This window comes from Somniosus microcephalus, chromosome 1 (assembly GCF_052327205.1).
Source record: "Somniosus microcephalus isolate GS21.2 chromosome 1, FLI_Smic_1.0, whole genome shotgun sequence".
Taxonomy (NCBI): Eukaryota; Metazoa; Chordata; class Chondrichthyes; order Squaliformes; family Somniosidae; genus Somniosus; species Somniosus microcephalus.
Window position 1 is genome coordinate 286122676 of NC_140987.1, and position 288358 is coordinate 286411033.

The window sequence follows — 288358 nt, forward strand, 5'->3', positions numbered from 1 at the left end:
GGGGGGAGAGAAGATGGGGAGGGAGGGGGGGGAGAGAAGATGGGGAGGGGAGGGGGGGGAGAGAGTTGGGGAGGGAGGGGGGAGAGAAGTTGGGGGGGAGGGGGGGGAGAGAAGATGGGGGTGGGAGGGGGGGGAGTGAGATGGGGGGGAGGGAGGGGGGGAGAGAAGATGGGGGGGTGGGAGGGGGGGGTGAGATGTTGGGGAGGGAGGGGGGGGTGAGATGATGGGGGAGGGAGGGGGGGGAGAGAAGATGGGGAGGGAGGGGGGGGAGAGAAGATGGGGAGGGAGGGGGGGAGAGAGTTGGGGGTGGGAGGGGGGGGAGTGAGATGGGGAGGGAGGGGGGGAGAGAAGTTGGGGGAGGGAGGGGGGGTGAGAAGTTGGGGAGGGAGGGGGGGAGAGAAGATGGGGAGGGAGGGGGGGAGAGAAGATGGGGAGGGAGGGGGGGAGAGAAGATGGGGAGGGAGGGGGGGAGAGAAGATGGGGAGGGAGGGGGGGAGAGTAGATGGGGAGGGGTGGGGGGGGGGTTTGGGTGGGGGGTTGGGGAGGGAGGGGGGTGTGAAGATGGGGAGGGTGGGGGGGAGTGAAGATGGGGTTGGGAGGGGGGGGGGTGAGAGAAGTTGGGGTGGGTGGGGGGGAGGAGTGGGGGAGGGAGGGGGGGGGAGAGATGTTGGGGAGGGAGGGGGGGGAGAGAGATGGGGAGGGAGGGGGGGGAGTGATGATGGGTGGGAGGGGGGGGAGAGAAGATGGGGTGGGTGGGGGGGGGAGAGAAGATGGGGTGGGAGGTGGGGGAGAGAAGATGGGGAGGGGAGGGTGGGGGGGATGAGAAGTTGGGGAGGGGAGGGGGGGGGAGAGAAGATGGGGAGGGAGGGGGGGGGGAGAGAAGATGGGGTGGGAGGGGGGGGAGAGAAGATGGGGAGGGAGGGGGGGGAGAGAAGATGGGGAGGGAGGGGGGGGAGAGAAGATGGGGGGGGGGGGGGTGAGGTTGGGAGGGAGGGGGGGGAGAGAAGATGGGGAGGGAGGGGGGGGAGAGAAGATGGGGAGGGAGGGGGGGGGTGAGAGTGATGGGTTGGTGGGTGTGGGTGTTGATGGATGGGAGGGAGGGGGGGGGAGAGAAGATGGGGAGGGAGGGGGGGGGAGAGAAGATGGGGGAGGGAGGGGGGGAGAGAAGATGGGGATGGGGGGGAGAGAAGATGGGGAGGGGGGGAGAGAAGATGGGGAGGGGGGGTGGGAGAGAAGATGGGTGAGGGGGTGGGAGAGAAGATGGGGAGGGGGTGGGAGAGAAGATGGAGAGGGGGTGGGAGAGAAGATGGGGTGGGGGGGGGAGAGAAGATGGGGAGGGAGGGGAGAGAGATGGGGAGGGGGGGGAGAGAAGATGGGGAGGGAGGGGAGAGAAGATGGGGAGGGAGGGGAGAGAAGATGGGGAGGGAGGGGAGAGAAGATGGGGAGGGGGGGTGGAGAGAGATGGGGAGGGGGGAGAGAAGATGGGGAGGGAGGGGGGTTGGGAGAGAAGATGGGGGGGAGGGAGGACGGGGAGGGGGGGGAGGGAGGACGGGGAGGGTGGGAGAGGGCAGGTATCGTCATCCTGCGCTAAAATTCAAACTTGGGCTACTTGGAGGCATGCAGGCTGCTAAAACGCAGGGAAAGTGTATGGCTGGTTCATTCTCTGGCAGGCGGTAGTAGCACGTTTCTGGCTTTGGGTGTGGACTCCAGGACGCAGCCGGGACAAAGGGCGCGGTGAAGCAAACAGCAAGCAGCCTCCAGACAGCAGCACACAGCCTCCGCCAGCAGCCCCTGGGCTCACGCCGCACAGTCACGGTATGTGCAAACTCCCACTTAACACTTTCATTGCAAGATCCTTCTCCCACCATGGCCAGCGCCTGGAAATGATAAACCATTGCAACCGGCCGAATTTGGAGAGAGAGAAAAAAACCCAACAGAAATTGCTTTTCCAATGCTTCAGGCTCCTGTCTTAATATTTTTTTATATTAAAAAGGTACTAAGATTATTGTAGAATGCTCCTCCCTTTGGCCCTCATTATGCGGAAATGACTACATTTCGGCTACCCACATTTGGTCTACCTTTGCCAGAGAAGTCTTTATATATAATGGCAATAAATTAATCTAAGTCGGCATGGGGCGGGGAGTTGAGTTTTGAACTCCTCACATTGAGTCCAGTTGCCCTCCAATGCCTTTAGCTTCTGGTATGTCAATCTGTGCTCTCATGTTTCTGAGCTGCCGATAGCACAGGTGGCCAACTAATGTTATTGGAGGGTTGGTGAACAAATCTTTGCCCATGAAAATATAGGAGAGCTTTTGTTTTTAGGGGCTCCCAAGAAAGATAAGTTAAAACTTTCACTTAAAAGCCACGTCTTTTTTGTTTGTTTATATTTTAAAATATAGCCTGGAAACAAAATCATTCATCATTTTTTAAAAGTTGAACAGCAACTTGCAATTTATAACTTTTAACGGAGGCGCTTGACAGCAGCGTTATCAAAGAAAACGTGACACCGGGACACACACAAGGGGATACAATTCCTGACCAATGTTTAACTGGCTCATATCAGATTATTTGTTTCTCCTATTTTATAGGCGTCCAACCCATTTTATTTCCTAATGCTTGCCCTCGCCATTAAAATAGTGGAACTGGAATTTGTATTCGGTTCTCTTAAATCTGTACAAATAAAAACCACGCTGGAAAATGCACAGCAGGCTGTTCAGAATCTGAAAACAAAAGCAAGTTAAAAAAAAAAATCAGCTGTGATATTACATCCGAACTATTGTGTATTTCCAGCATTTTTCAGATTTCCAGAATTCATAGCTGTTGTGTATGTACCTTTAAGAGAGAACTGACTTTATGCTGTAGTACCGGCAGTGACCACACCTGTATATAAAGCCAAAGCAGGCTTCTGTACTTTCAGTTTTAACTTACCCTCTGTTCAGTAAATACCTGTTATTATTGTTCTCCTGCAGTCCGTGTATTATTTATACTCGGACACTACACTGGCGACGAGCAGGTTCGAACTCACCTGCAGTACTGCATCACCTCACGGGGATCTTTCCCTGAAGAGAAGCTTCTTGGAGGTCGAAGTCAGAGCAACGGGCGTCGACCGCGGGTAACCGCCCAGGAATCCATCGGAGTTCGGAGAATTGCAGGGGAGGCTGTGGAGAGCTGGGCTTGGCTCTCCAGTCGAGGTGTTCCAGCAAGTCGTGCTGGTAGCAGGTAGTGCGCTGACCCTTCCGGACTGCGGCGGGCTCGAGCTCGATCGAGCGGCTCTGCAAAGGGGCTGTGCAGTGTCGTCGGGAGGAAAAGAGAGAGAGGGTGGAGCGCACAGGGCGCGGTCGGTGCTCAAGAACCGGGCAGCGTAGCGAAAATAAAACAAGGGGAAGGAAAAGTGAGACGCGCCGAAGCCGCGGGTCGCTGCCATTACCCTGCAGAATGCTAGGAGCAGCGTGGCAGCAAGGGGAAGAAGGAAAAGTGCGGGAGGCGCCATTTTATTCCATTGGGGAAGAAGGAAAAGCGCGGGAGGCGCCATTTTAATCCATTGGTGAAGAAGAAAAAGTGCGGGAGGCGCCATTTTAAATCACTCAAGATGCCGAAAAGTGGCAGTATCACTGCTTTCGACAACGAGGTAGAAGACTGGACCACGTATGTGGAAAGAATTGAAGTGTACTGCAAGGCAAATGAGGTGGCCGATGGAAAGAAGGCGTCGGTATTATTAAATTTGATGGGCGCGAGAACATATGGCCTATTGCGGAATTTAATTACCCCAGCTAAACCAATGGAGAAAAGTTTTGAGGAGATTGTTAATATCTTACAGGAACACCTAAACCCTACACCGCTGCTGATAGCAGAAAGATTCAAGTTCCATAAAAGAAACCAGCACAAAGATGAGAGCAATGCTGACTATCTTACGGAACTACGCAAGTTATCGAAGCACTGCCAGTTCGGAGCAGGACTGGCAGACACCTTATGGGATAAGTTTGTCTGCGGGCTCCAGAGTGAAGGAACCCAGAAACGAATACTTTCGGAAAAGGACCTGAAGCTAGAACAGGCTTTCAGCGTGGCAGTATCCTACGAAGCAGCAGCGCGGGGAGCTGCGGAAATACAACAGAAACCACAGGAATACAGCGCTAACGAAATGGCGTATGGAGCAGAAAAGTGCTATCGCTGCGGCAGAACAACCCATGATCAGAAGGACTGCTGGTTTAAGGACAAAGTATGCAGGCAACGTGGGAAAATGGGACACATAGCAAGAGTCTGCAGGTCGGGAAAGAAAACCAACACTAGAAGAACTACTAAGGAAAAGTACAAGAAAGTAAAGAAATTGACAGACAGTAGTTCGGAAGATCAGGAGAGTGATAAGGACTCCGGGAGCAGGAGACTAAGTTGTCTAACGTTACACAACGTGATCGCAAAGGAGGATCACTGAACCATTTGGGTCACCCTCATGATAGCACGGTCCCCAGTAAAGATGGAATTGGACACAGGATCAGCCCTAACTGTCATGAATCGACGAGACTATGAGCAGCTATTCTCACACATACCCTTGAAGGACACGTCCATTGTATTGAAGACATACACGGGGCAAAAAGTCTACCCCAGAGGAAAAATTAGGGTGCCAGTTGAATACAACGGCAAGGAAACACAGAAACTGTATCTATATATACTACCAGATGGAGGACCACCATTATTGGGACGTGAATGGATCCGAAAAATACAATTGGATTGGCATTCCATTCAGGCGCTAACTGTGACTGATAAAAAGGATGATGACGTCACACCTGGACGACTGTCAAAGATTCTAACTGACGCGAAAGAGGTGTTCCAACAAGGACTTGGGACTCTAAAAGGAGTAACGGCAATGATAAAAATCGAAGATAACGTAAACCCAAATTTCTTTAAGGCCAGACCTTGATCCGCCCAGCCGTTGAAGCAGAGCTGGAGAGTCTGGAGCGTTCAGGTGTGCTGTCCAAGGTGGACTGGAGCGAGTGGGCCACACCCATCATTCCTGTAGTGAAGAAATAATTGAGCAGCACGCCTGGGGAACCGAAGAAGGTTCGCATCTGTGGGGACTTCAAGGTAACTGTGAACCCAGTCCTGCACACAGTACAATATCCACTTCCACGGATAGAAGATATTTTCGCCTCACTATCTGGAGGGAAACGCTTTACAAAGATTGATCTGGCCCAAGCGTATCTACAAATGGAGGTGGAAGAAGCGTCTAGGAAATACCTCACGATAAACACTCACAAAGGCCTTTACCAGTACAATCGACTGGTATTCAGGGTAGCATCAGCCCCGGCTATTTGGCAGAGGGCGATGGAACAAGTCCTGCAAGGGATCCCAGGGACCCAGTGTTATTTGGACGACATCCTGGTTACGGGCGAAAATGACAGTGAACACCTTGCCAACCTGGAGCAGGTGCTCACGAGATTACAGGAATATGGGCTACGAGCCAACCGCCCCAAATGTGAGTTCTTCAGGAGACAAATCTCGTATTGTGGCCACATGATTGATGAGGAAGGGTTGCATAAGTTGCCGGACAAGATTGAGGCTGTAGTCAAGGCTCCAGCACCAGAAAATGTGTCGCAACTGAGGTCGTTCCTCGGGTTGGTGAACTACTACCATAAGTTCTTGCCGAATTTATCTACAATTCTGCACCCACTGAACGCCCTACTGCAAACTGGAGTAACATGGAAATGGAGTGATGAGTGTAAGCGTGCCTTTCAGAAATGTAAATGCCGAATCACTTCAAAAGAAGTACTGGCCCACTACAATCCAACACTACCGATTCGGTTAGCATGTGATGCGTCTCCCTATGGCATCGGAGCGGTGCTGTCACACAAATTCCTTGACGGTTCAGAGAGGCCAATAGCCTTTGCGTCACGTTCGTTAACCTCAGCCGAGCATAACTACGCCCAGATTGACAGGGAGGCCTTCAGCCTGGTGTGGGGGGTGAAGAAGTTCAATCACTATCTGCATGGGCAGAAATTCACCCTACTGACTGATCATCAGCCCCTGGTCTCCATTTTTAACCAAAAGAAGGGCGTTCCGGTGATGACGGCGCAACGGCTGCAAAGATGGTCACTTTTTCTAGGGGCACATCAGTACGACATAGAGTACAAGGGTACGAAACAGCATCGAAACGCTGATGGGCTGTCGCGCCTACCGTTGCCTACGGTAGAGGAAGCACCTGCAGTGGACCCTGTTGAGATATTCCATGCGACCATAGTCGAATGTCTACCTTTTACAAACTCAAGTATAGAGAAGGAAACCCGAAATGACCCGACACTCTCTCGGGTCTATGATTTGACGGTGAAGGGATGGCCAGCACATGGCGACTCACTGTTGCCAGCATTCTCGCCAAGGAGAGAACAGCTGTCAGTGTGCCGGGGCACCTTGATGTGTGGATCCCGAGTGGTAATTCCACCCAAGTTGAGAGATAGAGTGCTCAATGAGCTTCATGAGGGTCATCTGGGAGGGGTAAAAATGAAGAGCCTAGCCAGGGCGTTTGTGTGGTGGCCGGGAATCAATCAAGAAATCGAGGATATGACCAAGAGATGCACAGGATGCCAGAAGGTCCAAAACGCTCCACCACAGGCCCCGCTACATCCATGGGAGTGGCCCTCATCTCCATGGCAACGGGTACACATTGATTTTGCTGGTCCATTTATGGACTCAATGTTCCTAATCGCTGTGGACGCCCATTCGAAATGGCCAGAAGTCATCAAAATGTCCTCCACCACCACGGAGAAAACTATTGCAGTCCTACGGACCATCTTCGCCAGGAATGGCTTGCCAGAACAGATTTGCTCCGACAATGGGCCACAGTTTGTGTCCGAGGATTTCCGGAGGTTTCTGAGGAATAATGGGGTGAAACATTACACATCTGCCCCATATCATCCAGCCACAAATGGATTGGCTGAGAGGTTTGTTCAGACCTTTAAAAAGGCCATAAAGGCAATGTATAATGACGACATACCACTACAACACAAGGTGGATAATTTCTTGTTTGCTTACCGGAATGCGACACATGCAGTCACCAACCAAGCTCCAGCCGTAATGTTCTTCAACCGAAGGCTAAGATGCCGCCTGGATTTGCTCAAACCAAACATAAGACGAGATGTTGAGGATAATCAATTCCAGCACATAAATGAGAAGTCAACCAGGAGCTTCAAGATAGGGCAACCAGTCTTGGCCCGCGACTACCGAACAGAAAAATGGCAGCCAGGAACGATATGCACACAGCAGGGACCACTAATGTACACAGTGGACGTTGGAGAGAGCATCATGAGACGCCATGCTGACCAGATTCTAGAGTCACAGGAACAAGCCAAGCCCATACCACGAGCAGGTGCACCTGGTAATCAACCCGAAGTACAGATTGCGTCTACCTCAGAAGTAGTGGTATTGGAAGCTGACGAACCAACCAATGACAATGAGCCAGAATCAACTCCGCCGCAAGAACAGGATACTCGAGAAAGGCGCTATCCAGTCAGGATCAGGAAGCCTCCTCAAAGACTGAACTTATAAATGATTATTTCAGTTGATGTATATAGTACAGAGAAAATTGTAATTGTAATTAGTTATTATTTAGTTGTTAAATGAATGTTATGTACTGTTTATCTAAAAGGGGAGGAATTGTTGTGTATGTACCTTTAAGAGAGAACTGACTTTATGCAGTAGTACCGCCAGTGACCACACCTGTATATAAAGCCATAGCAGGCTTCTGTACTTACAGTTTTAACTTACCCTCTGTTCAGTAAATACCTGTTATTATTGTTCTCCTGCGGTCCATGTATTATTTATACTCGGACACTACAATAGCTTTTCTTTATAGCTCTCTCTAGTTCATTCTCATTACCCAACTGATCACTTTTTGGCGAGATTGCGTGTATTCGGCTGATTAGCATTGTGTGGTTAATGCAGAGTTTGCCCCTTCCAAGTCTGATGCTTGAATGAAAAAACACAAGTCAGTTTCTGTATGTATGCTGACAATACTATCTCGGCTACCACTCACTTGACTCCGTTGACAATCACTGCACTGCCTGGCTGCTCATCCAACAGCAGATCCCAGATGAACCAGAACTGTCTCCAACTTAATATTTATAAAACCAAATACCATTCTGTTCATCTGTTGCCAAAAACTCCATACCCTAGAATGCAATTTCATCCTCTTACTCAGGCTATATACCTGATGGTATGTAACTGTGGTAAAATAGAATCATAGAATAATACAGCACAACCCATTCGGCCCTTTGAGTCGGCACTGGCTCTTTCGAAGAGCAATCCAGTTAGTCCCACTCCCCACTCTCCCCATATCCCTGCAATATTTTCTCCTTCAAGTATTGACCATGTGCTTCATAGCCTCTGTCCAAGCCATCACTAAGACTACCTATGTGCACCCTCTCAAAATTGCTCACCTTCACTCTTACTTTAATTCTGCCCTCTTGAGCATCCCTGATTATAATCGCTCAACCATTGGTGACCGTGCTTTCTGTTGCCTAGGCCCTAAGCTCTGGAACTCCGTCCCTAAATCTCTCCGCCTCTTGACCTCTCTTTCCTCCTTTAAGACGCTCCTTAAAACCTACCTCTTTGACCAAATCCGCCCTAATTTCTTATGTGGCTTGGTGTCAATTTTTTGTCTTATAACACTCCTGTGAAGCGCCTGGGGACATTTTACAATGTTAAAGGTGCAATATTTAAAATTGTTGTTGTTACTTCACCCCCACCAACACTGAAATTCTCATTCATACCTTTGTCACCCCCAAAGTTAATTTCTCCAAGGAAAATAGGAACAGGAGGAGACCATTCAGCTCCTTGAGCCTGTTCTGCCATTCAATGAGATCATGGCTGATCTGTGTATTAACTCCATCTACCAGCCTTGGTTCCATATCCCTTAATACTCTTGCCTAACAAAAATCTATCAATCAAAGTTTTGAAATTTTCAATTGATCCACAGCTTTTTTGGGGGAGAGAGTTCCTGATTTCCACTACCCTCTGTGTGATGAAGTGCTTCCTGACATCACCCTGAACAGCCTTGCTCTAATTTTTAGACTATGTCCCCTTGTTCCGGACTCTCCCACCAGATCAAATAGTTTCTCTCTACCCTATCAATTCCTTTTATCATCAATTAGTTTCCCCCCCTTAATCTTCTATACTCAAGGAAATACAAGCCTAGTCTATGCAACCTTTCCTCGCTGTTTCCCTGAGATTCACCCAAAATAGGCTCTAACCCATCCAAAACTATGCCTGTCAGCATCCTATACCGCACTAAGTCTCAGTCCCCTATCACCACTCTGCTTGTTGACATCCATTGACTCCCCAATCCACAATAAATTGAATTCAAAATCCTTTTTCTAGTCTACAAGTTTAAGGACTTGCCCCACTCTAGCGCTGCAACCTCCTCTAGCCCTAGGCACCAGCGTACACCCTTTGCTCTTTCAATTCTGTCCTCCTCTGCACCCCCCTCCTTTCTTTCCACCCTTGGTGGCAGAACCTTCAGTCTTTTGGGCCCTACATTCCACAACTCTCTCCCAAACCCCTCTGTTTTGCTACTTCTCCCCTCACCTTCCAAAGTTTCCTCAAAACCCAGCTCTTTGACCATGTCCTCGGTCACCCTTTCTAATTTTTCTGCTATTGTTGCTCGATGACTGTGGACATTTACTACATTAACAGTGCTGTATATTTATTAGTAGTCGATCTCCCATGGAATTGTGCATGGAGAGTCAGAGGATAGACTGCATTATAACAATTGGGGGTGTTATCATCAAAGTATGACAGCGACCGTGATGCTATAATGTTACAGGAAGTAAATGTGACACTTACAAGAAGTGCATGCTATGTGCAAGACTTGTATTTACAAGTCGATCTCCTGTGGCAGTGCACACGCTAAGTCAAAGAACATGGTTTCTCTCTCTTACCTGTCTGTTGTCTTTATGTTGCTGTTCTTCTATCTCCTCTTCTTCTTCTGTATTTATCTTCTGCTTTCCTCTCTCCCTAACAGCTTATATATAATTTAAAATCTTACATCTGCATCTAATTCCTGTAATAAAAAATGTTACTTCATCTTATCCTTTTTATCGCACATTTGAGTAAACTTTTCCATGATAAATTTCAACGTCCGTATTTGTAAGAGAAACCAATTCTGTAACTGCACAATGTGGCCACTGGGTGGTACTGTATTATCCTTTCCCCACCAATTGCTCAAGCTCCTTTCTGAAACTTTTCATCTTTAAATTTAATGTCCACCATGCTTTCTCAATAACTGATATTTCTAATATCCAAATTAAGGGCCCAAGCAAAATCACAATTCAAAGAAATACATATTTCACAATTACATGATTAAATGTATCCATTGAATTGTTTTTATTGTCTTTTAATGCTTTCATTAAGGTTTTACTTGAAGGCACAAGCCTTTCCCAAAAGCCTGGGCTTGGACTTGATATTTTTGCCCTGGATTTTGATTGTGCGGTTTGAACGTGCACAGTGTACCTCATTTCCTAGGATGCGTCAGTCAATTGTACTGATGAAATATTTTTCTTCAGCTTCTAGCAGTTTCATTGCAGCTGTTTTTTAAATAATTAGTTTGGAAAAGCAAAAGAGTAAAGGGCTTACATTTATATAGCGCCTTTCATGACCTCGGGACATCCCAAAGTGCTTCCCAGCCAATGATGTTGGTTGAGAGATAAATGTTGGGCAGGATACTGGGGGAACTCCCCTGCTTTACTTCAAAGAATGTCATGGGATCTTTTACATCCACCCAGGACCTCAGTTTAACATCCCATCAGAAAGACGGCCCCTCTGACAGTGCAGCAGTTCCTCAGTACTAGAGTGTCAGCCTGGATTATGTGCTCAAGCCTCTGGAGTAGGGCTTGAACTCGCAACCTTCTGACTCAGAGGCAACAGTATTGTTAGGCGGTGCTGTGATAGGCCTTTACAGTGGTCATATAACATTAGTTGAAAAAACATTGGTTCCTACTGAGTATCGGGGGATTTATCTCTTAATGCCTCACACAGACCTTGGCCATGGGGTGGCACTCCAATAAAATGTTTACTGCAACCACAATATCTGTTAATTGTAATTGCTATATGATCGCTCATTTATTTTTCAAAGAGACAACACTATAACTCAGAATAAGATTTTATAGAGCCATGTTGGTGGTGATGTGGTGCTGCACTATACTGTGCACAAGTGTAGGTCCATTGAAAATAAATAATCAGGTTGGAGAGCTTTACGTCCTTGCCATAAATATGATGCATTACTTCCTGACATTTGACTAATAGTTACATCAGGTAAATAGCTACAAATGTATTAATGCCACTTGCATGCAAGATAAAAATTCATCAATGTTAAAGTTTAAAATCTAGTTTTCACTTTTGCAATTTCAAGACTGTGTCCGAGCAACATAGTTTCATAAAAATATGAAGAATATAAGCACTGAAGATTACAAAACAGCAACATTATGACATTTGGCTGAATGTCCCAGTCACATTTATTACAAATGCTATACCTGTACCAACAGATGTGCTTCAGACCTTTGATCCAATTCAAAACTCTAGAAATTATGTATAGCTGTAATGGGCCAGAAATTCGCGGCCAAAGGCGTGAGTGCGCTCGGGGTACTCACGCATCTGGCCGTTGGAAATGCCGGCGTTCAGCATGAACAGCGCATGCGGGGAACGCCGGCATTTCCAGACCTCGAGCGCGTGCGACTGCACAGGCAGCACTTGCGCAGTGAACTTCGTAGATTTCATTCATGAAATCCGTGAGGTTAAGTCCTCAGAAGTTACACTTGAAAAAAGCAAGTGTAAAGTGGTTCATTGGCTGCGGAGGAAGAAACATTTTATCGTGGAGCTTCTGAAATGCAATATTTTTGTTTGGGAAAGGGAGGGAAGTTATTTTAAGAAATTTTAAGTAAGTTTTAAAGTTAAAATTTTTTTTTAAAGGGTTTTCAGAACGGTAGGTAGAAGGAGCAATTGTGGCTGTGTGAATGGAATGTGAGAATGAGTTATGTATGTATGTCCACATATATTCCTTTACGTATATGTATGTATGTTTTATATTCCTTTACTAATGTGTATGAATGTATGTTTTTAATTATGATTTTCCAATAAGTTACTTTCTCTGAAAGTCATAATTAAATAATACAGTCATACACATAAGTAAAGGAATATATACATAACACGCAAAGGAATATATACAGACATACATACTTTCAGAAGCTCCACGATAAGAAATATCTTCCTCCGCAGCCTCTGGAGCAACTGTACCCATGCTTTTTTCATGTGTAAGTTGTAAGGACTTGACCTCACTGAAAGCAGTAATGAAAGCGGCGAATTATACTGCGCACGCTTTAATAGCACTTTGCATTAGCATGTGGTCTTTCCCTTTTTAGCACCCTGTACAATATCCTGTTGTCATTCTTATTTCTTTTTTCCTCCATTGTTTTTCCACTGCTCACGTAGTTGTATGTAAAAGAAAAACTATTTGGGCAATATTGTGCCTATTTCAGGTTCTTGTGTATAAGGATGAGGGTAGATTATCCTACCTCACATTGAGTATCAGTTTTGGCATCTCGGGTCTGGATGAGAAATATGGAGCTCATTCAGGCTCAACACTCCCCATTCTTGGATTCCCTATCACTTGCTGTATCGGCAAAAAGGGGAATACGAATACCACATGCTTGAAATATCAACCTGATTGAGAAGATTCATGCCTTTTCTTCACACAGCATTCCTAATTTTTGCTGTGCTACTGGAGGGAGGTACCAAGTGAAGGCAGACACTTTTTTATTCGTTCATGGGTGTCGCTGGCAAGGCCAGCATTTATTGCCCATCCCTAGTTGTCCTTGAGAAGGTGGTGGTGAGCCACCTTCTTGAACCGCTGCAGTCTGTGTGGTGAAGGTACTCCCACAGTGCTGTTAGGTAAGGAGATCCAGGATTTTGACCCAACGATGATGAAGGATCAGCGATATACTCAAAAGTCAGGATGGTGTGATGGATATTGGAGGGGTACCTGCAGGTGGTGGTGTTCCCATGCGCCTGCTGCCTTTGTCCTTCTAGGTGGTAGAGGTCACGGGTTTGGGAGGTGCTGCAGAAGGAGCTTTGGTGAGTTGCTGCAGTGCATCTTGTAGATGGTACACACTGCAGCCACGGTACGCCGGTGGTGGAGGGAGTGAATGTTTAAGGTGGTGGATGGGGTGCCAATCAAGTGAGCTTCTTGAGTGTTGTTGGAGCTGCACTCATCCAGGCGAGTGGAGAGTATTCCATCACACTCCTTACTTGTGCTTTGTGGATGGTGGAAAGGCTTTGGGGAGTCAGGAGGTGAGACAATCGTCGCAGAATACCCAGCCTCTGACCTGCTCTTGTTGCCACAAGTATTTATGGAGCTGGTCCAGTTAAGTTTCTGGTCAATGGTGACCCCCAGGTTGTTGATGGTGGGGGATTCCATTGAATGTAAAGGGGCGGTGGTTAGACTCTCGCTTGTTGGAGATAGTCATTGCCTGGCACTTGTGTGGCGTGAATGTTACCTGCCACTTATCAGCCCAAGCCTGAACTTCCCCAGAAAGAGACAAAATTGGAAGGAGATTCATGTGAATTTTTGGTTGTGCATCACCCAACGGCAAGTTTAAAAGTTGAATTGGTGGAGACCTGTGAGCCTAGCTATGTTCTGGGTTTGGTCATTTCATATCTTATACCTATCTCAATGTGAATGCATGTCATTAAGAGAGCTACATTCAACATTCTTGTAAAGTGGCCCATAGGAACACCCTTTATAATGTAAATTCATGAAAGAGGTTTATATGAACATACGAAAATGGTGAATAGCAAAGGACCTAGTGGCCCATCCAGCCTGTCCCATGCACTGTTGTGATGCTTTCTGCATCACAATACATATACTCTCCACCCACCCGGAGCCATGTAATCTGCTGGGAAAGGCAAAAGAACAGAATAAAAACCCAGAACAATTGGGGGGGGGGGGGGGAATGCAAAATTCCTCTGCAACCCCTTTTGGTGATCGAAATTAGTCAAGGAGACCGCCCTGGCCCTGATTAACATTACATGGTACCCACCTCTTGTAAAAGAAAGACATGCATTTATATAGCGCCTTTCATGATCACCGGACGTATCAAAGCGCTTTACAGCCAATGAAGTACTTTTTGAAGTGTAGTCACTGTTGTAATGTGGGAAATGCGGCAGCCAATTTGCGCACAGCAAGGTCCCACAAACAGCAATGTGATAATGACGAGATCATCTGCTTTAGTGATGTTGGTTGAGGGAGAAGTATTGGCCCAGGACACCGGGGATAACTCCCCCACTATTCTTCAAAATAGTGCTGTGGGATCTTTTATGTCCATCTGAGAGAGCAGATGGGGCCTCGGTTTAAAGCCTTATCCGAAAGACAGCACCTCCGGCAGTACAGCACTCCCTCAGTACTGGTACTGGAGCGTCAGCCTAGATTTATGTGCTCAAGTCCCTGGAGTGGGAAAAAATTCCTCTCCAACCCCTTTCGGTGATTGAAACTAGTCAAGGAGACCACCCTGGCCCTGATTAGCATTAGATGGCACCGACCTCTTGTACGAGGCGATCTCTGCCCCAAACAGAAACAGGTCCAGCTCTCGCTTGAAAGAAATGAGTGAATCATCGCACGAGCCGTCAAATTGTTCCACAGGTCCACTATTCTCAAGGAAAAGAGGAACCTCCCAATATCTAACCTAGTTCTGCCCTTACTTAACTTGTAAGCATGTCCCCCCACCCCACCCCCCCAGTCCCACAACTCCCCAACCTATCCAGTTGAAATAATTGGTCTACATAAACACAGTCTAGACCCTTCATTATTTTATAAAATGTTATCAAATCAACCCTAAGTCTACCCCTAAGACGCAGCTCCTTGAGCCTACTGGGTAACTAAGGTGTTTTAAACTGGGAATAACCTTGCACCCTGTTGGATAATAGAACACCTTCAAAGTGAGTGTTCTTGCCTGATGGTTGAATATAGTCTTGTACTTTCATATTATTCTCTTCTTTGAGCCTGTGGCATTTTGTGACATCAAGCTCTTGACCTAGAAGTTGTCCACTCATGTGGCCCTATTCTCAGGAATTATGTGTGAAATAAGAGGGAAATGCAGAAAGATGAATTTAAAATCCAGGAAACCATCAATTATTAATAACAGTAACAAAATATGAATTTATATTCATGTAAAAAGAACTCAACAACAACAGCTATTTGTATTTATATAGCGCCTTTAATGTAGTAAAACGTCCCAAGCCGTTGCACAGGAGTATTTTAAGACAAAAAAATTTGACACTGATCCACATAAGGATAAATTAGGGCAAGTGACCAAAAGCTTGGTCAAAGAGGTAAATTTTAAGGAGCGTCTGAAAGGAGGAAAGAGAGATAGCAAGGTGGAGAGGTTTAGGCAGAGCTTAGGGCCTAGGCAACAGAAGGCACTGCCACCAATGGTTGAGCGATTATAATCAGGGATCCTCAAGAGGGCAGAATTAGAGGAGTGCAGATATCTCGGGGGGTTGTGGGGCTGAAGGAGATTACAGAAATAGGAAGGGGCGAGGCCATGGAGGGATTTAAAAACAAGGATGAGAATTTTGAAATCAAGGCGCTGCTTAACCGGGAGCCAATGTAGGTCAGGGAGCACAGGGGTGATGGGTGAACGGGACTTGCTGTGAGTTAGAACACGGGCAGCCGAGTTTTGGAGGACCTCAAGTTTACGTAGGATAGAATGTGGGAGGCCAGCCAGGAGTGCTTCGGAATAGACAAGTCTAGAGGTAACAAAGGCATAGATGAGGGTATCAGCAGCAGATGAGCTGAGGCAAGGGCGGAGACGGGCGATGTTACGGAGGTGGAAGTAGGCGGTCTTTGTTATGCTGTGGATATGTGGTCGGAAGCTCATTTCAGGGTCCCATATGACACCAAGGTTGCGAACAGTGTGGTTCAGCCTCAGGCAGATGTTAGGGAGAGGGATGGAGTCAGTGGCTATTGTGGCGGGGACCGAAAACAGTGGCTTCGGTTTTCCCAATATGTAATTGGAGAAAATTTTTGCTCATCCAGAACTGTATGTCAGACAAGCCGTCTGAAAATTTAGACATCGTGGAGGGGTCGAGAGAAGAAGTAGCGAGGTAGAGCTGGGTGTCGTCAGTGTACATGTGGAAACTGACGCTGTGTTTTCGGATGATGTCACCAAGGGGCAACATGTAGATGAGAAATAGGAGGGGGCCAAGGATAGATTCTTGGGGGACACCAGAGGTAATGAAGCGGGAACGGGAAGAGACGCCATTGCAGGTGATTCTCTGGTTACGATTAGATAGATAAGAATGGAACCAGGCGAGTGCAGTCCCACCCAGCTGGACGACGGTGGAGAGGTGTTGGAGAAGGATGCAGTGGTCAACCGTGTCAATGGCTGCAGACAAGTCAAGAAGGACGAGGAGGGATAGTTTCCCTTTGTCACAGTCATAAAGGATGTCATTTGTGACTTTGATGAGAGCCGTTTCGGTACTGTGGCAAGGGCAGAAACCTGATTGGAGGTATTCAAACATGGAATTGCAGGAAAGATGGGCACGGATTTGGGAGACAACAACACGTTCAAGGACTTTGGAGAGGAAAGGGAGGTTGGAGATGGGGCGGTAGTTTGCAAGGACGGAGGGATCAAGGGTTTTTTTTGAGGAAAGGGGTGATGACGGCAGATTTGAGGGAGAGAGGGACAGTACCTGAGGAGAGAGAACCATTAACAATATCAGCTAACATGGGAGCCAGAAAAGGAAGTAGGGTGGTCAGCAGTTTGGTGGGAATAGGGTCGAGGGAGCAGGAGGTGGGTCTCATGGACAAGATGAGCACAGAGAGGTCATGAGGGGAGATCGGAGAGAAACTGGAGAAAGATGTGAATTCAGGGCTAGGGCAGGGGGGAACCTTAGAGGAAGTTTGGGCCAGTGGACTAGGGGAAGGAAGGGAAGTGGCAGAGGCAGCTGAACAGATGGTCTCAATCTTAGACAAAGAAGTCCATGAGCTCCTCACATTTGTTATCGGAGGTAAGGGTGGAGGAGACAGGGGAGAGGGGTTTAAGAAGATGGTTAGCAGTAGAGAATAGGAACCGGGGTTTATCTTTGCATTCCAGAATGATTCTGGAATAGTGAGCAATTTTGGCAGACGAGAGCAGGGCCCGATCGTGCTTTATGTGGTCCAGCCAGATCTGGCGGTGAATGGCTAAACCAGTTGTCCACCATATCCGTTCGAGTCTGCGTCCCTTGGACTTAAGGGAGCGAAGATGAGCGCTGTACCAGGGGGAACGGCCAGGGTGAGAGAAGGTCATTGTTTTAGTAGGGACTAAGGCATCAAAGATAGCAGTAAAGGTGTGGTTGAGCAGATCGGTAGCTGCAGAAATGTCATGGTGAATGGAGGGCCAGAGGCTGGACAGTTGGGATTTCATAAGTGCAGTTGTAAGAGAGCTGGGAGAGAGTTTTTTCCAGGGGCGGACACAGAAGGAAGTAGGGTTGGGGGGAGGGGTGGTGGGTGGAAGGGGGATGTGGGTGGAGAGTGTTAAGTCCGTGAATGATTTAGACACGGACTAGCAGGAGTGAAAACAAACAGATGTTTACTGGTGGAAGTCCATAACGAATCTAAACAACAGAGGCTCTCTAGCGCCTTTTATACAGGGGTGGTCACTGCCGGTACTGCAGTCTGAGACCAGTTATTCTCTTAAAGGTATATACACAACAATTCCTCCCCTTTTAGATAAACAGTACATAACATTCATTTAACAACTAATGATAACGAATTACAATCACAATTACTGTTGCTAGATACATTGGTTAAGTTTAAGCAATTATAAGTTCAGTCTTTGAGGAGGCTTCCTAATTCTGTCTGGATAACGCCTCTTTGGAGTATCAGGTTCTTCTGGCAATGTTGAGTCGGAATCAATGTCGTTGTTTGGTTCATCTGCTACCAATATTACCGGTTCTGCGGTAGCTGCAATTGGAACGTCGATTTCATTACCAGGTGTATCAGATCGTGGTGTGGAGTTGACGTTTCCCAGTGACTCTAGAATCTGGTCAGCATGGCGTCTTACAATGCTCTCCCCAACGTCCACGGTATACATGAGAGGTCCTTGTCATGTACAAATCGTTCCTGGCTGCCATTTCTCAGTGCGGTAGTCCCGGGCCAAAACTGGTTGACCTATCTTAAAACTCCTGGTCGGCCTTTCATTCATGTTCTGAAACTGCCTGTTCTCCACATCTCTTCGGACGTTTGGCTTAACCAAATCCAAGCGGCATCGTAGTCTTCGATTGAAGAACATCGTGGCTGGAGTTTGGTTGGTAACCGCATGTGTCGCATTCCGGTAGGCAAACAAGAAGTTGTCCACCTTGTGTTGTAGGGGTATATCTTCATTACACATTGCCTTGATAGCCTTCTTGAATGTTTGGACAAACCTCTCGGCCAATCCATTAGTGGCTGGATGATATGGGGCAGATGTGTAATGCTTAACAGCATTGTTCTTTAAGAACCTCCGGAACTCTTCAGACACAAACTGTGGTCCATTGTCAGAGCAAATCTGTTCAGGCAGCCCATTCCTGACGAATATGGTTCGTAAAACTGCGATAGTTTTTTCCGTGGTGGTTGAGGACATTTTTATTACCTCTGGCCACTTTGAATGTGCATCCACCGCAATTAAAAACATCGAGTCCATGAAGGGACCAGCAAAATCAATGTGCACCCTTTGACATGGAGATGAGGGCCACTCCCATGGATGCAGAGGAGCTTGTGGTGGGGCGTTTTGGACCTTCTGGCATCCTGCACAGCTCTTGGTCATCTCTTCAATTTCTCTATCGATTCCCGGCCACCACACAAACGCTCTGGCTAAGCTCTTCATTTTTACCCCACCCAGATGACCCTCATGAAGCTCATTGAGCACTCTATCCGTCAACTTAGGTGGAATTACTACTCTGGATCCACACATCAAGGTTCCTCTGCACACTGACAGCTGTTCTCTTCTTGACGAAAATGCTGGCAGCAGTGGTTCGCCATGTGCTGGCCATCCCTTCACCATTAAATCATAGACCCGTGATAGCGTCGGGTCATTCCGTGTTTCCTTTTCTATGTTTGCATTCGTCACAGGGAGACATTCGACTATGGTCGAGTGGAATAACTCCATTGGATCCACTGCAAGGTCTTCTTCTTCCACCGTCGGCAACGGTAGACGTGACAATCCATCAGCATTTCCATGCTGTTTAGTTCCCTTGTACTCGATGTCATATTGGTGTGCCCCTAGGAAAAGGGACCATCTCTACAGCCGTTGTGCTGTCATTATCGGTACCCCCTTCGGAGGGTTGAAAATGGAGACAAGAGGCTGATGATCGGTTAGTAGAGTAAATTTTTGACCGTGCAGATAGTGATTGAACTTCTTCACCCCCCACACTAGGCTGAGGGCCTCTCTGTCAATCTGGGCGTAGTTACGCTCGGCAGAAGTTAACGAGCGTGACGCAAAAGCTATCGGCCTCTCCAAACCATCAAGGAATTTATGTGACAGTACCGCCCCAATGCCATAGGGAGACGCATCACATGCCAGCCTGATTGGCAGTGCTGTGTTGTAGTGAGCCAATACTTCCTTTGAAGTGATTAAGTCCTTACTCTTCTGAAAAGCACGTTTACAATCATCGCTCCATTTCCATGCTACCCCCGTTCGTAGCAGGGCGTTCAGTGGATGCAGAATTGTCGACAAATTCGGCAAAAACATATGATAGTAATTCACCAACCCGAGGAATGACCTCAGTTGCGACACATTTTCAGGCACTGGGGCCTTAACAACCGCTTCAATTTTGTCAGGCGACTTATGTAACCCCTCTTCATCAATCACGTGGCCACAATACGATATCTGTTTCTTTAAAAATTCGCACTTGGGGCGGTTGGCTCGCAGCCCATGTTCCCATAGTCTAGTGAGCACCTGTTCTAGGTTGTTAAGGTGTTCACTGTCATCTTCACCTGTTACATTGATGTCGTCCAAGTAACACTGAGTCCCCGGAATCCCTTGCAGGGCTTGTTCCATCGCTCTTTGCCATATCGCCGGAGCCGATGCTACTCCGAATACCAATCGATGATACTGGTAAAGACCTTTGTGAGTGTTTATCGTGAGATACTTCCTAGAGGACTCTTCAACCTCCATCTGTAAATATGCTTGTGCTAGGTCAATTTTTGTAAAATGCTTCCCTCCAGACAGTGAGGCGAAGATGTCTTCTACCCTTGGAAGAGGATATTGTACTGTGTGAAGGACAGGGTTCACCGTCACCTTGAAATCCCCACAGATGCGAATCTTCCTTGGCTCTCCGGACTTATTGCTTAACGTTTTCTTCATGACAGGAATGATGGGTGTCACCCACTCGCTCCAGTCGACCTTAGACAACACGCCCGCCTTCTCCAGATTCTCCAGCTCTGCCTCGACAGCTGGATGAATTGCATATGGTACCGGTCTCGTTTTGAAAAACTTGGGAACTGCATTCTCTTCTATTTTTAACGAGGCGGTTACGCCTTTAAGTGTGCCCAGTTCTTGTTGAAATACCTCTTTGGCATTAGCTAAGATTGTTGACAATCGTCCAGGAGTGACGTCTTCATCTTTTTTACCATCCACCGTCATTGCATGAATGGAATGCCAATCTATGTTTATCTTCCTGATCCATTCCCATCCCAATAGCGGTGGTCCACCATTTGGCAGTATGTAGAGATACAATTTCCGTATTTTCTTGCCATTGTATTCGACAGGCACCCTTATTTTTCCTCTGGGGTATACTTTTTGCCCCGTATACGTCGTCAAGACGATGGATGTCTCTCTCAAGGGTATGTGTGAAAATAGCCGCTCATAGTCTCGTCGATTCATGACGGTTAGCGCTGATCCTGTATCCAATTCCATTTTAACTTGGGACCCTGCTATCGTGAGGGTGACCCAAATGGTTCGGTGATCCTCTTTTGCGATTACATTGTGAAGTTTGAGACAGCTTAATCTCCTGTTCTCGGATTCACTATCGCTCGTCTGGTCTTCGAAGCTACTGTCCGTCATCTTTTGTACTTTCTTGTACGGTTCCTTAGTAGCCTTTTTGTTGTCGCTGGTCTTCTTCCCAGACCTACAAACTCGTGCAATGTGTCCAATCTTCCCGCATTGTCTGCATATTTTGTCTTTGGACCAGCAGTCCTTCTGGTCATGGTTAGTTCTGCCGCAGCGATAACATTTTGCAAATCCCCGTGTCATTTCGTGGGTGCCGTATTCCTGTGGTTTTTGTTGAATTTCTGCAGCTCCCCTGGCTGCTGCTTCATACGATACTGCCACGCTGAAAGCCTTATCTAGCGTCAGCTCTTTTTCTGCGAGTATCTTCCTCTGTGTTCCTTTACTCAGGAGTCCACAGACAAATTTGTCCCGTAGGGTATCTGCCAGTCCTGCTCCGAACTGCCAGTGCTTTGATAGATTGCGTAGTTCCGTAAGATACTCAGCATTGCTCTCATCTTTGTGCTGAGTTCTCCTGTGGAATTTAAATCTTTCTGCTATCAACAGCGGTGCAGGGTTTAAGTGCTCCTGTAGAACAGCAACAATTTCGTTAAAACTTTTCGCCTTCGGTTTGGCTGGAGTAATCAGATCCCGCAATAGGCCGTACGTTCTAGCGCCCATTAAGTTTAGCAATATTGATGCCTTTTTCCCCTCCGCTATTTCATTTGCCTCGAAATATACCTCGACTCTTTCCACATACGTGGTCCAGTCCTCTAATGTATTATCAAAAGCAGTGATACAGCCAGTCTTCGGCATCTTGCAAATCTAAAATGGCGCCTCCCGCGCTTTGCCTTCTTCCCCGATTTAACAAAATGGCGCCTCCCGCGCTTTGTCTTCTTCCCCGCTGTTGTTAGCGCTGCTTTCCATGGTTTCCTGCGCGTTAAATATTAATTCGTTTTCTTTTATTATCTTCCCGTCGTGGAGCGGACCGTCTGGAACACTTCCCTACCTCTTCTGAGGTCCGAACGCTGCCCAGCTTCGAAACACCGGCCGTGCCTTTTATGCTCCACCCTCTCTCTCCTTGCTTCCCGACTCGCTGCCCGGCCCCATTGCAGCCCAGGAAGGATCAGAGCACTACCTGCCACCAGCCCGATTAGCTGGGAAACCACGGACCGAGGAACCCAGCCTGGCTCTGGAAAGTCACTCCTGCAAAGCCTTGAACCCGATGATTGATGGTCGACGCCCGTTTCTCGAGTTTCAATGGCCTCTTTTTTTTTTTCTGGCTCCAACCTTCAACAACGTCGTCGGAGCTGCTGCTGAGTTGCAGGTAAGTTCGTTTCTTTACTCGTCGCCAGTGTTAAGTCCGTGAATGATTTAGACACGGACTAGCAGGAGTGAAAACAAACAGATGTTTACTGGTGGAAGTCCATAAAGAATCTAAACAGAGGCTCTCTAGCGCCTTTTATACAGGGGTGGTCACTGCCGGTACTGCAGTTTGAGACCAGTTATTCTCTTAAAGGTACATACACAACAGAGACCGATATGAGGAAATGGTCAGAGATGGCCTTATCTGCAATTGATACAATGGGAGTAGCGAGGCCACGAGAGATGGCAAGGTCGAGGGGCTGGCTGTGAACATGGGTTGGGAGTTTACATGGAGGGAGAGATTAAGAGATGATAGGAGTAGGGTTGCAAAATTCTGGGAATTTTTAAAAGAGGAAACTTTCCATGGGAATTTTAGGGAATTTATGGGAATTTTGGGAATTTATGGGAATTTTGAGTTTTTTTGCACACTGATAGTTTTTGTCTCTGACCCTTATATTATCTTTGTCGTCAAAATAGACATACTGTTCCATACAAATAAAAACAGGCTTTCAAAACTTTATTTAGGTTATAATTTTGAACTTTATTTAACCCCCACAAAAAAGACCCATCTAAAATAAAATAAAAAGAGCGTCAGCTTATTTAGCCTGTAATTTGTCCTTATTTTGTCCCTTTGAGTCTTCTACTCATGAGTCTTCTGAGTCTTCTACTCCTCATTGCTCCTCCTGATTCTCTGACTCTGACTCTGACGTGTCCATTTCCTCCTCTGTGTCACTGTCTAGCTGTGTGGTGGACACTTCTGTATCTGGCTCAATAAGTTGTAGGTTCGCCCGGATAGCCACCAGTTTCTCCACTCTCTTGTTAGTCAGCCTGTTGCGCACCTTTGTATGCATATTCCCAAAAAGTGACCAGTTTCGTTCAGAGGCCGCTGATAAAGGTGGGATTTGGAGTATCACCGATGCAATAGGTGACAGGGCCTCAGATGCACAAAGTCCCTTCCACCAGGTATGTGCACTGATATGCTTGCATGATTCCCATATCCCATCCCCATTCCAAAGACCTTGCTTGGTAGAGAACTTTGCCAGACTTCCCAGAACTTTGCCCACATCCAGATTGAGATGGTGTGAGAGGGTAGAAATCACACTGTAAGCGCTGTTGATCTGTTCTCCAGAAAGTATTGGTCTCCCAACATGCTTTTGGTCCAGCATGTATGCTGCAGCATGAATCGGCTTGACACAAAATTCTTGACGCGTCTGTATGAATTGAACAATTGCCTTCTCCTCTGCTTTGAGCAGCAGGGATGTGGGTAGGGCAATGCTGATTTGTTCTTTTAAATCAGTAAAAAGCCTGAGAACATCTGACAAGACAGCGTCATCTCCTTCAATCTGAGCAATTGCAGATGCTACTGGTGAGAGTAGTTTAAGGCTGCTAACCACTCTCTCCCAAAACACATCATCCAGCAGTATTTTCTTGATGGTGGTTTCCATATCCCCAGACTGGGATATTGCCATTTCTTGCAGCGACTCCTTACCCTCCAGAAGGCTGTTGTACATTATGACAACACCACCCCATCTAGTGTTGTTGGGCAGCTTCAGTGTGGTGTTCTTGTTCTTTGTCATTTGCTTGGAGTTGTAGGTTGCTGCAACTACCTGTTTTCCCCTGACATACTTAACAACTTGCTTGGCTCTCTTGTACAGTGCTTCCATGGTTCTCAAACCCATGATGTCCTTGAGGAGCAGGTTAAGCCCATGAGCTGCACACCCATTAGACGTAATATGAGGGTAGGCCTCCTCCACTTGAGCCCAAGCAGCCTTCATATTCGCAGCATTGTCAGTAACTACTGCAAAGACCTTTTGTGATCCAAGATCGTTGATGACCGCTTTCAGCTCATCAGCAATGTATGTGCCTGTGTGTCTGTTGTCCTTTGTGTCTGTGCTCTTGAAGAACACTGGGAGAGGAGTGGAGACGATGTAGTTTATGATGCCCTCCCCTCGTACATTTGACCACCCATCTGAGATAACTGCACCACAGTCTGCCATCGCTATCGTTTCTTTGAGCTTTCCTTGGACTCTGTTATACTCAGCCTCCAGCAAATAAGTAGACAAAGCATGCCTGGTGGGAGGACAGTATGCAGGGCGAATAACATTGAAAAATCTCTTCCAGTACACATTGGCTGTGAGCATGAGGGGTGAGCCTGTTGCATATACAGCTCGAGCAAGGCACTCATCTGCATTCTTCTGGCTATGGTTATCCATTGTATCAAAGAACCTTCCAAGTGGGCCAGGAGTTGCTGATGATAAGGAGCCTGATGCTGAATGAAAACCATCATCTTCTTGAATGGAAGCAGAGGAACTCTGGGCTGACTGCTGTGAGCTTTGAGTGAAGTTGTTGCATTTGGATAAATGCTGCTGCATCTTTGTGGCATTCTTTACATATGGCTTTCTACAGTGTTTGCACATGTACACAGTCTTTCCATCTTTAATGCCTGGGGTAAAATGCTTCCACACATCCGACGGTAAACGTGGCATTGTTCTATGCAGAGAAATAAAGGGCATTCATCTCTGTGTCGAACTGCGGTCGATCAGCACGATTGCAAAAGGGTGAGTACATTTTTGCTGATGCTCCATGTGATGGAAGCATGACCTGTACACACACGACGCTACATCACCAATAGTGTATTATTTTGTATATTTTAAATTGAAGGACAACAGAGTTCAACAAGTAACTGGTTTGTTTGGTATAAAGTCTGATTTACTTACTGCATCATCACAACATCAGCAGAAAACAAAATGACTTCCCTCAGGACCCCTAACCTGGATCTTAAAAAAACTATAGCAGTCTTACAGATGCCTGCAGGCCAATCACAATTCGATATGCAAATATTACAACTAGAGGGAGCTAATCACTCATCCACTCATCCAACCAATCAGGACACATTTGTTCACAGTCACACACAAAACTTGTAATTATTAAAACAAGCCAAGTAAGAAGATAAACATATATTGATTAAGAAATTCCTTAATAATTAAGATTCCATCTCTGTTAGTAATTTTAAGAGAGGACCTGTGAAAAAAAAAGAAAGAAATACAAAAAAAACAATATTATGCTAGCATGTGCTTTTTTGGGCAAAATTCCCAAAATTCCCAAGCGAAACTTCCCGTGGAAAATTTCCGGAAATTTACCGGAAACTTTCCACCCCTTTGCAACCCTAGATAGGAGGCTAGTGAACTCGGAGGAGAGAGAGCATGATGAATTGAGATGGAGTTTGAAATCACCGAGGGTGAGAAGTCATTCAGTGCTGAGGGAGGAGAACAGGGAAGATATCTCCGTAATAACGTTTTTATGGTACTTGGGTGGGTGGTAGTAAACAAGGGGGAAAAATTGAGTCGCGCCCCCTTTGGGGCGCTAACTTCGCTGGGGCACTACTTTTAGCACCCCGCAAAAGTTAGCGCCCCCGTGGCCGAAATTCATCGGTAGCATCCCAAGAGGGAAGCGGGGTGCTATTGGAAGCGATCCACCTCCCTCTTGGCGCGCTGCGAGTGAATATCGCAGCACTACGTGCCACAGCGCCAAGCTCTGCGGCACGTGGCACCGCGGTATTGCAGGCCTTCCTCCCCTTCTTAAAGGGGAGGGGCCTTGCGCAGCGTGACCTGGGGCCCAGCTGGGCCAACAGGGATTGGAGTGCCGGCAAAAGAGCCCGGCACTCAAGAGAAGTGCCGGGCTCATGGAGTGCAGCCGGCACCCCGTAGGAGGGCTGGTCAGGAGGCCGGGGACGGCAACAGGGGCAGGTGCTGGCAGGCGGCCAGCAACAAAAATGGACGCCTGGCACCTCCCCTTTAATTAGCGCTGCCCCGGCCGCAGGTCGGCCCCCCTGACCCCATCGGACATAGCGTCCGGCGGTAAGTCATGGGGCACTACCGAAGATCGCGGCCGGGTCGTGAGTGGGGCGCTGTGCACGGCGCTGATGTCATCTTTGATGGCGCAGCGTCGCGGGGCACTAACGGTTACTGCCGCCGCTAGCCTCCCGCTGAATTTCGCGGGAGGCGTTGGCGGTGCCACGCCCGGGTGCTAGATGCTTTGCACCCTGTTAGCACCCTCTTAGGGTGCTAACGGGAGGCGCAAAGCAACCGAATTTTTAGGCCCAAAAATTTTAAATGAGAGGTGAGAGGGGTGCAATAAGGTGAGATGCTCAAAGGAGGAGAAAGTGCCGGAGGAGTAGGGGGACAGACCAAGGTGTGATTTGGTGATGAGAGCCACACCGCCACCACGGCGGTCTGAGCGGGGTAAGTGGTGGAAGGTATAGCCAGGTAGGGAGGCTTCATTTAAGGGTAAGGTGTCATCACCCCTGAACCAAGTTTCCGTCAGGGCCATGATATCGATGCAATCATCCACGATAAGCTCATGGATGGCAAGGGCCTTGTTCGCAAGTGAACGGACATTCTGGAGGGAGATGCGGAGAGGGTCGGTAATGGCTGCCCCACTGCCAGCATCCACAGGGTCACCGCTGGGGGGTATGAGTTGGAAGACCTGCCCCCAGTGGGCGCGCTGGGTGGGAAGGTCGGTGAGAGAGTAGGATGGGACAGCTGGGATTGCTGCTCGTAAGGCGGCAGCGACGAGTGCCTCGATGGGTCCTTCATAGGATGCCAAGAGAGGCACAGAGGGAAGCTGTGGGCTTATCTAAGAGGGAGTGAAGCCTGGGACGGCGGCAGGAGAGTCGGAAGGTTGAAGAGTAATGAAGGATTGGGGTAGGGATTTGGGAGGGCAGAGTATCCGAGAGTGGAGAGATGAAAGGAGGCATGATGACAGGAGAGTGCAGTCAGGGAGGGGTAGAGAGAAAAGGAAAAGGGGGAAAAAGTGGAATGGCTCGGGTCCGGAGCGGCAGTTAAAGTCACACGCGAATGGACACGGAAAAGCTCAGGTTACATAGGCCTGTTTAACTCTAATAATTAATGGGATACATATTTCCTGGTAGCAGGGAATAGATTTGGGGATAATAGTAGGAAGACCAGGGTCAAAGTCAGAGGTCCTATGGCAGGACAAGCCGACATGAGCAGGATGGGGCTGGCATGGAGCATCGACGAACCGCTGTCCAAAGCAGGCGAGTGAAGTCCAGAAGCTATTTGAAGGGTAGAGAGTTCGAGGATGGAGGTTGTTGCTGTAGGAATGAGAGTCGGTAGCGATGCAGAAAGATGATGGCAAAATTGGCACAAGTTGGAGGTCACTGTAGATCAAAGCGGCGGAGAAAAATGAAACCATAAACCAGTGACCAGCAAAGCTGAAAACCGGTGAAACGATTCACCGGACAGCAAGTGGAGCTGCTACCTACAAGCCAGCAGAGCTGAAAAACCAGAAAAACCAGTTCAGCAGACAAACAGACGGAGGTTTAAAGGTAAAAATCTTTTTACCTTTTCAGAGATAGAGACGCAGCAGTTAAGTCCTGCAGTGTAATCAAGGGCAGAAACGTAGTGTAATCCAATGTAGTTCAAAGCAGTAACGTAGTGTAATCCCATGTATTTCAAAGCAGAAATATAGTCTAGATGTCCGGAGAAGTCCAGGAGATCAGAAACTAATTTGACAAAAGAATTCCGCAACTTAAGACTTGAAGTGACTGAAAAGCACCACAGCCGCTGAGTCAAAGCGTGTAGTCAACGAGGTCCTGTCCGCGAGGAATCCAGTGATGGAGGTCAAGTTTCAGTAGAGTTCCAGCAGTTGAAGGAGCTCAGTGAGAACAAAGACACTGGAGGATGGGCAGTGGACTCTGCAGGGGGAGCTTTAAACTTGTAGTTAGAACTTGTAGTTTGGGCTGAAATGCCTTCACTATCAGAGGCAGGGTATCTTAAGCAATTGAAGAGAGGGGATTGGGGGAAGAAATGGCCAAGGATGGCAATGGATGACCACAGATAGAGTTGAAGAGAAGAGCAGCTCAGAAAGGAGCTGCCAGCCCAGCAGCCATCTTGTCCAAACACACTGGAATATCTAAAACCACTTATTGCCAGTTTCACAAAGGCTGACATTTCTTGATTTATTTCTCTTTGCTGCAAAACTTAATGTTAAAGAAAGACTTGCATTTATATAGCGCCTTTCGTGACCTCAGGGTGTCCCAAAGAGCTTTACAGCCAATGAAGCACTTCATGAAGTGTAGTCACTGTTGTAATGTAGGAAACGCGGCAGCCATTTTGCACACAGCAAGGTCCCACAAACAGCAATATGATAATCAGATCATCTCTTTTTTGTTATGTTGATTGAGGGGTAAATATTGACCAGGACACCGAGGATAACTCCCCTGCTTTTCTTCAAAATAGTGTCATAGGATCTTTTACGTCCACCTGAGAGAGCAGATGGGGCTTCGGTTTAACATCTCATCTGAGAGGTGGCACCTCCGACAGTGCAGCACTCCCTCAGCACTGCACTGGAGTGTCAGCCTGGCTTTATCTGCTCAAGTGGGACTTGAATCCACAACCTTCTGACTTAGAGGCGAGTGTGCTACCCACTGAGCCAGAGCTGACACAATGTTGCCCCATTGTGCATTGTAGGATTCACAGAACACTCAAGTACTCAGGAACAATATTGCTACTCAAATGTAATCAATACTATTCCAGTATTCAGTTACAGTACATAACCTGTATTTCTTTATGATGACAAAGTGAAAAATTCTTAGATCTGTGAACAAATTATTCACCGGGTTTGAAAATAATTGAGTTACTAAAAATTGTCTTTTTTGCCTATTTGAAAATGTGGACAAAGCAGTCTCCCTTAAAAAAAAAGCACCTGAAAACAAAAGACAAGGACAAAGGAAAAATGTTCCTGCCTGCAGAAATAGTTACTTTATTTTTTGTTCATTATAACAATGTGTTCTGACACTGTTAAACAGGCTAATCTTAAAGTGAAAACAAAATGGGTCATGACCAAATTGGATTCTATATTAAGCTCTGGCTTTGTGAACTGGCATCTGAAATGTCCAATTAACAGGGATGCATAACTGAATCTCCCCTTATTCAATTTGACTTATCAGCTCCGCTCCTACCTGAAGACCTCAGCAAGGCTGCGCATCATTGCTACAATTTGATTTTGTGCCCTGACTCTTGCCTAAAAGAAAACGAAGGTCCGCATTTTTACCCACAAGAATTTTTTTCTCAGTTTTCTAGCTAAACCGCTTTAGTCCATGAAGAGATTTTATGTGGTAGCCTTTAGACATATTTTTCAGCAGATTGCTGTGAAATAGTTAAATACATGTTGTCAAACTGTCTCTGGTGTTATACCACGTGTAATTTCTGTTTGTGGTAGTTAACAGAAGATGTTTGTCAGGAGTTTAAGAGGCATTTTTAATAATCTGTGTACTTTTTGTAAGGGTACCTTTACCTTTTTTTTTGAATAAGACTCCTATTTGCAGCACAAACATTTGTAATTTATTATGACAATTTAATTTTTGATTTTGATTTTGATTTTCTCCACAATGCTCTACAGTAATTGAGTTTAACACCATCTCGAAGGAGTTGTATTGAAACGTGTAGATCTGTGCTGGTGAAAGTATTCCGAGCCAATTCCAAGTAGACATTCCTATCGTTCAGCCTTTGGATTTAAGATTTATCTCCTCGGGTAAAGGGGGGAACTTAGGATAAGGTTTGAAGTGGCTTTAAAAGGGGGGGAAAGAGGTGGCAAGAAAGCTTAGTATGGTGCCTGAAGGGTACCGATAATGGATTGGGGTTGGGGTGGGGGGGTGGAGAGATGATATGATAGACCCGAGTCAGAAGAGTGAAGGGTATGTTTTGGAATGTGCACTGAAGAAGATTGCTGAAGTAGGGTGGACCAAGGCCATGGAGGCTGTTCTGGACCGATGGACATTATGTGACATTCTGGACATTTTTACATGCAATAGCACCCTCTGGTGGTGGTTATTGTGTTAACAGTTTGTAAGCTGGAAAGGTCATCTGTTCCTTTCTTCCTGTGTGAGGCCATTTGACCTTTGTTCCTTTCTTCCTGTGTGAGGTCATTTGACCTTTGTTCCTTTCTTCCTGTGAGGTGTCATTTGACCTTCTTACCTTTCTTCCTGTTGACCCCAGGAAGCAGTTTTGCCAGGAAGAACCTGACTTGAGTAATGGAGAATTTGCTATGAGAGGTTCCATTTACAATCCAGTGTAATCTGACTTCATATGTTAGGCCAAGCGCAATATCTTTTCACAAATTTGTTCAAGTAAAAGCTTCAAAACAGCAAACGACTTCAGAAGAATTATTTTGAATGAGTGTTTAGCTTGCTGGATAGCTAGATAGGAGCAGGTCTAGCGCGGCCAGTACAGTGAAAAGATATCAGTGAAAAGATATCAGTGAAAAGATAGCAATACGGCTAGCTGTGAAGAGCGGAGCGGGAGGAACCCAGAGTAAGCCTTAACCTCGTAGGGCACATCTACCTCACATCAACATGTCAGAAGATAATAACGAAAATGCTTTGCAGCAAGTAGAAGACCTTAAACAGGCAGACGAAACTGTAGAACGTGACAATCGGTCTATAAGCACCGGTTACTACATGTCGCAAGTTGGCTCACGGTCATCGGGTGGTTCTAGAGTAAGCATAGCCCTCGCCAAAGCACGGGTTAAACTAGTAGCAGCTCAAGCCAGAGCTGCGCACACGGACAGTGAAATAGAAATAAAAGTAAGTCAGGCCCGTCTCCAAGCTGAACCCCAAGCAGAACAGGCCCGGCTCCAAGCAGAACAGGCCCGGCTCCAAGCAGAACAGGCCCGACTCCAAGCTGAATCCCAAGCAGAACAGGCCCGACTCCAAGCTGAATTCCAAGCGGAACAGGCCCGAAACCAAATGGAACGCCAGGCTGAACAGGCCCGTCTCCAAGCCACATTAGAGGCTCTGCAGCAACAAAAAGAGATAGATGCTGCATTAGCCAAGACACAAGTATTCGAGGCAATTTTGGAGGGAGCTGATCCCGAGACAGCTTACAAACCTTTAATTCCCGTTCCGTGGCAGAGTCCACGACAGCGCACCATAGATTACGTGAGCGACCATGCCGACATACAGTTTACAGGAGAAAGGGATGGAAGCCCACACATCTCTACAGACGCAAACACTTCGTATAACATGCCACAAGTTGCCTACCAAGGTCAAAGCAGACGGCGTGCCTCAAGCCGCAGAGTCTCCGCCAGCAGAACGGAAGACACGGTGCAAAGGAATAGGACGCCGAATAGAGAAAGTCAGAGGCAAATCCCCTCTCGGTTCCTTGAGACCCCCAACAGAGCCCCCACCCAAGGCAACCCTGGCCAAGGTCCTAGCACCTACGACCTCGCCAAATACCTTGCACGCACCCAGCTGGTGACTTCAGGGTTAATCAAGTTTGATGACAGGCCAGAGAATTATCGGGCTTGGAAGTCCTGCTTCCACGATGCCATATCGGGCTTAGACCTGTCGGCTGGAGAAGAGCTCGGCCTCCTTATCAAATGGCTTGGCCCAGAGTCCACCGGACAGGCCTACAGGATAAAAGCGGCCAATGTGGGGCAGCTGCCAGAGGGGTTGAAGAAGGCTTGGGTGAGGCTGGAAGAAAGCTACGGCTCGCCAGAAGCCATTGAAAGGGCTCTCTTTGACAGGTTGGCGAACTTTCCGAGGTTGACGAGTAAGGAACCCCAGAAGCTCCGCGACCTTGGAGATCTGCTGTCGGAACTCGAAGCCGCAAAGCAGGACGGCTACCTACCCGGTCTATCGTACTTAGACACTTCCAGAGGGGTAAGTCCCATCATTGAGAAGCTTCCATTTAACCTGCAGGAGAAGTGGATAACGTTTGGATCAAAGTTCAAGCTAAAGCACAGCGTGGCGTTCCCACCATTCTCTGCGTTCGTTAAATTCATCCGTAAAGAAACCAAAGCCAGGAACGACCCCAGCTTCAACTTCTCCTCCCAACCAGCACTTGCCAGAAGAGACAAGTTCGACAGACATGGAAAGACACCAATATCTGTCCACAGAATGCAAGTGTCCTCAACTGAGCACACAAGGATTCAGAAGAAACCTGAGGATATGAGCAAACAATGACCTATCCACAACAAGCCCCATCCTTTAAAGAAGTGCAGAGGCTTCAGGGAGATGTCCCTGGAAGATCGGAAACAATATCTTAAAGAGAACTCTATATGTTTCAGGTGCTGCTCGTCCACGAGCCATCTCGCCAAGAACTGCAAGGTGGATGCAAAATGCACTGAATGTGAAAGTGATCGGCACGTTTCAACACTACACCCAGGCCCAGCTCCTTGGAAGTCAGAGACGCCTCCTCCCGCATCAGAGCACGGCGGGGAGAGAGAGGGAGCTGCTGGTACCGAGATTACATCCAGGTGCACCGAGGTGTGTGGAGAAGGAGTGAGCGCAAGAGCATGCTCCAAGATATGCCTCATTAATGTGTACCCTGCAGGATGTCACCAGGAATCTGAGGAGAAGCCATCTCAGGTGAGCACACTCAAGACTTCCATCTTGGAGAATGGTCGTCCAAGCTACCTTACCCCATGCAGTAGACAGATCCGCGTGGTGTTTGACTCCAGTGCACCATATCAGGGAGTCTCTCTCAATGACGTACTCCTCACAGGGCCTGATCTTAACAACAGCCTCTTGGGAGTGCTCATGAGATTCAGGAAAGAGCCCGTCGCCATCACTGCCGATATCCAGCACATGTTTCATTGCTTCGTGGTGAGAGACGACCACAGAGACTTCCTCCGCTTCCTGTGGTATCGGGACAATGACCCCAATAGAGACATTGTGGACTACAGAATGCGTGTCCATGTCTTTGGGAATAGCCCATCCCCTGCTGTTGCCATATACGGACTAAGGAGGGCTGCCAAGGAAGAAGACGACGACTTTGGCAGTGATGTGAGAGGGTTCATCGAACGAGAGTTCTACGTCGACGACGCACTGAAGTCATTCCCGACCGAAGCAGAGGCCATCAGTACCCTCGGACGAGCCCAGGAACTACTTGCACTATCCAACCTCAGGCTGCACAAGATAGCCTCTAACAGACCAGCAGTGATGGAGGCATTCCCCCCTGAAGATCGTGCTAAGGACGTCAAGGACCTAGACCTCTTCACTGATGACCTCCCCCTACAGCGTAGCCTAGGGGTGTCGTGGAACATAGCAACAGACACGTTCACGTTCCAAGTCCTAGACGCCAAGAAACCCTTCACACGTAGAGGAGTGCTCTCTACAGTCAACAGCCTATACGACCCTCTCGGCTTCTTAGCCCCTGTCACCATACAAGGCAGGCTGCTCCTCAGGGAACTCTCCACACGCGCTGAAGAGTGGGATTCACCTCTCCCTGAAGAGATGGAAGCAGAGTGGGACAGATGGAGAGACTCACCCCAAGACTTACAGGAGATCCGAATACCTCGCTGCTATTCGTCTTTCTCTCCCTTAAATGCCCAATTCAAAGAGCTTTGTGTCTTTGCAGACGCATCCGCTAAGGCCATTGCAAGTGTGGCTTATCTGAAGGTCACCACTCAAGATGGACAAAGCAAAATCGGCTTTGTTTTTGATAGAGGCAAGTTGGCGCCCCAGCCAGACCTCACCATACCCAGATTGGAACCGTGCGTAGCAGAACGCAACCTACCCCCTCACAGCAGTCTACGGAAGCTGCATCCTATCACCGACATCGACGGACCGTCTGAGGTGGTTCTTCTTTTGTCGCCAGAGGACTCCAGTGACAAGTAGAGTTCGGACTATGTGGAGTCGTTAATGACCCCAGACGGGGAGTGTTCTGGACCGATGGACATTATGTGACATTCTGGACATTTTTACATGCAATAGCACCCTCTGGTGGCGGTTATTGTGTTAACAGTTTGTAAGCTGGAAAGGTCATCTGTTCCTTTCTTCCTGTGTGAGGCCATTTGACCTTTGTTCCTTTCTTCCTGTGTGAGGTCATTTGACCTTTGTTCCTTTCTTCCTGTGTGAGGTCATTTGACCTTTGTTCCTTTCTTCCTGTGAGGTGTCATTTGACCTTCTTACCTTTCTTCCTGTTGACCCCAGGAAGCAGTTTTGCCAGGAAGAACCTGACTTGAGTAATGGAGAATTTGCTATGAGAGGTTCCATTTACAATCCAGTGTAATCTGACTTCATATGTTAGGCCAAGCGCAATATCTGTGAGTATCTTTAGTTCTTAGCGTAATAGCAATGTTGTCAGAGTAATATTTTGATAATACTATGTTTATAAAAGGTTAATATTTAATAGTTACAGAAGTTAGTTCAAATTTTAGTTAGTTATACAATTAGTCTATTCTACTGTTGTAAATATGTTTATATCTTGTGTAATATTGAATGTGTAGTACTCAGTTTATGTACAAAACATACTTTGTCTTTGTTTACAGTTTCACAAATTGTTCAAGTAAAAGCTTCAAAACAGCAAACGGCTTCAGAAGAATTATTTTGAATGAGTGTTTAACTTGCTGGATAGCTAGATAGGAGCACGTCTAGCGTGGCCAGTACAGAGGCATTTGGAGATAAGGATGTGGATCTTCACATTGATGTGCTGGGACAGGGAGTCAGTGAAAGTCAGCGAGGACAAGAGTGATGGGTGTGTAGAACATTGTACACATACAGGCCACAGAGACCTCGGTTGAGGTGGAGTTTGTGTAAGGTGAAGCTGGGGAGACTGTTTGAAGAGAACATTGGGAATATTGAGGCTAGAGTGAGTGGTCTTGGCAAGGGAACAGATGTGGAATTTGAAGCTCAGCATAGAACTAAGTTGTCAGCCTTGGCTCAGTGGTAGCACTCTTGCCTCTGAGTCAGTAGGTTGTGGGTTAAAATCCCACTCCAGAGAGTTGAGCACATAATCTGGACTGACACTCCAGTGCAGTACTGAGGGAGCGCTGCACTGTCATGCCATGTTTCCTACATTACAACAGTGACTACACTTCAAAAGTGGACTGTAAAGAACTTTGGGACATCCCGTGGCCAGGAGAGGCGCTACATAAATGCAAGTTCTTTCTTCTTTCTTTCAGAATGGAACGGGCCATCACGGTTGCACACCATCCGATTTAGTTTGAGCAAATAGCATGGGCGGAAGCTGGAATCAGCACCTAAAATGCAAAGTTTCTGGTGGCAACTAAACAGGAAACATAGAAACATAGAAGATGGGAGCAGGAGTAGGCCATTCGGCCCCTTGAGCCTGCTCCGCCATTTAATGAGATCATGGCTGATCATCCAAAGTCAGTACCCTGTCCCTGCTTCCTCCCCATATCCCTTGATCCCTTTAGCCTTAAGAAATATATCTAACTCCTTCTTGAATATATTTAATAAATTGGCCTCAATTGCCTTCTGTGGTAGAGAATTCCACAGGTTCACCACTCTCTGGGTGAAGAAATTCCTCCTCATCTCTGTCCTAAATGGCTTACTCCTTATCCTTAGATTGTGACCCCTGGTTCTGGACTCCCCCACCATCGGGAACATCCTTCCTGCATCTAGTCTGTCTAGTCCTGTTAGAATTTTATAAGTTTCAATGCGATCCCCTCTCATTCTTCTAAACTCGAGTGAATATTTGTTTTTCTTTATTCATTGATGGGATGTGGGCGTCGCTGGCTATGCATGTATTTAATGCCCATCCCTAATTGCCCTTGAGAAGATGGCGGTGAGCCGCCTTCTTGAACCGCTGCAGTCCATATGGTGTAGGTACACCCACAATGCTGTTAGGAAGGGAGCTCCAGGATTTTGGCCCAGTGACAGTGAAGGAACGGCGATACAGGTCCAAGTCAGGATGGTGTGTGGCTTGGAGGGGAACTTGTAGGTGGTGATGTTCCCATGCGTCTGCTGCCCTTGTCCTTCTAAGTGGTAGAGGTCGCGGGTTTGGAAGGTGCTGTTGAAGGAGCTTTGGCGAGTTGCTGCAGTGCATCTTGTAGATGGTACACACTGCAGCCACAATGCACCGGTGGTGGAGGGAGTGAATGTTGAAGGTGGTGGATGGAGTGCCAATCAAGCGGGCTGCTTTATCCTGAATGGTGTTGAGCTTCTTGAGTGTTGTTGGAGCTGCACTCATCCAGGCAAGTGGAGAGTATTCCATCACACTCCTGACTTGTGCCTTGTAGATGGTGGAAAGGCTTTGGGGAGTCAGGAGGTGAGACACTCGCCGCAGAATTCTGAGCCTCTGGCCTGCCCTTGTAGCCACAGTATTTATATGGCTGTTCCAGTTCAGTTTCCGATCAATGGTAACCCCCAGGATGTTGATAGTGGGGGATTCAGCGATGGTAATGCCATTGAATGTCAAGGGGAGATGGTTAGAGTCTCGCTTGTTGGAGATGGTCATTGCCTGGCACTTGTGTGGTGCGAATGTTACTTGCCACTTGTCAGCCCAAGTCTGAATGTTGTCCAGGTCTTGCTGCATATGGACACGGACTGCGTCAGTATCTGACGAGTCTCGAATGGTGCTGAACAGTGTGCAATCATCAGCGAGCATCCCCACTTCTGACCTTATGATGGAGGGAAGGTCATTGATGAAACAGCTGAAGATGGTTGGGCCTAGGACACTGCCCTGAGGAACTCCTGCAGTGATGTCATGTGATTGAGATGAATGACCTCCAACAACCACAGCCAACTTCCTTTGTGCTAGGTATGATTCCAACCAATGGAGAGTTTCCCCCTTGATTCCCATTGACTTCAGTTTTGCTAGGGCTCCTTGATGCCACACTCGATCAAATGCTGCCTTGATGTCAAGGGCAGTCACTCTCACCTCACCTCTTGAGTTCAGCTCTTTTGTCCATGTTTGGACCAAGGCTGCAATGAGGTCAGGAGCTGAGTGGCCCTGGCGGAACCCAAACTGGGCGTCAGTTAGCAGGTTATTGCTGAGTAAGTGCCGCTTGATAGCACTGTCGACGACACCTTCCATCACTTTGCTGACGATTGAGAGTAGACTGATGGGACGGTAATTGGCCGGGTCGGATTTGTCCTGCTTTTTGTAGGCAGGACATACTTGGGCAATTTTCCACATTGTCGGGTAGATGCCAGTGTTGTAGCTGTACTGGAACAGCTTGGCTAGGGGCGCAGCTAGTTCTGGAGCACAAGTTGTCAGGGCCCATAGCCTTTGCAGTATCCAGCGTCTTCAGCCATTTCTTGACATCACATGGAGCCTGATCGACCCAATCTCTCTTCATACGTCATTCCTGCCATCCCAGGTATCAGTCTGGTGAGTCTTCGCTGCACTCCCTCCATGGCAAGAACATCCTTCCTCAGATAAGGTGACCAAAAATGCACACAATACTCAAGGTGTGGTCTCACCAAGGCCCTGTACAACTGCAGCAAGACATCCTTGCTCCTGTACTCGAATCCTCTCGCTATGAAGGCCAACATACCGTTTGCATTCTTAACCGCCTGCTGCACCTGCATGCTTACCTTCAGTGACTGGTGCACAAGGACACCCAGGTCTCGTTGCACTTCCCCTTTTCCCAATCTATTGCCGTTCAGATAATAATCTGCCTTCCTGTTTTTGCCACCAAAGTGGATAACCTCGCATTTATCCACATTATACTGCATCTGCCATGCATCTGCCCAATCACCCAACCTGTCCAAATCATACTGGAGATTCGCTGCATCCTCCTCACAGCACACACACCCACCCAGCTTTGTGTCATCTGCAAACTTGGAGATATCACATCTAGTTCCCTCGCCTAGATCATTAATATATAATGGCCCAGTAATTCCTGTCGGGGGCTTGCCGCGCGTGCAAGCCCCCGATGTGCGCTCACCCTGCGCGCCGACATCTGAAATCTGGCCCGCAGTGGATTTCCTGTCAGTGGCCAGGTTCTGATCCCGGCGCGCTGTGCTAACCTGACCCAGCGGCGTAGTTAGTGCGATGTGCCGGCTGGGATCAGGTGAGCACTGTTCAGCCAATCAGGGGAGGGGAAACTTCATTCATCAGTTTGATAGTAAAGACTGTCAAACTCATGAAAAGTACTGCACCCCAAAACACTACTTAAACTTTAAATAAAATTTTAAAAAGCATCCCAATAATTAAATTAACTATGAATAACTTTAAAAAACTATTTTAAACAATTAATCAAATTTTTGAAAAAAATAAATTAAAAAAAAATAGGGTCTAAAACTAAACTTACCTTACTGTAGATTCTTTAAAAATAATAAACCTGTGGAAAAAAAAATTCTAAATTGTACTAAAAGACCAGTTACCTGTAAAACTAAGTACTTACATGTGGTTTTTCAATGCGTAAAAACCGGAGGCCTTTACACATGCGGAAATCTGTAAAAATACAGGAAATCCAAGTCGCACGCGCTGCCCGATACCGCGCATGCGTTCAGCCTCTTAACCCCTTGGGTCAGAGGACAGGAAATGCCGGTTTTCAGCGCATGCGCTGTGCATGCTGAAAACCAACAATTCCTCCTGGCACACGCGTGAGTACCCCGTCCTTACTCACGCGTTGTGACAGGAATTACTGGGCCATTGTGAATAGCTGGGGTCCTAGCACTGATCCCTGCGGTACCCCACTAGTCACTGCATGCCACTCGGAAAAAGACCCGTTTATTCCAACTCTTTGCTTCCTGTCTGCCAACCAGTTCTCTATCCAAGTCAGTACCTTACCCCCAATCCCATGTGCTTTAACTTTGCACGCTAATCTCTTATGCGGGACCTTATCGAAAGCCTTCTGAAAGTCCAAATACACCACATCCACTGGTTCTCCCTTATCTATTCTACAAGTTACAGCCTCAAAAAATTCCAGTAGATTAGTCAAGCATGATTTACCTTTTGTAAATCCATGTTGAGTTTGTCCGATCCTGTCACTGTTTTCCAAGTGCTCTGCTATTACATCTTTTATAATGGACTCTAGCATTTTCCCCACTACCGATGTCAGGCTTACCGGTCTACAATTCCCCATTTTCTCTCTGCCACCTTTTTTAAATAGTGGGGTTGCATTAGCTACCCTCCAAATGCATGGGAACTGTTCCAGGGTCTATAGAATTTTGGAAGATGACCAGCAATGCATCTACTATTTCTAGGGCCACTTCCTTAAGTACCCTAGGATGTAGATTATCAGGCGCTGGGGATTTATCGGCCTTCAATCTTGTCAATTTCCCTAACACCATTTCCGTACAAATACTGATTTCATTCAGTTCCTCCCTCTCATTGGACCCTATGTTCCCCGACATCACTGGGAGGTTATTTGTATCCTCCTTTGTGAAGACAGAACCATAGTATGTATTTAATTGGTCAGCCATTTGTTTGTTCCCCATTATAAATTCCCCTGATTCTGACTGCAAGGGACCTACGCTTGACTTCACCAATCTTTTTCTCTTCACATATCTATAGAAGCTTTTACTGTCAGTTTTTATGTTCCCTGAAAGCTTACTCTCATACTCTATTTCCTCCCTCTTAATTAATCCCTTTGTCCTCCTTTGCTGAATCCTAAACTGCTCCCAATCCTCAGGTTTGCTGCTTTTTCTGGACAATTTATATGTCCTCTCCTTGGATCTTATGCTATTCCTAATTTCCCTTGTTTGCCACGGTTGAGCCACCTTTTTTGTTTTATTGTTATGCCAGACAGGGATGAACAAATTCTGTAGTTCATCCATGTGATCTTCAAATGTTTGCCATTGCCTATCCACTGTCAACCATTTAAGTAACATTCCCCAATCCACCCTAGCCAACTTGCGCCTCATACCGTTGTAGTTTCCTTTATTTAAATTCAGGACCCTAGTCTCTGAGTCAACTGCTTCACTCTCCATCTTAATGAAGAATTCTATCATATTATGATCGCTCCTCCCCAAGGGACCTCGCACAACAAGATAGCTAATTAATCCTTTCTCATTACATAATACCCAGTCTAAGATGGCCTGATCTCTAGTTGGTTCCTCGACACTCTCAGTTCTGCACTGAGGTATTGGCCTATATTATGCGCACAAATCTCTGGTGGAGGCTTGAACCCACAACTTTCTGACTCAAGGTGAGAGTTCTACCAACTGAGCCAAACAGACACTTGGACTGGAAGCACAACAGGAAGAAGCTACAGAGGTGGATAACAGAGGAGAGGCAATGAAAGAGGATTTGTTGGTCACCCATACCGAAGGTTGCAGAGAAGTCAAGCAAGAGGAAAATGAACAGTGTGCCATGGTCTCAGTCACTAGAGTGATCTCATTGTTGTGAGGGAACTGAAAACCAAATTCTACCATCTCAGTATTGATAAGTGAGTCTGCAACGCAGAGATACTTGGCTACAACAATGGACAGCCAGCTCGATAACACACGCAAAAGCATGCTGAAAACCCTACAGGGGTAATATTATACCTAACTCGCTGGGCAGGAAACCCACGGGATCAGGTGGAATGTCAGTTTTACACCCCGCCCAATATTACTCCCCCCTGACTTCAGTGGAGAGTACTTTTGGGCGGGTTGTAAAACCAGCATTGCACCCGATCTCATCAGTTTCCCGATGGGTGGGTTAGGTTAAGATTACCCCCAAAGAGTCTGACAAATGTTGGTTATGCAAAGGCCATGCTGATTAGATTGAATCATTAATTCATAGCCCGGTAAAACATGTTAATTGATTCATCACTTGAGTGCTTAGTACTTGATTAATGATCAACCATATCAAAGGTTGCGGAGGAATCAAGCAGATGAAGAGGAACAGTGTGTCGAGAAGAGAACCCTATGACCGTTGGACACGATGAGAGGTGGTTGAACGAGATCTAGTGGTGGGTGAGTCGTAGTGTGCTTTGTGTTCTCGACTGCTGACCTCGAATTTGAGGTTGTAATAGTGGTTGTTATATCATATGGAGCATCAGGAAAGGGAGGTCATCCAGGGTCTAGTGGAGACGAGGTTGCTGAAGGTAGAGATAGGGCAGTTATTGAGAATGACCATGGCGACACTGATGCCATGGCAGGTAACAGACCAGAGGAGGAGAATTTGGGAGTGCTATTGAAGGAGTTAGAGGATAGATTTTTTTCCCGGAGCAGAAGGTGAGAGTAGAAATTTTGGAGGCAACCAACATTGATCAGAAACTGCCTTGCTGACGATCATGATATTGGAAGCGGCGGGGCCTTCGGAGCGATTTTGATTTTGGGCAGGCTGTGTTATTGTACCACTCGCCTCAACAAGAGGCACAAACCATGTTGATGGCTGGGACTCATCTGCATGTTGCTGACGAGCTGCGAGGGCTGAGAAACGCGGCGGCTCCACTGCAGAGTCAAGCCAGAGGTTCAGTGTTAAAGGTGGAGAGACAATCGTGGGGGAGGAGGGGGCGGAGCGGACGGGACAGCAGTGGGCTGGAAGATTTTTGCTGGGCCGGGTGGAACTAAAATGCCCTTTCAGACCCCGACAAAAATCTGTTTAAAAAAACCCCCAGAAACGTAGCTGGTTTTGGAGCGGCCTGCAACGGTCCTTTTAAGGACTGTTGGTTGGGCTGCTCTCTGCCTGCTACCAATGGGCAGAGCCTGAAAGACAGAAGATTCCCAGGTTAGAAAAGAAGGATGTTGTCAAAGCATCGAGGAGGGACCTGAGCCTGGGACAGTAGCAGGAGACAAGATCAATGATGGAGTAATGAAAGGTGGACTACAGGAGCTTCATGCACTTAGACGGGTGGAATGTTGGCGTTTGATAGATAGAAACTAGCAAGAGGAAAGAGAAAAGATGAAAAAGGGTAAAGCAAAGCTGGGAGGTTGCTGAGAGAGTGTGAGAAAAATAGGAGCTTGGATCTGCAGCAGCAGCCACACATGGAAGAATGTAGAGACTGTTGGATAACCAGGACATGACTATAAATGGCAACCTTATGAATGTGCGATGGTGATGAAGAGCCTTGACTGCCGCGGACATGCTTTCCATGATTCTTTGCCCATTAAAATTACAGATGGAAAATTGTGGGGAGCGCACCTGTGATTTCCTGTTGTGTGTTCTGGTGGATGAGGTTTCGTGCATTCATAAAATAGGTCTGGAAAATCCCTTAAATAGTGATTGGCCTTGGTGATCTGGGCCTTCCTTGTAGTGGATCACAAACTAGGTGACTAGAACTGGTTGAAGCGGATAAGCCAGGACGCGCACAATTTGGATAGTTAGATGTTAGTTTCTAAGTATTTAAGGTCCTGTGAATTATACTATAATCGACCTATTGGCTCAAGTCTAGAGATGATCATTGGTTCCAACAATCTGAGCCACCGATTATTTATAAATTCTTTCGGAACTAGTAGCGTTGGATAATTACGAGCCGGAATATTGGTTATCTTACAAGTAGCTAGGATCATGTACATAGGATATACGCCACAGAAACAGACCATTCGACCCAACCAGTCCATACTGGTGTTTATGCTCCATTCAAGCCTCCTCCCGTCTTTCCTCATCTAAATCTATCAGCATAACCCTCTATTCCCTTCTCCCTCATATGCTTGTCTAGCCTCCCCTTAAATGCATCTATACTATTCGCTTCAACCACTCTCTGTGGTAGCGAGTTCCACATTCTCACCACTCTCCAGGTAAAGAAGTTTCTTCTGAATTCCCTATTGGATTTCTTGGTGACTATCTTATATTGATGGCCTCTAGTTATGCTCTTCCCCACATTTAGATCATGTAGTTCTGGTGAGTGCACTTGTAGATTTATCTGAACAAATCACCATCAGTCTCTAAAGACATGCAAACCCGGTACTCAAAGGGCTTGTTTTCTCACTTCAGTGAGAACTGTTCCCAATAACGTGCTAAAGAAAAAGCTGATGATGATGTGTGGCCTTGTGACAAAAAAGAAGCATTTTTGCCAACACGAGATTATTTGGGGGGGATTTTTTATTCCTAGTAACAGCGCATAAAGAGTTAAAACACCTAGATACATGTAGAAAATAGCTAGCTCTTGCCAAAATACTAAATCAAGACAGGTTTCTGAATGGGTGTCAGTGAGTTATACATGTGTGATTAGCAATTCTATAGATGGTTCTGACCAGATACTGAGAAACCTGTAAATTGCGGACACTCTTAGGGACTGGCATCAGCTGCCCTTTTTTTTGTTGCAGGGGTCCTTATTTTCAAAGTGGTCCTTGTACTTATGTAAACATTTTCAATAGGAATGGGGAGCTCTTTACCCAACATCCATAGCAGCAGAGAAACCGCTCTATCCCTGGGACAGAGCCATGCCAGCATTCAATCCTGGAGATGGGGCAGTTTCTCTGCCACTATGGATGCTGGGTAAAGAGCTCCCCATTCCACAAAAGCCATCTCTTTCACCAAACCCACTGCCGCCTCGCGCTGACCCGGCATACACTGACCTCGCGTGTATTTGGGGGCAGAAAGGGGAAGCAGCAAGGGGAAACACCAGTGATCCTGACTCAGTTTCAGATACAGCAGCTTCGCCACAGGCTGTGTCCCACGTTTTAGGCAGTAAAAGGGCTTGGTGCATTGAAGGTTGCCCATTGTTCGTGATTTGCCAGTGTCCGTGGTTTCAGAATGCCTCTTGTATATTTTACCATGTAAGTTATTGGGGTCTCTCAGTGAGTGTCTGTATTTTGCAGGTATCTGTTTATACAGGTTTCACTGTAATAGATGTTTAATATGTTCATTGTTTAAAATGGACAAGTTTTTTCATTTCAAAGCTTCTGAGATAGGGGATTCTAGGCTGGAATACTTTGAAATAGCAGCCAACCCACGTGTTAAAATTGCTACAATTTGTTAATGTTGTTCTTGCAGGTCTTCATAGGTTCTTGAACGGGTAGTTCAGTTATCTGGCACAGTTCAAAATACCAAGTTATCCTGGGGTGGTGGTTCTGCTTGATAGCTGTGTCTGCGACTTGTGAGAAGGAGCAGGGTCAATGATTGCCTGTAGTCCATTGATTAACAGCTCTGTAGTCAGAGGCCTCAGATTGGGGTTTCATTTTTCGCTGTCTGAGCCCGGCTAAGCAGTCTACAGCCAGCAAGGGGTCTGGGCTAGTTGGGCTCCCTGGTCGTGTTTTGCCACATAAGAAGTAAGCAACTGTTTAAGAATTTGGTTATGTTGAAATGTTGCTCAGCTGAAGTGATTTTATAGTTTTGACATACCATGAAAGATAGCAAAGATTGTAAATGAGTGCAGGTGCACTGTTTTTTGCTGGGATTACTGTTTCTTTACCTGCTCCTTGTTAAAAAATTTGCTTTATAGCAGAAGAGTCAGTCTGACAAAGTACACATTAAGTCGACCCCCCGAAGACAAGGAGAATTACATGGCGGCAGGTGGTATATTCCAGTAAGGCCGAGTACAGTCACAAAATATTGGGCTAGAAATTCGTCTCGGGGGTATCGGATCGGCCGCCCATTATACGCAGCGCCTGATGTTTAGTTACACCGCCCAAAACGAATTTCTAGGCCATTGGGTTGTAAAGGCACACTCCGGATTGTAGGGGGCGTGAGTTCTATTTGCTGGAGTGGTCATTGAGGCTGGGATTTCATAAAGTAGCATTTTCATAAATGACACAAGACTCCGTTTTATACATAAATATATAAAAAATGATTTCTGCTTGTGGTTCTGATTCCTTGAATTCATTGTGCTAAACTCCATTTGGATGAACTTTATAATTAATTGAATAAAAATAGTTTGACATTTGTTAACATGAGAGATGGCAAGATCCATTTTATAGTGCAAAAACTCAAGCTGAAATCGCTGTAACAATAAGACACTGCACATTATGACTAAAACAATGGCAGTTAAAGTTTTTAGTTAATAAATGAGTGCATGACATTTTATTTGTAAAATATGTTACATTATTATATTTTATGAATTTGCCAGGTCCAAGATGGGGTTCTTTATGTCTAAATCTATGGATGAAAACCTAAAGAAACAACAGGAGTTCATGGCGGCCAATGGTGCTCTGCAGGTATGATTGTATAATTCTGTGAAAGAAGCAATACAGAGTTTTATCACATATGCTTGTTATGCGTTTCAGATTGGAAATATGAGCTGATGTGGCTTAACTGATGCCAGCATATTGATGAAATGATCTGTTTTCGAACAGATTTTTAATGAAAAGTTAAACTAATTCCTAAGAACATGGCCGGATCATTTCTGCAGTTTCCTGATTGTGTAAAGAGCCGAAGCTGTTGGTGCTGCCTGGGGTTTTATTTGGCCTGCAGAAATCGCTTGATAATGCAATTGTGTTATTTACTCTCAAGCCCAGTGGTACTGTAGCACCATGAAGCATGCATTGACCTGTGTTGTTCGCTGGCAAGGGCCACGTATCATTTGCTCGTTGATAGAGCAAGAGCCCTTTCTATTCAGATGGAATAGTCAGCAAATGAGTTGGAGGCGGGGGGGCGACACTTGTGGTCTTAATTTGCTCATAAACTACAGCAAACAGAGTCTACTTACTCATCAAACAGAATCTATCATAAACTACAGTAAATGGAGTCTCTGAACCCATGACCAAAACCATATCAAACAGAGTCCCCAGAGTACGGCAGGATTATTTCTCCAGCATGGGGATAGTTACACAATACAAATTATGCACGTAAAATCAATCCCAGTTACTTAGAGCAGTACAGTCTCCAGTCGTGATTGACGGGGGAAATACCCAATCATCTCCATTCTGGCCGGGACCTGTGGTGTCACTGTAGGCATCTCTTTCTATTTGGGTACGCCACAGGATTGTTGGTAGGCACTTGAATGGTTACATGCGTAGTCAATGGTGCCTCATACCCTGGGGAAACTACCAGTTTGTAACAAAAAACTTTAGCTGTCTCTGCTGCTGCTGGTTGCTGCTGAAGTGTATGTAAGTGGATGCTTGGTGGAACTGAGCGTGACTTACTGCCTTAATGGAAAAGTGCTTGACGAATGCCACACATAAATGTTTTGCTAAGTTGAACCAAGTACTTTCAACAAAATTCACAGTTAGTGAATTGGATCCTAGTTAGTCAATTTGGTTGAAGGATATTTCTCTTTCTGGTAGGTAATCTTGAATCATCTCATTGAAAACAGTGAGGACAGTTTGCAGGAGAGGAGGGCTTGGAATGGCATGTAGAGCTGGAGGGGGTTGCTGAGATAGGATAGAGAGAGGCTACAGAAGGGACGTAAATGAGGACAAGATTTTGAATAAAATGGGTAATCTGTAAACTGGCCCGTCCAGCATTTTGTAAAAGTATGCACAGTGATGCGGAACACCCCATTCAGAAGCGAACCAATGAATTTTCTGCAGAACGCACACCTTCGTGCAATCCTTAATGAGCATGTCAAGCTGGTGCAATGAAATGATCAGGTTTGGGGTTAAACCAGCCAGTAGGTTCATTTGCAAGTAATTGTTTATTAAGACACTAGAACATGGACATGAGAGGATTGATGCACCGAGGGACAAAGTTCATTTAGGAGAGTAAAGCTAACTATTATGATTTTTACGTCTTTTCTACCACTCTTACTTGCGGTTTTACAGCATCGGTATTTTGGACTACTCTCACAGGGAAGTCCTAACTGCTTCCGACTTTGAGAGTATCTTCGCTGGCCTTGATAAGTCGGTAAGCCTTTGGCATCGTGCCCAGGATAACAAACAGAAAAAACTCTCTGATAATTATTTTAGCTATTGGCAGTAACATAAGAACGTAAGAAATAAGAGCAGAAGTAGGCCATACGACCCCTCGAGCCTGCTCCGCCATTCAATAAGATCATGGCTGATCATTGACCTCAACTCCACTGTCCCACCCGATCTCCATATCCCTTGATTCCCCTAGAGCCCAAAAATCTATCTATCTCAGCCTTGAATATACTCAAAGAATATACTCTGCCCTCTGGGGCAGAGAATTCCAAAGATTCACAACCCTCTCAGTGAAGAAATTCCTCCTCATCTCAGTCTTAAATGGCTGACCCCTTATCCTGAGACAATGCCCCCTAGTTCTAGACACTCCAGCCAGGGAAACAACCTCTCAGCATCTACCCTGTCAATCCCCTTCAGAATCTTGTATGTTTCAATGAGATCACCTCTCATTCTTCTAAACTCCAGAGAGTATAGGCCCATTCTACACAATCTTTCATCATAGGACAGCCCTCTCATCCCAGGAATCAATCTAATGAACCTTTGTTGCCTCGCCTCCAAGGCAAGTATATCCTTCCTTAGATATGGAGACCAAACTGTGCACAGTACTCCAGGTGTGGTCTCACCAAGGCCCTGTACAATTGTAGCAAGACTTCCTGACTCTTATACTCCAACCCCCTTGCAATAAAGGCCAACATGCCATTTGCCTTTCCTTATTGCTTGCTGTACCTGCATGCTAGCTTGAACACCAACATTTGAAAGTTTCTCACCATTTAAAAAATATTCTGTTTTTCTTTTCTTCCTACCAAAGTGAATAACCTCACATTTCCCTACTTTATACTCCATCTGCCACCTTACTGCCCACTCACTCAGTCTATCTATATCCCTTTGCAGACTCTTTGTGTTCTCCTCACAGCTTACTGTCCCACCTAGCTTTGTATCATCAGCAAACTTGGATACATTACACTTCGTCCCTTCATCTGGGTCGTTAATATAGATTGTAAATAGCTGAGGCCCCAACACTGATCCTTGCGGCACCCCACTAGTTACAGCCTGCCAACCTGAAAAAGATCCGTTTATCCCGACTCTCTGTTTTCTGTCCGTTAACCAATCCTCTATCCGTGCTACTATATTACCCCCAACCCCATGAGCCCTAATCTTGTGATCTTGTGTAATGATCTTTGATGTGGCACCTTATCGAATGCCTTTTGGAAATCCAAATATACTACATCCACTGGTTCCCCTTTATCTACCCTGCTAGTTACATCCTCAGAAAACTCTAATAAATTTGGCAAACACGATTTCCCTTTCATTAAACCACGTTGACCCTGCCTAATCATGTTATGATTTTCTAAGTGACTTGATACCACTTCCTTAACAATGGATTCCAGCATTTTCCTGACGACTGGTATCAGGCTAACTGGCCTGTAGTTCCCTGTTTTTTTTCCCCTCCTTTCTTGAATAGCGGTGTTACATTTGCAACCTTCCAATCCACTGGGACCTCTCCAGAATCTAGGAAATTTTAGAAGATCAAAACCAATGCATCCACTATCTCTTCAGCCACCTCTTTTGAACTCTAGGATGTAGGCCATCAGGTCCAGGGGATTTGTTGGCTTTTAGTCCCATTAGTTTCTCTAGTACTTTTTCTCTACTTATATTAATTACATTAAGTTCCTCCCCCTCGTTAGACCCTTAGTTCCCCACCTGTGCCCTCACATGATTCTTCTCCTATCTTCGATAAGCGATAGAGTATCACAATCTCAGACCGCATGTTAGCTTTAAGCTATCGAGTTAATTTATTGAACAAAAGAGGAACAAGAAAATAACAGCAGTAGTATAATATTTATAATAGTCAGTACATTAACTTCTCAAAAGGAAAATAATTTACACAATGACTCTTCATATATTTCTCACTCTTGTGAAAGCTGAACTAGCCTGGGTGCAACTCTTAAAGTTCCAAGAAGATTCTATCAACTCAATTACACTCAGCTCAATTTAGCACATTAAACAGCTCGGACACATACATATTCCTCCAGCAGTTGCAGATTTGAACTACTGACAGTGGATTCAAAAAGAACTAGCTGCCAAACACTTATATAGGCAAATTCCACAGTATGGGTTGGTTTGAATGTGGCTTCAACCCCTACCATCAGGCCCATAATTCAAAGCCAGTTCAAATTGTCCTCGCAACATTTGTATTCACTGAGGCTGGAGACGCTGATTATATTATCATGATTACGACTGTCTTTTAAACAACTTGGGTAAAATTTGCCAAAACACTGAACCACCGGCAGAGACCCGGGTGCAGCAGATGTCTTATCAGAAAATCGTGCGGTTTGCTGTCTATGATTTTGCATCCATTGCAGTTAGTGGAATAGTGTGTTTCTGATAAGCCAGTGCTGTGTGCAAGGCCCTGCTGGTCTCGACAAGTTTTGTCCCTGTGTAGAAATGCAAGTTCTTTATTTCTAGAATTTAGAGACAGCTACCGAGCCAAAACTAGATAGAACGCTTAATATGTCTTGCATTCAGCATCTACAAGTAAGGGTATCCGAGCTTAAATCTGTAAATACACCAAGTCAGTCCTAGCCCAACATGGTGGGATTTTCTTTAGGAGAAATCAATGCAAAACCTATGTAGCGGTTTAACTTTCTCTTAGTGTTAGTTACTTTGTTCCTTCCTTTTCTGGCTCTCATGTTAGCTGATATTGTTAACGGCTCTCTCTCCTCAGGTACTGTCCCCTTCTCCTTCAAATCAGCCATCATCACCCCTTTTCTCAAAAAAACAACCCTTGATCCCTCCGTCCTTGCAAACGCCCCATCTCCAAAGTCCTTGAACGTGTTGTCACCTCCCAAATCCGTGCCCATCTTTCCCACAACTTCATGTTTGAATCCCCTCAGTCAGGTTTTCGTCCCTGCCACGGTACTGAAACGGCTCTCATCAAAGTCACAAATGACATCCTATGAGACTGTGACAAAGGGAAACTATCCCTCCTCGTCCTTCTTGACTTGTCTGCAGCCTTTGATGCGGTTGACCACTCCATCCTTCTCCAACACCTCTCCACCGTCATCCAGCTGGGTGGGACTGCACTCGCCTGGTTCCATTCTTATCTATCTAAAAGTAGCCAGAGAATCACCTGCAATGTCTTCTCTTTCTGCTCCCGCATAGTTACCTTTGGTGTCCCCCAAGGATCTATCCTTGGCCCACCCCTCCTATTTCTCATCTACATGTTGCCCCTTGACGACATCATCCAAAAACACAACATCAGTTTCCACATGTACGCTGACGACACCCAGCTCTACCTCACTACCACTTCTCTCGACCCCTCCACGGTCTCCAAATTGTCAGTCTGCTTGTCCGACATACAGTTGTGGATGAGCAGAAATCTTCTCCAGTTAAATATTGGGAAGACTGAAACCATTGCTTTTGGTCCCCGCCACAAACTCCGTTCCCTAGCCACTGATTCCATCCCTCTCAATAGCATCTGTCTGACGCTGAACCACACTGTTCGCAACCTTAGTGTCATATTTGACCCTGAAATGAGCTTCTGACCACATACCCTCGGCATAACTAAAACCGCCTACTTCCACCTCCATAACATCGCCCGTCTCCGCCCTTGCCTCAGCTCATCTTCTGCTTTAACCCTCATCCATGCCTTTGTTACCTCTAGACTTGACTATTCCAACACACTCCTGGCTGGCCTCCCACATTCCACCCTACGTAAACTTGAGGTCATTCAAACTCGGCTGCCCGTGTCCTAACTCGCAGCAAGTCCCATTCACCCAACACCCCTGTGCTTGCTGACCTACATTGGCTCCCGGTTAAGCAACGCCTCAATTTCAAAATTTTCATCCTTGTTTTCAAATCCCTCCATGGCCTCGCCCCTCCCTATCTCTGTAATCTCCTCCAGCCCCAACCCCCCCCCGAGATATCTGCACTCCTCTAATTCTGCCCTCTTGCGCATCCCTGATTGTAATCGCTCAACCATTGATGGCCGTGCCTTCAGCTGCCTAGGCCCTAAGCTCTGGAACTCCCTGCCCAAACCTCTCCGCCTCTCTTTCCTCCTTTCAGACGCTCCTTAAAACTTACCTCTTTGACCAAGCTTTTGATCATCTGCCCTAACTTCTCCTTATGTGGCTCAGCGTCAAACTTTTTGTCTTAGAAGCACTCCTGTGAAGCGCCTTGGACGTTTCACTACATTAAAGGTGCTATATAAATACAAGTTGTTGGGTTTTTTTGCACACTCACAAGAATGTATAGGTTTACTCAGTGTGCCTTCCCATTGGTCTGGCAAGTTATAAGTAAGGTCCAAATGAGCATCCAATCAGAATAGACCTGCAATAATGCTGCTGAATCACCCAGTAACCATTCCAACAGGCATGTAACCATAAATAATGCACAATGCAGAAATCCAGCTGTGGACTGTGCAAATGTTGGCACTCAATCAGGGAGCGATTGAATCCCAAAATCCTCATCCCATGGAAGAGGTCATTCAGCTTATTGTGTAGGGTGTGGAGCAATCTATAGGACCAACATTTACGTAGTATCTTACTACACTTTTTGAAATGTTGTATAGAAGGCAGTCATTTTGCACACAGATGATCGCACAAAACGATGAGATGAATGACCGGTTCTTTGATTCTATGGCTCTCAAGTTGCTGCTGGTCGCTTGGCAGCATTTGCATCTAGGCAAGTGGCGGGAGAAGCTGCCAGAAAGCATGCAGGCCCCACAACTGGGATATTCTTCAACCAGCAGGACCATCTGAGTCTACAACACATGGTCATGTTCAATCTGTACATCAAGGGAGCAGTAGCCCTTTCTGTTCATGAAAGGGACTGCACTATTTGCAGATGTGCGAATGGTGATGTGAGGTCAGTCAATGGTACCTAGTATTCAGGGGATGCCATACAGCTAGTGAAATTAAGACAGCTTTTCCAGTTGGTGCTGCATCTCTGTGTTGAAGATGTATGCCGATGATGGTGGAAGAGAGCATCTGTTAACTCAAAATGTAGGCGTGTAATGTATACTGGTTGATCCAAGTGGTATCTTCTGTTGGTGCCTAGAAGGGCCCAGTAATGTAGAAGATGAGTATAGTGGCCATTTTTATTTCCATTCTTACTGAATGCGCTGACCAGTTGTTACTCCTTGGATGCAAGTATGGTCCTAGAAGTTGAAACACGTCAGATATTGTTAATGTCCTTATACACTATTCCTCACTGAACCCTATCTAGTTGCACCATACTCACATTGCACTGGGTAGCAGGAAGACCTGATAGTCCACCTCCTGCTAAAACCTCTTGGCCCATCATGCTATTCTCGCTCCTCCTCCAAATGCTATTGTGTTAACTGAGAGATTCTGACAATTTAGTTAAGCTGTGCGCTGCTTTGTTTATCCCTCAAACTCTGCCAGCCACCACTGATGATTTTACACCAGCTCCAGTTCAACAAAATTCATGTAATGTGGGAGGCAGTAAATTCTAAATAAATTTGCACATTCCCCATAATTGCTCTTTGATAATTACGTAAGCAAAAAACCTACCAACACCAGAAATACTCTCCACTTGCCTGGATGAGTGCAGCTCTGACAACAGTCAAGAAGGTTGACACCATTCAGGACCATTGTCACCAGGACCAGATAGGATGCATCCTAGGACGTTGAGGGAAGTAAGGGCGTAAATTGAGGAGGTACTCGCCATAATCTTCCAATCCTCCTTAGATACGGGGGTGGTGCCAGATGACTGGAGAATTGCAAATGTTACACTCTTGTTCAAAAAAGGATGTAAGGATAAACCCAGCAACGACAGACCACTCAGTTTAAACTCGGTAGTGGGACAGCTTTTAGAAACAATAATTCGGGACAAAATTAACAGTCATTTGGACAGGTGTAGATTAATTAAGGAAAGCCAGCATAGATTTGTCAAAGGCAAATCATGTTTAACTAACTTGAGGTAACAGAGAGGGTTGATGTGGTGTACATGGATTTCCAAAAGGAGTTTTATGAAGTGCCACATAATAGGCTTGCCAGCAAAGTTGAAACCCATGGAATAAAAGGGACAGTAGCAGCACGGATACGAAATTGGCTAAGTGACAGAAAACAGAGAGTAGTGGTGAACAGTTGTTTTTCGGACTGGAGGAAGGTACACAGTGGTGTTTGCCAGGGGGTCGGTACTAGAACCACTGCTTTTCTTGATATATATTAGTGACTTGGACTTGGGTGTACAGGGCACAATTTCAAAATTTGCAGATGACACAAAACTTGGAAGTATCATGAAAAGTGAGAAGGATAATGATAGACTTCAAGAGGACATAGACAGGCTGGTGGAATGGGCGGGCACACGGCAGATGAAAGTTAACACAGAAAAGTGCAAAGTGATACATTTTGGTAGAAAGAATGAGGAGAGGCAATATAAACTAATGGGTACGATTCTAAAGGGGGTGCATGAACAGAGAGACCTAGGGGTATATGCGAACAAATCATTGAAGGTGGCAGGGCAGGTTGAGAAAGCAGTTAAAAAAGCATACGGGATTCTGGGCCTTATAAATAGAGGCATAGAGTACAAAAGCAAGGAAGTTATGATGAAACTTTATAAAACACTGGTTCGGCCTCATCTGGAGTATTGTGTCCCATTCTGTGCACCGCACTTTAGGAATGATGTGAAGGCCTTAGAGAGGGTGCCGAACAGATTTACAAGAATGGTTCGAGGCGATGAGGGACTTCAGTTACGTGGATAGACTGGAGAAGCTGGGGTTGTTCTCCTTAGAGAAGAGAAGGTTGAGAGGCGATATGATAGAGGTGTTCAGAATCATGAGGGGTCTAGACAGAGTAGATAGAGAGAAACTGTTCCCATTGACGGAAGGGTCGAGAACCAGAGGACACAGATTAAAGGTGATTGGCAGAAGAACCAAAGGCCACATGAAGAAAAACTCTTTTACGCAGCGAATGGTTAAGATCTGGAATGCACTGCCTGAATGGGTGGTAGAGGCAGTTTCAATTGTGGCTTTCAAAAGGGAATTAGATAAGTACCGGAAAGAAAAAAATTTACAGGGCTATGGGGAAAGGGCTGGGGAGAGTGGGACTAGCTGAAGTGCTCTTGCAGAGAACTGGTATGGGCTCGACGAGCCTAATGGCCTCCTTCTGTGCTGTAACCATTCTTTGATTCTATGATTCTAGGACAAAACAGTCTGCAAGGTGCACTGCAGAAACTCACCAAGGTGCACTGCAGAAACTCACCAAGGCTTCTTCAACAGCACCTCCTAAATCTGTGACCTGCACCATCTAGAAGGACAGGGGCAGCAGGCTCATGGGAACACCACCACCTCCCAAGTTCCCCTCCAAGTCAGACACCACCCTTGTTAAGTCCGTGAATGATTTAGACACGGACTAGCAGGAGTGAAAACAACAGATGTTTACTGGTGGAAGTCCATAACGAATCTAAACAACAGAGGCTCTCTAGCGCCTTTTATACAGGGGGTGGTCACTGCCGGTACTGCAGTCTGAGACCAGTTATTCTCTTAAAGGTACATACACAACAACCCTGACTTGGAAGTATATCGCCGATCTTTCATCGTCGCTGGGTCAAAATCCTGGACCTCCCTCCCAAACAACACTGTGGGAGTACCTTCACCACACGAACTGCAGTGGTTGAAGAAGGCAGCTAACCACCACCTTCTCGAGGGCAATTAGGGATGGGCAATAAATGCTGGCTTTGCCAGCGACGCCCACATCCTGTGACTGAATAAATAAAAAAGAAGCCGAGCAAGTTAAACCCCACTAGTTGGGAAGTTTCACAGAAATACATGCAAAAACATTAACTGTGATTGACCCTTAAAACATGAGCAGATGTCCGATGTTTAGGCATTTTGATTAGGGACATTTGCATCAGTATATTTAGAGTCACAGTCAGCTCAAGATTGGGCCTTAGAATGTCTTTCTGGCCTTGCAGAAGGAATAAGTGATAGATCCTGTTCAAAGGCTTCTGGAGCAGACTGGTATATTTGATCTGGTCTCACCACCAGGTCTTGGCTGGTGGTGAGAAGGATCCATCCTACTTGATCATTCATACACAGTTTGCGAAGAATCCCTGGTGACAAATCATGGGCTTTGTTGAGGTTTGTTGGCAACAGCTCAACAACAACTTGCATTTATATAGCTCCTTTAACATAGTAAAACATCCCAAGGTGCTTCACAGGAGTGTTATAAACCAAAATTGATGCTGAACTATGTTGTGTCTGTGTGTTGATAGAGACACTGAAGACAGGAGTTGGTTTCATAGGTGTTTACTAAACAAAGTCTGGAGGGGAACTAACGGATATTAACACAATATACAGGCTTATATAGCCCGAGTGGCCATTACCGGCATTACAGTACACATGGGGCTCTTAAAGGCACATACACTACAATTCCTCCCCTTTTAGCTAACCAGTACATAATATTTTAAGTAATTACATGTTATAAGAAAAATAATATATACATTGCTGCCTTGATTATTACACTTCAGTTAGACGCCAGTGTTTTGGGAGTTCAACATTATAGTATGTGCTGAAAATGTGGCCAATGGAAAGAGGCTTAAAGATACATTTTCAGAGACTGACACACTGAAGAATCTTTTACTGAGATGCGTATTATTTAATTCAGAGTTATGTATTTTTGATGGCCCAGTATACTCATATGGTCCAGGCAATAAGGTCAGATTTGTGTTAGCATTTTGGATTAGCATTTTGCATAGTAACTTGAGGGTCAATCACAATAAAGTCATAAGCCATAATGATACAACAGTTGTGTGTGCTTCTCTTCATCCCCTCCACTTCCATGGAGAGGAATGTGGTAACAAGGCAGTGGGTCAGTGGTTGACTTTGCTACTGCACTGGTGGGGGGAGAGAAACATCAGGAAATGGTCTTTGTTGCACCTCATTCCCCCCATCCTTCCCTAGCCCGTCAGAAAGGTGACAAGCCTTTGGGTAGACTTTCATCTTCACTGCCTGGGTGGTAATCTAGCAGGGCAGATCAAACATCCTGCTGATTTTCATTCCAATTTAAGGAAGTGGCAGGTTCTGTAAAGGTCTGGCAATCTACCCTCCCAGATTACCAAGCAGGCGATGAACATGAAAATCTACCTCATGAACTGTTGTGATGTTATTTCTGAAAGTAAACATAATCTGATGTGTTTGGATGTACAGAGCTCTTGATTCAGTGGATAAAGTCATAGGTTAATTAATCTCGGTACAGCAGTACACCTAGTTGTAGACACTGACTGAGTGTACAGAGTGTTTTTCCTAAATCATAATTGTGGCCTCTTGTTATTTTCTGTGTTTATCGTCTGTTCGTTCTGTTTAGATTTTGCAGCACTGACTGGCTCCAATGTCCAAAACGAGCCTTTTGTTTTGATAACATGGAAAAGGTCTTGCGCATCAAGTTAACATGCTTTTTAAAATTGGCAGAAAGGTCACACACATTGGATTGGAAAGCTGGTAAGAATAAGTCAGGCCCATTTAGAGAACTCCACCTTATCAAAAAAAAATGCAAAAAATTTAGAACGAGTAACAAGTACAGGAAACTTTGGTTTATCCGGAGGTTATATGTCTGGAATACTCGATCTAACGGCAAAAATCAGGAGCCGTTTTCTATAAGTTTTTTTAGTTCTCGTTGCTTTTTTTTTCCCAGTCAGGCACTGCAAGGCCTGTAGCTATAGCAACAGCTTCAGCTAGAGACGCTTGCAGCTGCAGCCGACTGTTTTGAAGCTGTTGCTAAGCAACAGGGTTTGTTGATTCACACGGAGCTTTTCAGTTCCGTATCTCTCAACATTAACGCTGGTATGTCCGGCACTTTTGATGGTACGGCACCAGCTCGGTCCCGTCAGTGCCGGATATCAGAAAGTTTCCTGTATGTGAAAATAAAAATTGGGGTAAGAAGTAATGCCAATATTGTGCTCTTTATTGGGGTGATTCTGCAACCTGGCACTTCAGATGGGAAGCGATTCTCTGAGAGTGAGTGCAGGTCAGAAAATAGTCTGCCCACAGCCAGTGATTTTCTGCCCAGGATTTGCCATCTTTCCCAATTTTTGCGTGTAGCGTACATTGGGCAGGTGGTGGTCAGAGTGTTTGCTCCACCCACCCAAATCAGTTGGCTCGAGACCCTTCCAAAGATCTTCTCTTCTTAGGCAGTCCCTCGGAACCGAGGATGACTTGCTTCCACATTAAAAATGAGTTCTCAGGTGACTGATGAGTCCAATGCGGGACCTACAGTCTCTGTCACAGGTGGGGCAGACGGTGGTTGAATGGGCGGGTGGGTGGGGTGCTTGGGTTGACGTGCGCTCCTTCCGCTGTTTGCGCGTGGCTTCCGCTTGCTCCCGGCGAAGAGACTTGAGGTGTTCGGCGCCTTCCCGGATGCTTCTCCTCCACTTTGTGCAGTCTTGGGCCAGGTGCACCATCACTCACTCTTGCCACTGCAAGCACCAGCACAGAAATTGGCACCCCCAGGTGATCTAGATAGTGAGCTAAGGCGGGGGGGGCGGGAGGTGGGGGCTCCTGCACTGGGTGATTCACCGAGCTCAAGCAGGTGCTGATGGAAAGGACAGCCTAGGAAACCGCTCATGGGAGGGCCAGCTCACATCCTAGCTCTGCTGAAGAGGACAAATGTAGACCTGAGAGACCTTTTAAAATAAAGGTACTCTGTGAGCACCAGCAATTGCTCAAAGCATGGGACTGCCTGCCAGCAAGATTCCACTAATATGTCGAGTATGAAGTAGTCCAGTCCCAACTTGTGTGGGGTTCTGGCACATTGCTTCAATGCTCTGCAGTCAACGTGTGGTCACCTCAATGGATGCTGCAGCTTGGCCCCGCCTTGCAGGGGTCTGTGGCACCATTAATGTCTCTCAGGGTTGCTCATACTGGGGCCATGCGGGTTCTGGGCTCAACCGTTTTTTGTGCAAAGGCCATAAGAAAGAAAGAAAGACTTGCATTTATATAGCACCTTTCACAACCTCAGGACGTCCCAAAGCGCTTTACAGCCAATGTAGTATTTTTGACGTATAGCCACCGTTGTAATGTAGACGATGATAACGTGTTAAGAGTGGCAAGTTACACGGTCTTGTGCATCAAGTTAACATACTTTTCAAAAATGTGCAAAAAATTGGTTCGCATACATTTCTGCAAAGAAAACTATTACTCAAGAAAAAGTAATACAATGTCTGCTTAGTATCTTTATACTCAAATGCATCTTTCTAATCCTCTCCCTTAACCAGTAGAGTTGGCCATAGACATTCCACATTGTAACCAAAGCTGTAGTACGTCTGAGAGTGTAAGAGTGAGGGAGTGCTATGTAGGCTAAAAGCTTTGCGTAGATCAGTTAAGCCTGATAGTCTTTTAACCTGCTTAACTAACCTCTTCACTTGCAGGAATTTCTGGGTACCCCTGCTATTTTTCAACAGAATGTTGCGATTTCCCTGCATTCTTAATTCCAGTTAAATAATGCGGTACTTGGGCATCAGATCACACATTAGTCTAGTTTTATTTGTGATCATTTGAGGGCTTTTTTTAACGTGTATGTGAGAGTTGTTTTTAATCTGAACAGAAAATAAGTTCTGAACTGTGCAGTGCATTGACAATCCCATCCATTTATTGCTAATCTAAATGAATAATGAGGATTCCAGTCAGACTGGGCTATCTGAAGATAGCCCAATCGGAAGCAGGCAAGAACATTCAGTGTTCAGATATCAGGCATCACTGTCTCCACTCTGCAAAAAAAAATCAACGACCTTTTAAGGATTGTTGATAAACTTACAGAACATACCGAGGCCATAAACCTTGTGAGATTGCTTTACCCAATAACCACCTTTATCGGAAATCTTTTACCAAAAATAAACAGCTGCCTTTTCGTAATCTCCAGTTGTCGTCACTTGCTTTTTTGCCTGGGACACTGCGCTGTTTATTGCAAGATAAGAATGTGATAAAAAATAATGCGAGACTGGAAATTAAGCTGTGCAATATTTTCATATTTGAAAACTTAATACATTTGCATCAAATTTGTTTTAACCAGGTTAGCACTACTGTTAACAGTGGATCAAGGAATTTGGCATGAATCAGTTAAGCACTCATCCAATAACATTGAACAATGTAAAGTCCAGGGTCTGGGTCTTTTGATGAAAACAAAAGCATAGAGATTGTATCAAAAAATGTTAAAGTAAAATTCCAAAGAAACTCTCACCCAGCAGCCAACCACCCCACTATTAGGGCAGCACCTAGAAGAGGCACAAAATTAAGAACTGGAACATGTAAAACATATACCACAACCAAAGCATCAGGACAAAAAACAATAAAGTCAAAATCTACCCCATTGTGCACATAAGCTCACACTCTGGTTTGTAGTGATTGCTCTAGCCACTGTCTGAGGCTGAACCAGACCCTTTCGCAACCTCGGTGGCCTGTCTGACCCGGAGCTGAGCTTCTGACCCTATAGCCACTCCATCACTATGACTGCCTGGTTCCACCTCCGTAATATCGCCTGCCTCTGCCTTGCCTCAGCTCATCTGCTGATGAAACCCTCACCCAGGCTTTTGTTACCTCGAGACTCGACTATCCCAACGCTCTCCTGACCGGCCTCCCACCTTGCACCCTCCGTAAACTTCAGCTCATCCAGAACTCTGCTGCCCGTAACCTAACTCGCACTGAGCCCCGCTCACCCATCACCCCTGTGCTCATTGACCTGCATTGGCTCCCGGTCCGGCAACGCCTCGCTTTCAAAATTCTCATCCTTGTTTTCAAATCTCTCCATGGCCTCGCCCCTCCCTATCTCGGTAATCTCCTCCAGCCCCACAACCCCCTGAGATATTTGCACTCCTCTAATTCTGGCCTCTTACACATCCCCGATTTTTATCCCTCCACCATTGGTTGCCGTGCCTTCTGTGGTGTATGTAACCTGTTCCACCTTAAGAGAACTTAAGCCTGTTCCAACTTAAGAGATGTACTACTTTCTCTGGCTGCTGTATACGTAATACCGGTGGTGACCACCGGTATATAAGTACTGTGTAGTGATATTGTATTTAGTATAGTCCTGACCTCCAACTAGTAAAGACCTGTTGAACTTTATTCTTGTAGTCTGTGTCAGTAATTAATCTTAATACAACTGGAACACACAGACTTAACAGTGGCGACGAGTCCGATTCTTACCCTGCGGCAGTTTATATCCACGGTGGCTTCGTCCACAGAACGGGCGTCGAAGAGAGGCATCCACCCTCATCACCCTGCTGGAAGACACGTCGCGCGGCAGGCATCGAGAACCCGGAGTGCAGAAGACATCCTGAACTTGAAGCCTCCATCAGTGGCAGTCAGCTATCTTCTTTCGACCTTGGTGGTGGGTAAGCCGGTCAGCGATGCGAGCAGAAAGTCGGCCGCGTTGGCTGTACAGACGGGGGGGAGGAAGACGGAGGAATAAGGGCGGTGAGATCGATCGCGACCGGAGATAAGGGCCGGGCCGCATTCGGGCCGAAAGGCGCAGCGCGGGGACATCGATCGCGGCTGGTGATAAGGGCCGGGCCGCTTTCGGGCCAAAAAGGCGCAGCGTCTGGGGCGACTGAAGGCGCGAGAGCCACGGTGAAGGCGAACGCAGCCGGTGCTAATAACCGGGCTGCAAGAAGGGCTGCGAGGCGCGACATCGGGGAAGCGCGAATGCCCGAGGGAGCCGCGGTGAAGCGGAGACAGCGTCGGGGGAGTTACTAACCGCTGGGAAAGGGGAGCAGCAGCGGCACGCCAAACGCCATTGCAGCCAGTGGGTGAAGACTGCCAAGCGCGGGAAAACCGCCATTTTGTAGGCGGAGGACAAAGACAAGAGCGGGAAGCCGCCATCTTGGGATAAAATAAATTGCAACGATGCCTAAACATGGGAACATTGATACCTTTGATGGCGACATCGAAGATTGGGCCATGTATGTAGAACGCATACAAAATTATTGTAAAGCAAATAAAATCCCAGATGCAGAGAAAGCACTAACGTTATTGAACTTAATGGGTGCAAAGACATACGGGCAATTGAAACACCTTTTATCACCAGATGAACCGGCGGATAAGACATTCGAGGAAATTGTTACTGTCCTGAGAAATCATCTAAACCCCACGCTGCTGATGCTAGCGGAACGATTTAAATTTTACAGCAGAAGGCAGCTGAAGGATGAAAGCAATGCTGAATATTTAATGGAATTGCGTAAGCTGGCAAAGTACTGTCAGTTTGGAACGGGACTGACAGACGCGCTAAGAGATAAATTTGTGTGTGGATTATTAAAAGAAGATACACAAAAGCGACTGCTCGAGGAGAATGAGCTGACGCTTGAGAAAGCGGTCACTATGGCAGCAGCACACGAAGCCGCAGCGAGAGGCACGGCAGTAATGCAGCTGCGGTCACCGGAACACAGTACAAATAAATTGGGTTTGAGTACTGTAAAATGTTATCGTTGTGGAAAGACAACACACGATCAGAACCAGTGTTGGTTTAAAAACCAAGAATGCAGAACGTGTGGCAGGCTTGGCCACATAGCTAAAGTATGCCGGTCAGGAAAGAAGACCAGCAACAAAAAGTCACCGCAAGGAAAATACATAAAGGTGCACAAGGTGACAAAGACCAGTTCGAACGAACAGAAGTCAGATTCAGATGCTAGCAGCAATGAACTGGGTAGCTTAAGAGTACACAACGTTGGTAAGGATGCAGATCTCCAGACAATTTGGGTCACTCTTCAGATAGCAGGAGTCCAAGTAAAGATGGAATTGGACACTGGATCGGCATTGACGGTCATGAATAAGAAAGATTACAAAAGGTTATTCCAACATATTCCCCTACGGGATACGGAGATTATATTGAAAACATACACGGGGCAAAGAGTGTATCCCATCGGAAAGATAGAGGTAAAAGTGGTCCACAAGGGCGAAGAAAGCCAAGTAATGGACTTATATGTGCTACCTGAAGGAGGTCCACCACTACTGGGACGGGAGTGGATTAGGAAAATGAATATGGACTGGCACTCCTTAAAAGCACTAACGGTAGATTCCGGGGAAACAGATGTCAAACCTAAACGATTGTCCAAAATATTGGATGATGCTAAAGAGGTGTTCCAGCAAGGACTGGGAACACTGAAAGGAATTACGGCAAACATCAAGATTGATGAACATGCACAACCAAAATTTTTCAAAGCCAGACCGGTACCCGATGCAATGCGACCTACTGTAGAAGCGGAACTGGAAGCGCTAGAACGTTCAGGTGTACTGTCTAAGGTAGATTGGAGTGAGTGGGCTACGCCCATTGTTCCCGTTATGAAACGTCCTTCGAGCAACAAGCCAGGAGAACCAGGGAAGGTTCGCATCTGTGGAGATTTCAAGATCACCGTTAATCCGGTGCTTCACACGGTGCAGTATCCGCTTCCACGGATTGAGGATATTTTTGCTTCATTGTCTGGCGGGAAACACTTCACCAAGATAGACCTGGCGCAGGCGTACTTGCAGATGGAGGTTGATGAAGAGTCATGCCAGTACCTCACGATCAACATGCATAGAGGTTTGTACCGGTATAATAGGCTGGTTTTTGGAGTGGCATCGGCTCCGGCAATTTGGCAGAGGGCCATGGAGCAGGTATTACAGGGAATTCCAGGCACACAATGTTACCTGGACGATATTCTGATTACAGGTGATGGTGATGAAGAACACCTCGCAAACTTGGAACTGGTGCTCAAGAGACTGAAAAAGTATGGACTTAGAGTTAATCGGCAGAAATGTGAGTTCTTTCAGAAGCGGATCTCGTACTGTAGTCATGTCATTGACCGGGAGGGGCTTCATAAGTCTCCTGACAAGATAGAGGCAGTTGTAAAGGCTCCCGCTCCGGATAATGTCTCTCAGTTGAGGTCGTTTCTGGGATTGATTAACTATTACCATAAGTTTCTACCGAATCTATCCACAGTACTGCACCCGCTGAACGCTCTTTTACAGAAGGGGGTACCATGGGAATGGAGCAAAAACTGTAAGAAGGCATTTCGCAAAAGCAAAGAATTGATCACCTCAGAGGAAGTGTTGGCTCACTTCAACCCGACACTGCCTATTCGGTTGGCTTGTGATGCTTCTCCATATGGTATTGGGGCAGTACTCTCACACAAGTTGCCAAATGGCACGGAAAGGCCAGTCGCGTTTGCATCCAGATCATTGACCTCCGCTGAGCGCAACTATGCGCAGATCGATAGGGAGGCTCTCAGCCTTGTATGGGGAGTGAAGAAGTTTAATCATTACCTGCAGGGCCAAAAATTCACACTTCTGACAGACCATCAGCCGTTGGTATCCATTTTTAACCCTAAGAAGGGTGTTTCGGTGATGACAGCACAGCGACTCCAGAGATGGTCCCTTTTCCTAGGGGCACATCAATATCAAATAGAATTCAAAGGTACAAAGCAGCATGGCAATGCTGATGGGCTGTCGCGCCTGCCACTACCTGAAGCAGAAGAGACGACGAAAGTTGACCCTGTTGAGTTATTTCATTCGACCATCATCGAGTGTTTACCAGTCACCAATGCAAGTATTGAAATAGAAACCAGGAACGACCTGACACTGTCCCGAGTTTACGAGGTGACAGTGAAGGGATGGCCAACACATGGTGATCCTCTGTTACCGGCATTCTCGGCAAGGCGAGACCAGCTGTCCGTCTGCCATGGTACTTTGATGTACGGGACAAGAGTGATTATTCCTCCCAAGTTACGGGAAAGAGTTCTAAAGGAACTGCATGAAGGTCATCTGGGGGGAGTTAAGATGAAAAGTCTTGCTAGGGCTTATGTATGGTGGCCGGGCATTGATCAACAGGTGGAGGAGTTGACAAAAAGCTGCGCTGGGTGCCAAAAAGTGCAAAATGCACCTCCGATCGCACCGCTACACCCATGGGAATGGCCTTCAGCCCCATGGCAACGCGTACATATTGACTTTGCTGGTCCATTCATGGACTCCATGTTCCTAATTGCGGTGGACGCACATTCCAAATGGCCAGAAGTGATCAAGATGAATACCACTACTTCAGAAAAGACAATTGCGGTGTTAAGAACAATATTCGCAAGGAACGGATTGCCAGAACAGATATGTTCGGACAACGGACCACAGTTCGTGTCGGAAGAATTCCAAAAATTCTTAAAGAAGAATGGGGTGAAACATTATACCTCTGCCCCATATCATCTGGCGACAAACGGGTTGGCCGAGAGATTTGTCCAAACATTCAAAAAGGCAATAAAGGCCATGAACGATGATCAGATTCCGTTACAACACAAGGTGGACAATTTCCTAATGGCATATCGAAACGCCGCTCATGCAGTGACTAACCAAAGTCCTGCCATGATGTTTTATAACAGGAGGTTGCGGTCCAGGCTGGACTTGTTAAAACCAAATGTGCGGAGGGAAGTGGAAAACAAACAGTTCCGGCATATTAATAACAAGTCCACTCGAAGTTTCGACGTAGGACAACCAGTGTTGGCAAGGGGCTATGGAAACTAAAAATGGCAGTCCGGAACAATTCGGGCCAGACAAGGACCTCTGATGTACACAGTAGATATTGGTAATATGTGATAAGGCATCATGCGGATCAACTGGTAGAATCAAGAGCAAGGGTCGAACCCATGGTTGCGACAGAGACAACTGTGGAAGACGTTAATGAACCTGAAGCATCTACCTCGGCAGGGACTGTACCTGATGATGACATCCAATACATAGGAAACCAACAAGAAGAGTCACCTCAGCAACAAGAATCAGAGACCACTGAAAGGCGTTATCCAAACCGAATCAGAAGGCCTCCTGAGAGACTGAACCTTTGAACTGTTTATACCTGAAGTTATATATGTATATATGTTATTATGTTATGTTAAATGGGGATATGACTGTTAAGCTAAAAAGGGAGGATTGTGGTGTATGTAACCTGTTCCACCTTAAGAGAACTTAAGCCTGTTCCACCTTAAGAGATGTACTACTTTCTCTGGCTGCTGTATACGTAATACCGGTGGTGACCACCGGTATATAAGTACTGTGTAGTGATATTGTATTTAGTATAGTCCTGACCTCCAACTAGTAAAGACCTGTTGAACTTTATTCTTGTAGTCTGTGTCAGTAATTAATCTTAATACAACTGGAACACACAGACTTAACACCTTCGGCTGCCTAGGTCCTAAGCTCTGGAATTCCCTCGCTAAACCTCTCGATCTCTCTCTTCTCCTTTAAGACACTCCTTAATACCTACTTCTGTGGCCACCTGTTCTAATATCTCCTGTGTGGCTCGGCATCTAATTTTGTTTGATAACGCTCCTGTGACGTGCCTCGGGACATTGTTACTATGTTAAAGGCGCTATATAAATGAAAGTTCTTGTTTTTGTTGAAGCCTTGCTTACAGAAATGGGCTCCAGTATTGAGCATGAAAGAAATATCTCATAAAGCCCTGAAAAGGTAACGTACCCTTTTCTGGAAATGCTTGTGTTTTGTATGATGGGCGGAAAGCCCGTGATTGGCTTCTCATCTGATTTCCTGAATCCAACCACCTGTTCCACACCACTGCCACCAGCTTTGGTAATTGGAAAATATACCCTGATGCAACTCAATAAACTCCAACCTGGTAAAGACCTCATAAATTCCATTACCAAATAATTGCATTTTAAAATATCCCATACTTGCTCACATAACATGCCTGAATAATTCATCATGTTTAATATTGAAGTATTCCAGACCTTTATCACATATATACTGGACACATATAGCCTGTAGAAGAGTTCAGGACAAGCTAAATGTGATAAATTTGCTTCATTTCTGCAGTTCTGCAGTTTCATAAGTTCTTCCAAAGAAAAGCATATTTAAAGTGAGCGCTGCTCAGATTCGTTCTAATAGTCACAGAGAATAGTCTATCAATGATTATCTCATCACTTGTGTTGTAATCAAGTTAGCCTTAGTTCTATAAATGACAGATTCTGACATGCAGCCACTGAAAAGAAGATGATTAACTCCCAGTGGACGTTTGATCAGTTTGTGTCAAAGGTTTCAAGTGGGTGCAAGAGCTTCTCCATTCTGGCTCTTGGCTCTATAATATCCACTAATACGAGTTGCAGTATGGAACTGAAATGGTTTCCAAAGACCTGGGAAGAAAAATTCGGTTGGTTAGTGCCTCCTGTTAAAGCCTCCGGGGGGGCACTAGGAACTTAGCACCTAAGCACGGCGATTTTAGCGCCTCTCGCGAAATTGACCAGCCGTTTTGCGGCTGCGCTAAAAACTACCGTCTCGCCCCCTGCCTTGGTGCCTGCCGCTAGGAACAACAGGTAGAGGGGAACGTTTTCAAGTCGGGAAGGAGCTGGGGGAGCGCTGTTTAAAGGCGGGCACTTCCGGCCTTTTCCTGTCGGCAAAATTTTTGGTACACACAGGTTGAGAGGGAGAGAGATGTCTGGAGCGATTTAATGCTGTCCTAAGGAGTTTTGGCCCTCAGCACCACTTTGGAGGTTCCTAAGCGTTGAGCTATTTCCCTGGGCCTATCCATTCGTGCTTCCAACACAATTGCTTTAGGCCGAGATTCAAGGCTGCAATGAGCAGGGTGTGGCTGGCTAGCAAGATGGCCCCTCCCCTTTAAGAACTGTCTGTCTGGCTTCCATGGTAACTGACATCACCTGAGCTTCGGTAGCGTTCTGAGGTAGGGCCTCACTCCCTGACGTCAGCACCTTAAGAGAGGTGTGTAGCGCCTGATTTAGTGCTCAAATCACCTCCAGGGGCAATAGAGGTGAATTTTGCAGTCGGAGGCGATAATTTGCGTCGGGCACTAAACTTTGCACCCGGCCGATATTAGCACCCCAAAATGGCCGATAACGAACTTTCCCCCTTGGGTTACTGTTTTGTGTTAAAATACTTCTTTTATGCATTGTATTTTGCTTAGTATGTTCCCATCCTGTATGACACTGAGATTTAACTGTTAACAGAAAGGGGTGATAGAGTGCAATCACTTGAGGACAGCAGTCAGTTGATTATAATAAATAAAATCTTAATCTACCACCATTATCAGTTGGATCTGTAGCCTGCTATCAACAACAACTTGTAGTTATATAGCGCCTTTAATGTAGTAAAACATCCCAAGGCGCTTCACAGGAGCGTTCTAAAACAAAATTGAACACTGAACCACATAAGGATATATTAGGACAGGTGGCCACAAGCTTGGTCAAAGAGGTCGGTTTTAATGAATTAACCCTTAAAGGACTCCAATGACCTTATTGAATCATATTTTTTTTTAACATATAACTAGGGCATAATATTTAGTTGGTAACTAAAAGCCATAAATTTGAATCACAAAAAAAGGAGACACGAGGAGAGTTTTTTTTTATTCAGGAGGTTTGTCGGGACATGGAGGAGTAGATATTGGTATGCGCTGTGCCCGTTTATCAGGCGTAAAACGGACGTAAAACATGCCAATTTACTAGTGGGGCGGCCTGCGTCCAATCTGCGCAGGTGTTGGTCCCGCTGCCAAATCTGTGGGGGACAATTTTTAGGCGTCCCGGCCAGATCCCTAAAACAGATGTTGAACTCCTTGAATATGTAAATTATGGGCCTAACTCCTGTTAAAGGACCCTTTTGGAAAATGAGTCACCAATGAGCAGGACAGGCGTCAGGCCTGCTCCCCTCAGGATTCAGCGGCCATGGCAGCCACCCACCAAAGGTCAATATTTTAATTCTCTTATAAGAAGTGCTTTCCTGAGGAGCAGGAACTCCACGGGAAATCGCGATTACTCTCCCCCTCCTGTAGCCTGCCTCAAACACAGCACCCCCCCTCCGCCATGTACCCAGCGAAGCAGGCGGCCCAAAATTGACGTATCGTGTTGGGCGAGCTGCCTGTGGGGGGGCACAGCTAGCGCTGGCTGCTCGCCCCAGTTATTCAGATGAGGCCCAAGGACCAATTTCTATTGCTCCTCAGGCCTTTTGCTTTGGGCGCTGAGTCTGGGCCCAAAAGCATCACATGAGAAACACAGTGCTGGAAGCAGAATCCGTAATAGCTTTTTAAAAGGAAAGTAAATAATGATCTGAAAAACAAAACTTGAAAAAGTTACGGAGAAAGGGTAGAAGGGGACTATGTAAATAGCAGGCACAAGCCCAGTAGGCCGAATCACCTTCTTCTGAGTTGTTAAACTCTGTGATCAATTAATATTACCCTTCTGAGTTGTTAAACTCTATGATCAATTAATATTTAATAGGAACGGCACGGACACGATGGCCCAATGGCCCCCTTCTCTGTCATAATTTTTCTCTGATTCTATGGTGCAAATGAAGGGACAGTTCTCAGTTTCTAGCAGCCCATACTTGTAATCATGCGTCAGTAGAGTAGAGAGTGACACTGTCCATCTTGATGATTCAGCTGATCAAGGCAGAAAGTAGCTGAGCCGTACAGGCCAAGAAGGTTCCAGGTTCGACTCCTGGCCAACACAGAGTGAGCTGAGCATTCGCAGAGCATTCCAATTGGCCTCAGGTGCCTCTGGACTAGGGAAGGGGGGAAAACTATCAAACAGGGTTTCCTCTTCTGATTGTCTTCCAGCTACTTGTAGTGTATGTACCTTGAAGAAGGAACTATATTCTGCAGCCCCTGTATACTGCAGTACCAGTAGTGACCACACCTGTATATAAGCCTGTGAAGTAATTTTGTATAGTAGTTCCAGTTTTGTCTCCATTCAGTAAACACCTGTTATAACCAACTTCTGCAGTCCGTGTCTCAATTACACATGGACATTACATTGGCGACGAACAGATCCGAACTTACCTACAGTTCTGCACCACCTCACGGGGATCCATCCCTGAAGCGAAGTTATTAGAGGTCGAAGCCAGAAGGAAGAAATCCAAAAAGAAAAAAAAACAAACAGAAGAAACGGGCGTCGACCGTGGGCAACCGCCCTCTGATTCATCGAATTCGAAGTTTTGCAGGAGAGGCTGTCGAGAGCTGGGCTTGGTTATCCAGTCTATGGTGTTCCAGCTAATCGGGCTGGTGGCAGGTAGTACACTGATCCTTCCTGGGCTGCGGCGGGCAAGAGCTCGATCGGGTGGCTTTTCAACGGGGCCGAGCAGCGTTGTCGGGAAGAGGAGAGAGAGAGGGTGGAGCACACAGGGCGCGGCCGGTGCTACGAAGCCGGGCAGCGTACAGACCCGAGAAGAGGGAGGGAAGTGTCCCATAGGGTCTGCTCTGACAACGGGAACAGTAATTAAAATAAAAGAAAAAGAAATTCGAAGCGCAGAAAGCCGCGAGGAGCTGCAGTTTGCCACGGGGACCGCGGAGAGCGGCGTTGGCAGAAGCGCGGGGGGAAGCGCGCGAAGACCATTGGGCGTCGCCATCAAGGCATAAAAACGCCAGCAACAGCGCTGGCAGCAGCGGAAAAGGCAGAAAGCGCGGGAGGCGCCATCTTAATCCAGCGGGGAAGAAGGCAACGCACGGGAGGCGCCATTTTAGATCTCCAAGATGCCGAAGACTGGCACTATCACTGCCTTCGATAATGCAATAGAAGACTGGACCACGTATGTGGAAAGAGTCAAAGTATATTGCAAGGCAAATGAAGTAGCCGATGAGAAAAAGGCATCGGTACTACTAAACTTAATGGGCGCAAGAACGTACGGCCTATTGCGGAACCTGATCACTCCAGTCAAACCGATGGCAAAGAGTTTTAATGAAATTGTTGATATCCTACAGGAACACCTAAATCCTACACCGCTGCTGATAGCAGAAAGATTTAAATTCCACAAGAGAAATCAGCATAAAGATGAGAGCAATGCTGATTACCTTACGGAACTACGCAAGCTATCAAAGCACTGCCAGTTCGGAGCAGGACTGGCAGATACCCTACGGGACAAATTTGTCTGTGGACTCCTGAGTGAAGGAACCCAGAAGAGGTTACTCTCAGAGAAAGAGCTGACGCTAGATAAGGCTTTCAGTGTGGCAGTATCGTACGAAGCAGCAGCAAGGGGAGCTGTGGAAATACAGCAAAAGCCACAGGAATACGGCACCCATGAAATGACACGGGGATTTGAAAAATGTTATCGCTGCGGCAGAACAACCCATGACCAGAAGGACTGCTGGTCCAAGGACAAAACATGCAGGCAATGTGGAAAGATGGGACACATTGCACGAGTTTGCAGGTCCGGGAAGAAGACGAACGACAACAAAAAGACTACTAAGGAACAGTACAGGAAAGTACAAAAGATGACGGACAGTAGTTCCGAAGACCAGAAGAGTGATAGTGAATCCGGGAACAAGAGACTAAGCTGTCTCAAACTACACAACGTAATCGCAAAAGAGGATCACCGAACCATTTGGGTCACCTGCATGATAGCAGGGTCCCAAGTCAAAATGGAATTGGATACAGGATCAGCCCTGACCGTCATGCATCGACGAGACAACGAGCGGCTATTCTCACACATACCCTTGAAAGACACATCCATTATCTTGAAGACATATACAGGGCAGAAAGTATACCCAAGAGGGAAAATAAGGGTGCCTGTCGAATACAACGGCAAGGAAATACAGAAATTTTATCTGTACATACTGCAAGATGGTGGACCACCGTTATTGGGACGTGAATGGATCAGAAAGATCAGTTTAGACTGGCACTCCATTCAGGCACTGACTGTGGCTGGTAAAAAGGATGACGACGTCACACCTGGACGATTGTCAAAAATCTTAGCTAACGCTAAAGAGGTATTTCAACAAGGACTGGGAACTCTTAAAGGCGTAACCGCCTCGATAAAAATAGAAGAGAATGCAATTCCCAAGTTTTTCAAAGCAAGACCGGTACCGTATGCAATTCGCCCAGCCGTCGAGGCAGAGCTGGAGAATCTGGAGAATGCGGGCGTGTTATCTAAGGTAGACTGGAGCGAGTGGGCGACACCCATCGTTCCTGTCATGAAGAAAACGTTAAACAATAAGTCTGAGGAGCCAAGGAAGGTTCGCATCTGTGGGGACTTCAAGGTGACTGTGAACCCAGTCCTTCACACAGTACAGTATCCTCTTCCGAGGATAGAAGATATTTTCACCTCACTATCTGGAGGGAAACGTTTTACAAAAATTGACCTAGCGCAAGCATATTTGCAGATGGAGGTTGAAGAATCCTCTGGGAAATATCTCACGATAAGCACTCACAAAGGTCTTTACCATTATAATCGACTGGTATTCGGAGTAGCATCAGCTCCGGCTATATGGCAAAGAGCGATGGAACAAGTCCTGCAAGGGATTCTGGGGACTCAGTGTTACTTGGACGACATCCTAGTGACAGGTGAAAATGACAGTGAACACCTTGCCAACCTAGAGCAGGTGCTCACTAGACTAAGAGAACATGGGCTACGAGCCAATCGCCCCAAGTGCGAGTTTTTTAAGAAATAAATATCGTATTGTGTCCACGTGATTGATGAAGAGGGGTTACATAAGTCCCCTGACAAAATTGAAGTGGTAGTTAAGGCTCCAGCGCCTGAAAATGTGTCGCAACTGAGGTCATTCCTCGGATTGGTGAATTACTACCATAAGTTTTTGCCGAATTTGTCCACAATTCTTCACCCACTGAACGCCCTGCTACAAACTGGAGTGGCATGGAAATGGAGCGATGAATGTAAGCGGGCCTTTCAGAAGTGTAAAGGCCTGATCACTTCAAGAGAAGCATTGGCTCACTACAACCCATCACTACCGATAAGACTGGCGTGTGATGCGTCTCCCTACGGCATTGGAGCGGTACTGTCACCTAAATCCCTTGATGGTTCAGAGAGGCCGATAGCTTTTGCGTCACGCTCGTTAACTGCAGCCGAGCGTAACTATGCCCAGATTGACAGAGAGGCCCTCAGCCTGGTGTGGGGGGTGAAGAAGTTCAATCACTACCTGCACGGACAAAAATTTACTCTACTAACTGATCATCAACCTCTTGTCTCCATTTTCAACCCTAAGAAGGGCGTCCCGATAATGACAGCACAACGGCTACAGAGGTGGTCCCTTTTCCTAGGGGCAGACCAATATGACATCGAGTACAAAGGAACTAAACAGCATGGGAATGCTGATGGATTGTCGCGCCTACCGTTGCCGACGGTGGAAGAAGCACCTGCAGAGGATCCTGTGGAGATATTCCACTCGACCATAGTCGAATGTCTACCTGTGACGAATGCAAACATAGAAAAGGAAACACGAAATGACCCGACACTCTCCAGGGTCTATGATTTAACGGTGAAGGGATGGCCAGCACATGGCGAACCACTGTTGCCAGTATTCTCGCCGAGAAGAGAACAGCTGTCAGTGTGCCGAGGAACCTTGATGTGTGGATCCAGAGTAGTAATTCCACCCAAATTGAAGGATAGAGTGCTCAATGAGCTTCATGAGGGTCATCTGGGAGGGGTAAAAATGAAGAACTTAGCCAGAGCGTTTGTGTGGTGGCCGGGAATCGATAGAGAAATCGAAGAAATGGCCAAGAGCTGTACAGGATGCCAGAAGGTCCAAAACGCCCCACCACAAGCCCCATTACATCCATGGGAGTGGCCCTCATCCCCATGGCAAAGGGTACACATTGATTTTGCTGGTCCCTTCATGGGCTCGATGTTTTTAATTGCGGTGGATGCACATTCAAAGTGGCCAGAGGTAATAAAAATGTCCTCAACCACCACAGAAAAAACTATCACAGTCTTACAAACCATATTCGCCAGAAATGGGCTGCCTGAACAGATTTGCTCCGACAATGGACCACAGTTTGTGTCTGAAGAGTTCCGGAGGTTCTTAAAGAACAATGGTGTTAAGCATTACACATCCACCCCATAACATCCAGCCACCAATGGATTGGCTGAGAGGTTCGTTCAAACATTCAAGAAGGCTATCAAGGCAATGTGTAATGAAGACATACCCCTACAACACAAGGTGGATAACTTCTTGTTTGCCTACCGGAATGCGACACATGCGGTTACCAACCAAACTCCAGCCATGATGTTCTTCAATCGAAGACTAAGATGCCACTTGGATTTGGTTAAGCCAAACATCAGAAGAGATGTGGAGAACAGGCAGTTTCAGAATATGAATGAAAGGCCAACCAGGAGTTTCAAGATAGGTCAACCAGTTATGGCCCGGGACTACCGCACAGAGAAATGGCAGCCAGGAACGATCTGCACACGGCAAGGACCTCTAATGTATACCGTGGACGTTGGAGAGAGCATTGTAAGACGCCATGCTGACCAGATTCTAGAGTCACTGGAAAACGTCAAATCTACACCACGATCCTATACACCTGGTGATGAAACCGAAGTACCAATTGCATCTACCTCGGAATCGGTGATATTGGAAGCAGACGAACCAAACAACGACGTTGATCCCGAATCAACTTTGCCAGAAGAACCTCATACCCCAAAGAGGCGCTATCTGGACAGAATCAGGAAGCCTCCTCAAAGACTGAATTTATAATTGATTAACTTCAGCTAATGTATATAGCAACTGTAATTGTAAATATGTTATTTAATTATTAATCGAATGTTATGTACTGTTTAGCTAAAAGGGGAGGAATTGTAGTGTATGTACCTTGAAGAAGGAACTATATTCTGCAGCCCCTGTATACTGCAGTACCAGTAGTGACCACCCCTGTATATAAGCCTGTGCAGTAACTTTGTATAGTAGGTCCAGTTTTGTCTCCATTCAGTAAACACCTGTTATAACCAACTTCTGCAGTCCGTGTCTCAATTACACATGGACATTACACTACTCTTTTGGGAAAATTAATGTGTGTGTGTGGACATGAGCTGAGGATAATATTGAGTTGATTTGTGGCACTTTCTCTGGCCAAGTAGCTTCTTGACACTCCTAGCCACGGTTCACACATGAGGCTATTTTTTATGAATCAATGCTCCAAGTTTAGAGTTTTATCCACTGGGCAGACATTTAAGGAATTTGGGCATAGGTCAATGTCCATTAAAATTAAGCTTTGTAAAATATGCCTTTTGTAGTATGGCCATTTGCATGAGCTGTCAGAGGCACCTGTACAACTGTAGCCCAGCATGAGTCACCACCTTTCAGGATGGGACGGGTGGTAATAAAGAAGTTACATTTATATAGTGACTTATTACATCCTCAGGTGTTTCAAAGTACTTCAGAACCAGTGAATTACTTTTGGAGTAAACAAGACTTTTTCAGGTTGGCAGGCTGTAACTAGCGGGGTACAGCAACGGTCAGTGCTTGGGCCTCAGCTATTCACAATCAATATTAATGACTTAGATGCAGGGACTGAGTGTAATGTATCCAAGTTTGCTGATGATGCAAAGTTAGGTGGGAAAGTAAGCTGCGAGGAGGACACAAAGAGGCTGCAGCAAGATATAGACAGGTTGACTGAGTGGGCAAGAACATGGCAATACAATGTGGGGAAGTGGGAAGCTATCCACGTTGGTAGGAAAAACAGAAAAGCAGAATATTTTTTGAATGGTGAGAGACTGGGAAATATTTGCATTCAGAGGGACCTGGGTGTCCTTGTACATGAATCAGAGAAAGTTAACATGCAGTTACAGCAAGCAATTAGGAAAGCAAATGGTGTATGTTAGCTTTTGTTACAAAGGGATTAGAGTATAAGAGTAAAGAAGTCTCACTACAATTATACAGGGCATTGATGAGGTCACACCTGGAGTACTTTATATAGTTCTGGTCTCCTTACCTAAGGGAAGACAAACTTGTCATAGAGGGAGTACAAGGAAGGTTCACTGGACTGGTTCCTAGGATGAGGGGATTGCCCTATGAGGAGAGATTGAGTAGACTGGGCCTATATTCCTTAGGATTCAGAAGAATGAGAGGTGATCTAATTGAAACATATACATTTCTTAAGGAGCTTGACAGGGTTAATGTTGGGAAAATTTTTCCCCAGGCTGGGGAATCTAGAACCAGGTGTCACAGTCTCAGAATAAGGGGTCGGCCATTTAAGACAAAGATGAGGAGAAATTTCTTCACTCAGAGGGTGGTGAATCTTTGGAATTCGTGGTAATGTCATTGGGCGAGTAATCCAGAGGCCTGGACTAATGATCCAGAGACGTGAGTTCAAATCCCACCATGGCAGCTGGGGAATTTAAATTCAGTTAATTAAAAAGTTAGTATCAGTAATGGTGACCATGAAACTATCGGATTGTCATAAACACCCATCTGGTTCACTAATGTCCTTTAGGGAAGGAAATCTGCCGTCCTTACCCGGTCTGGCCTATATGTGACTCCAGACCCACAGACTCTTAACTGCCCTCTGAAATGGCCTAGCAAGCCACTCAGTTGTAACAAACCGCTACGAAACAACAATAATAAGAATGAAACCGAACGGACCACCCGGCATCGACCTCGGCACCGGCTACGGACACAGCAACGGCACACCCAGCTCAGTCGACCCTGCAAAGTCCTCCTCACCAACATCTGGGGCCTTGAGGCAAAGTTGGGAGAGCTGTCCCACAGACTAGTCAAGCAACAGACTGACATGTCCAGTCCCAGCGGCAGGACAGACCCACCAGTGGTGGCGGCACTGTGGTATACAGTCGGGAAGGAGTGGCCCTGGGAGTCCTCAACATTGCCTCCAGACCCCATGAAGTCTCATGGCTTCAGGTCAAGCATTGGCAAGGAAACCTCCTGCTGATTATCACCTACCGCCCTCTCTCAGCTAATGAATCAGTACTCCTCCATGTCGAACACCACTTGGAAGAAGCACTGAGAGTAGCAAGGGCTACACTGGGTGGCGGGACTTCAATGTCTATCACCAAGAGTGGCTCAGTAGTACCACTACTGACCGAGCTGGCTGAGTCCTGAAAGATATAGCTGTCAGTCTGGGCCTGCGAGAGGTGGTGAGAGAACCAACATGAGGGGAAAAACCTACTTAACCTTGTCCTCACCAATCTACCTGTCGCAGATGCATCTGTCCATGACAGTATTGGTAGCAGTGACCACCGCACAGCCATTGTGAAGACGAAGTCCTGTCTTCAAACTGAGGACACCCTCCATCGTGTTGTGTGGCCCTACCACCATGCTAAATGGGATAGATTCAGAACAGATCTAACAACTCAAAACTGGGCATCCATGAGGCGCTGTGGGCCATCAACAGCAGCAGAATTGTATTCCACCACAATTTCTAACCTCATGGCCTGGCATATTCCTCACTCTACCATTACCATCAAGCCAGGGGACCAACCCTAGTTCAATAAGGACTGTAGAAGAGCATGCCAGGAGCAGCACTAGGCATACCTAAAAATGCAGTGCCAACCTGGGTAAGCTGTAACACAGGACTACATGCATGCTAAAAAGTGGAAGCAACATGCTATAGACAGGGCTAAGTGATCCCACAATAAACAGATCAGATCAAAGCTCTGCAGTCCTGCCACATCCAGTCGTGAATGGTGGTGGGCCATTAAACAACTAACGGGAGGAGGAGGCTCCATGAATATCTTCATCCTCAATTATGGTGGAGCCCAGCACGTGAGTGCAAAAGACAAGGCTGAAGCGTTTGCAACCATCTTCAGCCAGAAGTGCCGAGTGGATGATCCATATCGGCCTCATCCTGAGGTCCCCACCATCACAGAAGCCAGTCTTCAGCCAATTCGATTCACTCCATGTGATATCAAGATACAGCAAAAGCTATGGGCCCTGACAACATCCCGGCTATCGTGCTGAAGACTTGTGCTCCAGAACTAGCCACGCCTCTAGCCAAGCTGTTCCAGTACAGCTACAACACTGGCATCTATCCGACAATGTGGAAAACTGCCCAAGTATGTCCTGTCCACAAAAAGCAGGACAGATCCAATCCAGCCAATTACCCCCATCAGTCTACTCTCAATCATCAGCAAAGTGATGGAAGGTGTCATCGACAGTGCTATCAAGCGACACTTACTCACCAATAACCTGCTCACTGATGCCCAGTTTGGGTTCTGTCAAGACCACTTGGCTCCCAACCTCATTGCAGCCTTGATCCAAACATGGACAAAGGAGCTGAATTCCAGAGGTGAGGTGAGAGTGACTGCCCTTGACATCAAGGCAGCATTTGACCGAGTGTGGCATCAAGGAGACCTAGTAAAACTGAAGTCAATGGGAATCAGGGGGGAAAACTCTCCACTGGCTGAACTCATACCTAGCACAAAGGAAGATGGTTGTGGTGGTTAAAAGTCAGTCATCACAACCCCAGGACTTTGCTGCAGGAGTTCCTCAGGGCAGTGTCCTAGGCTTAACCATCTTCAGCTGCTTCATCAATGATCTTCCCTCCAACATAAGGTCAGATGACTGCACCGTGTTCAGTGCCATTCACAACTCCTCAGATAATGAAGCATTCCATACCCACATGCAACAAGACCTGGACGACATTCAGGCTTGGGCTGATAAGTGTCAGGTAACATTCGCGCCACAGAAGTGCCAGGCAATGACTATCTCCAACAAGCGAGAGTCTAATCACCGCCCCTTGACATTCAACGACATTACCATCGCCGAGTCCCCCACCATCAACATCCTGGGGGTCACCATTGACCAGAAACTTAACTGGACCAGCCACATAAATACTGTGGCAACAAGAGCAGGTCACAGGCTAGGTATTCTGCAGCGAGTGTCTCGCCTCCTGACTCCCCAAAGCCTTTGCACCATCTACAAGGCACAAGTAAGGAGTGTGATGGAATACTCTCCACTTGCCTGGATGAGTGCAGCTCCAACAACACTCAAGAAGCTCAACACCATCCAGGACAAAGCAGCCGGCTTGATTGGCACCCCATCCACCACCTTAAACATTCACTCCCTCCACCACCGGCGCACCATGGCTTCAGTGTGTACCATCTACAAGATGCACTGCAGCAACTCACCAAGGCTTCTTCGGCAGCACCTCCCAAACCCGCGACCTCTTCCACCTAGAAGGGCAAGGGCAGCCGGTGCATGGGAACACCACCACCTCCAAGTTCCCCTCCAAGTCACACACCATCCTGACTTGGAAGTATATCGCCGTTCCTTCATTGTCGCTGGGTCAAAATCCTGGGACTCCCTACCTAACAGCGCTGTGGGAGTTCCTTCACCACACAGACTGCAGTGGTTTAAGTAGGCAGCTCAGCACCTTCTCAAGGGCAATTAGGGATGGGCAATAAATGCTGGCCTTGCCAGTGACGCCCACATCCCATAAACGAATAAAAAAAAAACTACAATTTAATATTTATCATGAATCTTACCATTCATGTAGAAATGACTCATGAGATAACACTGGGCGGCCAGCTGGTGGCGCCGTCCAATGAAAGCATAAATACTCTGGCGTGGTCCCAGCTTGCTCAGGACGTTTTTGTAACCAGGAACTAGTGATTTAACTAGAAACTCATGGTTGTGAAACAGTTGATTAAAGCCTTGTTTTCTACTCAAACCAAGTGCTTGTTCTGGATGACCATGTTCTGCATCTTGCAAACCATGTTTCTCCAAAGTCTAATCTTCGCAGCTTGCGTATGTATGTACTTTGGAAGATGATAAAATAGTCGTATAGGGTGCTGCTCAGTTGGCGTGTACAGGTTGCCAGGTCGTTTTGAAGAGCAGGAGGGTCAGTAATCAAAAGTGTGTAATCATTGCAAAGCTCTTTGTGTCATTTGATTAATGGTTATGATAAACGGTTTGACAGCTGTGGGAATCCAAATATAATTTAAATATTTACAGAACCACCTCGCCAGCAATCAATGTTCTGATTATGTTATAAGAGATTAAAATACATATCAATACATATCTAACTATTTCCTATTGAAGCATTTAATAGAAGGGAAGGATCTAAGGGGGAGAAATTCGGTATCGCCCCGTTTGAGGCGCTATTATCGGACAGGTGCAAAGTTTAGTGCCCGGTGCTAATTATCGCCTCCGACTGCAAACTTGGCCTTTATCGCCCCTGGAGGTGATTTGAGCGCTAAATCAGGCGCAACACACCTGTCTTAAGGCGCTAATGCCGAGGAGCGAGGCACTACCTCAGAGCGCTGGCGAAGCTCAGGTGTCGTCAGTCAGCAATGGAACACAGACACACTGGCGCCGGCCTGTTCTTAAAGGGGAGGGTCGATCTTGCTGGCCAGCCACACCCTGCTCATTGCAGCCTTGAATCTCGGCCTGGAGGGACCTCAAAAGCAATTGTGTTGGAAGCACTAATGAATAGGCCCAGGGAAAGAGCTCGGCGCTTAGGAACCTCAAAAGTGGTGCTGAGGGCCAAAACTCCTTAGGACAGCGTTAAAACCAAAAATTCTGCTGACAAAATAAGTCAGGAAGCGGCCGCCTTTAAATAGCGCTCCCCCAGCCCCTTCCCGACTGCAAAACGCTCCCCTCAACCTGTAGTTGCTAGCAGCAGGCAGAAAGGCAGGGGGCGCCACTCAATATCCGATCCGGGGCGTTGCACGCTCGACTGGCATCACGATCTGCGGACGCAGGAGATCGTTGCGGTAGCATTTAACGCCGCAGCAAAATGTCTGGACAATTTCGCGAGCGGCGGAAACATCGCCGCGCCCGTGCGCTAGTTGCTTTGCGCCCAACGGGAGGCGCTAATCAACTGAATTATTCCCCCCAAAACTAACTCGGAACTCTAGAAAATAAAATAAATGGCGGTCAACGGATCTGTTGTTATTGGCAGAATCCTATTGATATTTTACCACTTCTGCGGATTAAACCCTTTAATGTTTTATTGTACTGGAATTTTGTGCAGGCTGAGATATAAATTAGCTTGTGATGTGCCTTCAATAACCGCAAAACTAGAAGTTATTAACTTAAACAAGTTGGCTTTTAATCACTAAGATCAGAGCTTACATCTCAACACACCGACTGGCTTACAGGAATGAGTCATACAGATCCTGGGATCTTTAAGTAAGAGAACTCAGGGGCGGAGCCAAGAGCCAAGACCTGGAACCTTCCAGGTCAGTCAGGAAAGAGGAAGTGAAACTATACACCGTGTGGGGGAGGGTAATATACATGAGTGCAAAACGAATACAGGCAAGACAAACAGATTTCATTACATTCACCCCTTCTTTAGATTTAGTCCATCGGGGTGATGTTTCTTAAAAGTTGGTATAAGTGAGTCTGTCAGGAGGTTTTGCGGTTCTCAGTGATCGGCGCAAAGCCGGTTGAGGTGCCTCTAGGGGAGTGGATTCTGGTTCCTCCGCTGTCCGGGCCTCCGCAGTGCCTTCCAGGTTATCTGCAGTGTTCTCCAGGTTAAAGTTGGGTGTTGATACCTCTGGGCGTCCTGTCTCTTTTTGGTGTAGGTCTTCCTCGGGTAGAGTCATAGAGTCATAGAGTTTCACAGCACAGAAAGAGGCCCTTCGGCCCATCGTGTCTGCGCCGCCCATCCATCCCTGTCCAGTCTAATCCCATTTTCCAGCATTTGGTCCATAGCCTTGTATGCAATGGCATTTCAAGTGCTCATCCAAATGCTTCTTGAATGTTGTGAGGGTTCCTGCCTCCACCACCCTTTCAGGCATTGAGTTCCACATTCCAACCACCCTCTGGGTGAAAAAGTTCCTCCTCAAATCCCCTCTAAATCTCCTGCCCCTTACCCTGAATCTATGCCCCCTTGTTATTGACCCCCCCACTAAGGGGAAAAGTTCCTCTTTATCTACCCTATCTATGCCCCTCATTATTTTGTACACCTCAATCAGGTCCCCCCTCAGCCTTCTCTGCTCCAAGGAAAACAACTCCAGCCTGTCCAGCCTCTCTTCATAGCTGAGGCGCTCCATCCCAGGTAACATCCTGGTGAATCTTCTCTGCACCCTCTCCAAAGCAATCACATCCTTCCTATAGTGAGGCGACCAGAACTGCACACAGTACTCCAGCTGTGGCCTCACCAGCGTTTTGTACAGCTCCATCATAACCTCCCTGCTCTTATATTCTATGCCTCGGCTAATGAAGGCAAGTATCCCATATGCCTTTTTAACCACCTTATCTACCTGCTCCGCTGCCTTCAGGGATCTATGTACATGTACACCAAGGTCCCTCTGACCCTCTGTACTTCCTAGGGTCCTACCACTCATTGTGTATTCCCTTGCCTTATTTGTCCGTCCAAAATGCATCACCTCGCACTTTTCAGGGTTAAATTCCATTTGCCACTTTTCCGCCCATCTGACCAACCCGTTTATATCGTCCTGTAGCCGGAGGCTTTCCTCCTCGCAATTTACCACCCCACCAATTTTCGTGTCATCTGCGAACTTACTGATCATACCTTTTACATTTTCATCCAAATCATTTATGTAGATCACAAACAATAAGGGACCCAGCACCGATCCCTGAGGTACCCCACTGGACACAGGCTTCCAGTCACAAAAGCAACCTTCGACCATCACCCTCTGCCTCCTGCCACTCAGCCAGTTTAGGATCCAACGTGCCAAGGCACCCTGGATCCCATGGGCTCTTACCTTCTTGACCAGTCTCCTATGCGGGACTTTGTCAAAAGCTTTACTGAAGTCCATGTACACCACATCCACAGCATTTCCCTCATCCACCCCACTAGTCACCCCCTCGAAAAATTCGATCAGATTTGTTAGACATGATTTACCCTTGACAAAGCCATGCTGACTATCCCCGATTAATCCTTGCCTCTCCAAGTGGAGATTAATTTTGTCCCTCAGAATTTTTTCCAATAATTTCCCCACCACAGATGTTAGACTCACTGGCCTGTAATTCCCTGGTTTATCCCTGCTACCCTTCTTGAATAATGGTACTACGTTAGCTGTTCTCCAGTCCTCTGGTACATCCCCTGTGGCCAGAGAAGTTCTGAAAATTAGTGTCAGAGCCCCTGCAATCTCCTCCCTTGCCTCCCACAGCAGCCTGGGATACATCTCGTCCGGGCCTGGGGATTTATCCACTTTTTGGCCCGCTAAAACCGCTAGCACCTCCTCCCTCTCGATGCTAATATGTTCAAGTATGTCACAGTCCCCTTGCCCGATTTCTATGTCTGCATCGTCTTTCTCCATAGTGAACACAGATGCAAAAAATTCATTTAAAACCCCGCCTACATCCTCTGGCTCTACACACAGATTGCCACTTTGGTCCCTAATGGGCCCTACCCTTTCCCTGGTTATCCTCTTGCCCTTAATATACTTATAAAACATCTTAGGATTTTCCTTTATTTTGCTCGCCAGTGTTATTTCATGGCCCCTCCTCGCCCTCCTAATTTCTTTTTTAAGTATGCCCCTGCACTTTTTATACTCCTCTAGGGCTTCTTCTGTCTTTAGTCTTTTGTAACTGCCAAAAGCCCCCCTCTTATTTCTAATGCATTTTTGTATATCCCTTGTCATCCAAGGTTCCCTTTGCTTGTTGGTCCCACCCTTGACCTTTACAGGAACATGTTGGCGTTGTACTCTCTCTATTTCCCTTCTGAAAGTCTCCCACTGTTTTGATGTGGATTTTCCTATAAGCAGCTGCTCCCAGTCCACTTTGGCCAGATCCTGCCTTATCATATTAAAATCGGCCTTCCCCCAATTTAGAACCCTTATTTCCGGGCCGTCTTTGTCTTTTTCCATGACCACCTTAAATCTCACCGAATTATGGTCACTGTCGCCAAAATGCTCTCCTACTGACACTTCCACCACTTGCCCGGCTACATTCCCCAGAATTAGGTCCAGTACCGCCCCCTCTCTTGTAGGACTTTCTACATGTTGGCTCAAAAAGCTCTCCTGGATGCACTTTAAGAATTCTGCACCCTCTAAGCCTTTCACACTCTGACTGTCCCAATTTATATTGGGGAAGTTGAAATCCCCCACTATTATTACCCTATTATTTTCGCACTTCTCGGAGATTTGCCTACATATCTGTTCCTCTATCTCCCCCTGACTGTTTGGGGGCCTATAGTACACTCCCAGCAAAGTGCTTGCCCCCTTTTTGTTTTTAAGTTCTACCCATATGGCCTCATTAGAGGAACCCGCTAATATATCATCCCTCCTTACAGCAGTAATTGACTCCTTAATTAATATTGCAACACCCCCTCCCCTTTTACACCCCCCTCTGTCTCGCCTGAAGATTCTATACCCCGGAATATTGAGCTGCCAGTCCTGACCCTCCCTCAACCATGTCTCCGTGATAGCAACAATATCGTACTCCCATGTGTTCAACAACAACTTCAGTTCATCCACCTTATTTGGAAGACTCCTTGCATTAAAATAAATGCCTTCCAGCCCTGCCATATTCTCTTTTGCCTTCACATATTTGCTCTGCCTTCCCAGCTGACTTGTTTTTCCCTCTGTATTTGGCCGTAAATCACCCCCTACTATAGCTCCACTCTGTACCCCAACCCCCTGCCAAGTTAGTTTAAACCCTCCCCAGCAGTGCTAGCAAACCTCCCCGCAAGGATATTGGTTCCCCCCTGGTTCAGGTGTAAACCGTCCGACTTGTACAAGTCCCACCTTTCCCAGAAGCAGACCCAGTGATCCAGGAAACTAAAGCCCTCCCCCTTGCACCATCCCTTTAGCCACGCATTCATCTGTTCTATCTTCCTATTCCTATACTTACTAGCACGTGGCACCGGGAGTAATCCAGAGATTACAACCTTTGAGGTCCTGCTCCTTAATCCTTCACCTAGCTCCCTAAATTCTTGCTGCAGGACCTCATCCCTCTTTTTACCTATGTCGTTGGTACCAATGTGGACCACGACCACTGGCTGTTCTCCCTCCCCCTCCAGAATGCCCTGCAGCCGCTCAGTGACATCCTTGACCCTGGCACCAGGGAGGCAACAAACCATCCTGGATTCACGTCTACGGCCACAGAAACGCCTATCTGTTCCCCTTACTATAGAATCCCCTACCACTATTGCTCTCCCACTCTTTTTCCCCCCTTCCTGGGCAGCAGGAGCACCCCCAGTGCCAGGAAGTTGGCCGCTGCTGCCTTCCCCTGGTGAGTCATCCCCCTCAACAGTATCCAAAGCGGTATACTTGTTTGAAAGGGGGATGTCCGCAGGGGTTCCCTGCACTACCTGCCTGCCTTTGTTGCTCCGCCTGATGGTCACCCCCTGTGCTGCCCTACCCTGAGGCGTGCACAACTCGCTAAACGTGTTATCCACGAGCCTTTCAGCATCGCGCATGCTCCAAAATTCATCCACCCGCAGCTCGAGCGCCGCAATGCGGTCTACAAGTAGCTGCAGCTGGATGCATTTCCCGCACACATGGTCATCAGGGACACTGGCAGCATCCCTGACTTCCCACATAGAGCAGGAGGAGCAGAGCACGGGTCTGAACTCTCCTGCCATGACTTACCCCTTTAATTTCTTTAAAAATTTATTCAATACCCCAGTTACAGGTATGCTCTAGGGCGCTTTATTTACCAACTATCCCCACTACACCACAGAAATTTAACACCACAGAATTCAAGCTTGTATTGAAAAAAGAGAAATACTCACCAACCAATCACCTACCTGCTCCCTGGTGACGTCACACACTGATTACTTTTTACCTCTCTCCCCGCTGCTGAGTTGGTAAGCCTCGCCTCTCTCCGGTTTTTATACCGGGCTCCGACTCACTGCTCCCGACTGGTCTCGGGCCTCGCTGGTCGCCGGGTTTTCTCCCGAGCTCCTCCTCGCTGCTCCCGCTGGTCCCGACTGGTCTCGGGCCTCGCCTCTCTCCGGTTTTTATACCGGGCTCCGACTCACTGCTCCCGACTGGTCTCGGGCCTCGCTGGTCGCCGGGTTTTCTCCCGAGCTCCTCCTCGCTGCTCCCGCTGGTCCCGACTGGTCTCGGGCCTCGCCTCTCTCCGGTTTTTATACCGGGCTCCGACTCACTGCTCCCGACTGGTCTCGGGCCTCGCTGGTCGCCGGGTTTTCTCCCGAGCTCCTCCTCGCTGCTCCCGCTGGTCCTGACTGGTCTCGGGCCTCGCCTCTCTCCGGTTTTTATACCGGGCTCCGACTCACTGCTCCCGACTGGTCTCGGGCCTCGCTGGTCGCCGGGTTTTCTCCCGAGCTCCTCCTCGCTGCTCCCGCTGGTCCCGACTGGTAGTCTCTCATCGTTCTCTCCACTCCCCGAGGGAGCGAGGTCTTTTATGGAAACAGTGTCCTCTCGCCCGTCAGAGTATTCGATATAGGCGTACTGAGGGTTTGCATGGAGGAGCTGTACCTTTTCCACAAGGGGATCCGTTTTATGGCCTCTCACGTGCTTCCGCAATAGTACTGTCCCCGGAGACGTCAGCCACGCGGGTAGAGATATGCCCGAGGTGGATTTCCGGGGGAAAACGAACATCTTTTCGTGAGGGGTAGCATTAGTGGCTGTACATAACAGAGACCTTATGGAGTGGAGCACATCTGGGAGGACTTCCTGCCAGCGGGAGGTCGGAAGGCCTTTTGACTTTCAGGCTAACGTGACAGCCTTCCAAACAGTAGCATTCTCCCTTTCCACTTGCCCATTACCCCGGGGGTTGTAGCTAGTGGTTCTGCTAGTGGCTATCCCCTTTGAGAGCAAGAACTGGCGCAGTTCGTCACTCATAAATGACGTCCCCCTATCGCTGTGTATGTAGTTCGGCATGCCAAACATGCAGAATAGATTACCGAGACACTTGTTGACCGTGGCACTGGTCATGTCTGGGCAGGGAATGGCGAAGGGGAAGCGGGAATATTCATCGATGATATTGAGGAAGTATGCGTTACGGTCGGCAGAGGGAAGGGGTCCCTTGAAGTCCAGACTTAGGCGCTCGAATGGCCGTGTGGCTTTGATAAGGTGTGCACGGTCAGGCCTGTAGAAACGAGGCTTGCATTCCGCACAGATGCGGCAGGCTCTGGTCATTGCCCTGACCTCCTCGATTGGAGTGGGGCAGATTGCGGGACTTTATAAAATGGTATAGTCGGGTGACCCCTGGGTGACAGAGGTCATTGTGGAGACCCTGTAATTTGTCCGTATGAATGCTGGCACACATTCCCCGCGATAGGGCATCTGGGGGTTCATTAAGGGCTCCCGGCCTGTACATAATATCATAGTCGAACGTGGATAGTTCGATCCTCCGCCTGAGTATTTAGTCATTCTTGATTTTCCCCCTTTGTTTGTTATTAAACATGAAAGCCACCGACCGCTGGTCGGTGAGCAGGGTGAAACGTTTGCCGGCTAGGTAGTGTCTCCAGTGCCGCACTGCCTCCACTATAGCCTGTGCCTCCTTCTCGACAGAAGAGTGCCTGATTTCAGGTCCCTGAAGGGTTCGGGAGAAGAAGGCCACAGGTCTCCCAGCCTGATTGAGGGTCGCAGCTAAGGCAAAGTCTGACGCATCGCTTTCGACTTGAAAGGGAATGCTTTCGTCCACTGCACACAGTGCAGCCCTTTCAATGTCCTGTTTGATACTGGTGAAAGCCTCCCGAGCTTCAGCTGATAGTGGGAAGGACGTCGATTTAATAAGGGGTCGGGCCTTATCAGAGTAATTGGGCACCCATTGGGCATAATACGAAATCAGAGTAATTGGGCACCCATTGGGCATAATACGAAAAAAATCCCAGGCACCTTTTTAAAGCTTTGGGATTGTGTGGCAGGGGCAGTTCCTTTAGGGGGCGTAATCGGTCAGGGTCCGGTCCGATTACCCCATCTTCCACCACACAGCCGAGGATACAGAGACGGGTTGTGTTGAAGACACATTTGTCTTCGTTGTAGGTTAGATTCAGCTTTAGGGCAGTTTTTAAAAATCTCGCAAGATTTAGATCGTGGTCTTGCTGGTTGTGCCCGCAGATAGTGACATTGTCCAGATAGGGGTAGGTAGCTTGTAGTTTATTCTCGTCAACCATGTGGTCCATTTCACGTTGGAAGACCGAGACCCCATTTGTTACCCCGAAGGGCACTCTGAGAAAATGGTAGAGATGTCCGTTCGCCTCAAAGGCGGTGTATGGGCGGTCCTCCGTTCTAATGGGGAGCTGGTGATACGCGGATTTGAGGTCGATAGTCGAGAAGACTTGGTATTGCGCAATCTGGTTGACCATTTCTGATATGCGGGGTAAAGGGTAGGCGTCCAGCTGGGTATAAATATTAACAGTCTGGCTGTAGTCAATTACCATCCGTTTCTTTTCGCTATTTTTAACTATGACTACTTGGGCACGCCACGGGCTGGTACTGCATTCAATAATGCCTTCCCGCAGGAGTCTGTCCACTTCCGCCTTGATAAAGTGTCTGTCTTCCAGACTGTACCGTCTACTTTTGGTCGCTATGGGCCTACAGTTCAGAGCGAGATTAGCGAATAAAGAGGGCGGGCTGATTTTTAAGGTTGATAGGCCACAGACTGTGAGTGGCGGCTGGGACCCGCCATATGCTAGCGTGACACTTTTGTGGTGGCACTGGAAGTCCAGGCCCAAGATTACATTAACACAGAGTTCTGGCATCACGAGGAGTTTAAAATCCTTGTAGTCCGTGCCTTTTACAGTCAGTGTTACCACACAGTAGCCCAAAATGTCCGAAGTGTGGGGCTTAGCAGCCATAGCAATTCTGCTCCGTGTAGGGGTTACCGTTAATGAGTGCCGCCGTACCAGGCTAGGGTGGATAAAACTCTCGGTACTCCCACAGTCAATTAAACATTTCGTTAAATTCCCGTTTACCTGTATGTCCATCATAGATTTTGTCAACGGGTGTGGCCTGGATTGATCCACCGTGATCGAAGCCACTGTTGGGCCCTGGGCGGCCGTTGAGTCGGGAAAAGATGGCGGATCCCAAGATGGCAGCCCGCACGGCACGCACGAGGCGGTTACGGAGTTGGAAATCGGATTCCCCCTGCAGACTTTTCTAAAATGCCCCTTTTTCTTACATTTGAAGCATGTAGCGTCCTTCGCTGGGCATCGTTGTCTGGGGTGCTTGGCCTGGCCGCAGAAGTAGCATTTCGGGCCTCGAGACATTGCCGCTGTAGTAGGACTCCTGGGTGAACTTCTGTGTGGGGACTCCGGCGGTGTAGAGCTGGTCTGAGACCTGGATGGGGAAGATGGCTGATTCCAAGATGGCGGCCCGCTCGGCGCGCATGAGGCGGTGAGGGCCGCATGGCCGGAAGAATAAGAGTCAGAGTTTTTCTGGGCCACGTCCAGCGATCGCGCAGTGGCCACTGCCTTTTTTAAGTCCAGGACCTCCTTCTCCAGCAGTCTCTGCCGGATATAATTCGATTTGAGGCCCGTGATGAAGGAATCGCGGACCAATTCGTCAGAGTATACGTTGGCCGTCACGGCCTTGCAGTTACAGTCCCAGACCAAGTCCTTTAGGCCCTGTAAGAAATCGTCCATTGATTCCTCAGGTCGCTGCTTGCGTGTAGCCAGCAGATGTCTGGCGTACACTTCGTTTACCGGCCTCTGGTATTGGGCCTTCAGGATAGTGATGGCCTCCGTGTAAGAGGTGGCGTCCTGGATGAACGAATAAATCCGATGACTAACACGAGTAGTCAGTAGACTCAATTTATCTACCTCGCTAGCGGATGAGGCCCCCGCGAAGAGTTCGAAGCATTTGAGCCAGTATCCAAATTGATTTGATGCTTCAGCAGAATGTGGATCCAAGTCCAGATGCTCTGGTTTTAGGAGTCGATCCATCCTAGTATTCTTTAGTGATTAAAATTGATGTGCTTTCAATAACCACAAAACTAGAAGTTATTAACTTAAACAAGTTGGCTTTTAATCACTAAGATCAGAGCTTACATCTCAACACACCGACTGGCTTACAGGAATGAGTCATACAGATCCTGGGCTCTTTAAGTAAGAGAAGTCAGGGGCGGAGCCAAGAGCCAAGACCTGGAACCTTCCAGGTCAGTCAGGAAAGAGGAAGTGAAACTATACACCGTGTGGGGGAGGGTAATATACATGAGTGCAAAACGAATACAGGCAAGACAAACAGATTTCATTACAGCTTGTGTACACAAAAAAAAAGCCTGCCTAGAAAGCTACTCAATACAGAAGCATTAGTATCTATTTGGTAACCAATTGGTTCACGTATATTTAATACATTTTAATATGTTGTTGACAGAAAAACCTGCAGAACAAAAATACCAAACAACAACAACAGATGTTTAATAATTTACAAAATGGCTAAATAAAATGGTTTGTTGAAGCATTAACGGAGACAGTGGCAATGCTGAGAAGTGAGAGTCATGCTTGGTAAGCGGGGGAAAAATGGAGTAAATCCAGAAAGGTAACTTTAAAATATAATTCTTTTTTAATTTGTTCACAAGGTCAGCATTTATTGCCCATCCATTATTGCCCTTGAGAAGGTGGCGGTGAGCCGCCTTCTTGAATAAGCTTGCTAGGCCATTTCAGAGGGCAGTTAAGAGACAACCACATTGCTGTGGGTCTGCAGTCACATATAGGCCAGACCAAGTAAGGGTGGCAGATTTCCTTCCCTGGGTGTTCTTGTGCACCAGTCGCTGAAGGTAAGTATGCAGGTGCAGCAGGCGGTTAAGAAGGCAAATGGTATGTTGGCCTTCGTAGCAAGAGGGTTTGAGTACAGGAACAAGGATGTCTTGCTGCAGTTGTACAGGGCCTTGGTGAGCCCGCACCTTGAGTATTGTGTGCAGTTTTGGTCGCCTTATCTGAGGAAGGATGTTCTTGCCATGGAAGGAGTGCAGCGAAGATTCACCAGGCTGATACCTGGGATGGCAGGAATGACGTATGAGGAGAGATTGTGTCGATTGGGCTTATACTCACTGGAGTTTAGAAGATTGAGAGGGGATCTCATCGAAACTTATAAAATTCTGTCAGGCCTGGACAGACTAGATGCAGGAAGGATGTTTCTGATGGCCGGGGAGTCCAGAACCAGGGGTCATAGTCTAAGGATAAGGGGTAAGCCATTTAGGACTGAGATGAGGAGGAATTTCTTCATCCAGAGAGTGGTGAACCTGTGGAATTCTCTGCCACAGAGGGCGGTGGAGGCCAGTTCATTAAATATATTCAAGAAGGAGTTGGATATATTTTTTAAGGCTAAAGGGATCAAGGGATATGGGGAGAAGGCAGGGACAGGGTACTGAATTTGGATGATCAGCCATGATCTCATTGAATGGCGGAGCAGGCTCGAGGGGCCGAATGGCCTACTCCTGCTCCTATCTTCTATGTTTCTAACAACAACAACAACAACAACTTGTATTTATACAGCGCCTTTAAAGTAGTAAAGGTCTCAAGATGTTTCACAGGAGCGTTAATAAACAAAAATTGACACCAAGCCTCATAAGGAGAAATTAGGGCAAATAACCAACAGTTTGATCGAAGAGGTAGGTTTTAAGGAGCATCTTAAAGGAGGAGAGAGAGGTAGAGAGGCAGAGGCATTTAGGGAGGAAATTCCAGAGCTTAGGGCCTCGGCAGCTGAAGGCACGGCCACCAATGGTGGAGCGATTAAAATCAAGGATGCTCAAGAGGCCAGAATTAGAGGAGCGCAGATACTTTGGAGGGTTGTGGGGCTGGAGGAGATTACAGAGATAGGGAAGGGGCGAGGCTATGGAGGGATTTGAAAACAAGGATAAGAATTTTAAAATCGAGGCGTTGCTTCACCGGGAGCCAATGTATGTCAGTGAGCACAGGGGTGATGGGTGAACGGGACTTGGTACGAGTTAGAACACGGACAGCCAAGTTTATGTAAGGTGGAATGTGGGAGGCCAGCCAGGAGTGCATTGGATTAGTCAAGTCTAGAGGTAACAAAGGCATGGATGAGGATTTCAGCAGCGGAAGAGCTGAGGCAGGGCCAGAGATGGGCGATGTTATGGAGATGGAAATAGACAGTCTTAGTGATGGCACAGATACCAGACAATCCCTTACATCTCCAACAAGCGAGACTCTAACCATCTCCCCTTGACATTCAATGGCATTACCATCGCTGAGTCCCCCACTATCAACATCCTGGGGGTTACCATTGATCAGAAACTGAACTGGACCAGCCATATAAATACTGTGGCTACAAGAGCAGGCCAGAGGCTGGGAATTCTGTGGCGAGTTTCTCACCTCCTGACTCCCCAAAGCCTTTCCACCATCTACAAGGCACAAGTCAGGAGTGTGATGGAATACTCTCCACTTGCCTGGATGAGTGCAGCTCCAACAACACTCAAGAAGCTCGACACCATTCAGGATAAAGCAGCCCGCTTGATTGGCACTCCATCCACCACCTTCAACATTCACTCCCTCCAACACCGGCGCACTGTGGCTGCAGTGTGTACCATCTACAAGATGCACTGCAGTAACTCGCCAAAGCTCCTTCAACAGCACCTTCCAAACCCATGACCTCTACCACTTAGAAGGACAAGGGCAGCAGACGCATGGGAACATCACCACCTACAAGTTCCCCTCCAAGCCACAAACCATCCTGACTTGGACCTGTATCGCTGTTTCCTCACTGTCGCTGGGCCAAAATCCTGGAACTCCCTTCCTAACAGCATTGTGGGTTTACCTACACCATATGGACTGCAGTGGTTCAAGAAGGTGGCTCACCACCATCTTCTCAAGGGCAATTAGGGATGGGCACTAAATGCAGGCCTAGCCAGCGACGCCCACATCCCATCAATGAATAAAAAATTTTTTAAAAATCTGATCTCCTACATATTGTACTACTGCATTTAAAGGGACTGCCGCCAAGCCAAAACTAAACAAAAACACCCTGGGACCGATACGTGGTCGGAAGCTCATCTCAGGGTCAAATATGACACCAAGGTTGCGAACAGTCTGGTTCAGCCTCAGACAGTTGCCAGTGAGGGAGATAAAGTCGGTGACTAGGGAAATATTTAAATATAAATATTTAAATGTAATCTTTATGCATCATTCTTCCGGCAGAGATGTGACTGAGGAAATACCCAGAGAACTGCAAACTGTTACATTTAATGATCTGAATATCTGGAGCACCAGGATTAGGGTGCACTGAGCTCCAGACCTGATTCTCCGATGTGCGAAGAACCTTACCGTCTCGAGTTTACCCTTAACTTCCTGGAACAGCCTGCTTTAGCTGTAGACCAATTTATCACTGTCGGCATTTTAATTACAGGTGGTTTCGATATTTTACATTTGCTTCCATGCCACTGTAATTCTGTTACTGAACAAACGACTGAAGGGAAATTTCCTATAATATACAAAGTTTGAGTCATTATTGAAATTGGCAATTGGAAATCGTTAACATGCTTTAAAGAGAAATTGACTATTACTTCCTGAAATTTTCTTTACTTCTTTAATATATATCCCGATTTCCAGTTTCACACAACCAGTGCTAGCAAAAGTTGGCTTCTTATAATTATTGTAAAATATCACTGAATGGTGCTCAGGACCAAGAACCTTAGCCATTTTTTCCTTGTGCTCTCCTATCAGAGAACAGCTGCTTTAAAGGGGAAGTACAAACTGTCCCAATTGCTTCATATTGCCAAATGTTATTAAAGGCAATACATGCACACTTATTGACATTTCTCAATCAGCACTATTATTGCTACTTTATTCTTTCTAACTACTGGTTAGAGGCAGCGTTGTGCGTAGAACACCCCAACATGTAACATCATGGGCTGAAATCACATCACATCACAGGAGTAAAAGTTCTAAACAAAAATGTTTGCTCCAGACTGCCTCAAACAAGCAGTTCTAAAGACTGTAACAGAGACTGAAAGAAAGAAAGACTTGCATTTATGTAGCGCCTTTCACAACCACCGGACATCTCAAAGCGCTTTACAGCCAATGAAGTACTTTTAAAGTGTAATCACTGTTGTAATGTGGGAAACACGGCAGCCAATTTGCACACAGCAAGCTCCCACAAACAGCAATGTGATAATGACCAGGTAGTCTGTTTTTTTGTTATGTTGATTGAGGGGTAAATATTGGCCAGGACACCGGGGATAACTCCCCTGTTCTTTAAAATAATGCTGTGGGTTCTTTTACGTCCACCTGAGAGAGCAGACAGGGCCTTGGTTTAATGTCTCATCCGAAAGACGGCACCTCCGACAGTGCAGCACTCCCTCAGCACTGCACTGGAGTGTCAGCCTAGATTTATGTGCTCAAGTCCTGGAGTGTGCTACCCACTGAGCCACAGCTGAACACTTGAGACTGGATCAGACTTCATTTAACTTTGATGCTTGGCCACCTACGACAGCCCTGAGATAAATAGTAAACTAATAAACAAGGTCCACTAATCCCATCCAGTGTGGTGCGCACCACCCACAGATGTGACATTGGCCCACACTGCCAGTGACAGTGCAGTCTCTAATGGCACATGCTCAGAAGGGAAAGTGACCATACTTTTGGCCACAGCAGGCTAACCAGCTGAATCTCTCACAACCGCCCGGCACTGGCAAAAACATCAGTTTTGTTCACTGGCTTCTACACTATCTTCTGCAGCCAGAGGGGAAGATAACTGCCTCAGGAAAGTCTTAAACGGCAACTTTAAACAAGTGTGTATGTTTACCATTGCATCAGGTTAACAAGGCCATAAAAATGCAAACAAAGCACTGAGGTGTGGCGGTACCACCGGTTGTCCCTTACATTGAGATACATAATTCCCTTTAACTTACCTTTAAATGTATCTGTTACTGCACTCAGGCTTCATTCCTGTACTCTGCGTGATGACGTCATGATGTCAGAACTTGGAACCTTCTGGCAGTAGAGCTCGGAACCTGCTGGCAGTTGAGCTCGGAACCTGCTAGCAGTTGAGCTCGAAAACTTCTAGCTAGTCCTCGTGGCGTCCCCGCTGGGGAAAGACCTACACCACGGTGCTCATACAGTCAGCCATCTTACCTGCTACCTTACCTGTTGTATTTAACCTGTTCCTGTAAATAAACAATTATTTATAGTTCGTTGAAGTCGAACTCGATTATTTAGTGGCGATGCACACGAATCGCTACATTGGTGACCCAACGACGTGAGTACGGGAGCTCATCAATTCCAACACTACAATTGGTGAACCCGTATCCGTGAACAATTTTCACGGTAGCAACGCGTGCCTGAACCTCGTCTTCCCATAAGTCGACTGACGAACAACCACGGAACAGCAACCGCCTAACACCGATTCTTCCAAAGGCGACTTCGTCTTTGCGAACGTATTCGCAAGGTAAGCGCAGTCTGGAGCAGATCCCGTTTGACACGGACAAAACTCAACCGGACCCCATTTTTTTGTGAGCAATTTTCACAAAAGAAGCAGGCCATGGAAGCACCAGTCGTTTTGCTGTCGCTACCGCAATCCAGGGAGCCACAGTCTCCCTTGTGCTTTATAAAGGTAGAAGCCCCGTTCGACGAGAACATCGATGCGGCGCCGACCACGCACTTGCTTACGGTCCCCGTACTCGTCTTTCCTACCGCCACACGGATTGTCCGCCTCTACGTCCAAAGCAAGAGCAAGTATACATCTCTCCAAGCGCGGGGTACAGCGTGTTCGGGCCCACAAAATCAGAGCGTGCCCTGCGGGGATACCACGAGGACTCACCCCCACGAAACACGAGGACGCACTCCTCGCGCATGAGGACCCATCCCTCGCGAACCACGAGGACCTATCCCTCGTGAAAAACGACGACGCCTTCTCCGCCGACGCACCAGCCCTTCAGCCTACTGGTTGTTACCTACTACACGATTCGGCGTGAACAAAAAGCGTGCCGCCCTCCCGGCTGTGTTCTCCTAAATCTACAACAGTTACAAGTGTTGTCGCCCTCCAGGCAGAGTTGACCCCTCCTGAAAGCAACAACAACCTGGACCGTTGCCGCCCTTTCTCCAGTTTTCCCTTTAACAAACGCAAACCTCTACTGACGCTACACACATCGAGGACGGGTCCAACGGGCATCCTGCGGCCACGATCAGCCACGTGAAAGTTGCTGGCCTCACCAATCACTGATCAACGCAGCAACTCTTCACCCTCTGTTGTGTTAACATTGTAGCACTATGGCACGCACCGTTCCGTGTGTTCCAGCCTCCTGAAGGTTTCGCTCACCTGTCGGCGAGTTCACCGACCTCGCCAGTCAAGTCCTTCTGGATCGCCCGTCAGCGTTCCTGCAGATTTCGTCAGAACAAGGACCTGTTCCAACATCAACAGAGTCATCGCCCACGTGCGCCCGACTTGCCCGTCACTCTGACAAGGCCTGCTGTTTCGTACGTTTCCACGGTCTTTCGCCTGACGGATATACTTTATTCGCCACGACGTGCGTAAGGATCCGCTCACGAGCAGCATCTTTAGACCTCACCTACCAAGTCGAGACAGCACGACCGCCGTGACCACCAGCTCGTCAGACCATCTCATCCTTGGACTTTCGTTAAAGCGAATTCTGTGGGGGCCTATATGGCAGTACCACCGGTTGTCCCTTACATTGAGATACATAATTCCCTTTAACTTACCTTTAAATGTATCTGTTACTGCACTCAGGCTTCATCCCTGTACTCTGCGTGATGACGTCATGATGTCAGAACTTGGAACCTTCTGGCAGTAGAGCTCGGAACCTGCTGGCAGTTGAGCTCGGAACCTGCTAGCAGTTGAGCTCAGAAACTTCTAGTTAGTCCTCGTGGCGTCCCCACTGGGGAAAGACCTACACCACGGTGCTCGTACAGTCAGCCATCTTACCTGCTACCTTACCTGTTGTATTTAACCTGTTCCTGTAAATAAACAATTATTTATAGTTCGTTGAAGTCGAACTTGATTATTTAGTGGCGATGCACACGAATCGCTACAGAGGTTCATTTCTAGAGGAATAGAATTGAAAATCAGAGAAGTTATGTTAAACTTGTATAGAACCTTGGTTAGACCACACTTGGCGTACTGTGCACGATTCCGGGCTCCATATCACAAACATGATATAGAGGCACTGGACAAGGTGCAAAAAAGATTTAACAAGGATGATACCAGAACTGAGAGGTTATAACTATCAGGAAAGAGTGAACAGGCCGGGGCTCTTTTCTCTAGAAATGAGAAGGCTGAGGGCTGACCTGATAGAGGTCTTTTAAAATTATAAAAGGGCTTGATAGGGTAGATGTAGAAAAGATGTTTCCACTTATGGGGGAATCCAAAACTCGGGGACATAAATATAAGATAGTCACTAATAAATCCAATAGGGAATTCAGAAGAAACTCCTTTAACGAGAGAGCAGTTAGAATGTGGAACTTGATACCACAAGCAGTTGAGGCGAATCGCATAGATGCATTTAAGGGGATGCTAGATAAGTACATGAGGGAGAAAGGAACTGAAGGGTATGCTGATGGAGGCTCGTGTGAAACATAAACAACAGCATAGACCAGTTGAGCCAAATAACCTGCTTCTGTTCTGTAAGTTCTATGTAATATATAGAGTTGTTTAGATAGAATCATACAATGGTTACAGCACGGAAGGAGGCCATTCGGCCCGTCGAGCCCGTGTCGGCTCTCTGCAAGAGCACTTCAGCTAGTCCCACTCCCTCGCCCTTTCCTGTAGCCCTGCAATTTTTTTCCTTCAGATACTTATCCAATTCCCTTTTGAAACATAAGATTGAGTCTGCCTCCACCACAGGCAGTGCATTCCAAATCCTAATCACTCGCTGCGTAAAAAAGTTTTTGCTTATGTCGCCTTTGGTTCTTCTGCCAATCACCTTAAATCTGTGTCCTCTGGTTCTCGACCCTTCTGCCAATGGGAACAGTTTCTCTCTATCTACTCTGTCCAGACCCCTCATGATTTTGAACACGTCTATCAAATCTCATCTCAACCTTCTCTGCTCCAAGGAGAACAATCCCAGCTTCTCCAGTCTATCCATGTAACTGAAGTCCCTCGTTCCTGGAATCATTCTCGTAAATCTTTTCTGCACCCTCTCTAAGGCCTTCATATCTTTCCTAAAGTGTGGTGCCCAGAATTGGACACAGTACTCCAGTTGGGGCAGAACCACTGTTTTATACAGGTTCATCATAATTTCCACACTTTTGTACTCTATACCTTTATTTATGAAGCCCAGGATCCCGTGAGCCTTTTTAATTGCGTTCTCAACCTGCCCTGCCACCTTCAGTGATTTGTGCAAACAGGTCTCTCACTTCGTGCACCCACTTTAGGATTGTACCATTTAGTTTATATGTCCTCTTCCCATTCTTTCTAACATAATGTATCACTTCACACTTTTCTGCATTAAATTTCATCTGCCACGTGTCTTCCTAAAGTCTATCACTCTCCTCCTCACTGTTCACTGTACTTCCAAGTTTTGTCATCTGCAAATTTTGAAATTGTGCCCTGAACACCCAAGTCCAAGTCATTAATATATATCAAGAAAAGCAGTGGTCCTAGAACCAACCCCTGGGGAACACCACTGTATACATTCCTCCAGTCCAAAAAACAACCGTTTACCACTACTTTCTGTTTCCTGTCACTTGGCTAATTTCGTATCCATGCTGCCACTGTCCCTTTTATTACATGGGCTTCAACTTTGCTGGCAAGTCTGTTATGTAGCACTTTGCCGAACGCCTTTTGGAAATCCATGTACACCACATACACCGCATTGCCCTCATCAACCCTCTCTGTTACCTCATCAAAAAGCTCGATCAAGTTGGTTAAACACGATTTGCCTTTAACAAATCCGTGCTGGTTTTCCTTAATTAATCCACACCTGTCCAAGTGACTGTTAATTTTGCCCCTGATTTGGGTTTCTAAAAGCTTCCTCACTACCGAGGTTAAGATGACTGGACTGTAGTTACAGGGTTTATCTTTACCAGCCAATGCAAGTCAAAACCATCCTGCAGCACAAACTAGGCAGTTCCTACAGGGAAATGTATCTGGTATTAAATAATCACTTCCTGAGGCAATTGTGCACTATAGGAGACACCTGTAAGTATACAGGTATCACCCTTATATAACATTTAACATTGTGATATTTCAATAGGATGCACATTTCCCTTTAACTGCTCATAGCCATACTTTGCTTTGGCACATTCAGTTATTTAAAATCTTGAAGAAGAAATTTGTGGGAATATATTATTTGCAAAAGTTTTTGTCACCTCTGGAGTATTTTCTTTTCAACCTGTGTTACCTCACTCAGCAGCATGTCGACCCTCTGCCTCTGCGTCCATCCATGAGATCAGCGGTGATGGAACTCCAGGAACAGATGCAGGAGTCTCTGGCAGGTTTTGTCTCTAGGGTCGCTGCGAGTGTGGAGTGAATGGAGGAGTCCATAGCGACCATGACCAGAGCCTTTGTGCAGTCATTGGCGCATGAACGCATCACCACAGAAAGGATGGCAACCTCCGTGGAAAGCATGGCTACCATAGAGGAGAGGATGGCTACGGTAGAGGATAGGATGGCTACAGCCATGGAAGAGCTTAGTCACCAGGGTATGGAAAACATGGTCATTGTTCAGAATAGAATAACATCTCTTGAGGAGTGATGGGCATCTATTGAACAGAGAAACCAGACCTTCATGGAAGTCCTTCTGAGTAGGACTGCCATTGCAGATACGGGTCCCCATGGCCCCCCCGGGTGTGCAGCAAGGTGCTCTCCAGCCACTTGCAGGCGCTGAGGGGGACCTGACCCATGAGAGGCAGGTTGGTGGCAGACCTCAAGGAAGTGGGGGCTCCTCTCCAAGCGCTCACACTTCCATGCCACTGCAGAGCCCTCGGTCAGAGCCCCACCGGAGTCCACACCCAAGTGAGATAGGCGTCTCAACCCCTGCACAGCCGCAGGAGCAGCAGACTGTTGACGAGCCCTCACAGGCTCGCCACCCCTGAGGACACCCGACAAAGGTGTCGAGACAGGATCAGCAGCAAAGTGTGCAAGGGGCCTCCACATTTGCTGAAGCCACAGGGGAGGCACCACGTAGGAGCACGCGTAAGAGGAAAATTCTGCACAAATAGTCACAAGGGTAGTCACTTGGGTGCAATTTTGTGTTTACTGCAAAAATGCCATCACTTCGGTAATGTACATAAAATTTCTGATGGCAAATGGTACAGTTGTGTCATCTGTCATTTCGCTGGTGGGACTTCCACATTGAGGGCTTAGGATTACTTGCAACTGTCAGTATGGTGGTCAGAGTGCTAGGAATCCTCTGGTTCTTGGCCATTGTCAATGCTATGGTAAGAAGCTGCAAGGCAAAAGTGTTTTTTTGACTAGGCTAAGCAAATCTGGCCAGGATGAGTGTGTCCCTTGCATCCCAGGCAGCAATGTTGTCACGCGCTGGCACCTTCTGGCCTGTGCATCTTCAGGTGGGTGACTAGCAGCTTACCGCTACTGTTGATGCTCCTGCTGTTGGTGCTGCTGTTGCTCATGGTTCTGCTGCTGCCGCGGCTGGTCTGCATCCGAATCTGATGTCCAGGAGGAAAGGAATTAAATGTTTGCCATGCTTTTGGAATATGCCTCAGTTGAAGAAGCACTTAGTCAAGGTGGGGAGAGAGGTTTCCCAGGAGGTCACACTGGAGATGGGTGTGAGGCTCCAACCTTCCACAGGTGTGGTTAAGCCTTCTAAAAGTTGCCCCAGACCTGAGACCAGTAAGTCCTGCCACCTGCAAATCATGGCTGATCAAATCTCCTCTTTAATGGTTGACCTGCAGTTGATAGTCAGCAATCCAACAGTGCTCCCGCCAGGTTTCACATTCGTGTTTCCCACCAGACGTGTTTCATGTGGGAAAAGGGTTAAATTCACAAGGGCCTTTCAAAATAGGATTATAGAGACCATTTAGTGGTTGTTAAGGGCCTTAACGACCAGTTCCGCCTGTTGGATGCGGGATGGAGTCGGGACCATCAGACACGACTGAGTTAAAATTGCTCGGAGTCGGGAACCAGGCCGGGGGCGGGGGGGGGGGTCCCGCCCGCCCGCCAGTTTTTGCGATTTTAACCCCTCGCATGCCTCTAAGCCCGCCTCCACGGCTCAATGAAAATCGAGCCCTTTGAGTTTGTAATGGATTTACTTTATTCAATCCAACTCCGGTAAGGATCTCACAACTTAGAACTCTGATCTTACATGTATTATTTAGCAAAGGTGATCATTTAGACTTTAAATTGTATAGGGCAGTTAAGCACAGAGAAGTTAACCATTCTGAACTTTTTTATGCTTAAAGTTGTCTTCCATACAAGAGAAAACAATCCCGATTATGATTTCTATGTATACTTGCGGGACCTCACATTAGGAATTAGCATTTAAAGCGTGATTTTCACCATCATTTTTCATTTCAAATACTATCACTTAAGTATTTTAGTGTGGGATACGGTAGCATAGTGGTTATGTTACTGGACTAGTAATCCAGAGGCCTGGACTAATGATCTGGGGAATTTAAATTCAGTTAATTAAATAAATCTAGAATAAAAAGCTAGTATCAGTACTGGTGACCATGAAACTACTGGATTGTTGTAAAAACCCATCTGGTTTACTAATGTCTTTTAGGGAAGGAAATCTGCTGTCCTTACCCGGTCTGGCCTATATGTGACTCCAGACCCGCAGCAATGTGGTTGACTCTTAACTGCCCTTTGTATAAAGCAGCTCACTCACCAGCTTCTCAAGGGCAATTAGGGATGGGCATTAAATGCCGGCTTTGCCAGTGATGCCCACATCCCGAGAATGAATTTTAAAAAATTCAGTGTCTGTCTTATCTCACTGCTCTCAAATGTGAAAGAGCAGACAAAATAATTTTGATATCATTTGGATGATTGATCAGATCTGTTTGCCAAAAGCAAATGTACATGTCAGCTAGTGAAAGAGTGCTTAACCTTTAAAGTTATTTTCCTGTCAGAATTAAAATTGAAAACATAAAACTCTCCTGCAACAATGAAGAACTAGATATGGAGGGGGCAAGGAATCAGACTCTAACTGAGAAGAGCAATTTACAGACTGATCAAGAGAAAGGAGAAAATGAGGTAAAACAAAAAATAAATTTAGTCATAGTAGGTAACTGTAAAAAAAGGATATTAAAAAATCTAAAGCAACAAGAAAGCACAGAATTAAATGTCTTCACCTGAATGCTAGAAAGCATTCGGAATAAAACTCTGGAATTAGAAACATATGTAGCATAAGGAAAATATAATTATTAAATGGAACGGAATATTTGTCTGTTAGTTCAGGAAGTCAATCATAACTGCATCTTCTGCAAGGCTTCAGCAGAACAGAATGGCCTGAAAAGAGAGGGATCATGAAAAGACCTTTTATACATTAGTGTTTCGCGAGAGCTCGGAGAAACAAGGGCCCAGATTTTAACTGCTCCCACCAATCAGGTGGGGTGGGGGGCAGTTAAAATAATGAGTGCCAGATCCCCCCATCGATCCCGCTTCCTTCCCGCGAGTCCCCATATTAACCTGTTCTTGTGAGCAGGACACCCGCAGGAAGGAACAGGGGTCCTGATTTTAATATGCAGGTGAGGCCCAATGATGTCATTAGACCCCATGTTCAAAATCAACCCTGAGCGCGGGTGGGGGCAGTGTCAGCTCGCCTGTCAGGCAAAAACAGCCCGAAGTCACATCCTGGGCCAGAAGAAGCCCAGCAGGGAAAGTTCAAATTTATTTTGCAGATTTTCTTGTGGTCAAGGGGTGCTTATCCAGGCTGCACAAGGAGGACTTGGGCCTTCTTTGAACCGGGCTACCCCTCCCCCCTCCCACCTTCCAATTGTGGCAAGATCCCTCCCTGCCCCAATCATAGACAGACCCCCCCCCCCAACCCCCGTCCAATAGTGGACAACATCCACTGCCCCCCCACCGGATCGCTGCCATGGCCTCTCAAAATCCTCCCAATTGCAATGTTGTTGCCTTTTCCATTTTTGCTTATACACAAACCTATTTGATAGTATTTATTCACATGCATAACATTATGTGACCAATTTTACAAACATGCGCTCCCAGCAAAGAGTCTCATCTGCCAAGAGCACATATCACAAAATTGTGGGGCGTACGTCCATGATTTTGCAGTATGTGCTCCCAACAGGTGAGGTTCCCTTTCAGGACTGCTCATTCACAAAATCTGGACTATTATTATTACTGTCTTATTGGGTTCCAATCCAGTACCGTTGACCTCTTGGTTTCTGTAATGCAAGCTCTTTTCATTCAATAATTTGGTAACAAAATAAAAGATACAATAAAAAAGCCTAGCTATTTGTTACTAAATAGGTGCATATTATTACTGCTTTGCTCTGAAGGGAAGGACTGCATTTTTGTACTCTATAAAACTGTTAGAAAAATTATTGAGGGAAATCTCAGTTTGAGGTGTCTGAGCTCCCTCATATGCTGCAGAACTACTCAGCATAGATTTTATATTTGCATTTAAGGGAGTCTCTCAATTCCACGCTCAAATAAACAAAAGGAACTATTTTCCCACTGTAGAACCGGTAGTTTAGGTGCTAAAGAGCCTCCAAGGTGACCAAGGTGGAGTATTGAGCTGCAACGCCTGGTTAACCTGCCTTTAGCACAAGACACCATCTTGAAGCGCTCGCTAAGAATGGCCGCCCTGAGGATGATTGAGCCTCTGCTTACCAATTAAATAGGCTCCTAATGCTCATTAAAGAGGCTGCATAACATTTTGCTGGATAACACTGCAATTACTGACCTCTCCTAACAGCGACCAGCTGAACAGGAGTGAAGAAGTCATTGCTGAGGATTGCGAGCGCTACTTAAAGCCACGCTCAGCTTTCACTGTTCACTTGCTGGTTGAGATCGACGATTACGCTGTGTTTGAAGAGGACTTTTGATACACATCGGGAGACATTCTGGGGCACTTTGTCAAGAGTTCACCAATACTCTATCAACATTTTTTCCAGAAATTCTCTGAGGACTTCTCCACAAATAGTGAGTGTTGTGCTACTCCACCTTATTGGACACCTTATGGGAGTCACCAGGAGAAGGAGTGGTTGTTTATGGGAACCTTGCTGGGGGTCTCCCTTGCTCTGCATGAGGAATTGGAGGAGGAGATGAGGTCAGGCAGAGCAGCACCAGCTGCTGCAGGGGAGAGGGACAGGAGGGCTCTCAGCAGGAGGCCATATCCAACCAGGGTCTCAGAGAGCACTACTCCTACATTCACATGACCCAAGACCAGTGCTTGAGGAGGCTGCGCTTTATCAAGGAGATCTGTGGCCTCGTGGAACAAAGACTCAGACGTCGTAGCACATTCAAGACTACATTGCCTGTGGCAGGCAAGGTCACAGTAAGATTAGATAGGACTGCATAGGATATACAGCACAGAAACAGGCCATTTGGCCCAACCAGTCCATGCCGGCGTTTATGCTCCACTCGAGCCTCCTCCCATCTGCCCTCACCTAAATCTTCCAGCGTAACCCTCTATTCCCTTCTCCTTCATAGCACTTACTTTTTATGCTACTTGAACCTTCCAGGCTGCCACAAGTAATACTAGTCACATATCACAATCCTCTGTGCACTTCTGCATAAGGGAGGTCGCTGAGGCTCTATACGCTCTGAGGAATGACTGTATATCATTTCCTATTGCCAGAGAAGACCAGAGGCAGGGAGCTCTAGGATTCGACAGGATTGTGGGATTCCCCATGGTCCAGGGAGTCATTGACTGTACACATGTGGCCATGTGGGCCCCTCATTAAAACTCGGAGAACAGAACGGGATTCCATTCCCTCAATTTGCAGCTCGTATGTGACTACCGGCAGCGCTTCATGCAGGTGAATGCCTGCTATCCAGGGAGCTGTCACAATGCTATTGTAATGAGACACTCATCCGTCCCACAGATTTTTGAGCCCCAACGCAATGTGCATGGCTGGCTACTAGGTGATAAGGGATACCCTCTGATGCCGTGGCTCATGACTCCCAGGGAAAGCCCCAGGCACTAGCTGAGCACTCCTACAATGAGAGTCACTCTGCCACCAGGAATATCATTGTGCAGACCACTGGGATCCTCAAGCAGAGGTTTGCATGTCTTGACTGGTCAGGAGGTGCCCTTCAGTACTTGGCCGAAAAGGTGTCCAGATTTGTGCTGACTTGCTGCATGCTCCACAGTCTGGTGATCAGGCGAGACCTGCCGTTACCACCAGCAATTGTGCCAGAGGGTCAAGCTCAGGAGCCACAAGAGGAGGAGAAAGAGGAGGGGGACCAGAGGGAACACCAGAGGGTTCCAAGTAGATGTCCCATACCAGGGAATGATGCACATCGCCATCTAATTGAAGACCGCTTTTGAGACACATCCTCCACCATCAGACTTCGGAGCACTGTTGCCAGTGCCTTACCTTCCAGAACTGAGGATCCATCAAGAAGTCCACCATCTGCACTCAATCCTTTCAACCCTTTCCCCATGAAGAACACAATGACAAAAAACCACCAATTCCACCATTACCTAGTCACTCTTTATCTGTAGCAAAAACAAACAATGAAAACATTACAACAAGCAACAGCACTTACAAATATTAAACTATTCACCCTGGTGCTTACCCTTAGTGGCTATCCTATAAGTGCTCTTGGCTACTCTGGTGCTTCTATGACGTGCATCCCGAGTGGCAGCAGCAGGCGAGGAGGATGGCTGCTGAGAATCTGAAGAGGGCAGTTCAGGTGTCCTCCTGGGAAGCTGTTGAGAGGCTGTGGGTCGTGGAGGCTCCACCTCTGACTGTATCATCTCAGGATGGGCTTGAGCAGTCTGGGCCTCCTGGCCGACAGGCAACTGCAAGGGAAACAGTGGAGTGATGGAGAGGGAGCAGGAATGCTGCCATCTGGAGAGAGGCCAGTAGGTTCCTGCTCCATGATTCCCACGCCACTACCTCTGGGCATCTGCTCAGATCTGCTGGAGGACAGATCTCTGGCAGCTGAGACATTCGGCAAGCCCCTTTCAACCAAGGAGCCCAGAGCCACCATGGCAGCTGCCTGAGCTTCCATTGCAGCACTTTGCCATTCCTTGGAAGATGCTAGTCATTCTATGGAAGCTGTTTGGAGTTCTATGGAAGCTGCGACCTCAGTCATCAGACGCTGCTTGATGTTGGGCTCCACAGGTTGCTGGATGGAATTGGCCAGCCTCTCCACACTGGAGAGAATAGGTTCCAGGCTCTGCATCAACCTACAGGCCAAGCTGGAGGTGGACTCCTCCACCCCCTCGCTTTCAGGCAGGTTGTCCATTGCACCAAACATTTGGTTTGTCAGACCCATCAGCCTTCTTCTGAAGTTTGGCCCTGCAAGGTCCTCATCTGACTCCCCTACAACAGAACTAGTGTGCAACCCTGCACCCCCCGGCAAGGTGGCACCTGTGGTGTCCCTTCCACCTGGGGTGGCTGCTGCCCACTAGTGCCCGGCGTGTGCCACTGTGATGATCTGTGTTCTACCCCAGCCTATAAGTTGCGCATGGTGCCAATCTCTGAACTGGTGCCTGCGACAGTGGTAGCAATTGACGCAGTGCTTTCTTCCTCACTCTTCCCCTCCTCCTCTTCCTCCGGGGGGGGCTCCTGGGAGCCTGCGATGATAAAGCTAGAAGGGTCAGGGTGCAGCGCGTGTGGCCACTATAGTAGGATGTATGCGATGAGACTATATGGATCTTGTGAATGAGGATAGGTTTGGGGGATTAGGGATCAGAACTAGTTGTGGATATGTAAGGAAGCTGGAACGGTCACATAACTCTAGGCGATATGTCCCCTGCTCTGCCTGTGGCCACGGCATCTGCCCCTCCCCTCCCGATTACCGCCAGTACTGCCTCTTCAAGGGGAGTGAAATCATGAAGTTGTGCTTTCCCTCCCCCAGTCAGGTCCTGCTGGCGCCTGTTTTATGCTATCTTGTCCTGGAAGCGAAAGAGTGGTAACTGTGAATGAGTGTATTGGCAGGTGTGTTTGTGTTTGTGTTGGTGCGATGTCTCACATGGTGGAAGAGCTGTGAGTAGTGCCTGTGAAGGATGCAATAGTTAGATGGTGGATGTAGTGTGCTGAGGTTGTGATGTTGGTGGTGGTGCAGTTATTGAGAAGTGTGTTTGTGGGATGGGATCTCACCTTGACCACTCGTGTTAAATCATTAAATTTTTTGCGGTACTGGAGCCATGTCCTACAGGCCGTGCTCCTGGCTATAACCACCTAAGCAATCTTCTCCCACATCCACCACATTAGTTGTCTCTGTGGCCTCCTTCCCCTGTGAGTACAGGACATTCCTCTTCCATCGGGACCTCCCGTGCCACCTCTGAGAACATGTGCACCCTCTCCCTCAGTCCCTGAGCCATCCTGATACGTGCCGTTGTCTGTCGGCCAGCGCACTCCACACCATCAGTGGAAGTGCGTGGAGGCTGCAAATACCACTCCCAGAAATATGCTCCTAATCAGCGCTTGAGCGCAAAATGAGCAGGTCTCTGTTTTAGCGCCTTCAGGCACGTTTAAGAACATAAGAAATAGGAGCAGGAGTAGACCATTCGGTCCTTCGAGTCTGCTCCGCCATTCAACAAAACCATGGCTGATCTTCGACCTCAACTCCACCTCCCCGCACTGTTCCCATATCCTTTGGTTCCCATAGTATCCAAATCATGGTAATCAGCAACTAGGGCTAAATCCAGACTTTTACAGGTGTGTCTTATTAGCACAGCACCCACTTCACCCTTGACCTAAAATAACTCTCAAACCATCTTCCAAGCAGACATTATATAATGATTATGTAATAATTGTGAGAAAACCACGTTCAAGAGAAATGAAATTGTATCAAACATTGAAGATTCCAGCTGCCACATTCTAATGATGAGAGTAACAGCTGCACTATAACTACATTTACATTGATTTTTATTGTTTAGCTGACAGGTTTTATTTATTCATTTGAATTGTGAGAAAAGTATAATGTTGTGATTGCCATCTTTTGTAAATCATTGCTGGGGCTTCTAACAGACTGAGGGTTGACCTAATAGAGGTCTTTCAAATTATGGAAGGGTTTGATAGGGTTGACGTAGAGAAGATGTTTCCACTTGTGGGGAGAGTCCAAAACTAGGGGCCATAAATATAAGATGGTCACTAATAAATCCAACGGGAATTCAGGAGCAACACGAAAGTGGTTAGAATGTGACACTTTTTACCATGTGAAGTAGTTGAGGTGAATAGCATGGTTGCATTTAAAAGGAAGCTAGAGGGAGAAATGACTAGAAGGATAGGTTGGTGGGGTGAGATGAAGTAGGCTGGGAGGAGGCTCGTGTGGAGCATAAACACTGGCGTGGACCAGTTGGGCCGAATGGCCTGTTTCTGTGCTGTAAATTCTGTAATATATTGGCCCAGAAATTCGGGTCGGGGGCTTCCCGCGGGTGCAAGCCTCCGACCTGCACTTACATAGCGCACCAGCCGTTGAGCTATGGGCCCGTGTGGGATTCCGGTCCTGGGCCTCCTCCAACTGCCGGCGCGCCGTGCTTGCATATCCCAGGGGCGCAGTTAGTTCGAAGCGTCCCCTGGGATCATGTGGGCCATGGAGAGTGAATGGTAGCAGGGAATGCTTCATTCATAAAATTGACAGGAAGAGCTGTCAAAACTATAAATACTATAAGCCCCAAAACATCACTAAAACTTCAAATAAAAATTTTTTTAAATCATATTTTTAAAATAACTATAAATTACACGAAATAACTATGTTAAACAATAATTTAAATTTTTGAAAAAATTAATTACATTTTCTAACAGGGCTAAAAATAAACTTACCTTTAACGTATTTAAAAATAATAAACCTGTGGAAAAAATGTTTTAATTTTAATTAATTCACCACTTACCTTGTTAAAAGCAGGCCTTGTGCCTGCTTTTTACATGTGTAACTCCTGGAGACTTACCCTCCCGGAGAAACCTGCAAAAAAAACATAAGTTCCATGCGCACGCGCTGCCTCTCCGGCGTACGCGTTCGACCTCTGAACCCCTTTTAAGGGAACGGAAGTTCCGGATTCCCACGCATGCGCAGTGCACGCACGAAACCGGCAGTTCCGTTGGGCCTACGGATGAGTACCCCATGCGTACTCACCCGTGGAGACCCGAATTTCTGGGCCATTATGTGAGTATAGCTTAGCACGGTAGGTTCAGAGGAAACTGTTGAATCCGTGATTCTTAAAGTATGATGTTTTCCAATAACTAGACGGAGGCTGTAAATTAACAATCAACAGGTGTTTACTGGAGGAGGGTAGTCTAAAGACTAAGAGTACAGAGGCATGCTCAAAGCTTATATACAGGTGTGGTCACTGCCAGTACTACAGTATACAGGAGCTGTAAAAGTAGTTCTCTCTTAAAGGTACATACACTACAATTCCTCCCCTTTTAGATTAACAGTACCCATAACATTCAAATAACAGTTAACACTTTAACATGCACATTAAACTGAAATAGTCCATTTATACATTCAGTCTTTGGGGCGGCTTCCTGATCCTTTCTGGATAGCGCCTTTCCTGAGGTTCTTGTTCTTGGTGCGGAGGCGATTCTGGCCTCCTTTCGTCGGTTAGTTCATCAGTTTCCGCTGCTACTTTTTCTGGGGTAGATGCTACCGGTATGTCGGGTTCATCCCCAGTTACGCGAGACATGGGGTTGACTCGTTCCTGTGACGCTAGGCTCTGGTCGACGTGGCATCTCACAATGTTCTCCCCGACATCCACCGTGTACATTAGTGGCCCCTGCCGTGAGCATATCGTTCCGGGTTGCCATTTCTCTGTTCGGTAGTCGTGGGCCAAGACTGGTTGTCCTACAGTGAAGCTCCTTGTCGGCTTCTCATTGATGTGCTGGAATTGCTTATCCTCAACATTTCTTCGCACATTTGGTCTGAGCAAATCCAGACGAGATCTCAACCTTCGGTTAAAGAACATCATGGCCGGGGTCTGGTTGGTAACTGCATGTGTCGCATTTCTGTAGGCTAACAGGAAATTGTCCACCTTATGCTGTAGTGGAATTTCATCATCGCACATGGCCCTTATCGCCTTTTTAAAGGTTTGTACGAAACTCTCAGCCAATCCATTTGTGGCTGGATGATACGGGGCGGATGTGTAATGCCTTACCCCATTCCTTCTCATAAATTTCCGAAACTCTTCGGACACAAACTGTGGCCCGTTATCAGAGCAAATCTGCTCTGGCAAGCCGTCCCTGGCAAATATGGTCCGTAGGACTGCAATCGTTTTCTCTGTAGTGGTGGAGGACATTTTGATCACCTCAGGCCATTTCGAGTGCGCATCCACTGCTATTAAGAACATTGAGTCCATGAATGGACCAGCAAAATCAATATGCACCCGTTGCCATGGAGAGGAGGGCCACTCCCATGGGTGTAGAGGGGCATGTGGTGGTGCATTTTGGACCTTCTGGCATCCTGAGCAGCTCTTTGTTAGGTCCTCGATTTGTTGATCGATCCCCGGCCACCACACATAAGCCCTAGCAAGGCTTTTCATTTTCACCCCTCCCCGATGGCCTTCGTGAAGCTCATTGAGCACTCTCTCCCTTAACTTGGGTGGAATTACCACTCGGGATCCACACATCACTGTCCCCTGGCATACTGACAGCTGTTCTTTTCTGGATGAGAATGCTGGCAACAGCGAGTCGCCATGTGTTGGTCACCCCTTCACCGTCAAATCATATACCCGAGACAGTGTCGGATCATTGCGGGTCTCCTTCTCTATATCCACGTTAGTTACTGGCAATCGTTCAATTATCGACGAATAAAATATTTCGATAGGGTCCACTGCTGGTGCTTCCTCCATGGTCGGCAGTGGCAGGCGTGATAGCCCATCAGCGTTTCCATGCTGTTTCCTGCCCTTATACTCTATTTCATATTGGTTCGCCCCTAGAAAAAGGGACCATCTTTGTAGCCGTTGTGCAGTCATCACCGGAACGCCCTTCTTTGGATTAAAGATGGAGACAAGTGGTTGGTGGTCAGTCAGCAAGGTGAAATTCTGCCCATGCAGATAGTGGTTGAATTTTTTTACTCCCCATACTAGGCTGAGGGCCTCCCTGTCAATCTGGGCGTAGTTGCGCTTGGCTGAGGTTAGTGACCGAGACGCAAAGGCTACTGGCCTCTCCAACTCGTCTGGGATTTTGTGCGACAGCACCGCTCCAATACCATAGGGTGATGCATCACACGCCAACCAAATTGGTCGTGCTGGGTTGAAATGGGCCAACACCTCTTTTGATGTGATCAATTCTTTGCACTTCTGGAAAGCTCGTTTACATTCGTCATTCCACTTCCATGGTACCCCCGTTTGCAGTAGGGTGTTCAGTGGGTGTAATACTGTAGACAAATTTGGTAAGAACTTATGGTAGTAGTTCACCAGCCCGAGGAACGACCTCAGTTGTGACACATTTTCCGGTGCTGGAGCCTTGACTACTGCCTCAATTTTTTCAGGGGACTTATGTAACCCCTCTTTATCAATAACGTGGCCACAATACGAGATCTGCTTCTGGAAAAACTCACACTTGTGGCGATTAGCTCGTAGCCCATATTCCTTCAATCTAGTGAGCACCTTCTCCAGGTTGGCGAGGTGATCACTGTCATTTTCGCCCGTGACCAGGATGTCGTCCAAATAACACTGGGTCCCTGGAATCCCTTGCAGGACTTGATCCATTGCCCTTTGCCAAATAGCCGGGGCCGATGCTACCCCGAACACCAGCCGGTTGTATTGGTAGAGACCTTTATGAGTGTTGATCGTGAGGTATTGTTTCGAGGCTTCTTCTACCTCCATTTGCAGGTACGCCTGGGCCATGATCAATCTTGGTGAAGCGTTTACCTCCAGATAGCGAGGCGAAAATATCCTCAATCCGTGGAAGTGGATATTGTACCGTGTGAAGGACTGGGTTCACTGTCACCTTAAAATCCCCACAGATGCGGACCTTCTTTGTTTCCCCAGGCGTATTACTCAACGACCTCTTCATTACAGGAACGATGGGTGTAGCCCACTCACTCCAGTCCACTTTGGACAGTACTCCTGAACGTTCCAACCCTTCCAGCTCTGCTTCGACGGCTGGTCGGATCGCATAAGGCACCGGTCTGGCCTTAAAAAACTTTGGGCTTGCATTTTCCTCTATTTTAATTATCGCTGTTATGCCTTTTAGTGTTCCGAGTCCCTCCTGGAACACTTCTTGTGCGTCAGTTAGCATTTTTGACAGTCGTCCAGGTGTGACATCGTCATCCTTTTTGGCCTCAACCTTCAGTGCCTGTATGGAATGCCAATCTAATTGTATCTTCCGGATCCATTCACGTCCTAGTAGTGGTGGTCCTCCATCTGGCAATACATATAGGTCCATTTTTGGTATTTCCTGGTCTTTGTATATCACGTTCACCCTTATTTTTCCTTTGGGGTAGACTTTTTGCCCCATGTACGTCTTCAAGACAATCTCTGTAGCTTTCAAGGGTATATGCGAGAATAGCCGCTTGTAGTCCCTTTGGTTTATGACTGTTAGGGCTGATCCTGTGTCCAATTCCATTTTCACTTGGACTCCGTCTATCTTGAGCGTGACCCAGATAGTCTGGTGATCCTCCATTTTGATTACCTTATGTAGTTTCAGACAACCCAGCTCCTTGCTTCCGGAGTCTGTATCACTTTTCTGTTCGTCTGAACTACTGTCCATCACCTTATGTACCTTTTTGTACTTCTCCTGTGGAGATTTATTGCTGCTGGTTTTCTTCCCTGACCTGCAGACTCTTGCTATGTGTCCTGCTTTTCCACACTGTCTGCACACTTGGTCCTTGAACCAACAATCCTTCTGGTCGTGTGTTGTTCTGCCGCAGCGATAACACTTCCCTGCTCCATATGATATGTCATTGGTGCCATATTCTTGCGGTCTCCATTGTATCTCTGCAGCGCCCCGTGCGGCTGCTTCATGTGATACTGCCATGCTGAAAGCCTTGTCCAGCGTAAGATCCTTTTCTGATAGAAGCTGTTTCTGGGTTCCTTCACTTTGAAGCCCACACACAAACTTGTCCCTTAACGTATCTGCTAGTCCCATTCCAAACTGGCAGTGCTTCGATAGCTTGCGCAGTTCCGTTAAATACTCAGCATTACTTTCATCTTTATGCTGGTTCCTTTTGTGGAACTTAAATCTTTCTGCTATCAGCAGCGGTGTGGGGTTTAAGTGGTCCTGTAGGATTTCCACTATGCTTTCGAAATCCATATCCACTGGCTTCTCTGGGGTTATTAGGTTTCGCAGTAACCCATAAGTTTTTGTACCCATGGAATTCAACAAAACCAGTGCTTTCCTAGCATCTGGCACTTCATTCGCCTTGCAGTACACCTCAATGCGTTCCACATATGTCGCCCAATCTTCGACTTCATTGTCGAACGCAGTGACACTGCCACTCTTCGGCATCCTTGGGTGTGGTTAAACTGTCTAAAATGGCGTCTCCCGCGCTTTCCTTTCCGCGCTCGCCCTTCTTCTCTGCTGCGGTTTCTAAAATGGCATCTCCCGCGCTCTCCCTTCTTCTCCGCGGCTCAATGGTGTCTCCCGTGCTTCCTTTCTTTCCCCGCGGACGCTGTTCAGCCCTTTGAGCCCTGGCTGCGCTCTGCGCGTTCTCCTGTGCGCCTCTCTCATTGCCGCCGCTCGGTCCTGAACCCCGGCTGTGATTTACCCTCTCTCTCTTTTTGTTTTCCGTCGACGCCGCTCGGTCTTCAACCCCCGGCCGCACCCTGTGCGCTTCACCCTCTCTCTTACCCCGTCGATGCTGCTCGGCCTTTTCTGTGCCGTCGGTCGGCTCCAGCTGTCCGGGAAGGGTCTGCGCTGTACCTGTTGCCAGTCTGTTGCTGGATCGTCGTGGCTGGAGAACCAAGCCCAGCTCTCAACAGCCTCCCCTGCGATGTTCACTCTCTGCCGGATGACTGGGCGGTTGCTCGTGGTCGACGCCCGTGCTTCTGGCCTCGACTTTCTTCCACCGTCCTCCCGGAGCGAATCCTTGAAAGGAAATGCAGAGTTGCAGGTATATTCGAATCGACCTCATCGCCACTGTTGAATCCGTGATTCTTAAAGTATGATGTTTTCCAATAACTAGACGGAGGCTGTAAATTAACAATCAACAGGTGTTTACTGGAGGAGGGTAGTCTAAAGACTAACAGTACAGAGGCATGCTCAAGGCTTATATACAGGTGTGGTCACTGCCGGTACTACAGTATACAGGAGCTGTAAAAGTAGTTCTCTCTTAAAGGTACATACACTACAGAAACTACATCCTGAGCACACATATGAAAATACCACTATGATGTTGCAGAAGGGCAATGATGCACATGATCACCTACTCCTCTGTTGAATAAAGCCCGAGGAGCTGTGTCAGTTTTGCTTTTTCCCCAGCTTAAAAGGTTCTTTACCAGCTCCTGGATTCAGACCTCATGTCACCATATTTAAGATAACATTTCCAGCGTCTCAATGGGAATAGTTTAGGTGAAGCTCTGTCTTCAATCCAGCCGGACTGGGATTGAATTTTCCAAGCTCTCACGGTATAAGAAATCTCCTATTCAGCAGCACTTACCAGTTGACAAACCTCCCCGAAATATAATTCAAAGTTGTCCTTATCAGAAAACACATGCAAAGAACACACAAATATCCAATGCTGTTTCCCCTTTTTTTTTAAATTGGGCTCCGCAGGAATAAAAAACAAAGCTTTTTAGATTGGATTGTAACACTAGTAAGCAACCTTATGACCTCTAGTGAGCCAGATAGAGAAGAAATAAAGTGAGCAAAGCAACAATGGGAGCTTCTCAAATTTCTTCAGCTCTGTCTCATCAGTTTCAACTTTTTCAGGCCAATACCCCACCAAGAAATTCTTATAGCCTCTCATGACCCTCAGGTTAAGCATACTGGTACTGGCAAGTTGTGAAAAATGTCTCCTTTTTCTTCATTTTTTCCCATTGCCTTTCTCTCGTTCATCATTCCTCTGTCTGTCATTCATTGATTTTGTTTTTCTCTTTCTTCACTTTTTTCTTACTCTCTGCTTCTGTTTCTTTTGTTTCAATTTCTCTCTCCTTAACAACATTCCCAAACTTTCACTTGGTTTTCCTTCTTTCTTTCATGCATTTTGTTTCTTTCTCTCTCTGCCTTTTTACAAAAAAAATCCACTTTTGAACCCTCTAAATTTTCCCCATTATCTATCCACCCTCCAAAAAAAATCATCTGAATTTAGAGATTTAAATTCCCTCCTCTAATGTGACTGAATTAAACAAACCACTAATCAAGCTAAACCAAGAGAAAATGCTGAGTTGGAAATGGATATCCATTTCCCAGCCCCTTGCACTGTGAAGATGTGAGTTCTCAGTAATTAACTCGATTCAGTGGGATTGATTTCCACTTTGAAGTCAATGGAAAGGAAATTCGGGCAGAGTTTATAACAGACCTCCAGCTTTCCACCTGTGCACAAAGTGAAGATTACCCCCACTGCATCTCAGAGCAGAATCATTTTGGGAGGTTTCCCAAACGTTCACGGTAGATAAGCAGTGGCAGACATTTAAGGAGAGAGATCATTAATCTCAGCAAAGATATATTCCAGTGAGAAGGAAAGACTCTAAGAGAAGGATGAACCATCCGTGGCTAACTAAGGAAGTAAAGGATGGTATCAAATTGAAAACAAAGGCATACAATGTTGCGAAGATTAGTGGTAGGCCAGACCATTAGGAAATTTTTAGAAACCAGCAAAGGATGATGAAAAAAATAATAGAGAGAGAAGATAGATTATGAGAGTAAACTAGCAAGAAATATAAAAACAGACAGTAAGAGCTTCTACAGGTATATAAAAAGGAAGAGAGCAGCTAAAGTAAACTTTAGAGGATGAGACTGGGGAATTAATCATGGGAAACAGGGAAATGACAGAGACTTTGAACAAATATTTTGTATCGGTCTTCATGGTAGAAGACACTAAAAGCATCCCAATAATAGATAATCAAGGGGCTATAGGGAGGGGGGAACTTAAAACAATCACTATCACTAGAGAAAAAGTACTCGGTAAAATAATGGAACTAAAGGTGGACAAGTCCCCTAAACCTAATGGCCTGCATCCTAGGGTCTTAAAAGAAGTGGCTGCAGAGACAGTGGATGCATGGGTTGCAGTCTACCAAAATTCCCTGGATTCTGGAGAGGTCCCAGCGGATTGAAAAACCGCAAATGTAACGCCCCTATTTAAGAAAGGAGGGAGACAGAAAGCAGGAAACTATAGACCAGTTAGCCTAACATCTGTCATTGGGAAAATGCTGGAGTCCATTATTAAGGAAGTAATAGCAGGACATTTAGAAAATCATAATACAGTCAAGCAGAGTCAGTATGGTTTTATGAAAGGGAAATCATGTTTGACAAATTTACTGGAGTTCATTGAGGATGTAATGAGCAGGGTAGATAAAGGGGAACCAGTAGATGTAGTGTATTTGGATTTCCAGAAGGCATTCGATAAGGTGCCACATAAAAGATTACTGCACAAGATAAGAGCTCACGGGATTGGGGGTGATATATTAGCATGGATAGAGGATTGGCTAATTAACAGAAAACAGAGAGTCCGGATAAATGGGCAAACTTAACTAGTGGGGTGCCACAGGGATCAGTGCTGGGGCCTCAACTATTTACAATCTATATTAATGACTTGGATGAAGGGACCGAGTGTAATGTAGCCAAATTTGCTGATAATACAAAGATAGGATGGGTTAGCAAGTTATGACGAGGACACAAATAATCTGCAAAGGGATATAGATAGGCTAAGTGAATGGGCAGAAATTTGGCAGATGGAGTATAATGTTGGAAAATGTGAGGTTATCCACTTTGGTAGGAAATATAAAAAAGCAAATTATTATTTAAATAAAGAGATTACAAAATGCTAAAGTACAGAGGGATCTGGGGGTCCTTGTACATGAAACACAAAAAGTTAGCATGCAGGTACAGCAAGTATTTAGGGAGGCAAATGGAATGTTGGCCTTTATTACAAGGGGGATGAACTATAAAAGTAGGGAAGTCTTGCTACAACTGTACAGGGCGTTGATGAGACCACACCTGGAGTACTGCATACAGTTTTGGTCTCCTTATTTAATGCTTGCATTGGAGGCAGTTCAGAGAAGGTTCACTAGGTTGATTCCTGAGATGAACGTGTTGTCTTATGAAGAAAGGTTGAGCAGGTTGAGACTATACTCATTGGAGTTTAGAAGAATGAAAGGTGATCTTATTGAGATGCATAAGATTCTGAGGGGGCTTAACAGGGTAGATGCTGAGAGGATGTTTCCCCTCGTGGGGAAATTTAGAACTAGGGGGCATAGTTTCAGAATATGGAGTCGCCCATTTATAACGGAGTTGAGGAGGAATTTCTTCTCTCAGAGGGTCGTGAATCTTTGGAATTCTCTACCCCAGAGAGCTGTGGAGGCTGAGTCATTGAATATATTCAAGGTGGAGATAGACAGATATTTGAGCTACAGAGGAGTCAAGGGTTATGGGGAGCGGGCGAGGAAGTGCAGTTGAGGCCAAGATCAGACCAGCCATGATCTTATTGAATGGCGGAGCAGGCTCGAGGGGCCAAATGGCCTACTCCTGCTCCTATTTCTTATGTTCTTATGTTCACAGATACTGTACTAACATATTTTAAAAGAACGGCAATTATTTTAGTCAAAATTTTAATTTTTATCTGTAGAAAGGCTTGGTGAGTATTTCTGTGAATAAGACTTCTAGTTTAAAACTGCTTGTTTTTATTGGCAGTCTGCTCAGTTATAGTGATAAGGGAATTTGGAGTCTCCAACATAGGATAAATAACGCCTTATTTTGCTAGTTACAAAAACAAATTGTTCTGTAAAGTCGACCAAAAAAAGTAAAGGATTGTCCCGTGCTGGCATAGAGTTAGTGGGACCAGCTGTCAATGAGTGTTAGACTTACTGTTTCAGCCAAAGACTGAACCTGGGTGATTCTGCAAGCTTCAAGCAGTTCAAAAGATCTTTTATCCATTTTTCCTGAGTCTCATCCAAATGATTTCCAATTTAGGTTGCTTGCACCCGTCCCCACCACCCCCCCCATATTTTTGACAACTTTTTGGGGGAAAGGAATACAAAAAAAATGTTTTTGTAGTCTGTGTTTTTCCATGTGTGAGCCTAGGCTGTGACTGTCAGAAAAATATTTAGCCATTGGCGCATGGCAGCTACTCCCAATCCCGCTCTTCCCTAGTGCCCACACACATGCACTTTTCAGCTACAGTCGCTGGGTATAAATCAGGAGCGGGATTATGGCATTCCCAAACCCAAAGGCACTGAGGCTAATTGTAGTGCTTTACTGTCATTGCAGCGAAGTTGAGCTAAATTCAGACTGGAGATTGAAGAGTGTTTAAAATGTAATCCCATATAGACCTTTATTTTTCAAAGGCGACAATTAATTGAATATTTGGTGCTTTAAGGATACATTTTTTTTTAGAAGTGAATGCAAGAAACTTTTTTTTGCAAAATGTTAAGCCTAAAAGTTTAAAAACATCATGTCAAAAATGCAATATTTGGAATTATCCCCAAGACAAGTATGCTTCACTTGACTTGTACCAGGGACTCAGGTGGCATCGCAAATGGATTGTTACCCAAATTAACTCAGATAACGTAGACAAATCCCATTTAAAACATATCCTAGATTTAGAAGCTCTTTTATTAACTTACACATAGAATTTCATTATGCACCACCTCTGCTGCAAAAATGAGATCTTTAGTTTCTCAATGATATCTGCTGCATGGCTGACGTAAGCTGCCAATTGTCTGACTCAGTTCTTCCAATGATTCTTTGCAGATTGTCAGACTCTATTAAGTTCCTGTAGGTGAGGACTTTATTATGGTAGATGTTAGTCAATGGTGTTAAGCTGCAAATGTTACATTCTGCAGCATGCCGTTATGTTGGTGACAGAGGTGATCAATAGAACTGATAGTGGTTGTCACTTCCGTCATTTATTAGCAGCGTTAGTTTGGCAGGTTTTGACCTTTTCCTTTACCTCCACCACCCCCCCCCCCCCCGCAGGAATTCCCCATCCCATCAAATTAGGTTTTTTTCTTTGTAGAAAATCGACCGCTTTCGGTTCAATAGTGCCAAGTCTCCCTGATTCCTTTATCTACACGTCTCATTTTCCACGAGAAACGTGTGACCAACTTTTTTCTTGTTTCTTTTAGAGTCGTGATAGGAGGTCAGTGGTCATGTCACAATGCACGGGATATTGTATCGGAAATGATGAAGAGCTCTACTTTCTCCCTCCCAAACTAGAAAAGCTTTGCCAAACTGGCATGTGTGACAATGCTTGAAGAACTATGTAAAGTACAAGCTCCAATCCCTATCTGTTACAGTAGAACTGGGAGAGTGCAGAATCAAACCAAGATCCAAAAAGAATTCCCTATTCAGCATTACAGAACTTAAAGCATTTTGGGTTATTCTATCCACAGTTTTTAGATCATTTTGATTTCAGATTGAGCTGCCCCTTTTCAAAACAAATGGTGTGCCTTCATAAAGGTACATAAATACATGAATTTTCTTTACAGTATGTTTCCTGCCCATCGAGGCAAGCAAGCAACTTTTCTCTGGCTGGAGTGACAGCAGCAAGTGGAGACTTTCCAAACTGTGGTTGTTACTTTGGTAATCTTGTTTGATGGAGTCTACTTTCCATGGCAGTTTAGTAGGAAATTACTATCTGGTCCCGTGCAGACAAATTCTGATCCTTGAAACCAAATCATGGAGAAAATACAGTTTTGAAATAAAATGGAGTCATGAAAAGTTAGGACTGTTCGCCTTGGAACAGAGAAGGTTAAGAGGTGACCTAATAGACATTTTCAAAGTGCTGAGAGGTTTTGATAGAGTAGAGAGAGAAAAACTAGTCCCTGTGGTGAGTGGGTCAATAACCAGAGATCATAGATTTAAAATCATTGACAAAAGATCTAGAGGGGAGATGAGGAGTTTTCACTCGGAGAGTTGTCGGGATCTGGAACGCTCTACCTGAAAAGGTGGTGGAAGCGGATTCCATAAATAATTTTAAAAGGGAGTTGGGCAGGTACTTGAGGATGAGTAACTTACAGAGTTCCGGACAATAAGCGGGGACATGGGACTGAGCACGGCTGCTGTTTCAAAGAGTCGGCACAGGCACGATGGGCGGAATGGCCTCCTCCTGAACTGTAGGTTTCTATGATTCTATACATATACTGGTTTTGGTGGCTCACCTCATTAATTCCCAGAGAGTTGTCCTCCAATGCTGATGTCTTGTAGTGAAGGCAGACAGTGAGAGAGATTGGCACTGGATAGTCTAACACAGAGTTCCTTGGCTTTCAGCAAACTGGTTTAATTTTTCACCAAACACGATACTCTTGCATTAATTACTATTTTACTTCCATGGAAAATGTAATAGAAAACTAACCTCATGTGTTAATGTCAACTTTGACGCATTTCTCAGCTTTATGTAAAAATGTGTTCTGGAAATTGTTGAAATGATGGAGTAGTTGTACTGTATTACCTGAGTAAGATCAGTTTTTAATGTAACAGAAGTGACTTCAAGATCTTCCTTACATAAAAATACAAGTACAGTGAACATACTGGAGATCAGATTATCTTTGACACCGATGCTTGCTGTTATAAGAATGTATTTCCATGATACCAGTACAATCGCTTACCAGCAGTGCAGAACTCTGTTTCTGTTCAACCCACTATAGCTGGTTCCAGTGTCCATAGAATTAAGTAAGACAACATAAAAAAATAAAGAACGAGCATTTATATAGTGACTTTCACAACCTCAGGTTGTCACAAAGCACTTTAGAGCCAATCCCTACTTTTGAAGTGTAGTCACTGTTGTAATGTGGGAAATGCAGCAGCCAATTTGCGCACAGCAAGGTCGTACTAACAACAATGTGATAATGGCCAGGTAATTATTTTTTTAGTGATGTTAGTTGAAGGCTAAATATTGGCCAGGACACCAAGGATAACTCCCCTGCTCTTCTTCAAAATGATGCTATGGGATCTGTCGAAATAGTGCCATAGGATCTTTTACATTCACCTGAGAGAGCAGACAGGGCCTTGGTTTAATGTCTCTTCTGAAAGACGGCACCTCCGACAGTGCCGCACTCCCTCAGCACTGCACTGGAATGTCAGCCTAGATTTATGAGCTCAAGTGTCTGGAGTAGGACTATGAACCCACTACCTTCTGACTCCAAGGCAAGCATCCTACAGCTGAGCCACTGCTGACACTTAAGAATAATCCAGACACAGTGGCGCATATGGCTAGTCTGGGTGCTCAATGTATTCTGACCTTAAGGTTGGCTGACAAAGACATTAGCAGAAAAGGTGAGCGTATCTCGTAGAGACCTAACTTCAGTATGTATAAATGGTACGATAGCAAAATACTGCAGATGCTGGAAATCCGAAATAACAACAGAAAATGCTGGAAAAACTCAGCAGGCCAGGCAACATCCGTGGAGAGAAACGTCGACTCTATTTTCTCTCCACGGATGTTGCCTGGCCTGCTGAGTTTTTCCAGCATTTTCTGTTGTATAAATGGCAGCGTACAGGCACCACCATGCAAGCACAAATTCTAAGTTTACACATCCTCTCAGTATCCTGTGACTTTTCCACTCCCGTGGTCTTGATCCAGGCAAGGCCATCTCTGACCACTACCTTCTAACATTCCTCTGCATCTGTCCCTGTAAAATCTCTCCCCTAAGTCGCTTACATCTGCATTTTCAAAGCCCCCAACTGCCAAGTCTTTGACCCACCATTCGCCACAATACCTCTGCAGCAATCCGTTTGCTCAACCAATTCCTCACCTTCACCATTGATGCCCTTGTCCCCAACAAACCTTCACTGTCTCCCATCCCAGTCATTGCCTCCTTGCTCCCCTAGGGTTTTATCAGCCCAGGATCCAGTCCCATTCCTTGGACTTGGGGTGCGGTGGTGGGGGGGGGGAGCCCAGGGCTGCGAGGCCTGGAGAACGAGTCCATACTGTACAAGTATGTGCAAATAGTTTCACCCACTATCATATTTTACTTCTCTATTTCAATGCTCACGGTCATGCCTTGTCAATCCACACATGTTTTTGTCAGGTGCACTTACAGCTTTTTAGAACTAACCTTATCTAGGTTAACAATATGATCTTTTCAAAAGCAACCTCGCTTGTTTGCTTTCGACAGGTTTCTGTCCAATGTCAAATTTGTTGGATTGTTTTTTAACTAAATACAGACATAATGAGATCTACATTGTCAATAAGGAGCTGATGTTTCTGTGCGTCATCCCTTTATGAAATATCTCATGTAGACCGCACACTTTTCACTTCACATACAAATCTGGGGTGCTTTGTTCATTATGTTGATCAATATGTTGGTTTGAAGTAATCCTATTAACCTGTTCCCGTGTCAATCACATACTCATCAAGATTACATAAAATGTAGCTTAGGTTATAAAAATTGACCTTTCGAAAATTGTTGAGCTGTGAAATAGGGAATTATAGAGAATGTTATACAAAAGATTGCAGGAAGACTTGAAGCACCCGCACTACAGTACACTGCATTATATCCTACCAACAGTCCAGACCTGCATATGCTCTGCGTAAAAGTCGCACTTGATTTAATTAATATATTTGTCAGCGAAGTAACACTGGTAAATGATTCACAGCTTCCAAGAAGAAACAAAATCCAATAATTTACTATAAACAACAGCAACCTGCATTTATATAGTGCCATTAATGTAGAAGTGCATCCCAAGGAGTTTCACAGAGGTGTAATCAGACGAAAATGGACACAAGCCAAAGAAGCAGATGTTAGGAGGTGTGACCAAAGAGGTGGGCTTTAAAGGGGGGCCTCAAAGGAAGAGGATGGTGTGGACAGGCTGAGACATTTAGGGAGGGAATTTCAGAGCCTGGGGCCTTGCTAGCTAAAGGCACAGTCACCATTAACTTTGTTACCTCTAAACTCGACTATTTCAATTCTCTCCTGCTCGGCCTCCCACCTTGCACCCTCTGGAAACTTGCGCTCATCCAAAACCCTGCTGCCCATATCCTAACTCACACCAAGACCCGTTCACCCATCACCCCTGTACTCAGTGACCTACATTGGTTCCTGGCCTGGCAACACCTCAATTTTAAAATTCTCATCCTTGTCCTCTGGACAGCAGGTCTTGCTGTATCATTGCGCAGATATCAGTCACTACCTGTCGCGAAAGTCGGAGCCGCCTTTGGCACTGCTGCTCAGTCATGTTGAGATAGCTGACCCTGTGTCTGTAGACCCTGTTTGGGGGGTATCTCCTGCGCTGACAGGCTTTCATGCGCTGGCCCCTTCTGGCCTGTGCTGCCTCAGGTGGGTGAGCAGCAGCCTGTCGCTCCTGCTGCTGCTGCTGTTGCTGGTGCTGCTGTTGTTCCTGGTCCTGCTGCTGCTGCGCCTGGTGCTGGAGGTCCTCTAATGCCAAGAAGGGAAGGAAAAAAAGGCCTCCCATGCTTCTGGTAGATGCCTCAGTTGAGGAAGCGCTGAGTGAGGGTGGCGAGAGGGGTTTCGCAGGAGGTCACACTGGAGAAGTGTGTGAGGCTCCAACCTTCCACAGGTGTGGTTAAGCCTGGTAAAAGTTGCCTGAGATAACAAAGTCCTGCCACCTGCAAATGATGACTGATCAAATTTCCTCTTTACTGGTTCACCTGCAGCTGATAGTCAGCAAGTCAATCATGCTCACGCCAGGTTTCACAGGCGTGATCCCCACCAGGCGTGTTTTACGTGGGAATAGGATTAAACAGGCAAGGGCCTGTTAAAATGGGATTATAAAGGCCAATTAGTGCTGTTTAAGGGCCCTAAAGACCAGTCCCGCCAGTTGCAGGCGGGACTGATTCGGGACCATCAGACACGCCTGGATTAAAATGGCTAGGTGTCGGGAACCAGGCGGGGGGGTCCCGACCCCCAGGTTTTGCGATTTTAACCCCCCACACGCCTCAAAGCCCGCCTGATGGCTGAGTTAAAATTGAGTCCCATGTGTTTTTAACTCCGTGACCAGTCTGCCATGTGGAACCTTATCAAAAGCCTTGCTAAAGTTCATATACACTACATCAAACGCACTACCCTCATCTACCCTCCTTGTTACCTCCTCACAAAATTCAATCAAGTTTGTCAGACACGACCGTCCCTTAACAAATCCGTGCTGACTATCCTTGATTAATCCGTGTCTTTCTAAATGAAGATTTATCCTGTCCTTCAGAATTCTTTCCAATAATTTTCCCACCACTGAGGTTAGGTAATTATTCAGTCTATCCTTTTCTCCCTTTTTAAACAAGGGTACCACATTAGCACCGCATCTGAAGCCAAAGAGGATTGGAAAATGATGGTCAGGGCCTCTGCTATTTCCTCTTTTGCTTCGCTTAACAGCCTGGGATACATTTCATCCAGGCCTGGGGATTTATCCACTTTTAAAGCTGCTAAGCCCCTTAATACTTCCTCTCTCACTATGTTTATTTCATCTAATATTTCACACTCCTCCTCCCTGATAGCAATGTCTGCTTCGCCCCTCTCCTTTGTGAAAACAGACGCAAAGTATCCATTAAGAACCCTACCGACGTCTCCCGCCTCCACACACAGACTACCCTCATGATCTCTAATAGGCCCTATACTTTAGTTATCCTCTTACTCTTAATATATTTATAAAATATCTTTGGGTTTTCCTTGATTTTACTTGCCAAGAATTTTTCATGCTCTCTCTTTGCTTTCCTAATATCCTTTTTAATTGCGCCCCTGCACTTTCTGTACTCCTCTAAAGATTCTGCAGTATTTAGCCCTCGGTATCTGTCATACACCTCCCTTTTTTTCTTTATCCTGCCCTGTATGTCCCTAGACATGCAGGGGGCTCTAGATTTGTTAGTCCCACCTTTTTTCTTTAAGAGCACATATTTGGTCTGAACCCTACGGATCTCCTCCTTAAATGCCTCCCACTGCTCTGACACTGATTTACCTTCAAATAGCTGTTTCCAGTCCACTATGGCTAAATCCCCTCTGAGCTTAGCAAAATTTGCTTTTCCCCAATTTAGAATTTTTATTCCTGGTCTATCCTTGTCTTTTTCCATAACTACCTTAAATCTAACTGAATTATAGTCACTAGCACCAAAATGCCTCCCACTGATACGCCTTCTACCTGCCCAGCTTCATTCCCTAAAACTAAGTCCAGAACCGCCCCCTCCCTTGTTGGGCTTGCTATGAGGACCAGGATGAGAGAACATAAATGTTTCCCATCCCCCTGCTATAGATTTCATTTGAGGCAACAAGCTTGCAAGTGCACAGTTGAAGTGGCCTGAAATTATTCCAATCAGGTCACACTGCAGATGGGTGTCAGCTTGAACAGTCACAAGGTCAGTAGATGTGCAAAATCTTATCCCATACCTGCAACAGCAAACTTGTTGCATTTGAATGTCAGCCATGTTACAGGAGCACTTTTAACACGCTCCACCAATGCATACACATCATGTCCTCCAGCAACTCGTCTCCTTGAACCTGGCCTGTTTCTGACTAGTCGGGAAACAGGAGCCAGAAGCAGGAAAATGGGAAATCACTATCAAAATAAGATTAGCAAGGCAGTTAATAGGCTGTCCCACCGGTTCCAGTCAGGTCAGTTTGGGAACGGCTAAACAGACGCTCACGAAAATCGGGTGGGGGTGGGTTGGGTGTCTGAAGCCATTTTTTCCGATTTTTTGCTGCCAACCCGCCTCCAAACCCGCCTCCTCATGCTATTAAAATCAAGCCCATGGTGTTCCCAACCATTTTCTATTTACAATATACAAAGCTTATTATTATCAAACATATGTTTACAATCGTTTATCCGACATGTAAGTAAATCTTTAATAATGTATGTGCAGTGCTGAGGTCTATGGGATATATACCAACTATGCTGTTACAATACAGAAATTTTGAACAGTTAACCAAAGAAATATACACTAAAATCACTTTCTTTTAGTTTTTTTAAGCCAAAGATATTGCTCAGTAATGTAGCCTAGTTGTACAGTATGTCAACACACTGAGCTACGGGTTGTGAGATTCAGGTGCCAAGCCTCAAGTCAGCTGATATTAGAATCCAAGCTTCTTCCAATGGTGAGTTGCTAATCTGGGCCGAGGCATCAAGCAGAATTTAGTGGTTTGGGGCGTTTGGATGTCTGGCACATAAGAGTCTCAAAGCCAAACTACTGAGAAGTCTACGCAGGTAGAGGTTTTATTTGCATACTCTGTCCCTGTCTGGAAGTGTCCCATTGACCTAATTCCCATTTTCTTGGGTGCACATTGGCAGAACCAAAGCTTAGGGACTCCCAAGTAAATACATGGGCACTGTTGGAGTTGAACTAGCTAAAGCCATGCAGCTTATCAGCACAGGAGTGTGATGGAATACTCTCCACTTGCCTGGATGAGTGCAGCTCCAACAACACTCAAGAAGCTCGACACCATCCAGGACAAAGCAGCCCGCTTGATTGGTACCCCATCAACCACCTTAAACATTCACTCCCTCCACCACCGGCATACCGTGGCTGCAGTGTGTACCATCTCCAAGATGCACTGCAGCAAGTCGCCAAGGCTTCTTCAGCAGCACCTCCCAAACCCGCGACCTATACCACCTAGAAGGACAAGGGTAGCAGGCGCATGGGAACACCACCACCTCCAATTTCCCCTCACACCATCCTGCCTTGGAAATATATCGCCAATCCTTCATCGTTGCTGGGTCAAAATCCTGGAATTCCCTCCCTAACAGCACTGTGGGAGTACCTTCACCACACGGACTGCAGCGGTTCAAGAAGGCTGCTCACCACCACCTTCTCAAGGGCAATTAGGGATGGGCAATAAATGCTGGCCTTGCCAGCGACGCCCACATCCCAGGAACTAATAAACAAAAGACCACTGGTAAACTTCCCACTGCCAGCCCAGCCAGGATCCGCATCTATATATGTAACATTTGGCTTGTGAGGGTGTCATTTTACAAGATTGTGCTCTGGGCTACCAGAAGTCAGTCCATGGGGTCCGTGACCCCGACAATATTTTTTTTTTGTCTTTGTATTTAGAAGCAATATATTGGAGGAAAATAGTGAAAGCAAACAAGTAAAAGAAGTAATACAGAGTCTGTGGACTGTTTAGGGAATGCCAGAGGCTTCCGTGACATTTTCTCTCCTGACTACAGTACTATTCAGCCAGAAACGACTGCACGGTGCTCTAAAGGTTATCAGCTGAATTTGTCCCTGATTCTGTTGTTTCCTATCTGTATATTAAATTCTGGAAGGTGGCATTTTCATTCCATTATCTTAACTCTTGTTGACATACTGTAGCGAGAGCAGCGGAGGACACAATATTACTTGAATGACATGTAGTCTTGTCCTTTTGATATGTGCTATCTGGTTATAAGCCATTAATTAGTAAAGATACTGTATGATCTGAATTTTTAGTGTTTTATGATTTGAAGTTTTAGTGTTAAAGTTAAATATCCCTTTTTCTAACTGTATCTGGAAGTTTGTTTCCTACCTCAATAATCCATGTGTATTACTGTAAAGCAGATCAGTACTTTTGCTGTTTCCCACTGGTGGTATTTCTGCCCTTCCGAAAGTTAGCCGTGGCTCAGTGGGTAGCACCCTCGCCTCGGAGTCAGAAGGTTGTGGGTTCAAGTCCCACTCCAGAGACTTGAGCACAAAAATCTAGGCTGATACTCCAGTGCAGTACTGAGGGAGTGCTGCACTGTCGGAGGAGCTGCCTTTCGGATGAAATGTTAAACCAAGGCCCCGTCTGCTCTCTCAGATGGACGTAAAAGATCCCATGGCACTATACAAAGAAGAGCAGGGGAGATATCCCCGGTGTCCTGGCCAATATTTATCCCTCAGTCAACATCACTAAAACAGATTACCTGGTCATTATCACATTGCTGTTTGTGGGAGCTTGCTGTGCGCAAATTGGCTGCTGTGTTTCCCACATTACAACAGTGATTACACTTCAAAAAGTACTTCATTGGCTGTAAAGTGCTTTGAAACGTCAGGTGGTCATGAAAGGCGCTATATAAATGCAAATCTTTTTAAATTATATCACACGTGTTTGTGTTTGTTGCTTTTCCCAAATCAGTGATGAGGGAACGGAGTTTGTGGCTGGGGCCGAAAACAATGGCTTCGGTCTTCCCAATGTTTAACTGGAGGAAATTTCTGCTGATCGGGATGTTGGACAAGCATCCTGACAACACAGAGACAGTGGAGGGGGTCAAGAGAGGTGGTGGTGAGGTAGAGCTCGGTGTCATTAGTGTATGTGTGGAACCTAACGTGCTGTGTACTCACCCGTAGGGCCAACGGAAGTGCCGGTTTTAGGCATGCACTGCGCATGCGCTGGAAACTGGAACTTCTGTTCTTTAAAGAAAGGGCTTGACAGCTCAAGCGCCTGTTAGCTGATAGGCAGCACGTACGGCTGAAACTTCTGTTTTTTTCACAGTTGCTTCAGTCCAGGTAAGTTGGAAACTGTTGCGCCTAGAAAAGCAGGCGCAAGGCCTGCTTTTACCAGGCTAACAGTTGAAGAAAGTAAAAAAAAACATTTCCACTGATTTATCATTTTAAAATACTTTAAAGAAAGGTAAGTTTAAATCTTTAATTATTTTATTCAAAAATTAAAATTTTTGTTTAAAATAGTTAATTTATGTAATTTATAGTCATTTTAAAAATGTGATTTTTTAAAATTTATTTGAAGTTTTACTTATGTTTTGGGGCTGATTTCTATTCATAGTTTTGACGGGTCTTCCTGTCAAATCTATGAATAGAGAGTCCCTGCTCTGATTGGCTCCCCATGGCCCACGTGACCCAGGGACGCTGCGGACCGCCTGCGCCCCTGGGATACGCGTGCCCTGCACACCGGCAGTTTGAAGAGGCACAGCAATGGAACTCTGCGCCTCCCGGGAGCCCTCCATTCCAGACGCAGATTTTTTCCAAATCGGGTAGCGAACGGAACTTCTGGGCCGACGTGTTTTCGGATGATGTCGCTGAGGGTCAGCATGTAGATGAGAAATAGGAAGGGGCCAAGGATAGATCCTTGGGGGACATCACAAGTAACGCTCAGAAAAGATTCAGAAACCACCTCTAGCCTCTTGGTTCTTACAAGGTTGTCTCTAGTGATGATTACCTTGTTGTCATGTGATTCTCCTGAGTAACTAAATGTGTTGGTTTTAAATTAGCATAGATGTGTTGGAAACTTCCTTCCAAAGATTAAAGTGAAACTTGATATCACCGTGCACTTCTGTGACCTAAGTTTGAAACCAGCCCAGAGTGAAAAATAGTCTCTTCTCTCTGTTAACGTTAATGGTCCTATGTGAAATTAGGGGCAATCTCGACTCATTTCCAAATGGGAGTGGGACCAGAGTACAAAACAGCTGATAATTCTGCATATCTATATAATTAAAAGTCTTGTATCTTACACCCAACTTAGTATTACATCTCAAAGTGGGACATCTTGAAAGCTTGTCTCTTTAAAAGCACCACAGGGGAGAAATTCGGTATCGCCCCGTTTGGGGCGCTATTATCGGCCGGGTGCAAAGTTTAGTGGCCGGCACTAATTATCACCTCCGACTGCAAAATTCGCCTCTATCACCCCTGGAGGTGATTGGAGCGCTAAATCAGGCGCTACACACCTGTCTTAAGGCTCTAACATCGAGGAGCGAGGCACTACCTCAGAACGCTACCGAAGCTCAGGTGATGTCAGTTACCATGGAAGCCTGACACATTGGCGCCATCCAGTTCTTAAAGGGGAGGGGCCATCTTGCTGGCCAGCCACACGCTGCTCATTGCAACCTTGAATCTCGGCCTGGAGAGACCTCAAAAGCAATTGTGTTGGAAGCACTAATGGATAGGCCCAGGGAAAGAGCTCGGCGCTTAGGAACTGTTGTGTCTGCCAGTAGTAAGACATGGACTGCAGGAGAACGGTACAACGGGTGTTTACTCAATGTGGCTCACTCTGGAACTGACTGTACAGATTACTACTCAGTGCTATATACAGGTGTGGTCACTGCCGGTACTACAGTATACATGAGCAGTAAAAAGTAGTTCCCCCCTTAAAGGTATATACATTACAATTCCTCCCCTTTTAGATTAACAGTACCATAACACTCTTAACAATTAAGTATCAAACTAATTACAATTAACACTTTTAACATACAACGTTAGCTGAAAATAGTCCATTTATATATTCAGTCTTTGGGGAGGCTTCCTGATCCTTTCTGGATAGCGCCTTTCCCGAGTGTCTCGCTCTTGGTGTGGAGACGATTCTGCCACCCTGTTGTCGGTTGGGTCATCAGCTTCCGATGCTACTGTTTCTGGGGTAGATGCGACCTGTACGTCGGGTTCCTCACCAGGTACGTATGGGCGAGGCATGGGGTGGGCGAGGCATGGGGTTGACTTGTTCCTGTGACTCTAGGATCTGGTCAGCATGGCGTCTCACGATGTTCTCCCCAACGTCCACTGTGTACATTAGTGGGCCCTGCTGTGTGCATATCGTTCCTGGCTGCCATTTTTCTGTTCGGTAGTCGCGGGCCAAGACTGGTTGCCCTACACTGAAGCTCCTTGTTGGCTTCTCATGGATGTACTGGAATTGCTTGCTCTCAACATCTCTTTGTACGTTTGGTCTGAGCAAATCCAGGCGAGATCTTAACCTTCAGTTAAAGAACATCATGGCCGGGGCCTGGTTGGTGACTGCATGTGTCGCATTCCGGTAGGCGAACAGGAAATTGTCCACCTTATGCTGCAGCGGAATGTTGTCATTGTACATAGCCTTTATTGCCTTCTTAAAGGTTTGTACGAACCTCTCAGCCAATCCATTTGTGGCTGGATGATACGGGGCAGATGTGTAATGCCTTACCCCATTCTTTTTCAAGAACCTCCGGAACTCTTCGGACACAAACTGTGGTCCGTTATCGGAGCAAATCTGTTCTGGCAAGCCGTTCCTGGCAAAAATGGTCCGTAGGACTGCAATAGTTTTCTCCGTGGTGGTGGAGGACATTTTGATGACCTCAGGCCATTTCGAGTGCGCATCCACGGCTATTAAAAACATTGAGTCCATGAAAATGGGCAGCACGGTGGCATAGTGGTTAGCACTGTTGTCTCACAGCGCCAGGGACCCGGGTTCGAATCTGGCCTCGGGTGACTGTCTGTGTGGAGTTTGCACATTCTCCCCGTGTTTGCGTGGGTTTCCTCCGGGTGCTCCGGTTTCCTCCCACAGTCCAAAGATGTGCAGGTTAGGTTGATTGGCTATGATAAATTGACCCTTAGTGTTAGGGGGATTAAACACGTGGGGTTACGGGGATAGGGTGGGATATGTGTTGGTGCAGGGGTTACAGGGATCGGGTGGGATATGTGTCGGTGCAGGCTCGATGGGTCGAAATGGCCTCTATCTGCACTGTGGGGTTTCTGTGATTCTGTGAATGGACCAGCAAAATCAATATGCACCCGTTGCCATGGAAATGAGGGCCACTCCCATGGGTGTAGAGGGGCATGTGGTGGTGCATTTTGGACTTTCTGGCATCCTGAGCAGCTCTTGGTCAGGTCCTCGATTTGTTTATCGATTCCCGGCCACCACACATAAGCCCTGGCAAGGCTTTTCATTTTTACCCCTCCCAGATGAGCCTCATGAAGCTCATTGAGCACTCTATCCCTTAACTTGGATGGAATTACCACTCGGGATCCACACATCAAGGTCCCCCGCCACACTGACAGCTGTTCTCTTCTTGTCGAGAATGCTGGCAACAGTGAGTCGCCATGTGCTGGCCATCCCTTCACCGTCAAATCATATACCCGAGACATTGTCGGGTCATTTCGGGTCTCCTTTTCTATACGAGCGTTAGTTACTGGTAGGTATTCAACTATAGTCGAATGAAATATTTTGACAGGATCCATTGCTGGTGCTTCCTCCGCAATAGGCAGTGGCAGGCATGATAGCCCATCAGCATTTCCATGCTGTTTCGTGCCCTTATATTCAATCTCATAGTGGTGCGCCCCTAGAAAGAGTGACCATCTTTATAGTCGTTGCGCAGTCATCACCGGAACGCCCTTCTTCAGATTAAAAATGGAGACAAGAGGCTGGTGGTCAGTCAGCAAGGTGAATTTCTGCCCGTGCAGATAGTGATTGAACTTTTTCACTCCCCACACTAGGCTGAGGGCCTCCCTGTCAATCTGGGCGTAGTTACGCTCGGCTGAGGTTAGTGATCGTGACGCAAAGGCTATTGGCCTCTCTGAGCCATCCGAGAATTTGTGCGATAGCACCGCTCCAATGCCGTAGGGTGACGCATCACACGCCAACCGAATTGGTAGTGCTGGGTTGAAATGGGCCAATACCTCTTTCGATGTGATTAGTGTTTTGCTCTTCTGGAAAGCTCGTTTACATTCGTCACTCCACTTCCATGGCACTCCAGTTTGCAGTAGGGTGTTCAGTGGGTGTAGTATTGTAGACAAATTTGGCAAGAACTTATGGTAGTAGTTTACCAGCCCGAGGAACGACCTCAGTTGTGACACGTTTTCCGATGCTGGAGCCTTGACTACTGCCTCAATCTTTTCTGGGGACTTATGTAACCCCTCTTTATCGATAACGTGGCCACAATACGAGATCTGTTTTTTAAAAAACTCGCATTGGGGGCGGTTAGCTTGGAGCCCATATTCCTTCAATCTAGTGAGCACCTGCTCCAGGTTGGCGAGGTGATCACTGTCATTTTCGCCCGTGACCAGGATGTCGTCCAAATAACACTGGGTCCCTGGGATCCCTTGCAAGACTTGTTCCATTGCCCTTTGCCAAATAGCCGGAGCTGATGCTACCCCGAATACCAGCCGGTTGTATTGGTAGAGACCTTTATGGGTGTTGATTGTGAGGTATTTTTTTGATGCTTCTTCTACCTCCATTTGCAGATACGCCTGGGCCAGATCAATCTTAGTGAAGCGTTTCCCTCCAGATAGCGAGGCGAAAATATCTTCAATCCGCGGAAGTGGATATTGCACGGTGTGAAGGACTGGGTTCACTGTTACCTTAAAGTCCCCACAGATGCAAACCTTCCTTGGTTCCCCAGGCGTGCTGCTCAACGACTTTTTCATCACAGGGACGATGGGTGTAGCCCACTCGCTCCTGTCTACCTTGGACAGTACTCCTGAACGTTCCAAACTCTCCAGCTCTGCTTCGACGGCTGGGCGGATCGCATAAGGTACCGGTCTGGCCTTAAAAAATTTTGGGCTTGCGTTTTCTTCGATTTTAATTGTTGCTGTCATGCCTTTTAGTGTTCCGAGTCCTTGCTGGAACACTTCTTGTGCGTCGGTTAGGATCTTTGACAGTCGCCCAGGTGTGACGTCGTTATCCTTTTTGGCAGCCACAGTCAGTGCTTGTATGGAATGCCAATCCAGCTGTATTTTCCGGATCCATTCATGTCCCAGTAATGGTGGTCCTCCATCTTGCAATACATACAGGTCTAGTTTTGGTGTTTCCTTACCGTTATATATAACGGTCACCCTTATTTTTCCTTTGGGGTAGACTTTTTGCCCCGTGTATGTCTTCAAAATAATTTCTGTGTCTCTCAAGGGTATGTGTGAGAATAGCCACTCGTAGCCCCGTCGGTTTATGACTGTCAGGGCTGATCCTGTGTCCAATTCCATTTTTACCTGGACTCCTGCTATCTTGAGAGTGACCCAAATGGTTCGGTGATCTTCCGTTTTGATCACATTATGTAGTTTCAGACAACTCAGCTCCCTGCTTTCGGAGTCGGTATCACTCTTTTGTTCATCTGAACTATTCTCCGTCACCTTATGTACCTTCTTGTACTTTTCTTTTGGAGATTTCTTATTGCTGGTTTTCTTTTCCAACCTGCAATCTCGTGCTATGTGTCCTACTTTTCCACACTGTCTGTACACTTTGTCTTTGAACCAGCAATCATTGTGGTCGTGTGTTGTTCTGCCGCAGCGATAGCACTTCTCTGTTCTGTATGACATTTCGTTTGTGCCATATTCTTGCGGTCTCTGTTGTATCTCTGCAGCGCCCCGTGCTGCTGCTTCATATGATACCGCAATGCTGAAAGCCGTGTCCAGCGTAAGGTCCTTTTCAGATAAAAGCCGTTTCTGGGTTCCTTCACTTTGAAGCCCATACACAAACTTGTCCCTTAAGGTATCTGCCAGTCCCGTTCCAAACTGGCAGTGTTTCGATAGTTTGCGCAGTTCTGTTAAATATTCAGCATTGCTTTCATCCTTATGCTGGTTCCGTTTGTGAAACTTGAATCTTTCTGCTATCAGCAGCGGTGTGGGGTTTAAATGTTCCTGTAGTATCGTCACTATGTCTCCAAAACTCTTATCCACTGGCTTCGCTGGGGTTACTAGATTTTGTAATAAGCCATACGTCTTTGCACCCATTAAATTTAACAATACCGGCGCTTTCTTGTCATCTGACACCTCATTTGCCTTGCAGTATACCTCTATTCGTTCGACATATGTAGTCCAATCTTCGACTTCATTGTCAAATGCGGTGATACTGCCACTCTTCGGCATTTTGGGTGTGGTTTACAATGGCTTAAAATGGCGTCTCCCGCGCTTTCCTTCCTCCCCCGCTGCTGCCAACGCCGCTCTCGGCGGTCCTCGTGGCAATGGCGGTGCCCTGTAGGTTTCGCGTGCTTCTCCTGCGCTGCTGCCAACGCCGCTCTGGGCGGTCCTCGTGGCAATGGCGGCGCCTCGCGGGTTTCTGTGCATCTCTCTCCCTCTCCTCGACGCTGCTCGGCACCTGAACACCGGCTGCGTCCTGTGCGCTCTGCCCTCTCTCTCTCTCTCCCGTCGACACTGCTCGGCCCTTTGCTGTGCCGCTCGGTCGGGCTCTAGCCCGCCGCTGTCCGGGAAGGGTCTGCGCACTACCTGTTGCCAGCCCGTTTCGCTGGATCACCACGACTGGAAAGCCAAGCCTGGCTCTCAACAGCCACCCCCGCAATTCTCGAGTCTCTGCTGGATGACTGGGCGCTTGCCCATGGTTGACGCCCATGTCTCTGGCCTTGACCTCCAATCTACTGGTCTCCAGGAACGAATCCCTGGGAGGTGATGCAGAGTTGCAGGTAGGATCGAATTTGCCTCGTCGCCAATGTTGTGTCCGTCAGTAGTAAGACACGGACTGCAGGAGAACGGTACAACAGGTGTTTACTCAACGTGGCTCACTCTGGAACTGACTGTACAGATTACTACTCAGTGCTATATACAGGTGAGGTCACTGCCGGTACTACAGTATTCATGAGCTGTAAAAAGTAGTTCCCCCCTTAAAGGTATATACATTACAGGAACCTCAAAAGTGGTGCTGAGGGCCAAAACTCCTTAGGACAGCATTAAAACCAAAAATTTTGCAGACAAGAGAAAGGCAGGAAGTGCCCACCTTTAAATAGCGCTCCCCCAGCCCCTTCCTGACTTGAAAACGTTCCCCTCTACCTGTTTTTGCTAGCGTCAGGCGCTAAGGCAGGGGGCACAACTCAATATCCAGTCTGGGGCGCTACCGGGGCGTTGCATGCTTGACTGACGTCACAATCTGTGTGCACAGGAGATCGTGGCGGTAATGTTTAGCGCCGCTGTAAAATGTCTGGTCAATTTTGTGAGCAGCCCCACGGAGGCACTAAAAGGAGGTGCTAACCAACCGAATTTTCCCCCCCACGTGTCTCTTGCACAAAGAAATCCTGATTGGCTCAAATAACCACTAACTATTAAATGAACCATGCTGATGGACTCAAATTGACTCTTCTGGCAAGTTTATGCTGCGGTTCCATCCAGACTTGCCTGCACGCAAATGAAATTGAGATTGCAGACAGTCAAATTGCGTTGCTTTGTGTTTGGAGTGTATTCAACTCAAAGCTTGCTTTTGAATGTCTTCTAAAATTAATTAATCAAAAGGGATACTTAATAGGCTACATGAATAGTCACTTTGCAGTTTGCACATATCCTGTGCTGACAAAATGAAGAAAATTAGGCCTAATTATTTTGATATTTTATTAAGTCGATTCTGGTCTGCTTTAATTGCCCCAGTTAATCAAAGAAATCAGGAAATTATGCCAGTCATAAATTAGTTCCATGAAAAATAGTTGTATAGAGCCATTCCTGTGAGACTTAACAAAGGTGAGACCAACTGTAATTTTCAGCATTGGACATATAGCATTGATGTTTTTTTAAATTATTATTTTACAAAATTGAGTGTAGATGGCTTATGCTTTCTCAACAAAATTTCAAAGAATCCTAGAATGATACAGCAGAGGAGGCGGCCATTCGGCCCATCGCGCCTCTGCTGGTTCTCTGAAAGAGCTCTCCAATTCGGCCCAGTCCCCTGCTCATTCCTCATAGCCCTGCAATTTTTTTCCCTTCAAGTATTTAAACTTGAAATTTGAACAGGGCAGAAAGATCCCTGGCAATTAAATTTGGATTGCACTTTCTGCGGTAGAATATACATCAGCTACAATTATCTCAAGTATTCAAGTTGCAGTGAGTAAGCAGATTTGTTTTGTTGTACTTTACTGTCTATGTGTATTATTGAATTTACTAGTACACTTTTTGTGTCCAAAATTGAGGCTATCTGCATATTGAGCCTCCACTGCCGCCACTAATTGCCCTCCAACATCTCTATCTGCCCCCGACCTCACCTTTCCCATTCTCTGCCATAAATAAAAGACTTGCATTTATATAGCACCTTTCACGACCACTGGACGTCTCAAAGCGCTTCACAGCCAATTAAGTACATTTTGAAGCAGAGTATTGTGGGAAACGCAGCAGCCAATTTGCGCACAGCAAGCTCCCACAAACAGCAATGTGATGATGAGTTTTTGTTATGTTGGTTGAGGGATAAATATTGGCCAGGACACCGGGGATAACTCCCCTGCTCTCCTTCGAAATAGTGCCATTGGATCTTTTACATCCACCTGAGAGAGCAGAGGGGGCTTCGGTTTAACGTCTCATCTGAAAGATGGCACCTCCGACAGTGCGGCACTCCCTCAGCGCTACACTGGAGTGTCAGCCTAGCTTTATGTCCTCAAGTTCTTGGAGTGGGACTTGAACCCATAACCTTCTGACTCAGAGGCGAGTGTGCTACCAACTTTTTTTTTATTGATATACTTTATTGAACATTAAGAACATGTACAACATCGTGATCATTTCATTGTATGATACAAATCAATTCCGCCGCTCTGCACAGCCATTCCGCCACCACATTTTAACATCAAAACCTGAAGTTTAATTTGTCTCCTGTAACATATATTAGTCGATTGTACTTTAAAAAATGGTTGTAAAATACTATCTTTAAATTCCTTTCTGAATAAAACATCCACAGAGCCTTATAATGATCTTTTAGCTTATATTTAAAATACTCTTTTAGATTGATTCTCCTCCCGTTAATAAACAGAGCATTCCTTCTTTGCACAATCACAAATCTAGCCAAACTGAACATTAAATTAATTGCCACTCCGCTAGACTCGGGCAGACTCTCCTGCAATCCCCATCTCAAAATTGAGTCCCACGGGATTCCCATTCTCGCTCTTCGGTCCCCACCCAGCAAAAATGCTTCACACAACTGTCGAACATAGTACTTAAAATCATTTAACTATGGACATAACACCAGTAAATGGGACAGTCTCATCCCGTGTCCCACACACTGGGCAAGTTGCCCCCTCCACTCGTCCAATCTTGCACAAGACCATCATGGTAAAGATCTGGTTATGAGTCAATTTGAAATCCAGTTCAATCCATTCTGGACATTTAAATTTCGCCCACACTCCCTTCCAGATCCTGTTGAAGTTCAGCTGTGGGTATATACTCTGCCAAAACTCCTAACCAGCAGGTGTCTTGAATCTCCATTCTCTAAATACCTCATAGAAATCTCGAGTATTACAGTTGTCAAATTGGACCAACTCTCCCACTTTCTCCAGCAGAAAGCTTGGAAAAGCAGGACGCATTTTACTTCCTTTGGAGATTTCCGCATTTATTTCTTCCATCCAATCCTGTGGCACTGCCCTGTAGGGGGTGGTGTGGGGTGGCGCGTACGCCCAGTCAGTTATGCCTCTGACTGTTTATGAGCGGTTCGAATCGCTCCCACGCCCCGGGTTCTAGACACCGACTTAGGTACAAGGCGGCGATACAGAACAGACTCGAGTAGACAGGTGGTTGGATGTAAGCAAAACCAAGATTTTTATTGAAGAAGAAATTAACACAATCTTATGAAAAGTTACCAGTATACACTTTTACAGGCAAAATACGAAATAACTATACTTATACAGGGAATGGGGAACACACGGCACATCGAGGGAAAACGACTATCTTAACAATCCCCTTATCCTTATCCCATCCCCTATACCTAACTAAGTTAAGCTATGAGGGGTCAGAATTCATGGTCACCAATCCAAAAAGATCTGCTGAATTCAAAACAGCGGTGGGGTTTGGGGTTCGCTCTTTGTGCTCTCTGGAGCCTGCCGTCATCATGTGGTCTCGGGGTGCTGCAAGGGCGTTGTCCAGGTACAAGTATCCCAAAGTTAAAGTCTCTGCTTGGGTACTTTACCTCGCAGGGATGATGGTTCCTCTTCCTCGGCCGGCAGTTGGAGTTTGCATGAAGATAGTCGCACGTCAGCTGGACTGATGGCCCGATTATTCGAAGCTTTTCTTCAATCGTCTTTCCATTCGTCTTCTTCACCACCTCGCCTCGTTGCGTCCCACCTCGCCTGGCCTGGTTTGTCCGTGTCCACCTGGCGCAATGCCAGGCGTCCCTGATGGAATGGGGAAGGCATGGGCAGTGGCCGGGTGGTAAGCGCGGGACGGGGGAAGAGCAGTAGCCACGAGGGCGAGGGGCCGGAGCCAGAGCAAAGGCTGAGAGCAGAGAGAGAAGGTTGCCGGTGGGCCTACAATTATACTCCTTCGGATGGCCCTTATCTGCGCGCCAATTCAGGTTAGTTCTTTGTCCCAATCTTGGCGGGCTATTTTAAATAACGGTAGCAATCTACTCTAACTGTTTTTAGATGGCCGGTAATCGCATCTACTGGCCTGATAACTGACTTGTTTTATTAATACATCTTAATGGGCCTGTCCAGCCTCGATGGCTTCCTTAAGCTGTTCCCGATTATCTATGCAAACTGCTTGATGGCCTTAACTATAGGCCTAACTGGGTTTTGATTTGTCTCCGATTTGGTCTAATACATAATTCAAAGTCCTGTCTGGTTTTCAAAATGCAAAGTCTCTCCTCACAGAAACTGCAGCTTTGGTTTCGATTTCTCCACGAGCTGCCTGTGCCGCAGAGTCCAAGTTTTAAAATCTCACAGGCTTTCTGACACGAGGCGCGGACGCCATCTTGGGTACCCTTTTTCATTAAAAATGTCCATGCAGTGTCCCTTTTCTTATTAATAACCTTTGGGGAAATGTAGAAATTTTGCGAATCTTACAGCCCTCACAATCTTCTCATACATGATCCCTATTGCTTTTTCCTCTACCTCCTAATCCTCCTCCCACACCATGTCCCTCACTATCGCTTCCGACAACCAACCTGGAATTACCTCGTATAATACATCTTTCACACATATAATACCAGCTTTTATAAAAGCTTGATTAAATAAAACCTCTCCTTCAATGTTGACCGACCTGTTCAAAAATAAGGGCTGTTCTAAAAATTCCTCAGCCCCCTTGGGCATAAACTGCATACTTTTTAAAAATTGAGCCCAAGTCTCTACAACGCCTTTATAAAACCTAGGGATAAGTTTAATCAATTTCAAAAACATATTATTGTATTGCATATACAATATCCCCTGTCCTCCTATCCCACTTCATTTTAAAAAATGCTCAAAACAACTCTTCCAAAAACTTGTATTTGACTTCTGCAGAAATCTCTTCACCCATTTGATTCTAAAGGATTTTTTCTTCAAATCAATATCTGGGAAATTGAGTCCTCCCTGATTTCTCTATCCAATGATGGTATTGTAAACCACCAAGGCTAGTTTCCCTTCCCATAAAAACCTCACACAACCCTCTCGGATGGACTTTTCCGCCCACTGAGGAATATCCTCCACCGTCAATAAGTACCATAGCTTAGATAGCAGGAGAGCAGACACCACTGTCACTCTTCCTTCCACTTTCAACCACCTTCTTTCCCATCTTCCCAAAATCTTTTTAATTTTCATAACCTTCGGTTCCCAATTTAATCGATCTACTTCATCCCTGTCTTTCGTGCACCCCATATGCACGCCCAGAACTCCCAAAACCTCCACCACCTTAAAGGGATTTTCCCCAACCATTCCTCCTACCCCTTCCTGCAACCAGGCATTGGGACTTACTATAATTCACTCTGGCTCCTGAAGCTCTACAATATTCCTCCACTATATCCATAGCTTTCCTCACTGACTCCCCATTTCTCAATGTTAAGGTTGTGTCATCTGCATATTGGTATATCACCGACACCAGCCCGAAACTGGGAACCACAATCCCAACTACACAAAGGCCCAGAAATTCGGGTCCCCACGGGTGAGTACGCACGGGGTACTCACCCGTAGGCCCGATGGAAGTGCCGGTTTCCTGCATGCACTGCGCATGCGCGGGAAACCGGCACTTCCGTTCCTCTGAACGAAGAGGTTCAGAGGTCGAACGCGTGTGCGGGGGAGGCTGCGCGTGCGCATCAAACTTAGGTTTTTTTTTACAGGTTTTTCCGTGAGGGTAAGCCTTCAGAATTTAGAAATGTAAAAAGCAGGCGTAAGGCTTGCTTTTTACAAGGTAAGTGGTGAATTAAATAAAACTAAAACATTTTTTCCACAGGTTTATTATTTTTAAATACTTTAAAGCAAGGTAAGTTTATTTTTAGCCCCGTTAGAATATAAAAAAAAATTTTTTTTAATTTAAATTATTGTTTAAAATAGTTATTTCATGTAATTTATAGTTTATTTTAAAAATGTGATTTTCTTTTTAAATTTATTTCTCCGATTGGCTGCCCATGGCCCACGTGATCCCAGGGGACGCATCGAACTAACTGCGCCCCTGGGATATGCAAGCACTGCGCGCTGGCAGCTGGACCAGGCCCGGGACCGGAATTCCACTGGGCCCTACAGCTCAACTGCCGGCGCGCAAGGTAAGTGCAGGTCAGGGGCTTGCACCCGTGTGAAGCCCCCGACCCGAATATCTGGGCCCTTGTTTCTTTCGCATCATGTAACCTAATGGATCTGCTACCAATGTGTACAACAATAGGGACAGGGAACAACCCTACCTCACTGATCTCTGTATTGGAAAATACTTCGATAAAAAACCATTACATTTAACACAGCTAAATATGTTTGAATAAAAAATCCTTATCCACTGAATTAAATTTTCCCTGAAACCAAATGCTTCCAAAACCTTCAATGAAAACTCATGAGAGACCCTATCAAAGGCTTTCTCTTGATCTATCTTTAATACATAAGCCTCCCCACCACTCTCTTCCATGACCTCTATCGCATCTCGGATTGAGACCACAGAGTCTGCGATGTCCCGGCCTATGACTCCATAGGACTGAGAGGGCAAAACTATCTGCGGCAACACCTCCTTCAAACGATTTGCCATAACCCTCGCCAAGATCTTATAATCTACATTTAATAATGTGATGGGCCTCCAATTCTTTAGATCCCGTCTATCCCCTTTATTTTTATATAAGCTAAGCTTATGATACCTCTCCTCATAGATGGGGCCAGGCTTCCCTCAATTTTAATTTCCTTAAAAACTTCTAAGAGCAATGGACTTAAAATCTCAGAAAATACTTTATAAAATTCTGCACTTAGTCCATCGGACCCTGGGCTTTCCCCCCCTTCATTCCACTTATTGCTACTTTTATTTCCACTAATCCGACTTCTTTGTCACACATGCTTCTCTCATCCTCCTTTAAACCCTCTTCAATAAAAGTAGTAACCTTCTCCATCGCCAAATTGGAAATGTTTTCTTTTGTATATAATTCTTGATAAAAGCTGCTAGCCGCCTCTAAAATCTCCCCACTTTCATGAATGATCTTCTCCCCAACTTTCAACTCTTCAATTAATGATAAACTCTGTCGCAGCTTCTCTTGCTCTAGAAAATATCTAGTGCATCTTTCGCCCTCCAATGCATCTCTAGCCTTTGCACGGAGAATGGCCCCCTTGTATTTTTCAGCTTGCAATAATTCCCACTCTTCCTTTAGCACCCGGAACATAGTCTCTGCTCCCTTATCCCCTCCGTCAACTGCTTTACAGACATCCATAAACCTTTTGTTTATATTCTCTTCTCGATGCCGGTTAGCTGCTGCCCTCTTTTTCCCATAACGTACCGAAAAAACTTTTACCTCATATTTGAAATTGTCCCATCAAACTCTTCTTTCTTTCAAGAACAAAGGTTCCTTCCGAGCATTCTTTATTATATTTAAAATCCCTTCTTTATAAGCAATTTCTTTCAGGTATTGATTGTTTAAAATCCACACCCTGAACCAATCTTAACTCTGCTGTTCCTAATTCTAAGAACCAAAGCCGAGTGATCACTAAAAAATACTTTTTTATAATAAATCTCCATCACCTCTGAACTTAACCCTTCCCGCATTAACACAAAATCTATTCGGCTCTGTTTTAAAACATCACCCACCCAACCTGATCTGGAGAAATCCCTTTTTATGGGGTTCCGGTCCCTCCATAAGTCTCTCAAATTTAAATTTGCCATCATTTTTACAATCATCCCTCTGGAGTTATCATCCTTAAAGGTCATCTGGGCTAAAATGTCCATCCGAGATAAAAATGCATTAAAATCCCCCACTATAAAAGGATTTTCCACCTCTGCCGCTTCAGCGAATAACCCCCGCAAAAACTCGCGATGCTTGCAATGGTTGTTCGGTGCATAGATATTAAAGAGATCGCAATTAAATTCCTCCATTTTTACCGTTAGCCGTAAAAATCTCCCCTCAGTGTCTCTGTCCACCAAGGCAACGTTCTGTTTTATGGATGGACTCACCAAACAGCCACCCCTCTACGGTTGTTGTTTGCACAACTTGCAAACACCTCTCCCTTCCAAACCTTCTGAACTCTCTCTAGAACATCCTTATCCCAAAAGGTTTCTTGCAGACACAACAAGTCCGTGCCTTTAAAACCCTGCAACAACTGCTGCAATTTCTTCTCACCCCTCAGTCTGTTCACATTAATCGAGACCAATGTAATCATGGCTCCAAAGAAGGGAAGTATGCCTGATAATCTCCCCATCATTTAATCTCTGGCCCTTCCCTCCTCACATGCCCCTTCCCAACTTTTCAGCCAGCTGTTGCTTTTTCCTGCAGCCTCCGATTCTTTTTCACCTCCTGTTTGAACCTTCCCTGCTGTTTCAGCCTCTTCCTTGCATTAAGTTTGGGCCTGGGAGCTGCCCTTTCTCCCTCCTTCTGCCCCTCACTAACCTTTCCCTTTCCACATGATGCCAGCCACCCCCCACTTCTATGTCTCCGTCCCCCTCTAATTCCTCACTCTCAAGCTCTTCTGTAGCCCTCTGTGCCTGCTCCCCGTCAGATACATAATCCTGCTCCCCGTCAGATACATCATCTCACATAGAGAGTCTTCCTGCTATCGCGGGTTCTCCAACAGTGCCGCTCCCTTCAACCTCATCTCCACCTCTGACCCTTGCTCCCTGATCCTTCTCTCTCTGGGACAATGGCGCACCTATATTGTTCCCTTCTGGCGTCTTTGTCTCACCGATCCCGTCCTGCTGCCCCTTTAAGGCTCATGCCTCTTGCACCCTCTCCTTGTCTTGCCCCCTCCTGCTCACCGAGATATCCAACTCCCTGTCTTTTTTTGGAGTACTTACATTTACCATGCACCCCGCTCCCGCCTCCTCTCCCCCCCGCGGACACCAGATTCTTTAGGGAGAGCTGAACCGTATTAAGGCTCGATCTGCACTCGACCCTTGCTGCCCGCTGCTGTCTTTGTTCTTTTCCACTGTACTTGGTGTGTTTTCCACCATCTTCATCCTGTTCTCTGCTCCGCAATTTTCTGCCTCTTCCTGTGCTCTTTTCTCCTTCAATTTACCAGCTGTGTCCTCCGACTCCTCCGCTCCTCCAGCCATTCCACTCACACCTCCTGCTCCTTCTCCCATCTCCTCGTCACACATAGAGCTTCCTTCTGCCTCACACTTACAGCGGGTGGGGCCTTTTTGACACACCCCACAGCTCACCACCTTGCAGCTTCGAGCGATGTGTCCCGACTTACCGCAATGATTACAGTACAAGTCTGGACAGTTTCTTACAAGATGGTCGTGTCCAAGACAATAATAACAAATCTTAATTTGGTTATCATGCAGTACTCGAAAGTCCTGCACTCCTTCCAGTGTCTCGAATTTCATGCTGTACGGTAATGACTTCACCCCCTCTGAGAAGCGCACCTTTACGTAACGGGTTCCATCTGCTACCCGTGATCCTGGATAGTACCTCCTCTTTATTGCTGAGCAAATTTTAATGTCACACGACTCCAACGTTTTGATTAGCACATTGTCCTCAATATAAACTGGCAAGTTTAAGAATGAGACCACCACCTCTTCCGAATATAGCAGAGATACCTCCAAGAACTTATCGCCAACTTTCAGACTGAGTAAAAGTCTTTCCACCTCCTCTCGGCCACTGACCGTCACCTCGAACCCAACATTCGGCTTTGGTCGGCAGGCAAAGCACCTTCCCTCACCACAGTCCTCATGTACCGCTTGGATAATATCCCAAGCTCGTATCTCCTTATCCTCGCACTGAATCACCACCGTGTTTTCTTTTCCAAACCTCCTGGGGTCCCAGCCCAAATCTTTGGGCCTTTTTCTTTCCCTTCTAACCACAGTTTCTTCACTAATTAAATTAATCTTGGGAACACTGTCCTCTGAGGGGCCCGGCACTCCGGACCCCTCAGCAGCCATCTGGCTGTTTTTTATGGGCCAAAAAGACCCTAAAACCTGAAAACAAAAACCCCAAAAGCCACCACCAACTTTTTACAAACTCACTCCAACTCCCTGCTACAATCAGACAACCAGTAACACCTGGTTCACTCCTAGCCCCTCCCACCTAGAGAGTGCTACCAACTGAGCCACAGCTGACACAACATTCCTTATCCTCCCCATCACTCCCTCAGCCCATCCACATCATCGTGAAGCTCACTACCCACTCCCTCAATCTCCTACCATCCTTGCCCCTGGATACACAATTTCATTTTCTCACTCCCATGATTGCTGACATCATCAACAACTCTTGCTCATCCGGTCCTTCCCCCAACCTTCTTCAAAACACATTGCGCCTGAATGTTCTGTCAAAATAACAGCAAGACTAATGGCGCTCGCCGTTATTTATGGGTAAATGGTACAGCAACGTCAGGTGAGGAGCAGATGCACGGTTAAATGTGAATATCCAAATGTTGCTGTGTGAGTTGCGCCACTCTGCCGTTAGCTTCGCGAAAATGACATCTTGCCCTTAGCCGCCCCGTTTTTTTTAGGAACTTGCTATATTTGCCCATTAAACTCGTCACAGAAAATTAACTCTTGTCATTACAAGCGTAAGTACCCTTTTAACGACGTGATAAGCGTTAACAACTGCCAGTCAACCTCTCTGGCACCGAAAATTAACTATTACAAGTGTGGAGCCTCATTTCTTCAGCTTTTGAATTCTTCAAGGAGATTTTTAAAATGTCAAATTAAAAATTTTACAATTTTTTTTCTTTTCCTTTCTGCTTTTTTCCTCTCTCTTAATCCAATCTTTCTTTCCCTCTCTTTATTTCTCTTTCTGTACCTGATTTGACATTGAATTCCCCCACTCTAATTTACACTTCCTTCTCAATCCTTGCGCTGTTTATTTCCCAATCCTTCAATCTGATTGGTTAAGGAGATACACAGTTGCTTACCCTGTTCACTCGGGTCCCAGGCGCCCGGTTTCCCTCGCTGCCTCGTTACCAGCTCACACTTTCAGCAACTTTGTGGGCAAGAATGTTTTGAGCCGAAGGGTGCAGGGGCAAGTCTGACTAACGGCAGACGCCGTTAGATGCCCTGCTGCAGCGAAATCTGGTCCAGAGTTATCACTTCCAGCCTCAAGAAACCCAGCTAAACCTCTCAATTCTCTCCTGCCACAACAACAACAGCAACTTGCATTTATATAGCACCCTTAACGTAGTAAAACACCCCAAGTCGCATCTCAGGAGTGTTATCAAAGAAAATTTGACACCAAGCCACATAAGGAGCTATCAGGACAGATGATTAAACGCTTGGTCAAAGAGGTAGGTTTTAAGGGGCGTCTTAAAGGAGGAGCGAGAGGTAGAGAGGCGGAGAGATTTAGGGATGGAATTCCAGAGCTTAGGGCCTCAACAGCTGAAGGCACGACCGCCAATGGTGGAGCGATTAAAATAGAGGTTGCGCAAAAGGCCAGAATTGGAGGAGTGCAGAGATCTCGGAAAGTTGTAGGCTGGAGGAGGTTACAGAGAGAGGGTGGAGTGAGGCCATGGAGGGGTTTGAAATCAAGGACAAGAATTTTAAAATTGAGGCATTGCCAGATCGTGTATGGCAGCGAGCACAGGGGTGATGGGTGAACGGGACTTGGTGCGAGTTAGGATATGGGCAGAAGAGTTTCGAATGAGCTCAAGTTTATGGAAGATGGGAGGCCGGCCAGGAGAGTGTTGGACTAGTCGAGTCTGGAGGTAACAAAGGCATGGATGAGGGTTTCAACAGCAGATGAGGTGAGGGAGAGATGGAAGTAGGCGGTCTTGGTGATGGCGGGCATATGTGGTCAGAAGCTCATCTCGAGGTCAACTATGACTGGTTCAGTCTCAGACCATTGCCAGGGAAAGTAATGGAGCTGTGGGCTAGGGAGCAGAGTTTGTGCCGGGGACCGAAGACAATGGGTTCAGTCTTTCCAATATTTAGTTGGAGCAAATTTCTGCTCATCCAGTACTGGGTGTCAGACAAGCCCTATACCAAACCTTTGTCAGTGTCAGCTGTGGCTCAGTTGTATCACTCTCGTCTCCGAGTCAGAAGGTTGTGAGTTCAAAGTCCCACTCCAGAGACTTGAGCACAAAAATCTAGACTGACACTCCAGTGCAGTACTGAGGGAGTGTTTCACTCTCAGAGGTATCATCTAGATCTCGTCTACTCTCTCAGGTAAACATAAAAGATCCCATGGCACTATATCAAAGAAGATCAGGTGAGTTATCCCCGGGGTCCTGGCCAATATTTATCCCTCAATCAACATCACTAAACAGATTATCTGGTCATTATCACATTGCTGTTAGTGGGAGCTTGCTCTGTGCAAATTGGCTGCTGTGTTTCCTACCTTACAACAGTGACTATGCTTCAAAAGCACTTCATTGGCTGTAAAGAGCTTTGGGATGTCCTGAGGTCATGAAACGCAAGTCTTTCTTTTTTTCCCTTCTTCTCCAAAGTTCTACACCAAATTTTTTTTATTTGTTCCTGGGATGTGGGCGTCGCTGGCAAGGCCAGCATTTATTGCCCATCCCTAGTTGGCCTCGAGAAGGTGGTGGTGAGCCGCCTTCTTGAACCGCTGCAGTCTTTGTGGTGAAGGTACTCCCACAATGCTGTTAGGGAGGGAGTTCCAGGATTTTGACCCAGCGGTGATGAAGGATCAGCGATATATTTATGTGGCAGCTCCGGTTAAGTTTCTGGTCAATGGTGATCCCTAGGATGTTGATGGTGAGTTTCTCTGCCACCATCAACATAATGGCCCAGTAATTCCGTTCCAAACGCGTGAGTACGGTCGGGGTACTCACGCGTCTGGCCGGAGGAAATGCCGGTTTTCAGCATGCACAGCGCATGCGGGGAAAACCGGCAATTCCTGTCCTCTGAACGAAGGGGTTCAGAGGCACAGCGCATGCGACTGCACAGGCAGCGCGTGCGCAGTGAACTTCGTCGATTTCATTCATGGATTCAGTGAGGTTAAGTCCTTACAACTTATACATGAAAAAAGCATGTGTAAAGTTGCTCCAGAGGCTGCGGATGAAGATATATTTTATCGTGGAGCTTCTGAGAGGCAATATTTTTGTTTGGGAAAGGGAGGAAAGTTATTTTAAGAAATGCTGAGGTAAGTTTTAAAGTTTAATTTTTTTTTGAACGGGTTTTCAGTACTGTAGGTAGAAGGAGCAATTGTGGCTGTGTGAATTGAATTTGCTGTGTTTATTAAATGTGAAAATGACTGTTCTAAAAAATGTAACATTTCCAACATTTTTAAGAAAGAAACTTTTCATCAGTAATATATTCTTTTAAGTAATTATGTATGTATGTCCGTATATATTCCTTTACGTATATGTATGTATGTATGTATATATTCCTTTACTTATGTGTATGAATGTATGTATTTAATTATGATTTTCCAATAAGTTACTTTCTCTGAAAGTCATAATTAAATACATACATTCATACACATAAGTAAAGGAATATATACATACATACATATACACAAAGGAATATATACAGACATACATACATAATTACTTAAAAGAATATATTACTGATGAAAAGTTTCTTTCTTAAAAATGTTGGAGTCATTTTCACATTTAATAAACACAGCAAATTCAATTCACACAGCCACAATTGCTCCTTCTACCTACAGTACTGAAAACCCGTTTTAAAAAACAAAAATAAACTTTAAAACTTACCTCACCATTTCTTAAAATAACTTTCCTCCCTTTCCCAAACAAAAATATTGCCTTTCAGAAGCTCCATGATAAAATATATCTTCCTCCGCAGCCTCTGGAGCAACTGTACTCATGCTTTTTTCATGTGTAAGTTGTAAGGACTTAACCTCACTGAAAGCATGAATGAAACCGGCGAATTTTACTGCGCACGCGCTGCCTGTGCAGTCGCACGCATTCTGCCTCTGAACCCCTTCGTTCAGAGGACAGGAAATGCCGGTTTTCCCCGCATGCGCTGTGCATGCTGAAAACCGGCATTTCCTCCGGCCAGATGCGTGAGTACCCCGACCGTACTCACGCATTTGGAACGGAATTACTGGGCCAACATTTTACGTCAATAAAATGAAAAATTTAACAATTGCACGATTTGCCCCCTCGCATCTGCGACTGAGGGCCCAAGGAGGTGCATTGCGCAAGAGGTCATCGTCATACGTATCCTCACACTGTTCCCTTTCGGGAACTGTATGAAGTGGTGGAAGGATTTCTAGCCACGTTAACGCTCCTTCCGTGACCATAACCATCTTCATACCAGCCATTAGGGTGGTTAGTCCTATGGCGTGAGGGTTTTATGGGCTCCCACAACCCATCTGAGGGGGGGGGCCACCCACACCCGCGGACGCAAGTATCCCGCTGGATGTCCACCCAGAATTTATAGTTGGATCTCCGACTCCACTTGCCGGGACTGTCTGGAGCGGGGTTCGAAACCCTACTCCTTCTGGCCCAGCGGCGGGGATGCTTACCGCTACGCAAAAGGCCCACTCCGCGCAAAAGGTGACACCCATACGTTTCCTGCGCCTTTTCCCTCCCCATGACTGGAGCCCTATGCTGCCACTTGAAAGACCAAGCTATCATCTGTCCTTTTTGCGGCGCCTTGGACTTCTCATTACCAATGATGAGCAGGCACTGCGCCTCCACCTCGTTGAGGAGATTGCTGAGGTCATCATCAGTTCAATTGTGAGTTCTTTTAATGCCATGAATTGTGCTCATTCCAGCCATTTCACGTTGCTAATCGGAGTGGGCCTTTGGCGTAGCGGTAGGATCCCCGCCGCTGGGCCAGACGGGGTAGGGTTTCGAACCCCGCTCCAGACAGTCCCGGCAAGTGGAGTCGGAGCGCCGGCTCTAAATTCTGGGTTGACATCCAGTGGGATATTTGCGTCCGTGGGTGTGGGTGGCCCCCCCTCCTCATATAGCTTGTGGGAGCCCGTAAAACCCTCCCGCCATAGGACTAACCGCCCTAATGGCTGGTACAAAGATGGTTACGGTCACAGAAGGAGCATTTATCACGGCCATAAATCCTTCCACCACTTCATACAGTTCCCCAAAGGGAACAGTGTGAAGACACGTATGACGACGATGTTGCTAAATAAATAAATGGAATGAAAAAAATTCTTTCAGGGCTTTTAAAAGTCTTTAAATTGCTTTAATTCTGTTCAAAACTACTTCAGATTCTTCAAAATAATGTAAATGTTTTTAAAAGTTTATAAAAGTTACCAAAAGCTTCATAAATATACCAAAAACCTATTTGAAATGCTGCTCTGCATGTAAAAATGCTTTGCAGCTTGTGAGAAACATTGGGGGCGTGTCCTATTAAACTGAGACCTCAAGGGGCGTGTCTCAGTTGCACAGCGCGCTGCAGGCTTCGCGCTGTCTGCACTCCTGGGCGGCGTGATGTCAGACGCTGCCCGGGATTCTTCTGTTTCAAAAAGGAATTCCAGGCGTCCCTGGAGGTGAATGGCAGGCGCATCGGGTAAGTGCAGATCGGGGGCTTGCACTCGCGGCAAGCCCCCGATCCGAATTTCTGCCCCATTGTCCTTTGTGTATGTGCCTGAACAAACCCTCTACTCCTTTAACACAGATCTTCTCCTCGTGCGTTGGCCTTTCCATTCTACCATTGGCAGCTGCTTGTTCAGCCACTACACTTCTGCCCTCTGTAACTTTCTACACAGTTGCCTTTGCCTTGCCACCTTCCTCCCTGCTTTTGAAAATCTCCTCAAAACTCTCTGCTTCAACCGTGTATTTGGTTCCTCATCCTAGCCTCTCTATATTTTTCCCTTTTGCTACACTTGGTGGCCACTGTTTCCTATTTCTCCGATTGTAAAATGCTCTGAGATATTTTGCTGCACATGAGGAGCACTACATACCTGCAAGGTGGTGTGCTTTTGACAATTTTTGAGCATTATCGACCTGTCCCTTGAGTCTGGGCTGCACTAACTCAAATATGGTAGAGATTAAAGAGACTTAGTCGAAGGGAAGGGTTTAAGGAGATTTTTGAAGGCAGGGAGGTAGGTGACAAGATGGAACCAGTGAGGGAGAGAAATCCAGAGGGTGGAAGCATAGTGCCGGGATGAGTGGCCACCGATGGCGGAGGAGAAGGAGTGCATTAAAAGAAGTAGACTGGTGTCAGAGGACTACAGAGGAGCACAGACATGAAGCTGAAGAAGGTTGCTGAGGTAGTAGGATGGGCGAGGCTATAGAGGGAGTTGAAATCAAGAATAAGGATCCTAACGGCAATTCAATGGGACGTGGGGAGCCAATGCAGTTTGGTGAGGGTAGGACTTTAAGGATTCAGGCCTTTGTGTGGCTCAGAATGCCAGCTGTGGTGTTAGTGAAAAGGAGTGCTGACCATACTGGTGTAGATAAAATAAAGAGTAACAAGAAAGATTGTCATTGGTAGAAAAAGGGAGAGGTTGAGAGAAGCTTTACCAAGCAGATGACTAACTTTTTCAGTTCTAAGAAGAAGTCTGGCAATATCTAAAGATGATTCTTTCAGTCTGAAGACACAGCAGCTTGGTTCCACCATGCCCTGCAGTATAGACCGCAGTACCCATTCGAAAGGGAAGCACTCTCTAAGCATATATCTTTGTTTTGTACGTAGACACCTACTCTCCCTTTCCCCCCAAACAAGTTATTTTCTCTTTATTCTGTTCATCCCAGATCATGCACCAATTGTGGTTCAGGAACTGCCCCAAGTTCTCGCTAGTTTTGCTCCAAACCTGTCCTTTAGGAGTTATGCAAACGATGACTCCCTGACATTTTGCTGTCCCTCCATGGGTGAGTTCTCCACTTACATTTGGCACTTCTCCATGAATTGAGGCATCATGGGCACAAACCAGCTTCTACCATTCAGTGGAACTGTGCACTGGCAGTCCAATTGACTTTGCCACCTGGCCACCATTTATGCTTAATGATTTCCAATTGCACGTAACAATACTTCATGAGGGGGAGTTTGGTGAATGCTGACAGACGGTGCTGAATGAAGTTCTACGCCACCTCCCCTCCCCCCCCCCCCCCGTCACCCCACCCCACCCTTCAGATTCCCTGTTGCACTGTTCCCTGAGCCAGTATAAAAGCGCCTTTTATACTTTCTCCAACTGTATCTAGCAGGAGCATTGACTTAAACAGGTTGGAATGTTGAGAGACAGACCAGGATTTGATGATTTAAATTAATATAATTGACAATCAACAGCAACCAAAAACTGTTACGTTTATATTTATGCCGCTCTTTTGGGCTTCCTTGTTTCATTCAGTATTCTCCACCAGCGATGGTGGGGTGTTACTCGGCCTGAGCCTATAAGTAGGTGTGTGACGACTAAAGCAGCGGTTTTCAAACCCCCCAGATCATCGGGCGACCCACAAGGGCATGCCAGGGGTTCTCCAAGATAGTCAGATTTTGGTCCATTTGTTATTAGATTTCTGACATTTTCTACATTTACTGACTTACCGACATGTTATTTCTGTTGGTGTATACCAATAATGCACATTTTCTTCAATGATAACACTGTTTGATCTTGTGCAGTGACATTTTCTTTCTGAAGTTTAGACATGAAATCCCCAGCAGTGTGTTGATATTTGTTGGGCCGGTATATTTTTACATAGAATTTACAGCACAGAAACAGGCCATTCGGCGCAACTGGTCTATGCCGGTGTTTAAGCTCCACACGTGCCTTGTAATGTACACTCAGTCATTCTGAGTAACAGATAAATAATATCTCTAAACACGGCATTAAAAATTGCAGACACCATGACGGATCACAGGTGGAAATGTGTGTTGATCAAGACTGTTTATTTTTGGGGGGGAAATGCTATTTTTTTTAGGGGTTGTAGAGAGCAGTTTGCAATCTGTTTTCTGATAAACGTATTGAATGCTTGTGTCACCTTTTTCAGCTGGAGAGGCAGATGCTGATGCAAAATGAGATGAGACAGAGACAAGTGGCAATGCAGATCGCATGGTCCCGTGAATTTATTAAGTACTTTGGAACTTTTTATGGACTTGCAACTATTGGTTTAACAGTACGGTAAGTATTTTTTGGTTTTATAACCACTGACCGGTTTTATTACAGCAGCATTTTGCAGGACAAAATGATCCCCTGGAAAAACATCCATTAACTACAACTGACGCAGACATCAATGGCATATGCCCCATTGCTATTGCTCCAATTCCATGGCCGCAAGTATAAGCTTGTAAAATACCAACACTCACCAGCATTTTCAGAATAAAATAGTATGTGTGTTAAGAAACCATTGACTGCCACTCTTTAAATATCTCCTACCGTCAGTAGTACTTCTCCTCCTGTTAGGATACTTACTGCTATAAGGTGTAAACAGGCAAAGGACATTATAGATCGCTACTTATTTTATTTAAATCTGATAGTCCAAAATGAGGTAATAATGAAATCCAAAAGTGAATAACTAGAATGATTGCCACTCAGAGGACTCCTCAGTGATTGCTGCAAAGGGCATCGGAGCACAACTGGTTACTCTTCTGTTTAACAGAGTCTAATACTGGGATAGCTGACCAAAAGCTTGGTCAAAGAGGTCGATCTTAAAGAGTGTCTTAAAGGAGGAGAGAGAGTGGTAGAAAGGCGGAGAGGTTTAAGGAGGGAATTCCAGAGCTTAGGGCCTAGGCAGCTGAAGGCATGGCGGCCAATGGCGGAATGATGAAATTACGGGATGCGCAAGAGGCCAGAATTGGAGGAGCGCAGAGATCTCGGAAGGTTGTAGGACTGGAGGAGGTTACAGAGGTAGGGAGGGGCGAGGCCATAGAGGAATTTGAAAAGACTGCCTTAATTTCTTCTCCCACACCTTCAAATAAAGGATTAATCGTTCGATCCATTACCCATCCTAGAACATCGGAACACATCAGCCCTACATGACCGTGCCAATGGTAATCACTCGATTGAATAAGTCAGCACAAAATACGTGCGACCTTTCCTGTGTGACTCCAAACTCCTTGAGGGTGAATTTTCGTGGATGACCTCCCGCTCGTCCACTGTGACGTCACCGGAGGGGGTCATGGAAACCCCAGAAAAACAATGTTTATGCCATTTTTCTCAGGGTTACATTGGCTCTTCTACCAAAGTTATGGCAAACAAACAGAAGAACCTCTTGGGAAATTCAACTCCCAGGAATAACAGAGCATGACATAAGTGCACATTCTCCGAAAACATCAAACTCCAAAGCAAACAGAAGCCAACCTACTCTTTCCAGGGTGGCTAAACACACTTTTCTTTCTCCTATTCAATTTTCTCCAAGGTGCAACATGAGGCCAGTATCGTGACAGATGGATGGCTTCTCCTGTGCTACAAAAGGCCCATGGGACTGAGGTGGCCTCCCTCTCGTGGGGACAAGCTCCTGGAAGAGACTTGCTGCTAACTTCATCTCTGGAGCTTGTACATTGGCAGCCTGCTGTTGCTTCCTCCATGCCACTGGTGTACTCCTCTGAGGAGGAAGGCCGGTTGTCATAGAGTCATAACGGCACAGAATGAGGCCATTCGGCCCATCAAGTCCACACCGGGCTGGCATTCACTGCTGTCCCTCAGGCAAGTCGACTCTGGCCATCGTCATTCCACTGGGCCCTGAATCTGTGTCCCCACTGATCAGTAAGATGGCTGGTCTAATGGCAGCTATCAGATCCTGAAAGGCCTGAGAGTAAAGAGTGTGATGGAATACTCTCCACTTGCCTGGATGAGTGCAGCTCCAACAACACTCAAGAAGCTCGACACCATCCAGGACAAAGCAGCCCGCTTGATTGGCACCCCATCCACCACCTTAAACATTCACTCCCTCCACCATGGCTCACCGTGGCTGCAGTGTGTACCATCTACAAGATGCACTGCAGCAACTCACCAAGGCTTCTTCGGCAGCACCTCCCAAACCTGCGACCTCTTCCACCTAGAGGGACAAGGCCAGCAGGCGCATGGGAACACCACCACCTCCAAGTTCCCCTCCAAGTCATACACCATCGTCGCTGGGTCAAAATCCTGGAACTCCCTCCCTAACAGCACTGTGGGAGTACCTTCACCACACGGACTGCAGCAGTTCAAGAAGGTGGCTCAGCACCACCTTCTCAAGGGCAATTAGGGATGGGCAATAAATGCTGGCCTTGCCAGCGATGACCAGATCCCATAAGCGAATTTAAAAAAAGACAATGGACTGCATACCAGCTCCTAGGGTTTGAAGACCTGTACGGAGGATGCTGTACAATCTGTCCCCTACTGCCACCAGAGCTGTAGTCTGTGCTTCTGTGGTGAAGGAAGCACCAACTCTTTACTCGCTGTTTCTTTACTGGGGCCCTGCTGTAGTTTCCTATGGTACACACTCCATTGATGGCTGCAAAAAAGAGGCTTCCCTAATGTTGCCGCAAAAGAGGACTGATAGCCAGCTGTCAGTTGCTGCACATTTTCGGAGATTGAACTCAGAGCTTCCACATAAGTGCGCTTCACCTCGAACTTTTCAGACAAGTGCCCACAAGTTCTGGGTCCACAACTCCGAAGCAATGTGCAGCTTTCTCCTCCGCCTCCCCTGGGAAGTTGGCATATCGTCCACACACTCCTCCGGATCTCTCGTCTGTGAATCACCCAGTGCCAAATCCTCAATAACACTCTGCAAATCCTCCCCAGGAGAAAGTATGTGAGCTGGTGCATGGGTGTCAGAAAGGAAGTGATGCAGGGTGTGAGATCGAGGTGGCTGTGGCAGAGAAACATGGGGCAGGATCTTGATCCAGGGACTCATGGGTGGGCTTAATTTTTTTTTATTTGCTTATGGGAACTGGGCGTCGCTGGCAAGGCCAGCATTTATTGCCCATCCCTAATTGCCCTTGAATAGGTGGTGATGAGCTGCCTTCTTGAACCGCTGCAGTCCATGTGGTGAAGGTACTCACACAGTGCTGTTAGGTAGGGAGTTTCAGGATTTTGACCCAGCAATGATGAAGGATCGGCAATATACTTCCAAGTTAGGATGGTGTGTGACTTGGAGGGGAACTTGGAGGTGGTGGTGTTCCCATGCGCCTGCTGCCCTTGTCGTTCTAGGTGGAAGAGGTCGCGGGTTTGGGAGGTGCTGCCGAAGAAACCGTGGTGAGTTGCTGCAGTGCATCTTGTAGATGGTACACACTGCTATCACGATACGCCAGTGGTGGAGGGAGTGAATGTTTAAGGTGGTGGATGGGGTGCCAATCAAGCGGGCTGCTTTGTCCTGGATGGTGTCGAGCTTCTTGAGTATTGTTGGAGCTGCACTCATCCAGGCAAGTGGAGAGTATTCCATCACACTCCTTACTTGTGCCTTGTAGATGGTGGAAAGGCTTTGGGGAGTCAGGAAGTGAAACACTCGCCGCAGAATACCTAGCCTCTGACCTGCTCTTGTTGCCACAGTATTTATGTGGCTGGTCCTGTTAAGTTTCTGGTTAATGGTGACCCCCAGGATGTTGATGGTGGGGGATTCGGCGATAGTAATGCCATTGAATGTCAAGGGGAGGTGGTTAGACTCTCGCTTGTTGGAGATAGTCGTTGCCTTTACATTAATCTTTACATCATCTAACTCTTCATCATCATCCTCATAGTCCATGAGGAAGAATTTCCTTCTCTCCTGATCTTCTGTCCCTACTTCCCACTGTTGTGATGGATCTGCAGGATAGGAGGATACAAGATCAGAATGGGTAAGCGCAACCCTCTTGGGATTAAAGAGACAGAAAAGGGTGTGGAAGCTTTAGAAGTGTGCTCCTTCACAGGGACGCTGCAGTGACTATGTAGGTATGTAGATGCTAACCCGGTGCCAGCAATGTCCCACTGACCCGCCATGTCCATGTCCTTGGCTAGTGCCGAGTTCCTCCTCCCACATCTCCCTGGCCTGCTCCTCATAGTGGGTGAGCTCCTGAATGTCGCAGATACTCCCTCTGGACTCCTGCCTCTCACTGAAATTGTGCACAAGTTTCACCTGAAACAAGATTGAGTGAATTGGGTGAAAGTTCAAAATTGAGGTACATTTCCCATTTGGCATTGGACAGAGATCTGATTGTGTCGCCCGGTTAATGTGGAAGCAGGGGTTTTACAGTTCTACATGCAAATAATTGCTGTTAGACGAGATGACAACACTTAATGTAAAATCCTGAGTTAGTGCCCACTTTAACCAGAGTGCAGTATGAAGGATTAATTCTACAACTCTTATTTTTTGTGAGGGAAAATTGCATTTGGGGCCCACGGAAGAAAGAAGAGAGTGATTGGTATGTTACCCTGTCTGCCTTGGTCAGATCATTGAATTTCTTGTGGCACTGATCTGCAGTTCTGAGGGTGAGAGAGTTGGCACTCACTGCCACCTCCATCCACATGACACAAGAGACAGTTTCTGCACCTTCATCCCACAGAGACCCAGCAATGTCTCTCTCCTCTGCTCAGTCTCCTTGAGGAGGGTTTGGCGATCATTCTCACTAACGCTGTGTGAGGTCTTCTTTCATTCCTCTTTGCAATGTCCTTGTCCCTTCTTCAGCTAACATGTGTGATTTTTGTCTGCTTGACACAGAGCCATCCAGAACTCAGTGAGCCAGATGCTTTCCGACATACCTGCTGCTTCCCCAAGTTACTGCTGCAATTTTCATCCAGTCAGGCTTCTTAAAGACCACACTCTAGTTTCCAAGTACCCCTAGCACAGGGTTTGCGCTGGAGCTATGCCAATGTCCATGAAGATGAGCTGACCCATGAGCAGGTTCAGCTCCAGACTCGCTGGCACAAATCTAGTGCAACTCACCATGTAGAATTGTAGGGGCTTAGGGGGAAAAATTTGGTTGGTTAGCGCCTCCCGTTAGTACCTCCGGGGGGGGGGGGGCGCTAACGGGGTGCTAGGAACTTAGCACCCGAGCGCGGCGATTTTAGCGCCGCTTGCAAAATTGACCAGTCATTTTGCGGCGGCGCTAAACACTACCGCCACGATCTCCTGCGCCTGCAGATTGTGACGTCAGTCAAGCGTGCAACGCCCCGGTAGCGCCCCAGACCGGATATTGAGTTGAGCCCCCTGCCTTAGCGCCTGCCGCTAGAAGTGACAGGTAGATGGGAACGTTTTCAAGTTGGGAAGGGACTGGGGGAGCGCTATTTAAAGGCAGCCGCTTCCTGCCTTTTCTTGTCGGCAAAATTTTTAGTTTTAACACTGTCCTAAGGAGTTTTGGCCCTCAGCACCACTTTTGAGGTTACTAAGTGCGAGCTCTTTCCCTGGGCCTATCCATTGGTACTTCTAACACAATTGCTTTTGAGGTCTCTCCAGGCCGAGATTCAAGTCTGCAATAAGCAGGGCGTGGCTGGTCAGCAGGATGGCCCCTCCCCTCTAAGAACTGGACGGCGCCAGTCTGTCTGGCTTCCATGGTAATTGGCATCGCCTGAGCTTCGGTAGCGTTCTGAGGTAGCGCCTCGCTCTCTGATGTTAGCGCCTTAAGAGAGGTGTGTAGCGCCTGATTTAGCGCTCTAATCACCTCCAGGGGCGATAGAGGCGAATTTTGTAGTCGGAGGCGATAATTAGCGCCGGGCGCTAAACTTTGCGCCCAGCCGATATTAGCGCCCCAAAATGAGCGATACCGAATTTTTTCCCCTTAATGTTTAAGATTAATTGTTATTTTGAACATTTTCCTATCTCCTGTAGTTTACATTGATCTCTTAGAGGACAGTAATTACAGTTGGTGATGTTATCCTAGGAACTCGCTACCACTGGGAGTGGTTGAGGCGAATGGCATAGATGCATTTAAAGGGGAAGCTGGATAAGCACATGAGGGAGAAAGGAGTAAAAGGATATGTCGATGGGGTGAGATGAAGAAGGGTGGGAGGAGGCTCGAGTGGAGCATAAACACCGGCACGCACCTGTTGGGACGAATGGCCTGTTTGTGCTGGAAATACTTTGTAATCCTTGAAGGCAACCATCTGTCCTGCCTGATAAAAGCGGGGCACTAGTGCCCCGAAAATGGGGGGAAAATTACTTACCACCCCTTTCCTGTCGTCACTGTGGCTGCTGCAACCATCCCCGGGCCTACTGCCGGGTGGCCGGTGCACCAGTCTGAGTCTGGCTGTAGGTCCATTTAAAATGCATGACGTACATAGGCTTCTGTTTGCCATTTTAGGACAGTACTAGGTGGTCCACCCGAAGAGGAGCCCACAGGTCTGTGTTTAGTTAGTTTTTGGGGCTGGCAGTTTTGCAAGAAATAAGTCTTTCTTATTCAAATATCAGCTATTCAAATTTGACCTTGGATGTTTTTTGTGTAGAGCCATGAAGATGAAGGCACCAGGATTTCTGGCTCCTATTGTTCCGCTAAGCTTCATTTTTGCCTATCAATATGATCAGGCATATGGAACCTTAATGACAAGAATGAAAGGTAAGATACATCAACAGTATATCTGTGACTTTATTGGGTCAGTCAAGGGAGGGAGTTATCTACACTTGGTGTTCAGAAAGAGATAATGGGCTTGTGATTAAACTTGGTTTCATAATTTTAATCCAATTCAACTACGACTTCTGAAAACGTGTCCTATACAGACCCTACTTTCTGTGTTCAGTAATGTACCTGCTAAACTCAAGTAGGCTCTGGTGAGAGATAAGAAATGAGTAAAACGCTAGGTAATTTATTACCAGTCCCGTATTTAAAGATTACAAAGAGCATCAAATGTATGGCAGTCAACACGGACTAATCAAATTAAGATAACGCTGGAGTCACCCATTACACACCATCATACCCAGTGTACAGAGAAAACAGAAAATGTAAGTAAATTTGAAATAACTCCAAGTATTTAAATGTTCCAACTGCACTTTGAAATAAGTAAACTAATTGTAACAATTTTTTTTTAAGTCGAAATTCTAACTGATCTTTAACAGTAATTTGATCTGCAGAATCCTGGGCCTGAATTTATAAGCAAACTTATGTAATTCTCATTATCGCACACTAAATTAGTCAGCTACTGAGGCCAACTCTCTTCTCATTTTTTTTTTTATTTTGGCAGTTTTGTTCAGGAGTATCACCACAGGAAATTGGGCGATTTAAATGAATATCTCACACTTCCCTCTTTGTGTATTCCTTTGTTCTTCTCTCAGTTGGTCGTCATTTCCACTTGCATCCTGTAGCTTGGGAGAGCAGCCACATTGTCTTGGCTGGAGATTTATCCACAGCCCTTCAGCGTTTGCACTGCCATTTTAGTCAGATCATCTTCCACACTCCATTGTGTATGTGTGTATTTGTATGTACGAGTGGGTGTATATATATATATAATATAATGTAAAGGACGCGACTGCTGCCAACGAACCGGAATTTGCGTAGAAGCGTTCTGCGCGTACGCGCTTCCGGCTCGTTACAGGAGTGGGCTCGTTTAAAAAAACAAATTTTAAATGCCGCGGAGGGAGCGGGCACTGGGGAACAAAAACAGAAACATCACGCTTCCGGTTCCAGATTAATGCGCAGTGGGCTTCTGCGCAGCTTCCAGTCGTTGGCAGCATTCACTCCATAATATAAAAACATATTGGCCCAGAAATTCGGGTCTCCACAGGTGAGTACGCACGGGGTACTCACCTGTAGGCCCGATGGAAGTGCCGGTTTCCTGCACATGAGCGGGAAACCGGCACTTCCGTTCCTCTGAACGAAGAGGTTCAGAGGTCGAACGTGTGCGCGGGGGAGGCTGCGCGTGCGCATGGAACTTCGTTTTTTTTTACAGGTTTCTCTGGGAGGGTAAGCCTGCAGAATTTAGAAATATAAAAAGCAGGCGTAAGGCCTGCTTTTTACAAGGTAAGTGGTGAATTAATTAAAATTAAAACATTTTTTCCACAGGTTTATTATTTTTAAATACTTTAAAGCAAGGTAAGTTTATTTTTAGCCCCGTTAGAATATAAAATTATTTTTTTCAAAAATTTAAATTATTGCTTAAAATAGTTATTTCATGTAATTTATAGTTTATTTTAAAAATGTGATTTAAAAAAAAAATTATTTGAAGATTTAGTGCTATTTTGGGGCCGTAGTATTTATAAGTCTTGACAGCACTTCCTGTCAGACTTATGAATGGAGCATTCCCTGCTCCGATTGGCTGCCCATGGCCCACGTGATCCCAGGGGACGCATCGAACTAACTGCGCCCCTGTCATACGCAAGCACCGCGCGCCGGCAGCTGGTCCAGGCCCCGGATCGGAATTCCACGGGGCCTTACAGCTCAACGGCCGGCGCGCAAGTTAAGTGCAGATCGGGGGCTTGCACCCACGGGAGGCCCCTGACCCGAATTTCTGGGCCAATATGGCTTTGTTCTAAACTGCGCCACTATCACCAGTTTAGACTGATGTCTATGCACGTAAGTTTTTGGTATTCTCTAACCAAAAGCTGATAGGGTAGATAGAGAGAAACTATTTCCTCTGGTAGGAGAATCCAGAACATGGGGGCATAACCTTAAAATTAGAGCTAGGCCGTTCAGGGGAGAGGTCAAGAAGCACTTCTTCACACAAAGGGTAGTGGAAATCTGGCACTCTCTTCCCCCAAAAAGCTGTTGAGGCTGGATAAATTGAAACTTTCAAAGCTGAGATTGATAGATTTTTGTTAGGTAAGGGTATTAAGGGTTACAGAACGAAGATGGGTAAGTGGAGTACTGTGTACAATTTTGGTCGCCTTACCTAAGGAAGGATATACTTGCCATAGAGGGAGTGCAATGAAGGTTCACGAGATTGATTCCTGGGATGGCAGGACTGTCGTATGAGAAGAGATTGAGTAAACTAGGCCTGTATTCTCTTGAATTCAGAAGAATGAGAGGGGATCTCATTGAAGCATACAAAATTATTACAGGGCTTGATAGGATGGATGCTGGGAGAATGTTTCCCTTGGCTGGGGAGTCTAGAACCAGGGGCCACAGCCTCAGGATAAAGGGTAGGCCATTCAGGACTGAGATGAGAAATTTCTTCACACAGAGGGTGGTAAATCTTTGGAATACTCTACCCCAGAGGGCTGTGAAGGCTCAGTCATTGGGTATATTCAAAACAGAAATTGATAGATATCTGACTAGTAAGGGCATCAAGGGATATGGCGATAGGGCCGGTGAATGGAGCTGAGGCAGAAGATCAGCCATGATCTCATTGAATGGCGGAGCAGGCTCAAAGGGCCGAATGGCCTACTCCTGCTCCTATTTCTTATGTTCTTATGAGTCAAGGTACAGATCAGCCATGATCTCATTGAATGGCGGAACCAAGCTCGAGAGGCAGAGTGGCCTCCTCCTGTTCCTATGTTCCTTTTAATATCTATCTATCTGAGAATTTCTGCAAAAAAAGTTTCTTAAGTTTTTAATTTTTGGTAAAGCTTTGGTTTTGAAAAGATCACTGATACCATTTTATTGCCCAATGCATGTTGTCTTTCGCTGCCCTACTAATAAACTACCTTGGATAAATCAGTTCCAGTCAATTCATCTTCAACAATCCGTCAATGTCCACTCCGTTTGCCTTGCCCCATCTCCCTTTTGTCAGTTAATCTCTCCTGCCTTCCACCCTATCACAGACCTTCCCTTTTGTTCTTCCCTCCCCTCCCCCCTTTCCCTGCCTCTGCACTTGCTTAAAACCTGTTGGCCTAGAAATTCAGTCGCGTTTGCGCCCACTTATTGGCTATAGAGTGGTTTGCGCCGGAAGTTTTTTAGCGCCCGAAATTCAGTTGGTCCCTAACATCGGCGTTAGCCGGTAGCGCTGCGCCGGCACCGATGACGTCATCGGTGTGCGCAGCGCCCCGGTTCCAATGCTATTCCGTGCCGATGGCCAAATTCAGTTGCAGCCGCCTCACCCGTAGCGGCCGCAAACAGCGTTTGAAAAACGGTGCCTTGCAGCTCCGAGAGGCCGACGCATAAAGGTGGAGGGGCGGCCGGCCGCTTTCCCGGCGGCCGCCTGGCCGCACCTCCCTCCCCGGACTCCTGCACCACCCCCCCGCGGCATTGGTGTCTGACTCCCGCGAGCCCGGCACTTCTCCGTGGTGCCGGGCTCATTTGCCGGGGGAATCCAGCGGCGATCTCACGGCTGCAGGCAGCTCCTCCTTAAGAGAAGGAGGAGGCCTGCAGTACCCCAGCCTGCCGCACCGCATCGGGTGCCGCAGCGGCAGCTGGACGCCTGAAACTGACTTTCATCGCCCCAAACGAGGCGGCCAAACCCTGCAATAGCGCCCGCCTCCGTCTTGGGGCGGCGCAACTGAATTTCAGGCGGGCGCTACGGGAATCCGGGCGAGCGCAAAATTTCGGGCACTAAAGACCTGGCGCGGCGATAGCGAATTTTTAGCCCGTTAAGCCTCTAACATTTTCCAGTTCTGACGAAGGGTCATTGACCTGAAACATTGTTAACTCTGTTTCTCTCTCTACAGATGCTGCCTGACCTGCTGGGCGTTTCCAGCATTTTCTGTTTTTATCCCAGTTTCAAGCTCTGTATTCAAATCATGGGAATGCACAGCAGTAAAAATTGTTTTCCACAGTTTATTTACTTATCAGCCAGTTGCATTTAGGGGTTTAGCCGTAAAGATATAATAATGAAATCCTCAGTCTTTTCCACTGACTGGCTCATGCCTTTTAGAAGTATATCTTCTTCTTCTTCTTCTTCTTAGGCAGTCCCTCAGAACCGAGGATGACTTGCTTCCACACTAAAAATGAGTTCTTAGGTGACTGATGAGTCCAATGTGGGACCTACAGTCTCTGTCACAGGTGGGGCAGACGGTGGTTGAAGGGGTGGGTGGGTGGGGTGCTTGGGTTGACGTGCGCTCCTTGCGCTGCCTGCGCTTGGCTTCCGCTTGCTCCCGGTGAAGAGACTCGAGGTGTTCGGCGCCTTCCCGGATGCTTCTCCTCCACTTTGTGCGGTCTTGGGCCAGGGATTCCCAGGTGTCGGTGGGGATGTTGCACTTTTTTCAAGGAGGCTTTGAGGGTGTCCTTGAAGCGTTTCCTCTGCCCACCTGGGGCTCTCTTGCTGTGTCGGAGCTCTGAGTAGAGCGCTTGCTTTGGGAGTCTCGTATCGGGCATGTGGACGATGTGGCCCATCCATCGGAACTGATCGAGCGTGGTCAAACCTTTGATGCTGAGGATGTTGGCCTGAGTGAGAACACTGACGTTGGTGTGCCTACCCTGCCAATGGATTTTCAGGATCTTGTGGAGGCAGTGTTGGTGATACCTCTCCAGTGCTTCGAGGTGCCTGCTGTACATGGTCCATGTCTCTGAAGCATAAAGCAGGGCGGGTATCACTACTGCTCTGTAGACCATGAGCTTGGCGCTGGTTTTGAGTTCCTGGTCTTCAAACACTGTCTTCCTCAGGCGACCGAAGGCTGCACTGGCACACTGAAGGCGGTGTTGGACTTCGTCGTCGACGTCTGCCCTTGTTGACAGTAGGCTCCCGAGGTATGGAAAATGATCCACATTGTCCAAGGCCTTGTCATGGATTTTGATAATCGGGGAGCAGTACTGTGTGGCGGGGGTAGGTTGGTAAAGGACCTTTGTCTTACGGATGTTTAGTGTAAGGCCCATGCTCTCGTACGCTTCGGTGAAGGTGTTGACGATGGTTTGGAGTCCGGTCTCCGAGTGTGCGCAGACGCAAGCGTCGTCTGCATACTGTAATTCGATGACAGAGGATGGGACGACCTTCGATCTGGACTGGAGGCGACGGAGGTTGAACAGTTTCCCGTTTGTTCTGTAGATTAGCTCTACTCCAGCGACGAGCTTACTGAGGGTGAGATGGAGCATTGCAGCCAGGAAGTATATCATTGTTGCGCTGTCCCTGGGTTTACAGAATTGACCTTGATGCTAAAGCTGCCATTTTCAGATTAAATTCTATAGAAGAGAAGAATCCTTCAAAACTAATCAGAAAAGACATTGTGTGCATTTCTGCATGGCCTATGAAATTACTGAGAAGACATTCATCATTAGTTTTCTGAATTGCAGGTGTGCACTTTTTATTTTCAGTTTCTCTGGTATTCATCTGGTAATTAAATGGATAATAATTGGTTTCATTTTATCTTCCAGATGAGGCAGAGAACATAATTGATACAGAGCGAAATCTACTTGAGATGCCAAAGGGCGTGCCAACCTTTGAAAGCATTGAAAAGGCCAGGAGGGCTCGGAGTACGTTTTTCATTCAAAAATAAAAATTACGAGCACAAAAGAAATGAGACTGAAGACGTAGAACGCAGATCAAAGGGGAAGAATGCATTACTGGTCCCTGTATGGATCTTTTTAACCAAAATCACGTGTAGCTTTTGGCTTTAATAAATTGTCCCATATTGAATAAAGCTTCAAGTATTCGGGGGCTGTGTTTTTTTGTATTATTTCCACTTATTTTACCCTGCACCAGCCGAGAGTGCACAGGGGAACACGGTGCTAAAATTTCATCTGTTGAAGACAAGCTTGAGAAATGCCCATTTCAGTACAAACCAGCGAAACACCTGTGGCTTTGCTCCTGGTGATTGTGGCAGGTAATCCAAAGCTTGGGTGCCTGCGCCCCAGAAAGTTAGGTACAGAGGCTTCCAGTGTGCCAATGCATACCAATGTGGACGGTCATAAGAACATAAGAAATAGGAGCAGGAGCAGGCCATTCGGCCTCTCGAGCCTGCTCCGCCATTTAATGAGATCATGGCTGATCCGATATTGGCCTCAACTCCACTTTCCTGCCTGCTCCCCATAACCCTTGACTCCCCTGTTGCTCAAAAATCTGTCTATCTCAGCCTTGAATATATTCAATGACCCAGCTTCCACAGCTCTCTGGGGTAGAGAATTCCAAAGATTCACAACCCTCTGAGAAAAGAAATTCCTCCTCACCTCCGTCTTTAATGGGCAACCCCTTATTCTGAAACTATGCCCCCTCATTCTAGATTCCCTGACGAGGGGAAACATCCTCTCAGCATCTATCCTGTCCAACCCCCTCAGAATCTTATATGCTTCAATAAGATCACCTCTCAATCTTCTAAACTCCAATGAGTATAGGCCCAACCTGCTCTACCTTTCCTCATAAGACAACCCTTCCATCCCAGGAATCAACCTCGTGAACCTTCTCTGAACTGCCTCCAATGCAAGTATATCCCTCCTTAAATAAGCGGACCAAAATTGTACGCAGTACTCTAGGTGTGGTCTCACCAGCGCCCTACACAGTTTAGCAAGACTTCCCTACTTTTATACACTATCCCCCTTGAAATAAAGGCCAACATTCCATTTGCCTTCCTAATTACTTGCTGCACCTGCATGTTAACTTTTTGTGTTTCATGTACGAGGACACTCAAATCCCTCTGTACCGCCGCATTCTGTAGTCTTTCTCCATTTAAATAATATTTTTCTCTTCTATTGTTCCTACCAAAGTGGATAACTTCACATTTTCCCACATTATACTCCATCTGCCAAATTTTTGCCCACTCACTTAACCTATCTATATGCCTTTGCATACTCTTTGGGGGGATTTTGCCAGCCCTGGGGAGGCAGGACAGCTGGGAAAATGGCAGAAACTGAGAGCGGGTACCGAACCCACCTCCGTGCCATCTTCCCGGGAGGCGGGTCCCCAACTCGCACAGGAACCTGTCTCCTCGAGGTGGGAAGGGGATTACAGCCAATTCATTGTCTGTTAACAGGCAGTTAAGAGGCTTATCCCCATTTTACCCACACAAGTGCAGGCTTCTCGACGACTGTGAACCTCACCAAGGTCAGCAAGGTGAGCAGTGGGTCTGCGGGGGTGAGTGGGATCGAAAAGTACGCAGTGGAGGTGAGTGATGGGTGCAAGTGTGGAGAGGTAAGTGCAAAGTGTTAGAAAAAGTTCACTTACCTTTGTTTCTTCCTGCAGGCTTCAACCCTTGGGGATCCGGAGGTGCCTCATCTCAACGGCAGAGATGACAGAATGGCTGCTACATTCTCAGATGCAGCAGCCATCTGATTTCTGCTAAGGAGAGTTTGGTGAGTCTTCAGTACAAGGGCTCACCTTAGAACAGAGATTGTCAGTGTTTGACAGCTTCTCAAAGCTGACGTCCTGTTTCATCGGCTTTCCCTTAATTCGCCGGCTAAGCCCGCAGGGCGGGCTTAACAAGGTCAATCAAGGGAAGATAGCATGGGTTGGCCAGACATCATTGGGGGTGGGACTGAAACCCAGCAACCAGCAGTCCCGCCCACAACGCACCCCCATTGAGAAAATCCAGCCCTTTATGTCCTCCTCACAATTTGCTTTCCCACCTACCTTTGTATGTCTGCAAATTTGGCTACAATTGTAAGTGATTTTTGATCCTAGCCCAATTGCTAGACGGACGGTATGAATCGCCCCCCTGCCTTACAAAAGTTCTATACCCGGGAATTATTATTCAGAGTGTAAATGAAATAAGTCATGGGCAGGAATACTTCGGTGAAAAATCAAACTTATATTTATTTGGTCTAACATACACTGGCTAAAACATGCACTACTAAACGAAATCACTGTCCCTGTGGAGAATAAAATACAGATTATAATCAACATACATACAGTACACAACTGGGGACTATAACAAGCAGTAATTCCCTTGTTGCTATGGTGGACTCTAACTCCACCCCTACCAACGAATTACCCAGTCGCATAAACCCCTTCGCCTGGCTGAACCAAACGAAGCTCCCCCCCTCGGAATAGCCCAAAAGCTTCACTTCTGAGAGACTATGCTTACCCCCACACGCGGTCGGTTTCGATTGCTCCACTCGTCAGCTTCTCTGGTACTTCTTGTTAGTTCGATCTTGTTGGAGCAGGGAGCGAGAGAGAGAGAATGGTGGAAAATAATCTATTTTTATAGTAGTCTGGTTGCCCCTATCTTTTCCCGCCAATCTTTAAAATCCTATTGTTTCTAAGCACTCCGGTGCTTAATCAGTGATGAGTCATCCTGCGTATTGGATTAATGGCCCTAAATCTGAGACATATCTTTCGGTCTTTGTGTTGGGAAAAAAAACTGGCTCCCTTTCGGCTGGCTGAGGCTTCTGCTTCTGCTGAGATGGAGGTGAGAAGTGCTTTTGCATATTAGAGTGGCCTTTCTAATCAAGTTCAATGGCCCCCTTTTTCCAGGACTGTCGGGCGAACCCATACATTCTGGATGACTGACAGTTCTTTTGTCACAGCCAACTGCCATGCGTTCTCTGGAGTTTTAACAAACCAGTCTTTCACGTATCTGCACAGGGCGATCCCATAAGAGGGAAAATACCCTCAGAAAAATCCCATAAAGACCACAAAATATTCCCGACTGAGTCCATTCTTCAGAGACTTTGCGATCACTTCACAATACACTCGCTTCCTTCATCCAAGTCATTTAATATAGATTGAAAATAGTTGAGGCCCCAGCACTGATCCCTGTGGCACCCCACTAGTTACAGATTGCCATCCTGAAAATGACCATTTATCCCAACTCTCTGTTTTCTGTTAGTTAGCCAATCCTCTATCCAATCTAATATATTATCCCCAACACTATGAGCTCTTATCTTATGCAGTAACCTTTTATGTGGCACCTTGTCAAATGCCTTTTGGAAATCCAACTACACTAAATCTACTGATTCTCCTTTATCCACCCTGCTTGTTACCTCCTCAAAGAACTCTAATAAATTTGTCAAACACGATTTCCCTTTCATAAAACTATGTTGACTCTGTTTCATTGTATTATGATTTTCTAAATGCCCTGCTGCTACACCCTTAATAATGATTTCCCTAGTCCCGTCCTCTAAGGGACCAATGTTTATTTTAGCTACTCTCCTTTTTATATACTTGTAGAAGCTCTTACTGTCAGTTTTTATATTTCTTGCTAGTTTACTCTCATAAGCTATTTTCTCCCTCTTTATAATTTTTTTAGTCATCCTTTGCTGGTTTCTAAAATTTTCCCAATCTTCTGGCCTACCACTAATCTTTGCAACATTGTATGCCTTTTCTTTCAATTTGATACCATCCTTAACGTCCTTGGTTAGTCATGGTTGGTTCATCCTTCTCTTCGAGTCTTTTTTTCTCACTGAAATATATATTTGTTGAGTCGTGAAATATCTCTTTAAATGTCTGCCAATGCATTTCTATTGTCTTACCATCTAATCTACTTTCCCAGTCCACTTAAGCCAACTCTCATACCTTTGTAATTGCCTTTTTTTAAGTTTAATACTCTAGTTTCAGGCCCAAGTTTCTCACCTTCAAAATGAAGGGCACTGGGAAGTTGCACACAAGCTGTGTTCAAAGCTGCTGAAAAATATTAAGCTTAAGGGGGCAGAGAATAGAGAGTTAAGGGGAGGGTGGGAATAGAGATTGAAGGAAGGGGGTGGGAATAGAGGGTAAAGGGAGGGTGGGAATAGAGAGTGAAGAAAGGTGGGGTGGGAATAGAGGGTAAAGGGAGGGTGGGAATTTTTTTTAATCATTTTTATGGGATGTGGGCGTTACTGGCAAGGCCAGCATTTATTGCCCATCCCTAATTGCCCTTGAAAAGATGGTGGTGAGCTGCCTTCTTCAACCACTGCAGTCCGTGTTGTGAAGGTACTCCCACAGTGCTGTTAGGGAAGGAGTTCCAGGATTTTGACCCAGCGACGATGAAGGAACGGCCGATATATTTCCATGTCAGGATGGTGTGTGACTTGGAGGGGAACTTGGAGGTGGTGATGTTCCCATGCACCTGCTGCCCTTGTCCTTCTAGGTGGAAAAGGTCGTGGGTTTGGGAGGCGCTGCCGAAGAAGCCTTGGCAAGTTGCTGCTGTGCATCTTGTAGAAGGTACACACTGCAGCCACGGTATGCCTTTGGTGGAGGGAGCGAATGTTTAAGGTGGTAGAGGGGGGTGCCAATCAAGCGGGCTGCTTTGTCTTGGATGGTGTTGAGCTTCTTGAGTGTTGTTGGAGCTACACTCATCCAGGCAAGTGGAGAGTGTTCCATCATACTCCTTACTTGTGCCTTGTAGATGGTAGAAAGGCTTTGGGGAGTCAGGAGGTGAGATATTCACTGCAGAATACCTATCCTCTGACCTGCTTTTGTTGCCACAGTATTTATGTGGCTGGTCCAGTTAAGTTTCTGATCAATGGTGACCCCCAAGATGTTAAAGGTGGGGGATTCAGTGATGGTAATGCCATTGAATGTCAAGGGGCGGTGGTTAGACCCTCGCTTGTTGGAGATAGTCATTGCCTGGCACTTCTGTGGCGCAAATGTTACTTGCCACTTATCAACACAAGCCTGAACGTCGTCCAGGTCTTGTTGCACATGGGCATGGACTGCTTCACTATCTGTGGAGTCGTGAAGGGCGATGAACACTGTGCAGTCATCAGCGAAAATCCCCACTTTAGACCTTATGTTGGAGGGAAGGTCATTGATGAAGCAACTGAAGATGGTTGGGCCAAGACACTCCCCTGAGGAACTCCTGCCGCGATTTCCTGGGACTGTGCTGATTGGCCTTCAATCACCACAACCATCTTCCTGAAAATGCTGCAAATGCACAATGAACTTGTGCCTATACAGTACTCAAACAGAAAGACAGCAACATTCCTGACATACCATTACAAAAGCAATATACTGCAGATGCTGGAAATCTGAAATAAAAATAGAAAATGCTGGCAATACTCAGCAGGTCAGGCAGCATCTGTGGAGAGTTGCCCAGTTCTGACGAAGGGTAATCCACGACTCTTCCGATGCCCTCTGTCACATTAACAGTTTCCTGGCCCCAACCGTCTCCTTTTCACTATGGACGTCCAATCCCTCTACACCTCCATCCCCCACCAGGATGGCCTGAGGGCGCTCCGCTTCTTCCTTGAACAGAGGCCCAACCAGTCCCCATCCACCACCACCCTCCTCCACCTGGCTGAACATGTTTTCACATTGAACAACTTCTCCTTTGACTCCACTCATTTCCTCCAAATTAAAAGTGTTGCCATGGGTACCCGCATGGGTCCTAGCTATGCCTGCCTTTTCGTGGGATATGTGGAACATTCTTTATTCCAGTCCCACTCAGGTCCCCTCCCTCACCTCTTTTTCCCATACATTGATGACTGTATCGGTGCTGTTTCCTGCTCTCGCCCTGAACTAGATAATTTCATTCACTTTGCTTCCACTTTCCACCCTTCCCTCACCTTCACATGGTCCATCTCCGACTCTTCCCTTCCCTTCCTCGACTTCCCTGTCTCCATCTCTGGGGATAGGTTATTGACCAACATTCACTACAAGCCCACTGACTCCCACAGCTACCTGGACTACACTTCCTCCCACCCCACCTCCTGTAAGGACTCTATTCCATTCTCCCAGTTTCTCCATCTCCGCCGTATCTGCTCTGACGATGCCACCTTCCATACTAGTGCTTCCGGCATGTCTTCCTTTTTCCTCAATTGAGGATTCCGCTCTACTGTGGTTGACACGGCCCTTGACCGTGTCCGTTCTATTTCCCGCACTTCTGCTCTCATCCCTTCCCCTCCTTCCCGGAACCATGATAGGGTTTCCCTTGTCCTCATCTTTCACCACACCAGCCTCCACATTCAACGGATCATCCTCCACCATTTCTGCCACCTCCAGCGTGATCCCACCACCAAACACATCTTCACCTCACCTCCCCTTTCAGCATTCTGAAGGGACCGCTCCCTCCACGACACCCTGGTCCACTCCTCTATCACCCCCAACACCCCTTCCCCTTCGCTCGACACCTTCACATGCAAGTGCAGGAGATGCAACACATGTCCTTATACCTCCCCCCTTCCCACTGTCAAGGGCCACAAACACTCCTTCGAGGTGAAACAGCAATTTACTTGTACTTGCAATGTAGTATACGGTATTCGCTGCTCACGATGTGGTCTCCTCTACATTGGGGAGACCAAATGCAGATTGGGTGACTGCTTTGTGGAACACCTCCGCTCAGTCCATAAGGGTGACCCCGAGTTTCCGGTCGCCTGTCACTTTAATTCTCCGCTCCACTCCCACTCTGATCTCTCCATCCTCGACCTTTTACACTATTCCAATGAAGCTCAACGTAAGCTCGAGGAACTGCACCTCATCTTTCGATTAGGCGCTTTACTGACTTCTAGGCTCAACATGGAGTTCAACAACTTCAGACCATAACTTCTGCTCCTATCCTTTTTTTTCCATCTCTTTCTTCCCCATTTTTTTTCTCTCTCTCACATGGCAGCTGTCGATCTTTCAGCCATTGCCATTTACACTTCATCTAGAGCCATCTTTTGTTTCTTAACTTGTCCCATTACCATCTCCTTTTGCCTTGCACTATCATAGAAACATAGAAATATAGAAGATAGGAGCAGGAGTAGGCCATTCGATGAGATCATGGCTGATCATCCAAACTCAGTACCCTGTACCTGCCTTCTCCCCATATCCCTTGATACCTTTAGCTCTAAGAAATATATCTAACTCCTTCTTGAATATATTTAAAGGCTTGGCCTCAACCGCCTTCTGTGGTAGAGAATTCCACAGGTTCACCACTCTCTGGGTGAAGAAATTCTTCCTCATCTCTGTCCTAAATGGCTCACCCCTTATCCTTAGACTATGACCCCTGGTTCTGGACTCCCCGGCCATCGGGAACATTCTACCTGCATCTAGTTTGTCCAGACCTGTCAGAATTTTATAAGTTTCGATGAGATCCCCTCTCATTCTTCTAAACTCCAGCGAGTATAAGCCCAATCGACCCAATCTCTCCTCATACGTTATTCCTGCCATCCCAGGGATCAGCCTTGTGAATCTTCGCTGAACTCCTTCCATGGTAAGAACATCCTTCCTCAGATAAGGCGACCAAAACTGCACACAGTACTCAAGGTGTGGTCTCACCAAGGCCCTGTACAACTGCAGCAGGACATCCTTGTTCCTGTACTCAAACCCTTTCGCTATGAAGGCCAACATACCATTTGCCTTCTTCACCGCCTGCTGCACCTGCATGCTTACCTTCAGCGACTGGTGCACAAGGACACCCAGGTCTCATTGCACTTCCCCTTCTCCCAATCTATTGCCATTCAGATAATAGTCTGCCTTTCTGTTTTTGACACCAAAGTGGATAACCTCGCATTTATCCACGTTACATTGCATCTGCCACGCTTCTGCCCAATCACCCAACCTGTCCAAATCATCCTGGAGTTTCTCGGTATCCTCCTCGCAGCACACACGCCCACCCAGCTTTGTGTCATCTGCAAACTTGGAGATATTACATCTAGTTCCCTTATCTAGATCATTAATGTATATTGTGAATAGCTGGGGTCCAAGGACCGATCCCTGCGGTACCCCACTAGTCACTGCCTGCCACTCGGAAAAAGACCCGTTAATTCCTACTCTCTGCTTTCTGTCCACCAACCAGTTCTCTATCCAAGTCAATACCTTTCCCCCAATCCGATGTGCCTTAACTTTACACGCTAATCTCTTATGTGGGACCTTATCGAAAGCCTTTTGAAAGTCCAAATACACCACATCTACTGTTCTCTCTTATCTATTTTCCCAGTTACATCCTCAAAAAATTCCAGTAGATTAGTCAAGCACGATTTACCTTTTGTAAATCCATATTGACTTTGTCCGATCCTGTCACTGTTTTCCAAGTGCTCAGCTATTGCATCCTTTATAATGGACTCTAGCATTTTCCCCACTACCGATGTCAGGCTTACCGGTATGTAATTCCCCGCTTTCTCTCTACCACCCTTTTTGAATAGTGGGGTAACATTAGCTACCCTCCAATCCATGGGTACAGTTCCAGATTCCAGGGAATTTTGGAAGATGATCAGCAATGCATCTACTATTTCTAGGGCCACCTCCTTAAGTACCCTAGGATGTAGGTTATCAGGCCCTGGGGATTTATTGGCCTTCAATCCCGTCAATTTCCCTAACACTATTTCCCTACAAATACTGATTTCTTTCAGTTCCTCCCTCTCATCAGACCCTATGTTCTCCAACATCTCTGGGAGGTTATTTGTGTCCTCCTTTGTGAAGACAGAGCCAAAATATGCATTTAATTGGTCGGCCATTTCTTTGTTCACCATTATAATTTCCCCTGCTTCTGACTGCAAGGGACCTACACTTGATTTCACTAATCTTTTTCTCTTCACATATCTATCAAAGCTCTTACAGTCAGTTTTTATGTTCCCTGCAAGCTTACTTTCATATTCTATTTTCCCCTTCTTAATTAATCCCTTTGTCCTCCTTTGTTGAATCCTAAACTGCTCCCAATCCTCAGGGGTAGCGCTTTTTCTGGCCAATTTATATGCCCTCTCCTTGGATCTTATGCTATCCCTAATTCCCCTTGTTAGCCACGGTTGAGTCACCCTTTTTGTTTTATTCTTATCCCAAACTGGGATGAACAACTTCTGTAGTTCATCCATGCTGTCTTTGAATGTTTGCCATTGCCTATCCACCGTCAACCCTTTGAGTGACATTCCCCAATCAATCCTACCCAATTCGCGCCTCATACCATCCTAGTTTCCTTTATTTAAATTCAGGACCCTAGTCTCCGAGTCAACTACTTCACTCTTCATCCTAATGAAGAATTCTATCATATTATGATCGCTCTGACCCAAGGGGTCTCGTACAACAAGATTGCTAATTAATCCTCTCTCATTACATAATACCCAGTCTAAGATAGCCTGATCTCTGGTTGGTTCCTCGACGTATTGTTCCAGAAAACCATCCCGTAAACATTCTAGGAATTCCTCCTCCACAGTATTTTTACTAATTTGGTTAGCCCAATCTATATGTAAATTAAAGTCACCCATGATGACTGCTGTGCCCTTACTGCATGCTTCTCTAATTTCCCTTTTAATGCCATCCCCAACCTCTGTATTACTGTTTGGAGGTCTATATACCACTCCCACTAATGTTTTCTGCCCCTTGATATTTCTCAGTTCTACCCATACAGATTCCGCATCATCAGAGATAATATCCTTCCTTTCAATTGTGTTAATCCCCTCTTTAACCAGCAATGCTACCCCACCTCCCTTTCTTTTTTGCCTATCCTTCCTAAATATTGAATACCCCTGGATGTTGAGTTCCCAGCCTTGGCCACCCTGGAGCCATGTTTCTGTAATCCCAATCAAATCATATTCGTTTACCTCTATTTGCGCAGCTAATTCATCCACCTTGTTCCGAATGCTCCTTGCATAAAGACACAAAGCCTTCAGGCTTGTTTTTTTAACGCTTTCAGACCTATATGAATTATTATTTACTGTGACCATGTTTGATTTAAACCGTTGAGTTCTCTGTCTTCTCATTTTGTTTTTCTCCTTCCTGTCTTTTGCTTTTTTCCTTGTTTCCCTTTCCTCTGTCTCCCTGCTCAGGTTCCCAACCCCCTGCCACTTTAGTTTAAACCCTCCCCAACAGCACTAGCAAACACTCCCCCTAGGACATCGGTCCCGGCCCTGCCCAGGTGCAAACCATCCGGTTTGTACTGGTCCCACCTCTCCCAGAACCGGTTCCAATGTCCAAGGAATTTGAATCCCTCCCCCTTGCACCATTCCTCTAGCCACGTATTCATTTGAAATATCCTCCTATTTCTACTCTGACTAGCACGTGGCACTGGTAGCAATCCTGAGATTACTACCTTTGAGGTCCTATTTTTTAATTTACCTCCTAACTCCCTATATTCTGCTTTTAGGACCTCATCCCATTTCTTACCTATATCGTTGGTGCCTATGTGCACCACGACAACTGGCTGTTCGCCCTCCCCCTCCAAAATGTTCTGCAGCCGCTCCGAGACGTCCTTGACCCTTGCACCAGGGAGGCAACACACCATCCTGGAGTCTCGATTGCGGATAGGGGTGGAGATCGCCTTTACAGAAGGTAAGTACTGTAGAAAATATAGGGACAGAGTGATCTCCTGGAAGAATTTCGATCGTCTAGATGGGTCGGAGAGGAATTTCCCAGATTTCTTTCTCCCAAATTGGCCATTGGGTCTTTATCTGGTTTTTCGCCTCTCCCGGGAGATCACATGGGTTCGGGTGGATGCAGAGTGATAGAAGATTTGAGGTTAGGATCAGATCAGCCATGATCTTATTGAATTGTGGAGCAGGCTCGAGGGGCCGATTGTCCTACTCCTGCTCCTATTTCTTATGTTCTTATGTTCAAAAACACCTATCTATTCCCCTTACAATTGAGTCCCCTATCACTATAGCTCTTCCACTCTTTTTCCTCCCAGCCTGTGCAGCAGAGCCACCCATGGTGCCAGGAAGTTGGCTGCTGCTGCCTTCCCCTGATGAGTCATCCCCCCCAACAGTATTCAAAGTGATATATCTGTTTGAGAGGTGGATGGCCACAGGGGATTCCTGCACTACCTGCCTACGCCTCTTACTCTGCCTGCTGGTCACCCATTCCCTTCCTGCCTGTACACCCTTTACCTGCGGTGTGACCAACTCATAATCTCTCCTGCCTTCCATCCTATCACAGACCTTCCCTTTTGTCCTTTCCTCCCTTCCCCCCTTTCCCGGCCCCTACACTTGCTTAAAAACCTGTTCCATCTCCAGCTTTTTCCAATCTGAAGAAGGGTCACCGACCTAAAACGTTAACTCTGTTTCTCTCTCCATAGATGCTGCCTGACCTGCTGAGTATTTCCAGCATTTTCTGTTTTCATTCCTGACATACCAGTTGTGTTGAAGGGTTGCATCTTAAATATTAATTTGTTTTTCAGATATTGACTGACCAACGGCATTTTTAAAGCTTTTCTTTAAATTTCTACTCACCTAGATGCGGGGGAGGTGCCTGAGGATTGGAAAGTGGCAAATGTGACAGCATTGTTCAAGAAAGGGTGTAAGGACAATCCTAGTAACTGCAGGCTGGTCAGTTTAACATCAGTGGTGGGTAAAGTTTTAGAAATAATAATCAAGGAAAAATTAACAGGCACTTGGAGAGGTTTAAGCTAGTTAAGGAGAGCCAACATGGATATGTAAAAGGCAGATCGTGTTTGACTAATCTAATTGAAGGATTGATCAAGGGAATGCAATGGATGTTGTCTACATGGATTTTCGGAAGGCATTTGACAAAGTACCACATAGAAGGCTGGTTAACAAAATTGAGGCTCATGAAATAGGTGGGTCAGTGACAGCTTGGATAAGGAATTGGCTTAAGGACAGAAAACAGCGAGTTGTGGTAAATGGCTGTTTTTCAGACTGGAGGATGGTAGATAGTGGTGTTCCCCAAGGGTCAGTGCTGGGGCCACTGCTTTTTTTGATATATATAAATGACCTGGATATTGGAATACAGAGTAGAATTTCTAAATTAGCCGATGACACCAAACCTGGGGGTGTGGCAAACAGTGATGCTGATACCAGTCAACTGCAATAGGACATAGAAAGGCTAGCAGAATGGGCAGACAAGTGGCAGGTGGAATTTAATAGAGAAGTGTGAGGTGATGCATTTTGGCAGAAAGAACAGGGAGAGGCAATATACACTTAATGGCACAGTTTTAAAGAGTGTGCAGGGAACAAGAGATCTGGGAGTTAATGTGCATAGGTCCCTGAAGGTGGCAGGACATATTGAGAGAGTGGTTAAAAAAGCATATGGGATCTTGGGCTTCATGAATAGAGGTATTGAGTACAAAAGTAGAGAAGTTATGCTGAACCTTTATAAAGCGCTGGTTAGGCCACAACTGGAGTATTGCGTCCAGTTCTGGGCACCACACTTCTTTCTCTTCTTAGGCAGTCCCTCGGAACCGAGGATGACTTGCTTCCGCATTAAAAATGAGTTCTCAGGTGACTGATGAGTCAAATGCGGGACCTACAGTCTCTGTCACAGGTGGGGCAGACAGTGGTTGAAGGGGCGGGTGGGTGGGGTGCTTGGGTTGACGTGCGCTCCTTGCGCTGTTTGTGCTTGGCTTCCGCTTGCTCCCGGCGAAGTGACTCGAGGTGTTCGGCGCCTTCCCGGATGCTTCTCCTCCACTTTGTGCGGTCTTGGGCCAGGGATTCCCAGGTGTCGGTGAGGATGTTGCACTTTTTCAAGGAGGTTTTGAGGGTGTCCTTGAAGCGATTCCTCTGCCCACCTGGGGCTCTCTTGCCTTATCGGAGCTCCGAGTAGAGCGTTTGTTTTGGGAGTCTCGTATTGGGCATGCGGACAATGTGACCCGTCCATCAGAGCTGACCGGGCGTGGTCAAAGCTTCGATGCTGGGGATGTTGGCCTGATCGAGAACACTGACATTGGTGCGCCTATCCTGCCAATGGATTTGCAGGATCTTGCGGAGACAGCATTGGTGGTACCTCTCCAGTGCTTTGAGGTGCCTGCTGTACATGGTCCATGTCTCTGAGGCATACAGGAGGGCGGGTATTACTACTGCTCTGTAGACCATGAGCTTGGTGCCGGGCTTGATGTCCTGGTCTTCAAACACTCTCTTCCTCAGGCGACCGAAGGCTGCACTGGCACACTGAAGGCAGTGTTGGACTTCGTCATCGACGTCTGCCCTTGTTGAAAGTAGGCTCCCGAGGTATGGAAAGTAATCCATGTTGCCCAAGGATGTGAAGGCCCTTGAGAGGGTGCAGAGGAGATTTACCAGAATGGTTTCAGGGATGGGAGATCTTAGCTACAAGGACAGGTTGGAGAAGCTGGATTTGCTTTCATTAGAGCAAAGGAGGTTGAGGGGTGATTTGATAGAGGTGTACAAGATTATGACGGGTTTGGATAGGCTAGATGGGGAAAGTCTGTTCCCACTAGTTGATGGTACAAGGAATAGGGGACACATTACAACCACTAGCGTTATAGTAACATAGCAAGTGCAGCAACAATAAATCAGTTGGAGGCCAGTTTCTCCTCAGAAGTTAAAATAACTATTCATCAAATGGACTGCAGAGTCTATCTAATGGGATTAAAGCACCCAATATTCCAGTCGGTCTGCTGGGAATAAGCACTTCATACGCCACAGAATCAATCTGTTGGGATTACCCCTCCATCCCCCACCAGGATGGCCTGAGGGCGCTCCGCTTCTTCCTTGAACAGAGGCCCAACCAGTCCCCATCCACCACCACCCTCCTCCACCTGGCTGAACTTGTTCTCACATTGAACAACTTCTCCTTTGGCTCCACTCACTTCCTCAAATTTAAGGTGTTGCTATGGGTACCCACATGGGTCCTAGCTATGCCTGCCTTTTCTTAGGATATGTGGAACATTCTTTGTTCCAGTCCTATACAGGTCCCCTCCCTCACCTCTTCTTCTGGTACATTGATGACTATATCGGTGCCATTTCCTGCTCTTGCCCTAAACTAGAAAATGTCATCACCTTTGCTTCCAATTTCCACCCTTCCCTCACCTTCACATGGTCCATCTCCAACTCTTCCCTTCCCTTCCTCAACTTCTCTTTCTCCATTTCTGAGGATAGACTATTGACAAACATTCACTATATGCCCACTGAATCCCACAGCTACCTAGACTACACTTCCTCCCACCCTGTTTCCTGTAAGGACTCTATTCCATTCTCCCAGTTTCTCCATCTCCGTTACATCTGCACTGACGATGCCACCTTCCATACTAGTGCTTCCGACATGTCTTCCATTTACCTCAACTGAGGATTCACCTCTACTGTGGTTGACATGGCACTCGACCGTGTCCGTTCTATGTCCTGCACTTCTGCTCTCACCCCTTCCCCTCCCTCCTTGAACCATGATAGGGTTCCCCTTGTCCTCGCCTTTCACCCCAATAGCCTTCACATTCAACGGATCATCCTCCGGCATTTCCACCACCTCTAGCGTGATCCCACCACCAAACACATCTTACCCTCCCCCCACTTCAGCATTCCAAAGGAACCGCTCCCTCCGCAACACCCTGTTCCACTCGTCAATCACCACCAGCCCTCCTTCCCCTTCCCACGGCACCTTCCTGTGCAAGCGCATGAGATGCAACACCTGCCCTTTTACCTTCTCCCTTCCCACTGTCCAGGGCCCCAAACACTCCTTCCAGGTGAAACAGCAATTTACTTGTACTTCTTGCAATTTAGTACACTGTATTCGCTGCTCACGATGCAGTCTCCTCTACATTGAGGAGACCAAACCCTTTGCAGAACACCTCCGTTCAGTCTGTAAGTGCGACCCCGAGCTTCTGGTCACCTGTCACTTTAATTCTCCGCTCCACTCCCACTCTGACCTCTCCATCCTTGGCCTCTTACACTGTTTCAACGAAGCTCAACGTAAGCTCGAGGAACAGCACCTTATTTCAAAATTCTCCTCCTTGTTTTCAAATCCCTTCCTGGCCTCGCCCCTCCCTATCTCTGTAATCTCCTTCAGCCCCACAACCCCCCGAGATGTCTGCGCTCCTCTAATTCTACCCTCTTGAGTATCCCTGATTATAATTGCTCAACCATTGGTGGTCGTGCCTTCTGTTGCCTAGGCTCTAAGCTCTGGAATTCCCTCCCTAAATCTGTCCGTCTCTCTACCTCTCTGTCCTCCTTTAAGACGCTCCTTAAAACCTACCTCTTTGACCAAGCTTTTGGTCACCTGCCCTAATTTCTCCTTATGTGGCTTGGTGTCAAATTTTTTCTCTTATATTACACCTGTGAAGCGTTTTGGGACTTTTACATAAATTAAAATTGTTTTTGTAGGCCCTTTACAGCCTTCTGGACTCAACATCGAGTTCAACAATTTCAGACCATAACCTCTGCCCCTATTTCTTCACATGGCAGCTGTTGATGATTCTGCCATTCCCATTTACACCTCTTCTAGACCCATCTTTTGTTTCTTTACTTGTCCCATTACCATCTCCTTTTGCTTTGCACCATCATGACTTTTGTCAGTTAACCTCTCCTGCCTTCCACCCTTTTGTTCTTTCCTCCCTTCCCCCCTTTCCCCGCCTCTGTGCTTGCTTAAAACCTGGTACATCTCTAACTTTTTCCAGTTCTGACGAAAGGCCATCGACCTGAAATGTTAACTCTGTTTCTCTTTCCACAGATGCTGCCTGACCTGCTGAGTATTTCCAGCATTTATACGCCACAGAACCTCAATGGATTAGGAACATAGGAACAGGAGTTTTACACATACACCTCTTATCCCGTTGTACATCTCTCCCGATGGGCGACTGAATTGATATCGCCCGTTTGACACTATCACCCAAAGTCAAAATCACCCCCACTGTGTTTGCAGGGGCGGGGGAATAACCTCATCATTTTCCCTGTGAAAAGGAAGTAACAGCTGGACAAGACACTGAGCTTTTGCCAGGCTTCCCTTAATTGTAAGGTGTCACAGATAGCATTCATGTGGGCATCAGGGCTCTTCAAATCAACCCTATAATCAAAATTAAAAATCGGGTATGCCCACAGCTAAGCATCAGGTGGTACATGATAATGACCAAATAATCTGTTTTAGTGATGTTGGTTAAGGGATAAATGTTGGACAGTACACCGGGGAGAACTCCCCGCTCTTCTTCGAATGGTGGATGGGATCTGTTATATCCACCTGAGAGGGCAGACGGAGCCTCGGTTTAATGTCTTCATTCGAAAGACGGCATCTCCAACAGCGCAGCACTCCATCAGTACTGCACTGGAGTGTCAGCCTGGATTTTATACTCAAGACTCTGGAGTAGGGTATTGTCTGTTAGGTGACCAGGTCTAACCTCTACTTCCATGACTGCTGACCCCACTGAGAAACAGTTTAACAGAAAGGGAGGGCTTTGGACTAGAAACCTGAAAATCAGTTTACCATTCCACATGCGCCAGCTTTACCTGCGAGAAAGGTGTGCCATCCAGCTTTGGACCAATGAGTGAGTGTGCACAAAGGGTAATGGGTGCGTACCGTGCTGGAAATGGTACCTCCCAGAGAATCAGTGCCATCGTCGATGAGCCCACAAGAAATATGTGCAAAAGTGAGAAGCATGCATTACCTTCACCTCCCTCCTGAGACCAGCAAACTTCTTTCTCATTTGCAGCCAGGTGCTGGGGACCTGGGTGACTACATTCACTTAGTAAGAAACCTTTTGATCCATGCAACTTGCACCTGCACTTTTACCAGAGGGGCTTCAGCCCCAACTAGGTCCACCCTCCTTTGCTGCATCTCCTGCAGCAGGATCTCCAAATTATTTAGTACAAAAGGGAGCAAATATTGCCTACATGTCTCTGCTGTGCCACAGTGATCAACGTCTCCACCTTTCTGTCCCCACCGCAAGTTCCCCTTTAAGGGCTAGCTGTATCCTTTATGAGCCGCTTCCTTGCTAGACTTTCTGATCCCCAGACAGGTGTGCCAAGGGCAAGATCTCTGGTCAAGCTTTCCTGTGCCTGTAGCCTCTTTAAGTTACAGGAAGCCACTCCCACCAGAAAATTCAGCCAGGCCACCCCCTGTGTTTCAGGAGCAGGTGAGCCTGCGCAATGGGCCATATTGTCTATGATCAGAAAATTGAGACTTTAAAGTGTCAAAGGAAAGCAATCAGATAATATCCCAATTAGAAACCAGGCTGCTTCTGTGAGCTGAAATGAATCTTTCCTGAGAGCTGGGAAAGGATCCTATGTGCACAGTGGAGGGAAAGTGATTAGTATTTAGCAATCTAAGGCGAAGGAGGATTGTATTTACCATTTCAAAATAATCCTTGAAGAAGCGTCTTTACAATCTACAAAACAGATTGTTTTTTTCATTTTTCCACAGTAATACAAATCCTGTCCTTGGAACACTATTACAAGCAAAATGGTCTTTCTGGGGAAAAGGTGATCTGGTAGCTAATTCCTCTCCCTTCAACTCAAACTACCCCCCCCCCCCACTCCCCCCTCTCATGTATGTCAGTCAGTGCACTCCCAGCAACCTGCCTGACTTGAATGTACCTGAACCCACCCATATTGCTACATTAGGGTGATTAGCTTGTTGTGGGTGAGCACTGGTCAGGGCTTACTGCTTAGGCTTGGGAGCTTGACACTGGTGGAATTCACAAAGGGCTGCAGTGACTTAAATGGGAAATTGCTGTTTTCAGTGCTGTGCAGTGAAGACCTGGCAGGCGGCAGTCTGGGGAGCAGCAGCATCTTGCTTTGATGAGGAGGACATAAAATAAAGACTTGTATTTATTTAGTACCTTTCGTGACATCCCAAAGCACTTTACAACCAATGAAGTACTTTTGAAGTGTAGTCATTGTTGTAATGTAGGAAATGTGGCAGCTAACTTGTGCACAGCAAGCTCCCACAAACAGCAATTTGATAATGGCCAGATAATCTGTTTTAGCAATGTTGATTGAGGGGTAAATATTGGCCAGGACACCAGGAATAACTCTCTTGCTCTTCTGTCAAAATAGCGGTACGGGATCTTTTACATCTACCTGAGAGTTCAGACAGGGCCTCAGTTTAACATCTGACCTGAAAGACAGCACCTCAGATAGTGCAGCACTCCACTGGGAGTGTCAGCCTAGATTTGTTGATGCTCAAGTCTCTGGAGTGGGACTTGAACCCATCAACCATTACTTGACTTAGAAGCAAGGGTGCTACCAACTTTTTTTTTATTATACTTTATTGAACATTAAGAACATTTACAACATCGTGATCATTACATTGTATGATACAAATCAAATCCACCGCCCTGCACAGCCATTCCGCCACCACATTTTAACATCAAAACCTGAAGTTTAATTTGTCACCTGTAACATATATTAATCGATTGTACTTTAAAAATTGGTTGTAAAATACTGTCCTTAAATTCCTTTATGAATAAAACATCCACAGAGCCTTATAATGATCTTTTAGCTGAAAGTAACCAGGTGTGGAGCAACACTGATGCATTGTGAGCACCTTATCTACTTAGGAGTCACCCTTGACCGATGCCTCACCTTCAAGAACCACATCGAGAAGACAAAGGCAAAAGTGAGCACACGAAACAACATCCTGAATAAGCTCACTAACACAAGATGGGGAGCAAACCCAAAAATATTGCGAACCAGTGCACTTGCTCTTTGCTATTCCACTGCTGAATACGCCTGCCCTGCATGGGAAAAGCCTACTCATGCCAAGAAGATGGATGCTGTTCTGAATGCAAGCTGCCGATTTATCACAGGTTGCTTAAAACCAACAAACACCAACAGCCTATATATCCTGGCGGGCATCGCTCCCCCTGATATAAGAAGAACGGTAGCCAGCAAGAAAGAGCGACTCCGTCAAACATCAGATGAGAGGCACCCTCTGCATTGTCACACACCTACACCCAGCCACCTAAAGTCAAGGAAGAGCTTCATGAACAGTGTTGTTCCATTACAATCAACCTCATCTGAAGCCTGCATCGCCTTGTGGAAAGACCGGCTCGCCAGTCTTGAACAACCCCCAGCGATGGGAATTTTACCTAATGAAAGCCTTCCCCCAGGAACTAATTGCAACTGGGCAACCTGGAAGTGCCTTAACAGACTTAGGACCAGTGTAGGTTGCTCAAAGGTGTCACTAAGCAAATGGGGATATTCAACCAGCCCGACAACTTGTGAATGTGGAACTGAGGCACAGACTATGCAACATCTCCTGCAATGCCCATCGTTAGAGGAACCCTGCACTGTTGTAGATCTTGCCGAATTCAACAACAAGGTGCAAAAATGTGTCCAGTTCTGGCTGGGCTATGTATAGACTGTCCGTGGACATGATAAGAAGAAGCTTATATTTAAAATACTCTTTTAGATTGATTCTCCTCCCCTTAAAAAACAGAGCATTCCTTCTTTGCACAATCACGAATCTAGCCAAACTGAACATTAAATTAATTGCCACTCCGCTAGACTCTGGCAGACTCTCCTGCAATCCCCATCTCAAAATTGAGTCCCACGGGATTCTCATTCTCGCTGTTCGGTCCCCACCCAGCAAAAAAGCTTCACACAACTGTCGAACATAGTACGTAAAGTCATTTAACTGCGGACATAACACCAGTAAATGGGACAGAATCTCATCCTGTGTCCCACACAGTGGGCAAGTTGCCGCCTCCACTCGTCCAAACTTGCACAAGACCGTCATGGTAAAAATCCGGTTATGAGCCAATTTGAAATCTAGTTCAATCCATTCTGGGCATTTAAAATTCGCCCATACTCCCTTCCAAATCCTGTTGAAGTCCAGCTGTGGGTATATACTCTGCCAAAACTCCTGACCAGCAGGTGTCTTGAATCTCCATTCTCTGAATACCTCATAGAAATCTCGAGTATTACAGTTGTCAAATTGGACTAACTCTCCCCCTTTCTTCAGTACAAAGCTTGGAAAAGCAGGACGCATTTTGCTTCCTTTGGAGATTTCCGCATTTATTTCTTCCATCCAATCCTGTGGCATTGCCTTCACAATCTTCTCATACATGATTCCTATTGCTTTTCCTTCTACCTCCTGATCCTCCTCCCACACCATGTCCCTCACTATCGCTTCTGGCAACCAACCTGGAATCACCTCGTATAATACATCTTTCACAGATATAATCCCAGCTTTTATAAAAGCTTGATTAAATAAAACCTCTCCTTCGATGTTGACTCACCTATTCAAAAATAAGGGCTGTTCTAAAAATTCCTCAGCCCCCTTGGGCATAAACTGCACACTTTTTAAAAATTGAGCCCAAGTCTCTACAACGCCTTTATAAAACCTAGGGAGAAGTTTAATCAATTTCAAAAACATATTATTGTATTGCATATACAATATCCCCTGTCCTCCTATCCCACTTCGTTTTAAAAAATGCTCAAAACAACTCTTCCAAAACTTGTATTTGACTTCTGAAGAAATCTCTTCACCCATTTGATTCTAAAGGATTTTTTCTTCAAATCAATATCTGGGAAATTGAGTCCTCCCTGATTTCTCTGTCCAATGATGGTATTGTAAACCACCAAGGCTGGTTTCCCTTCCCATAAAAACCTCACACAAGCCTCTCGGATGGACTTTTCTGCCCACTCAGGAATATCCTCCACCATCAATAAGTACCATAGCTTAGGTAGCAGGAGAGCAGACACCACTGTCGCTCTTCCTTGCACTTTCAAACAACTTCTTTCCCATCTTCCCAAAATCTTTTTAATTTTCATAACCTTCGGTTCCCAATTTAATCAATCCACTTCTTCCTGACTTTCTTGCACCCCATATGCACCCCCAGAACTTCCAAAACCTCTACCACCTTAAAGGGACATACCCCCAACCATTCCCCCCTACCCCTCCCTACAACCAGGCATTGGGACTTACGATAATTCACTCTGGCACCTGAAGCTCTACAATATTCCTCCACTACCTCCATAGCTTTCCTCACTGACTCCCCATTTCTCAATGTTAAGGTTGTGTCATCTGCATATTGGTGTATCACCGACACCAGCCCAGAACTGGGTACCACAATCCCAACTACACCTTGTTTCTTTCGCATCATGTAACCTAATGGTTCTGCTACCAATGTGTACAGCAGTGGGGACAGGGGACAACCCTGTCTCACTGATCTCTGTATCAGAAAATACTTGGATAAAAACCATTACATTTAACACAGCTAAATATGTTTGAATAAAAAATCCTTATCCACTGAATGAAATTTTCCTTGAAACCAAATGCTTCCAAAACCTTCAATAAAAACTCATGAGAGACCCTATCAAAGGCTTTCTCTTGATCTATCTTTAATACATAAGCCTCCCTCCCACTCTCTTCCATCAGCTCTATCGCATCTCGGATTGAGACCACAGAGTCTGCGATGTCCCGGCCTATGACTCCATAGGAATGAGAGGGCCAAACTATCTCCGGTAACACCTCCTTCACACGACTTGCCATAACCCTCGCCAAGATCTTATAATCCACATTTAATAGTGTGATGGGCCTCAAATTCTTCAGATCCTGTCTATCCCCTTTATTTTTATATAAGCTAAGCTTATGCAACTTCTCCTCATAGATGGGGCCAGGCTTCCCTCAATTTTAATTTCCTTAAAAACTCCTAAGAGCAATGGACTTAAAATCTCGAAAAATTCCTTATAAAATTCTGCACTTAGTCCATTTGACCCTGGGCTTTTCCCCCCCTTCATTCCACTTATTGCTATTTTTATTTCCGCTAATCCTACTTCTTTATCACACATGCTTCTCTCATCCTCCTTTAAACCCTTTTCAATAAAAGCAGTAACCTTCTCCCTCTCCAAATTGGAAATGTCTTCTTTTGTATATAGCTCTTGATAAAAGCTGCTAGCCGCCTCCAAAATCTCCTCACTTTCATGAATGATCTTCTCCCCAACCTTCAACTCTTCAATTAACGATAATCTCTGTCGCAGCTTCTCTTGATCTAGAAAATATCTAGTGCATCTTTCGCCCTCCAGTGCATCTCTAGCCTTTGCACGGAGAATGGCCCCCTTGTATTTTTCAGCTTGCAATAATTCCCACTCTTCCTTTAGCACCCGGAACTTAGTCTCAGCTCCCTTATCCCCTCCGTCAACTGCTTTACAGACATCCGTAAACCTTTTGCTTATATTCTCTTCTCGATGCCGGTTGGCTGCCACCCTCTTTTTCCCATAACGCACCGAAAAAACTTTTACCTCATATTTGAAATTGTCCCACCAAACTCTTCTTTCTTTCAAGAACAAAAGTTCCTTCCGAGCATTCTTTATTATATTTATAATCCCTTCTTTATAAGCACTTTCCTTCAGGCATTGATTGTTTAAAATCCACACCCCTGAACCGATCTTAACTCTGCTGTTCCTAATTCTAAGAACAAAAGCCGAGTGATCACTAAAAAATACTTTTTTATAATAAATCTCCATCACCTCTGAACTTAACCCTTCCCACATTAACACAAAACCTATACGGCTCTGTTTTAAAATATCACCCACCCAACCTGCTCTGGAGAACTCCCTTTTTATGGGGTTCCGGTCCCTCCATAAGTCTCTCAAATTTAAATTTGCCATCATTTTTACAATCATCCCTCTGGAGTTATCGGCCTAGAAATTCAGTGCCCTTAGCACCGATTTTGCGGCGCTAGAGGGCCTAGCGCTGCAATTGGCGCCGGTTCCTAAATTGCCTGGGGCCCTTCCACGGCGGTAGACCAGTAGCGCTGCGCCGGCACCGATGACGTCATCGGTGTGCGCAGCATCCCGGTTGCCGTGGTAACCCGGCCCCAAGCCGAAATTCAGTTGCGGCCGCCTCGCCAGTGGCAGCCGCAACTAAGACTCCGGCAAACGAGTGTTGCCGGAGTCTGCGCCAGCGCTTTAAGGAGGCGCGGCGGCCGGCCGCTTTCCCGTCGGCCGCCTGCCCGCAGCTCCCTCCCCGGACTTCTCCCTCCCCACCGGAACAGATGCAAGCCCGGCACTTGTCCGAGGTGCCGGGCTCATTTTTGAAGAGATTTCCGCGGGCCGCGGCCGGATGCAGGCAGCTCCTCCTTAACGGAAGGAGGAGGCCTGCACTTCCCGAGCCTGCCGCACCACAGCGGGCGCCGCAGCGCCGGAATAGCACCGCAATGCGGCGCGTTGCGCCAGTTTTCAGGCGCTAAAACCCTTCAGTTGCGCCGGCAGCCGTTTGGGCACGGCGCTACTGAATTTTTGGCGCGCGCAAAGGGACTTAGCGCCGGCGCTAACTTCCGGCGCTAAAGCCCTGGCGCAGCGCAAACTCAATTTCTAGGCCTTCATCTTTAAAGGTCATCTGGGCTGAAATGTCCATCCAAGATAAAAATACATTAAAATCCCCCACTATACAAGGATTTTCCACCTCTGCCACTTCAGTGAATAACCCCCGAAAAAACTCACGACGCTTGCAATGGTCGTTCGGTGCAAAGATATTAAAGAGATCACAATTAAATCCCTCCAATTTTACCCTTAGCCATAAAAATCTCCCCTCAGTGTCCTTGTCCACCAAGGCAACGTTCTCTTCGATGGACGAACTCACCAAAACAGCCACCCCTCTACGGTTATTGTTTGTACAACTTGCAAACACCTCTCCCTTCCACACCTTCTGAACTCTCTCTAGAACATCCTCATCCCAAAAGGTTTCTTGCAGACACAACAAATCCGTGCCTTTAAAACCCTGCAACAACTGCTGCAATTTCTTCTCACCCCCTCAGTCCGTTCACATTAATCGAGACCAATGTAATCATGGCTCCAAAGAAGGGAAATATGCCCAATAATCTCCCCATCATTTAATCTCTGGCTCTTCCCTCCTCTCATGCTCCTTCTCAACTTTTCGGGCAGCTTTTGCTTTTTCCTGCAGCCTCCGGCTCTTTTTCCCCTCCTGTTTGACCCCTCCCTGCTGTTTCAGCCTCTTGCTTAAGTTTGGACCCAGGAGCTGCCCTTTCTCCCTCCTTCTGCCCCTCACTAACCTTTCCCTTTCCACATGATGCCACCCCATCCCTGACTTCCATGTCTCTGTCCCCCTCTAATTCCCCACACTCAAGCTCTTCTGCAACCACCTGTGCCTGCTCCCCGTCAGATACATAATCCTGCTCCCAGTCAGATACTTCATCTCCCATAGAGAGTCTTCCTGCTATTGCAGTTTCTCCCACTGTGCCACCCCCTTCAACCACGTCTCCACCTCTGACCCTTGCACCTTGTTCCCTCACTCCATGAGACAATGGCGCACCTAAATTGTTCCGTTCTGACGTCTCTATCTCGCCGATCCCATTCTGCTGTCCCTTTAAGGCTCCTGCCTCTTGCACCCTCTCCCCGCCCTGCCCCCTCCTGCTCACCAAAATATCCAACTCCCCGCCTCTCCCCGGAGCACTCACTTCCACCACACACCCCGCTCCTGCCTCCTCTCCCCCCGCAGACACCATACTCCGCAGGGGGAGCCGAACTGCACTAAGGCTCGAGTCTGCACTCAACCCTCACTGCCCGCTGCTGTCTTTGTTCCCCTCCATAGCACTTGCCGTGTTTTCCGCCATCTCCATCTCGATCTCCGCTCCACCATTCCTTGCCTCTTCCTGTGCTCCTTTTTCCTTCATTTTACCGACTGTGTCCTCCGACTGCACCGCACCTCCGGCCATTCCACGCTCCTCTCCTCCTTCTCCCATCTCCTCATCACTCATTTTGCTCCATTCTGCCACACACTCACAGCAGGTGGGGCCTTTACGACACACCCCATAGCTCTCCGCCTTGCAGCTCCACGTGATATGTCCCGACTCACCGCAATTGTAACAATACAAATCAGGACAGTTTCTTACGAGATGGTCATGTCCCAGACAATAGCAACACACCTTTACTTGGTTATCATGCAGCACACGAAAGTACTGCACTCCTTCCAGTGTCTCAAACTTCATACTGTAAGGCAAAGACCTCACCCCCTCTGGGAACCGCACCTTTACATACTGGGTTCCGTCTGCTACCCGTGTTCCCGGATAGTACCTCCTCTTTATTTCAGAACAGATTTTAATGTCCCACGACTCCAACTTTTTGCTCAGCACTTCGTCCTCGATGTACACAGGCAAGTTCAAAAATGAAACCACCACCTCCTCTGAATATAGCAGAGTCACCTCCAAGAATTTCTCCCCAACTTTCAGACGGAGCAGCAGTTTTTCCACCTCCTCACAGCCACTGACCGTCACCTCAAATCCCACATTTGGTTTTGGTCTGCAGGCAAAACAGCTTCCCTCACCACAGTCCTCATGAACCACCTGGATTATATCCCAGGCTCGAATCTTCTTATCTTCACATTGCACCACCACCGTATTTTCTTTACCAAACCTCCTGAGGTCCTGGCCCAAATCTTTGGGCCTTTTTTCCCCCTTCCCACCACAGTTTCTTCCCTAATAAAATTCCTCTCGGGAATATTGTCCTCTGAGGGGCCCAGCACTCCGGACCCCTCAGCAGCCATCTGGCTGTTTTTTGTGGGCCAAAAAGGCCCTAAAACCTGAAAACAACACCCCAAAACCCTCCACCAACTTTTTACAAAACTCCCTCCAACACCCAGCTGCAATTAGGCAACCAGTAACACCTGGCTCACTCCTAGCCCCTCTCACCTAGAGAGCGCTACCCACTGAGCCACTGCTGACAATCTTACTAACATTGAAATCTTACTGCAACAAGTGCAGCTCAGGTGTGTGGGGGGGGGGGGTGGATCCTTCTTCTCCACGATGGGCTTCAGATAAAAAAAACTTGGCAGATTCCATCAACATAATCAAACCTGTGCTGTCTTCGACCAAAGGGGCTGATGCTGAATGAGGGAAGTGCTAACAAGTGCATGCTTCAGTGTAATGGACATCCGTGAGTAGTAAGGAACAGCTCATTGTTAAGTCTGTGTGCTATAATGAGAATTATTACACAGACCACAAGAGTAAATTTTAACAGGTCTTTACTAGTCGAAGGTCAGGGCGGAACTGCCCAATAAATCATTACACAGCACTTATATACCGGTGTGGTCACCACCGGTATTACAGTATACCGCAGCCAAGATAAAGTAGTGCAACCCTTAAAATAGTTCTCTTAAAGGTGGAACGGTTACATACACTACAATCCTCCCTTTTTAGCTTAACAGTATATATTCCCCATTAAACATAACATACTAACATATATACACAACTTCATGTAAAAACAGTTCACAGATTCAGTCTCTGAGGTGGCGCCTCCTGCGCCTCCTGACTCGGTCCGGATAACGCCTCGGTGGTGTAGTAGTTTTCGGTGGTGTAGTAGATTCTTGTTGCTGGGGTGACTCATCTAATAGTCCTTCACTGGACTTAACAGCTTGAACTTTCGTAACTGCAGAACCAGCATTGCTGACTTCTAAAGGCTCGAGTACCTTGGGAAGTTTTTCTACTTCCAGACTGATTTGGCTCAGTTTGGAGGGACCATGTGCGTGACCTGGTAGGGGTGATAATGGTTCAGATGAGTCATCATCTTCTGCTTCTTCTCTATTGTCTTCTATTTCCTCCATCACTTCAGCTTTTGCCTCTGTCACCAATTCCCTGAGTGGCTTATTACTGCTGACACTGCTCACAAAAGGGTGCTCTTTCTTCTTAGCTTTCAACTGATCGATGAATTGGAAATATTCCCTTTCTTGCTCAGCTTTGATTCGTTTGGCCTCATCGCGCAGACGGTTTGTGTGTTCCTGCTCCATTTTCTCAATCAGCTGCTTCTGCTGTCTTCCCAGATTCTCCAACTCTGCGTCAAAGAACTTTTTCTTTGCATTCATCTCTTGCTCAAAACGGCGAATCATTTCTTCTAATTGCTTTTGTAGTTTGAAATTGAGTTTAGTTCGAGCCCGGTGTTCCTCAGAAATGTGCATGTCGGTAGACTGGACAGACGCAGAATTCTCTGTCAAACTATGTTGTTGTTGTTCAGTGGAATTCTGTTCTGATACTTGGTTCTCTCCTGAAGCATTTATGCACTCCTTCGTTTTTCCATCATTAGTCTGCAAGTCCATTTTAGACTTGTCTTTTGCACATGGGCTGGTCTTACCATCATCAGTACCAGAATCTGAGCTGATTGTCTTCACCGAGTTCTCACTCTCTGCTTTGTCACTGTCACTGCTGCATATGCCCTCATCCAATATTCTGGACAATCATGCAGGTTTGACATCTTTGTTTTTCCCGGAATCTACCGTTATTGCTTTTAGGGAGTGCCAGTCCATATTTATTTTCCTGATCCACTCCCGTCCCAGAAGTGGTGGACCTCCCTCAGGTAGTACATATATGTCCATTCCTTGGTGTTCTTTGCCCTTGTGTACCACCTTGACTTTTATCTTTCCGATGGGGTATACTCTTTGCCCCGTGTATGTCTTTAATACTATCTCCGTATCCCGTAGGGGAATATGTGTGAATAACCTTTTGTAATCTTGCTTATTCATGACCGTCAACGCCGATCCGGTATCCAATTCCATCTTCACTTGGACTCCTGCTATCTGCAGTGTGGCCCAGATAGTTTGTCGGTCAGCTTCCTTACTCACATTGTGAATTCTCAGACTACCCAGTTCCTTGCTGTTGGAGTCTGAATCCGAATTCTGTTCATCCAAACTCCTCTCAGCCACCTTATGTACCTTTCTGCACTTTTCCTGCGGTGACTTTTTGTTGCTGGTCTTCTTTCCTGACCGGCATACTTTAGCTATGTGACCAAGCTTGCCACATTTTCTACATTCCTGGTCTTTAAACCAGCATTGGTTCTGATCGTGTGTTGTCTTTCCACAACGATAACATTTCGTTCTACCCAAAGCCATTTGATCTACGCTGAGTACCGTTGCCTTCAGCTGCATTTCCGCAGTGCCTCTCGCTGCGGCTTCGTTCGATGCTGCAATAGTGACAGCCTTATCAAGTGTAAGATCATTCTCTTCAAGCAACCGCTTTTGTGTTCCTTCTTTCGACAATCCACACACGAATTTGTCTCTCAGTGCCTCTGTCAGTCTTTCCCCAAACTGACAGTATTTCGCTAGCTTACGCAGTTCAATTAAATACTCTGCGTTGCTTTCCTCTTTCAGTTGCGTTCTCGCATAAAATTTAAATTGTTCCGCTAACATCAGCGGTGTGGGGTTCAAATGATTCTTCAGGACAGCAACAATATTAGCGAAAGTCTGATCCGCCGGTTTAGCTGGTGATAGAAGATGCTTCAATAGCCCGTATGTCTTCGCACCCATTGAGTTTAGTAAGGTTAGTGCTTTATCTTCATTTGATATTTTATTTGCCTTACAATATATCTCTATGCGTTCTACATACGTGGCCCAATCTTCAACATCGGGATCGAAATCGTTGATGTTACCACACTTAGGCATCCTCGCAATCTTCTTGAGAGACAAAAAGAAATTTTTCTTTTATTTTTTTTTTCAAAATGGCGGTTTCCCGCGCTCGTCTTCTTCCCCCGCCTATGAAAATGGCGGCTTCCCGCGCTCGTCTTCTTCCCCCGCCTACGAAAATGGCGGCTTCCCGCGTTTGCCTTTCTCCCCCGCTGGCTGTAATGGCGATTGCCGTATTGCTGTGTTCGCCCTCCCCAGCGGTTTTCAAATCGTGCCTCCCAGCCCTCCCAGCCTCTCTTGCAGTCCGGTCCTTTCCCCCCCCCGGCTGCGGCTGAGTTCTCCGCGGTTTTTTATTTTCTCCCGCGCTTACGCTGTCCCGGTCGCTGCGCCTCGCGGCCTCGGTAGCTGCCCGGCCTTTTTCACCGGCCGCGGTCGAGCTCTCTCTCGACGCTGTTGCGTCTCCCAGCCCGCTTGTAGCCCGGTCTCTCACACCGGCTGCGTTTGCATTCACCGCGGCTTCAGTGCCTTATGCTGCCCCAGTCTCAGCGCCTCTGGCCCCGACTTCTGTCCGGCTCTTTTCCCCGGCCGTGGTCGAGTTCTCCGCCCTTATATCCTCCATTTTTCCCTCCCCTACTTCACAGCCAACGTGGCCGACTGGCTGCTCGTCGCTGATCGGCTTACCCACCACCGTGATAGAAGGGATGATCACTGCCTGTTGCTGATGGAAGGCTTCGTGTCAGAATTCTTCCTTTGCTCTGCAGACCCGAGTCTTTTCTCAGCAGAATGGTGAGGGTGGATACCTCTTCTCGACGCCCGTTAAACTGCCTTGGATGTATCTCTGCCGCAGGGTAAGATCGTACTCGTCGCCACTGTTAAGTCTGTGTGTTATAATGAGAATTATTACACAGACCACAAGAGTAAATTTTAACAGGTCTTTACTAGTCGAAGGTCAGGGCGGAACTGCCCAATAAATCATTACACAGCACTTATAGACCGGTGTGGTCACCACCGGTATTACAGTATACCGCAGCCAAGATAAAGTAGTGCAACCCTTAAAATAGTTCTCTTAAAGGTGGAACGGTTACATACACTACACTCATGAAAGTAGTATTTTTATTTCAGATTTCTAGCATCTGCAGTATTTGCTTTTGCATGAAAGTAATAGTTGGTACAGTGCATAAATATGAAATACCGTTCTGTCCCCTGACTTCCCCCTCCTTTTAACACATGGTGGCTAGTGTGGAGACTTCCATGCACATCATAGAAAGTATACAGACAGCCTTGGACAAACTGGCCATTTCAGGGACAGCTGCAGCACAGGCCCTCATGGCAGAGGCTGTTAAGTCAGTTTTTGCATCTCTCATGAATGCATGCTATACAAACTTCCTTTGCAATGTCACCTGTTGAACAGTACAGCTGATCACCTTGTCCAAGTGGAATCACTGATAGGGGCTTCAGCAATGTCATTGGTGCCATGGGGCCTGCTCACCCAGAGATCAGTGAATGAACATGGTGACACAGAGGCCAGGAGCAAGGGCAGGTCAGGCCTGGAAATGGACGATGGTGTTGTCTCTCCCGCATGCACGCCAGTCTACCAACCTCTTTTAATTACTTTACATGTGCCAGAAAGTGGGCAGGATCTGTCTGCCCCCACAGCTATGGCAGGGCAGCCTGCAGGAGGTCCATCTGGGAGACGTGCTCACAGAGGTTGAGAGTCACGTTGATCCTTGGAGCCTCTCAGCTGCCAGCCACCTTACAGATTCCAGCCACAGGCATTGCACGGAGAACAAGCACCAGGCTAGGTCATCAAGCACGAACACACAGATTGCTCCAGATTCAGAAATACTCCACATTTTGGAATCTAAAGTAGTTTGCTATAGGAGTTTTGGTGTGTACACAGAGATTTATTTGTGTGACTGGGGAAAGACATACAGTGAAGAGTTGTGGGCTGCTTGCACAGTAGTGGGGTTGGTAGCAGAAATGTTGTGCCTTGTGATTTATTGCAGTGGATGGAAAGATGCAGAGAGGACTGGAAATGTCAAGTGTCTATGGGAAAATTAGAAAACACTGTCTTGTATAAAGGTCTGCTGAATGGATCTTATGCCTCTGCAGGTTCCTCAGTGGCGTCGTCTAGCTGATCAATGCGGCACTGTTAGCTGCCACTCTGAAAGGTACCAATTTCTCTTATCTATTTCTACTATTTCTTCATCATTTGAACCATATGTGTGGATACATCTAGGCCAATTAGGGTTCTGGGCAAGACATTGATGGTAAGGACTCGGCAAGTGTGGGGCTGTTAAAGATTAAGAGAAGTCGTTGGACGTTTTCTTTTTGGAGATGGTCATTTGCCTATCATTTATATGCCGCAAATGTTATCTGCTCAAGTCTGAATGTTACCCAGCATGGGCTGCTTCATTATCAGAAGAGTTGTGAATGGAGAATCTGTAGAATTAGCAGCAGAGAGCCCCCTTCATGGAGGGAAGATCATTGATGAAGCAGCTGAAGATGATTGTGTCACTGACATTGCCCTGCAGCCTCCAACAACCTTTTTCCTTTGTATCAATTATGATTCTAGCCACTGGAGGATTTCCCCTTGATGACCATTGACTTCAGATTTGTTAGGGCTCCTTGGTGCCATACTCGGTGAGATGCTGCCTTGATGTCAAGGGCAGCTACTCTCACCTCTCCTCTGACATTCAGCTTTTGTGTCCATGTCTGGACCAATGCTGTGATAAGGTCTGGAGCACAGTGGTTCTGGCAGAGCCCGAACCGAGAGTCTGTACAGTTACTGCTGAGTAAGTATCGCTTGATTGCACAATTAATGGGCCAGAAATTAGGATCGGGTGCTTGCCGCGTGTGCAAGCCCCCGATGTGCACTCACCCTGCGCGCCGACATCTGAAGCCCGGGCCTGCTTGCATTTCCTGTCACTGGCCCGGTTCAGCTGTCAGCGCGATGTGCTTGCCTGATCCAGCGGCGTAGTTAGTGCGATGTGCCGGCTGGGATCAGGTGAGCACTGTGCAGCCAATCAGGGGAGGGGAAACTCATTCATGAGTTTGATAGTAAAGACTGTCAAACTCATGAAAAGTACGGGCGCCCAAAAGACTAGTTTAACTTTAATTAAAATTTTAAAAACATCCCAATAATTAAATAAACTATAAATAACTTTAAAAAACTATTTAAAACAATTAATAAAATTTTTGAAAAAAATAATTTTTTACTAAATCGGGTCTAAAAATAAACTTACCTTACTGTAAAGTCCTTATAAACAATGCATCTGTGGAAAAAATGTAATAATTTTAAATAATAGACCACTTACCTTCAAGAATCCACTCCTTACGCCTCCTTTTTTCATTTCTAAAAAGTTCAGGCCCTTGCACAAACGCAAACCTGTCAAAAAGAAGGAAGTTCAACGCGTGCGCGCAGAGTCCTGCGTGCACGCGTTGGACCTCTTAACCCCTTGGTTCGATGGAGAGGAAATGCCGGTTTCCCGCGCATGCGCTGTGCATGCTGAAATCCGGCACTTCCAACGGGCCCACGCGTGAGTACACCGTCCGTACTCACTCGTTGGGGCCGGAATTACTGGCCCAATGTCTCATTCCATCACTTTGCTGGTTATTGGAAGGAGGCTGATAGGGTGTTAATTGGCTAAGTTTAATTTGTCCTGCAGATAGGACATACCTTGGCACTTTTTCTAATTGTCAGGTAGATGCCAATGTCATAGCTGTACTGAACCACCTTTGTTGGAGGATAGTTGTGGTACACAGGTCTCAGCTGGAATGTTTTGAGGGCCCATCAATTAAGGATGGAGGTGTTCATGGAGGGTCTTCTTTCTCCTAGTTGCCTTTTTAAAAATTCATTCACGGGATGTGGGCATCGCTGACAAGGCCAGCATTTATTGCCCATCCCTAATTGCCCTTGAGAAGGTGGTAGTGAGCCACCTTTTTGAACTGCTGCAGTCTGTGGTGAAGGTGCTTCTACAGTGCTGTTAGGTAGAGAGTTCCAGGATTTTGACCCAGTGACGATAAAGGAACAGCGATATGTTTGCAAGTCAGGATGGTGTGTGACTTGGAGGGGAACTTGGAGATGGTGGTGTAAGAAAGGATTAATTTTCTCAAAAGCTTGGCAATAGCATTTATACTTAACTAACATAGTGAGCAGCTATTATGTAGAGAACAGCAAAGTCAGCAAACTGTATCCCATTATTGAAGCTGGAACAAACCTCAGCTACAATACTAGGAAGACAGGACATGATCAGGAACAAGCAAAGTGAGTGTGGTATGTGCTGATTGGAATTGGCTGAGTAGAGTACCATTTTCTGGTGTACAAAGGATGAGTGCTCAGGCTGTTTAGTGTAGAGATTTCGAGGTGAGAGGCAAGCATTCAAGAGGAAGGGAACAGACCTATCAAGTAACATCAAGAGGCACACTTATCCAGGACAGAGCGGGTGATCTACTTTCTGCTTGGTTCTGTAAACTATTGCTCCTGTGTTAAGTTTTACAAGTCTTAAATTAAGTATCATTGCATCCAATTGGAGTTGAGTCAAATTCCCTACAGATTGGTGACTGCAGAAGGACTTGTTTTAGATGGGTAAAATCTCATAACTATTACTTGATCAATTAAAGAAAGACTTTTATATAGCACCTTTCATGACATCCTAAAGTGCTTTACAGTCAATGAAGTACTTTTGAAGTGTAGTCCCTATTGTAATGCAGGAAACATGGCAGCCAATTTGCACATGGCCAGGTCCCACAACTGCAATGTGATCATGACCAGTTTTAGTGATGTTGGTTGAGGGATAAATATTGGCCAAGATACCAGGGATAACTCCCCTGCTCTTTTCGAAAGAGTGCCATGGGATCTTTTATGTCCACCTGAGAGAGCAGATGGAGCCTCGGTTTAACATCTCATCTGAAAGACGGCGCAGCACTAGATTGTAAGCCTAGATTTTTGTGCTTAAGTCTGGGGTGGTGGGGGGGAACTTGAACCCACAACCTTCATTTACTCGGAGAGGAGAGTGCTAGCAACTGAGCCACAGCTGAACATGACAAGGGAGAAGGAAATAGGATAGGGGGAGAAGGAAACCCTAATTGGGAGAGTAGGCTCAGACCTACCAGTAGCATTAAGTGCCCAGTAACATGGTGGTTCCAATTAAAATAGAGATGTCATTTCGTAAGAAGTTTGAATAGCTAAATGTTTCGGACTTGATAAACAGGCTCCAGAATCAAGGTCATTTATATAGGTACTAGCTGGGGAGCCCCGCGTTGCGAGGGCAATTTTGGGGCGCGAGGGCAATTTTGGGGCGTTTGGTCTCCCTGCCCCTGTGTGTCCCCCCTCTCCCTGTCATGTCCTCTCCCTGTCCAATCCCTCCCTCCCCTCTCTCCCTCCCCTCCCCTCTCTCCCTCCCCTCTCTCCCTCCCCTCCCCTCCCTCCCCTCCCCTGTCTCCCTCTCCCCCACTCCCCCGCTCCCCCCACTCCCCCGCTCCCCCCACTCCCCTCTGTCCCTCTCTCCGGCCCCTCCCCCTGCCTAGCGCCTGAGGTCCGGTGCCATTGCTGAGGTCCCCCGCGTATCGCGCGGCTGATGGACGGCCGCTGCGGGTGGGCGGGCAGCGCATGCGTGGTGAGTGTGGGCGGCGCATGCGCGGTGAGTGCGGGCGGCGCATGCGCGGTCAGTGCGGGCGGCGCATGCGCGGTGAGTGCGGGCGGCGCGTGCGCGGTCAGTGCGAGCGGCCCGCGGGAGCCGGCAAGGCCGTTAGCGAGCGGGAAACTTCGGGCGGCGCGCCCGCGCTCCGTCCGCGACACCTGAGAGGGGGAAGTAGAGAGAGACAGAGAGGGAAGAGGAGAAGGAGAGAGAGGGAAGAGGAGAGAGGGAAGAGGAGAAGGAGAGGGAAGAGGAGAAGGTGAGAGAGAGAGGGAAGAAAGAGAGAGAGAGAGAAATTTTTTCAGCTTCAGGCCCCGAGTTCCCCCTGCGCGAGGGTGAGGAGGAGGGGGGGGGTTGCTAAACACAATATAAAACTCAAATAAATTGTTAATTAATTGCCTAACACATAATTGAAATATTTACCTTAGTTCCCTAACACACAGAAAGTGTGGGGGGAAAAATCGTGGAAAATCAAGATGGCGGCCACTCACCTCGGTTCAGAAGGATAAGGCCCGCCCACACACGCACCGATTGGTCGACCGGTCAGGTCACCGAAGCGTAGGATTGGTCAATCGTCGAGTCACTCAACACTCAACTGTAGGAAGACCTCGACGTCACACGGTCGCTAATGAGATGCTAATGAGCGGAACGCTGAACGTTTTTGGGATACCGCGGGCGGGATTTTTGTCCGGCCGAAACGTAAATACGCCTATGACCGGTCCGGAATCGCAAGCTTTCTTTTGAGGCAACGCGCGCGTCGGTACGCTCTGTAACTTCCAAACGTATAGAGACCAGGCGGACAGACAGACAGACAGACAGAAGTGCCGCTTTATATATATAGATATAAACAGGTTCCGATGTATATCCAACATCAGATTGATGAGAAAAAGATTAAAGTAGACCATGGTAAACATGCGTTGGTCTACGCTACACACTTCTAAGCCCAGGAAGCGGATATAATGACAGAGGATACCTCGAATGAAGTGGACGAAACAAAACAGAAGCTTGTACAGCAAACTGACAGGGCAGGTGATCTATCCCGCATGTTACAACAGCAGAACACTGCAATAAAAACAGAAAATGCTGGAAACATTCAGCAGATCAGGCAGCTTCTGTAGAGAGAGAAACAAAGTTAACGTTTCAGGTCGATGACCCTTCGTCAGACCTCATCGACCTGAAACCTGAACTCTATTTCTCGCTCCACAGATGCTGCCTGACCTGCTGAGTGTTTCCAGCATTTTTCTGTTTTTATTTCAGATTTCCAGCATCCGCAGTATTTTGCTTTTGTATTAGAACACTGCAGGTTGTACTGTGGTGGCTCCGGCTGCTGAGGCACAGGAGTCACTGGAAGAAATATGCAGATTAGAGAAGGAGAGTGAACGGTTAAGTAAAGAACTAGAAGATGCCCGTGGTGCTCTTTGCGAATTAGTTTCAGCGGCCCCAAAGTGCCAACCTAAAATATATGAGTTACAGGGACAACGGGGAAGACAACTCACCCCTGGTATCAGCAGTTATGATTGGGAACCCGGAAGATGAGGTAAACTGAGGAAAAGAGGCAGCATGTTACCACAATCCCGGTTGCGACAATGGCCACCAACCGCGCCAGCCTACCCAGTCATTGTGATTCAAATGTCTACATCACCCTGCTGGGAGAAAATGCTCCACCCACTGCCGTGGTACAAGAGTCAATTGCTCAGAAGCCAGATTCGGCCCAGGCATCAGCAAGGGAATTGTCACCAATATGTGGCAGGGAACTGCCCCATAAATGTTACCCGCGCGAGTGCTGATATTAAGAGGGGCCACACTGAATTAGAAGATGTAGACTTAAAAAAATAAGTTTTGTGAACAGCCTCGCAAGGTACCATAAAGAACTTAAGAAATAAAAACAGGTGTAGGCCACTTGGCCCTTCGCGTCTGCTCCGTGTATCCCTGCCGCTGCAAACTAGGACCTGCTATTGACGGAAATTACGATTTTTCTCAGAATAAATAATCTTAGTGTTATAGAAACATAGAAACATAGAAGATAGGAGCAGGATTAGGCCATTCAGCCCCTCGAGGCTGCTCCACCATTTAATGCGATCATGGCTGATCATCCAAATTCAGTACCCTGTCCCTGCTTTCTCCCCATATCCCTTGATCCCTTTAGACTTAAGAAATATATCTAACTCCTTCTTGAATATATTTAATGAATTGGCCTCAACTGCCTTCTGTGGTAGAGAATTCCACAGGTTCACCACTCTCTGGGTGAAGAACTTTATCCTCAATTCAGTCCTAAATGGCTTACCTCTTATCCTTAGCCTGTGACCCCTGCTTCTGGACACTCCCGCCATCAGGAACATCCTTCCTGCATCTAGTCTGTGTAGCCCTGATAGAATTTTATAACTTTCAATGAGATCCCCTCTCATTCTTCTAAACTCTAGCAAATGTAAGCCTAATCAACCCAATCTCTCTTCATAAATCATTCCTGCCATCCCAGGTATCAGTCTGGTGAATCTTCGCTGCACTCCCTCCATGGCAAGAATATCCTTCCTCAGATAAGGCAACCAAAACTGCACACAATACTCAAGGTGTGGTCTCCCCAAGGCCCTGTACAACTGCAGCAAGACATCCTTGCCCCTGTACTTGAATCCTCTCGCTATGAAGGCCAACATACCATTTGCCTTCTTAACCGCCTGCTGCACCTGCATGCTTACCTTCAGCGACTGGTGCACAAGGACACCCAGGTCTCGTTGCACTTCCCCTTTTCCCAATCTATTGCCGTTCAGATAATAATCTGCCTTCCTGTTTTTGCCACCAAAGTGGACAACCTCGCATTTATTCACTTTATACTGCATCTGCCATGCATCTAACCAATCACCCAACCTGCCCAAATTATACCGGAGTTTCTCTGCATCCTCCTCACAGCACACACACCCACCCAGCTTTGTGTCATCTGCAAACTTGGAGATATTACATCTAGTTCCCTCGTCTAGATAATTAATATATATTGTGAATAGCTGGGGTCCTAGCACTGATCCCTGCGTTACACCACGAGTCACTGCCTGCCACTCAGAAAAAGACCCGTTTATTCCAACTCTTTGCTTCCTGTCTGCCAACCAATTCTCTATCCAAGTCAGTACCTTACCCCCAATCCCATGTGCTTTAACTTTGCATGCCAATCTCTTATGCGGGACCTTATCGAAAGCCTTCTGAAAGTCCAAATACACCACATCTACTGGTTCTCCCTTATCTATTCTACCAGTCACATCCTCAAAAAATTCCAGTAGATTAGTCAAGCATGATTTACCTTTTATAAATCCATGTTGACTTTGTCCGATCCTGTTGCTGTTTTCCAAGTGCTCTGCTGCTACATCTTTTATAATGGACTCTAGCATTTTCCCCACTACCGATGTCAGGCTTACCAATCTAAAATTCCCCATTTTTTTGCTACCACCTTTTTTAAATAGTGGGGTTACATTAGCTACCCTCCAATCCATGGGAACTGTTCCAGAGCCTATAGAATTTTGGAAGATGACAAGCAATGCATCTACTATTTCTAGGGCCACTTCCTTAAGTACTCTAGGATGTAGATTATCAGGCCCTGGGGATTTATCGGCCTTCAATCCCGTCAATTTCCCTAACACCATTTCCCTACAATTACTGATTTCATTCAGTTCCTCCCTCTCATTAGACCCTATGTTCCCCGACATCTCCGGGAGGTTATTTGTGTCCTCCTTTGTGAAGACAGAACCAAAGTATGTATTTAATTGGTCTGCCATTTATAAATTCCCCTGATTCTGACTGCAAGGGACCTACGCTTGACTTCACCAATCTTTTTCTCTTCACATATCTATAGAAGCTTTTACAGTCAGTTTTTATGTTCTCTGCAAGCTTACTCTCATATTCTATTTTCCCCCTCTTAATTAATCCCTTTGTCCTCCTTTGCTGAATCCTAAACTGCTCCCAATCCTCAGGTTTGCTGCTTTTTCTGGCCAATTTAGATGTCCTGTCCTTGGATCTTATGTTATCCCTAATTTCCCTTGTTAGCCACGGTTGAGTCACCTTTTTTGTTTTATTTCTATGCCAAACAGGGATGAACAAATTCTGTAGTTCATCCATGCGATCTTTAAATGTTTGCCATTGCCTATCCACCATCAACCCTTTTAGTAACATTCCCCAATCCATCCTAGTCAACTCGCGCCTCATACCATCATAGTTTCCCTTATTTAAATTCAGGACCCTAGTCTCTGAGTCAACTACTTCACTCTCCATCTTAATGAAGAATTCTATCGTATTATGGTCGCTCCTCCCCAAGGGGCCTCGCACAACAAGATTGCTAATTAATCCTTATCGCCCTCTGTACTTCCACCAATCAAGAACCCACTCAGCACTCCACAGATTTTGCAAACTATCTCTGTGACTTATATGAGACAACCTAACCTACAATTCTTAACATGAATGGTCAGCGAATTGACAATCATAATGACCCATTGTTTAGGCAAATGTTCCTGAAACAGTTGCAACCTCTTGTAAAACAGGCCTTGGGCATTAGTGTCACTAAGACGGCTTGCTGTGCTCAAACGCTAACTTCCACTATTCAAGCACGGGAACTTGTGAATGAATATTTGGTCAAGCTACCACCCCATGCCCCTCGAATCCGTGCAGTGGTGGTCGAGGAGAAACCACCTAAACAAACCCCCACCCAGCAGAAAGCTCCGAGGCCCTTCGGACCCACTGATCAGTGTTACAATTGTGGAAAGGAGGCCACTTTGTGAGAGATTGCAGACAGCAGAGGGCCCTTTGTAAGTGCAGGGTTCTCAAAATTCTCTCACTCCCCAAATTATGGATCAAGGGACCCTGTTTTGGACAAGTTATTAAAACCAGGGTACCCAAAATGGCTTCTGTGACATCGTGACCAAAACCGACAGGATTTTAAAGCAAGGCTGTGCAGACAGGCAGGCCCGGAGCTGAAACTTAAAATGCAGGAATCTGTGAAAAGGATTCTCTGGTGCCAGCCAGACAAAGTAAACACAGACTACGCATTCATTCGACTTGAATTAGATCAAGACAGAATGGGCCTAGACTCGAGGCCATTAGGTTTCTGCATATTTAATCGGTAACAGCTCACAGTAGCCATCAAGTCAGGATGGGGACAATTAAGCCTTATCCATGACAAACAACCAGGACATCGGGGCCATTAGACCCGGAGACAACCACTCTACGCGTCGTTAAAATAAATGGCTGTAATCATTTAAACAAGCCCGCCAAAAGTTAAACAATGGACTGACCTGATTTGCTGTGCAGATAAGGAGTTGAAGAACGGGTATAATTGTAGACCTATCGGTGGCAATCGCTCTCTTGGCTCTTGACTCTGAACTCTTGCCTGTGGCCTTGGCCTGCTGCCTCTCATACTCACGCCCTGGCCTTGTGGCGGGCTCTCTTCTCACTCCCTACACCGCTCAACAACCAAGGACGCCCATTACACCGGGGCCAAACGCGGGAGGAGAACAAGACCCGAGTTCAAAACCACACAGCACACACAGGCCACAAACGGGCAGACGAGACGAGACAAGACGGAGAAGAAGTTAAACCAGTAAAGGCAGAGAAGGGCAGCGGAAAGACGCATTTGGGGACCAACGCCCAGTTATAAGCTGGTGTTTGGTGAATAAGATTAACGTATAGTGTAACCCCAATTTAAGAATATGCTGGCATTCGAAGGATAGGTAGAAGAATCGAGACATACAGCCGAGTTATAAGCTGGCGTTTGTCACATGGACAATAGCAGCCCGGTTAAAGAATAAACTGGCGTTTGAAGCATGGATAGTAAAATCATCTAGACGATAAAAACTGCCAATCGACCCCCGACTGTAACGTTATCGCCGACGACCGCCCGATGGAGAGGAAGAAGAAAACCCATCGCGACGAGACGATGACGATAGCTGAGGAAAAGGAGGGTGCTTCACATCAGCAACTTCAGCGCCGCGCCCTGAGATCACGTGGTGATGGGATACCCTAAAGGACAGCAAGAGCGGACCTCAAAACCAGCCCAATTAAAGCAACAGGTTTTGGATTGGTGAGCATGAATTCCTGGCCCCTCATCGCTTTATCTAGTTAGGTATAGGGGGTAGGATAAGGATAAGGGGATTGTTAATGTAGTTGTTTTCCCTCGATGTGCTGTGTGTTCCCCATTCCCATATAAGTGTAATTGTTTTATGCCTGTATTTTCATACCAGTAATTTTCATAGGTTTGTTGTATTCTGCTTATAATAAAATTTTGGTTTTCTTACACCAAACCACTTGTCTACTCGATTTTCTGTATCGCCGCCCATACCTAAGTCTGGTGTCTAGAACCCAGGGGTGTGGGAGCGATTCGAACCACTCAAAGGGGACAGCCAGAGGTGAAGCTGACTGGGCGCACATGCCACTCCCTACAGAAATGGTGACCGGCAACAGGGGTGCGATACAGACTAGACAATGGTTCGGATGAGCAAACCATGATGGAGGAAAGGATTTCTGATCATGTGTTTAGTAAGGTGAATATCACAAAGAAGTGGATCACCACTCTGTTAAAGGCTGGGCATCTGGTAGATGCAGCAGCTAAGGGGACAGAGGGGAGGGAACACAAGAAGTCCTTAGAGAAGGCAGTCTGGCTGATGTGTTTCAAAAAGCAGGTCCAGCTTTTGAACAGGCTCGTTGCAGCACAGACAGCCGAGTTAAAGGAGTCAGCCCTGGAGATCCAGGACAAGGCTTTAGCAGGGGAGAAGTTACTGGTAGCATTGCAGGCCTTGAATCAGGAAAGGATGCATTTAATGGGAGAATATAAGGCCAAGTTGGAATACCTACAGTGCCAAGTCACCGAAGCCAAGGGTAATGAGTTGAGGTTGCGGGAACAGAACGCCCGCCTGGCAAGGCATGTTAGGGAACAGGAGGTGAAAATAAAAGAGGTAAAGGCAGCTTACAAGCTGGCGAGCGAACAGGGGTTTGAAGAGGTAGGTCACGGCCCTTGCAAAGAGCAGATAGAAAATCTGAGCCTGGCCCTAAGAAAGGCAAAAGGCATGGTGTGCCTCATAAGCCCGAAGGCAGGTGAGGCGGATTTTATGGGGAACGAGGGGAGGACAGTTCAAACATCACTGGTAGTGCCCAGGGACGACCCGGTTGAGGAACAGGAGGTCTCACGACCACCACACATAGCACCAGATTTCAGCGAGGTCTGGCAGCAAGGGGAGGTGGAGTCAGAGGTGGGGCAACCCCCACCAGAGAGGTCAGTGCCAGGACTGATGTGCCCAGCCCGGCATCGGAGGTTCGGCCCACCCATCAATGGCGACGATGAGGGACCCTTCCAAAACCAGTTCGTATTACCCTATAACACCCAACAGCTTAGGGCTATGGTGAACCATATCCCGAAGCTCTCTGAAAAGGGAGACCCCTCGATCCACTTCAGGGAAGTAGAGCAGGCAGCCAGCGTCAATGACTGCGATGGTGCTGAGCAGGCCAAAATGCTGCTATTCTCCCTGGAGAGTAGGCTCCTCCAATCCCTCTCTGACAAGTGTAAGAAGGGGCAGTGCAGGTATGAGGAGTTCAGGGATGAAGTTCTGGAGGCCAGGGAGATGAATGAGGGAAGTCCTTTCTCCCGTGTGGAGAAGACGGTCCAGCTCACAGGGGAAACCCCGCAGGCTTTCGCGGCAGGTTATGGCCGGTGTACCGGAGTGCCTGTCCGGGGACACCTAACCGGGCGTTCCTGAATGGGGATCCACTGGCCCACTGGCTCTGATGCCTGGTGGTGAACAGCTTGCCACAGGTCCGGGCCAAGGCGGAAGTCTGGTTCGACCCCAAGAGTCCCCAGACCACCGAGCTCATGGTGACCAAACAATTGACCCTAGCCTATAAGAATGGTAGGGGAACCGATGCACACCCAAGGGGAAGGTGCATGAGGTAAAACCCGGACAGGGTAGGAAAGAGTGGCATCAGGAAGGGAATAACCCCCCGCAACACAAAGACGAATTGTTACGGGTGATGGAAGGATGGTCACTGGCGGAAGGAGTGCAAAAACCCTTGGAAAGACAACAAGGGAAAGAATTCCACAGCCCCAGCCCAAAAGGCAGAGGCAGGAATCCCTCCCGCCACGGTCGAGTCATTTTTGGACACCATGAGGTCCTTATTGACTGGCCACGAGAGAATAGCAGCCACTACCAGTGCTCTGACCCCGTCAGCCCCATTCGACCCACAGCCCTGACTAGAGCCAGCGCAGCCTGTTTACCTGTGTTCCCTTCGGTACAATGAATGGAAGAGACCCCTCGTGGAGATGGAGGTAGAAAAAGTGAAGGGGACCTATCTGTTGGATACGGGGGCATCATGCACCGTGATCCATTCAGCTAACCCCACCACCTCGCCTCTATCTAACAGGGTCCCATACAGTCTGTCGGGATTCACATGCAAAGAACAGGCCGGCTCATTTTCCATCCCGCTCGCCATTCCTTTAGGACCTCTCCGCTCCAAGTGGACCTGTGTCCTAATGAAATGGGAAGTGGAGGGTGGAAGAGGGGTCCTGGGAGCCGACTTTATTGCAGGCCATGGGATCCTGGTCGATTTAAGAAATCATTGCCTATGGGTGCAAGTAAAGGAAAGGACGGTGAGGTAGTAGTAATCCCAGGGAAAGAAGGGAAGGGGGCCCTATGCACCATGAAGCCCAAAGAGGGTTATAACACCCCACAGGAGTTCCAGGCATTTGTGCAGGCCCACCTGGCCACATTTGCCACTCACAAACACAACTGCGGGAGGGTCAACGTGTTTGAGGTCAGCGTAGACGGGGACCCCATGGCCCGACCATAGAAACAGTATAACTTCCCCAGGGAAGCAGAGCCAGACATGGAAGCAGCCATGTCCTCTTTAATACAGCAGGGAGTTCTGAGACCGATAGCCACCCACGTGAACTCTCCATTGTGGCTGGTTAGAAAGCCGGACAATTCCTGGAGGGCCACGGTGGACTATCGAGCGCTCAACAGTAACATCCCAGCCTGTGCACCCATGGTAGCAGCAGTTGCTGATCTGATAGGAAGTACCCAACATCCGCAACTACTTTCATGGTGCTGGATATTTCCAACGGGTTTTGGTCCATCCCTTTGAGGAGGGAGGATCAGTACAAGTTTGCCTTTACATTTAAAGGGCAACAGTACACCTGGAACTGTTTGCCTCAGGGCTTCCACAACAGCCCCAGCATTTTTCATCAGTGCATGGCAAACAGTTTAAAGGATTTCAGCCAGCCCAGGCAGTTGGTACAATATGTGGATGACCTGCTCCTGTTCACTGATTCGAGAGAGGAGCATGGCCCACTATTGGCCGAACTGCTGGAGTTGCTCGGGCAAAAGGGTTTTAAAGTAAACCCCAAGAAAGCACAGATCGGCCAGCAGGAGGTGAAATTCCTGAGCCTGACTGTACGCGCTGGAGAAAGGGCCATAGATAAGGCTAGGAGAGAAGCGGTACAAGAGTTACCAGTCCCCAACACAGTCACGGGTGTGAGGTCGTTTCTAGGGCTAACCGGGTACTGTAGAGACTTCATTGAAGACTATGCAGCCACAGCAGCCCCTCTGCTCCGACTCCTACACAAGGGAGTGGAGTGGGTTTGGGATGTGGAGGATTTGCAAAATTTCTACCTTTCCCCAAAGGTTATTAATAAGAAAAGGGACCCTGCATGGACATTTTAATGAAAAAGGGTACGCAAGATGGCGTCTGTGCCTCGTGGCAGAAAGCCTGTGAGATTTTTAAAACTTGGACTTTGCGGCACAGGCAGCTTATGGAGAAATCGAAACCAAAGCTGCAGTTTCTGTGAAGAGAGACTTTGCATTTTGAAAACCAGGCAGGACTTTGAATTATGTATTTGACCAAATCGGAGACAGATCAAAACCCAGTTAGGCCTATAGTTAAGGCCATCAAGCAGTTTTCATAAATAATCGGGAACAGCTTAAGGAAGCCATCGAGGCTGGACAGGCCCATTAAGATGTATTAATAACAAAACAAGTAAATTATCAGGCCAGTAGATGCAATTACCGGCCATCTAAAAAACAGTTAGTGTAGATTGCTACCATTATTTAAAATAGCCCACCAAGATTGGGACAAAGAACTTGTAATGTCCGTGTGTAATTGAGACACGGACTGCAGGAGTTGGTTATAACAGGTGTTTACTGAATGGAGACAAAACTGGAATTACGATACAAAGTTACTACACAGGCTTATGTACCGGGGTGGTCACTACTGGTACTGCAGTATACAGGGGCTGCAGAATATAGTTCCTTCTTCAAAGTACATACACTACAATTCCTCCCCTTTTAGCTAAACAGTACATAACATTCGATTAATAATTAAATAACATATTTACAATTACAGTTGCTATATACATTAGCTGAAGTTAAGCAATTATAAATTCAGTCTTTGAGGAGGCTTCCTGATTCTGTCTGGATAACGCCTCTTTGGTGTATCAGGTTCTTCTGGCAAAGTTGATTCGGGATCAACGTCGTTGTTTGGTTCGTCTGCTTACAGTATCACCGATTCTGAGGTAGATGCAATTGCTACTTCGGTTTCATCACTAGGTGTACCGGATCGTGGTGTGGATTTGACGTTTTCCAGTGACTCTAGAATCTGGTCAGCATGGCGTCTTACAATGCTCTCTCCAACGTCCATGGTATACAATAGAGGTCCTTGCCGTGTGCAGATCGTTCCTGGCTGCCATTTCTCTGTGCGGTAGTCCCGGGCCAAAACTGGTTGACCTATCTTAAAACTCCTAGTTGGCCTTTCATTCATATTCTGAAACTACCTGTTCTCCACATCTCTTCTGATGTTTGGCTTAACCAAATCCAAGCGGCATCTTAGTCTTCGATTGAAGAACATCATGGCTGGAGTTTGGTTGGTAACCGCATGTGTCGCATTCCGGTAGGCAAACAAGAAGTTATCCACCTTGTGTTGTAGGGGTATGTCTTCATTACACATTGCCTTGATAGCCTTCTTGAATGTTTGAACGAACCTCTCAGCCAATCCATTGGTGGCTGGATGATATGGGGCAGATGTGTAATGCTTAACACCATTGTTCTTTAAGAACCTCCGGAACTCTTCAGACACAAACTGTGGTCCATTGTCGGAGCAAATCTGTTCAGGCAGCCCATTTCTGGTGAATATTGTTTGTAAGACTGTAATGGTTTTTTCTGTGGTGGTTGAGGACATTTTTATTACCTCTGGCCACTTTGAATGTGCATCCACCGCAATTAAAAACATCGAGTCCATAAATGGACCAGCAAAATCAATGTGCACCCTTTGCCATGGAGATGAGGGCCAATCCCATGGATGTAGAGGGGCTTGTGGTGGGGCATTTTGGACCTTCTGGCATCCTGTACAGCTCTTGGTCATCTCTTTGATTTCTCTATCGATTCCCGGCCACCACACAAATGCTCTGGCTAAGTTCTTCATTTTTACCCCTCCCAGATGACCCTCATGAAGCTCATTGAGCACTCTATCCTTCAATTTGGGTGGAATTACTACTCTGGATCCACACATCAAGGTTCCTCGGCACACTGACAGCTGTTCTCTTCTCAGCGAGAATGCTGGCAACAGTGGTACGCCATGTGCTGGCCATCCCTTCACCGTTAAATCATAGACCCTGGAGAGTGTCGGGTCATTTCGTGTCTCCTTTTCTATGTTTGCATTCGTCACAGGTAGACATTCGACTATGGTTGAGTGGAATATCTCCACAGGATCCACTGCAGGTGCTTCTTCCACCGTCGGCAACGGTAGGCGCGACAATCCATCAGCATTCCCATGCTGTTTAGTTCCTTTGTACTCGATGTCATATTGGTCTGCCCCTAGGAAAAGGGACCACCTCTGTAGCCGTTGTGCTGTCAAACATCGGGACGCCCCTCTTAGGGTTGAAAATGGAGACAAGAGGTTGATGATCAGTTAGTAGAGTAAATTTCTGTCCGTGCAGGTAGTGATTGAACTTCTTCACCCCCCACACCAGGCTGAGGGCCTCTCTGTCAATCTGGGCGTAGTTATGCTCGGCTGCAGTTAACGAGCGTGATGCAAAAGCTATCAGCCTCTCTGAACCATCAAGGGATTTATGTGACCGTACCGCTCCAACGCCGTAGGGAGACGCATCACACGCCAGTCTTATCGGTAGTGATGGGTTGTAGTGAGCCAATACTTCTCTTGAAGTGATCAGGCCTTTACACTTCTGAAAGGCCTGCTTACATTCATCGATCCATTTCCATGCTACTCCAGTTTGTAGCAGGGCGTTCAGTGGGTGCAGAATTGTGGACAAATTCGGCAAAAACTTATGGTAGTAATTCACCAATCTGAGGAATGACCTCAGTTGCGACACATTTTCAGGCGCTGGAGCCTTAACTACCGCTTCAATTTTGTCAGGGGACTTATGTAACTCCTCTTCATCAATCACGTGGCCACAATACGATATTTGTTTCTTAAAAAACTCGCACTTGGGGCGATTGGCTCATAGCCCATGTTCTCCTAGTCTAGTGAGCACCTGCTCTAGGTTGGCAAGGTGTTCACTGTCATTTTCACCTGTCACTAGGATGTCGTCCAAGTAACACTGAGTCCCCGGAATCCCTTGCAGGACTTGTTCCATCGATCTTTGCCATATAGCCGGAGCTGATGCAACTCCGAATACCAGTCGATTATACTGGTAAAGACCTTTGTGAGTGTTTATCGTGAGATATTTCCGAGAGGATTCTTCAACCTCCATCTGCAAATATGCTTGCGCTAGGTCAATTTTTGTAAAACGTTTCCCTCCAGATAGTGAGGCGAAAATATCTTCTATCCTCGGAAGAGGATACTGTACTGTGTGAAGGACTGGGTTCACAGTCACCTTGAAGTTCCCACAGATGCGAACCTTCCTTGGCTCCTCAGACTTATTGTTTAACGTTTTCTTCATGACAGGAATGATGGGTGTCGCCCACTCGCTCCAGTCTACCTTAGATAAAATGCCTGCATTCTCCAGATTCTCCAGCTCTGCCTCGACGGCTGGGCAAATCGCATACGGTACCGGTCTTGCTTTGAAAAACTTGGGAATTGCATTCTCTTCTATTTTTATCGAGGCAGTTACGCCTTTAAGAGTTCCCAGTTCTTGTTGAAATACCTCTTTAGCATTAGCCAAGATTTTTGACAATCGTCCAGGTGTGACGTCGTCATCCTTTTTACCAGTGACTGTCAGTGCCTGAATGGAGTGCCAGTCTAAACTTATCTTTCTGATCCATTCACGTCCCAATAACGGTGGTCCACCATCTTGCAGTATGTACAGATACAATTTCTGTATTTCCTTGCCGTTGTATTCGACAGGCACCCTTATTTTCCCTCTGGGGTATACTTTCTGCCCTGTATATGTCTTCAAGACAATGGATGTGTCTTTCAAGGGTATGTGTGAGAATAGCCGCTCGTAGTCTCGGCGATTCATGACGGTCAGGGCTGATCCTGTATCCAATTCCATTTTGACTTGGGACCCTGCTATCGTGAGGGTGACCCAAATGGTTCGGTGATCCTCTTTTGTGATTACGTTGTGTAGTTTGAGACAGCTTAGTCTCTTGTTCCCGGATTCACTATCGCCCTTCTGGTCTTCGGAACTACTGTCCGTCATCTTTTGTACTTTCCTGTACTTTTCCTTAGTCGTCTTTTTGTTGTCGTTAGTCTTCTTCCCGGACCTGCAAACTCATGCAATGTGTCCCATCTTTCCACATTGCCTGCATGCTTTGTCCTTGGACCAGCAGTCCTTCTGGTCATGGGTTGCTCTGCCGCAGCGATAACATTTTTCAAATCCCCGTGTCATTTCATGGGTGCCGTATTCCTGTAGCTTTTGCTGTATTTCCGCAGCTCCCCTTGCTGCTGCTTCATACGCTACTGCCACGCTGAAAGCCTTATCTAGCGTCAGCTCTTTCTCTGAGAGTAACCTCTTCTGGGTTCCTTCACTCAGGAGTCCACAGACAAATTTGTCCCATAGGGTATCTGCCAGTCCTGCTCCGAACTGGCAGTGCTTTGATAGCTTGCGTAGTTCCGTAAGGTAATCAGCATTGCTCTCATCTTTATGCTGATTTCTCTTGTGGAATTTAAATCTTTCTGCTATCAGCAGCGGTGTAGGATTTAGGTGTTCCTGTAGGATATCAACAATTTCGTTAAAACCCTTCGCCATCGGTTTGACTGGAGTGATCAGGTTCCGCAATAGGCCATACGTTCTTGCACCCATTAAGTTTAGTAGTACCAATGCTTTTTTCTCATCGGCTACTTCATTTGCCTTGCAATATACTTCGACTCTTTCCACATACGTGGTCCAGTCTTCTATTGCATTATCGAAGGCAGTGATATTGCCAGTCTTTGGCATCTTGGAGATCTAAGATGGCGCCTCCCGTGCTTTGCCTTCTTCCCCGATTGAACAAAATGGCACCTCCCGCACTTTGCCTTCTTCCCTGCTGGATTAAGATGGCGCCTCCCGCGCTTTCTGTCTTTTCCGCTGCTGCTAGCGCTGTTGCTGGCGTTTTTATGCCTTGATGGCGACACCCTATGGTCTTCGCATACTTTCCCCCCGCGCTGCTGCCAACGCTGCTCTCCACGGTCCCCGTGGCAAACTGCAGCTTTTCGCGGCTTTCTGCGCTTCTAATTTCTTTAATTTTAATTACTGTTCCCATCGTCAGAGCAGACCCTATGGGACACTTTCCTCCCTCTTCTCGGGTCTGTACGCTGCCCAGCTTCATAGCACCGGCCGCGCCCTCTCTCTCTCTCTCCTCTTCCCGACAACGCTACTCGGCCCCGTTGAAAAGCCACCCGATCGAGCTCTAGCCCGCCGCAGTCCAGGAAGGATCAGTGTACTACCTGCCACCAGCCCGATTAGCTGGAACACCATAGACTGGATAACCAAGCCCAGCTCTCGACAGCCTCTCCTGCAAATCTTCGAATTCGATGAATCAGAGGGCGGTTGCCCACGGTCGACGCCCGTTTCTTCTGTTTGTTTTTTTTTGGATTTCTTCCTTCTGGCCTCGACCTCTAACAACTTCACTTCAGGGATGGATCCCCGTGAGGTGGTGCAGAATTGTAGGTAAGTTCGGATCTGTTCGTCGCCAGTGTAACGTCCCTGTGTAATTGAGACACGGACTGCAGGAGTTGGTTATAACAGGTGTTTACTGAATGGAGACAAGACTGGAGCTACTATACAAAGTTACTACACAGGCTTATATACCGGGGTGGTCACTACTGGTACTGCAGTATACAGGGGCTGCAGAATATAGTTCCTTCTTCAAAGTACATACACTACAGAACTAACCTGATTTGGCACGCAGAAAAGGGCCATCCGAAGGAGTATAATTGTAGGCCCACTGGCAACCTTCGCTCTCTGCTCTCTGCTCTCGGCCCTTGCTCCTGCTCTGGCCCCTCGCCCTCGTGGCTACTGCTCTTCCCCCGACCCACGCTTACTGCCCGGCCACTGCCCGTGCCTTCCCCATTCCATCAGTGACACCCGGCGTCATGGCAGGCAGACACAGACAAACCAGGCCAGGTGAGGCGGGACGCGATGAGGCGAGGTGGTGAAGACGAATGGAAAGACGATTGAATAAAAGCTTTGAATAATCGGGCCTTCAGTCCAGCTGACCTGCGACTATCTTCATGCAAACTCCAACTGCCGGCCGTGGAAGAGGAACCATCATCCCTGCGAGGTAAAGTACCCAAGCAGAGACTTTAACTTTGGGGTACTTGTACCTGGACGATGCCCTTGCAGCACCCCGAGACCACGTGACGACGGCAGGCTCCAGAGAGCACAAAGAGCGAACCCCAAACCCCACCGCTGTTTTGAATTCAGCAGATCTTTTTGGATTGGTGAGCATGAATTCTGGCCCCTCATAGCTTAATCTAGTTAGGTATAGGGGGTGGGATAAGGATAAGGGGATTGTTAAGATAGTCATTTTCCCTCGATGTGCCGTGTGTTCCCCATTCCCTGTATAAGTATAATTATTGTGTCATTTTGCCTGTAAAAGTTTATACTGGTAACTTTTCATAAGATTGTGTTAATTTCTTCTTCAATAAAAATCCTGGTTTTGCTTACATCCAACCACCTGTCTACTCGAGGCTTTTCTGTATTGCTGCCTTGTACCTAAGTCCGGTGTCTAGAACCCAGGGGCGTGGGAGCGATTCGAACCGCTCATAAACAGTCAGAGCCATAACTGACTGGGCATACGCGCCACCCCACCCCACCCCCTACAGATGAGGGTTGCCAGGCGGCATTTGTCAGGCTCAAGAAGGACTTGCAGACTGCACCAGCTCTAGGGGCTATAGATGGGGTGAAAGTGTTTTTCCTGGAGGTAGCAGCCAGTGGGAACAGCCTGAGTGCTGTGCTACTCCAAGAGATACTCATGGATGTGGAGAGGAGCTACTCCAACTATGAGAGGCACCTTTTGGCCACACATTGGGCTGTGAAAAGATCGCTGATCTTCACAGGCACCTCTCCCATCCCCCTCCTCACCCATCACATGCCCACCCAGATGCTCCTGGATGGGAGGATCAAGGATGGAATGGTGAACAGTGCCAGCATTGCTCACTGGACCCTGCTCCTCTCACAGATGGACATGAAGGTGAAGGGTCTCTGTGAGCCAAAGCTCGCAGCCAACCTGGTATATCCTGGTACAGCCCACCGGTGTTCCATAGAAGGGGTTTGGGAAGTGGACATAGGTTTACGGGCCGGGATACATCCCACGGGCCGTGAGATCTATGAGATCTATGAGATCCAGCATGGTGTCTGCTGGCGAGCGACTCACAGGGTGTGGAGTTTATGACCCAGCGGCAAACATTGCCCTGGTGATTAAGCTCCCCAGCACCATGAGCGCCCAGCAGGCTGAACTGTCCGTGGTAGTGTACGTCGTTACACACCCCAAAATCTTCCGTACCCCATACACGATTTGCTCGGACACCATGTTCACCTGGCCATTTGGTCCCGCCGCAGATACACCTCCGCCAACGGGAGACCCCTCACAGTGAAACCCCTGCTGGAGAAGATCCTAGCCGCAGTGGGGGAGGAAGGGGAGGTTTTCATCCACAAGGTGAAGGCCCATTCCTCCACAGAACCCCGCAGCCAAGGCAACCAGCAGGCTGATATGCTTGCCAAGGAGGGTGCCCGCACAGGCATTTTCTGGGACCCGTATGGGTCCAGACCCATGGCAGCAGTCAGAGGTAGGGACGGGACCCAAGGGAGTGCAGGGGTAGCTTTAGCCCCGGACCTTAAGACGGTCCAAGCCCAAGACCCCTGTGGTGATTATTCTTTATGTTTAGTAAGAAGTATTGTGATTGGTTGTTTGTTTCCTGCCTTGGGATATATGCTGTAATCTCATTGGTAGCTGATGTCATGTGATTTGCGGTGGCCATCTTAAATTCAGTTCTTTCCAGCTTTGGTTGGGACTGGGTGTGGAAAGATGTGCTACAGGATTTTAAAGTTAATAAAGCCTAGATTAGAAAGGCAAATCTATTCTTTATTTCAATTTATTAACTTTATGTCAGAATGGAGCGATATCTTCAACCAGAACGATTCAATGCTGACCCTAATTCTGCTGGAGTGGATGATAAATGGAAACACTGGTATTGTACATTTAAAAACTTTTTGGGCGTGTTGGATCAAGAGTCTCTAAATAAGCTGAATATGTTGATCAACTACATTGCTCCGGATGTGTATAAGTATATTTTGGACTGTAAAACTTACGAATTGGCTATTTCTACATTGGAGAAGATTTTTGTTAAACCAAAGAATGAGGTATTTGCACGTCACCTTCTATCTGCCCATAGGCAGCAGGTGGGAGAATCTTTGGATACTTATTTACAAGCACTTCAGTGCCTTAGTGTTAACTGTAATTATAAGGCCGTGACGGCTGAAGAATATAAGGAAGAATCGGTACGGGATGCTTTTATTAATGGATTACTGTCTAGATCAATTCGTCAGCGGTTGTTAGAAAATAAGACTTTGGATCTTAAGAGTGCTTTTGAACAAGCTTCTACATTGGATGTGGCTCAGAGAAGTTTGGATTCTTATGCCCTTTTTAATCGGCTTGCGACTGTGGTTTTGGCAGTTCCGGATGAAAAGGAATTATGTGGGCTTAATAGGAGTGGTTTACTAGATTCTGAAACAGTTTCTACTTCAGCGGCTGTTGCCTCTAGGATTCAGAAGTGTTATTTTTGTGGGAACGTCCGGCACCCTCGTCTGAAGTGTCCTGCTCGGGAGGCTGTGTGTAGTAAATGCAGCAAGAGAGGTCATTACGTACGTGTGTGTAAATCATCAGGTTCAATTACCTCCTCTGTGACTATTCAGCCTTTAGATAGGGCGTTTATTGCATCAATTTCTGCTGCATTTGCTCATGGCCTAAACAAAGCTATAGTTACGACCCAAGTTAATGGGTTGGAAGTGAAGGCCCTTATAGATACGGGCAGTACCGAGAGTTTTATAAGTCTTCAGTTTGCGAAGGAGAAGCATTTGAAAATTTCGCCTGTTACGTATCAGGTGTGTATGGCTCAGACGACTCTCACTTCACAAGTAGCTGGTTGTTGCCTTGTGAAATTGATTCTTCTAGGTAATACGTATACTGATATACGCCTATCTGTTTTGCCTAATCTCTGTGTGGATATTTTGATTGGTCATGATGTGCTTCAGTTACACGAGTCTCTCAGTTTTTCATTTGGAGGGACTAAGCCACCTTTATCTATTTGTGGATTAACCTCTTTATCCATTTCTCCATTATCACTTTTTTCCAATTTGATGCCGGATTGTAAGCCAATTGCTACCAAGTCAAGAAGGTATAACAGTCAGGATAGAGAATTTATTAATTCTGAAGTTCAACGTCTCTTATTGGAAGGAATCGTTGAACCTAGTTGTTCGCCTTGGCGAGCACAGGTAGTTGTCATGACTAACGAGAGACATAAGAAATGAATGGTGATAGACTATTCCCAAACTATTAATAGGTATACTCAGTTAGATGCGTACCCCTTGCCTAAGATTGATGAGCTTATCAACAAAGTATCTCAGTATTAGGTTTTTAGCACTATTGACTTAAAGAGTGCTTATCATCAGATTCCTATTGTTAAGAAGGATCAACCATATACGGCCTTTGAGGCTGGCGGAAAGCTGTATCAGTTTTGCCGAATACCATTTGGTGTTACTAATGGTGTTGCTTGTTTTCAACGGGCAATGGATGCTTTTATAAGTGATAACTCTCTCTCTGACACCTTTTCATACTTAGATGACATCACAGTGTGTGGCAAATCAAGGGTGGAGCATGATTCTAATTTAAAAAGATTCCTTCAAGCTGCGGAAAAAGTTGGTTTAACTTTTAATAAAGAGAAGTGTATCTTTTCGACCACTGAGGTAAATCTATTGGGGTATATTATCTCGGGAAACAAGATTAAACCAGATCCAGAACGTCTGCGACCATTGATTGATTTACCTTGTCCTACTAATTCTAAGGCTTTGCAACGAGTTGTTGGACTGTTTTCTTATTATTCTAATTGGATTGCAAATTTTTCACAGAAGATCCGGCCTCTTATTTGGGTTATGACATATCCTCTATCATGGGAGGCCAGGACGTGTTTTGATAATTTTAAAAAGGATATCCTTGGAGCAGTTGTGCATTCTATTGATGAGCAGGTTCCTTTTGTGATTGAGACGGACGCTTCTGATTTTGCAATTGGGGCTACTCTGAACCAAAATGGAAGACCTGTGGCCTTTTTCTCACGTACCTTGAACAATAGTGAAAAAAGGCATTCTTCAATAGAGAAAGAGGCGTATGCAATAGTAGAAGCACTGCGTAAATGGAGACATTATTTATCGGGGCGACATTTTACGTTGGTAACTGATCAAAAGTCTGTGTCCTTTATGTTTGATGTCAAACATTTTGGAAAGATTAAGAATGATAAAATAATGAGGTGGAGGATTGAGTTGGCATGTTACCATTTTGATATAGTTTATCATCCGGGGAAGGATAATGTTGCTGCTGATGCGCTGTCGAGGGCTTATTGTTCTGTGATTCACGGAGATACGCTTATTAATCTTCACAATGCCTTATGCCATCCTGGGGTTACGAGGATGATACACTTCGTACGCAGTAAGAATTTGCCCTTTTCAGTTGAAGACGTCAAGCGGATGACTTCATCATGTTCTATCTGTGCTCGGTGTAAACCGAATTTCTTTAAGCCTCAACGAGCTCATCTTATAAAGGCTACTTCTCCTTTTGAACGTTTGAGCGTCGATTTTAAGGGGCCTCTTCCTTCAACTACTCAAAACCGATATATATTTACTGTTGTGGATGAGTTTTCAAGGTTCCCTTTTGCTTTTCCTTGCACAGATGTATCAGCTGCTACAGTTATCAAATGTCTGACTCAACTTTTTGTCATCTTTGGGATGTCTGCGTATATCCATTCGGATCAGGGAAGTTCTTTTATGTCTTCCCAGTTGAAGGAATACCTTCAGAGTCGGGGAATTTCTACTAGTAGAACTACCCCGTATAATCCCCAGGGTAATGGACAGTGCAAACGATACAATGGGGTGATCTGGAAGGCAGTTATGTTGGCTTTGACACCCCGGAACCTTAAGAATACACAGTGGGAAATGGTACTGCCTGATGCCCTGCATTCCATTAGATCATTGCTTTCAACGGCTACTAATGTGACCCCCCATGAAAGGCTCTTTAACTATCCGCGGAGATCTACTACGGGATATTCGGTACCTTCATGGCTTACTATGCAGGGACCTATGCTGCTTCGACGCCATGTTAGATTGTCAAAATATGATCCTTTAGTGGAGGAGGTGGAGCTGTTGGAGGCAAATTCCCAATATGCTCATATTCGATTCCAAGATGGGAAAGAAAGTACCGTTTCAATTAAAGACTTGGCTCCTTGTGGTGGCCAGTCCTCTTCTGAGGATATTAACAATAGTCATGATTCAGATAATGTGGATGCTGTTACAGATACTACGAATATTTCCAATCTGATTGCAGATAATTATACTTCTATTAGTCAGCCCTCGATGGATGTTTATGACCGTCCCAGTTTACCTTCTGATGGGATTTCTAATCTGGAAACCGTTGAAAATCGGGATATGGATAGCCTTCCTGCAGAAGATACTTCTGTGTCTCCTGGTGTGGGAGGGCAAGGAATTTCACCAAGGTCAAGAAGGTCGACATGAACAAGATATCCGGTCGACCGATTGAAAATGGACTTTTAAATTGATAGTAATGTTTTAAAATTGTTGAAATATTATATTATATTGTTTTAGTTGAGAGATACTTAATACTTATGTGCAATGTTACTATTTGTTGTTGTTCACTTAGTATTGTGTCATGTTGAATAGTTTTATTCTTGTCTGTGCATAGTTTTAGTTGTAAATAATTAATTATAAATTGTAAAGGTTATTTAGGTTGGAGTACATTTTAAAAGGAGGGGTGAATGTGGTGATTATTCTTTATGTTTAGTAAGAAGTATTGTGATTGGTTGTTTGTTCCCTGCCTTGGGATATATGCTGTAATCTCATTGGTAGTTGATGTCATGTGATTTGCGGTGGCCATCTTAAATTCAGTTCTTTCCAGCTTTGGTTGGGACTGGGTGTGGAAAGATGTGCTACAGGATTTTAAAGTTAATAAAGCCTAGATTAGAAAGGCAAATCTATTCTTTATTTCAACCCCGTCCTCAAGGCAGTCCTCAGCGCAGTAACTGAGGGAAAAAGGGTAGAGGGTCCTTACGGCACAGCAACCCTCTCCGTGAAACAGGGCATGCTGTTCCGGGGGGAACAATGGGTTGTGCCGCAGCAACACCAGAGGGAATTCCTTCAACCGGCCCATGAGGGCCCGGAAGCGGGACACCCCGTGCCTGAGACCACCTGGCAATGCGTGGAACAGGCGGGATGGTGGCCAGGACTCAGGGAAGATATCCGTGAGTTCTGTGCCGGCTGTCTTGTGTGTGCTGCTAACAACCCTGACCCTCACAAAAGGAAGGTACCTATGGGACACATCAGGAGGGTAGAGGGACCATGGCAGTTGATACAGGTCAACTACATCGGGCCCCTGCCCACTGCCGAGGGAGGCTGTAAGTACTGCCTAGTCCTGGTAGATGTGTTCACGAAATGGGTAGAGGCCTTCCCCTGCAGAACAGCCACAGCTCTGGGTACTGCCAGGATCCTGGTCCGGGAAGTGTTCTCGCGGTGGGGGCTACCACAGTATGTGGAGTCCGACCAAGGGAGTCACTTCACCGGACAGGTGATGCAGAATACCCTTATGCTGCTAGGCATCGAGGGGAAGTGGCACGTGGCCCACAACCTACAGTCATCAGGGATTGTGGAGAGAATGAATAGGACCCTAAAAGAAAGGTTGAGGAAGGAGACGGTGGGCTCGCCCCGTAAATGGGCCGAGGTCCTACCGTTGGTTCTGATGGAGATCCGGGCCAGCCAGTCAAAAAGCACAGGGTACTCACCGTACGAGCTGATGACTGGCAGGGTTATGCGGACCCCCACCCATGTACTAGCCCCGGTACTCATGGAAGGTCAGCTCAGAGAGGTAAACCGGGACAGGTTTGCCCAAAACCTTTTCGAGCACCTTAAGCAGGTCCACGAGCAGGCGGCTGGGAACATGGGAAAGCAGCATCGGAGTAACCGATTGCTGTTGGAACCCCGAAAGTACCACGAGTGGGAGGTAGGAGATCAGGTCATGGTGAGGAACTATGCCCGAGTAGGGAGTCTGGAACCATTGTACATGGGGCCCTACAGCATTGTAGACAAGGCCAGCCCCATGGTATACGCCATTAAGATGCCTCGGCGCACCAAATAGTTCCATATTAATCAGTGTAAACTCTTTAAACCCGAAAAGAGAAAACAGCCAGTTGGGGTAGGGCCTGAGGATAGAGATCCTCAGCCTGCAGCGGGAGCGAGTTCACAGACTGCACAGGCAGGCGCTGTGGCTTGCTTAAGGGGAGGGGCCATCCCGCCCACCGCTTGGGACACTCCCCCACTCTTCTGGGATATAGATGAGGAGGGACCCGAGGGCGAAGACCCCGCCCCTAACCCAGGTTTAGAGGAGGAAGGACCCGAGGGCGAAGACCCCGCCCCGGACCCAGGTTTAGAGGAGGAGGGACCTGAGGGCGAAGACCCCGCCCCGGACCCAGATTTGGCAACTGGGGCGGAGACTCTCAGCCTGCAGCAACAGGCTGCAAAGAGTTACCTGCCCCTAGCCCAGGTTCAGGAGAGGTAAAGCCTGAGGAAAAGGATCCCCAGCCAGCGGCAGTGGTGAGCCCACAGACCGCACCAGAGGGGGCAGCGGTTCGGGTTAAAGACCCACCAGCCAAGAAAACCCCACCCGCCAAAGTCCTCAGAAGGTCCCCACGGACGCCCCAGCCAAGGAAACCGTGGACACCAGCTCCCCATTTTAAAGGGACAGCCTCCCGAGTGAGGGGGAAGTCCAAGGACAGAGGTCCCCAGTCACGGGCGGCGAGGGACCGACAGTGCAGGACAGTGCGGCCACACTGAAGGGAGCGATGTGCCGCAGTCCAAACAGAGATTAGCCTGGCCACCCGGAGACAGACGGCGGATGTACATAGTTTTACGTAAGTCTATAGTGTTAAGTTTGGGTGTTTAGTGTAAGTTTAAATACGGTGATGGGTAGTTTTATACTGGAGTAGTATTTTAAGGATCTCCTCGGGACCTGGCTATATGCTCTTGTGTCTCTTTGCAGAAAGAGGATTTGAGAACGAAGGGGGGCGTACTCCTACTCGCCCTGCTAGGGATGAGAATCGGAAAGCGAGGTGACGTGGAGGACTCACATCTACGGGTGCTCGGGAGAAAAGGCTCCAGTGGTGACTGCAGGGAGCAGCGAACAAGGCGCGGAGGGACCTGCCATCTATGCCCATGAGGGAAGATGGCCCGGGTGGTTGGGATCCAACTCCACCTGGTACTCCAGCCAGACCGGGTTCACCTACAGGGAGGCCTCCCTCCCCTGCCCCAGCGTACAGGTTGTGGCCTCACGGATCGGGGTCACTGAGGGGAAACGCGTGTGCCTCACTTGCGAATGGCAGATTCCCCTGGGAAGATGGTGGTGGCTCAGAAAGCTGAGCACGGACATGGGGGATCGTACAGCTGACTGGGAACGGATGGGAAACGACACCCACCGAACGGTCACCGGGACCCAAGAAGGGACTAGTGTATGTTGGGATAAGTGGTGGGAGTCGGAACAGGGAATCTATGTCTGTATGTGGGGGTCAAAAAGGGCCTGCCCTACAGGCATATCTATCATCTTCTCCGCATCATAGCAGGATAAGGGGAAGGGGATGGAATGGGATTCCCACCTACACACCTGCATAGTCCCACGTTACCCAGCCCCAGTTAAAGCCACTGAGCTAGTGGCATGCGCCCAGAAGCCCCTGCCCACGACTCAGGCAGCAAGCACACACTGAGAGGGGTGCCCCACCACCACCAAGGGACCAGGGAATGGGCTGGTACAAGTACCTACGGAACAGGTACTGCACCAGGGGATACACTACGCGGTAGCCTCCGTGATTTTAAACCTCACCGAGGTACACTTACCGGAGTGGTGTCCCAAAGAGACAGAGCAGCTGTACCAGGCCCTGTTAAAGGACATGTTCAGAAAGTTTTATGAGTTTGATTTCGCCAATATAGACAAAACCGAACTGTACACCACACACCGCGAGTACTTTGGTAATGCAGGGAGACAAAGAAGGGGAGTATGGAATGATGTTTTTACTGCGTTTAACACTGGGTCCTCTGTCATCAACAGTCTGGATGACATAGAACTGCAGACCCAGATAAACGGTTTAAAAACACAGTTAAGAAAGATGTTAATGGATGAGAACAAAGTAGTGGGCTCGGAGTTACATGAGGACCAGGCCATGACGGTCCATTTAAAAGAGATTATAGCGGAGCTGGAGAAGCACGCAAAGACTGTAAATGCCCTCATAAGAGAGGATAGAAATGCTTCTGACGAGGCTGCACAGAACGAGTGTGCGTGCTGTATGGGGCGTGGTTGCTGGGTGAAGGCCGCAGTAATCTGGAGGATCTAAAACAGTTTAGTCCCCTCCTGGATCAGCAACAAGCACCTTGCAACCCTCCATCCATTTGAGAATGCATTAAACCCATGCCAACACCGGCTAGCTTCCGAGGCCTACCCAGTCCCAGTGGATTGTGGGTGGTCCAACCACACCATCATGGGAATAGTAGTGAGAATGCCGGTCATGGGTAGGAGAGCCCGATCCGCACTGGTATACAGGGTTGAGAACATTGGAGTCATTTAAGGGGGTGCACACAGCCGTTTCACAGCGGTCCCACCTTACGTCATAAAGTGGGAGCATGCTATGACAGGTACTGATCTCTCGGGGTGCCAGAGCCAGGGAGCACACATAATCCTGTGTCCCCAGCACTTGAATGCCTATTCAAAACCACAGTGCGGGTTTAAAGCTGTTGGTGCTAACCTATAAATTGTACCATGGAGGCAATGGCACAAGGCCATCTTCCCCCACAGGTAGCATGGACAGCATAGCTAGTGACAGCAGCTTCTGCTTTAAACCCGAGGCAGAAGTTCAAGTGGCCCAGGAACGAATTGTCCCCATTCCTGAACCCTCCACTGTTCACCTCACTGTGAAGGAGAATTTTACCAGCCTGCAGAAATATGTAGCGCATTTCTGCTATGAAATCTCCCCTCTCCCTGAACATCTTACCAAGATACTCAAAGCAGTCATAGTCTCACAGAAACATTTCTACACGTTAGAGCAAAAAGCGGTAGAGATAGAGGCTAAGATATTGGACATTGTGATTCCACCCTGGTGGGACATTTTCATTAATATAGAGGTCCCTTCGTGGATCAGACTGGCTTCCTACATTCTCGTGGTTTGCCAGCTGGGGATAGTATTGTACCTAGTATGCACTCAGTGCAAGGGAAAGGGTCAAATACTAGAATTCCGAAACCAGAGGACCTGGAAGGAACATTGGCCTAGAAATGCAGTTAGGGGCGCCCAGCTCGCCTGGGCGCCGGAATTACCGCTGTGCGCGGAGCCACTTGCGCCAGCGGGAAATTCAGTTTCAGCGCCCCAAGTTGAAGCCGGCCGCTAAATAAGGGTTTCAGCGCCCCGCTTGGGGCGCTGAAACTGAATATCGGCGTGTAAAGTGCCGCAGCGCCACCCGCTGCGGCACGGCAGCCTGCGGTACTGCAGGCCTTCCTCTAATTCTTAAGGGGGAGGTGCCTGCAACAGCGCAATCCCCGCTCGCGAGTGCCGGCAAATGAGCCCGCCACCAAGGAGAAGTGCCGGGCTCTCTGGAAACAGCCGGCAATGCCGCGGGGGGGTGGGGTGTAGGAGGCCGGGGAAGGAGGTGCGGGCAGGCGGCCGCCGAAAAAGCGGCCGGCCGCACCTCCACCTTAAATCGCCCCAGTACCGGCACAGGTAGGCCCCGTGTACCGGTCGCTGTTTGCGGCCGGCACGGGCGAGGCGGCAGCAACCAAATATGGCCAGCGGGGCAATAGCGGGGCGCTGTGCACACCGATGACGTCATCGGTGGCGGCGCAGCGCTAATGGCTAACGCCGCCATTAGCGCCCCGCTAAATATCGCGGTAGGTTTGCACAGTGGCGCAAAAGCCCTCTTTGGGCACAAACTGGTGGCGCAGGCCACTGAATTTCTAGGCCATTATGTTAAGGTGGAGGGAGATACACCTGTTTGAATTTTCTTGTATTTCTGATTAAAGATTTTTTTTTGTGTTTGTTGTTTTTAATAAAGATTTTCAAAAGTGTTGTTAATAAAGATGTATGTGTACCAAGTAGTGCAGGGGTGTCGGACCCCTCCACGCTTGGATGTATGTAAAAGACTAATTATTCCATGTATACTTATGTACACCACATTTTCGCGGAATGGGAAGTGCATGTGTGGTGCGTATATTAGATAGGTAATTACAGGGGAAGGTTGACCATGGAGGGTCAGAACTTTTGCTCACCCTATCAGGATGATACGTAAAGCAAGTTTAGTATCAACAGGGGGGAGTGTAAGTGCAGGGTTCTCAAAATTCCCGCACTCCCCAAATTATGGATCAACGGACCCTGTTTTGGACAAGTTATTAAAGTCAGGGTACCCAAAATAGCTTCTGTGACCTCGTGACCAAAACTGACAGGATTTTAAAGCAGGGCTCTGCAGACAGGCAGGCCCAGAGATGAAACTTAGAATGCAGGAATCTGTGAAAAGGACTCTCTGGAGCCAGCCAGACAAAGTAAACACAGAATACGCATTCATTCGACTTGAAATAGATCAAGCCAGAATGGGCCTAGAATCGAAGCCATTAGGTTTCTGCATATTTAATCGGTAACAGCTCACAGTAGCCATTAAGTCAGGATGGGGAATATTAAGCCTTATCCATGACTAACAACCAGGACATCGGGGCCATTAGACCCGGAGACAACCACTCTACACGTCGTTAAAATAAATGGCTGTAATCATTTAAACAAGCCTGCCAAAAGTTAAACAAAGGACTGACCTGATTTGGCGCGCAGATAAGGAGTTGAAGAACGGGTATAATTGTGGCCCATCGGTGGCAATCGCTCTCTTGGCTCTTGACTCTGAACTCTTGCCTGTGGCCTTGGCCTGCTGCCTCTCGTACTCGCGCCCTGGCCTTGTGGCGGGCTCTCTTCTCACTCCCTACACCGCTCAACAACCAAGTACACCCATTACACCAGGGCCAAATGCAGGAGGAGAACGAGACCCAAATTCAAAACCACACAAGACACACAGGCCACAAACAGGCAGACGAGACGAGACGAGATGAAGAAGAAGGTAAACCGGTAAAGGCAGAGAATGGCAGCGGAAAGATGCATTTGGGGACCAACGCCCAGTTATAAGCTGGTGTTTGGTGAATAAGATTAATGTATAGTGTAACCCCAATTTAAGAATATGTTGGCATTCGAAGGATGGGTAGAAGAATCGAGACATACAGCCTAGCTGTAAGCTGGCGTTTGTCAGATGGACAATAGTAGCACAGTTAAAGAATAAACTGGTGTTCGAAGCATGGATAGTAAAATCATCTAGATGATAAAAACCGCCAATCAACCCCCGACCGTAACATTACCGCCGACGACCGCCCAAGGGAGAGGAAGAAGAAAACCCATCGCGACGAGACGACGACGGTAGTTGAGGAAAAGGAGGGTGCTTCGCATCAACAACTTCAACGCCGCGCCCTGAGACCACGTGGCGACGGGATACCCTAAAGGACAGCAAGAGCGGACCTCAAAACCAGCCCAATTAAAGCAACAGGTTTTGGATTGGTGAGCATGAATTCCTGGCCCCTCATAGCTTAATCTAGTTAGGTATAGGGGGTAGGATAAGGAAAAGGGGATTGTTAATGTAGTTGTTTTCCCTCGATGTGCCGTGTGTTCCCCATTCCCGTATAAGTGTAATTGTTTTATGCCTGAATTTTCATACCAGTAATTTTCATAAGATTGTTGTATTCTGCTTATAATAACATTTTGGTTTTCTTACACCAAACCACTTGTCTACTCGATTTTCTGTATCGCCGCCTGTACCTAAGTCCAGTGTCTAGAACCCAGGGGTGTGGGAGCGATTGGAACCACTCAAAGGACAGTAAGAGGTGAAGCTGACTGGGCGCACACACCGCCCCCTACACCTTCCACCCCCATTTGCCCGGGGACCAGGATCTTTAGAGGCTAAAGTGGACTGTCTGTTGGCCAACCACACAAACGCAGGATGTGTGGCGACAGTAACTGTGCTGTCCGCTCCGGCGGAGGGCATTTGGCCAGAACCTCAGCAACCGTGAAGATGTTCGTCCCCATCCCTGACGCAGTCGGTGGTGGAGTTTGGCACGATGGCCATGTTAGACCTAAATAGTGCAAAAAGAAAATACTGCAGATACTGGAAATCTGAAATAAAAGCAGAAAATGCTGGAGAAACCCTGCAGGTCAGGCAGCATCTGTGAAGAGAGAAACAGAGTTAACGTTTCAGGTCAATGGCCTTTCGCCAGAACTGGAAAAAAGCAGGAAATGGAACAGATTTTTAAGCAAGTGAAGCAGCTGGGAAAGGGGGGAGGTGATGAAAGAACAAAAGGGAAGTTCTGGGATAGGATGGAAGGCGGAAGAGGTTAAGAGACATTAGGAGATATTGGCCCAGAAATTAGGTTTGGGGGCTTGCCGCGCGTGCAAGCCCCCGATGTGCACTCACCCAGCGCGCCGACATCTGAAGCCTGGGCCTGCTTGGAATTCCTGTCACTGGCCCGGTTCAGATGTCGGCGCGCTGTGCTTAACTGATCCAGTGGCGTAGTTAGTTCGATGTGCCAGCTGGGATCAGGTGAGCACTGTGCAGCCAATCAGGGGAGGGGAAACTTCATTCATGAGTTTGATAGTAAGAACTGTCAAACTCATGAAAAGTATGGGCGCCCAAAAGACTAGTTTAACTTTAAATAAAATTTTAAAAAACATCCCAATAATTAAATAAACTATAAATAACTTTAAAAAACTATTTTAAACAATTAATCAAATTTTTGAAAAAAATCATTTTTTTAAAAATCGGGTCTAAAGCTACACTTACCTTACTGTAAAGTCCTTAAAAACAATAAAGCTGTGGAAAAAATGTTATAATTTTAAGTAATAGACCACTTACCTTAAAGAATGAAGTCCTTACGTCTCCTTTTTACATTCGTAAAAAGGAGAGGCCTTTACACACGCGCAAACCTGTCAAAAAGAAGGAAGTTCAACGCGTGCGCGCAGAGTCCTGCGCGCACACGTTGGACCTCTAAACCCCTTGGAGGAAATGACGGTTTCCCGCGCATGCGCTGTGCATGCTGAAATCCGGCACTTCCAACAGGCCCACGCGTGAGTACCCTGTCCGTACTCACGCGTTGGGACCAGAATTACTGGCCCATTAAAGGCAAAAGGAGATGGTAATGGGACAGGTTAAGAAACAAAGGATGGCTCTAGATCAAGTGTAAATTGCGCTGGCAGAATGAAAGACAACTGCCATGTAGGGGAGAAGAAAAAAAGTGTGGATAAAAAATATGTATCTTCATGATAGGGGCCGAGGTTATGATCTGAAATTGTTGAACTCTATGTTGAGTCCAGAAGCCTGTAAAGTGCCTACTCAAAAGATGAGGTGCTGTTCCTCGAGCTTACGCTGAGCTTCCGTGGAACAATGCAAGAGGCCGAGGACGGTGAGGTCTGAGTGGAAATGGGGCGGTGAATTTAAGTGACAGGCGACCAGAAGCTCAGGGTCCCCCTTACGGACTGAACGGAGGCGTTCCACAAAGCGGTCACACAATCTGCGTTTGGTCTCCCCAATGTAGAGGAGACCACATCCTGAGCAGCGAATACAGTATACTAGATTACAAGAAGTACAAATAAATCACTGTTTCAACTGGAAGGGGTGTTTGTGGCCCTGGAGAGTGGGAAGGGGGGAGGTGTAAGGGCATGTGTTGCATCTCCTCGGCTTAATTGAACCGCTAGTTGGGAGGAACCGTCAAAGCCAGTTAAAAAGTCTGCAATTCGATCCAGCCGCACCATGGTGTTCGGAATATGGAGCATGGGTGATGATCGCTGCTGACCCTGTGTCTACAAGCATAGCCTGTTGTTGGCCCCCATCAATAACAGCAGATTGGGTGACCTAAATAGTCTCTGTTGTTATTGATGGGGGCCAACAACAGGCTATGCTTGTAGTCACAGGGTCAGCAGCGATCATCACCCATGCTCCATATCCCGAACACCATGGGCTGCGGCCGGATCCCGAACACCATGGGCTGCGGCCGGATCCCGAACACCATGCTGCGGCCGGATCCCGAACACCATGGGCTGCGGCCGGATCCCGAACACCATGCTGCGGCCGGATCCCGAACACCATGCTGCGGCCGGATCCCGAACACCATGGGCTGCGGCCGGATCCCGAACACCATGGGCTGCGGCCGGATCCAAGTGCAGACTTTTTAACTGGCTTTGACGGTTCCTCCCAACTAGCGGTTCAATTAAGCTCAGCCCAGATCGCGGTGCAGGGCACTGAGTGCGTGACCACCTCTCCGGTTGCCATGAGAACCCCAGATGGGCGGGGCATATCAGGAACTGACGTGCTAAATCGATATGGTATTTCGATAGATTGTGTGAATAGATGTCTGTGGGTTTAACTCAGTTGTAGACATTTCAGATGTTCATTCTGTCTTTGCTATAAAAAAAAAGACAGACAAATATGTTCCTCCGGTCCATGAGGACCTGGAGGTGCAAGCTATGTTGTACAGGACTTTGCCAAAAGTAAACATGACTGTGGGAGGATGGAAGGCGAGGAGTCCATTAACGGCCCCCCACATTCATGCACAAAGCAGTATCCAATTCCCAAGGATAGTCACCCACAGGTAGAGGCTACTATTCAGTCGTTGGTATGGCAGGGTATTATTAAAGCCAGCACATTGACTACCAATTCTCCAGTGTGGTCCGTTAAGAAACCAGGCGGCACCTAAGTATTCACTAATTGAACTCTGCCACCCCAGCTTGTACCCCTGTTGTGCGGAAGACGCCCACGCTGCTCTCCCCATACCCATTGGCTCAAAGTACTTTTCTACGCTGGCTATCGCAAATTGGTTTTGAAGCGTCCCTGTGAGGAAGGAAGACCAATGTAAGTTTGCGTTGACCTTCGAAGACCAAGCTATACCTGGATTTGTTTTCCGCAAGGCTTTCAGAATGCTCCCACTGTTTCCCATAAACAAATGACTGCTGCCATTAAATCTTACTCCACACCCAGGTGTCTATTGCAGTATGTGGGTGATTGTTAGCCAGCACAACCAGGATGGACCACGTAAGGTTGCTCAAAGAACTGTTGCTTTGTTTGAAAAGGTGGGACTCAAATTTAACCCTCGGAAAGCTAAATTGTTACAGACGGAAGTCACCTTCCTTGGGGTTTCTATTTCAGAAAAGGGAATGTGTCCATATAAATATAAAGTAGAGATTGTCCAGCGACAACCTCTGCCTGTATCAACAACAGCCCTTTGTTCGTTTCCGGGCTTGATAGGGTATCAAAGTGACTTTATCCCACAATTCACCGAACTTGCTAAACCTTTGTAAGAACTATTGAGGGCAAAGACGATGAGGTGCAGTCTCAATAGACATACTACTGCCATCCAATGCAGGCGACGTATCTGATCACCCCAGATCTGAGTCAGTCCTTCCATTTGGAGGTAGGGGCAACTGAACAGAGCCTGGCGGCAGAGTTATGTCAAGATGTGATGGGGAAACTTCTACCCATTGCATATGCGCCCCGCATTTTGACAGGTGTAGAGAAGACTTATGATCCACGTGAAAGACATTTGCTGGCCACCTTTTGGGCAGTCAAACATTTTACCGATATGGCTGGACTCCAAGCACTCGTTCTCCACTCCCCTCATACCCCATTGAACTTATGGATGAAACTAGGGGACACATCAGTATCCTCTGCCCGCCTCAGCCATTGGACACTTTTGCTACTGGAGAGACATTTAGACATTACCCCAAAACAGACAACCTGGTTACCACAATTGTTGCAGTATGCGGGCGAACCACATGAATGTCCTTTACCGTTGTTGAATTGTAAGACCGAGATTGTGGGAGCCCCACATGTTTGTATCGACGGATCATCATCGTATTGTGAGGGAAAACCAGATACAGGATTTGCGATAATTCTCCCAGACCGCACTATCCCACCCAAGTGTGCGCCCCATTCAGTGCAGTATGCTGAGATAGTGGCCCTCTTGACTGCTGTCATTGAGACTAGAGAGCAGCCAGTAAACATATGGTCCGACAGTGCCTAAGCTATTAACACCACGTTGTGCCTGTAAAAAGGATTATAGAACATCCAACGGTAAAATGTTAGTGCTTACCGGATTGTTCAGAAGATTGTGGGAAGCACTGAATGATGGGAAACGGCCCTGCTTCATTGGGAAAATAACAGCCCCATGCCAAGGCAACAGGTCCACATTCAGTGAGTAACCATCAAACTAACAGAGCTCACACCAGCTATCCCTACAGTCCCTTCTCCACCGGTCCTTCTGTCCAGGCCATTCCCAAACATCCACCTCTGTTTGACTTATTCACCCTTCAAAATGATCTGGTTACCATACTAGTCGCATGGCACCAAGCCAGAAAAAAAGTTTTTTCCAGCCAACCGTCTGGGCCCATAGCACTAAGTATATTGAGCAAGGAGAATCTGGCCACCCAGAGAACCCCCTCCCGTGGTCTGCCTACCACCCATCATACAAGTCGGAGGTCATTGCTCGGCCAAAACCAAAACTGATACAATTCAAAAGGTGACATGACGGACCAATTGCAGAGAAGATGTCTGCAACAGAGTAAGTCGCTGCCTGGTGTGTCTTATGCAGAATCCTGCATCACACACAGGCAGGGCTTTTCTTAGAAGTGCACCACCCAGAGAGCCCGTGGGCCCATTTACAGATGGATTTTATCGGGCCCCTACACCATCCGGTTATTTACAATGCCTCATGGTAAAATGGATGGAAGCCTTCCCATGTAAGACTAAGGCAGCTATCACTGCAGCTCGAATTGTATTGAGCGAAGTGATCTGCAGGTGGGGAGTTCCTGTCCAGGTGGACAGTGATCAGGGCTCAGCACTTTACTGGACAAATGTTTACTGAACTCCAAAAGCTCATGGGTATTCAGCACAAATTACATATTTCACACCACCCACGGTCCTCGGGTGTTGTAGTAATGGGAAATCGGACTTTTAAAAACATGTTAAAAAAGCTTTGTGCAGGTCACCCCACTCAGTGGGCACACATGTTGCCCATGTGTCTAATGGCCATTCGACCAACCCCACATGCCACTACAGGCAATCACCTTCTCAGGCAATGATGCGTGGCTGATGAGCACACTTGGACATTTATTGAGACCAACAATAACATCCTAGTTAATGGGTGCAATAGGTACCAAGTGGCTCAACCAAATGGTGGAAAATGTAAACGAGACAAATCAGTTCGTTGCCAAAAACATTGGCAAGTCCAAATATCAGATTAAAAAATAGTTTGACAAAAAGGTCAAACCAGCTGAATAATAGGTTGGAGATACGGTAATGGTGTAGAATTACTGTAAAAAGGAACATGTATTTGAGCCAAAATGGATAGGACCTTTTCCTATAGTGGATAGAGCCAGCCCTGTTGTGTATTTGATTTAATGAACAGGTAACAACAAAAAGAAAGAGACCAAATGGTACTATATCAATCAGCTTAAACTGTGGCATAACACATACTACGCTTGTTACTACAGGGTAAAGAAACCATGATGGAACTTTACTACTCTGTGCGGGCGTGGCCATGGCATCTATCGTTGATGGCACATCCCATTCAACAACTATGGTAGATTCAATGTACTCAAACGTCCTTCGTAATGTGACCAATTGTACCAGTTTGTGTCTGGCAACTGGCCGGAGGAGCAGGGAACAAAGGAATATGGCCGCAACAAGACTGTCATCTTGGTACAAGATGGTAAATGTTAAGTCTGTGTGTCCCAGTTATGCTTATTATAAATCACTGGACACAGACCACAAGAATAACTTTAACAGGTCTTTACTATTCGGAGGTCAGGGCTGAACTGCCCAGCAAATCCCTACACAACACTTATATACCGGTGTGGTCACCACCGGTATTACAGTATACAGCAGCCAAGAGAAAGTAGTACATCTCTTAAGGTAGTTCTCTTAAGGTGGAACAGGTTACATACACCACAATCCTCCCTTTTTAGCTTAACAGTTATATCCCCATTTAACATAACATAATAACATATATATATATACAACTTCATGCAAAACAGTTCAAAGATTCAGTCTCTGAGGAGGCCTCCTGATTCGAGTTGGATAACGCCTTTCAGGGGTCTCTGATTCTCGTTGCTGGGGTGACTCATCTAGTTGGTCTCTTATGGATTGGACATCATCATCAGGTACATTCACTTCTGAGGTAGATGCTTCAGGTTCACTAACTTCTTCCACGGTTGTCTCTGCCGTAACCATGGGTTCGACCCTTGTTCTCGATTCTACCAGTTGGTCAGCATGACGCCGTATTACATTTTCACCAATATCTACCATGTACATCAGGGGTCCTTGTCTGGCCCGAATTGTTCCAGATTGCCATTTCTCGTTTTTATAGTCCCGGGCTAACACTGGTTGTCCTATTTCGAAACTCCGAGTGGTCTTGTTATTTATATGCTGGAACTGTTTGTTTTCAACTTCTCTCCGCACATTTGGTTTTAACAAGTCCAACCTGGACCGCAACCTCCTGTTATAGAACATCATGGCAGGACTTTGGTTTGTCACTGCATGAGTGGCGTTTCGATATGCCAGTAGGAATTTGTCCACCTTGTGTTGTAGTGGAATCTGATCTTCGCTCATGGCCTTTATTGCTTTTTTGAACGTTTGTACAAATCTCTCGGCCAACCCGTTTGTAGCCGGATGATATGGGGCAGAGGTATAATGTTTCACCCCATTCTTCTTCATGAATTTCTGGAATTCTTCTGACACGAACTGCGGTCCGTTGTCTGAACATATTTGTTCTGGCAATCCATTTCTCGCAAATATCGTTCTTAGCACCGCGATCGTCTTTTCCGAGGTAGTGGTAGTCATCTTAATCACTTCTGGCCATTTAGAATGTGCGTCCACCGCAATTAAAAACATGGAGTCCATGAATGGACCAGCAAAGTCAATATGTACACGTTGCCATGGGGTTGAAGGCCATTCCCATGGATGCAGCGGTGCAATCGGAGGTGCATTTTGCACTTTTTGGCACCCTGAGCAGCTTTTCGTCAGATCCTCTATCTGTTGGTCGATACCCGGCCACCACACATAAGCCCTAGCAAGGCTTTTCATCTTGACTCCCCCCAGATGACCTTCATGCAGTTCCTTTAGAACTCTCTCTCTTAACTTAGGAGGAATAATCACCCTTGTTCCATACATGAATGTTCCTTGACAGACGGACAGCTGGTCTCGTCTTGCTGAGAATGCCGGTAACAGTGGATCACCATGTGCTGGCCATCCCTTCACTGTCACTTCATAGACCCGGGACAGTGTCGGGTCATTCCTGGTTTCTCTTTCAATACTTGCATTGGTGACTGGTAAACATTCGATGATGGTCGAGTGAAATAACTCAACAGGGTCAACCATTGGTGCCTCCTCCTCTGTAGGTAGTGGCAGGCGCGACAGCCCATCAGCATTACCATGCTGCTTTGTACCTTTGAATTCGATCTGATATTGATGTGCCCCTAGGAAAAGGGACCATCTCTGGAGTCTCTGTGCTGTCATCACCGAAACACCCTTCTTAGGGTTAAAAATGGATACCAACGGCTGGTGGTCTGTCAGAAGCGTAAACTTTTGGCCCTGCAGGTAATGATTAAACTTCTTTACTCCCCACAGAAGGCTGAGAGCCTCCCTATCTATCTGAGCATAGTTGCGCTCAGCGGAGGTCAATGATCTGGATGCGAACACAACTGGCCTCTCCAGGCCATTTGGCAACTTGTGTGAGAGTACTGCCCCAATACCATATGGAGAAGCATCACAAGCCAAACGAATAGGCAGTGTTGGGTTGAAGTGAGCCAACACTTCCTCTGAGGTGATCAATGCCTTGCTTTTGCAAAAGGCCCTCTTACAGTCCTCGCTCCACTTCCATGGTACTCCCTTCTGCAAAAGAGCATTTAGCGGGTGCAGCACCGTGGATAAATTTGGCAGAAACTTATGGTAATAGTTAATCAACCCTAGGAACGACCTCAACTGGGATACATTATCTGGAGCGGGAGCCTTCACAACAGCTTCGATCTTGTCAGGAGATTTATGAAGCCCCTCTTGGTCAATGACATGACCACAGTAAGAGATCCGCTTCTGAAAGAACTCACATTTCTGGCGATTAACTTGAAGTCCATATTCTTTCAATCTGGTGAGCACCAGTTCCAAATTTGCAAGATGTTCCTCGTCATCATCTCCTGTAATCAGAATATCGTCCAGGTAACATTGTGTGCCTGGAATTCCCTGTAATACCTGCTCCATGGCCCTCTGCCAAATTGCTGGAGCCGATGCCACTCCAAAAACCAGTCTATTGTACCGGTACAAGCCTCTATGCGTGTTGATTGTGAGATACTGGCGTGACTCTTCCTCAACTTCCATCTGTAAGTACGCCTGCGCCAGGTCTATCTTGGTGAAGTGTTTCCCGCCAGACAACGAAGCGAAGATATCCTCAATTCGCGGAAGCGGATACTGCACCGTGTGAAGCACCGGATTAACAGTGATCTTGAAATCTCCACAGATGCGAACCTTCCCTGGTTCCCCTGGCTTGTTGCTCGATGAACGCTTCATGACGGGAACAATGGGCGTGGCCCACTCACTCCAGTCTACCTTAGACAGTACTCCTGAACGTTCTAGCCCTTCCAGCTCAGCTTCCACAGCAGGTCGTATCGCATAAGGTACCGGTCTGGCTTTGAAAAATTTCGGGTTTGCATGTTCTTCAACCTTGATGTTTGCCGTAATTCCTCTCAGTGTTCCCAGTCCCTGTTGGAACACCTCTTTAGCATCGTCCAATATTCTGGACAATCGTTTAGGTTTGACATCTTTTTTACCGGAATCTACCGTTAGTGCTTTTAAGGAATGCCAGTCCATATTTATTTTCCTAATCCACTCCCGTCCCAGTAGTGGTGGACCTCCCTCAGGTAGCACATATAAGTCCATTCCTCGGCTTTCTTTGCCCTTGTGGACCACCTTTACCTCTATCTTCCCGATGGGGTATACTCTTTGCCCCGTGTATGTTTTCAATACAATCTCCGTATCCCGTAGGGGAATATGTGGGAATAACCTTTTGTAATCTTGCTTATTCATGACTGTCAATGCCGATCCAGTGTCCAATTCCATCTTCACTTGGACTCCTGCTATCTGAAGTGTGACCCAGATTGTTTGGAGGTCTGCTTCGTTACCAACATTGTGTACTCTTAGACTACCCAGTTCATTACTGCTGGAGTCTGAATTTGACTTCTGTTCATTCGAACTGTTCTCTGTCACCTTGTGTACCTTTCTGTACTTTTCCTGCAGTGACTTTTTGTTGCTGGTCTTCTTTCCTGACCGGCATACTTTAGCTGTGTGACCAAGCCTGCCACATTTTCTGCATTCCTGATTTTTGAACCAGCACTGGTTCTGATCGTGCGTTGTCTTTCCACAACGATAACATTTTACTGTACCCAAGACCATTTGATTGGTGCTGAGTTCCGGTGACCGTAGCTGCATTTCCGCAGTGCCTCTCACTGCGGCTTCGTGCGATGCTGCAATAGTGACAGCTTTATCAAGCGTAAGATCATTCTCCTCAAGCAGTCGCTTTTGTGTTCCTTCTTTTAACAATCCACACACAAATTTATCTCTCAGCGCATCTGCTAGTCCTGTTCCAAACTGACAGTACTTTGATAGCTTACGCAGTTCAATTAAAAATTCAGCGTTGCTTTCGTCTTTCAGCTGCGTTCTTCTATAAAATTTAAATCGTTCCGCTATCATCAGCGGCGTGGGGTTTAAATGATTTTTCAGGACAGTAACAATATTCGCGAAAGTCTGATCCGCCAGTTTATCTGGTGATAGAAGGTGCTTCAATAGCCCGTATGTCTTCGCACCCATTGAGCTTAATAAGGTTAGTGTTTTCTCATCATCTGGTACCTTACTTGCTTTACAATAAACTTCCATGCGTTCTACATACGTGGTCCAATCTTCGATATCGCTATCAAAGGTATTAATGTTCCCATGTTTAGGCATCCTTGCAAGTTTTTAATTTTTTTTTCTTCTCAAAATGGCGGCTTCCCGCGCTTGTCTTCTTCCCCCGCCTACTAAAATGGCGGTCTTTCCCGCGCTTGGCGGTCTTTCCCGCGCTCGTCTTCTTCCCCCACCACCTACAATGGCGGATTCCCGCGTTTGCCTTCTTCCCCCGCTGGATGCAATGGCGATTGCCGTGCTGCTGCCGTTCTCGCCTCCCCAGCGGTTCTCAATTCCCCGACGCTGCTTTTACTCCCCCGCGGTTGCCCCGCATGCAGGCCGGTCCTTTACACCGGCTGCGTTTGAGTTCTCCGCGGCTCTCGTGCCTTAAGCTGCCCCAGTCGCTGCGCCTCTCGGCCTTGATTGCAGCCCGGCCCTTTTCACCGGCCGTGGTCGAGTTCTCCGCCCTTTTTCCTCCGTTTTCCCTCCCCCACTCCACAGTCAACGCGGCCGACTTTCTGCTCGTGTCGCTGATCGGCTTACCCACCACCATGGTAGAAGGGATGATCACTGCCTGTCGCTGATGGAGGGCTTCGTGGTCAGAATTTTTCTTTTTAACCCGTGTTCGCGATGCCTCCCGTGCGATGGTGCTCAGCAGGATGATGAGGGCGGATGCCTCTTCTCGACGCCCGTTCTGAGGATGAAGCTGCCTTGGATGTAAAACTGCCGCAGGGTAAGATCGGACTCGTCGCCACTGTTAAGTCTGTGTGTCCCAGTTATGCTTATTATAAATCACTGGACACAGACCACAAGAATAACTTTAACAGGTCTTTACTATTCGGAGGTCAGGGCTGAACTGCCCAGCAAATCCCTACACAACACTTATATACCGGTGTGGTCACCACCGGTATTACAGTATACAGCAGCCAAGAGAAAGTAGTACATCTCTTAAGGTAGTTCTCTTAAGGTGGAACAGGTTACATACACCACAATCCTCCCTTTTTAGCTTAACAGTTATATCCCCATTTAACATAACATAATAACATATATATATATACAACTTCATGCAAAACAGTTCAAAGATTCAGTCTCTGAGGAGGCCTCCTGATTCGAGTTGGATAACGCCTTTCAGGGGTCTCTGATTCTCGTTGCTGGGGTGACTCATCTAGTTGGTCTCTTATGGATTGGACATCATCATCAGGTACATTCACTTCTGAGGTAGATGCTTCAGGTTCACTAACTTCTTCCACGGTTGTCTCTGCCGTAACCATGGGTTCGACCCTTGTTCTCGATTCTACCAGTTGGTCAGCATGACGCCGTATTACATTTTCACCAATATCTACCATGTACATCAGGGGTCCTTGTCTGGCCCGAATTGTTCCAGATTGCCATTTCTCGTTTTTATAGTCCCGGGCTAACACTGGTTGTCCTATTTCGAAACTCCGAGTGGTCTTGTTATTTATATGCTGGAACTGTTTGTTTTCAACTTCTCTCCGCACATTTGGTTTTAACAAGTCCAACCTGGACCGCAACCTCCTGTTATAGAACATCATGGCAGGACTTTGGTTTGTCACTGCATGAGTGGCGTTTCGATATGCCAGTAGGAATTTGTCCACCTTGTGTTGTAGTGGAATCTGATCTTCGCTCATGGCCTTTATTGCTTTTTTGAACGTTTGTACAAATCTCTCGGCCAACCCGTTTGTAGCTGGATGATATGGGGCAGAGGTATAATGTTTCACCCCATTCTTCTTCATGAATTTCTGGAATTCTTCTGACACGAACTGCGGTCCGTTGTCTGAACATATTTGTTCTGGCAATCCATTTCTCGCAAATATCGTTCTTAGCACCGCGATCGTCTTTTCCGAGGTAGTGGTAGTCATCTTAATCACTTCTGGCCATTTAGAATGTGCGTCCACCGCAATTAAAAACATGGAGTCCATGAATGGACCAGCAAAGTCAATATGTACACGTTGCCATGGGGTTGAAGGCCATTCCCATGGATGCAGCGGTGCAATCGGAGGTGCATTTTGCACTTTTTGGCACCCTGAGCAGCTTTTCGTCAGATCCTCTATCTGTTGGTCGATACCCGGCCACCACACATAAGCCCTAGCAAGGCTTTTCATCTTGACTCCCCCCAGATGACCTTCATGCAGTTCCTTTAGAACTCTCTCTCTTAACTTAGGAGGAATAATCACCCTTGTTCCATACATGAATGTTCCTTGACAGACGGACAGCTGGTCTCGTCTTGCTGAGAATGCCGGTAACAGTGGATCACCATGTGCTGGCCATCCCTTCACTGTCACTTCATAGACCCGGGACAGTGTCGGGTCATTCCTGGTTTCTCTTTCAATACTTGCATTGGTGACTGGTAAACATTCGATGATGGTCGAGTGAAATAACTCAACAGGGTCAACCATTGGTGCCTCCTCCTCTGTAGGTAGTGGCAGGCGCGACAGCCCATCAGCATTACCATGCTGCTTTGTACCTTTGAATTCGATCTGATATTGATGTGCCCCTAGGAAAAGGGACCATCTCTGGAGTCTCTGTGCTGTCATCACCGAAACACCCTTCTTAGGGTTAAAAATGGATACCAACGGCTGGTGGTCTGTCAGAAGCGTAAACTTTTGGCCCTGCAGGTAATGATTAAACTTCTTTACTCCCCACAGAAGGCTGAGAGCCTCCCTATCTATCTGAGCATAGTTGCGCTCAGCGGAGGTCAATGATCTGGATGCGAACACAACTGGCCTCTCCAGGCCATTTGGCAACTTGTGTGAGAGTACTGCCCCAATACCATATGGAGAAGCATCACAAGCCAAACGAATAGGCAGTGTTGGGTTGAAGTGAGCCAACACTTCCTCTGAGGTGATCAATGCCTTGCTTTTGCAAAAGGCCCTCTTACAGTCCTCGCTCCACTTCCATGGTACTCCCTTCTGCAAAAGAGCATTTAGCGGGTGCAGCACCGTGGATAAATTTGGCAGAAACTTATGGTAATAGTTAATCAACCCTAGGAACGACCTCAACTGGGATACATTATCTGGAGCGGGAGCCTTCACAACAGCTTCGATCTTGTCAGGAGATTTATGAAGCCCCTCTTGGTCAATGACATGACCACAGTAAGAGATCCGCTTCTGAAAGAACTCACATTTCTGGCGATTAACTTGAAGTCCATATTCTTTCAATCTGGTGAGCACCAGTTCCAAATTTGCAAGGTGTTCCTCGTCATCATCTCCTGTAATCAGAATATCGTCCAGGTAACATTGTGTGCCTGGAATTCCCTGTAATACCTGCTCCATGGCCCTCTGCCAAATTGCTGGAGCCGATGCCACTCCAAAAACCAGTCTATTGTACCGGTACAAGCCTCTATGCGTGTTGATTGTGAGATACTGGCGTGACTCTTCCTCAACTTCCATCTGTAAGTACGCCTGCGCCAGGTCTATCTTGGTGAAGTGTTTCCCGCCAGACAACGAAGCGAAGATATCCTCAATTCGCGGAAGCGGATACTGCACCGTGTGAAGCACCGGATTAACAGTGATCTTGAAATCTCCACAGATGCGAACCTTCCCTGGTTCCCCCGGCTTGTTGCTCGATGAACGCTTCATGACGGGAACAATGGGCGTGGCCCACTCACTCCAGTCTACCTTAGACAGTACTCCTGAACGTTCTAGCCCTTCCAGCTCAGCTTCCACAGCAGGTCGTATCGCATAAGGTACCGGTCTGGCTTTGAAAAATTTCGGGTTTGCATGTTCTTCAACCTTGATGTTTGCCGTAATTCCTCTCAGTGTTCCCAGTCCCTGTTGGAACACCTCTTTAGCATCGTCCAATATTCTGGACAATCGTTTAGGTTTGACATCTTTTTTACCGGAATCTACCGTTAGTGCTTTTAAGGAATGCCAGTCCATATTTATTTTCCTAATCCACTCCCGTCCCAGTAGTGGTGGACCTCCCTCAGGTAGCACATATAAGTCCATTCCTCGGCTTTCTTTGCCCTTGTGGACCACCTTTACCTCTATCTTCCCGATGGGGTATACTCTTTGCCCCGTGTATGTTTTCAATACAATCTCCGTATCCCGTAGGGGAATATGTGGGAATAACCTTTTGTAATCTTGCTTATTCATGACTGTCAATGCCGATCCAGTGTCCAATTCCATCTTCACTTGGACTCCTGCTATCTGAAGTGTGACCCAGATTGTTTGGAGGTCTGCTTCGTTACCAACATTGTGTACTCTTAGACTACCCAGTTCATTACTGCTGGAGTCTGAATTTGACTTCTGTTCATTCGAACTGTTCTCTGTCACCTTGTGTACCTTTCTGTACTTTTCCTGCAGTGACTTTTTGTTGCTGGTCTTCTTTCCTGACCGGCATACTTTAGCTATGTGACCAAGCCTGCCACATTTTCTGCATTCCTGATTTTTGAACCAGCACTGGTTCTGATCGTGCGTTGTCTTTCCACAACGATAACATTTTACTGTACCCAAGACCATTTGATTGGTGCTGAGTTCCGGTGACCGTAGCTGCATTTCCGCAGTGCCTCTCACTGCGGCTTCGTGCGATGCTGCAATAGTGACAGCTTTATCAAGCGTAAGATCATTCTCCTCAAGCAGTCGCTTTTGTGTTCCTTCTTTTAACAATCCACACACAAATTTATCTCTCAGCGCATCTGCTAGTCCTGTTCCAAACTGACAGTACTTTGATAGCTTACGCAGTTCAATTAAAAATTCAGCGTTGCTTTCGTCTTTCAGCTGCGTTCTTCTATAAAATTTAAATCGTTCCGCTATCATCAGCGGCGTGGGGTTTAAATGATTTTTCAGGACAGTAACAATATTCGCGAAAGTCTGATCCGCCAGTTTATCTGGTGATAGAAGGTGCTTCAATAGCCCGTATGTCTTCGCACCCATTGAGCTTAATAAGGTTAGTGCTTTCTCATCATCTGGTACCTTACTTGCTTTACAATAAACTTCCATGCGTTCTACATACGTGGTCCAATCTTCGATATCGCTATCAAAGGTATTAATGTTCCCATGTTTAGGCATCCTTGCAAGTTTTTAATTTTTTTTTTCTCAAAATGGCGGCTTCCCGCGCTTGTCTTCTTCCCCCGCCTACTAAAATGGCGGTCTTTCCCGCGCTTGGCGGTCTTTCCCGCGCTCGTCTTCTTCCCCCACCACCTACAATGGCGGATTCCCGCGTTTGCCTTCTTCCCCCGCTGGATGCAATGGCGATTGCCGTGCTGCTGCCGTTCTCGCCTCCCCAGCGGTTCTCAATTCCCCGACGCTGCTTTTACTCCCCCGCGGTTGCCCCGCATGCAGGCCGGTCCTTTACACCGGCTGCGTTTGAGTTCTCCGCGGCTCTCGTGCCTTAAGCTGCCCCAGTCGCTGCGCCTCTCGGCCTTGATTGCAGCCCGGCCCTTTTCACCGGCCGTGGTCGAGTTCTCCGCCCTTTTTCCTCCGTTTTCCCTCCCCCACTCCACAGTCAACGCGGCCGACTTTCTGCTCGTGTCGCTGATCGGCTTACCCACCACCATGGTAGAAGGGATGATCACTGCCTGTCGCTGATGGAGGGCTTCGTGGTCAGAATTTTTCTTTTTAACCCGTGTTCGCGATGCCTCCCGTGCGATGGTGCTCAGCAGGATGATGAGGGCGGATGCCTCTTCTCGACGCCCGTTCTGAGGATGAAGCTGCCTTGGATGTAAAACTGCCGCAGGGTAAGATCGGACTCGTCGCCACTGTTAAGTCTGTGTGTCCCAGTTATGCTTATTATAAATCACTGGACACAGACCACAAGAATAACTTTAACAGGTCTTTACTATTCGGAGGTCAGGGCTGAACTGCCCAGCAAATCCCTACACAACACTTATATACCGGTGTGGTCACCACCGGTATTACAGTATACAGCAGCCAAGAGAAAGTAGTACATCTCTTAAGGTAGTTCTCTTAAGGTGGAACAGGTTACATACACCACATTAAAGGTATTTGCGTCACCTGTATTTGCTATCAATGTTCCCTGTAAGCTCCCCTCTGGGGAGGTGAGATCGGCAGAAAGGGGGTAGGGAAAGCCAACTCCAATGGTACCCTCCTCCTGTCGAAATGCTGAGAACATGGCCTTGTCATAACCAACACCTTGTTCCATCAGAGAGACAAGTACAAAGCTTCATGGCAGCACCCTCACTCCAAGCACTGGCATCTGTTGGACTACGTCATCGTCCAAGCGAGGGACCGCAAGGATGTCCACATCACCCGTGCCATGACAGGAGCTGATGACTGCTGGACAGACCACCGCCTAATCAGCTCTGTCATCTCCATCAATGTAGCCCCAAAACAGTGGCGGAAACAGAAACAATGCCGCAGGAAAATTAACACTGGAGCACTCAAAGACCCTGCTAAGAAAACCCTATTCAGCCTGCACCTCACAAACAACCTGACGACTCCCAGTGATGCAGAGACACAGAGTGCCCACAGCACCTGGTCTGCACTCAAGGCCTCCATACTCAGCACCTGTGAAGAGACGCTCAGTCGCTCGACCAGGAAACACTAAGACTGGTTCGACGAGAACGACCAGGAGATCCAGGAGCTAATAAGCCACAAGCGCAAGGCATTCCTGATCTGGAAACAGCAACAGAACTCGAGAGAAAGAAAGCAGCTCTACAGACGCCTGAAGGCCGAGGTCCAACAACAAACTCGCGACCTAAAGAACAGATGGTGGGTGGAGAAAGTGCAGGAGATCCAGCAGCTAGCCGACAAACACGACATGCGTGGATTCTTTAGTGCAGTCAAGACCATCTACGGACCAAGCACCCAAGGCCCTTCCCCACTGCAGGCCAAGAACAGAGAGGTACTCATCAAGGACAGAGAGGCAGTCAGTGCCCGCTGGAAGGAGCACTTCGAAGATCTCCTTAACGGCGACTCTGTCTTTGACGCGAGTGTCCTCAACTCCATCCCACAGCATGCTACCCACCACCATCTCAGCACAACCCCAGCCCGGCATGAGGTTGAAAAGGCCATCTGACAATTGAAGAACAACAAGGCCTCAGGAGCAGATGGAATCCCCACCGAGGCACTAAAGCATGGCGGAGAAACACTACTGGCGCAAATTCCTGAACTCATTTCTCTTATCTGGAAGGAGGAGAGCATGCCAGGCAATCTCAGAGATGCCATAATTGTGACCATCTTCAAGAAAGGTGACAAGTCCGATTGCGGTAATTACAGAGGAGTTTCCCTGCTGTCTGCCACAGGGAAAGTCATCACAAGAATCCTCCTCAATCGCCTTCTCCCAGTGGCAGTAGAGCCTCTCCCAGAGTCGCAATGTGGATTCCGCCCGCTAATGGGCACAATGGACATGATCTTCACCGCACATCAATTACAAGAGAAATGCAGGGAACAGTACCAACCACTGTACATGGCCTTCTTTGATCTCACAAAGGCCTTCGACATTGTCAACCATGAGGAATTATGGAGTGTCCACCTCAAATTCGGCTGCCCTCAAAAGTTTGTCACCATCCTCCACCTGCTTCACGATGACATGCAAGCCGTGATCCTGATCTACGGTTCCACCACAGACCCAATTCACGTATGTACCGGGGTCAAACCAGGCTGTGTCATCGCACCAATGCTCTTCTTGATCTTCCTTGCTGCAATGCTCCATCTCACCCTCAGTAAGCTCCCCACTGGAGTGGAGCTAATTTACAGAACAAACGGGAAACTGTTCAACCTCCTTCGCCTCCAGTCCAGATCCAAGGTCGTCCCATCCTCTGTCATCGAATTACAGTATGCAGACGACACTTGCGTCTGCGCTCACTCGGAGGTTGAACTCCAAACCATCGTCAACACCTTCACCAAAGCATACGAGAGCATGTGCCTTACACTAAACATCCGTAAGGCAAAGGTCCTCTACCAACCTTTCCCTGCCACACAGTTCTGCTCCACGATTATCAAAATCCACGAAAAGGCCTTGGACAACGTAGACCACTTTCCATACCTCGGGAGCCTACTGTCAACAAGGGCAGACGTTGATGACGAAATCCAACACCGCCTTCAGTGTGCCAGTGCAGCCTTCGGTCGCCTGAGGAAGAGGGTGTTTGAAGACCAGGACCTCAAACCCGGCACTAAGCTCATAGTCTACAGAGCAGCAGTGATACCAGCCCTGCTGTAATTGGGATTACGGAGACATGGCTCCAGGGTGACCAAGCCTGGGAATTCAACATCCAGGCCTATTCAATATTCAGGAAGGACAGGCATAAAGGAAAAGGAGGAGGGGTAGCATTGCTGGTTAAAGAGGAGATTAACACGATAGTAAGGAAGGATATTAGCTGTGATGATGTGGAATCTGTATGGGTAGAGCTGAGAAATACCATGGGGCAGAAAATGTTAGTGGGAGTTGTATACAGACCCCAAACAGTAATGCTGAGGTTGGGGATGGCATTAAATGGGAAATTAGAGATGTGTGCAATAAGGGCACAGCAGTTATCATGGGTGACTTTAATCTACATATAGATTGAGCGAACCACATTAGTAACAATGCCGTAGACGAGGAATTCCTAGAGTGTGTACGGGATGGTTTCCTGGACCAATATGTTGAGAAACCAACTAGAGTTCAGGCCATCTTAGACTGGGTATTATGTAATGAGAAAAGAATAATTAGCAACGTTGATGTGCGAGGCCCCTTGGAGAGGAGTGATCATAATATGATTGAATTCTTCATTAAGATGGAGAGTGAAGTCGTTGACTCAGAGACTAGGGTCCTGAATTTAAATAAAGGAAACTACGATGGTATGAGGTGTGAGTTGGCTAGGATGGATTGGGGAACATTACTTAAAGGGTTGACGGTGGATAGGCAATGGCAAACATTTAAAGAGCGCATGGATGAACTACAGAATTTGTTCACCCTGTTTGGCATAAAAATAAAACAAAAAATGTGACTCAACTGTGGTTAACAAGGGAAATTAGGGATAGCATAAGATCCAAGGAGAGGACATATAAATTGGCCAAAAAAAGAAGCAAAACTGAGGATTGGGAGCAGTTTAGGATTCAGCAAAGGAGGACAAAGGGATTAATTAAGAGGGGGGAAAATAGAATATGAGAGTAAGCTTTCAGGGAGCATAAAAACTGACTGTAAAAGCTTTTATAGATATGTGAAGAGAAAAAGATTGGTGAAGTCAAGCATAGATCCCTTGCAGTCAGAATCAGGGGAATTTATAATGGGGAACAAAGAAATGGCTGTACAATTAAATACATACTTTGGTATTGTCTTCACAATGGAGGACACAAATAACCTTCCAGAAATTTGGGGGAACATAGGGTCTAATGAGAGGGAGGAATTGATAGAAATCAGTATTTGTAGGGATATGGTGTTAGGGAAATTGATGGGATTGAAGGCCGATAAATCCCCAGGGCCTGATAATCTACATCCTAGGGTACTTAAGGAAGTGGCCCAAGAAATAGTAGATGCATTGCTGGTCATCTTTAAAAATTCTATAGACTCTGGAATAGTTCCCATGGATTCGAGGGTAGCTAATGTAACCCCGCTATTTAAAAAAGGTGGTAGAAAGAAAATGGGGAATTATAGACCAGTAAGCCTGACATCGGTAGTGGGGAAAATGTTAGAGTCCATTATAAAAGATGTAATAGCAGAGCACTTGGAAAACAGTGACAGGATCGGACAAAGTCAGCATGGATTTACAAAAGGTAAATCATGCTTGACTAATCTACTGGAATTTTTTGAGGATGTAACTGGTAGGATAGATAAGGGAGAACCAGTGGATGTGCTGTATTTGGACTTTCAGAAGGTCCCGCATAAGAGATTAGCATGTAAAGTTAAGGCACATGGGATTACATAGAAACATAGAAGATAGGAGCAGGAGTAGGCCATTCGGCCCTTCGAGCCTGCTCCGCCATTCAACGAGATCATGGCTGATCATCCAAACCCTAGCACCCGGTCCCTACACTGACAGCCATCCCACCCAAGCCCTATCCCCGTAACCCCATAACCCCACATATTTAATCCCCCCTAACACTAAGGGCCAATTTTTATCATGGCCAATCAACCTAACCCGCACATCTTTGGACCGTGGGAGGAAACCGGAGCACCCGGAGAAAACCCACGCAAACACGGGAAGAATGTGCAAACTCCACACAGACAGTCACCCGAGGCCGGATTTGAACCCGGGTCCCTGGTGCTGTGAGGCAACAGTGCTAACCACTATGCCACCATGCTGCCCTTACTGGGGGCAAGGTACTGACTTGGATAGAGAACTGGTTGGCAGACAGGAAGCAAAGAGTTGGAATAAACGGGTCTTTTTCCAAGTGGCAGGCAGTGACTAGTGGGGTACCGCAGGGATCGGTGCTAGGACCCCAGCTATTCACAATATATATTAATGATCTAGACGAGGGAACTAGATGCAATATCTCCAAGTTTGCAAATGACACAAAGCTGGGTGGGCGTGTGTGCTTTGAGGGGGATGCAGAGAAACTCCAGTATGATTTGGACAGGTTGGGTGATTGGGCAGATGCATGGCAGATGCAGTATAATGTGAATAAATGCGAGGTTACCCACTTTGGTGGCAAAAACAGGAAGACAGATTATTATCTGAATGGCAATAGATTGGGAGAAGGGGGAAGTGCAACGAGACCTGGGTGTCCTTGTGCACCAGTCGTTGAAGGTAAGCATGCAGGTGCAGCAGGCGGTTAAGAAGGCAAATGGTATGTTGACCTTCGTAGCGAGAGGATTCGAGTACAGGAGCAAGGATGTCTTGCTGCAGTTGTACAGGGCCTTGGTGAGACCACACCTTGAGTATTGTGTGCAGTTTTGGTCGCCTTATCTGAGGAAGAATGTTCTTGCCATGGAGGGAGTGCAGCGAAGATTCACCAGACTGATACCTGGGATGGCAGGAATGACGTATGAAGAGTGATTGAGTCGATTAGGCTTATATTCGCTAGAGTTTAGAAGAATGAGAGGGGATCTCATTGAAACATATAAAATTCTAACAGGACTAGACAGACTAGATGCAGGAAGAATTTTCCCGATGGCAGGGGAGTCCAGAATCAGGGTCACAATCTAAGGATAAGGGGTAAGCCATTTAGGACTGAGATGAGGAGGAATTTCTTCACCCAGAGAGTGGTGAACCTGTGGAATTCTCTACCACAGAAGGCAGTTGAGGCCAGCTTAATGGCCCAGCAGTTTGGGTCGGGGGCTTCCCACGGGTGTAAGCCCCCGACCTGCACTTACCTAGCGCGCCGGCCGTTGTGCTGTGGGCCCCGTGGAATTCCGATCCTGGGCCTGCTCCAGCTGCCAGTGCGCAGTGCTTGCGTATCGCAGGGGCGCAGTTAGTTCGATGCGTCCCCTGGGATCACGTGGGCCATGGGGAGCCAATTGGAGCAGGGTATGCTTCATTCATAAGTTTGACAGGAAGGGCTGTCAAACTTAGAAATACTACGGGCCCCAAAACATCACTACATCTTCAAATAAAAAATTTTTTAATCACATTTTTTTTTTAAACTATAAATTACATGAAATAACAATTTTAAACAATAATTAAATTTTTTGAAAAAAATAATGTTATTTTCTAACGGGGCTAAAAATAAACTTACCTTTCTTTTAAAGTATTTAAAAATAATAAACCTGTGGAAAAAATGTTTTAATTTTAATTAATTCACCACTTACCTTGTAAAGAGCAGGCCTTGCGGCTGCTTTTTAAATGTTTAACTTCTGCAGACTTACCCTCCTGGGAAAACCTGCAAAAAAAACATAAGTTCGATGCGCACTCGCAGCCTCTCCTGCGCACATGTTTGAACTCTGAACCCCTTTTTTCAGGGGAACGGAAGTGCCGGTTTCCTGCGCATGCGCAGTGCATGCAGAAAACCGGCACTTCCATTGGGCTTACGGGTGAGTATCCCGTGCGTACTCACCCGTGGAGACCCGAAGTACTGGGCCATGAAATATATACAAGAAGGAGTTGGATATATTTCTGAAGGCTAAAGGGATCAAGGGATATGGGGAGAAAACAGGGACAGGGTACTGAATTTGGATGATCAGCCATGATCTCATTAAATGGCGGAACAGGCTCAAGGGGCCGAATGGCCTACTCATGCTCCTATCTTCTATGTTTCTATTTTTCAGAGACATGGACCATGCACAGCAGCCACCTCAAAGCACTGGAGAGGTACCACCAACGCTGCCTCTGCAAGATCCTGCAAAGCCATTGGCAGGATAGGCGCACCAACGTCAGTGTTCTCGCTCAGGCCAACATCCCCAGCATCGAAGCTTTGACCACGCTCAATCAGCTCCGATGGACAGGTCACACTGTCCGCATGCCCTGTACGAGACTCCCAAAACAAACGCTCTACTCGGAGCTCTGGCACGGCAAGAGAGTCCCAGGTGGGCAGAGGAAATGCTTCAAGGACACTCTCAAAGCCTCCTTGAAAAAGTGTAACATCCCCATCGACACCTGGGAATCCCTGGCCCAAGACCGCACAAAGTGGAGGAGAAGCATTCGGGAAGGCACCGAACACCTCGAGTCTCTTCGCCGGGAGCAAGCGGAAGCCAAGCGCAGGCAGCGCAAGGAGCGCACATCAACCCAAGCACCCCACCCACCCGCCCCTTCAACCACTGTCTGCCCCACCTGTGACAGAGACTGTAGGTCCCGCATTGGACTCATCAGTCACCTGCGAACTCATTTTTAATGTGGAAGCAAGTCATCCTCGATTCAGAGGGACAGCCTAAGATGACAAAGCTGCATGGCCACGCAACCGCGCAGCGCTCCAGGAATCCTACGCAGCCGGCTTGCCAGTGTTTCAATAGAAAAAACACGCATGCGCGGTATTTTGAATGGGGTCGCACGGCCCGAAAAAGAATTACAGGGAACATTGCTTGCTATGACTCTGAGGTACCAGGAATCATGAATGGAATGTATTGGTTTCAATGTTGACAATCAATGGAAAGGCAAACCAATAACTGGTTTTATTCCAAATCAAGAAGGCAACAAGTGGTTCTGGCCCCGCTTCTGGCCTTATAATCAAGGAAACCATAGTTGTTGGCAGTCAGAGAGACAATCGTCTTGGGATGATGACAGAAGCAAACCCAAAAGACCATCTAATCGAATTATGAAGCGTGTCAAAAATAAGGAAAGCCATAAAAGAAGAAAATGTCACCTGCCCGAAAGACAAACTAGGATGTTACTTATGGTTTAGGGCAAATGCTATATGATGATGTGCACCATGAACTTTTTCTGGTGTTGTTTAATTTTAATAATGTTACTTTACCAATGCCTCTGTGTGATGAAAAATATGTTACCTTTTATAAATAGATCGTTGTGCATAAGATAGAATTTTCTTGAGAAATTCTCAAAACCCCGGGTATGATGATTCAGAACCTAATTACGATCACCAGCCCACAACTATTGGTATCAGCTTTGGTACATCACCGCCAGGCACGAGTGGAACAAAAAAGCATAGGAGAGCAATCTTAGAATGAATGGGAATAGGTATGGCAGGAAGCTTGGCAGGTGTAAACCGCATAGGTTTTGATTCTATTTGGGAGGTGGATAAAAGAAATGAAGACGCAGTTAAAGGAAATAGTGAAGATAGAAAGCAGTGTATCAGAAGGAATTCTGATGGCAATTCACCAGATATTGTGATATTAATTTGCTGTGTGCGATGCATGTTGACACTCATCAACAGGTGCCAACAGACATTGGAGACCATAGAGTTAACCAAGAGATAAGTTGAATCGTAAGTAAGGAATCAGAAAGTGATTTCTTCATCCTCAAGGTGGGGCCTGTAAGAAAGGGTTAATTTTGCTCGACAGCTTGGCAATAGCATTTATGCTTAATTAACATAGTGACCAGCCACTGTGTAGAGAACAGCAAAGTCAGCAAACTGTATGCTGTATTGAAACCGGAATAAACCTCAGCTACAATGCTAGGCAGACAGGACATGATCAGGAACAGGGAAGTAAGTGTGGTACGTGCTGATTTGATTAGGCTGTGTGCAGTTCCGTTTTCTGGTGTACAAAGAATGAGTGCTCAGGTTGTTTAGTGTAGAAGAATTTCTAGGTGAGAGGCAAGCATCCAAGAGGAAAGGAACAGTCCTATTGCGTAACTTCAAGAGGCACACTTCTATTCAGGACAGAGTGGGTGATCTACTTTCTGCTTGGTTCTGTAAACTATTGCTCATGCATTGTAATATGTTAAGTGTTACAAGTCTTAAATAAAGTATCATTGTATCCAATGGGTGTTGAGTCGTATTCCCTACAGTGATGTTCCCAATGCGACTTCTGATTTCTGGCTCTGCAAGCTCTACCCTGACTTCTGCCCTCCTGATCTGTCTCTGAGCTGTCTCAAACTTAGCCTCACCTATGGACATGCTCTCTCCCTGGCCTTGCTTTTCTGGATGCCTTCTACAAGTCTAGCTGCAACACATAGTAGGGGTTTACCACAGTCCACTTTGGATGCCACTTCCTAAAAGAAGTCAAGAAGGTTATCAGGCAGGATCTTCCTCTTCTGAATCCACGTTGACCTCTGCTGAACTTTTGCTGCCATTAATTGCTGATCTTGGACTCACCACTGGACTTCTGGCTGCTGCCTCCAATATGGACTGCTGTCCTGGACTCCACTTCCTGTATTCTCTGCATCAATGTTTGGTGGAAACTCAGATTGATGTGGCAGAGCTTAAGGACTAAAAGGCAGTAAGAGGCTAAGTGCTACTGTCGTGATAATCCCCTCTCTCTCACTCTCTCGAACCTCTATTCCCTACTGGACTCCTTTCGTCTTCCTGTTCTACACCTCTACAAGGCTGGCTTCACCCCCAATTTCAGCTGGCTCTGAGCCTTCTCCAGACGCTGTTTCAAAGCTACTCAACCACCTACGCTATCTATTCACAACCTGTGGTCCACACTCTGCCCTATATGCATTACCTTCAGGTGCTATCCACCACCCTTCTTCAGGCTGGCTCTGATCTGTTCTCCTTATTCAATCTGCTGCTCCTGGTCTTGTGTACATTACTTTCAACTTGGACCATCTTACTCATCCCTATGGCCTCTGGATGACTCTTCACCCTCCTGTGTATTCCCAGTCTTTGCTGTTTCTCATTCCTATGCTTCTTTCACCATTGCATTATACTCTACTGCTGCCTCACTCATCTCCTTATATCACCAGAAGCCACTCCACTGGGTGGCAGAATCAATCTCCACTGGTTCCTGGTTGATGCTCTGCTCCTCACTTGGCCCCCTGAATCTACTGGAATTCCTGGTTTCAATCTCTTCTCGGGCCTCAGCTGATTAACCAACACCTCCACTGGTTCTCGGATCTACCTCTTCCTGATGATCAGTTGGCCGCTGATGCGCCTCACATTATCTACAAGTGTACTTCATTCCACTGCTGCCTTGTGGCCCACCATCTCCAGTTTGCTTGAAAGCTTGGCAATAGCATTTATACTTAACTAACTAACATAGTGAGCAGTTATTGTGTAGAGAACAGCAAAGTCAGAAAACTCTAAGCCATAAAATTCTATTTCGCTAGTTCAACTTTCACCTGTGTGTGTGTGCCTTGGCTGCTGCTCTGGATCCATGCCCACTACATCCATCACCTTTCTCCAGCTCTTCCTGAGTTCTGTTCACCTGTCATCCCTTCACCCAATCATGCCACCTTTTATTTCCTCTGTCTCCAACAGCTACCACCCAATCCCTATCCCCTCTGTCATTGCTCTGCCTGCCCTCTTTCCTGATGCTGCCCCAGGCATGACTCCTCCATAAACAAGTCCAATGGTCTTCCCTCTGTACCTCTCTCAGCATTCTCCACTGGGGCCATTGTGGCACCCTCCGCTGCCTCTCTATGAGCAACTGCCACACCCTCTACTCCTGCCAGCCATACCACTCAATATGCTCTTTGGGGGTTACCCCACCCACTACCACCCTCCTGCCTCTTACAGTGGATCAACAATCCCCACCCCTCTCCAGAAGGCTGCCCACTTGGAAGCAAGGCCCTTACCATTCATAACCTCATTCTGGACAATCGTATTCACATCCTGGCATTAACTGAAGCATGGCTGACAAGGAGACTCTGTCCCCCTTAGCAATATAGGGGTAGACATTAGTCTGGCCCCGTTTCTGGGCTATGCGAGTAGTGCGCATTCGAACGGAGAGACCCCTGGCCTGCCTGAAATTGGGCCTCCTATATTCAGGAGGACTGAATCTTTGGCCACTTGCCTCACTGGAAGTGGCCTCAGGCAACTCCTGGGAGATAAGGGAGGAGGAGGACAGCAGGAAGGGTGGGGACCCATCCTCTGTGATTTCAATCTTCCTCAACTCACCGTGGCATCTTTTCTCCAATCGATATTTATTTATTTCATTGCATTTTAAGTATGTTACTTAATTTGAGTTGTTTAAGTCTGTTTATTGGTGCCTTACCTGCAGGGTGTTTTGAGTTGGTAATAGGTTATTTAATTGGTTGCCTACCAAGTTGATCAGCTGTTCTCTGACCAGCTGTATTTTCCAGCCATTTTGTAATTCAAGACAGTTTTAATTTGAGCGGACAAGTGAGAGTTTAACGTCAAGCTACAAGAAGCCGGTGAATTGCGAAAGACCAGGAGTGTGGTGTTTAGCCTCAGCGAGAGGGATTGGGCCTTAACTACTGAAATTTTCTGAAATTAGTTCTGAAATTAATTCACTTCACTTAACAATGAGACATATGGTTTAAATAGGAAAGTGCAAATACAGGTAAATAAAGCCACAAAGAGGCCAACTGCACTTTGGGTTTTATAAATCAGGACATTGAATACAAGAGTAAAAAAGTAATTGCAAATGTGTACAAGCATTGTTTAGGCCACAGTTAGGGCACTGTGTATAGTTTTTGACTGTCTTCTTATGGAAAGGATGTTAATGCCATAGAGAACTTACAGCGTATATTCACCAGGATGGCACCAGGGATGGGAAACTACGGCTATGAGGAGAGACTTGTTCTACAGGGACTGTTTCAGCTGGAGCAGAGAAGGGCATTTAATAGATCATAGAATAATACAGCACAGAAGGAGGCCATTCAGCCCATCGAGTCTGAGCTGGCTGGTTCGAAGAGCAATCTGGTTAGTCCCACTCTCCTGCTCTAACCCCATATCCCTGCAATTTTATCTCCTTCAACTATTTATCCAATTCCCTTTTGAAGGCTACTATTGAATTTGTATCCACCACCCTATCAGGCAGTGTATTCCACATCCTAACCACTCATTCAGTAAAGAGGTTTTTCCTCATGTCACTTCTGGTTCTTTTGCCAATCACCTTAAATCTGTGCCCTCCATGTATCGGCCCTTCAGTCACTGGAAACAGTTTCTTGTTATATACTCTATCTAAACCCTTCATGATTTTAAAAACCTCTGTCATATCTCCTCTTAGCCTTCTCAGTTCCAAGGGGATGTTTTTTTTAAATTATGAAGGGTTTTTCTAGAGCGAATATTTCCTCTGATTGGGGAGTCAGTGAGGAGGGGGTCATCAATTTAAGATTGTCACTAAGAGAGTGAGGAGACAGGTTAGGGGAAATGTATTTGTGTTGAGTCAGAGACCATTGTATAATTTAAGGGAAAATTTGACATATTTGAAGCAGAGGTAGATACAGGGCTATGGGGAGAGTGCTGGGCACTGGGGTTAGTTTGAGGTTGTTCTAGCAGAGAGCTGGCACAGAGACAGTGGACCAAATGGCCGCTTTCTGTGATGTAAAGCCCTATGATTCTATAGTATTAGTGAGCACTCGCTTAAAACACAGTTTACCAGTATAGTGCTGCTCACACGGTTAAAAGCGGAACTTGCAGAACGACAACCAATGGTTAAAAAAACACAAGATGGGAAATCAGCAAAGTGTCTGACTTCGACCAAAAACAGAGTAACATAATTATCAGAAGGAGAAAAGATCAGAAAGAACCCAAAGAAAACGAGAAAACAACGGGGGAATAAAAGGTGACACGTTAGGTATAAGAGATGGTGGAGCCTAAGCACAGGGCAGAGATAAAAGCTGAGAAGGCGGAGGACACAATGGGGGAATTGAGAAAATAGGAGAAATGGGAACAGGAGAAAAATGTTTAAAAAGTGAAATAATAGTAACGGATTGAGTCGTGGGAGAATTGAAAGAAGTTAGATTAAAACTATGGACTAAACTGGAAAATGAAAGCCAGAAGGAAAACATGACAGAGTGTTTAGAGGACGGGGGGGGGGGGGGGGGGATTGTAAATGTGATGATGAGAAGGGCGGAGAGTGGCTGCGAGCGGTCTGGGGTCTAATCTGAAAAGTCGCAAGAATCTCAGAGGCCATCAGAGAGAGGGAGGGACAAGTTATTAATAAAAACGGCGGTGAGTCAGAACAAAGGAGCAAAAGCAGCTATAAAAGGGGGAGATTGTTCAGAGACATGCAGAAGACAGGGGGACAGGAGAGAGAGAGAGTTCAGCAGAGACATCTCGCAAACCGACTGAGCACCAGGAGCAGCGAGTGAGAAGAAGACTTGTTTTACAGAGAAGCCCAGGCTGAAGACTCATGAGCTGAGATGAAGTGTCTAATGTGTGTTCTGGTAATCAACCTGTTCCTCACCTCCTTTCCCATTTCTGTCTTGTCCCAGTCCTTTAAGAATGCGGAACCGGGTATCAAGCTTTGTGGCCGGGAGTTCATCCGAGCCGTCATCTATACCTGTGGGGGATCTCGCTGGAAGAGGCTTCTCGATAACCAAAATGGTGAGTATTCCAAAACTCCCTTTCCCATGTCCCTGTCCAGAAAGTTAAACGTTTTAACATCATTGTAACCGAGAGGTTCGAATGTGATTTATGGAGGCTCCCAGTGACTCACAACAGTGACTGCACTCCAAAAGTTGGCTGTAAAGCGCTTTGGGACGTCCGGTGAAAGGCGATATAAATGCAAGTCTTTCTTTTTCAGTGAGCTAGGGATCATATTAGGCTCATTGTCACTGGAATATTCATCTTAATATTTATATGTAAAAGCTCACTCCTTAAAAAATGACCTGGAGTATGAAGATTGTAAATGAGAGAATGTTTATTTCAACTCCATTTGCCACTCTTTTAGATCCTGGTGGGAAAACGTGTGTATTATAACATTATTATTAATCTGTCATGATGTAAAATGCCTGTGGACTGTATCCTCAGCCAAGGGTGAGTAGAATTGCTGGAAATACAGAGTGGCTCAGTTTACACTTGAAAGACAAGTCAATGTGAGACTCGGCATGAGAACGGTTGTCAGGAGAGAACCGCTGTCTTACAGATGTTGACTGGCCTGATGCTCATGTCCAGGACTGTGGCTCCTGATTTCAGATTATGCAGCATTGGCGGTGACTCTGTTTATCTGTCGCTCTGGCTGGGGAGAGTTGGAGGCAGTCACCTGGAAGCGATGTCACCCAGCAGTTACTGTTTATTTGGAGTCAGAGCCTCTGTGATAGAGCAAGGCTTCCCACCATGTAGGAGTTCTCCTGGCTAAACCAAGTTCTCCTGGCTAAACGCCCTGATCACATTGGAATAGGATCTGTCAGTGCTTCTTTCCATATTAATGGGATATTTTAGTTTAGTGTGAACATCATTTATTCAACACTTCACTCTTTCTGAAAGCCTAGTTATTGTTTCGAGGTGTGACTATTCTGCAGGTGCTGCCCACAGGCTAGCACCTGTTAAGAGTGCTGCACAACTGGGAGGTCTGAATGAGGCAGCTGGCTACATGAGACCCTCAGCATAGTCAGTGCTTGCAACCATGAACAGGCACCCTTCTGCTCGCTGGCTGGTTAAAGTTTTAATGTCAGCAGATAAAAGACTGACGGCAATGTTGACTCGACTGAAACAAAATTCAAATTTCAGTTTAAGAAGCCGTCGAGTGCACAGCCTGAGAACTGGTCACACTCAGCCTGACACTACTAGAGAGCTATACCACACCTGGTGTGCAGCTCAAGTGGTGTGAGATGGTCTCCTATCACTGAAGGAGGCCACTCGGCCCATGGTGCTTGTGCCGGTTCTTGGGAAGATTTATCCAATTAGTTCCACTCCCATATATAAACTTTTGCTTCGTCAATTGTCTCAGTCCTGTTGCCTTTGATATACTGGGGAGTTGAATGGGTAGCCCAGCTATCCTGAGTTGTACTTCCTGTTTCAGTGTGCTGTATATTAGTGTGTCATTATACCGCCTTCAGATCGATGCAAGGCAGTATAATGACACAGATAAAGTGACACCTATAATTCTAAACAGGAATCAGAAATGAAGGCCAATAGCATCGAGTTTTAATTTAGAACAATACATATTTCCACTGAGTTGTAAACCACGGCTTTATTTGGCTAACATTTCCCCTTTGAGGACAGCTCTAAGATTAGGCTGCGGGCAGAATAGATGAGTATCTGCATGAAGAAGGAGGCCAAGAGAATATCATCCGCCTGACAACATTCCAGCACGTCATCTTTGAATGTGGCGGATGGTGTCAGACAATGCAATCCCTGAAGTAGCAAATGTGTTATTGGTAATGAGCAACATTTCGCCTACATCTATGGGGTTGCATCAGTTTATCTAAGTTCGTTTCTGCTTTGTCTTCTTTCCAGATCCGGATCCTGGAAATGAGAATAGAGATGAATGGTTTGTGATACTGTTTTTGAAGGGGATGGCTAAGAAAAGACAACAAACTGGATTGGAGAAACTGATGAACAAATAATTTTTGGTATAGATTCAAAATTCTGAAGTGCACCACCTGGTTCCAGGAGTAGTGACCCACTCCCATTCTAAAAATAGCTACTAATAATAGTTTGATTTTGTGCAATGTATTGACAAAAGAGCAGAATTTCCAGCTGTCAAGCACGGGTTAGAAACTTTCAAATCAAAATTTTAAAAATGAATTTCCCATCGGCATGGGTGGAAGGGGGATAATTAAGAGAAAAAAAGAGAGGGCTATATTCTAAGATTTAGGGGAAAAATCTGGCAACAGACAAAAATGGTTACCTAAACACATGTTCAAATTGATTAAACTCTTTCATGTCGTCACTCCACTCGAGAATTGGTGATCCATGGAGTGGTGCTCTAATCAACTTTCTGTCACACCTGCCGTGTAGAACTGTTCAACCTTGTGACCAGACATTGATTACTCATCACTCTATATAGCAATCTATATTTAAACAACTATGTCTGAGCAGTGAGAATACAGTGGAGTACAATAAAGCAGAGGACCTGAGAGTCCAGGGATGGGAATATTCCTCTGCCCTAGACAGAGGAGAGCAGGTGATGGCCTCCTGCTATCTGGACAGAGGGCAGGAAAATAAGACCAATTTCAATAATCTAGTAGTGGTCACTCACAGATGGAGTTTTATTTCTGTTCCAGATCCCTTCCAGACCTCAGCTGATAAAGACTACTTCAAAGAAATGGACAACATGAAGAAGCTTCAGAGGATGTTTGACAGGAACCAGGAACTCGAGCCATCTTTTGGGGAGCAAGCATTCGATGATGATGACAACCAGTATGATCAGATACCAAACGATTTCAACGAGTACATCCGCCAGATTGAGGGAGGCAGCAATATGGACCGGGCATTCGCATCATCACAGGTGCAGCATCTACCCTGGGCCAGATCCTTCAGGAAGAAAAGGGAAGGATCGCCAGGAATGTCAAGCAAATGCTGCACTTACGGCTGCACCAGAAAAGATATTAGCATACTCTGCTGAAAACTGTACATCTCTAATAATAGAATATTCTATACATATGGACTCTGTTTCAGTGAGATGTTAAACCATGTAGTCTATTAAATATCTCACAAATGTGGAATAAGGCAAATGTAATTTAAATGTAATTTCTAGTATGGTCTATGTGACAGACTTGTGGTAGTCATCCTAATGTTCTTAAAACAAATAAAACAAATTGCAGCTGCAAAGGTTTCAACTCTTAATTTATTATGATGATTATTTGGAGTCATAGAGTCATAGAGTCATAGAGATATACAGCACAGAAAGAGGCCCTTCGGCCCATCGCGTCTGCACCGGCCATCAAGTCCTGTCTAATCTAATCCCATTTTCCAGCATTTGGTCCGTAGCCTTGTACGCTATGGCATTTCAAGTGCTCATCCAAATGCTTCTTGAATGTTGTGAGGGTTCCTGCCTCTACCACCCTTTCAGGCAGTGAGTTCCAGATTCCAACCACCCTCTGGGTGAAAAAGTTCTTCCTGAAATCCCCTCTAAACCTCCTGCCCCTTACCTTGAATCTATGCCCCCTTGTCATTGACCCCTCTACTAAGGAAAAAGTTCTGTTCTATCTACCCTATCTATGCCCCTCATAATTTTGTACACCTCAATCAGGTCCCCCCTCAGCCTTCTCTGCTCCAAGGAAAACAACCCCAGCCTGTCCAATCTTTCTTCATAGCTGAAGCGCTCCAGCCCAGGTAACATAGAAACATAGAAACATAGAAGATAGGAGCAGGAGTAGGCCATTCAGCCCTTTGAGCCTGCTCCACCATTCAATGAGATCATGGCTGATCATCCAAATTCAGTACCCTGGCCCTGCCTTCTCCCCATATCCCTTGATCCCATTAGCCTTAAGAAATATATCCAACTCTTGAATATATTTAATGGACTGGCCTCCACCGCCCTCTGTGGCAGAGAATTCCACAGGTTCACCACTCTCTGGGTGAAGAAATTCCTCCTAATTTCAGTCCTAAATGTCCTACCCCTTATCCTTAGACTATGACCCCTGGTTCTGGACTCCCAGAGCATCGGGAACATCCTTCCAGCATCTAGTCTGTCCAGGCCTGACAGAATTTTATAGGTTTCGATGAAATCCCCTCTCAATCTTCTAAACTCCAGTGAGTATAAGCCCAATCGACACAATCTCTCCTCATACGTCATTCCTGCCATCCCAGGTATCAGCCTGGTGAATCTTCGCTGCACTCCTTCCATGGCAAGAATGTCCTTCCTCAGATAAAGTGACCAAAACTGCATACAATACTCAAGGTGCAGTCTCACCAAGGCCCTGTACAACAGTAGCAAGACATCCTTGTTCCTGTACTCGAACCCTCTTGCTACGAAGGCCAACATACCATTTGCCTTCTTAACCGCCTGCTGCACCTGCATGCTTACCTTCAGCGACCGGTGCACAAGAACACCCAGGTCTCTTTGCACTTCCCCTTCTCTCAATCTATTGCCATTCAAATAATAATCTGCCTTCCTGTTTTTGCCACCAAAGTGGATAACCTCACATTTATCCACATTATAGTGCATTTGCCATGTTTCTGCCCAATCACCTAACCTGTCCAAATCGTACTGGAGTTTCATGACATCCTCCTCACAGCATACCCTCCCACCCAGCTTTGTGTCATCTGCAAATTTGGATGTATTACATCCAATTCCCTCGTCCAGATCATCATTAATATATATTGTAAACAGCTGGGGTCCTAGGACCGATCCTTGCGGTACCCCACTAGTCACTGCCTGCCACTCGGAAAACGACCCGTTTATTCCAACTCTTTGCTTTCTGTCCGCCAACCAGTTCTCTATCCAAGTCAACACCTTGCCCCCAATCCCATGTGCCTTAATTTTGCACACTAATCTCTTATGCGGGAACTTATCGAAAGCCTTCTGAAAGTCCAAATACACCACATCCACTGGTTCTCCCTTATCTATTTTACCAGTTAAATCCTCAAAAAATTCCAGTAGATTAGTCAAGCATGATTTACCTTTTGTAAATCCATGTTGATTTTGTCCGATCCTGTCACTGCTTTCCAAGTGCTCTGCTATTACATCTTTTATAATGGACTCGAGCATTTTCCCCACTACCGATGTCAGGCTTACCGGTCTATAATTCCCCGCTTTTTCTCTGCCACCTTTTTTGAATAGTGGGGTAACATTAGCTACCCTCCAATCCATGGGTACTGTTCCAGAGTCTATTGAGTTCTGGAAGATGACCAGCAATGCATCTACTATTTCTAGGGCCACTTCCTTAAGTACCCTGGGATGTAGATTATCAGGCCCTGGGTATTTATCGGCCTTCAGTCCCATCAATTTTCCTAAAACCATTTCCCTACAAATACTGATTTCTTTCAGTTGCACCCTTTCATCAGACCCTATGTTCCACGGGATTTCTGGGAGGTTATTTGTGTCCTCCTTTGTGAAGACAGAACCAAAATATGTATTTAGTTGGTCAGTCATTTTTTGTTCCCCATTATAAATTCCCCCGATTCTGACTGCAAGGGACCTACGCTTGACTTCACCAATCCTTTTCTCTTCACATATCTATAAAAGCTATTACAGTCAGTTTTTATGTTCCCTGCAAGCTTACTCTCATATTCTATTTTCCCTTTCTTAATTAATCCCTTTGTCCTCCTTTGTTGAATCCTAAACTGCTCCCAATCCTCAGGATTATTGCTTTTTCTGGCCAATTTGTATGTCCTCTCCTTGGATCTTATGCTATCCCTAATTTCCCTTGTTAGCCACGGTTGAGTCACCTTTTTTGTTTTATTTTTCTGCCAATCTAGGATGAACAACTTCTGTAGTTCATCCATGCGGTCTTTGAATGTTTGCCATTGCCTATACACCGTCAACCCTTTGAGTGCCATTCCCCAATCAATCCTACCCAACTCGCTCCTCAGACCATCGTAGTTTCCTTTATTTAAATTGAGGACCCTAGTTTCTGAGTCAACTACTTCTTTCTCCATCTTAATGAAGAATTCGATCATATTATGATCGCTCCGACCCAAGGGGCCTCGTACAACAAGATTGCTAATTAATCCTTTCTTGTTACATAATACCCAGTCTAAGATGGCCTGATGTCTGGTTGGTTCCTCGACATATTGGTCCAGGAAACCATCCTGTAAACACTCCAGGAATTCCTCCTCCACAGTATTGTTACTAATTTGGTTAGCCCAATCTATATGTAGATTAAAGTCACCCATGATGACTACTGTGCCCTTATTGCACGCTTCTTTAATTTCCCTTTTAATGCCATCCCCAAACTCCACCTTACTGTTTGGAGGTCTATATACCACTCCCAATAATGTTTTTTTCCCCTTAGTATTTCTCAATTCTACCCATACAGATTCCACATCATCAGAGCTAATATCCTTCATTACAATTGTGTTGACCCCTTCTTTAACCAGTAATGCTACCCCTCCTCCCTTTCCTTTTTGCCTATCTTTCCGGAATATCAAATACCCCTGGATGTTGAGTTCCCAGTCTTGGCCATCCTTGAGCCACGTTTCCGTAATCCCAACCAAATCATATTCGTTTACCTCTATTTGCGCAGCCAATTCATCCACCTTATTACAAATGCTCCTCACATTAAGACACAAAGCCTTCAGGCTTGTTTTTTTAACGCTCTTAGACCTATTAGAATTATTATTTACTGTGGCCACGTTTGATTTAAACCGTTGATTTCTCTGACTGCCACTTTTGTTTTTCTCCTTCCTATCTTTTGCTTTTATCCTTGTTTCCCTTTCCTCTGTCTCCCTGCTCAGGTTCCCAACCCCCTTCCATTTTAGTTTAAACCCTCCCCCACAGCACTAGCCAACACTCCCCCTAGGACATCGGTTCCAGCCCTGCCCAGGTGCAGACCGTCCGGTTTGAACTGGTCCCACCTCCCCCAGAACTGGTTCCAATGTCCCAGGAACTTGAATCCCTCCCCCTGGCACCATTCCTCTAGCCACATATTCATCTGAAGTATCCTTCTATTTCTACTCTAACTAGCACGTGGCACTGGCAGCAATCCTGAGATTACTACCTTTGAGGTCCTGTTTTTTAATTTACCTCCTAACTCCCTATATTCCGCTTTTAGGACCTCATCCCGCTTTTTACCTATATCGTTGGTGCCTATATGCACCACGACAACTGGCTGTTCACCCTCCCCTTCCAAGATGTTCTGCAGCCGCTCGGAGACATCCTTGACCCTTGCACCAGGGAGGCAACACACCATCCTGGAGTCTCGTTTGCGGCTGCAGAAATGCCTATCTATTCCCCTTACAATTGAATCCCCTATTACTATAGCTCTACCACTCTTTTTCCTCCCATTCTGTGCAGCAGAGCCACCCCTGGTGCCAGGAAGTTGGCTGCTGCTGCCTTCCTCTGATAAGCCATCCCCCCAACAGTACTCAAAGTGGTATATCTGTTGGAGAGGGGGATGGCCACAGGGGACCCCTGCACTACCTGCCTGCACCTAGTACTCTGCCTGTTGGTCACCCGTTCCCTTTCTTCCTGTCCAACCTCTACCTGTGGTGTGTCCAACTCCCTAAACGTGCTATTCACGATGTCCCGAGCATTATGAACGTTCCAGTATGCATCCAATCACAGCTCCAGTGCCGCAATGTGGTCTGTCAGTAGCTACAGCTGGGTGCACTTCCTGCACACGTATTTGTCAGGGACACAGGAAGTGTCCCTGAGTTCCCACATATCGCAGGAGGAGCAGATCACAGGGCCGGGCTGTCCTGCCATGACTTACCCTTTAATTAATTGAGTTTAAATTAACTCAATCAATCCCACTAATTACACTACAGTTAAATAGTTTACCAACAGTCCCCGCTACACCAGAGAGACCTTAGAAACTATAAACCAGTGTTAAAGTTTAAAAAAGAGAGAAATACTCACCAACCAATCACATACCTGCTTCCTGCTGACGTCACACTTTGATTACTTTTTACCTCTGTCCCCTGCTGCTGAATTGGTCGGGCCTCGCTCCTTGCTGCCGGTTTTATACCTCGCCGCGCTCAATGCCGCTCTCTCCCTGGTGAATCTCCTATGCACCCTCTCCAAAGCAATCACATCCGTCCTATAGTGTGGTGACCAGAACTGCACACAGTATTCCAGCTGTGGCCTAACCAGCGTTTTGTACAGCTCCATCATAACCTCCCTGCTCTTATATTCTATGCCTCGGCTAATGAAGGCAAGTATCCCATATGCCTTTTTAACCACCTTATCCACCTGTTCTGCTGCCTTCAGGGATCTATGTACATACACACCAAGGTCCCTCTGATCCTTTGTCTTTCCTAGGGTCTTACCTTTCATTGTGTATTCCCTTGCCTTGTTAGTCCATCCAAAATGCATCACCTCATACTTTTCAGGGTTAAATTCCATTTGCCACTGTTCCACCCATCTGACCAACCCATCTATATCGTCCTGCAGACTGAGGCTACCCTCCTTGCTATTTACCACCCCACCAATTTTCGTATCATCTGCGAACTTACTGATCATACCTTTTACATTCACATCCAAATCATTAATGTAGACCACAAACAGCAAGGGACCCAGCACCGATCCCTGCGGTACCCCACTGGACACAGGCTTCCAGTCACAAAAGCAACCTTCGACCATCACCCTCTGCCTTCTGCCACTAAGCCAGTTTTGGATCCAATGTGCCAAGGCACCCTGGATCCCATGGCCTCTTACCTTCTTGACCAGTCTCCTATGCGGGACTTTATCGAAAGCCTTACTGAAATCCATGCATACCACATCCACTGCAATTTGTAAATTTTGTAAATAGTTTATTCAATTTGTTAAATATTGTAGTCTATTCTAGTATTATATATTGCAGTCTCTATCAAGCCCAGAGACTTGAGCACAAAAATCTAGGCTGAGACTCCAGTGCAGTACTGAGGGAGTGCTGCACTGTTGGAGATGTAGTCTTTCAGATGCGACATTAAACCGAGGCCCGTCTGCTCTCTCAGTCGGATGTAAAAGATCCCATAGCATCATTTTGAAGAAGAGCAAGTTCTCCCGGGTGTCCTGGCCAATATTTATCCCTCAATGAACATCACTAACAAAACAGATTACCTGGTCATTATCACATTGCTGTTTCTGGGACCTTGCTGTGCACAAATTGGCTGCTGCGTTTCCCACATTACAACAGTGACTACACTTCAAAAGTACTTCATTAGCTGTAAAGCGCTTTGGGACGTCCTGAGGTTGTGAAAGGTGCTATATAGATGCAAGTATTTCTTTTTTTCTTTTTATTTCCCAAAGGTCTTCGCACACTATCACTAACGCCCACGCACAAACTCTGGAGTGAGGTTCAAAAACCGTCCACTCTAGACAAATTCAGTGTGTATTGATGATGAAAGATTTAATCTTTATCTTATGTGAAACCATATTAGCTGGTACAATAAAATACATATGGTAATGATTTCATCCTGATAGGCAACATTAAACAGGGGAAAAGTTAAGATCATATACAGTTTTCCAAATCCAATTCAGGTGCTCCTCCTGTACTACAGCAACAACTTGCCTTTAACATAATAAAACATCCCATGGCACAGAATTATTTATTAATCTAAAGGCATCATCAAACAACATGCAAAATGGGTTTAACTGCTACGTAGCCACAGCCTCTGTGAGACAAACTCTTCAAAGCATAAGCTGAAAGCATTCCATTATTAAGTTTGGATGCATCAAATGATGCCAAACCCAGTAAAGGTACTGCAATTATCAAATACGCTTTTTCTAAAACAAAATAAAACTATATAAGCCGAAAACCGGCCTGATCACAACAACTTATTTCGCACACAAAAACCAAGGCTTCGTGCAAGTATGGTCGATATGGAGCAGCTGTGTGATAGGGCACTTAAACTTACTTCCTATTCATAGCCAGCAAAGACCACTCAAATCTTTCCACCTTGCGGTGAGTGTCCCCCCTCCTCAGTGTACGCTGTTGGCTTCTCCATCCAGGGAAACATTTTTGCTTCATGGCAACAACAACAACTTGCATTTGTATAGTGCCATTAATGTAGTAAAATGTCATGAATTTTATCAAACATTATTTGACGCCAAGCCACATAAAGAGATATTAGGACAGGTGAGAGGTAGGTTTTGAGGGGCGTCGTAAAAGAGGAGAGAGAGAGAGGTAGAGAGGCGGAGAGCTTTAGGGAGGGAATCCCAGAGCTTAAGGTCTAAGCAGCTGAAGGCACGGCCGCCCATGCAGGGGCAAAGGGAATCGGGGATGCACAAGAGGCCAGAACTGAAGGAGAGCATAGATCTCGGAGGGTTGTAGGGCTGGAGGAGGTTATAGAGTTAGGGAGGGGTGAAGCCATGGAGGATTTGAAAACAGGGATGAGAATTTTAAAATCATGAACCATTTAATCAATCAGGCAACCTGATGCTCCAAGTCACCTGATGCTCCGAGTCACCTGATGCTCCGAGTCACCTGAATGCTTCACCACTCAGTCATTGGGTTCAGAAAATAAAATTCTGAAAACAAAGGTCAAATTTTCACTTATCAAATTCTTTAATTCACTTTTCTTTAATTTACTAAACAGAAGGCATAGAGGGAAAATTTTGCTAGTGACCATTTTGGGTCGCTAACATCGTCTGAGCGCTAAATTTAGCGTCCGGTGAAAAATAGCGCCGGCGATCGCTAACTTCAGTTTTAGAGCTCCAAGAGGGAGGTGGAGTGCTAATTCAAGCGTTCCACTTCCTTCTTAGAGTGCTAACCCCGAATATCAGGGTGGTGCGTTCTGCGCACTGGGCCACGTAGCGCTGCCACATGGAAGGGCTCCTCCCCTCAGTAAAGGGGAGGGCCCAAGCCCACAACTCTGCGGGGCCCTACCTGGACCACAGCCCATGCCAGCAGCCCAGCACACAAGAGGAGTGCCAGGCTGCCAGATCGCGACACGGACCCCGCGTTCAAAGAGGCAACGGGCCGCGACAAGTAAGTCAGCTGATTTTTCTCCCCTTTACTTAGCACCCCACGAGCCTCCTGCCGCTCCGTTCCCGCACCCTGAATTGGTCGCTGTCATCACCCGGCGTGGGCCAATTTTGTAGGCGGGGCGCTGCGCACGGTGATGACGTCGTCATGACCTGCGTAGCGGAACGGGGCGCTACTGGTTACTGCCGACACTAAACTCCCGCTGGATTTAGCGAGAGTTGTTAGCGGTGCCGTGCCTGAGTGAAAAGTAATTTGCCCCCCTGAGGCACGAACAGGAGGCGTAAATGCACTGAATTTCTAGCCCATAGTATCTAATTCTGAGAACCAAAGGAAGCTGCTATTGATAAGATGGTGGAATGGGGAAAAACACGGCAGATGGAATTTAATGTGTGAGGTGGTACATTTTTGGTAAAAAAACATTAAAGTAATAGTTATACTTTAAATGGGGGAAGGCTGCGTGATGTGGCAGAGCAGAGGGATTTAGGGGTTCAGGTACTCAAGACATTAAAAGCCACACCGCAATTGGATAATGCTATTAAAACCTTAATTGAACACTGGATGCTATGGCAAAAGGTGTAGAATGTAAAAGTTCAGATGTAATGGTGACGCTGTATAAAAACCACAGTCTATGTGCGGTTTTGCGCTGCACACTATAGGAAAGATGTGCAGGCAATAGAGATGGTACAGCACAGATTCACTAGGATGTCGCCTGGTGTGAGAAAATATAAATACGAAGAAAGACTTGAAGAATTGGGGCACTTTTCATTACAACAGAATAGGTGAGATTTGATGAGATTTGGTGTTTAAAATTATGAAGGGATAGGAAACAGTAGATAAAAACAGACTGTTTCCTGTGATTAAGCGGTATAGAAAAAGGAGGCATAGATATCAGAATAAAATATAAGAGATTGAGGACAGGGAGTAGGTAAAACTTTTTTGCACAGTGGGTTGTGAGGCTGTGGAATGCACTAAAAAGTTATCACATACAGCTCTACCTCACCACCTCTCTCGACCCCTCCACTGTTTCTAGATTTGTCACACTGCTCGTTCAACATTCAGTACTGGATGAGCAGAAATTTCCTCCAACTAAATATTAGGAAGACCAAAGCCATAGACTCCGTCCCTCTCCTTGGCAAATGATTGAGGCTGAACCAGACCATTTGTAACCTTGGCATCACATTTGACCCCGGGATGAGCTTCCAACCACACATCCGCTCCATCACCAAGAATGCCTACTTCCACCACCATACGTCACCCAACTCCATCCCTGCCTCAGTTCATCTGCTGCTGAAATCCTTATCCATGTCATTTTTACCTGTAGACTTGACTATTCCAACGCTCTCCTGGCCGGCCTCCCACATTCCACCCGCCATAAATTTGAGCTTACCTTTAGCTCTGCTGCCAGTGTCCTAACTCGTACCAAGTGCCATTCACCCATCACCCCTGTGCTCACTGCCCCGTGTCCTAACTCGCACCAAGTGCCTTTCACCCATCACCCCTGTGCTCACTGCCCCGTGTCATAACTCGCACCAAGTGCCATTCACCCATCACCCCTGTGCTCACTGCCAGTGTCCTAACTCGCACCAAGTGCCATTCACCCATCACCCCTGTGCTCAATGCCCCGTGACCTAACTCGCACCAAGTGCCATTCACCCATCACCCCTGTGCTCACTGCCCCGTGTCCTAACTCGCAACAAGTGCCATTCACCCATCACCCCTGTGCTCACTGCCAGTGTCCTAACTCGCAGCAAGTGCCATTCACCCATCACCCCTGTGCTCACTGCCCCGTGTCCTAACTCGCACCAAGTGCCATTCACCCATCACCCCTGTGCTCACTGCCCCGTGTCCTAACTCACACCAAGTGCCATTCACCCATCACCCCTGTGCTCACTGCCCCGTGTCCTAACTCGCACCAAGTGCCTTTCACCCATCACCCCTGTGCTCACTGCCCCGTGTCCTAACTCACACCAAGTGCCATTCACCCATCACCCCTGTGCTCACTGCCCCGTGTCCTAACTCACACCAAGTGCCATTCACCCATCACCCCTGTGCTCACTGCCCCGTGTCCTAACTCGCACCAAGTGCCATTCACCCATCACCCCTGTGCTCACTGCCTCGTGTCCTAACTCGCACCAAGTGCCATTCACCCATCACCCCTGTGCTCACTGCCCCGTGTCCTAACTCGCACCAAGTGCCATTCACCCATCACCCCTGTGCTCACTGCCCCGTGTCCTAACTCGCACCAAGTGCCATTCACCCATCACCCCTGTACTCACTGCCCCGTGTCCTAACTCGCACCAAGTGCCTTTCACCCATCACCCCTGTGCTCACTGCCCCGTGTCCTAACTCACACCAAGTGCCATTCACCCATCACCCCTGTGCTCACTGCCCCGTGTCCTAACTCGCATCAAGTGGCATTCACCCATCACCCCTGTGCTCACTGCCCCGTGTCCTAACTCGCACCAAGTGCCATTCACCCATCACCCCTGTGCTCACTGCCTCGTGTCCTAACTCGCACCAAGTGCCATTCACCCATCACCCCTGTGCTCACTGCCCCGTGTCCTAACTCGCACCAAGTGCCATTCACCCATCACCCCTGTGCTCACTGCCCCGTGTCCTAACTCGCACCAAGTGCCATTCACCCATCACCCCTGTACTCACTGCCCCGTGTCCTAACTCGCACCAAGTGCCATTCACCCATCACCCCTGTGCTCACTGCCCCGTGTCCTAACTCGCACCAAGTGCCATTCACCCATCACCCCTGTGCTCACTGCCCAGTGTCCTAACTCGCACCAAGTGCCATTCACCCATCACCCCTGTGCTCACTGCCCCGTGTCCTAACTCACACCAAGTGCCATTCACCCATCACCCCTGTGCTCACTGCCCCGTGTCCTAACTCGCACCAAGTGCCATTCACCCATCACCCCTGTGCTCACTGCCCCGTGTCCTAACTCACACCAAGTGCCATTCACCCATCACCCCTGTGCTCACTGCCCCGTGTCCTAACTTGCACCAAGTGCCATTCACCCATCACCCCTGTGCTCACTGCCAGTGTCCTAACTCGCACCAAGTGCCATTCACCCATCACCCCTGTGCTCACTGCCCCGTGTCCTAACTCGCACCAAGTGCCATTCACCCATCACCCCTGTGCTCACTGCCCCGTGTCCTAACTCACACCAAGTGCCATTCACCCATTACCCCTGTGCTCACTGCCCCGTGTCCTAACTCACACCAAGTGCCATTCACCCATCACCCCTGTGCTCACTGCCCCGTGTCCTAACTCGCACCAAGTGCCATTCACCCATCACCCCTGTGCTCACTGCCCCGTGTCCTAACTCGCACCAAGTGCCATTCACCCATCACCCCTGTGCTTACTGCCCCGTGTCCTAACTCGCACCAAGTGCCATTCACCCATCACACCTGTGCTCACTGCCCCGTGTCCTAACTCGCACCAAGTGCCATTCACCCATCACCCCTGTGCTCACTGCCCCGTGTCCTAACTCGCACCAAGTGCCATTCACCCATCACCCCTGTGCTCACTGCCCCGTGTCCTAACTCGCACCAAGTGCCATTCACCCATCACCCCTGTGCTCACTGCCCCGTGTCCTAACTCGCACCAAGTGCCATTCACCCATCACCCCTGTGCTTACTGCCCAGTGTCCTAACTCGCACCAAGTGCCATTCACCCATCACCCCTGAGCTCACTGCCCCGTGTCCTAACTCGCACCAAGTGCCATTCACCCATCACCCCTGTGCTCACTGCCCCGTGTCCTAACTCGCACCAAGTGCCATTCACCCATCACCCCTGTGCTCACTGCCCAGTGTCCTAACTCGCACCAAATGCCATTCACCCATCACCCCTGTGCTCACTGCCCCGTGTCCTAACTCACACCAAGTGCCATTCACCCATCACCCCTGTGCTCACTGCCCCGTGTCCTAACTCGCACCAAGTGCCATTCACCCATCACCCCTGTGCTCACTGCCCCGTGTCCTAACTCACAACAAGTGCCATTCACCCATCACCCCTGTGCTCACTGCCCCGTGTCCTAACTCGCACCAAGTGCCATTCACCCATCACCCCTGTGCTCACTGCCAGTGTCCTAACTCGCACCAAGTGCCATTCATCCATCACCCCTGTGCTCACTGCCCCGTGTCCTAACTCACACCAAGTGCCATTCACCCATCACCCCTGTGCTCACTGCCCCGTGTCCTAACTCGCACCAAGTGCTATTCACCCATCACCCCTGTGCTCACTGCTCCGTGTCCTAACTCGCACCAAGTGCCATTCACCCATCACCCCTGTGCTCACTGCCCCGTGTCCTAACTCGCACCAAGTGCCATTCACCCATCACCCCTGTGCTCACTGCCCCGTGTCCTAACTCGCACCAAGTGCCATTCACCCATCACCCCTGTGCTCACTGCCCAGTGTCCTAACTCGCACCAAGTGCCGTTCACCCATCACCCCTGTGCTCACTGCCCCGTGTCCAAACTCACACCAAGTGCCATTCACCCATCACCCCTGTGCTCACTGCCCCGTGTCCTAACTCGCACCAAGTGCCATTCACCCATCACCCCTGTGCTCACTGCCCCGAGTCCTAACTCGCACCAAGTGCCTTTCACCCATCACCCCTATGCTCACTGCCCCGTGTCCTAACTCGCACCAAGTGCTATTCACCCATCACCCCTGTGCTCACTGCCAGTGTCCTAACTCGCACAAAGTGCCATTCACCCATCACCCCTGTGCTCTCTGCCCGTGTCCTAACTCGCACCAACTGCCTTTCACCCATCACCCCTGTGCTCACTGCCCCGTGTCCTAACTCGCACCAAGTGCCATTCACCCATCACCCCTGTGCTCACTGCCCCGTGTTCTAACTCGCACCAAGTGCTATTCACCCATCACCCCTGTGCTCACTGCCCCGTGTCCTAACTCTCACGAAGTGCCATTCACCCATCACCCCTGTGCTCACTGCCCCGTGTCCTAACTCGCACCAAGTGCCATTCACCCATCACCCCCGTGCTCACTGTCCCGTGTCCTAACTCGCACCAAGTGCCATTCACCCATCACCCCGTGCTCACTGCCCCGTGTCCTAACTCGCACCAAGTGCGATTCACCCATCACCCCTGTGCTCACTGCCCAGTGTCCTAACTCGCACCAAGTGCCATTCACCCATCACCCCTGTGCTCACTGCCAGTGTCCTTACTCGCACCAAGTGCCATTCACCCATCACCTCTGTTCTCACTGCCCTGTGTCCTAAGTCGCACCAAGTGCCATTCACCCATCACCCCTGTGCTCACTGCCACGTGTCCTAACTCGCACCAAGTGCTATTCACCCATCACCCCTGTGCTCACTGCCCCGTGTCCTAACTCGCACCAAGTGCCATTCACCCATCACCCCTGTGCTCACTGCCCCGTGTCCTAACTGGCACCAAGTGCCATTCACCCATCACCGCTGTGCTCACTGCCCCGTGTCCTAACTCGCACCAAGTGCCATTTACCCATCACCCCTGTGCTCACTGCCCCGTGTCCTAACTCGCACCAAGTGCCATTCACCCATCACCCCTGTGCTCACTGCCCCATGTCCTAACTCGCACCAAGTGCCATTCACCCATCACCCCTGTGCTCACTGCCCCGTGTCCTAACTCGCACCAAGTGCCATTCACCCGTCACCCCTGTGCTCACTGCCTCGTGTCCTAACTCTCACCAAGTGCCATTCACCCATCACCCCTGTGCTCACTGCCCAGTGTCCTAACTCACAGCAAATGCCATTCACCCATCACCCCTGTGCTCACTGCCCCGTGACCTAACTCACACCAAGTGCCATTCAACCATCACGCCTGTGCTCATTGCCCCGTGTCCTAACTCGCACCAAGTGCCATTCACCCATCACCCCTGTACTCACTGCTCCGTGTCCTAACTCGCACCAAGTGCCATTCACCCATCACCCCTGTGCTCACTGCCTCGTGTCCTAACTCGCACCAAGTGCCATTCACCCATCACCCCTGTGCTCACTGCCCCGTGTCCTAACTCGCACCAAGTGCCATTCACCCACCACCCCTGTGCTCACTGCCCCGTGTCCTAACTCGCACCAAGTGCCATTCACCCATCACCCCTGTACTCACTGCCCCGTGTCCTAACTCGCACCAAGTGCCTTTCACCCATCACCCCTGTGCTCACTGCCCTGTGTCCTAACTCACACCAAGTGCCATTCACCCATCACCCCTGTGCTCACTGCCCCGTGTCCTAACTCGCATCAAGTGCCATTCACCCATCACCCCTGTGCTCACTGCCCCGTGTCCTAACTCGCACCAAGTGCCATTCACCCATCACCCCTGTGCTCACTGCCTCGTGTCCTAACTCGCACCAAGTGCCATTCACCCATCACCCCTGTGCTCACTGCCCCGTGTCCTAACTCGCACCAAGTGCCATTCACCCATCACCCCTGTGCTCACTGCCCCGTGTCCTAACTCGCACCAAGTGCCATTCACCCATCACCCCTGTACTCACTGCCCCGTGTCCTAACTCGCACCAAGTGCCATTCACCCATCACCCCTGTGCTCACTGCCCTGTGTCCTAACTCGCACCAAGTGCCACTCACCCATCACCCCTGTGCTCACTGCCCAGTGTCCTAACTCGCACCAAGTGCCATTCACCCATCACCCCTGTGCTCACTGCCCTGTGTCCTAACTCGCACCAAGTGCCACTCACCCATCACCCCTGTGCTCACTGCCCAGTGTCCTAACTCACACCAAGTGCCATTCACCCATCACCCCTGTGCTCACTGCCCCGTGTCCTAACTCGCACCAAGTGCCATTCACCCATCACCCCTGTGCTCACTGCCCCGTGTCCTAACTCACACCAAGTGCCATTCACCCATCACCCCTGTGCTCACTGCCCCGTGTCCTAACTTGCACCAAGTGCCATTCACCCATCACCCCTGTGCTCACTGCCAGTGTCCTAACTCGCACCAAGTGCCATTCACCCATCACCCCTGTGCTCACTGCCCCGTGTCCTAACTCGCACCAAGTGCCATTCACCCATCACCCCTGAGCTCACTGCCCCGTGTCCTAACTCACACCAAGTGCCATTCACCCATTACCCCTGTGCTCACTGCCCCGTGTCCTAACTCACACCAAGTGCCATTCACCCATCACCCCTGTGCTCACTGCCCCGTGTCCTAACTCGCACCAAGTGCCATTCACCCATCACCCCTGTGCTCACTGCCCCGTGTCCTAACTCGCACCAAGTGCCATTCACCCATCACCCCTGTGCTTACTGCCCCGTGTCCTAACTCGCACCAATTGCCATTCACCCATCACACCTGTGCTCACTGCCCCGTGTCCTAACTCGCACCAAGTGCCATTCACCCATCACCCCTGTGCTCACTGCCCCGTGTCCTAACTCGCACCAAGTGCCATTCACCCATCACCCCTGTGCTCACTGCCCCGTGTCCTAACTCGCACCAAGTGCCATTCACCCATCACCCCTGTGCTCACTGCCCCGTGTCCTAACTCGCACCAAGTGCCATTCACCCATCACCCCTGTGCTTACTGCCCAGTGTCCTAACTCGCACCAAGTGCCAGTCACCCATCACCCCTGAGCTCACTGCCCCGTGTCCTAACTCGCACCAAGTGCCATTCACCCATCACCCCTGTGCTCACTGCCCCGTGTCCTAACTCGCACCAAGTGCCATTCACCCATCACCCCTGTGCTCACTGCCCAGTGTCCTAACTCGCACCAAATGCCATTCACCCATCACCCCTGTGCTCACTGCCCCGTGTCCTAACTCACACCAAGTGCCATTCACCCATCACCCCTGTGCTCACTGCCCCGTGTCCTAACTCGCACCAAGTGCCATTCACCCATCACCCCTGTGCTCAATGCCCCGTGTCCTAACTCACACCAAGTGCCATTCACCCATCACCCCTGTGCTCACTGCCCCGTGTCCTAACTCGCACCAAGTGCCATTCACCCATCACCCCTGTGCTCACTGCCAGTGTCCTAACTCGCACCAAGTGCCATTCATCCATCACCCCTGTGCTCACTGCCCCGTGTCCTAACTCGCACCAAGTGCCATTCACCCATCACCCCTGTGCTCACTGCCCCGTGTCCTAACTCACACCAAGTGCCATTCACCCATCACCCCTGTGCTCACTGCCAGTGTCCTAACTCGCACCAAGTGCCATTCACCCATCACCCCTGTGCTCACTGCCCCGTGTCCTAACTCGCACCAAGTGCCATTCACCCATCACCCCTGTGCTCACTGCCCTGTGTCCTAACTCGCACCAAGTGCCATTCACCCATCACCCCTGTGCTCACTGCCCCGTGTCCTAACTCGCACCAAGTGCCATTCACCCATCACCGCTGTGCTCACTGCCAGTGTCCTAACTCACACCAAGTGCCATTCACCCATCACCCCGGTGCTCACTGCCCTGTGTCCTAACTCGCACCAAGTGCCATTCACCCATCACCCCTGTGCTCACTGCCCCGTGTCCTAACTCGCACCAAGTGCCATTCACCCATCACCCCTGTGCTCACTGCCCCGTGTCCTAACTCGCACCAAGTGCCATTCACCCATCACCCCTGTGCTCACTGCCCCGTGTCCTAACTCGCACCAAGTGCCTTTCACCCATCACCCCTGTGCTCACTGCCCCGTGTCCTAACTCACACCAAGTGCCATTCACCCATCACCCCTGTGCTCACTGCCCCGTGTCCTAAATCACACCAAGTGCCATTCACCCATCACCCCTGTGCTCACTGCCCCGTGTCCTAAATCGCACCAAGTGCCATTCACCCATCACCCCTGTGCTCACTGCCCCGTGTCCTAACTCGCACCAAGTGCCATTCGCCCATCACACCTGTGCTCACTGCCCCGTGTCCTAACTCGCACCAAGTGCCATTCACCCATCACCCCTGTGCTCACTGCCCCGTGTCCTAACTCGCACCAAGTGCCATTCACCCATCACCCCTGTGCTTACTGCCCCGTGTCCTAACTCGCACCAAGTGCCATTCACCCATCACCCCTGTGCTCACTGCCCAGTGTCCTAACTCGCACCAAGTGCCATTCACCCATCACCCCTGTGCTCACTGCCCAGTGTCCTAACTCGCACCAAGTGCCATTCACCCATCACCCCTGTGCTCACTGCCCCGTGTCCTAACTCACACCAAGTGCCATTCACCCATCACCCCTATGCTCACTGCCCCGTGTCCTAACTCGCACCAAGTGCCATTCACCCATCACCCCTATGCTCACTGCCCCGTGTCCTAACTCACACCAAGTGCCATTCACCCATCACCCCTGTGCTCACTGCCCCGTGTCCTAACTCGCACCAAGTGCCATTCACCCATCACCCCTGTGCTCACTGCCCCGTGTCCTAACTCGCACCAAGTGCTATTCACCCATCACCCCTGTGCTCAATGCCCCGTGTCCTAACTCGCACCAAGTGCCATTCACCCATCACCCCTGTGCTCACTGCCCCGTGTCCTAACTCGCACCAAGTGCCATTCACCCATCACCCCTGTGCTCACTGCCCCGTGTCCTAACTCGCACCAAGTGACATTCACCCATCAACGCTGTGCTCACTGCCAGTGTCCTAACTCACACCAAGTGCCATTCACCCATCACCTCTGTGCTCACTGCCCCGTGTCCTAACTCACACCAAGTGCCATTCACCCATCACCCCTGTGCTCACTGCCCCGTGTCCTAACTCGCACCAAGTGCTATTCACCCATCACCCCTGTGCTCACTGCTCCGTGTCCTAACTCGCACCAAGTGCCATTCACCCATCACCCCTGTGCTCACTGCCCCGTGTCCTAACTCGCACCAAGTGCCATTCACCCATCACCCCTGTGCTCACTGCCCCGTGTCCTAACTCGCACCAAGTGCCATTCACCCATCACCCCTGTGCTCACTGCCCAGTGTCCTAACTCGCACCAAGTGCCGTTCACCCATCACCCCTGTGCTCACTGCCCCGTGTCCAAACTCACACCAAGTGCCATTCACCCATCACCCCTGTGCTCACTGCCCCGTGTCCTAACTCGCACCAAGTGCCATTCACCCATCACCCCTGTGCTCACTGCCCCGAGTCCTAACTCGCACCAACTGCCTTTCACCCATCACCCCTATGCTCACTGCCCCGTGTCCTAACTCGCACCAAGTGCTATTCACCCATCACCCCTGTGCTCACTGCCAGTGTCCTAACTCGCACAAAGTGCCATTCACCCATCACCCCTGTGCTCTCTGCCCGTGTCCTAACTCGCACCAACTGCCTTTCACCCATCACCCCTGTGCTCACTGCCCCGTGTCCTAACTCGCACCAAGTGCCATTCACCCATCACCCCTGTGCTCACTGCCCCGTGTTCTAACTCGCACCAAGTGCTATTCACCCATCACCCCTGTGCTCACTGCCCCGTGTCCTAACTCTCACGAAGTGCCATTCACCCATCACCCCTGTGCTCACTGCCCCGTGTCCTAACTCGCACCAAGTTCCATTCACCCATCACCCCTGTGCTCACTGTCCCGTGTCCTAACTCGCACCAAGTGCCATTCACCCATCACCCCGTGCTCACTGCCCCGTGTCCTAACTCGCACCAAGTACCATTCACCCATCACCCCTGTGCTCACTGCCCAGTGTCCTAACTCGCACCAAGTGCCATTCACCCATCACCCCTGTGCTCACTGCCAGTGTCCTTACTCGCACCAAGTGCCATTCACCCATCACCCCTGTTCTCACTGCCCTGTGTCCTAAGTCGCACCAAGTGCCATTCACCCATCACCCCTGTGCTCACTGCCACGTGTCCTAACTCGCACCAAGTGCTATTCACCCATCACCCCTGTGCTCACTGCCCCGTGTCCTAACTCGCACCAAGTGCCATTCACCCATCACCCCTGTGCTCTCTGCCCCGTGTCCTAACTGGCACCAAGTGCCATTCACCCATCACCGCTGTGCTCACTGCCCCGTGTCCTAACTCGCACCAAGTGCCATTTACCCATCACCCCTGTGCTCACTGCCCCGTGTCCTAACTCGCACCAAGTGCCATTCACCCATCACCCCTGTGCTCACTGCCCCATGTCCTAACTCGCACCAAGTGCCATTCACCCATCACCCCTGTGCTCACTGCCTCGTGTCCTAACTCGCACCAAGTGCCATTCACCCGTCACCCCTGTGCTCACTGCCCAGTGTCCTAACTCACAGCAAATGCCATTCACCCATCACCCCTGTGCTCACTGCCCCGTGAACTAACTCACACCAAGTGCCATTCACCCATCACGCCTGTGCTCATTGCCCCGTGTCCTAACTCGCACCAAGTGCCATTCACCCATCACCCCTGTACTCACTGCTCCGTGTCCTAACTCGCCACCAAGTGCTATTCACCCATCACCCCTGTGCTCACTGCCCCGTGTCCTAACTCGCACCAAGTGCCATTCACCCATCACCCCTGTACTCACTGCACCGTGTCCTAACTCGCACCAAGTGCCATTCACCCATCACCCCTGTGCTCATTGCCTCGTGTCCTGACTCGCACCAAGTGCCATTCACCCATCACCCCTGTGCTCACTGCCCGTGTCCTAACTCGCACCAAGTGCCATTCACCCATCACCCCTGTGCTCACTGCCACGTGTCCTAACTCGCACCAAGTGCTATTCACCCATCACCCCTGTGCTCACTGCCCCGTGTCCTAACTCGCACCAATTGCCATTCACCCATCACCCCTGTGCTCACTGCCCCGTGTCCTAACTGGCACCAAGTGCCATTCACCCATCACCCCTGTGCTCACTGCCCCGTGTCCTAACTCGCACCAAGTGCCATTCACGCATCACCCCTGTGCTCACTGCCCCGTGTCCTAACTCGCACCAAGTGCTATTCACCCATCACCCCTGTGCTCACTGCCCCGTCTCCTAACTCGCACCAAGTGCCATTCACCCACCACCCCTGTGCTCACTGCCCCGTGTCCTAACTCGCACCAAGTGCTATTCACCCATCACCCCTGTGCTCACTGCCCCGTGTCCTAACTCGCACCAAGTGCTATTCATCCATCAACACTGTGCTCACTGCCCCGTGTCCTAACTCGCACCAAGGGACATTCACCCATCACCCCTATGCTCACTGCCAGTGTCCTAACTCGCACCAAGCGCCATTCACCCATCACCCCTGTGCTCACTGCCCCGTGTCCTAACTCGCACCAAGTGCCATTCAGCCATCACCCCTGTGCTCACTGCTAGTGTCCTTACTCGCACCAAGTGCCATTCACCCATCACCCCTGTGCTCACTGCCAGTGTCCTAACTCACACAAAGTGCCGTTCACCCATCACCCCTGTGCTCACTGCCCCGTGTCCTAACTCGCACCAAGTGCCATTCACCCATCACCCCTGTGCTCACTGCCCCGTGTCCTAACTCGCACCAAGTGCCTTTCACCCATCACCCCTGTGCTCACTGCCCCGTGTCCTAACTCACACCAAGTGCCATTCACCCATCACCCCTGTGCTCACTGCCCCGTGTCCTAACTCACACCAAGTGCCATTCACCCATCACCCCTGTGCTCACTGCCCCGTGTACTAACTCGCACCAAGTGCCATTCACCCATCACCCCTGTGCTCACTGCCTCGTGTCCTAACTCGCACCAAGTGCCATTCACCCATCACCCCTGTGCTCACTGCCCCGTGTCCTAACTCGCACCAAGTGCCATTCACCCATCACCCCTGTGCTCACTGCCCCGTGTCCTAACTCGCACCAAGTGCAATTCACCCATCACCCCTGTACTCACTGCCCCGTGTCCTAACTCGCACCAAGTGCCTTTCACCCATCACCCCTGTTCTCACTGCCCCGTGTCCTAACTCACACCAAGTGCCATTCACCCATCACCTCTGTGCTCACTGCCCCGTGTCCTAACTCGCATCAAGTGCCATTCACCCATCACCCCTGTGCTCATTGCCCCGTGTCCTAACTCGCACCAAGTGCCATTCACCCATCACCCCTGTGCTCACTGCCTCGTGTCCTAACTCGCACCAAGTGCCATTCACCCATCACTCCTGTGCTCACTGCCCCGTGTCCTAACTCGCACCAAGTGCCATTCACCCATCACCCCTGTGCTCACTGCCCCGTGTCCTAACTCGCACCAAGTGCCATTCACCCATCACCCCTGTACTCACTGCCCCGTGTCCTAACTCGCACCAAGTGCCATTCACCCATCACCCCTGTGCTCACTGCCCCGTGTCCTAACTCGCACCTAGTGCCATTCACCCATCACCCCTGTGCTCACTGCCCAGTGTCCTAACTCGCACCAAGTGCCATTCACTCATCACCCCTGTGCTCACTGCCCCGTGTCCTAACTCACACCAAGTGCCATTCACCCATCACCCATGTGCTCACTGCCCCGTGTCCTAACTCGCACCAAGTGCCATTCACCCATCACCCCTGTGCTCACTGCCCCGTGTCCTAACTCATACCAAGTGCCATTCACCCATCACCCCTGTGCTCACTGCCCCGTGTCCTAACTCGCACCAAGTGCCATTCACCCATCACCCCTGTGCTCACTGCCAGTGTCCTAACTCGCACCAAGTGCCATTCACCCATCACCCCTGTGCTCACTGCCCCGTGTCCTAACTCGCACCAAGTGCCATTCACCCATCACCCCTGTGCTCACTGCCCCATGTCCTAACTCACACCAAGTGCCATTCGCCCATCACCCCTGTGCTCACAGCCCCGTGTCCTAACTCGCACCAAGTGCCTTTCACCCATCACCCCTGTGCTCACTGCCCCGTGTCCTAACTCACACCAAGTGCCATTCACCCATCACCCCTGTGCTCACTGCCCCGTGTCCTAACTCACACCAAGTGCCATTCACCCATCACCCCTGTGCTCACTGCCCCGTGTCCTAACTCACACCAAGTGCCATTCACCCATCACCCCTGTGCTCACTGCCTCGTGTCCTAACTCGCACCAAGTGCCATTCACCCATCACCCCGGTGCTCACTGCCCCGTGTCCTAACTCGCACCAAGTGCCATTCACCCATCACCCCTGTGCTCACTGCCCCGTGTCCTAACTCGCACCAAGTGCCATTCACCCATCACCCCTGAGCTCACTGCCCCGTGTCCTAACTCGCACCAAGTGCCATTCACCCATCACCCCTGTGCTCACAGCCCCGTGTCCTAACTCGCACCAAGTGCCATTCACCCATCACCCCTGTGCTCACTGCCCAGTGTCCTAACTCGCACCAAGTGCCATTCACCCATCACCCCTGTGCTCACTGCCCCGTGTCCTAACTCACACCAAGTGCCATTCACCCATCACCCCTGTGCTCACTGCCCCGTGTCCTAACTCGCACCAAGTGCCATTCACCCATCACCCCTGTGCTCACTGCCCCGTGTCCTAACTCACACCAAGTGCCATTCACCCATCACACCTGTGCTCACTGCCCCGTGTCCTAACTCGCACCAAGTGCCATTCACCCATCACCCCTGTGCTCACTGCCAGTGTCCTAACTCGCACCAAGTGCCGTTCACCCATCACCCCTGTGCTCACTGCCCCGTGTCCTAACTCGCACCAAGTGCTATTCACCCATCACCCCTGTGCTCAATGCCCCGTGTCCTAACTCGCACCAAGTGCCATTCACCCATCACCCCTGTGCTCACTGCCCCGTGTCCTAACTCGCACCAAGTGCCATTCACCCATCACCCCTGTGCTCACTGCCCCGTGTCCTAACTCGCACCAAGTGACATTCACCCATCAACGCTGTGCTCACTGCCAGTGTCCTAACTCACACCAAGTGCCAATCACCCATCACCTCTGTGCTCACTGCCCCGTGTCCTAACTCACACCAAGTGCCATTCACCCATCACCCCTGTGCTCACTGCCCCGTGTCCTAACTCGCACCAAGTGCTATTCACCCATCACCCCTGTGCTCACTGCTCCGTGTCCTAACTCGCACCAAGTGCCATTCACCCATCACCCCTGTGCTCACTGCCCCGTGTCCTAACTCGCACCAAGTGCCATTCACCCATCACCCCTGTGCTCACTGCCCCGTGTCCTAACTCGCACCAAGTGCCATTCACCCATCACCCCTGTACTCACTGCCCCGTGTCCTAACTCGCACCAAGTGCCTTTCATCCATCACCCCTGTGCTCACTGCCCCGTGTCCTAACTCACACCAAGTGCCATTCACCCATCACCCCTGTGCTCACTGCCCCGTGTCCTAACTCGCATCAAGTGCCATTCACCCATCACCCCTGTGCTCACTGCCCCGTGTCCTAACTCGCACCAAGTGCCATTCACCCATCACCCCTGTGCTCACTGCCTCGTGTCCTAACTCGCACCAAGTGCCATTCACCCATCACCCCTGTGCTCACTGCCCCGTGTCCTAACTCGCACCAAGTGCCATTCACCCATCACCCCTGTGCTCACTGCCCCGTGTCCTAACTCGCACCAAGTGCCATTCACCCATCACCCCTGTACTCACTGCCCCGTGTCCTAACTCGCACCAAGTGCCATTCACCCATCACCCCTGTGCTCACTGCCCCGTGTCCTAACTCGCACCAAGTGCCATTCACCCATCACCCCTGTGCTCACTGCCCAGTGTCCTAACTCGCACCAAGTGCCATTCACCCATCACCCCTGTGCTCACTGCCCCGTGTCCTAACTCACACCAAGTGCCATTCACCCATCACCCATGTGCTCACTGCCCCGTGTCCTAACTCGCACCAAGTGCCATTCACCCATCACCCCTGTGCTCACTGCCCCGTGTCCTAACTCGCACCAAGTGCCTTTCACCCATCACCCCTGTGCTCACTGCCCCGTGTCCTAACTCACACCAAGTGCCATTCACCCATCACCCCTGTGCTCACTGCCCCGTGTCCTAACTCACACCAAGTGCCATTCACCCATCACCCCTGTGCTCACTGCCCCGTGTACTAACTCGCACCAAGTGCCATTCACCCATCACCCCTGTGCTCACTGCCTCGTGTCCTAACTCGCACCAAGTGCCATTCACCCATCACCCCTGTGCTCACTGCCCCGTGTCCTAACTCGCACCAAGTGCCATTCACCCATCACCCCTGTGCTCACTGCCCCGTGTCCTAACTCGCACCAAGTGCCATTCACCCATCACCCCTGTACTCACTGCCCCGTGTCCTAACTCGCACCAAGTGCCTTTCACCCATCACCCCTGTTCTCACTGCCCCGTGTCCTAACTCACACCAAGTGCCATTCACCCATCACCTCTGTGCTCACTGCCCCGTGTCCTAACTCGCATCAAGTGCCATTCACCCATCACCCCTGTGCTCACTGCCCCGTGTCCTAACTCGCACCAAGTGCCATTCACCCATCACCCCTGTGCTCACTGCCTCGTGTCCTAACTCGCACCAAGTGCCATTCACCCATCACTCCTGTGCTCACTGCCCCGTGTCCTAACTCGCACCAAGTGCCATTCACCCATCACCCCTGTGCTCACTGCCCCGTGTCCTAACTCGCACCAAGTGCCATTCACCCATCACCCCTGTACTCACTGCCCCGTGTCCTAACTCGCACCAAGTGCCATTCACCCATCACCCCTGTGCTCACTGCCCCGTGTCCTAACTCGCACCTAGTGCCATTCACCCATCACCCCTGTGCTCACTGCCCAGTGTCCTAACTCGCACCAAGTGCCATTCACTCATCACCCCTGTGCTCACTGCCCCGTGTCCTAACTCACACCAAGTGCCATTCACCCATCACCCATGTGCTCACTGCCCCGTGTCCTAACTCGCACCAAGTGCCATTCACCCATCACCCCTGTGCTCACTGCCCCGTGTCCTAACTCATACCAAGTGCCATTCACCCATCACCCCTGTGCTCACTGCCCCGTGTCCTAACTCGCACCAAGTGCCATTCACCCATCACCCCTGTGCTCACTGCCAGTGTCCTAACTCGCACCAAGTGCCATTCACCCATCACCCCTGTGCTCACTGCCCCGTGTCCTAACTCGCACCAAGTGCCATTCACCCATCACCCCTGTGCTCACTGCCCCATGTCCTAACTCACACCAAGTGCCATTCGCCCATCACCCCTGTGCTCACAGCCCCGTGTCCTAACTCGCACCAAGTGCCTTTCACCCATCACCCCTGTGCTCACTGCCCCGTGTCCTAACTCACACCAAGTGCCATTCACCCATCACCCCTGTGCTCACTGCCCCGTGTCCTAACTCACACCAAGTGCCATTCACCCATCACCCCTGTGCTCACTGCCCCGTGTCCTAACTCACACCAAGTGCCATTCACCCATCACCCCTGTGCTCACTGCCTCGTGTCCTAACTCGCACCAAGTGCCATTCACCCATCACCCCGGTGCTCACTGCCCCGTGTCCTAACTCGCACCAAGTGCCATTCACCCATCACCCCTGTGCTCACTGCCCCGTGTCCTAACTCGCACCAAGTGCCATTCACCCATCACCCCTGAGCTCACTGCCCCGTGTCCTAACTCGCACCAAGTGCCATTCACCCATCACCCCTGTGCTCACAGCCCCGTGTCCTAACTCGCACCAAGTGCCATTCACCCATCACCCCTGTGCTCACTGCCCAGTGTCCTAACTCGCACCAAGTGCCATTCACCCATCACCCCTGTGCTCACTGCCCCGTGTCCTAACTCACACCAAGTGCCATTCACCCATCACCCCTGTGCTCACTGCCCCGTGTCCTAACTCGCACCAAGTGCCATTCACCCATCACCCCTGTGCTCACTGCCCCGTGTCCTAACTCACACCAAGTGCCATTCACCCATCACACCTGTGCTCACTGCCCCGTGTCCTAACTCGCACCAAGTGCCATTCACCCATCACCCCTGTGCTCACTGCCAGTGTCCTAACTCGCACCAAGTGCCGTTCACCCATCACCCCTGTGCTCACTGCCCCGTGTCCTAACTCGCACCAAGTGCTATTCACCCATCACCCCTGTGCTCAATGCCCCGTGTCCTAACTCGCACCAAGTGCCATTCACCCATCACCCCTGTGCTCACTGCCCCGTGTCCTAACTCGCACCAAGTGCCATTCACCCATCACCCCTGTGCTCACTGCCCCGTGTCCTAACTCGCACCAAGTGACATTCACCCATCAACGCTGTGCTCACTGCCAGTGTCCTAACTCACACCAAGTGCCATTCACCCATCACCTCTGTGCTCACTGCCCCGTGTCCTAACTCACACCAAGTGCCATTCACCCATCACCCCTGTGCTCACTGCCCCGTGTCCTAACTCGCACCAAGTGCTATTCACCCATCACCCCTGTGCTCACTGCTCCGTGTCCTAACTCGCACCAAGTGCCATTCACCCATCACCCCTGTGCTCACTGCCCCGTGTCCTAACTCGCACCAAGTGCCATTCACCCATCACCCCTGTGCTCACTGCCCCGTGTCCTAACTCGCACCAAGTGCCATTCACCCATCACCCCTGTACTCACTGCCCCGTGTCCTAACTCGCACCAAGTGCCTTTCACCCATCACCCCTGTGCTCACTGCCCCGTGTCCTAACTCACACCAAGTGCCATTCACCCATCACCCCTGTGCTCACTGCCCCGTGTCCTAACTCGCATCAAGTGCCATTCACCCATCACCCCTGTGCTCACTGCCCCGTGTCCTAACTCGCACCAAGTGCCATTCACCCATCACCCCTGTGCTCACTGCCTCGTGTCCTAACTCGCACCAAGTGCCATTCACCCATCACCCCTGTGCTCACTGCCCCGTGTCCTAACTCGCACCAAGTGCCATTCACCCATCACCCCTGTGCTCACTGCCCCGTGTCCTAACTCGCACCAAGTGCCATTCACCCATCACCCCTGTACTCACTGCCCCGTGTCCTAACTCGCACCAAGTGCCATTCACCCATCACCCCTGTGCTCACTGCCCCGTGTCCTAACTCGCACCAAGTGCCATTCACCCATCACCCCTGTGCTCACTGCCCAGTGTCCTAACTCGCACCAAGTGCCATTCACCCATCACCCCTGTGCTCACTGCCCCGTGTCCTAACTCACACCAAGTGCCATTCACCCATCACCCATGTGCTCACTGCCCCGTGTCCTAACTCGCACCAAGTGCCATTCACCCATCACCCCTGTGCTCACTGCCCCGTGTCCTAACTCATACCAAGTGCCATTCACCCATCACCCCTGTGCTCACTGCCCCGTGTCCTAACTCGCACCAAGTGCCATTCACCCATCACCCCTGTGCTCACTGCCAGTGTCCTAACTCGCACCAAGTGCCATTCACCCATCACCCCTGTGCTCACTGCCCCGTGTCCTAACTCGCACCAAGTGCCATTCACCCATCACCCCTGTGCTCACTGCCCCATGTCCTAACTCACACCAAGTGCCATTCATCCATCACCCCTGTGCTCACAGCCCCGTGTCCTAACTCGCACAAAGTGCCTTTCACCCATCACCCCTGTGCTCACTGCCCCGTGTCCTAACTCACACCAAGTGCCATTCACCCATCACCCCTGTGCTCACTGCCCCGTGTCCTAACTCACACCAAGTGCCATTCACCCATCACCCCTGTGCTCACTGCCCCGTGTCCTAACTCACACCAAGTGCCATTCACCCATCACCCCTGTGCTCACTGCCTCGTGTCCTAACTCGCACCAAGTGCCATTCACCCATCACCCCGGTGCTCACTGCCCCGTGTCCTAACTCGCACCAAGTGCCATTCACCCATCACCCCTGTGCTCACTGCCCCGTGTCCTAACTCGCACCAAGTGCCATTCACCCATCACCCCTGAGCTCACTGCCCCGTGTCCTAACTCGCACCAAGTGCCATTCACCCATCACCGCTGTGCTCACTGCCCCGTGTCCTAACTCGCACCAAGTGCCATTCACCCATCACCCCTGTGCTCACTGCCCAGTGTCCTAACTCGCACCAAGTGCCATTCACCCATCACCCCTGTGCTCACTGCCCCGTGTCCTAACTCACACCAAGTGCCATTCACCCATCACCCCTGTGCTCACTGCCCCGTGTCCTAACTCGCACCAAGTGCCATTCACCCATCACCCCTGTGCTCACTGCCCCGTGTCCTAACTCACACCAAGTGCCATTCACCCATCACACCTGTGCTCACTGCCCCGTGTCCTAACTCGCACCAAGTGCCATTCACCCATCACCCCTGTGCTCACTGCCAGTGTCCTAACTCGCACCAAGTGCCGTTCACCCATCACCCCTGTGCTCACTGCCCCGTGTCCTAACTCGCACCAAGTGCTATTCACCCATCACCCCTGTGCTCAATGCCCCGTGTCCTAACTCGCACCAAGTGCCATTCACCCATCACCCCTGTGCTCACTGCCCCGTGTCCTAACTCGCACCAAGTGCCATTCACCCATCACCCCTGTGCTCACTGCCCTGTGTCCTAACTCGCACCAAGTGACATTCACCCATCAACGCTGTGCTCACTGCCAGTGTCCTAACTCACACCAAGTGCCATTCACCCATCACCTCTGTGCTCACTGCCCCGTGTCCTAACTCACACCAAGTGCCATTCACCCATCACCCCTGTGCTCACTGCCCCGTGTCCTAACTCGCACCAAGTGCTATTCACCCATCACCCCTGTGCTCACTGCTCCGTGTCCTAACTCGCACCAAGTGCCATTCACCCATCACCCCTGTGCTCACTGCCCCGTGTCCTAACTCGCACCAAGTGCCATTCACCCACCACCCCTGTGCTCACTGCCCCGTGTCCTAACTCGCACCAAGTGCCATTCACCCATCACCCCTGTGCTCACTGCCCAGTGTCCTAACTCGCACCAAGTGCCGTTCACCCATCACCCCTGTGCTCACTGCCCCGTGTCCAAACTCACACCAAGTGCCATTCACCCATCACCCCTGTGCTCACTGCCCCGTGTCCTAACTCGCACCAAGTGCCATTCACCCATCACCCCTGTGCTCACTGCCCCGAGTCCTAACTCGCACCAAGTGCCTTTCACCCATCACCCCTATGCTCACTGCCCCGTGTCCTAACTCGCACCAAGTGCTATTCACCCATCACCCCTGTGCTCACTGCCAGTGTCCTAACTCGCACAAAGTGCCATTCACCCATCACCATTGTGCTCTCTGCCCGTGTCCTAACTCGCACCAACTGCCTTTCACCCATTACCCCTGTGCTCACTGCCCCGTGTCCTAACTCGCACCAAGTGCCATTCACCCATCACCCCTGTGCTCACTGCCCCGTGTCCTAACTCGCACCAAGTGCTATTCACCCATCACCCCTGTGCTCACTGCCCCGTGTCCTAACTCTCACCAAGTGCCATTCACCCATCACCCCTGTGCTCACTGCCCCGTGTCCTAACTCGCACCAAGTGCCATTTAACCACACCCCCGTGCTCACTGCCCCGTGTCCTAACTCGCACCAAGTGCCATTCACCCATCACCCCTGTTCTCACTGCCCAGTGTCCTAACTCGCACCAAGTGCCATTCACCCATCACCCCTGTGCTCACTGCCAGTGTCCTTACTCGCACCAAGTGCCATTCACCCATCACCCCTGTTCTCACTGCCCTGTGTCCTAACTCGCACCAAGTGCCATTCACCCATCACCCCTGTGCTCACTGCCACGTGTCCTAACTCGCACCAAGTGCTATTCACCCATCACCCCTGTGCTCACTGCCCCGTGTCCTAACTCGCACCAAGTGCCATTCACCCATCACCCCTGTGCTCACTGCCCCGTGTCCTAACTGGCACCAAGTGCCATTCACCCATCACCCCTGTGCTCACTGCCCCGTGTCCTAACTCGCACCAAGTGCCATTCACCCATCACCCCTGTACTCACTGCCCCGTGTCCTAACTCGCACCAAGTGCCATTCACCCATCACCCCTGTGCTCACTGCCTCGTGTCCTAACTCGCACCAAGTGCCATTCACCCATCACCATTGTGCTCACTGCCTCGTGTCCTAACTAGCACCAAGTGCCATTCACCCATCACCCCTGTGCTCACTGCTCGTGTCCTAACCCGCACCAAGTGCCATTCACCCATCACCCCTGTGCTCACTGCCCCGTGTCCTAACTCGCACCAAGTGCTATTTACCCATCACCCCTGTGCTCACTGCCCCGTGTCCTAACTCGCACCAAGTGCCATTCACCCATCACCCCTGTGCTCACTGCCCCGTGTCCTAACTGGCACCAAGTGCCATTTACCCATCACCCCTGTGCTCACTGCCCCGTGTCCTAACTCGCACCAAGTGCCATTCAACCATCACCCCTGTGCTCACTGCCCCATGTCCTAACTCGCACCAAGTGCCATTCACCCATCACCACTGTGCTCACTGCCCCGTGTCCTAACTCGCACCAAGTGCCATTCACCCGTCACCCCTGTGCTCACTGCCTCGTGTCCTAACTCTCACCAAGTGCCATTCACCCATCACCCCTGTGCTCACTGCCCAGTGTCCTAACTCACAGCAAATGCCATTCACCCATCACCCCTGTGCTCACTGCCCCGTGTCCTAACTCACACCAAGTGCCATTCACCCATCACGCCTGTGCTCATTGCCCCGTGTCCTAACTCGCACCAAGTGCCATTCACCCATCACCCCTGTACTCACTGCTCCGTGTCCTAACTCGCCACCAAGTGCTATTCACCCATCACCACTGTGCTCACTGCCCCGTGTCCTAACTCGCACCAAGTGCTATTCACCCATCACCCCTGTGCTCACTGCTCCGTGTCCTAACTCGCACCAAGTGCCATTCACCCATCACCCCTGTGCTCACTGCCCCGTGTCCTAACTCGCACCAAGTGCCATTCACCCACCACCCCTGTGCTCACTGCCCCGTGTCCTAACTCGCACCAAGTGCCATTCACCCATCACCCCTGTGCTCACTGCCCAGTGTACTAACTCGCACCAAGTGCCGTTC

General features: G+C 47.6%; 2 protein-coding genes across 3 annotated transcripts; both read left to right on the forward strand.

Moving 5' to 3' along the window:
- The first annotated feature begins 1681 nt into the window (after nt 1–1681).
- Nucleotides 1682–163445, forward strand: plgrkt (plasminogen receptor, C-terminal lysine transmembrane protein). 2 transcript variants are annotated; one of them, XM_085993660.1, is made up of 5 exons: nt 1682–1815; nt 45003–45090; nt 151087–151217; nt 157434–157543; nt 163163–163445. In XM_085993660.1, exons 2-5 carry the CDS (start codon nt 45010–45012, stop codon nt 163282–163284), a joined length of 444 nt encoding a protein of 147 aa, XP_085849786.1. In that variant the 5' UTR covers nt 1682–1815; nt 45003–45009; the 3' UTR covers nt 163285–163445. The 2 variants fall into 2 exon arrangements, with proteins under 2 accessions (XP_085849786.1, XP_085849794.1); XM_085993668.1 differs by lacking the exon at nt 1682–1815 and adding an exon at nt 44123–44205.
- A 90776-nt stretch (nt 163446–254221) lies between these two features.
- On the forward strand, nt 254222–257752 carry LOC147124823 (relaxin-3-like). Its single transcript, XM_086004180.1, has 2 exons — nt 254222–254596; nt 257221–257752. Exons 1-2 carry the CDS (start codon nt 254413–254415, stop codon nt 257559–257561), a joined length of 525 nt encoding a protein of 174 aa, XP_085860306.1. The 5' UTR covers nt 254222–254412; the 3' UTR covers nt 257562–257752.
- Nucleotides 257753–288358: the final 30606 nt, after the last annotated feature.

Excerpts from the sequence above, each read along its gene's own strand:
- plgrkt (XM_085993660.1), top strand. The coding sequence starts at position 45,010 with ATGGGGTTCTTTATGTCTAAATCTATGGATGAAAACCTAAAGAAACAA. Across the intron at positions 45,091-151,086 it reads CGGCCAATGGTGCTCTGCAG|CTGGAGAGGCAGATGCTGAT; the intron begins GTATGATTGTAT and ends CACCTTTTTCAG. Across the intron at positions 151,218-157,433 it reads ACTATTGGTTTAACAGTACG|AGCCATGAAGATGAAGGCAC; the intron begins GTAAGTATTTTT and ends TTTTTTGTGTAG.
- LOC147124823 (XM_086004180.1), top strand. The coding sequence starts at position 254,413 with ATGAAGTGTCTAATGTGTGTTCTGGTAATCAACCTGTTCCTCACCTCC. Across the intron at positions 254,597-257,220 it reads GCTTCTCGATAACCAAAATG|ATCCCTTCCAGACCTCAGCT; the intron begins GTGAGTATTCCA and ends TTTCTGTTCCAG.